The sequence below is a fragment of the Harpia harpyja genome, chromosome 11 (assembly GCF_026419915.1).
Source record: "Harpia harpyja isolate bHarHar1 chromosome 11, bHarHar1 primary haplotype, whole genome shotgun sequence".
Taxonomy (NCBI): Eukaryota; Metazoa; Chordata; class Aves; order Accipitriformes; family Accipitridae; genus Harpia; species Harpia harpyja.
The window spans coordinates 3,719,505-3,928,581 of NC_068950.1; the positions used below are offsets into that span (position 1 = coordinate 3,719,505).

Genomic DNA, 209,077 nt, shown 5'->3' on the forward strand with positions numbered 1-209,077 from the left:
GTAATTCTGATTCAGCGCCTTATACTGTCCCCCCAGATTTGTCTGGCTCCGCTTTACATGGCAGCATGCTTCTTTCTCCACTTAAATCTGTAATTTCCCTCATCTTTTTTTTTTTTTTTCCCCCAGTTTGGAGGTCTCTTGATCTGCATTACAATGTTGCCTTGAGGGTGGGATTCTACAAGTCATCTGAAATCAAAGATTTTACTCAAATCTTGTGTCCATTATGAGCACTGTAAAATTTTTTCCTTTTTCTCTGGGAGCATGGTTTTATCACTTTCTATAGCAAATACCAGTAATAACCAGCTTGTTTTTCATCACCTAATCTTCTACTAAGCATATTTCATGCCCCAATTTAGGGATTTGATTAATTTTGACATTAATTAATTAGCAGACCTTGATAGAAAATCGATGGTGTGACCCTCAGTGTTGTCCATTTTGCTGTACTTGCTTTTACCCAGAGGCAAAATTCTCATTTGAATCTTTTCTGTTTAGCAGCTGCATTCTTGGAGACCTTGACTTGCAGCAGAGTTTCAGGTGGCATCTCTGTGTACTTGTGTTGGTTTCAGACGCTGCCTGTTTCTGATGATGAATGATGGTCTCTTTTGAGTCTGTGGTTAATGTCAAGACTATGCTGGTGCTTAGAAGCAAGGTGAATGCACGTGCACCGGAATACAGTCTTGAGAGAGGGGACAGAGAGCCAGATCTCTCCATCTGGTCTTTCAGAGACCAGCAAATCTCTGTCAACAGCCCATCTTGTGGTACTGGGATGGTACTGGAGCGGCATGTCCCAGCACAGTCTGTTAGGCCAGCAAGCTGCACAGATGTGCGTGGGTCAGGCACAGCTTCAACCTGCTCCGCTGAACTGCCCTAACCATGTACTGCCTTTTCAGCTCTTAGGTCAGCATCTGGCTTCAGATTCAGGTCCCCTTTTGCTTAACTGGAAGGTCCTCCTGGCCTGTTTGCTCTTGGTCCATGCTCACCCACTCTTTTGGTCCTTCTCTTTCTCTTTCTCTTTCTCTTTCTCCTCTTTCTCTTTCTCTCTTCCCTTCCTCTTCCCTTCCCTCTTCCTCTCAGGCATTCCTAAGAATGGAGTTTGGCTCCGGGGTGCACAGGTACTCTATAGGCAGGACAGCGTGGCCTCTGTCCCACCCATTGAACACCGAACTCCACTATGTCACTTCCCTAGAAAGGGAGAGCTGTTCTCTGCACCGTGGAAATTCTAAGTAGGGTCAGAAAATTGGCATTTTCCGGCAGGTCCTGGGCAGAAGTTAGACGCTACATGGCTTTAACCGTGTGAAACACTGTGGGTCTGATGGGGAATGCCAGAACTGGGGATGGAAGGTCTGCAAGGGGATGCTGTGGGACCCACGGGGACACCAAGGGGCAAGGGACTGGATTGCTGTCCTTGCAGGTGCAGGCTGGGTTCAGTCCACGGTGGGGGAGCATGGTCCCGGGTACCCTATATCCCTGTTCTATACATCAGTGCATCACATACGACATCTGCTTAAGGAAGAGGTGTTTGACTTCCTACTCACACCCTCCTGAAGGCAAACCAGGGGCTTATGGAGGGGGGAGAGGGTCATACTCCAGAAACATGGCAGAAAACTGGGCAAGGAGGGAGCAGAAACAGGGATGAGGGAACTTTCTGGAGCCTGGGAAGCTTGCGTGGAGGCGGCAGCAGGCCAGGCCAACGCGGGGAGGTAGCAGGCTGGGTAGGCAGAGATTTTTTTCTGTGTTCGGTTTGTCTTTCACAATATTATAAATTCAGGTCCTGTCTGGACCCGGAGACTGTCTGGAGGCCAGAGGGCACTGCGGCTGCCAGCAGACGTGAGGGGAAGGAGGGGCAAGATGGATCCTCCATGGCGAGCCAGGAGCAGAGGAGGGCTCTGGCAGGGCAGACGAAACCCAACCTGGTGCCCTACTACGTGCTCACCCTTAACGCAAGAAGGGGCTGCCTTGGGAGGGCAAAATCCCCGGGGAAGGGGGTTGGTAGTGAGGGATATATGGGGCAACCGGAGGGCTCGAGGCTGCGCAGAGAAATGTTGGCCATGCCAGTCTTGGAGCGTCTTGTGTATGTTGGGGGGAGCGGAGAAGCAGGAGGACCCCTGGTCTTTCTGCAGACCACGTCTCTCCTGGGTCTGCTGCTGCCAGTCCCCAGCTGAAGTCTGCCCAGCTCAGGCCATCTTGGCGGGAACTGTCTGCCTCACTAATTTAATGAGCCCCTAGCTTAATGCATGGCAAATCCTGACATAAATAAAATAAAACATGTCAAAGTGGAACTTCTTTCCAATTACAATTCATTAGCGAGCTCTGAGCCGCGGGCCTGACCACAATCAATACTTTCAGTTGGGGAAAAAGCAATTCGTATCCCTCCCCGGGGACCTCAGGAGGAGGCAGGTCTACCCCACACAGGCACGGTCGGAGCAGGGCCTGCCTCCACAGTGGGGTCCCGCGTGGGTCCCGTCTGGCTTTGGACCCCTGTGAGGGGTGCAGGGACAAGGACACGGTCCTCCTTCCCTCACCTCACCCCTCCACAGTGCAGGAACCGCTGCTGGGGTCTTGGTGTGACCTGGGTTGGCTGTAGAAGACATGAGCTTCTGGCAGCTTAATGGGGACCTGCCTGGGCTCCCCACGTACCCTCTTTTTGTAGGACCTGTTATACGACTGAGGAGCTGGTGTCAAGCACTGCCCACCCAGAAGTCTGTCATCCCCTGTCCACTGCCTTCCTGGAGAGCTCTCGGAAGGCTTTTGGCCATTCTCCATCACCATGGCCACTGGGTGAGGAGGACCCAGTGGCCTGAACTTTTCTGAGTGGGGCCATTGTGTGCCGTGGCTGTGACGTGGACCTCTCTGCTACCTGGGTTCTTTGGAGGCTTTGGAGATCAGAGATGGGGCCAGAGGGCCCAACGCTGCTCTGGCCAGGAGCTACTTTTTGCCAACAAGTGGGGAAGTGTCTCCTTCTTGGAAAGCTCCAGTCTGTGGAGCACAGCGTGCCAAGGTGGGCTTGCGGACGTGTAATTGCTGCCTGTGCGTCGGCGAGCACTGTCCCTGCAGACCAAGAGCCATTGCAGCCTGTGGTGGCCTGGCTGCCCTCGGGCTGTGCTGGATCCAACCGAGGGCATCGTGCCAGTGTCCTGGCTGTCCCCTGGGATTCACTGGCTGGGGAGCTGGGGTGTTCCTTGTCTGCTCCTGTCTGTCCTGCCTACAGACTCTACAAACGCTCCCGTTAAATTCAGGGACAAAGTCCTTGGGAAATGGTGGTATCTCCCGCTAAAGAGGTCTTCAGGTCTGGATTAGATGGCTTTTGGCAACAGACGTCTTGGTCAGTCACGAGATAAGTAGGTACCTGGCCCACAGACTAGGTGACCTGCTTGTCCCTTCTGGCATCAAGCACCATTGCGCCGTCAAGGCGTAGGGGTGGTTCTGAGAGCCTGAGGGCAAACGGGATAGGTTGTCATCTCAGACCTTCCCAGGTCTGTTATCTCCAGGATCTTAGGGCTTTGCCCCGCTGATCCTGTTGTGTTTGAGTTGAGACAGTCTAGTTGCAGACCAAACACTTCTCATTGAAGATTTTGTTCAGCCTTTTCCAAGTTTTATGCTTGATTTTGATGAAATATGATGATCGGGATAGCTCTTGGACAGTCCCCAGTGACTCCCTCGGTGCACTTTGGTCCTCTGTTCCTCCACCAAATGGCATACATTAGGGATGCAGCCCGTGCTGTCAGATGAAATTGTCCTCCCTGGGCTTTCTGGCACAGGGTTGTTTCTTTCCAGCATACAAAATGTCCACTGCCAAATTACAGCTACAAGGAAAGTGCTGTGCCAAGACCAATGCATCAACCTTGTTTAAGAACAGTTCATTAGGGGTGGAAGTTTTTTTTGAATGAGGTGTATTTCATCTCAGGAACGTACCTGCCTGGCCCAAGTACAGGTCCATGGAACAGAGGTGTTCTGTGCTGTCTCTCAAGATGCTCATCTCATCTGCCAAAGCCTCTGAGATGGGTTCATTTTTGCGTTGAATGACTCCAGAATGATTCTTCTCCTTTATTAGATCAGCCCAAAGTGCTGCAAGTTCTCCCTGGGTGCTACTGAAAAGAACAGCAAATGGTAGGTTTAGCCAAGCTTGTTGGAGGGATGAGTTACCGAGAAATGTGTGGATTCTTCTGACTGTGATTATACCCCCACATTTAAAAAAAAACAACAAAAAAACAACTTCTTTAAGGCAAATGCTTTAAAAACACCTTCCCCCTGCCAGAAAGCATGGAGAGGAAATACCACTTTGAAAGGTTCTTTCTGAAATGAAGCATTAGCGCGGGGGGAACAACTTGAGGTGGGACAGTGTCTCATTTACACGTGGCTGAGCTCCGTGAGTGCAGGGAGACGGTTCCCAGTGCATGAGGGGGTTCTGAAGGCGCACGTGTTAAACGTGCAGGCTTTTAAATTGCGGAGTCACCGCTGTGACTCCTGCATGGCATCAGCAGAGAGCCGGTAGCACAACCGAGACATGGAACATCATTAAAAAAATAGCCACACTCCAATTGTCAGCTCTGAATTATGATCTGGGCAGCAGCTGCAGATGCCATCAGCAATTTACTTTCCAGAGGGAAAGTGCTCAGCGCTTCCAAACATCACATCCACGTTAAAGTGTCTAGAGGCAGATGCCCAAAATCAAAAGCATCCTGACACAGCATGCCTAATCTGAAGCAGGTTAGAGCATGTGCTGAACATGCCGCAGCCCATATCTGTCAGCAACGAGACACAAAAAGCTTGCAGACACCTTTGGGAAAACTCTCAAGGATGTCCCGGGAGCAGAGAGGAGGGCTGGAAGAGGTTTGGAAATCCCGTGGGGAGGCAGGATCCAGCACATCTGCATTACGCCTTAAAAGCCATCAGGCTTTCATGTGATTTTTGTAGTGCTGGTTTTCAAAACAACTCTTAATAGAGAAATGACTATGGATTAATAGACGAATACACTAGTTTTATTTTGTCCTTGATCTAAATCTTGGATTTCCCTGGTAGGCTTTCAACTGAGGTGTTTTTTAAAGCCGCTTTCATTCATTTTCACTCTGCTGCTGCAATACTACTAATTGGTAACTGGAACTATTTGGTGGGATTTACATATATTTTGAAAGAGAAAAAGAATAACATCCAAAAATATCACAATTTTTAAAACGCAAATGCAGCAGAAACTTAATGAAACCATTTTCTTAAAATACACTGAAAATATCCTATGATTTCGAAAGAATCCTTTCTCCCAGAAATGTTTGCTTTTGGAAAGGATGCGATGCTAGATTCAAACATCCTGACAAGCTCTAATTGTAGCAAGGTCTGTAACTACGCAATAACTGCCCAGGCAGGAGCAGCTCTTCAGCACACGCTTAAATTTCCCCGGGAACACGTGCCAAGCGTTTGCGGCAGCGGGTGGTACTCGTATTTCCCTGCCAGGCCCACCTCACTCTCTGTGTGTAGGATGGTTTCTTCTCCAAATGGCTGGCATTTGTTTTTATCCCCATCGGTTGCTGTGTGGGTCTGCACCGAGCATCCAAACTGTGCCCTGACGGAGGATGAGCTCCTGCAGTCTCTATTGACACCATCACGTCTGATTTCCCCGGTAACGTCTTACATCCTCTGACACAATCTCCTGTAACCATAGATACACATAAGCGGTGCACAGCAACACTTTTCCACGTCTTTTTTTTTTTTTTTTCCCCTCTTCGATGCTGTCAGCCTCCTCGGGTATGCGATGACTCGGGCTGTTCCCAGAGCAAGGGCTGAAAATTTTAAGCAAATACAAATGGTGATTTTTTTCTATGCAATGGGGGGGAGCACCCTTTTAAAGCGTATCTTTGCTCTGAGCATCCCACTGCCTGCAAAGCAAAGGTCTCTGTCTCACCCATGGGCACCTCTTCCCGTTTAATGAGAAGCCCATAATGAACTTCTGACCCAGGCTTTGCTTTGACGCATGCAGCCCAGCAGCTTCTCTCCGGGGAAGCCGGTCCTGACAGCCTCAGGGCAGGATGAAAGAGAAGATGGGGTAATATGTGTGGTGGGAGCTTTGCCGTGCTGCACGTGGGGTTTTAGGAGCTGCAGGCAGCTGTCTTCTGTGATTTGAAGGGAAAAATATCACCAGCGTGTCCCAAAGGTTGTGCCAGCAAGAACCTCCCCTCAGCTCTGCACCTGGTCAGTCCCCTAAGAGCTTTGGGGGTTTTTCCAAAAGACAGGGCTCTTCACGATTCTTCCAGTGTTGGGGACAGAGGTTAAGGCTCCCCAGATCCCAGCAGGAATGGTTTCTCTTGGATATATCATGCGCCAAATTATGCTCGCTGGGTAAAACCAGCAGGGACCCGCAGGAGGTGTGAATTTTGTAGCAGCTGTGACTCATCCTGGCCCTTGGCAAGTGGAACGGGGACTGATCTCAAATGGCTCCAGAGCTTGTAGGGAGCAGATGCCAGCCCTCGAGGACACCCGGGAGAGGAGCCACACGGCTCTGGCAGGGTCCTGCCTTTGCTGTTTGCCAGTTATGTCTCATCCCTGCACCTTCTCCTGAAGGTTGTGCAGCCCCTGCAATGCCTGGGAGATGCAAGAGGAACCGGAGGAGGGGAGCGATTTGGTCTGATTTGGTCTGAACACATGAGGGTCACTCCTGCCTGTGACTTCAGTGCCAGCCCCAGCCCCAGGCTGGCGTGGTAACTCCTTTGCAGCGTCGCAGGATTTTATCCTCCGCGGCACAGATGCAACCGTGTTGCTCTGAGATCACCTATTTTCAAAGCAGACCCTGGGACCGCATCGACGTCCTCTGCACCCGGGCAGGGAAGGCGAGGAGCTGGTGCTTTTGCCGGTTCTCAAAGCCACGGGAATGGGAGGGAAGAAGACGTGGCCCGTGCGTCCTCCCAAAACCAAGCGTGCCCGCTCTGTTGAGTGCCCAGAGCATCCCTCGGGGAGTGCCCAGGACCCATCCTGGGGAAGGGACCGACTCCGGGGAGCTGTGATGCATCTGGCAGTGTAAGCCCACACCTCCCTGGGAACTGCCGCTTTACGGAGGGCAAGCAGAGAGAAAGTGGCTCCTCTGTGACAGTCCCCTGCCAGTGCGGTTGTGGCTTCATCCAGGCGCTGCTCTGGGAGGGTTTCAAACCCCTTTCCATCCCAATTCATCTATGGTTCCCCTGAGCTGGGTTGGCCAGACTAGGGGTGACACCCCACAGGTCCAGCACGCAGCGAGTGCTTAATCTGCGCTGCAGGAGCAAAAAGCTTAGAGAAAAAGGACTTTGCAGGAAGGCGTCTGTGCTAACATCAGAAGCGTCACAAAAAGCACTGCACAGGCTATTGCAGTGACCTTCCCTGGGCACACCTCAGGCTCTCAGCACCCAATGCCACAGGGATAACCCTCTGTGGTCCCCAGAGCCAGCATCCCTCCGGGAAAGGAGCCGGTGGGAGGGAGCAGCGTCCACTGCTGTCAGTGGCGAGTCCAGCACTGCTGAGAGCGCTTGGCCGGGTGCTATGTCTGGGGGTCCCACTATGGGGAACATTAGAAGAAACTTGAGAGTGTGTGTGTGGCGGGGGGACAGGCCCACAAACACGGACTGAGCATCAGCAGAAGCTGTGCTAACCCCATCCTGCCCACCAGCAGTAGCCACAGCTTTGAATGCCCCTCTAATACATTTTTTGCTCTGTATATCTGTTCTGTACCATTGCAGAGGAGAAAAGCCCAAAAGTGACACGTTCCGGCCTGAGAAGATGCTGGGACAGAAGACAGGAGTGTGCACAGGAGGCTCGAGAGCTCAAAGCCTCTTTAGGCTGAAACAGAGAAAAGGGGAACATGGTCACCCTCTCTGTCCTCTGCTCCTGGGCTCGCGTGGGAAGCCAGCTCTGGTGCATTGCTCAGGAGAGCAGGAGGGATGGATCCAGCCAGGGGATGGCTGTGGTGCAGTAGCAGCAACTGTGCTTGGCTGCAGGGATGGTCTGAGGGTGTGCTGGTAGCACTTAGCTAGAGAGGACCGGCAGCTCTATCACCGCTCTCCTGTCCCTGCTGTCACCCTGTGCTGGCCCCGCAAGTCCCCTGGAGATGCCCCAGCAGGACAGGGGAGCTCTGCTAATCTTTGACAGCAAAGCATGCTCCCAGCTGCGAGCTGGTGCTAGGCACAAGCAGCAGCAATGCTGTAACTCCCATGCTGGCATTTGACAGGGAATCTTATCCTGACCGAAAAATCCTGTGGGGCCTTAGCCTGGATCCCTCCTGCCTGTCCTAGTAAGTGGTTTACTTCAAGGCTGTGTCCCCTTCCCCAGCATCCCCTTGGCTGTGCCTCCTCCCTTGCCACTCTGCTGCCCAGAAGTGCCACCCACACCCTCCTGCTCTGACCTCTGGCAGCAACATCACCCCCTTTGGTCCCACAAATACTGGGGTACGCCCGGGACGCTCCTCTGTGGCTCCCATGCACCATCCACCTTGCACAGCCACCCCTCCTCATGGCACCCTGCACGTCCCCCAGTGCCACCATCCTCTCCACAGCACCACTCCTTGTGCTCCCCCCCGCACCACTGAAATTCCCCTGCATCCTCCAAGCAGCATCCCCCCCAGCACTGCTCCCTGCTCCACACCCCCCTTGTCCCCACAGCAAGCCCTCAAGTCACCACACTGCCCTGCACCCCTCCTCCTGCGCATCCCCACAGCGCTGCATCCCTGGCACCCCCAAGGCCATGCCTGCCCCCTGCATCCCCACGGACACTCCTCATGGCACTGCCACCCCCCCCGGCCATCCCCCAAAGCACTGCATGTCCCTGCAGCCACCTTACCCCCCGCCACATTTCCACAGCAGCCCCATGGCTCTACTCTGCTGTTTCCCCCCTCTGCCCTGTGCATCCCCAAGGTCCTGCTATAGTACCACACCCACTGCAGCCCCCTGCCACCCTGCATCCCCCCAGCCCCCTGTAGCATCACATTCCCCTGCATCACACCCCCCCCCCCCCCAAATAATAGCACATCCCCTTGCATTCCCCACACCCACTTCTTGCCCAGGGTACCACATACCCCTGCATGTCCCACACCCCCTGCAACCCCCATTGCACCTCATCCCCCTGCATGTCTACACCCCCCCCCCACCCCCTTCACCCCCAGGGTACCACATCCCGCTGCATCCCCCCACACCCCCTCCCTCCATCCCCAGGGTACCAGATCCCCCTGAATCCCCCCACATCCCCAGGGTACCACATCCCCCTGCATCCCCCCACACCCCCTCCATCCCCAGGGTACCACATCCCCCCCACACCCCCTCCATCCCCAGGGTACCAGATTCCCTTGCATCCCCCTCCATCCCCAGGGTACCACATCCCCCTGCATCCCCCCCACACCCCCTCCCTCCATCCCCAGGGTACCACATCCCCCCGCATCCCCGGGGTACCACATCCCCCTGCATCCCCCCCCCGGCACTACATCCTCCACACCTTCCCGCATCCCCACGTTATCCCCCCCCCCCCCCTCCCCTGCATCCCCACGCTCCCACCTCCCCCGCATCCCCGCACGGCCCCCACACCCTCCTGCCTCTTCACAGCCGCTGCATCCCCCCCCCACTCCCGCATCCCTCCCTCTCCCGCATCCACACTCCGCCCCCCCCCTTCCCCAATCCCGGGCCCCACCCCGGCCCCCCCCTCCCTCTCTCCCTCCCTCCCCCCCCCCTTCCGCAGCCCAATCAGGGCGGGTTGGACGAATTCAAACCCCGGCCCCGCAAGCACCGGCGGTGGCTTCGCTCCGTTCCTTCGGCCGGGAACGGGGACAGGAACGGGGCTGATCCGGTCCGGATGGGCTCGGGGAGCTGCGGGGCGGGTGTCGGCCCCCGCCTGCTGCAGGTGAGCCGGGGAAAGGAGGGGGGGGGGATACCGGAGAAGAAAAAGATTGCGGGGGGGGGGCTCCTGGGAAAGTTTGATCGCGGTTTTCACCGGGGCGGCGGCTGAGCGGAGCCCCCGGGGCTGCACCGGGCACCGCCCGGCAGCGGCTCCGCAGGGGCGGTGGATGGGGGGGGAGAAAGAAAAGGGGGGGGAGAGCTGCTCCCAGTGCTGGTTGCCCCCCCACCCCGGCCCCGCTCCGGTGTGGGGGCACCCTGTGGAGAAGTGGGGGGGGGGGGGGGGGCTGGAAGGTGGGGTGTCCCTAGGGTGGATGTGGTCCTGGGAGTCTGTGGCAGCCTGGGGGGGGAAGGAAGGGGGGATTTTGGCAGGAATATTGCTGCTAGATGAGAAAATCGGGATGGGCGTTCTGGGGAGGAAGAAGTGGAAAACAGGGAATTTCTGCAGCTGCTGCAAAACTGCTGATTTTAGAGTTCTTGTAGCAGGAAAGCGATGGGGCGTCTGCGAAAGACCCCTTGGGCTGAAGGGTCTTGGAGGATGCCCACCCCCCGGGTCTGGAGAACCCGTGTGGATCTGAGAAACTTTTGAATTAAATTGAGCTGATTTCTCCCTTCTGGAGCTGCGGGTCTGTGCGGAAGGAGGGGAGAATTGCACAGAGCCTTGGGACAAAAGAACAAGCCCCAGAGCCAAAGCAGCCCCACGGAAGAGCTGGTGTAATTTAAATCTCAGCCCCCTTGGGAAGAGTTGGAGCTGTGGGAACTCCCCATGCCATGCCGGGAGTGTCGGTGAGCCTTGCCCGTGGCAGAGGGAATTCAGCTCTCCCGAGCCCTGGGAAGACTGGGCTTGCTGGAGACAGTTTTTGGTGCAGAGCCTCACGTTAAACATGAGGATAAAAGCTGTTAGCAGCGGCAGGTGTGGATTTGACAATGGTTAAGGGGCTCCCCAGCACTTGATTCCCATCCTCACCTTCCTGCCGTTCCCAGAGATGTTCTGCTTTCTCTCAGCTATTATTATTTGCCATAAATCAGCCCCAAAGCAGAGGAGGTAAAATCCTTAGGCTGGCAGGGCAGACCTGTTTGCAGTACGTGGGGAAGCATGACTCCGGTCCTCTCTACTTGACCGGTCTCCCTCTGTGCACACTGCAAGTGCCTCGTCACCCCAAGCTCAGGCTGCGATGCTGTAACAAGGCACTCGAGGCCTCCGATCCCTTTGCCCAGTTCAGTATGTGTCAGCTTGGAGCACAGATCTTGAGCTGAACAGAACCACTGCACCCAGTGGGAACTTGTTGTCCCAGTAACGCCCAGTTTGGGGCTAGGCGGGCAAGGCCCCTGCAAGATTTAAAAAAAAAAAAACCAACAAAAATCAATCTGGTGGTGTTTCTCGCTGTTAATATCATTAAGAGTGCGCCGGTCCTTGGGTTTGCAGCTGGGAGGTGGCAGAGTTGCAAACATCCTCCGGTTTTGCTCTGTGGCTGGTTCTGGTGGTACCTTGGTGGGGCTGGTGGTGGGACGGGAGGTGGGGAAGGTTGTGCTGGCAGGTCGACTGGGTGGAAGCAGGTTCTGTCTTCTTGCACCTCTGGTCTTGCCTTTAGCAGCACAAGCCCTAGCCTGTTCCTTGCAGCCAGTAAATGTGCAAATCTTTGGGTGAGGCTATGCTCTTCCCTGAGCTCCAAGGGAATCCCTGGGGAGCTTCTGTGGGACATGTGCTCGGGACTGCTCCCCACGGTCCCGCTTCCAGGAGGGGAAGGGAGAGACCTGGTGTCACCTCTGCAAGCTGTAAGCACATTGCATGGGTAAAATGCTCAACCTGCAGGTCCCCCGGGAAAGGATTTGGCACTGCTCTGGGGATGCACAACCATGCTGTCTGCCTGCCAGCCTGCTCCCCAGGCTGGGAGAGACCGGCTGCTCTCATCAACGTGCCATTCACCTGTTGCAGGTGGCACTGGCTGGGCAACGTAGGCGAGTCCCGCTGCCTTCCTCGCTGTGCTTCTGCCAGAGAAATCTGCTCATTTTTCCCTAGCAGTTGGCCGGCTCTGCTGCACTGTCTGCAGCGCTGCTGGGGCAGCCTTCCCAGTCCTCAGTGGGGATGAAGTGGGCTGCACACTGGTGACCAGCGCTTCCTCGGTGAGGACAGGGCTGGAGCAACGGCAGGCCGTGGGCGGATGCCGGAAAGCCGGAGGGTTATAGCAGCAGACCTGTTTTATCGGCTCTGTGGTTTCTTTATGGAAGCTGACATGGGTGACAGAAGCGGGTGGCATCCTCTGGCTCATGGCTCTGAACTATCTCGTATTGCCAACTGTCAGTAAATCCTGAGCCGATGTGTTTTCTGAACAGCTGCTCCTGGGAAGAAAACACTGTTGGGCTGTCAGGTGCCTGGGAGCTGCTCTGATTTTACTGCAAATATCCTCTACAAAGTAAAATTGATGGATCTGAATCTAATATTCTGAAGGGGAACTTAATGGCCATTAGGCTGTTTCTTTCCAGCTTTGAGTGCAGAGCTGTGCCATTTAACTAAAGGATTAAAGGCATAAAGATAAATGAAGAGGGCTGCCAGATGGGTGGAGGGTGGCAGGGGGCTGGCTGCTCCGGGGCACGGGGCCAGGAGATGGAACGCAAGGACCTAGAGCAGAGTCAGGGGAGGCTGCTGCGAGGTCTGTGGCAGGAGCACTAGTGTAAGGAGGAGCTGCTACCTGCCAGGGCAGAGCTGCGGTGACCCGAAGAATGATCTGTAATGTGGGTCTGAAGTGGCCAAGCCTCCAGGAATCAGCATCCCTGAAGTCCCCGGTCCTGGCTCTGCTCTCAGCAGTGTTCTGCTTGTGGCTCTCAAGCCTGTGGATCCTTTTGGGGACAGGAGTCAGTCCCAGACCTGCTGCCCAGCATTGCCCTGAGGTCCTTTTGATTGCACTGTTGAGACAAGCAGACCAACTCCTTGGGCAGGACTCGGACTCTGCATGTGCCAGGAAAGCCAGCATAAACTCTCTGTCCTGTGCTGTGGCTCCTGAAGCTGCTGTATGGTCTTCTTCCCTGCTTAGCCGATTGCCATTTCACTGCCTTTGAAGTAGAAAGCTTAGCCCAGCTTCAGGCATGTCTTTTGCCTACTCCAATCTGTCCCTGCTTGTTGACATCAGGCCAGTTCTTGTTCGTGCTTCGCCAACTAGAACCGTTGTCCCTATGAGTGTAATCAGGGCTCTCGCCTCCCCTTCTCTTGACAGCATCCTGCGGTCAGGAGCAGACTAGCTCCATCTTCCTCCCCTACCCCTGCGGGCATGCTTTTTCCCCTGCGGATCACTGGCAGCCCTTCCCTGCGCATCTCTGGGCTGCCGACCCTGCTGCAGCAAGTGTCCTGCCGGCAGGGCTGCGGAGCTGAGCTTGCAACAATTTCTCTTCTATTTTATCAGGAGGGGGCAGTGGCCATTCCCGCTGCAGCCTTTGCCACCCAGCGTGGTGCTCGCAGCATCCCTACGGTCGAGAGTGTAATTGTCTGAGTTTGAAGCTGGTGGGGAACCTTTGGTGGTCCTTGGCTGCCTGCTGCTGAGAGCTCAGGTTAGGCAAGAGCAATCCCAACCCAAAATCCCTTTGTGGGCCAGGGGCCAGTCTTGATGGGAGGGCATTTTCCCAGTGTTTCTGGTTGGGCAGTTCAGAGATTTGTGCTAGGTCGTAGAAGTGCTGCAGGGTCTTGTTGGAGACCTGGACGTGGGGGACTCGCAGCCTGTACTGATGTCACGCTTGACTAGTGTGACGGAACCTGCCCACTCACACTCCAGCCATGTGTGATGCCGGCTCCCAGTTATACCTTTGATAATGCTAGTGATGGATTTGCCTTCCCCAAGGTCTGTCTAGAAAACTGCTGGGCACACCTTGGGCATCCCGAGTGGGGAACTTGTCAGACCGTTCTGCACCTGCCCTCCAGCATAGGTTGAAGGTTTCTGTTGTGCGGGGAGGCAGGGTGCTGCTGTGAAGCTGGGACAGAGCTGAGGTGTAGACCTGGAGCCCGGGAAGCTGCCAGGATCCAGCAATACAGATGTAGCCATGGATATTAACGGCCTCTCAAGCCCTTATTTGCCCTTCTCTTCCTATCCTGGCAGGGGTTAGTGCCTACTGGGTCTCTACATGCCAAACACCAAGGCAGAACCTAGTCTGGGGAGGATTTTTGTGCTCTAAAACACTGTATTTGGAAGCACACTTAGCTGCTGCTTGAATTACCCAGTTAATGTAAATGTTTAAGAGCAGAAGGAGTTTGAGCAGACACTGTTGTGCTCACAAGAGAGTGATCACTTGAGTCTATGGAAAGGAACAAACAACTCCTGAGAGCTCCAAAATAGGCAGGACATGATTTACTGACCTTCTCTTCCAGCCTTGTTTGGGCTCCGTTAGCACTAAATGCCTCTGAACGGTGTTAGCAGGCTGTAGAGCAAAAGCAAGCTCTGTTCTCCTCCCACATTCTCGGAGTGTCACAACTCCCATGCATAACATCTGGGAGAAAGGAGGTGCTTTGGGCATGGGATGCTGTTGGTCTGGCAGTGTGCTAGCTCTGTCGTTGATCTGTTTGTCCGGTCTTGCTTTCCAACAGAAGGTGCAATGAGTTTGAAGGTGCAGCTTCACCTGCTTTTCTACACCTCTGGGTGGGATCTGAGGGTAAAGTGCGTCTGGTCTGGGTCTTCAGAGCTGGGGGTCAGAGGACTCTCCTTCGCCTTTGGGTATGATGGGCTTTTTGAGGAACTTGGCCATGTCCAGACCTGCAGGAACACTCCTGTCCCTTGCTGTAGGGGCTCTGAACGTGCAAGGTGACAAGGCAATGTGTATGCTTGACACAGCTCTGGACGTGGTGCCATCAGGATGCTGACCTTGTTCTGGGAGTCCCTTCAGCCCCACTTCTGCCCAGAAGTGCAGGGAGCCATGGGGCAGCGCTGCTCACAGCTGCTGCCGTCCAAGGCTATTGGGAAGGAATTCCATGATGGTCATCTTCAGAGTCCTCTTAACAAATGCCACGGGCTGGAGCAGCCTGCCTGATGCCCAGGCTTGTGCTGTGGTGCTGCAGTGGGGACAGGCACAGGGGTATCAAGGACACTTTGAAACAGAAGGTGGTAAAGTGCTGGTGGGGCCCCAGATTTGGGGCAGCACATGCTCTCCTGCCCTTCTCTGAAGCAGTGTGGCCTTTGAAAGCAAGGAGCTGGGGATGCTCAGCCCCACTCCTGAACAGGGCCATGGATACCACACTGGCAGGACCCCCATAATTTTGGCTCCACAGTGTCCAGGAGGTGAAGTGAGGTCCAGGTCTCGACTTGCCCCTCTTCTGCCTGCTCAGCCCCATCTGCTGACGGTGCCGTCCCAAAGCATCACTGGTCAGTTGGCACTGGGGCACTGGTTGAGGGGTACAGGGATGATGCTGGCCATGGGAATGTATTCCTAGCAGTTGTTTCTCTCCACAGCACAGATCAGGGTTGGAGCTGTGGCTTGATGGCTTTGGAGGAACAGGGCAGCAGCGTGGGACCAGAAGTCCGTGGTGGTGGGAGTCTGTCCTGCCTGCAGGACAGTGGGAGGTGTTGCCCACACGCTCACAGGGGCTGGCGTCCGCCACGCGTGTCTGCACGCCTCAGTGCCGATTTTGCAAGGGAGAAGGGTGTGAGCAACAGGACCTGGATCTCCCCATCTGGCCTCCAGTATGGAGATGCTGGAGATGCCAGCACTCCTGTCGTGCTCATCCTGGGAGTGGGCTGTGCTGATCTCATCTTCAGGCTCTTCAGTGAGATTCTGGAGCAGCCTCCAGACAGAGCGCTGCTTGGGGAAGAACAAGCTGGTTTTAGGCTAGAGTGTGGAGTTCCCAGGAGGGATTACAGGGTATGGTGGCTGGTGGCCAGCAGCCCCTTCCAGGGCCAAATTCTGAACTCCTGACCTGGAGAGTGGCTCGCTCTGGGATAGGGCTAGATCACTGGGATAGTGTTACCACAGCACCTGCATCTCACCATGCGCCTTGTCTCCGTGGGCATTTCATGTGTCTTGGCTGACACATGGCAGCAGTAGCCCTTGGCCAGCTGGACCAGGTACCCCAGATATGGGCTTGTGAGCTGTGCCCACCTCCTGGGGAATGGACAAGCTCTGCCAGCATCACATGGATGTCAACCACTCCCTGTCATGAAGTGCTTTATAATGTCTGGCTCCACACAGCTGGAGCCCTTTTCCTGGAGGAGCTCTTTCTCCTGTTTTGTGGGGAATGAGCTAAGACAGCGGGAATTCGGACACGAGGACAGTCAGAGCTGTCACCCCTGGGCTGCCCATGCCAGATTGTGGTGCCTTCTTAACTGTGATGTTAGGAACTCTGCCTGGGGACACTGGCGGCCAGTTTTGTGGTCGGGGGGACAGCCACCTGCACCCCTGGGACATATGGGGTCAGGCTCTGTGTGTGGCTGTCTCTGAGGAAGGGCAAGGTAAATAACAGGCAGAGAAGCTCTCCTCATCTACCTCCATCGGGTTGGCCGTAGCACTCTGCAAGCGCAGCCCGTGCTTTGAGCGAGACAGGATCCTGTCCCCCCAGGGGCATCTGCAGGTTGCCTTTCTCCAGCACCGATGGTTGAAGTTGGCACCAGCTCTGAGCAGTGCCAGGACCTGCTGTGGCCCATGCTGAATCTCTGTCTGGGAAGGGTGCTGTCAGGCCTGATCCTGAGAGTGCGTGAGTTGGTAGAGCTCCACTGGCTTCAGGGGAGCTGGGTGGATTGATGGAGGAAAGATGCTCCTGACGGCTGGATCTGCTGGGATGGGCAGAGAGACCCCCCGCATGGGATGAGAGAGGGTGCGGGTACTGAGAGAGATGGGGGTTAAAATATAGCCAGTGCCAGGGATCAAACGTCATGAGTTCAGGTCCCAAAATCCTGGGATGGCCTTAAAAAATCCTTTTGCCTACAGAAGCAATCCAAGAGGGTTTACTGCCTGAGGCTTCTGGGATCGTGCTTTTCTCACCCAGCTGTGAAACACTCCCTTTTGTAATGATAGCTGATATTCTTAGTACCAGGAGCCAGGATGGATACTAAAGCATCAGCTCTATAGTCCTGGGAGCTGTCAGAAGCAGCAGGCTGACTGCTGTGTGTGGCAGATGCATGGGTAAGGCAGCCCTCTCCTCCCACTTTACAATCCTGCAATTACCGTGAAGGGATGAATGTTGCCTCAGCTTCTCCTTGCAGTTGCTCTGGTTTCTTGTGCTGCTGGAGTTGAGGGGGATCCGAGTGACTTCTTGTACCTCTGAGAGCAAAGGTTCTCTTACATCCTCTGCAACATCTACTGAAGGTTCACCTGCATCCTATGCTTCATATAGGATCTTCCCAGACTAGTCTGGGCTCAGCAGCGGGCTCGGAGCTCCCTGTGGGAGCTGCTCCACTGCACAGCATGGGGAGGCATCCCTTGGCATGACTTTGCATGGCCAGGCTCTCCTCCAGGCAACTACTTTTTGCTGTGCTGAGCCTTTTCATGTCCCACGAGGAACCATATTTCCTCCCCAGGTGTGTCCTTTCTCTTCAGCAGATGTTGCTGCTTCCCTGGGAAGGCAGGAGGGATGGGGGTGGGTGCAGGGAGTGAAGCCACAGAAGTGAACATATCTCTCAGGGGATCCATGAAGACACAGGGCTTAATGCTGTAACAGATCTTGAGCAGCCTTATTTCCCTCTTCTGTAGGTCCTGTGGGACCTGCTTGCTTGATTTTTCTTTTTTTTTTTCCTCCCAAGATCTGCAGTGATGGCAGCTTTGGTTTGTTAACTCAGACTAAGTGCCTCTATTTCACCTCCAAGCTTCTGGGTCCCCTGCAAACAGCAGTTACCTCACAGGCTGTTTCTCCAAGAAAGGAGATTGGAGATGTTTCTCCCCACAAGTTATATCACTCACAGTCCTCATCTCCGTGCTGACTGCCTCCAAAACAAGCATCGTCCCTGTTCACGTGTCACGGGGGTGTGTGGCTGGACAATGCTGCTTCTTGCGGCAATGACCGCTTGTGCCCATCATGCGGTCCTCCTACCCCAGCAGCAACAGCAAACCAGACCTGCCACTGCAGCCTGCACAATCATCTGGCAAGGTGGCTCTGAAAGCATCTCTAAGTGCCGATGCTCCGAGCATATAAATTCTTCAATGCATTAAATAAAATAAAGAAATAAATCCAAGGGGATAATAAACCAGAAAGTGATAGGCCAAGAACAGCAACAATAAATGGATAAACACTCAGCCTTCGGGGAGAAGCAGAGCCATTCATTACTCTTCAGCGCACATCTGAGCAGAGGCACGCCGGGTGCATGGGCAGATACACTTACCCATAAAGATGTACGTATGTATTTGTGGCAGTGCGTATCTGTGTGGTCGCACGCTGCCTCTGCAGCGTGTGCGGAGGTGGCTTTGCCATCCCTCGTTGTTGTCCAAATTTTCACTGTGGCACTGAGCTCCTGGGTGACCCAGCTCAGGGGGATGCGGGATGAAGGCTCTGCATGTGGGGAGTGAGGTCTTGGTGTGGTGCCAGCTCTGGCAACGCTCATGGAGTTAAGGTGGAAAATCACTGTGAAGCCCACAGTGCTCTGCCTCGGAGGAGAGATTTTACCCGTCTTGCTGTATCTCTCCCTTTCTAGCAGCCTGGTTTGTACCTCGCAACTCTGGTTCACGTTCATGCTCCTGCCTGCGTATGCCACGGGGTGGACACAGAACGACCCTTGCTGCTGCAAACCCGCGATCTCAGCATTGCTTGGGGCTGTGAGTGCCCAGCAGCACCCTGTTTCTAGCCCCTGCCAACAGGAATGGTCTCAGACAGCTCTGCCCATGGAGCTGGTGGGCACCTGGGAGGGATGGAGAGCTTGCATGGGTCAGCCAGGGCCAAAGGCTGCAGGTTCTCGGTGTTTTCTACCAAGCGTGGAGGTGACAGAGTTGTTGGCACAGTTGCTTGAGGTACCAGGAGATGTCCTCGCTGATGCTTGGGTAAGGGGGGGCCACGGACCCATCTCCCACCTCCTGGCAGGGACTGTAGGAAGATACTGAGGCAAGATGTAAGGGCACAAGCTTCAGGCTGGGGTAAACCTGCCAGCAAGTTGTTCTGGATCTTGCAGGATTGCAGGTTCTTAAGGCCAGATGGGGCTGCCCCAAAGAGCCATTTTCTTTTGCTGTGGTACATTGGTTTTTATTATTTGTGTTGCCGTGGCGTTTAGAGGCTTAGCTGCAGCACAGGGTCCTGCTGGAGAAAGCGTAGGATGCAGGCACAGAGGAGGGAGTCCACCCTGGAGAGCTGGTCACCTAGAAGCACGGGGAGACCTACAGGCCACCATGGCAGGAGTGCAGAGACCAAGTGACAGGAAAACCATCACCTGCAGCCCCCACCAGCCCCAGCACTCAGCCTCCTCTCTGCCCTGTCCTCATCACCTTGTTCGTTTGTCCTGGCCTCTTCCCACCACACCACCATCTCTCCTGGCGTTAGGTCGCACCTTCTGCATTCGTCGCCTCTACCTTTGCTCCTGCTGCTTGCGTGTAACCAGCTCCAGCTCTGCTTGCCCCAGAGACCTCCTGGGGCTCGGCCGGTCTGCTTCCACCCCTTCTCAATGCTTGGGGCTCCTCCACAGAGCCCAGTCCCTAAGCGTGGCGGGCAGCTGGACCTGGGGGCCAGCCCCATAGAGCTGCATTGCGTGGGAAATGCTCCTCAGCTTGGGAGATACCAGTTAATGCAGAGATGAGTTCGCAGGACCCTTTGTTGGCGCAGATGGTCTGCATTGCAGATTTGGGAGTTTGTCTTTAATTGTATCAGGCATGTGTGCTAACGAAGGGATTAAGGCCTGGAAGGGTGAGCAATGCAGGCCAACTTTTCCTTGCCTGTTTCAAGGTCTTGCGTTTTATAATATTCTCCATCTCTCCTCTCCTTTCCCTCCCTCGTTCCTCTTGTCCTCTGCCTGGAGCAGCCTCCTGGTTTCCCCCGCACTGCAATCCAGTGATGCCGATCCACATGCTGGATATGCCCCGCTTGCCCCACACCTCCTTCCCTGCCAGCTGGCCAAGCCTTGCCCATTGACAGAGGACCACGGGGACACTTGGCATGAATCTGGGCACTGTGTCACTGAGGTGACAGGGGAGAAGCAGGGTACCACCTTGCTGTGGCTGTACAGTGGGTCAGAGCAAGGATGATCCACATATAGACAAATATCAGTTAGAGGAATAATGTGTCCAAAAGGGTAAAGCAGGGAGGATGGAGGCTGCTTGGGTCATCCTGCGTTATCTCCCTTGCTTCTAACCTGACTGTATTGAAAGCCATGCCCCGTGGCTCCTGCCATTTGCTGTGTGAGCCAGACCTTGTTGTTGTGGAAGAGGTAAGGACTCTCTTGTAGGGCAGCACTGAAGGAAGGGAGATGTCTGGACATAATAAGGTTCACAGCCAAATGCAATATAATGCTCATTGATCCCTGCTGTAGAGTGCAGAGCAGGGTCACCACATCACTGCCCACCTCTGGTTCTGCAGCCTGGTAAAGATTAACTTGGAGCAGTGACTGAGCTTCGGTTGGGAGTCACATTCCCATCTGTCCTGGGACTGCTCTGAAAGAATGTGGTGCAATATTTAACTCCTGCTTGGGTAGACCCAAATCTCTTTGTATGCTTCTAACTTTGGCCAGCGATAAGATAGGTGTTCCCTTCTCCCTTGTTTCTCCGTGGTGTATTGGCAGCTTGGAGCACTTCTCCAGCAAAGATCAGGGTGTACTCCAGGACTGGACACGTTCCTGGGAGGGAGAGAAGCGGTCAGTGATGCTCTGTCTCCTGTAGGGAGCAAGGGCTGCTGCGAAGGAGGCTCTCTGACAGCCTGCTATCTGCTGCAGAGAGCCATGGAGCAGGGAGCTGTGCTCATTGCCCAGCCACAAGATCTTCTTCATTCCAGGTCAGGAGCATATGGGATGCAACCAAGACTTGGGGGAACTGTCAGCTCTTCCAGTAAACCCACTAGCGAGGTGGATGGTGACTGAGAGCTGCTGCCGCGGGTACAGTTACACCAGCAGACCTATCTTTGCTTGATGGGGTCGGTGTAAATGATGGTGGCGACTCAGGAGCTGGGGGGGGACGGACAGGTGGATCAGTAACACTCCCTGGGCGAGCAGAGCTCAGCTGTTCACAAGGGAGAGAACCTCATCCCCATCAGCCAAGGGAACACTTGTCCTTCCCTGGAGGTGCCAGAGTTTGGGGTACAGACCGTGAGTCTCTGGGTTGTGATTCTCTTTTCCAGTAAGAGCAGTCTCGCCAGAGGACTCGGATCAGCCACCCTTCCTGGTGTGCCCACATGCTTCCAGGAATGAGCGTGAGGATGCATTTCTCAGCTCGTACATGGCGGGGAAGCAAATCAAGAAGCGATGACAAGCGCTTGGCATTGAGATGGCACAAAGTGTCCTGGCACAAGGGGCCTCGTGCAATTAGCAAGGGGAGTACAGGCAGGACCAGCACTGCCCTGTGGGCTTAGATATCTGGCACTGTGCCGGAGCCTAGCTCAGCAGCAACCGAACTAGCTGTGGCCCAAAGCAGGCGGGTGGATGGGACACAGGTCTCTGCTGAGGATGGCCCTTCTTCAGCAGGGCTGATCTTTGTAGCTGCAGACAGGCAGTCCTGTCTCTCCTGTCTGTCCCTGCCTGTTGTTCCTGCTCTGCACACACAGAATAAGGCTGGCACAGTGGATGTGGGAAGGGAGAAGCGTTTCAGCGGTGGGCTGAAAGGATTTGGGGTCTCTGTTGCCTGAGGCTCAAGTTTTGGGGATGCTCCTTCCCTCCCACCGCACCTCGTGCCCTGCTTCCCAGGCTCAGAGATACAGGTTTGACCCTTCAGGAACATGGGACTGATCCTGAATTTCCCCTCCTCAGTGGGAAACGGCAGCAGTCACGGGACTCAGAATAAAAAGCAGCACGACCTGCAGCAAAGCTCTCCGACAGTGAAGGTTGAACTTTGGGAAAGGGCTCCAGGTGGTGAGTCCCACATGGAAGGAAACATCAGACAGGAGCTAAGTGTCTTTGGCTGCTCTGCGACACGTGTTAGCTCCCGGGCAGGGCGCCCGATGCGATTCGGGTGAGCCTGGGCTCCTGATGTGGACAGCCTGTATCTGTGGGGGTCTGGTAGGCAGCCTGACATGGGGGGTCCCTGACGTGTGACCCAGGTGAGAGAGGGCTTCAGCGATCCCTGTGCTAAGCTTGCAGGGGTAACATTGCTGCTCTGGTCCCCCAAGCCAGTGTCCCCAGCCCTGAGAGAAGGGCAGTGTAGTCTTGTTTCCCCCTGATTTTACATGCTGAAGTCCAGAGCTGCAGAGTCCAGCTGTGAGAGCAGCAGTGGGATGCAGAACTGTTGTCTGTGGCAGCTGGGTGAGATATTCCCCGTGTCAATACTTCTGGGTATCGACCTGGGGAAGGGCTGGGTCCTTTCTGAAACCCTGGGTTTTGCAGTGAAGACCCTGCTTGGCTGAGCTCTCTTATCATTACTGACCTTGAGGGAGGCAGGAGGGCTCTGGCTGGGGTAATGCCGGTTCTGTGAGCGGTGGGCTCAGGAATTGTGCAGGATCTTGTGCACCAACCAACAAGTACCTGCAGATTAAAATGTCTTGACAGTGCTCCTACCAGGTCTAGGGCAGGGGGAAGTGACTCAGTTGTAAGGCTGCCTTTGGCAATAGTAACAGGACAGCTGAATCTGTAGGAGCTAGCAAACTCTTCCCAGTCTGAAGGTGATCTTTTGGTGCCTCTAGAAGATCCCCAGGGTTCATTAGCACCAAAATATCTGCCAACAGCAGATGAATATAGCAGGCAGCATCAAACATCAGGGCTATCTTTTGTACTGCTGAGTAAGTTCCCAGTAGGGATTGGAAAGCCTTGCCCTGTGCTGGGTGGATAGCTGAGCTGGCTCTAACCAGGGGTTTACAAAAGCAAGGTCCTGGGCCTCCACGAGCACTAAAAATCCATCAGCTGAGGCAGGAGGGTTTAGCCTGCCTGTCCTGTTTGTGTCACTCATGCCACCATTCCAGCACAGATGCATCCTTGGCCATGGTGTCATACACCGGAGAAGTCATGGGCAGCTTTGGCTACGGCCTGGGGTAAGGAGATGATGATGGGTCAGAGGGATCTGCTTGAGCCCTTGCTGTGATCCAGGGCAGTGCTGTGTCTGTAGCGGGTTCACGGCTGCCCTAGTTCCGTACATCATCCGTACAGCTGGTTTCTCATGTTATTTATCAGCTGTGTCCACCCCCCAGCACATCCTTGGAGCAGGCTCTGGATCTGGTTAGGCTCAAGAGGCTCAACAACCTCAGGGCAGCCACCTTGATCCACACAGTAGCTCCCAGTTCCTTTGCCTGCATGGCTAGTTTGCTGCTTGTTGAAATATAGGTTGGGCTACGGGAGTGCTTCACATGCTGGGAACTGTGGCAGATGCTGGGAAAGGTGGCAGAAGTGAGATTTGATTAGCACCTTCCCTAAGGGAAGCAGAAATGGGATACCCTGGCTTCCTGCAGCTCTGTGTCTCTCGCTGCTGATGGTAGATAACATTACTTTGAGTTAGTAGCAATCTGCTCCAGTCACAAGAACAGCATCGATTTACACGAGCTGGAGACCTGGCCCTGAAATCGATCTGCATTTTTATCAGCTCATCTCAGCTGACTGGAGATGTTTTGACGCTGTGGAGGAGGAGCTCTCTTCTGGGATTGCTGTTGTTGGTTGCCTCAGCTCCTCAGGTCTTCTGCTTGGCCCCGCAATGTCATCCACCTGCCTGCAAAAATCTGGAGGGATGTTCTCCAAGTTAAAACCCTCCCAGGGCACTGCAGTTTGGCTGGGCAGCCCCCACACCCAGCCTTGCAGGCTATTAACAGTTGTGGTGCTTTGTGGAAGAGGTAGACCAATTCCAGCAAGGTTTTGCCTTTGCTTTTCTCCCTCCTTCTCCTGCTTCTGTTTGCCTCTGAACTGTATGGGTGGAGGGGATAAATTCCAGAGCATTCAACTGTCAAAGGCAGGGTGTTTCCTCTTTTTTTCCTGTGAAGCTTCTTAATCAGAGCAATTAGCCCATGTTGGCGTTTGAAAACTTCATTCTCCCTTTGGATTTATTATTGTATGGGGACGCTGGGTTGGAAAGCACTTGTCAGTGCCGTGGCAGAAGAAACTCTTAATATAATGTTTTATCAATTTACCTCTTTGCAGGGCTCTGGCTATGCAGTTTGTCTGCTGTGCCCCCTCCAGACCCGCTCTTTCCTGGCTGCTCTTTTCTTCTCTCCTCACTACCTTCTGAGTTTGGCAGGAGCCACTTGGAACTGAGTTGAAGCCATTACTGTCCCTGTTGGAATAGATGGGATAGTCCTCTCCAGTGGAGAAGGCTGAACAGGTCTGTGAGCCAGCAGCAGGGCTGGACTTCTCCTTTGGAGAGCAGGAGCTTTGTGAATTTAATAGCAGGAGTCCTGGGTTCAACCCTTGGTTGAACCCTTTCCAGTTTGATGGGACACAGTGCCCATACGTGGTTTCACGAGTGTTCCCCTCTGTTCAGCCGTTGCCTGCTTTTACCTCCTGGCTATGCCCTTTCTAACACAGCCCAGGATCCAGGATCTGGATACAGGAGCTGAATTACGGATGAGTTCCCCAGCACTGCTGTGGCAAGCTCCCCAGGTTGGGTTATTCTTGGCCATCTGAAGATGTCAGCAGCGTAAGGTGGGCTGCAGCCATGGATGTCCTGAGCTGTGGATGTTCACCTAATGTAATGGTGGGCTGACCTAAGCCCAGTGTGGGCAGGATGGTAAATTGGGTACGTGCCATTCTGGTGTCTGCTCTTTAGTTGTCAGGAGCCCCAGGAGATGTTTCAGATACTGTGTAGATGCCAGTGGTCGCCAGACCGTGGCTTGGGTGGATGACATGGACTTCTCAGCTATGACACGGTGGAGCTGAGGCGCTGTGGTCCTTAACACAAGGACAGATGTTGAACAGCCCTCACCAGGGCATGTTCCTTTCTCCTCCTGGTGCCAGCTCACAGCAAGTGGGCAGCAACCCTGGGCTAGGATCTTGGCCTGGCTTCTGGAGACTTGGCCTTAGACCCAGAACTGCCTCGTGCAGGCTCTGTGGAGCTGTGGGTGTTATAACAAAAAGCAGAGTAAGGTGGGACAGCAGAGTTAGGAGACAGAGTGGTCTGGGAGACGAGGTCTGAGGAAAGCCAGTCGCAGGACAGAAGAGATTTTGCTTAGTGGATTGAGGACAAAGAAAGGGTCTGCCCACCATCTTCAATGGGCAGGGGTATAACTGGCAATGGCAGGCAAAGGCTGGTGCTGGTAGAAGATCAAGCGTCACAACCTTGCTATGAACACCTTCTAGCTGGAAACCAGCCCATCCAAACAGCAGGTTTTGGAACAGTCTCGGTGAACAGAGGCTGAGCTGGGTTTGACAAAGGATGATCCATTTCTGGAACCTTCGATCGCACCAGGCCAAACTGGCTGGCTCCTGGGTCCCTTCCAGTCCCAGGTTCCTTGTCGCTGAGCAAAGGAGTTACAAAAACTCCCCAGGAGCTTGCTCTGTCACAGCCCTTGTTTTTGCTGTTACCTCAGGCTGAGCTAAGGGACAAGAAGGCACAGTCCTTGCTAGGAAAAGCATCCTGTGCAATTCCTCCTTGTTCCTTCTCCTGCCAGCAGACGGGAAGCCCAGAGCAGCAAAAGGGGATGGTTTCATGTGCTGCCATTGCTGGAATGGATAAACAGAGCAGCTTTGGGTAAAGCTTGAGCTATCTTGCCAAAACGGCGTGAATTATTCAAGTCCTCAAGGAGATGTTTGCTGATTTGGAAACACGTGCTGGTGCACTCTGCTGAGGGGTACTACCTGAGGGGGACAATGCATTAATTTAAGCCTGTGTCTGTTAATGTTATCTATTTTCCTCTGAAACTGGAGCTGCGGTCGAACACACTGCCCAGCAAGCGCTGGGGTTTGGTGGTGATGCTACTATCTGAGCAGGAGGCTTGTCAAGAAATGATCCAATTTCAGCCCAAAAGCAGACACTGCCGTGCTCCAGCTCTTCCCCTCTGACGGACCTCAGCAGGAATTGTCTGTCCTGCACAGTGCGGTGCCATCCAGCCCTGTCTGGCTGCATCCCAGGCAAAGCAAAGTCAGCCATCCTTCCACCAAGCAGGCTCAGTGCTGTTTGGGATGGGATGCTCCTCTTGCAATTGTTATCTTCTTCTTGGGTTGTCCCACATTCCACCAGACCTGAGAAATATGCTCCGCACCTAATCTGGGGAGCCATGGAGAAGGGTGGAAGCGGGAAGCCTTGGCAGAGTTTTTCCTGGGTGGCCTGGTTCCCTGCCTGAGATGCATCCCTCTGCCATCTTTCTGCAGAGCCCTGGGTGTTCCCAACGTTGCTCCCACCCTGCCAGAGAAAACAGCAGGACTCGAGAGAGTTAAGAAGGACCAGGAGGGCTGACAGAACAAGCTGAATTTGATTAGCAAAGAAAGGGAGTGAACTCTTCCCAACACATAAAGCTGTTATAAAGTGATCAATTGTTCTTTGTGTCTGCTGGGACAAGATGAGAAGCGATCAGTTTAATTTGGAGCTAATGAGATTTAGGTTAGATATGAGTGAGATGCAGATTGGCAAGGAGGAAGTTCTGGGAGAATCCCCTTCAGCTGCATTTTAACAAAGCAAGTGACTGTTCTGAGCATCCCTGGACTTATTTCAGTGCTGGGGGCAGGTGGGTTTTGGAGATCCTTATGCTTTTATGAGTCCAAGATGTTCCTTGTTTAAAACCTTCCTGAACATAGCTCTAGGGTAGCTTGTTGTGATTTTGTTGATGCCAGCTGCACACACGGTACTGTGCAGACCCACAGGGATGGCAAGGGAGCTGGGCAGGCTGGGGTGGGCAATCCAGCTCTTCCATGTTTAGAGCCAGCCTGGATTGTTCTTCTGGGGAATTCAGCTCCATCATCCACAGAAATACCCAGGCACCGCTATGCATGCTGTTGCACATGGATGGTGGCAGGCAGGATAGCAACCCAGACAAAGAAATAATTTAAAATCACTTAATTGCAGCAATGGATTTCTCTGGAGTAGCGTATTTGCCCACTTGCTAAATAATTCATAGGAGAGCCTGGTAATTAAATGCTAAAGACCTGATTTGCTTAGCATTGTTTGTACTTATATTACTATTTAAATGCAAGAAATTAGCAAGTCATTTAATTGCTAATGAAAAATAATAGTTACTTACCATCTTATAAGAATTAGTCAGCATTTCTGTGTATTGTTTGCACAGAGCATAAACACTCATACTCTTTTTTAAGGCAGTTATCTTGTAAACTTACCCCTGTGTTTGTGCTGATGGAAGGCATGTACCCCATCTTCTCTTAATGGCTATTAAAAACACGAGGAAAAATGCAAATTAAAAAAAACTAAGCAGCACAGGCTGCCTGTGGAGAATGCCTGGCTTTGTTCCCCATCTTCCTCTTTCATTGCCCTGCAGAAAGTCCCCTGGACACCAGCCCCTGCTGCACCGCTGCTTACAAGCTCTCTCGCTGCATATGGCCTTGAGTGGTGTGTAACGCACAGCACTGGGATGAAGGTCCTGGAGACAGAGCAGTCCCGAGCATCCAAGAAGTTGTCTTCAAGTTGGGAGTGACAAATAGGCTAAAAAAAGCATTTTCTAATCCCTGAGCTTGTTGGGAAAGGCCCTAGAGGAGGCAATGCTAGGATGCTCTATATTGTGCAGAGGCGTTAAGAGGGTGAGTTAGATGTAAGACCCAGGGACTGGAGGGCCGTGTCTTATGGAAGACTCTCAGAAAGGAAAAAAACCCCAGGGGTGCTGGATCAGATGAGGGATTTGGGTGCAGATCAGTGGTGCATTGGTCTGGGCTGTCCAAGGAGTAAAAGTCTGTGTAGGCATACTGGAGCGTGCGTGTACTCGTCGGGGCTGTGTGGGAAGGAGAGGATGTATGTGTATGTATGTGGAGGTGGGGTATGTACTGCATGCATATGGAGGCTGTGTGTACGTGTGGTGTATGCAGCGAGCGCTGGGAGTGTGTGTGTGTGTGTATCGGGGGGTGTTTGGAGCATGCAGGTGCTCTTGGGGGTGGATTTGGGTGTTTGGATAAGGGACTGTGTCTGTATTTGTATACGATCCCCAAGAAATAATGACTGGTTCTCAGCTCTTCTGAAGGGAACTTGAGGGATGTGCTAAGGTCTTGCTCCAATGAACTCATCATTAAATATTTGTAATGAGTCACACGCTCCCAATCACGAATGCTTACTCAATGTCAGTTCATTACCCAGCTTCTTCAAATGATTAACTCATAGCTTTCGATACTGGGAGGGGGACAGGCCATATTCACAAGGGTCCCTGCAAAGTGAAGTCTCTGCATCCCTTTTCTGAGTCTTCCACGCACATATGTGCAGACACGGTTGGTACGGGTGGCCTCTGCTACCTTTGAGAAAAAAGGCAAAGTTCATCCCTTCCTAACCTGGGGTGCTGTATGGCTGACCCACTCAAGGGTGCCTACCTACAGGGCATCTTCCCCACATTTGGTGGACCCAATCCTGACCTAGAGTGGCTTCTCCAGGACACGGTGAATTAGTGGTAGTGCTGGAAGAGGCCTTGCATTTCCTTAGACCCCTATGGGTGAAACTTTCCTGGCAATATTTTCATCAGCATCCTGATGTTTTGGTCAATGTTTTCCATGGGGAAATGTTAAATTGGAGAAAAAATGCTGTTTTCTTTTCTGAACAAAAACATTCCGTTTCAAATGTTAATGAAGGTGACAGGGATCTGCTTTATACAACATTTTATTACAATGTTTAGTGCTGAAGTGGGGACCAGTTTTGTTCCTGTTAACAATGGGAATGTTTCATTCTGGGAATCTCCATGTGGAAATGTTTATGTCAGGCTGATTCCACCGGGGTCTCTGAGGACATCAGCTCTGTCCCCAGATGTACTCTTGTCCTGTCCTTACACCTCCTCCCAGATTCAGAGTTGCCTACAGCAGAGAATATGGGTATCTGTAGCCCAAAGAGGGGCCTGGAAGAGGCTCTGAGCTGGCCAGGGCTCCAGTTTACTGAAGGAATCAAATAATCGCTAATAATAGTCCGCCAGTTTCTGTTAGACTGGGTCATTTCCTTCTATTAAGTGATAATCAGAAATTTGAGATGATGCCTGTCTTTTAACTGCTGTGTGCAAGCAACTTTTCTGAAAGCCAGTTTGCTTTCCACCCTCTTGGACTCTGACCGGCAAAGAAGCGACTGGGACTTCTGGAAGGGGCAGGAGAATCGGCCCCGACCACAGCGAGGTGTGCTGCTGGGTGTTGTCCCAGGGCAGTGGCATTTCTGGAGGCTTTAACTGGTTGTCCGAGTTCTTGGAAATTAGTCCTTTAGCTCTGGCACCCTCTGCCCTTTCTGCTCCCTCATTTCACTCGCCAGTGGAGCTCTTCTTCTCACCTGTGTTTTGGTTGATGGGTTCAGCTGACATCTCCCCTACATCATACAGCGGTTGGCCTTCATCTCCTCAAGGGCATACAGCTGACTCCTGGCCAACGTGTCCACCAGGACCTCCAAGTCCTCTGCTGCAGATCTGCTTCCCGGCCGTTCGGTCCTGGTGTACAGCGTTATTCTGGCTCGGTGGCAGGACTTCGTGTCTGCTGAGGTTTCTGTTGGTTCTTTCCTCTAGCTTTCTGAGGTTTTCAGATTACATCCGCACCAGTATTGCCCTGTGAAAAACATCACTTGTAATCAACTGCCTGTTCCACTTAAATAATTGACCTTTAAGTCCGACAGTCCATGTAATTTTTCACCCGCACCGCCGTCCACTATTCAGCCCACATCTCCTCAGTTTGTTTTCCAGGATGCAATGGGAGACTGCCAAAGATGAACCCTTCCTCTCTGCATTTTAGCTAAACGTGAGATTTAGCCCAGTCGCTGATGGTATCGTACCACAGGTATCCCCTGTGCTATTGCCTGGCTGCCATAAGAACCAGTATCAGATGCAGGGAGGGTTAGGCTTTTTCACAGCTGGATCAGCTGAAGGACTTCAGAGACAGCCCTGAACATGAGCTGACTGAAAAGAGAACTGATGGACTTCAGGGGGCTGGGTTGATGCTCTTCTGGAAGGATACCAAAAGTAGAAGATGGGTGATTACTCGGGGCTGGACACTTGTGCAATGTATTGATACAGGCTGAGAAATAGGTCTGCGAGGTAACGACCACGGGTGGACCGGCAACAAAGACTCAGCTGGGGTCTGCAAAGCTGCTTCTCCTTGGTGATCAATGGCCTGGAAGAAAACCAAAATGTGATCTCTGAAAAAATATCTGGTGGATGTAAAGACTGGGGGAGCTGTATATATGTGATTAAGATGGCAGTTCAGTGATATAGAGAGTTGGATCGCTCATTCGGCAGGTGCACCCAGCCAACAGTATGTGTTTTGTTAAAAATGAAAGAGGTTTGGGGAAGCAGGGTGAATACTGAATGGGATCTGGACTTCCAGCGTGTGGCCGTGACTAACACTCAAATGAGATCCTTGGCTGGAGAATTGCAGTCTTGAGCAATAGTCAGGCTATGACTTTACTGCCATTAGTCACTGGGACCGATCAGCAGGATGTTAATAAATTGGAGAAAAGTCAGTGAAGAAACTAACTGGTGAGTGAAGATGGGAAACAGAGGCTTTAGAGTGAAAGCTTGGGTTGTCAGAGGTGTCCTAGTCACGGGGTACTAAAGCTTGGCTGGAGAACCACCTTGTTCTACCCAGCAAAGGTGTACCTAAGCCCAGTGGCTGAAAGATGAAGCTAAACAAGCTCTGGCTAAGTACAGCTGCAGGTTTCAAGGATATTATTCCGTTACCAACAGCACAGGCAGTTTTCAAAGAATGAAGAAATTCTTAAATATCTGCTACAAAGAGGAGTTACCTCAGGGCAGGTTAAGCACTTCAGCTTCATGACATTCACTTGGAAATAAGCATACAAGGAAAACAATCTATTGAGTGCTTATTTGTGGTCTATTTAAGGTTTGTTTCATATTTCTAGCTGGATTCTGACAGCTGGTGCTGGTTTAAAAAAAAAAAAACAAAATCTAACCCGAAAACAACTTCCTGTGACACCAGAGACCTGGCACAAGACTTCTGGCATCCCAAGAGGTATGAGGAAATGGTGAGGACTGGCAAGTACTTCTTGCCTGAAGGACCTGAAAATTGGGAACCAGCATGGGTGTGATTCTGGGCTTTTGGAGAGCCCTGGCTTTGCATTTGCTTCCTCTTTCAGTGGGTTTACCTTTTCCCTTGCCAAGCTCAGCCATGGGCTGAGCAGACACTAGTTCTGCTCCTGCCGTTGGATCTACTCATCCCCTGAGCTCTCTGGATCTGGTTCCACCTCCCCCTTGTCCTCCCCTGCTCCGAGAGGGACACCTGCAGACACATTTTTATTGGCGTTGTGGGGGAGCGAATCTCCTCGTATTGCCTGGATCGTGCGTCCCTCTTGCTCTTATGTCCAAGGTGCTCCCTTGAGACGGAGCCATCTCTCCCTCTCCTCCTAAAAGCTGTCACTGCTGTAGCGTGCTTGGGGTGACAGCATGAAAGACTGACTCCTGCACTGGAAAGCTGTGCTTTGGGGCTGGCGGGGAAGACCTGAGATGGGCATCCCTCTAGAGAGCTCCTGGGAGCTCAAGAAGTGGATTTCGGCTCTCCTTGTGCCAAGCCTGGGTCCTGAGGAGAGGACACTGCATCAGTTCCTCACCTGCAGTGTAGTGGCAGAGACCTTCCCTGCCAGCACACTCATTAGGGTGTTTTAATTATTGAGACACTCATTCTAATTGTGTCCCCTGGTTCCTGTTCTGCTGAGATTACATCTGCTTCTCATTTTCTGCACGCTGGCTCTCCTCCAAGCCACTCTGCTGCGCATATGGAGCGTGCACAAGGGAAACTCGCCCAATAGACCAGGGAGTGGGATGCTCATTGCCCTCCTCCACCTGCTGCTAACCACCCGGGGAGGAGAGCTGGAAACACCAGGGAGGACCCCGCTGCAGCCCTGGGCATGGCTTGGTGACAACTCTTGTGTCCCTGTGATGGCCTTGCCGACCAACCTCATGCTTGTGCTGCAAGTACATCCAGTAGAACCTAGTAGAGACGCAGCCGTCCTTGAATGCAATGCTGCTGTGGTACTAGGAGACCCTCAGGAGAGGTGCAGCTTCTTCTGGACAAGGAGATTTTGCAGGTGCTTTGTATAACCAGCCCTAGAACAAGACTAGGGTGGTTTCTTTTCCTCTGTGACCATCTACATTTTCACTTCCACTGCTACAGTATTGTCAGATAAATGGTCAGCATCTGGTTTATGCTCCTGAGTGCCTTAGTTGTGCTGAAAAGGGTTTGGTGTGCAGACTGCTCTCAGACATTGAAGGCGGATAATGGGGAAACAGCTCAATGTAGGAACATCCAAACCTGCTGTCTGCTATGGGTGCTTTAGATGGGTCTATTGGATTGATTCAGGGTCTTTTGGGTAACAGCTGTCATCTGCATCTCTGAGGCATTTGAGGCCTTGGGAGGTACCTAGAGAGACCCAGCAGTGTCCAGACAAGCAGCTGTAGGTAACCACCACTGCCGCACCAGAAAATCTTTTCTGGTGAGCAAATCAGGGTTCCTGTGCGCAGGTCAGGATGTCCTCAGGATGAAGAGGAGTGCTGCCTGATTCCAGCTGAAATATTTCCCTGCTGGCCTGGGATGGTGTGCTTGAGCTACTCTTGGCCTTTCTATTTAACAGCACTTCACCCTCTCTGCTCCTTATTCTCTAGTGGGTTTTTTTAGACAGCAGTCATTACCTCACTGCTGTGTTTTCACTAGGCTGAGCTCTTCTGGTCTCCTATCGTAGAACTTCACATCCCATCGATGACCTGCACAGCTTTTCCTGCCTCCACCCTGTTTGAGACCATGTTTTGGACCTGCGCACACTCTTCTAGATGAGGACTCGTACAGCCTTAACCGTATTGCTTATCTCATTATCCTGGTCCTTCAGACCCCCACTTCTTTATGTCTTAGGCTCCCTGATGACCCTATGATCTTTCCAGTGATGTCCAAGTCTTCCACGATCTCAGTGATGCCTCTCAAACTGCCATCTTCCTTTTTTTTTCCAGCACATTTCTTACTTGGTTGTGTCTGGCCAATAACAGAACTTAAATGCAGCCACTCTTCAGGAATGGGCTGTGAGGAACTCCATTAGAAACATCTCTGCACGCTCCCTTTTCAGCAACCCCCCTCACATCTTCCTCTCTGGCTGACAGCTCATCCTATTTTGTTCACCATCACCCCAGTCTGACTACAGATTTCTCACCATGCCAAGCGCTTTGCTGAAATCCTGGTAGATGACATTAATTGGAATTTCTTTCTATAAACAGTGATCTTATTGAAAATAACTGTCAGCTTGCCTGGCATGGGCATACTCTTAGTGCTGCAGCATTTTCTCTTATTTCACATGTATGTCTCTGTTTTGTTCCCAGCTTACTTTAGAAACCTTGAGTGCCATTGTAGCTGGACTCTATGGAGTCTGTAGTTGCTTGTGTATCTATTGTTCATTCTCCAGTCCAGGAACTGTATTTCCTGTTCTCCAGAAAGAGAAGGAGAGTAATCAATAGCCTGTAATCACATATCCTGGCTCAACATAGTCATTAGCAATCCCAACTAAAGGCTCCTGACTCTAAGCACTAGTTTTCCAAGGGAGACACGGCATAGATTATCTAGTCCTGCTGATTAAAATGTGTTAGATCTCAGACTGATGCTCAGCTTAACCAAGCTGTTCCCACTGGCCTAATGCCTGTCTCTCTTTCTGAATTGGCATCCTTTTTCTGTCCCCCTGGCTGCAGCTCAGCTTCGCAGAGCAGTTAAGGTGAATGCACGAGCCCTTCGCTCTGAAACCCAGCAAAGCCAGGACATCTGTGCCTGCCGTGACCCAGCTGGTCCACCTGCCAGTAAGGTTTGCCTCTCCGGTGATTTCTAGGTAATCTGAACCAAAATAAGACACCAGCTTCACTTCCTTTTGTTGAACAGCTTTTCTCTGAAGTCCAAACTCTGCTGTGTTTCTGGGAAAAGGAACCATAGCCCACAGAGCCATAGCTCTCTGTGGTTCCTGGAGTCCACAGGACATCATAAGCAGATGTTGGGTGGGTGTGTTGGAGCCTGAGTTTTGCCACGGGTGATCCAGAGGAACCCCACAGGAGCGGAACCGTCACTGTTGGGAGAACTGAGTAATGCTGGGGAATACTGGGGCTGTTTCTTAGCTCCTTGAGCATGTTGCTCTATAGATCAAAGCCCTTTTGCGCGATGATACTTTGATAGACACATTCTGCTGGCACCAGCCCTCACTGTAATGATGTCTGCACCTCTGGGAGGTGCAGGCAGGTGCACTCCCTCCAGTATCTTTATATTAGGCACCCTCCTGCTCCTGGAATAGATTCCCAGACAAAACTGGGTTATGATGCAATTAAGACTGAGAATATGAATCAGTGATTTAAGGGGGAAAAAAAAAAAAATCTAGTGAGGGAGGTGGCAGCAATCCCACGCCGAGCTCTGCTCACTGTTAAGGCAGAGTAAACTGTATAGAGACAGTGGTTAGATCTGAGCACCTTAACTCTGCCCGGGAGCTGTGCCAGGCTATAGCCAGGCAATGAAGACCACCGGGCTATAGCGGCATGATGAGAAAAGCCATGCCATAACCTTGCGGTTAATGTCAATGCAGTTAAGGTACATTGCGGGTACCATGGCAACCGGCACTGGCCACGGGCTTGCTCTCAGAGTCGGGATGCTGTGGGAGCCAGCAGGCTTAGAGGTAGATGAGCTGGGAGAGTAATTGCACTGGTGAAGTGTCAGGAGGGTGCAACACGCACCGTGCGTGGATTGATCCCTGCCAGAGGTGGTTTTGTCTCCCCACTGCTGTGGCTGCGCATCTCATTCAGGCATGGCTGTTAAGTGTTTGAGGATAAATAGTTCAGAGCAGTGGACTGGATAAGCCCTAAATTGATAAATAAGATGATGGAAGACATGAGGCAGCATGGGCAGGTCAGAGACCAAGAGCAAGTGGCTTGTAGCATGGAGAATGCCCACATGCTCCCCACTGGCAATAGACCGGCAATTTCCCCCATGACATTAGGAGAGGTCATGAGGTCTTCAGGGTGATGGAAGTGTCTCTTCTGTGCCTGAAGGAAGATGCTGAGGTCTCTGGTTGTACCAGGATACAGACAGAAGAAGACAGAGGAGCACAACTGCCAAAGCCAAGCAATTAGCATCAAGAGCTTGCAGTGCTTACACTCTTCCAGATTGCCAGCGTATCCCCGAGGAGCCAGCTTGGCAGTCAGAGTCCCTATCTACAGAAGCAGTGACTGTGCATCTTGGTTTCACCACCGAGTTTAATGAGGCTGAGTGCATCCATCCAGCGCTGGAGGTCCCCTTGCCTGGGGCTGGGTGACCCCTTGCTCGCCCTTGGTCCTAGACTTCTTGTTCCCAGTAAGGGCACAGCAAACAAAAACTTAGTTAGCATCTGCAAAGGTTGTTCCTTCTCCTGGGGAATTTGCTAATGAGATGGTGAAGGGCTGTTGCTTTTCAGAGCAGATGTTCACTGGGAGCTTTATTCAGCCAAGGAATTGCTGAAGTTGTTTTACATAGCCCTGCTTAGGGACATGGAGGTTAAAGGCAGGAAGGTTCCCGTAAGCAGTTTACCCACTGTCCTCAGCCAACACAGGGTGGAAGTTAGCTGGTTTTGTAAAAAAAAATGGTTGAAGACCTGTTCCTTGTAATTTATGGGGTGTTTCCATGCTTATTCGTGGGTCTTTGCTGGAGATGACACCAGCTCCAACTCTGGGCTGAACAATTCCCCAGGTTCTCATCCCTGCTCCTCTGGGTTCAGTGGAGATGGATGCTGGAGCTGGCAGTTTTGGTGAGATGTTGCCACAGTTTGTGGCACAAAGCCTAGTTAGAAGCACAAGCTTCCTCACCATGGGCCTCAGAGGTGCTGCTGTGAAGGAAAGATTCGTTAAATTGTGCATGGGCAGGTGTCTTGCAAAAGCTGGCAAACTATCTTGAAGGGTTGGAGATGGCTGTTGTCCAATGCGCCAGCAGTTCAGTTCAATGAAGTCTTGGAGAGTTGTTGCCCTGGCCTTGGAGCTGGGATTGCAAGTCAGAGAGTTGAGGAGAGTGAAATACATTTATGTAGTCTTGGATGAAAGACCCCTGGGGAGCTCTGTAGCTGCATTATCTTGATGCGGTCAAAGCTGTAGGCATGAAGAACATAAGTGATGTGCAAGACGCGGATAACGTTTGCTTATTCCCAGCTTGAAGTTACACTGAGCTGGTTTTTTTTCTGTCTAAGCCCTTCCATCTGCCCTTTCCTCCTTTCATTCCCCAATAACAGACTCTAGAGGCATCTCAGTTCCTTCACGTCAGAGCCAGAATCTGAATTAATAATGTGCTAAGAAAATAAAGATAGTTCAACAGACTTTAAATCAAGGAGAACAGCATGTTAAAGAGTTTGAACAAATCACATTACTTTGTGTGCAGTTTTAAGGCTGGCAGAAATAAATCTCCCAGCAATTTATTGATGGTGACAAATTCTTTCAGAAAGAGCCTGCTCAGGGAATGCTTCTCTTTATCACTAGACTCTCTGCGTGAATTATCTAGGACCAGATTAATGTGTCCCAGTGAAGGCGTCAACACAATTTGTGTCCCAGAGCCTTCGTGTCACCTGGGCTGACACATCATTTGAATATATCTGTTGAAAACCATGTTGCTTTTCGGATGCTTCTCCCTTGTGTGGGCCTGGGTTTGGCGGAACCATTTCCAGAGCTGGGCAGATGGGTCTCCCCAACTGGAGGAGGAAGGGTCAAGGCCACAGCCTGTCTTAGCCTCGACAAGAAATCTACTTGTGTAGACCCGTGGCAAGAAAAGAGCAACCAGAAAGCTGCAGGGTTTATGGCTCAGCTGCTGCCAACGCACGTCTGACAGAGCCAGTCACCAGGCTGTCCTCATGCGGCTGGTGGGACCAAGTGCCTGGACCCTGGTGGATGTTGCTGTGCCCATGTCCTCCAGTGCTCTTTGTCCCTCTGCACAGCCAAGACTCAAGGAAGGACTGAAGGGCAGGAGACACCCATGTCATACTCCAATGAGCCGCTGGGCACGGGGCTGGCCTATTGGAAAACCACTCTAGCTCAACTAGAAAATGGCTGGTTTCAGTTGAAAGCTGTAGGAATTTGTTTCGGAGGTTGATTGTCTGCAGCCGTGGGCGCATTCTCCCTGTGTTGGTCTTGCTTCAGCTCCTAGTTCCCCCTGTTCGTGGGCTGTCTGAAGAGATCTCGAGAGTCTTCTCTCTGGGACTCAACCTCTGGATTTCTTTCTTACGTTTGTCTGTGTTGCCTGGCCCCTGGAAACTGTTGCTCGAGGACCTCCTTCCCCTTCTCAGCCTCCTCTGGACTCTTTCCAGCTTCTCAGCTTCTATCCAGTGCTCACATCCCAGCCCAAGACAGACTCCCAAGCAGGGACTCTTGCCCATCCCATGAGGCCACCCCGGCACCTCTGGGAGGAGCGCAGGGAGATGTGGGGACAGTTTGGGACAGCTCTCTGTGCTGCTCTAACTGGTGCTGAGCATTTGATCCCCTGGCTGAGCAGAAACGGGGAGGTAAATCCCATCTGCCTGAATGAGTTGGGCTGCAAGGCATGAACTGTTCTGCAGCTTGAAGATGCTTGTTCAGTGCGGTGGTGGAGAGCACGTATGCATCCATGGTTGTGACAACGAGGGACAGGGAGACCCCAGGGGTGCCCAGGCTCCTGCATGTCTGGACTGCAGACCTGCAGCGAGCTGAGGGACCCCAGCAGAGACCTCTGGGGAGCAAAATTCCGTCTTCATTTGCTTCAGAGCCTGGCCACAGGGGTCACAAGCTGGGCACTGTGTGCCTGCCCAGATACCGCTATTTACTCAGCAGCTACACTCCAGCTTAACGGGGAGGAAAGAAGAGAAGTTAATTTATTACTGCAAATGACTTTGAAGTAATTAATTGATCTTGTCAAAGGCAAGGGATAATTCCACGGCTGTATAATCCCAGCAGAAAGATACTTCTTGTCCCCTGACAAGGCAGCTTTGATAGAGCTATTTCACTAACACATGCTGAAGTCAGGAAGGGGACATTTTATTTAATGATTCACACTAATTAGAGTGAAGCAGGCGTGCTCCCTCTCTGCCCCACGGCACAGCAGTAGCCGGGTGTTTCACGTCAGCCCTGTCGTGCCAGCCCCATTCCCTGTCCTGCCTGCGGGCACACGGAGGGTCTCAGCTTGTGCCACACGGGCAGGAGAAGTCCCTGGTGACCAGCAGGTCTGGGCATCTGCGTATGGACCTGGTTGGGACAAAACGGAGCTGGAAATGAGAAGGTTCCTGGCTATCCGATGATGGGAAGGAGACTGAAAGCAACGTCCCACCTCAGGAGGAGCAGAGCTGCTATTTCAAGGACTTTAGCAGATGCATTGTGCGATGTGGCGCATGCAACAGGGCTCTTGCGGCTCTGTCTTCCTCAGCAGTTATGTTCCCTAGATTTGGGGTAAGAAGACCAGGTCTTCCATCATTTTCCTGTCTCTTGTAGAGCCAGGGTTGCCTAGTGGCTTCTGTTGTAAAATCATATATTGATTGCTTGTTGCTGTGCTCAGCTCTACCTGTTTACAAGACCTTGCTGTGGATCTACCACAGGGTACATTTTTTTTTCGGAAGGAAAATTTTGGCTTCAATGAAATCGGCGGAAACTTATGTTTCCTTCTCGTTGCAACTAAAACCTCTGTCTTTTAGAATAGAACCCGAAACAAAACATAGTCATGATTACCTCTTCATTGGCTCATGTTTGTCCATGGGAAGAAAATGTCAGTTCATACACCTGGCAAGATGAGACTTAAACCAGCAACAAATTCCTCCAAACCCCCTGTCTGTCCTCACCCTCTGGCCTGGGAGGGTGATTCTTCAGCAGTCCTGGAGCTCGAGTCCCCCATAGCAATTGCAAAGGGGTTTCATAGCCTTGTAGTCCAAACAAGGTTGGATGGAGCATGAAAAACAGCAGGGCCAAACACCGAAAAAGGAAAATAAGCAGAGACGTTGAACAGCTGCCCAGGCATAGGAAGAAATAGTGAGTGATTTTTGTTATTAATTGCTGTATCATAATGCTGTTACAGAAGGGGACCTAATTAAAGTGGCTGAGACAACCTTCTGTCTGGCAAATCCTGGCTTTCAAGTGGCTTGACCTTGCAACATCAATAACATTCCTTAGCTGTGGATTCAGGGGACTTGATCCAGCAGCTGCCAATCACCTGGCCAACCCCTTGGCATTGCTGCTCGGTGAGGAGAACAGAGTCACTTCGGGACACATTCTGGGGGTGCAGGAAGAGCTTCTTTGGCTTTCGTTATGCTGAGTCCAAGGGATCTTTTTCCCAAAGGAGGGTCTGCTTCAAAAGACAGCAAACATTTGCTTGAAGCAAATTTTGGAGCTGGTGACAGCTCCAAATTTGCATCCCAGCCTTGGGTCAGCCTCATGAGCCTTTGTGTTCTTTCTCTTGGTTACTGGCAGCGGAGCAGTTTAACTTCGAGAGAAATAGGTGGACCAAGCTGGACAGACTTAGATGATCAAGTAGGAGATCTCGATAGTCCGTCATCAACAGTCTGCTGACCAACGCCAGCCATCAAAGCCACAGCAACTGGTGACACATCCATCTTGGATTTTCTTAAGACTATGACTCTTAGGCAGAAGTTGTGACAGCAGCAGCCTCTGGGAGCAAAGAGGAATGACCTTTGAGATGCTCCTGTCTTACCTGATGCAAACAGACAGGGAAGGTGCAGGCTTGGGGCCCGGGGCAGCTATCTCTGCGTTGCACTGCACTTGCCTGTTCACCCTCCAAGATGTCGATGCCTAGGAACCGTATCCCCGTGCCCTTTCCCTGGCTAGACTTGGTCCTCTCCAGGGCTGACGGTGACTATGGCAGTCCTTGGCTGCAGAGGACTCAGAGATGACACTGTCATGAACTCTACAGATGCTGGAGGATCTGAAGGACCATGGTTCCTTTCCATGACGGTTAAGGGAAGCTCTTGGTACCTGCTGGGGCCAGGAGGCTGTGGAGGAAGAGGTCACAACATTCGCAGGTATCAAAGAACAGGTCAACTATAAAGCATCATTCATGTTATCCATAATAGCTTTGCAAAGCTTGGCTCACAGGAAAGAGTGATGAGGTGCAATTCCCTGCTTGATCAGCTGCTGTTACGGAGGAGTCAGCTGCTCCCAAGTGCTCTGGATGAGCCCAGCAAAGGACACTCTCTCCCCTCATTGTCACCCAAGCATGTTGAGAAATGTCCTCAGCCCTCGGAAGGAAGGTTCAGGTCAGCACTCAGGACTTTCCAGGAAAGGGGATGGGAGCGTGCCGCTAGCCCTGCCAATCTCAGGGGATTAAGAAAAGGAGTTGGTACATCTGACCTGGCTCCATCCTCACTGCCTCGCTCCTTGGCAGTCTGCAGCAGCCCAGCACATTGCCTTCAGACCAGGGAGAGGCGAGAAGTTTTCCTGAGTTGTCCAGCCCTTCTGAAGCAGCAGCAGCACTTGCTGCAATCTAGTCTCACAATAAGTCAGAAGATATTTTTTCATTAATTGCCATTGGCAGTTAAATTAAAATCTTTAATCCGTGAAACCTGCATGAATAAAGAATGGTTTTCACTGAGCCATGGGCAACTATTTTTGCCTCGAACTGAAGCATCCAAGTGTGCGCTTGCAGTCACTGTCCTCAAAGACACAAACAGTCATTCCATGCCACAGGGTTTTACCCAGTGCAACCACTGCAGTATTTTACAATATTACTTTGTCAGCACTAAAAAAAAGTGCTTAGATCCCTTTCTGAGATTTATTGCGTTTCATAGGTGAATAGATTTTTGATTAGAGAAACACTGTTTTTTTCTTTCAAAAGTGCTTGGCCGAGTGGTGAGATAATGCAAAGGCTGACCCTCATTTAATTATCAAGTCCTTTAAGTCCAGGAAGAACAAACTCGTTTGCTGTCTCCACAGTGCAATTAGTTTAGCATAAGCTAAAGCCTGGACCACCCCTCCTGGTGGCTTTGCTGGGGCAGTGACTGTGCAGGCTGCGGTGCAGTATTAAATCCATGCTCTGAAGTGCAGTCAGGATCGATATTTCTGAATGCCAGAGTCCTCCATGTGCCTCAGGGAACTTGTGTCCTGAGTTTCCCTGAGGCTCATCCGGCTTTTTTTATTGTAAGAGGCAAAATCTTCAGCAGAAGGACATCCTCCAGCTCTGAAACCCCTCCAAGAAGTGAGGGCAGAGTAAGAAGCTCCCCACATAGAGATTCCCCCAGGCATGTATTTTTTTAAGAGAGACTTAAGGGGGGGGGCTGGCAGAATTTCAAGACAAAAGCATTAGAACAGTTGGAGTTAGGCTTCCAGTGTAGACACAGCTCCTCTTTGTCTGCTCATGGACAGAGGAAGAGGGTACAGTGCTGGGAAGGGAGAGGATCCGTGCAGGAGAGCAAATAAAACTAGGGGAAAAGAGGAGTCTGTGCTCTCAAAGCCTGGGATATGTCCTCGTGTGTGCAGGCTGGTCGGGTGCGTGGGCTCAGCCGTGCTGGGGGCTGCGGGAGACGTGCAGATAGTGTGCAGGGACTGCCCAGGGGAAGCTCTGCATCGCTCAGAGCTTGATGGGCCACGGTCCACGCGTGGACTCTGAATGCTCCGGTGTTGCTCTTCTCTTTGTGGGGCTTTTTCCACCGCCTCTGGCACCAGGCGGAGGAGCACCCAGGCAGCAGTTCCCAGGCTGACGTTTTTCTTAGGCTAGGTGTAGACACGGTGGCATTGCCCACTCTTGGTTTCCCAGGCTCTAACATTTGGTTGCAGCAATACAGCCCTTTCTGGTGCGCAGGGGAGAGCACACGCTGCGTCGGCTCTCAGCTGCAGTTCACAATGCAGTGTTCCTATCGCACTGGTTCCACACCCTGGTTAAGATGTTTCATTATTTTGTTTCATTATTTTTTTAATGATAAGTTTTTAAAAATGTTTCCCACCTCTCTGGAGTATAGGTGGCCAGCTCAAGCAGCGATACAACTGAAATCTTTACCTCCATGCACTCAGCTTACACATATACCCATCCAACTGCCTGCAAGTGTCCTGGGAGACATAGGACAGACGTCCTGCATATGCTACAGGTCTTGCTCTGTGTCCTGTAGGGCTGGTGTCCTGTGTATACTGGACCTGGGATCCTGTGTACACTATGGCTTGACTATAAAGGAATGCATGGGTGACTTGCCCAGTATCGTTGGTCTTGGGGTATCCGCACATGTAATCAGTAAAGCCATTTTGTGCCTATCCTGCTGCCTGTTCCTTGAAGGGGAGAGATCTGCTCTCCCCACACAGACCCCGGAGCTGGGGGGTCCCCACACAAGGTCTATTGCCTCGGTCTGATGGGCTCTTTGCCTGCAGTGCTGGAAACTTCTGGGCCAGAGGAGACCTGCTTGGTCTCTGCAAGATGCCACCAGGAAGAACAGTAGAAGTTGCTGCCACTGTTGCAGCAAGGAGTGACCCCCATGCCTGGTGTGGTTTTGTGCTCGTCTGGCAAGACTCCAGAGCAAGCCAGGTTGTAATAGTGAGGGTCTTCGCTGCACCCAGGCTCTGCTGCTGCTCACAGATACTCTATTCCCCGGGCTTTTGGGAAGGTGTGGGCTGGGACTGCTGCAAACCTGCATGCTCGGCACTATTCCTGCTCCTCTTGGCTCTTGCTCGTTGCGAAGAGACCAGTCAGTCAGTGTCACAGATGCAGCCTGCTCTGCTGGAGACAATCCCAGCAAGGGAAATCCTGTCCTACCCATAACATGCCTGGGCTCATGGAGAGCCCTCAGCTGAAGTAATTGTGTTTGCACAAACAACCCTCATCAGTTTAAAGGAGATGAAATCAGCAGGAGCTCATTGAGATGCAGCCACAGTCTCCACCACGGAGCAGAGCTGCTGTCACAGTCTGACACAGGAGCTGCAGGACAGAGGATGCCCTGGGGCATGGGGTGGTCCTTTCTGGGCTGGTGCAGGGTGCTGGCTGCCACCTGGGTCTCCACAGCACCTCTGTGCCTTGCACCCAGCTAGCTTCTGGGAGAGGGGAAAGGCTGGGAGAGGTGATGAGGACCCCTCTCCACCGATCGGGCTTAGAAACTGTTAGCAAAAGCCGGAGCAGACTTCTGCACAGCAAGGATGCAAACTGCCAGGGCATCTGCAGAGGGGTTGGTTTGCGCTCCCTTGTCTTCACAGCCCAACAGCCTGGGGCAAAGGGTGACCGGGAAAGACGCAGTCACTTGGAGAGGGATGTGGCCACGGGGAAGCCCCCAGAAATTTGGGTCTGAAAAGCAAGCAACAGCTGGAAACGATGAAAACTTGTGCCATCGTCTCAGGGACCAGCTGCTATCGTGAGTTTGGACACTGTGCTGGTGTGTGACCAGCTCAGAGGTCTCATCCTAGCTGGGAGCTGTGATGTTCAGGACGTGGCAAGGTTACTTTGCTAATCACGTTGCGTGAGACACGTGAAAATCATGGCTGTGGGGCCAAAGGGAGGGTTAGATGGGGCTTGACTGGGCTGGACTAGACTGTATTGAGCTAGACTGGGCTGGAATGCAGTGGGCTAGACTGGGCTGAGTTGGGGTGGACTGTGTGGAGGATGCTCTGCCAGTGGGTTCCCATTAGCAGGGGGGCTCCGAGGATCCTCGACACGAGCAGGTCCTGTGGCTTGCAGGGGACACAGCTCCACAAACAGTGCAACCGCAGAGCACAAAAGGTTCCCATGACTCTTCCATGAGTGGGTGTGAAGGCAGCCTTTAGGAACTGTTCATTCACACACTCCCAGTCCTGCCAGAGGACAGATGACTAGCAAAGCAATATTAATTTTGCAGGGAGGCCACTAATGTGGCCTGTCTCCCCTTTGCCCCAGGCGGTGAGCATTCCCTGCACTGATTAAGTGTGAGAACGCTCTCTGTAGGCACCTTTCAGCAAAACCATTTCAATTAGCAGCTAAGACGGATAGTGCAGGAAATTGGGTGGTTATTTCCAGATATTTACAATGAATCACCTCATTGTAGGAAGGGGGCATGCTGCACTGTGCTGAAGAGGCTGGGGATCACAATTATGCTCCTCTGGTACCATTACACATAGAGGAGTTTTTGCTTTTATGGTTTGGTGATTAATTTTTGCATGATGAATTTTTGCACCGGGGAAATTGCTGAAATTGTAAGGAGGAAGAAACATGGGGAGGGATTGCATCAGCTCCCAGCAGCTACATGTAACCTTGGCATCTAATCCACATTTCTAGGTGCCTCCAACAGCCAGTTGGAGTCTTTTCTGTCCCCTCCTGATCACCTGGATGAGGAGGGATGGGTCTATTTTTCTCCAGAGCAGGTAGCAGTGGGTGTCCCCCTGATTTCCCTCGCAAGAAGTCTCTTCCTACCACTACCTGCCTCGATCCCCTTGGGGGTCCTGTACACCAGGACCCGAAAGCTTCTTTTTCGTTGGGATTTGCATGTGCAATGATCTACTGCTCAGCAGGTGCCATGAGCAGGTCCACACTGTGGATAGACAGGGGTCTTGGATGTCTTGGAGGGGCAGTGATGCAGGCACGTTGCCCTGGGGATTACAGGGGCTTTTTTGGGGGGGGAACACAGGGATCCAGGAAGGCAGGCTCAGCCCCCAGCCCCGCGCTCTCCCACGGTCTCGCTTTCCCAGGCAGGCAGCTCACGAAACTTCTCTCATCTCCAATTGCTGTGCTCCACCTTTTATTATAATTGATTCTGCATCGCCATAGGAACCCGCTCCAGCGTGAGTGAGGAGCAGCTGCCTTCCCTGTGCGCTCTCCAGGAGAGAGGCGGCTGCTTCTTCCCTCGAGATGGCAAGTGATGGAGCCGGGCGTCCATGCCAGCCAGGTACCGTCCGTGCCCCATCCCCTCTTGAGTGCTCATGCTATGGGGAGCAGAGCTGGGGAGGGTCGTTCCCTCTGCGCTTGGCTGCCAGGGACCAGCCCACCCCTCACGGTGGTGGGCTCAGGAGATGGGGCTGACTCTGTTTGTCTGGTGCTGGGGTCCAGTATATCTTCTGATGGCGGTTGTCAAGGCTGGATGGAGAGGGCAGGAGGCTGGGCTTTGGGGTGGGATGCGTGGGAGCAACCTTTCCTGGGGGTTTATCTTCTTCCCTGGTGGCTTGGTTTGGCAGCGGTGGGATTTCCGTGGGTGCTGGGATGACCACAGAGAGGAGGCATGTGAAGGGGGTGCTGCTGAGCCCTGCATTTGGGTGGGCTTCCCGTGTCCCCCCCAGGGCGACCAGGGATCACAGAGCCTGGGATGTGGGGGCAAGCACCTCTGCTTAGCTGGGGCTGGGCTAAACCTCCCCCCTTGGCTGAAGGGTTGCCCCTTTCACTTGCAAAAAAAGTGGCTGGGACATCCCTCACACTCAGTGTCTCACGCTCCTGGCCTGGCCTGATCTGCTCGGTTCTCCCCTCCGTGTCCATGGTCTGCTCATTTTCCCCTAACTGCTGGCCATGGCTGCAATCCTGCCCAGCAGAGCTGCCGTGCTGGGAGAGCCCCTCCACGGTGGTGGCATGGGTTTGGAAAAGCGGTGATGGAGAAGGTGGACTTCTCATAGCTGTGGGCTGGTTTAGCAGAAGACTGGCCAAGCTCATACATCAGGGTTTGGGGTACAGACGTGCTGGGCTGGAGTCCCAGCTTGTCCTGCCATTCCTTGTGGTGGAAGGTGCTTGAAGAGAGATGCTGCGAGCAGGCTTTAGAGCGGGAGGGGACATCTCTCTACATCAGACCAACTGGGGGATCATGCTGAGACTTGGGATCTTCCTTGGGCATGGGTCATGGCAGCCGGTCCAGACCCATGGCAGGATGTCTCCTGGGTCCCATACGTCCTTGTCCATCCACACGCTGAGCCCTCACCGGGCCGGGTGATGGAGAAGGGCTGAGAGGGTTCATGAAGGAGACCCCAAGACCCTGCTGTAGGTCACGAGCATTAACAGACAGGGTGCCCAGACGTGGGCTGTGGTACCGTGGTAGAGACTGGCACTGCCTGTCCCTGGGCAGCTGCCTGGTGTTTGCCTGGACGGCCAGGGTGAGATGCACCCCAAAGGTGGTTCAGACACAGCCAGGCTGAAGGCAGAGGGGGGGGTCTCAGCACCCCTCCTGGGGCACAGAATTGTCTGTACAACGTATGCACCCACCTCGGCGGGGACAGGAGGGTCTCTCCCTGCCAGGGACGTTCAGTGGAGGGTGCTGGGGTTAAGGCTCGGGTGCGTCCCTGGCAGCAATAAGAGGGAAGGTGGGAAGGCGAGGTTGCACACACTGCTCTCCCAGCAGACTGGATTCTTGAACTGAGAGACAACTTTTTTCCTGCTGGGCCTGGCTGTCTGCTGAGGAAGAATGGAGGAGATGGCCCCTTCGTGAGCCCTGCACCAGCAGTTGGTGGCAAAGACAGGAGCAGGTTTCCGGGGACAAAGCAGCAATTTGGCTTTGGGATGCATAGGAAGGGAAGACAGAAATCCATCTGGATAGTGCCAGCCCTGTTTGCTCAGAGGTCCAGGGCGCATCCCATAAAGCGGCTGGAGAACACGGCCCTGTGTTCTCAGCATCTGCCAGCTGGGAGGTTCACAACGTGCGTTAATACGGTGCAGAAATACCTCTGAGGACACAGTGCAGCTCTTCGCTCCGGGGGCCTGCATCCCGTTGGAAGTTCAGCTTCCCCTGGCAGAGCCTCTGGTTGTGCTTACGCTGGCAACCATGCAGTAACCCAGTGGGATTCATTTCTTTGACCCAGCAGCAACATTTACTTAAAAAGGCAATGTAAACCCTGCAAAGAATTCAGCTGCTTCATGAGCTCCGTGTAACGGTGCCAAGCACAAGGGTGCACTTCGCAGAAAGGCGTCCAGCTGCCTCCATCCTAGCAGGGGCGAGCCTCGGACAGACGGACCCTTTGCTTTGGCGGCACAGAATTGGAACGACGACGGAGGGAGGACCACAGCCCTGCTGCACTTGCAAGTAAAGCCTTTTCCCATCTCTAAGGAGCTTAGGTCCTAGAAATCCTCCTGCTCAGGCAGAAACTTGTTTGCTTGCAATCCTCACGAGGGCGTTTGCTTTCATATCTCTCCGGTGATCGCATTTGCTGTCTGGTTGCAACAGGCGGTTGTGCACCCTGTGCAGCGACGCAATGAATATTAGCCAAGGGGAGCACACGGAGCCGGCTCCCGTGAGACCCCGGGCTCCCACGGAGCAGCAGATGAGCTCTCAGCCCTTTGCCGGAGCTCTATATTAGTGTTTATGCTACACTACTCCCCTGCCCTGCTCATTTTGGCCACAAAACCATCTTTGTTAGACATTCCCAGGACCCTGAATGCATCTGTCTTTTGAATTTTTCTCCTAGATGTCTCAGATTTGTATGGGGAGCAACAGTAGGGTTGTGCTTTTCAAAGCAGGGTTATTTTAGCACTGTCCTAATGAATTTGCTCCAGTTCTTATTCTGTGTGCAGTCATTTTATTCTGGTCTCTAAGAAAGCTTCTTTTGAATTTAAGCATTTTAGCCCCTCCTAGCCCTCCTCCATCAAAACTAGCTCCATTTTCTCCTTTTAAGACATCAGTGTCATTTCTCATTGTTATATAATTGTAAATGTCTATTTTTGGTTATAAAAGTACTAAGTTAGGTATATTTAAAAGTGTGTAAACTGACTAATTCCCTAGTTGTTGGACTGCATCCACGACACCATGCAATTAAATCCCCCTCCACTGTGGCTCATGTCACCTTCCAGTTTCATTCTTTGAGCAGATCAAGCCTTTCTGGTGCAATTCGGCTTTATTGTGCAAATCATGTTGATCTTTTTTAATTTCTGCTGATAAAATGCACACCTTTCAGTGCCAGGTGTTGCAAAGCTGACTTTTAACCTCCCAGCACCCTGAGACAAATTTACCCATGCCTTGCGAAGCTGCCTTACCACTTGGACCCCAGATCAGAGCTGGGTTCCCCGCTCACCGTCCCCTGCGCACCAGCTGCACAGCGCATGGACTGTGCGCTAACGCAGAGCAAAGCACGGCTTTGCCAAGGCTACCGGCTTTATCTTTTATTTGATCGTGGGAGTAAACTGCTTGAAGGAGGAACAGATTTTTTTGAGCAAGGTTACTCCACTGTAAATTGGACGTAAGCAATACCCAAAATGTTAGTATCCAGAAATTGCTTTCCAGCTGGCACAGAAGACTTTCTCAGTTGCTTTCTCTAACTAGGCTCTGATTCTGCTTTGGACACTTCTTAGAATCATAGAATTGTTTGGGTTGGAGGGGAACTTTCAAGGTCACCTAGTCCAACCCCCTGCCATGAGCAGGGACACCTTCAACTAGAGCAGGTTGCTCAGAGCCCCGTCCAACCTGACCTTGAATGTTTCCAGGGATGGGGCATCGACCACCTCTCTCTGGGCAACCTGTGCCCATGTTTCTCCACCCTCATCGTAAAAAATTTCTTCCTTGCATCTAGTCTGAATCTCCCCTCTTTTAGTTTAAAGCCATTACCCCATCTCCATCTTTCTTAAAAGCCTCCTCTAAATATTGCAAGTCTCCCCGCAGCCTTCTCTTCTCCAGGCTCTTGTGCTTTCCCATCCACGACCTATCTCTAGGTCTTGACTCCTGGTCAAAATCCTGCAAGGACTTAAAGGGTGGAATAAGCTGGCGCTAGCAGGAGTGTCTGGGTGTAGTCCAGAGAGCAGGCTGAGTCATGCCAGTGCTGTGCAGCCCCATCCCTGCTGAGAGCCCATAACCTCCCTTCCCTGCCCACTCAGATTCTCGGTTTGGAGGTGTCTGCAGTGGGAAGGGTGAGCCCTCCATACCAGATGGCATCCTGCATCGGTAAACACTGCTCCATACTTCTTTTTAAATAAATATCTCATTAGATATTTGCCATTCCCAAATTAACATTTAATTTGTGTTTCATACCCAGAAAAATCTCACCACAGCGTTGCTGAATTGTTGACAGTGATCCTCTTCCTTTGTGAGTTCTGTCCCTATTAAGCAATTTCCTTGCTCATGTATTCTTTTTAGTTACTAAGGGAACATGAATCTTAATAAAATTCAATCAAATGTTCCTTAAATAACAGCTGCCTTCGTTTAACTGTCTTATCAGCATTTTTTTTGCTCTGCTCAAAATTCCTGGGAAATTAAGATCTGATTCTTCACACAATAATGAAAAAGCAACACATCCCAAATGTGAGGGAAATCCTTTATCCTGAATACTATAGGATATAATACTAGGGATACTATTTAGCAGAAGAATCTTGTATTTTTCCTGACTGTGCCTGTTCCTCCCTGCACTTTTGATGTAAGTCTGTTGGGCACCTCCAGATGATACACTGTTTGTGCTTGGGTCCCTTATATTGCAGCAGGGCCTTTCCTGAGCATCTCTGGCACCGAGAATCATGAAGAGGGATTTTTTTCTTAACCCAGATGTGTCTGTGGGAAGCACGAATCTCCCCTGAGCACAGAGATGTTTAGCGGAGAGGCAGCGGTGCTCCAGCAATGCCATGCTTTCAAAGCCCAGGGGCTTCCTGAGGGTTCCCAGGGCACTAGGAGCTCTGCAAGGAGATGGAGACTACAGAGAGCTGTGCCTGTTCCCAAAGACCTCCGTGGAGCGGAGCAGGATGCTCTGTCCCATCAATGCTCCTCCATGGATGGGTATTCCTCCCCTAGATCGGGCACATGAAGCCATCACCTGCTGGCTGGGGACAGGAGATCCAAGTGCTCCCTGCCTAGGTGGAAGCTTCTCCAGCTCAGTTCCCTCATCCCCATCCTCCTGCCCTCCTGATGCAGTACCTGTGCCGTGGGAACCTTATTTGACTTATCCCTGCATACCCTGCTCCCCGTGCTCGGTTGGGGTTATATGGGAGGGGAGGGATAAACCCCAGCATGATGGAAGCTTGACAGTCTGAGGGGCTTCTGGATGGAGTCACACTAGGGGTGGCCAACTTAACGTGCCGTGGGATTTAGGTACAGTTCCCCTTTGGGGAAATGCTCTGGGTACTTCCCTGCAATAGGGTACCTATGACAAACCAGGACAAAGTCCCCTGCTCAGCCCCAAAGGACACCTGGAGCCCCAGCAAGTAATTAATTGGGAAGCTGGTGGTAGTGGAAGTGTCACGACAGCTGGTTTGGGGTGGTCAGTGTTTGGGGGTTCAGAGATACCCTGGCCAAATATTGATGCAGGGATGCCAGCTCAGGGCTTGCCACCCCGATGGACAGGGGTTTTATGGTGGTGCTTTTCCCCACGGACAGCAGGGCTGGGTTTCCCAGTGCTGTACAGACACCTATCAAGAACACCCTATGTCTGGTCTAGACACGAGAGATGTGTCTGGGAAGGGAGAGTACCAAATAACCAAGGCGAAAAACCAGAGAGCAGCTGTGCTCACCTTGTTGCTGCTCTTGCCCTTTATTTTGCTGCTGTTACATGTGATTGTTTTTAAAGCTTGCAAGCACTGTTTCTCATGGTGTTCCAGGAACTACAGATAAAGGAAAGCGAGCAGGTCCTCAGCGTGAGACCCATGCTGAACCTGCTCTGGTCTGTATCTGGGTGCCTTGGCCTTGGGGCTGGGCTCTGCCTTTTACTTTCCCGCTGATATTGCTCCCAGACAGTATTGCTGCCTGGGAGAGGGCAGGGGGATGCTTTGGCTGTTTCCTGATATCTCCCAGTGGGGCTTTTTTTTTTTTGCTGGAGTCTCCACAACACTGAGAGCGCTCAGGCTCCAGGATGCTGCAAGGGGAGGTTGGTGTGGATGTTGCCCTGGGTAAACTCCGTTCCGAGCTGGTCTGACAAGAGACTGAGAACCTCAGAGGTGCCTTGTGGTGTTTTGCTATGACCCCCTAGTGACTGTGGTTCTTTTAACCTCTTTTGCTGTCTTTGTCCTTCTGCTTTGCATCCCTAGCCCAAGCAAGCTGGACCCTGGAGATCTTTCCTCAGTGACGTGGCTGTTTGGACACAGCCTTCTCCTCCTTCTGCTGCAATAGCAATGCTAGTGTCCCCATGCAGCTGCAGTGAGGTAGGTGCGCTCCTCCTCCATTGGGACTCAGCTCCTTCTAGACCTGGTGCAAAACCAAAGGCAGTCCTTGTGCCAAGGGAAATACGGCGGCTGGACACGTGTCCCTCAGTAGAAGGGGGCAAACTCTAAGCTCGTGTCCATCTTGGGAGAACTTCAGGACCACACTAGAAAAAGCCCTGAGCAGCCCACTCTGGCTCCACAGCTGAGGTCCTTTTCAGTGTGAATTCTCCTATGATTCAGGGCACCTGGTCCAAAAGGGTCCTGCAGCACTAGCCTTGGCAGGTGGGCACCCTCTCCAGCGGATTGCTGGGGATTTATGACCGGAGAGGCAAGCTCTGCACTGGTGCTCTGGGCTGCCCACCCACCCCGTGCCTTTGTGCCCCTCGCAAGTGGCTTCTTGAGCTTACTAGAAAACCAGGGGTCCGCTTGCGAGCTTCCCTGCCCCTGGTTATTTAGTAGAGTTGGTGTAGCCTGTGGCCCATTCCTCCTCCCTCACCATCTCTGCTTTCCCCTCCAGGAGCTCTTGGCTTGGGCAGGAGCGAATCCCGAGCTCGGCGTAGCATCGCCGGTGGCTATGGAGTAACCTGTGCTCCGGGTGCGTTGGCACAGCGGGAGGCTGAAGCTGGCTGCCCGGGCACCGGGGCAGCCGAACGCGCCCTGCCCACACGCTCCTTGCCTCTACCATGAATGATGCATCGACGATGGATTATGAACTGCTCTCCCCCTCCTTGGTCGAGCACCCAGCCGGCGCTGCGGGTATGGATGCCGAGCAGAAAACCGTCTTTGCCTTTGTCATCTTCCTCCTGGTCTTCTTGGTGATGCTGATGGTGCGCTGCTTTCGCATCCTGCTGGACCCCTACAGCCGCATGCCCGCCTCCTCCTGGACTGACCACAAGGAGGGGTTGGAGAGGGGCCAGTTTGACTACGCCTTGGTGTAGAGGGCAGGGATGGGGCGAGCCTGGGTGCTCTGTGTGCCTCCCACCCCAGCTGGCCCCGGCCCCGGCCCCCCCTTCCTCTGTGGTGTTGCCCTGGGCCAGCAGGGATGCTCTGGGCAGGGAGGTGAGGTCGAGCTCTTGTCCGGGGTGGGTTTTCTAGGGGTTTCTCTCTTTTCTAAGCACTTTTCAGTTCTCTTCGCAGTCTGCGGGACTCTTGGAGAGATGTGTTGGAGGGGTGATACGACTCCGCGGGGTCCCTGCTGCCCACCGTGCCCCCGGGCAGCGTCGCGTGCTGCAGTGAGGGGCAGGAGGCGATGGGGCAGGGCACGGCGGGACCTGCCCTCGGCCACGGCCCACGGGGCTCCTGGTCTGGGTGGCTCTGCCTGGTGCCAGGCCAGAGCTTTGACCCCCACCTCCTCCTGCCCCCCACGTCGCCTTCGTCCGTGTCCTCCGGGGAGTGCTGACCGTGGTCCAGTGCGTGTGTGTGTGCGTGTCCCTTGTAGCTGAGCTGTGTCTGTCAGGGGGTTTATAGGCACCAGACCCAAGTGCTGGCTTTGTTCCTCTCTGTGTGGCAGCCCCAAGTGCCCCCCCCCACAAGTGAGGGGGAGATGGAGACCCCCCACCCCCCCCCGCCATGCGCAGCCCCCTTTTGGCATCCAGCCCTGCAGCCTGCTCTTCGCTTTACATCGTAGTGACCTGTCCCTGCCCAACTGGTGAAAATGGTCTGAGCGAGGTGCAACCACGCAGCTACCCGCAGACCTGCCTGGGTGGCCCTGCTGGGATCCCAGGAGGGATCGAAGGTCCCACACGACATTTGGGAGCTGCTCCTCAGTCAGCCCAAGCCTGGCAGCCTCCCACCGGTATCCCATTCTGGCCAGTCCCTGCTCCAGCAGGATCTGGGTGGCCTCCCCATGTCCAGGGGGTCGCGGGGGGTGGCCGGCCCTTCCCTGGCCACCCTGCATCTGGGTATCAGAGGGGCTGTATAAGTAGTCGAGGGGAAAACAAGGCTGTCCTTCTGCCCCTCTGTGGGAACCATGCCTGTTGAGTAGGGGTGCTGCAGCTAGCCACGGGGCTAGCAAAAGCCATGGTGGGTCATGGCTGCAGGCCACTAAGAAGCTTTGTTCTAAGGGATTTGAGCCCATGGGGGAGAACCTCTTCCCCCACCATGGAAATAAAGCTGCACTGTGCTAACCCCACACCGCTCTTCCTCTGCTCTTTGATGCGTCCCAGCAGGCACTGGGAGGAATACTGGCCGCTCCTCAAGCGGTGCTGGGCTGCCCCATCTCTCTCTGTCTGAGCCAAGACCCCACATCTCCCAGCACAAGCTGGAGCAGCTCCAGAGGCGATGGGTGCCAGGTGGGACAGGAGCATCCCCACCAGGCCATGGTGCTGTGGGTGCCCCGTACGCGGGCACGTGCTCTGTCAGGGTCATGCAGAAGGTGGTCTTTGGCCACAGCATGGCACCTGGGCCAGTGTTGCTGAGCAGGGACAGTCACAGCCTGGCCACGTCTGCTGCAGGACCTGAGGGCTGTGCCTGGCTGTGTCTTCTACATCAGTCCGGGTCTGCATGAGGAGTGCAGGCACAGCAGGCTGGTAGGTTGTGCTGCATCCAGAGGGACCTTCTGAATGTGCGGGTGCAGATCACCCCCGGAGAGTCCCCGGGGTCCCATGGGCACTGACGTGGAGGAAGGTGCAAGGAGTCACTGCTGGGTGCTGCAGAGAAGTGACTGGTGGGATGTGGGTACCCAGACCCAGCGCACCCTGCTTCTGCATCTCCTCTGGCACCACTCTCCCCCGCTGTCAGACCCAAATCTTAACACCACTCACCTATTGCGAAGCCCAGGAATCTGTTTGAGGGACAGTTTCCCGATTCCTCAATGGGAACATGTTTTCCTTTGCCCAGGTTTCATGGCGTGATTGTCTCCCCCCACCCAGGGGTGCCCCTGCTCTCCCACCACCCAGCAAGGTGGTGGGCTCCCTCCCGGTCGCAGGGATGCTGCGGCCCTGCCTGCCCTCTTGTGGCATATGGCTCTGCCTCTGGAATGGGAGGCCAAGAAGAATTTGCTAAGAATGAGAATGTCAGCCTGGAACTAGGGTTTGAGCTGAACTCAACCAGCTGGACCCTGACTTCTGGATGCATGGCATGATCTCTGGCCAAGCGCGTGTATCATCGCACACCCTGCACATAACATTCACTGCACATTCTAGACAAGCCCTGCATTGCATGACCTCTGCTCGGCACAACCACCGCTCGGCAAAACCACCGGCAAGCAGCAAGAGTGGTGCTGCTCCTCAAAGGGGGATGAGCCAGGAGCAAAGGATGACCACAGCACCAGGCAGGGTGAGCAGGGCAGGATCGGTGATAGCAGTCGGTTTGCTTCTGCTCTCCTGCATCCCCTGTCTCCTCTTTGCCAGCCCTTCTCGTGCCCCCTCATCCCTGTCCTGGCCCCTGTAACCTCTCGTCAGCCCAGCAGCAATGTTGGGGTGCAGACACCCCTCTGCCAGGCTCAGTGATCTGGTGGCCAGGCTCAGACCTCTGGCATCACTCTCCTTCCACTCCCCTTGCTGGGAGAGAGCAAGGGCTCAGGAGAGACTTTGCTGATGCGTCCGTCCCTCCTCCCTCATCTGCCTTCTGCTCTGAGGCTTTGCGAAGGACCTCAAAGTCCCCACGGGTGCTGAGACATGCAGGGGTGGGAGAGCTGGATGAGGCCGTAAGAGCGAAACTGTGTCCCTGAGGAGTACAGAGAAGAAACCAGCCTGGGCTCCCTCCGTGTTGGAGCTAGGATGGGTCCTGCCACGTTCCCAGGCTGCCTCTGACGCGGCATCCCCGCCACCCCTCAACTCTGGCAGATGGGCACGGTGCTGCCGCTGCTGCGCCTAGACGAGGAGGAAGACACGGAACCACTTAACCCAAAATAATTTTTATTGTTGCTGTTGCTTCTGATACAAAAAGGAATTCCACAAAGAGCCACCTCTCTGTGCGGGACAAGGGGGCACAGGTTTTGGGTTTCAACGCTTCCCAAAAAAACAACCAGCAAGAAATGTCAATACAAAAAAAAAAAAAAAACAAAACACCGCACCAGAGAGGAATGAAGGAAACCTTGAGCTTTTTCATTTGAGACTTTTGGCTCAACACACGCACACAAACCCATGTCTGCTAATTTATTATTATTAATAGTTTTTTTTTTTTTTAAAAAAAAGCACCTGTTGGAAAAACAAAACAAAACAAAACAAAATAATAAAAAAAACCCCAAACATCAGGCCACCCATCCTGTCACAAGCTCTGGGACTCTTGCAAAATCCAGAGTCTGGAGCTGCATTATGCAAAAGAGTTTTCAAGTTTGACATTAGCCCAAATACAGTATACATACACTTCCCCCACCCCATGCGGTGGCAGCGTACCAGGAAAAAAACAACCCCCCTCCCCAAGTACCAAAAAAAAAAAGCTACAGGAATATGCACTCCTCACAACAACGAGCAATCATAACTTTGGTGGTTATACATAAATATGAAAGGGTGGATGGATACAGTGCACTAACGCTGACGATTCAATACCAGCACCAGCTTCTGAAAGCACCTTAGATTTGTTGATAAGGTAGTCTTGTGTGTCACCAGAGTGAATTAGCACCTTTTTTTTCCCGTGATGATGCACAGGGTTGATGCAGAACTGAAAACAGATTCATGCAAAACTAGGAAATGGCATTGCAGAGACCAGCTGTGTGAAGAACACTCTTGAGGGAGGAAGAAAAGCCCACATGGACAGAACGGTCTGGGCAGGCTACTTGAGGCAGCAGGGAGACCTCAGTTCACTTAATTAATATTTTCCAGACTCTTTTTAGTGCATTTCGTTCGTCTGCATTAACCAGAGACTGTCCATCTCGGTTGTCACCTTGGCCTGACCAAGATGTATGCGACAACCAGAGGGGAGTGACTTGCAGCCCCCGTTTTCAGAAGTGCTCCTGACTGGGGGGGATCTGCCCATAAGCCCCAGAGTCACACAGATGGGGTGGCTCGGAGTCACGGACTGTTTGCGAAATGAAGCTCTGGCTGTCCCTGCCTCTTTCCTCCTGCCAGGCTGCACAGACACCCCCCCACACCCCAATCCCCATCTTGCTCCCGCTGCTGGGAAACTTTTCACAGGATTTTCAAACGCTCACATTGGTGGGGGCCAGGAAATCTGCCCCTGCAGCATGCCACATACGTCCTGCCAAGCCCTCCATCCCCTCTGGCATGGGGAGCATCCAGATGCTCTTTACCAGACTCGTGACATTTTTCCTGCCAGTTTAGTTTGTCCAACCACATTCAACAATGCAATTATTTGCCTTTCCCCGGAGCTCCTCCTCATTTATAGAAGGACACCTTATCCCCTGGACTTGCTGGAGCTCTGGAAAAGCCCTTCCAGCTCCAATCTTTGGAAGGCATGCACGTGTTCAGCATACCGCAGTGTGAAAACCCTAGGTTCCCTACAGGAGCCCGTGGTCCTGTGGTCTGGCTGCTTCGTGATGTGAGGTTAGCAACCCGAACTGCCCCTTCACTCAGAGGTGACCTTTTCTGTTTGACAGAGGAGCCCAAAAGGACCAGAGGACATGGAGAGGACAGAGAAAGACAGAGCACAGCCAGTGTAGGTATGGGATGGTTTCTGCAGCACCATCATGACAATGCAGAAGCAAAGGAGGAACGAGAGCTGTTGGGAAATGCACTAATACCACACCGTGCCATAGCTCCTTCCAAAGCTGCCCCCAGCCCCCCCCAACATTTCCTGGGCTGTGGGGTGGTCTATGGCCTGTGACCATGAAGGACAGGCAGCTTCCCCATGGCACTGCCCTTGCCAGCTCGGACTAACAGTATCTTGGTTAAAGGAGACAGGCAAGAGCTGAGCAGAGGGAGGGAGTCCCTGCTAACAAGGTTTGAAGCTTTGACAAAGCTTTCATGAGCTCTTTTGCGGTGTGGCTTGGTTTTGACTCAAGCACCCCATGAAGCGGAGTATCCCTGCATGGCCAAGGTGAGTGCTGAGCCCAGAGGGACATTTCCCATCAGTCGTACAGTGCAGTGGGGGAGGTGGTGGCAGGGGGTGCAGCGAGAGAGGAGGCAGTTGTTTCCAGGTGTGGATGGCAAGGCTAAGGACTGTACTGTCGGTTGGGTGGGTGGATCTCATGGATGTTAGTAGAGCTGGAGCTGGAGCTTCATCCTCAGTGCTTGGCCCAGCTCCCCTGCTAAGTAGTTGAGGTGGTTCTTGGCCTCTAGTTTCTGCAGTTCCCTCTTGCGGTACAGGGGCACGCTCACGATTTCCAGCAGGTAGGTGCCAGGCACTATTTTCTTGCGGCCGAGGTGCAGGTAGCTGAGCCCCTCTTTTTGGTGGATGCGGAAGTAGCCATCCTCATTCCCGTGGGAGATTAGGTACCGCACACGGTTCTCCAGGGGCTCCACAGCTGGCAGGAGCTCCAGGATGTGCTCCTTGTGAGCCAGGTCAGAGAGGTTCAGCATCATGGACAGAGGAGCATCCACATCCATGCTGGCCAAGTTCACAGTGTGATCCTTCAAAAGGAACCAGGCATGTTACTTACAGATACCAAGAAAAGCTCATGGCCGGGTGAAGGAGGACTTGATTTAGAGGGCTTCTGCCCCATGGGCCACCCCAAAGCAGCTCTGAGAAGTGGCTACGACTTCTATGGTCCTTGCTTTCCTTCAAGTGTTTCTTGGTACCCTGTTTGTGTCGCTGAGACTGAACCAGCCAGTACACAGCCCTCATCTTCAGGGGAAGAACCAACAACTTCAGAGGCATTTTCCTCCCAAGGCTTGAAGGGCCCATAATGACCTCCCAGTCCAATCTGTCCTGCCCAGACCTGTGAATTTCTTGGGGGAGCCTTGGACAGAGGCCAGAACTTCCCTCAAGGAATAACCTGTATTTATAGTGATAGGTCCAGTCTGGAGTCAGACAGTAAGTGCTGAGAGTCCGCTATGGCCCTATGGGAACTGCTCCCCCATCAGCTCCCCATGTGTGCGTTATTTCTTGGTTGCACGTATCTCCAGACATCTGTGGCCAAACCACACAAGTGTGTGTCACTTAAGATTGTCCTGACCTCCTCTAAAGTATTGTGAAAGACCTTCCATTTCTGCAGGACTTCTGGACTCGGCAGCATCCACAAACACCCAAACACCCAGCATGGGCAGGTACAGAGTGAGCTCTATCTCTGTCTGGACTGAGGCAACCCCACAGGAATGGGCACACTGCATGTGATCCACTCCAGGCAGCTATCCCCCAAGTGACCCAGCTCTTGCCTTGCTCTACCCCATCCAGGATGCCATGAATTTCTTACCTGGTGCTTCTCAGTGCCATTGACGCTGCGTCGCTGCCGACCCCTCTTGGGGTAGCCATTTATCTTGCACTCATAGCAGGTTTCAGGGGAGAGCAGGTTGTCTTCATCCTCTTCTTGGGGGGCAGGAAGGTAGGAACCCTTCCCAAAACCCAAGCCAGAAATACAGTGTCTGGTAGCAGAAGAGCAGAGAGACCCATCTCAGATTCATGCTTCAAGAAGGACATCTTACCATTGCCCTCACGGGTTCTCCATGTGGCACCCAGAAACACATGGAGGATCACGCCTGGGTATAGGACATGGCTTGTACACAAGACATGCCTGAGAGAGATCAGGCCACATCTTGTTCAGATGTGGCCAGTAGGTTTAATCTGTCTGCATCCTGCACTAGATGGATCTGCAGAGCATCTGCTACAGTGCTAGCAGCTGCACTAATGATTGGATTAGTGAAATGGAAGAGGAGATGCACATTAGTATGAGGATCTTGTGATGGGGGAGGAACAGTCTGGCATGGAGAAGTTGAGGACTCATGTGGGAATGGGACCTTGCTAGCCTCTGGAGCTCCTTCAAATTGTACTGGTGGCAGAGAGCAGAAGTGTGGTGATGGAGCGTGTCTGGGGCACCACGCACTTGGCAGCCTGCAATATCCCCCAGGAACGTACAGGTGCCTGTGGGGACTACCTGCTGGCTGCTCTCTTACCCTTGTCCTGCTCGGAAGTAGCCTCCAGGACAGCCGCAGAGATAGCCTCCATCTGTGTTGGAGCACCCGTAACTGCAGGGGCTGCCGCCTGCTGAGCATTCATCCACATCCTGGCACCCACCAAAGGCTTGGTCAAAATCGAAGCCAGATGGACAGACGCACTTGAAACTTCCCAGAGTGTTGTAGCAGGAGGCAGAGCCGCAGGCAGTGGGGCTGGAGCACTCATTTTCATCTGCGCCCAAAGACAGCAGAACTAGTCAGAAACTTAGTGGAAGGGAGCTCCTGTGCTGCTGGTGCTCCCCACTCCACATGGCCAAGGAAATCTGCCCATGGCCATTGCTGAGCTGGCAGCAGGCTCCCTTCTGGCTGCCTGTGAGACCTCATCCCATGCAGGTTCCTGAAGGACTGCCTTGATTTTTTTATCCTCCTGCAATGCAGGGAGCTGCTGGCGTCAGGAGCACTGGGAGCTCATCAGTCTGCAGAGGAGCTTCCTGACATTCCCTGTTGCAGAGAGAACCTGGGGCAGTGCAGGGCAGGGCAGGGGCACCCTCTCTGGGCACAGGCATGGTCTGTCTCTGGGACAGAGCGGGAAGATCAGTGCTGGGTTAGCAGAGATGAACCCAGAATCCAGTGTCAGAGATGGCCGGGGGTGGCTGGAGAGGGTCTTGGGGCTTAGTTGCCCTCTATCCCCCATCCCACAGCTACAGCATGCAAAAGCCCCCATCCCACACTCACCCACACACTGATTCCACTGGTAGTGCTGCACGTAGCCCTGCGGACAGCCACAGCGGTAGCCTCCGAGCACGTTCTGGCAGCCGTGCTGGCACCGATGGTTTCCATCACACTCGTCCACATCTGCAGCAATGTAACACAGATGGTGGTGAGACAACTTCTCCCTGTCTTGTGGGCAGCACTGGGTGCACGGGGACCACAGCAGCCAGCATCCTTGAGGGATCCCTGTGGGTGGGCAGGTCTTCTGCCTAATTATTTCTCTGCAGCTTGGAATTGAATAACACCCTCAGCCCCAAGACCCACAGACAACCCCATGCAGCCCCTGCTTGGATGTTTTTTGATTTAAGGTCTGGCCTGGACCATTACCAGATCTGCTCTGCTTCAGGCTGCCTGGGCTGAATATAGGCTTTTCTTTAGCATAGCACATGGTGGGTTTTGGCCGGCATGAGATCTCCCCTGATGAGATACAGGACCATTCCTTTCCCAGCCTTGGCTACTATAGTTGCAGCACTGAGACCTTCATCTACTTGTCCAAGAGCCAGTGTTTCTCCAGGCAGGTCAGGCACTGACCTCTCCTTTGCACCAGGGCTTCCCGTGTGGGCTCCTGGTGCCCCACAATAAGGAGTAGTCCCTTGGCTGGACTGAGCTGCTTTAGAGATTGTGAGTGAACTAGGAACTCTTCCACATGGAAGATGTGTCTGTCAAAGCCCCAGAGACACGGACCCACCTTCGCAGTTGACACCAGAGCTGTCCAGGGAGAATCCTTTCTGGCACTCGCAGTTGTAGCTGCCTGGCGTGTTCAGACACTGTCCTTTGGCTCCACACAGAGAGGGCTGAGCTGTGCACTCATTATTGTCTGCAAAACACCGGTGGCTGCTTGTAAGTCTCTCCCCAGTGATGTGGCTGTGTGCAGCTTTGCAGACAGCTACCTTGCATCGTGGAGCTTAGCCCAGTCTGAGTAGCAGACAAGTCAGATGCACAACCCCAGGCCGACTGGAGAGGTGCAGTGCTCTAGAGCCAGAGCTGGGGGGCTGGAAAGACTCTTCTGGGCTTAAAGCTAACCCACGGGGACCGTGCTGGTGCTATATAGCAGAGCAGCGAATGCCTCTACTCACCGATGCAGGACGAGTGGTGCTGAGTGAAGCCTGGGGGGCATTTGCAGTTGAATCCTCCAATAATGTTCACACAGAGGAACTGGCAGTTGTGCTGCTTGGTGGAACATTCATCCAAGTCTAAAGCAACAAGCACAAGAACGTGTTTCTCAATTTATCTTACTGAGATATCTTATCTTTGTGGTCTGATTCTGTGGCACCTGCACGTACATGGTGATACACAGTGGTGCTGGGTAGACCAGGACCTGCCATGGACCAGCCTCAGGAAAAACACACACACAATTCTTACATGAGAATAACAAGTCCAGGGAGCCTCTCCCCACCTCAGCTGCTGATCACATACAGACACATTTGGAAGATGCAGAGATTTTTCTCTGCCTCTCTTGTAATCCACAGATCCCAGACTCACCCAGATTCTTAGGCCACCCTCTTTGCAGCCTGATACATCAGTACTGTGAGAGGTGGGCAAAGCCCCAGCCTGGCAGCCGCCAGCACCAGGAGGAGCCCTGACAGTGACTCTGACACACGTAGCCCACTTGTTGGAGACATGCAGGTTCACGGCCCCTGGAGCTCAGCACAGCTTGGGATATGCTGTGTGGTCCGTAGCAAAGGGCAAGGAGTATTATTTTTTCTGATGAGACAGGTCTAGACTGTCTGTGGAAGGATGGCACCCTAATGCATCAGTCCACGACGGTCCAGCATGGCACCTTTTTCCATGTCTAGCCTTGTCCTGTGGCTGAAGAGAAGGACCTGACTGTTCTGTCACATGTTAATCAGCTTTTGCCATCCCCCCATGCTGCCAGAGATGAGGCAGGGTCTCTGCTGCCTTCTCCTGGGTGAATACCTTTGCAGATCTTCCCATCTTCTTGCAGAATGTACCCTCGGGGGCAGGAGCACTGGTAGCTGCCTTCTGTGTTCTTGCAGATGAAGTTACATGGCTTAGGGGACTGGTTACACTCATCCAAATCTACACTCGAGAGACAAGACACATCAGCATTCACAGGTTGTGCTGCTGGACTGGGTCCCCCCCACCCCTTGGACCACTCAGTCTACCAAAGGGCTCCTGAATACAAGGTGAGCCCATGTAACTAAGTGGTCAGATGGCCCTATGGATCCTGGCACTCCCTGCCCCAGATAAATGCATCTCGTCCACTCTCCAGGAAACAGGTGAGCAGAGACAAGGGCTTTGAAGGAACACCTCAATTTGAGCCAGCACCACAAATCCAGGAGATCTCCTGCAGGAAAAGAGCTGAAACACCTCCCTGCTCACACATGGGATATTGTGTGACCTGGTGGATCTGAGTGACATCTTTCCTAGCCCCTTCCTAGCTGAAGAGACGGGTAGATGGTCCTCCTGAGTACCGGGAACATCAGGGATGGGGCCAGCCCTGTACTTCTGGAGCTTTGTCACCTCTGCCCAGCAGGCAGTAACAGCCATGGCTCTGACAAAGCCCATAACTGTGAGCCAGGCTGGAGGGGACAAAGCTGGAGAAAGGGCAAGGATGTTTAGAGAGGAATCCTGTCCTGGTGCTCAAAGTCATATCTGCTCTACTCCTAGGCACAGAGCTTGGTTTCTGGGAGCCAAGTCCTCTTTTCCGCTCTGTGTCTAGGACACAGCTGCTGGCGTGGTCCTGGACACCATCTCAGTACTGGAAGCATGGCACATTCTCAACTCCTTCAGTACTTCCCCAGATGCCTGCAGCTGTGATTCCAGGGGTGCCTTTTATGTCAACATCTGGATCCCAACGTGGCACTCACGCTGGCTAGAACCAGCTGCCCTGCCAGTGAAAGGTTTGGCTGCTCACAGACTTTCATCTCTGGACCACATTCCCTGCCAGTCCCTGTGACTCCTGGGGTCAGAGGGAGAAGACAAAGAGCCTCAGTTTTAAGGAGTTAAACAACATGGAGTGACAAGTTTGAGGTATAGAGGACCGTGCAATAGGGCAAAGTGTCCAGAGCCCTGCTATGGATATGCAGGACAGTACGGGCAGAGGTGAGGTCACGTCCCAGCTGGGTGTTACAGGACCCTCTCTTTGCATGCTGAAAAGTAGGGGTGGAAGTCTGCCAAGGCCAAGGGCTGTCCAGACACGAGATTCCTTCTCCCGACTCACCCACACAGGCTGTGCCTGTGATATCCGCGGTGTAGCCCAGCCTGCAGTGGCAGCGGAAGGAGCCGATGCTGTTGATGCACTGTCCATTCTTGCAGAGGTTGGGCAGTACCTTGCACTCGTCGATGTCTGCCGGAGGGAGGGAAGGACCTGTTAGTGCCAATACTGCCTCTGTCCCCATGCTCCTGTGCCAGAGACTACATTCAGGGAGTTGTAAGATAGTGTCACAGAGGTTTCTTGTCTGCTCCAGGCACTGTGTAGGTCTGTCCCAGCCAGTTCCCGGTAGAATTCTGCCTGTATCCACACCTTGGCTTTCTCCCCTCTGCATCGAAGGTGATTCAGGCCCCAACTCACCTCTCCCATCAGTGGAGTACCCTGGCCCATGAGGACACATTTTCTTGTACTGGGCGGTTCCAGGAAGGGGGCAGAGTTCACACTGGGGACCCCAGCTGCGCCCACTGTTGCAGCAGCATTCAGATTTGGTGACCAAGTTGCGGTTGGTGGAGGACATCTGGCACATGGTTTGCAGTACTTCAGTGAAGCAGAATCCTTGGCGGGTGTCTGGACAGAGAGAGTGGGGATAGAAGGTCAGGAACTGAGACAGTGTCAACACCAGGGATAACTGAGCAGCCTGTCCAGCCTGTACTAGTTCCAGCATGGAGGGTAGTGTGGTTTGGATAATGCTAAAGGTAAAGGTGATGCCCCAAAAACCTTTCCCCTCAGAAACCCCGAAACACCTGAAAAGCATCATCTGCTACTAAAGAGATGCTGCTCAAGACCCACCAGGACTTGGTAATTACCAATACACTCTGTGCCAGAGGGACTGACTTCAAAACCTTCATTGCAGTCACAGCGGTAACTTCCCACCGTGTTGATACAGCGGCCGTTGGGGCAGATTCCAGGCTTGGTGCGACACTCATTCTCATCTAGGAAGGAAGGAAGCAACCACAAAGAGCTGTTGTGAGGCATAGGACAAATTTCAGCTTTCCATGAGTCTCCGTGCTACCACTCAGTTTGAAACGCCCTCACATAGTCCTTGAGGACCACTTCCACATCCTTAGGCAGCTGAGAAACACATCCACCTGCCCTGGACCTCTCCCAAAGCAGGGTGGCTGAGTACCCGGCTTCCCTGGTTTGCACATTCTCCACCTGCAAATGGCCAAGCTGCTGGGCTAGGAGCGGAGCTGGGCTTGTTCTGCATTCCTGCTGTGCCTAATACTGTGCAGGTCTGGGCTGTCCGGTGCTGGCCCTTCCAAAAGCAGCTCAGTGCAAAGAAGCTTAACACAGACATGAAAAGACTCAACAGAAAGGACACATGGCATAATGTGTGTCATCCTGTGCTGGAACTGTGTAGACCTATGGGTCCAGACATGAACAGAGGTTTTGTGTGTGTAGGCATCTAGTAGGATATACGGGAAGTTCTGACACATGGGAAACCCTGGGGAGGGGCTGTTTGGCAGAAGGACACAAAATAAAGCTACATGGGCAATGCCTAGAAGAGGATGGTCTCCAGCCCGACTGCGAATCCCTCCCAGCCTGGTCCTTGGTACCTGTGCAGCCCTCTCCATCGGGCCTGCGTTGCATTCCTGGTGGACAGATGCACATGAAGGTGCCAATGAGATTCTTGCACAGCATCCCTCGAGACTCGCAGTCGTGCAGTCCCTCTGCACACTCATCCAGATCTGCAACCGAGAACCTCATGAGACCATGTTCAACTTGCCAGCTCTGCAGCACTGTGTGGGCAACTAGGAACTGAGTGCTCACATCTGCACTGCTCCACAAATCCCTACTGCCTTGGTCCAGGCTGGCTGGCACACAGCATGAACACCAAGGTAGGTAAGAGTGAGTACAAGCTCAGAGATGCCAGCTCAGAAGTCCTGCCTTCTCTCTGTACAGCACCAGAGACCGGTTAAGTGCAGGGGGCTGGGGAGAGCGTGGGAGCCCCCCTGATGCGTGCAGAAGGGAATTTTACCTCTGCACATTCTTCTGTCTTCTCGGAGGGCGTATCCAGATGGGCAGGTGCACTCGTAGGAGCCAAAGGTGTTGATGCAGCGGAAGGCACAGAGCAGGGGATTCAGTGCACATTCATTGATATCTGGGAGGCAGGAGAGAGGATAGAGCTCGACTGTGTGCTCTCAGCAGAGTCAGCTGGGCAGTAATGGTGGTGGACCTCCCCAGGACAGACTCCCCTCCTCCCCGTGCATTCATCTCATGAGAACTTTGTTCCACCAAGGCTTCCTGTCATGGTCTTCAGTTGCAGAGGGACAGACACCTGGTATCTCAGCAGCTTTGATGGGGACAGGGTCCTGGCTCCTTGGTGAGGCAGCTCCTGCATTTAGGCAGGTCTCCAGACCTCCTCCTGGGCTCCAGCCTCAGAGGAAGCCAAAAGGGACCAGCGCTGATGTACACACTCGTGTGGAGATGAGCCCCAGCCAGCTTTTCTACACTGTTCCTTGGAGGCTGACCTGACTGCTGCTCACCCAGGCAGTGACCCAGTGGGGTCACACACACGGCCCAGTATGCAATAGGGGTGCAGGGATTGCCTCACAACAGCATTACCTTCGCATGTCATCATGGGACCTGGCTCAAAACCCTCATCACAGGCGCACTCGAAGCCTCCCACCACGTTGGTGCAGGTGCCGTTCCCACAAGGGTTGCCAATGGAGCACTCATCGGTATCTGGAGGAAGCCAGGACCACATTAGGTGGATGAGTTAAGTAGAAAAATGCAGGCTGGTCTCTTCTTGCAGCCAGATCATTCAAACAAGTCCAGCAAAGCCAGGAGCCAGGGGCAAAAAAAGTACACACACACGCACACACACGCATGCACATGCTCGTGACCTCTGATCTAAGGAGGATAAAAGCAAGAGGTGCTCCCCATGCAGACCCTTACCCACGCAGTTGACTCCTGTGTAGTCCAGGTTGTACCCGAAGGGGCACTCGCAGCGGAAGGACCCATCAGTATTAATGCAGGCCCCATTTATGCAGACACCCAGGTTCTCTGAGCATTCATTAACATCTAGAAGGGAAACCAAGACAATGAAACCTCACGTGTGCATGCAGCCAGAAACATATCCCTGTCCTCTCAGGACTGACCCTGCAATCTCAGATACTCCCTCTCCAGAGCTGGGAGCTGAACCTTTGGTGAACAGTCAGAAACGATGAGCTTGGGAGGGCACCCAGTCCTATGTCCCTCCCCTCCTGCCACTGGGATTCAACCCTACTCTCCAGATAGCCTAAGTTTGGTTGCTTCTAGGCAACCTTCCCACAAAACAAATTTCTTCTCATCCCTAGAACAGACCTTACCTTCTCGGGTGTCACCTGGGCCTGGGATGGCTCCATGGCCATATGGACACAGCTCCTGGAAGGCAACTGGAAGAAAGCAGAAAAGTGAGATATGCTTACAAGTGCTTTTACTCACAGAAGCTGAAATGTGCTTTAGAGGCTTCTAGAGCAGGACTGAGAGCTTGACAGCTCACTGCCCATGGGAGACCACAAAACCCCAGCTGGCTGGAAAACACCTGCGCTTGCCTTGGATCTGGAGGCACTGAGATGCTTTTGCCTTATCTAAAACCCTGCAGAGAACTGAGAGCAGATCCAAAGCAGAAATAAGCCTGACTGTGGTTGCTGGAGACCCTGGGAATACTGCAGTCCAGTAAGAGCTACTAGGTTTCAAAGCAGTAATCTCCAGATGGAGGAGCCCACTTTGCTGGATGGCTTACATTGCTGGTTGTCTTGCCTGACCTGCACACCTTCCCCACACTCTGCGCGTGTTGGAGACACACGCAGCCATCTCTCCCATGGAGGTAGGTCCCAGCACACCTACCGTTTCCTTCCTGCGGGCACAGCTCACAGGGGTCTCCCCAGCCTTCTCCTGGCATCTTGCTGCAGCAACACCGAGCCTTGGTTGTGTTGAAGGCCTTGGGGACGGAGCACTTTCCGTTGTCAAAGCGAGTGAAGCAGAAACTCTGGCGAGTGTCTGTAGGAGGATGGGGAAACGCACAGGTCATTGCAGACATCCAGGATGGTTATGCTCCCCTCCCCATCATGATGAGCTGCACTCACCAAAGCACCGTCGGCCATTATCAGACAGCACAAAGCCTGGAGGGCAGACACACTGGAAGCTGCCAGGGGTATTGGTGCATGTCCCAAAGAGGCAGATGTTGGGCTCCTCTTCACACTCGTTGATATCTGGGAGCACCAGGGACGTATTACTTACAGAGCAGCCACAGGTTGCTCCTTTCCTTATTGCATTAAAACCACCTGAAGCTGTGATGTCAGGGGAGCTCTGATGCCTGCAGGACATCACCCCAGCCCTAACCCTTAACCGACCCTCAGGGCAAATGGGACAATGAAGAGGCCAGGGCACAGCAAAACCACCGAGCCTCCTCCGTCATGGGAGCAGGCCTTGCCTTGCTCTGTGTCCAATTGCTTTCAAGAAGATATTTGGGGATGGTCATGCATGCCCCAGCCCACTCAGGAAGAATATGGTTGTTCTGGGAATAGTCCAAGATGTCCACATGCTGTGCTGGAAATGGTGGAGGCAGAGAGGCAACATTACCGATGCAGTTGTCGTTCTGCACCTCATACCCAGGGGGGCAGATACAGCGGAAGGAGCCCTCCAGGTTCTGGCAGGTGCCTGGGGAGCAGGTCCCAGGCAGGCTCACACACTCGTTGATGTCTGCAGAAGAGGGGAAATAACCAGCGATAGTGTCTGTGCTCAGCTCAGAGGACTTGGGTGCAGGGTACCTTACTGCACCCAGGCCCTACCTGCAGCTGCACCCTGCTTTGCCCAAAAGATGCAAGGGAAGCAGAGAAGACATTTTCCAGAATGCTCTACCTTGTGCACCCTGGGAACATGGACTCAGCCCTGCAGGACGTGGTGCTGCAGGAGGCAGAGTGGTAGACACAAGTCACCAGAGTACGACGTGCCTGCCTGCCTGCCCCCAGAGTCCCCGCCTGCAGGATAGTTGCCAAGGCATCCCCGATACAACTCTGCATGCTGTAGGGGCATGGACAGGACAACATTTCTCCTCGCTGCCTGCGGGTCTCAGCACATGGAAAGGGACTGGCTTGACTGTTCCCTGCATTGCTGGAAGGGAGATGCAGGCATAGTGCGGCCCAGTCCAGCTCTCCATGGGCAGTCAAATGACCAGGCTTTGGCTCCAGAGGACTTGGGGCCTTGTGAGCAGTTCTGGAGAGTCCACTGCTCCGTTGCCTCTGATGGGACCAGCTTGGGGACAACATCTCATAGCACTGCACAGCGCCAGCCACACCAACACACAGCTCAACCCACTGAGAAGGGCCAGCCTCCTGCCCTGACACTCACCTACGCAGTTCTTCCCATCAGGGGTCCGGTCATACCCCTCTTGGCACAGGCACTGGAAGGAACCGATGCTGTTGATGCACTGGCCGTTTCGACACACCTGCCCCACCAGGGATGAACACTCATCAATGTCTGTGGGAGGGAAATGATAAGCACAACGGGAAGAGATATGCACAGCATGTGAGTGTCAGTGTGCCACCTTAGCCAGCCCTACACCTCCGACACATACAACTACGCCTACAGCCACTGCCAGGTGACACCCAGAGGTCACTTCTACAGCCACTGCCAGGTGACACCCAGAGCTGGCCCCCTGTGTGCCACTGTGTGACACCCCATGCCCTACAGCCATTGCCACGTTGATCTTGATCAATAATCCATGCGGTCAGGGTTTCATGCAACTCACCCATGCAGTCGTTATTGTGTGTTAGCTCAAAGCCAGGGAAGCAGAGGCAGTTGTAGGAGCCAACTGTGTTCTTGCAGGTCCCGTTTCCACAGGGCTGTCGGTCACACTCATCAATGTCTGCAGAGAGAAGGTCACAGCTGATTCAGGGGCTGAGTGAGCTAAAAGCCACTGTCTTGGGTGTGCAGACAGGGTCCAGGCAGCTGCACAACACCCCTGTAGTTTGCAGGGGCAGCCTGGGATCGAAAGGACACAGTGGCCCTTGGCTGTCCTTGGCACCACCCAGCGGGTGCTGGAGAGAGCTCACGTCCATCCTGATCCATGATTCACATGGCAGGGCTGTGGCAGTCACACTGACCCATGCACATGGTCTGCTCCCCCGTGGCCTTGAAGCCGTTGTGGCAGATGCAGACGTAGCTGCCCTCGGTGTCAACGCAGTCCCCGTGGCTGCAGACGTTGGGGATCTCCTGGCATTCGTTGCGACCTAAAACAAAGCAAAGTGGGCACTAGTGAGCGGAAGGGATGGACCAAACGGGAAGAGCCAAGGCACTGGCCTTCTGCAGACCCCTGCCTGCTGGTGGGAAGCTGTGTCTGTGAGCAGCAGCACAGCAGGACGGGGTCTTGGTTTTCTGAGAGGTGGCTTCACAGAGAACAAGATTTATGCACTGTGACCTCTAAAAAAAATAAATTTAATTGGAGAAAATGGCCTGACTAAAGCTGTACTTCACAGTGACCTTCTCTCATCCCTCAGGAGCCCAGAATCCCTGGGAATTGTTCCCAAAGTACAGTTATGCCATATTCACAGCACAGCCAGGTCAGAGTCCCCAGGCTTGACAAAAAAAACAGGAACCCATGCACGGGACTGGCATGTCCTTCATCCTGTTCTTCCTCGGGTCCACACATGGTGGTCTGCAAAACCATCTGAAGAGCCTAGGCAGGGGTGTCAGCGCCTCGCACACGTGTCTCTGGAATAGGTAGCAAAGAGCTCCCATCTTACCCACGCAGGCTCCGCTAGGCGACAGCTTGTATCCAGTTGAGCATTCGCACCTGTAACTGCCCGGGATGTTGATGCAGTCAGCGTTGCGCTGGCAGAGGTTCTCCCCACTGCTGCACTCATCGATGTCTGTGGAAGGAGAGCAGTGCAAAGCTGGACTGTGCAGAGTGCCAGGCACTCACCAGGCACCATCATCCTGGTAGGGCTGGAGCAGCTGAGTGGAGTCAACTGAATTTTAACCCTTGGTTTGCTCCAATCAGGGTCAATTTTCAACCTTTTTCTATTGCTTTGCAATAAAATAATGGGAATTTTAGTTACAACTCAAAACTTTGAAACACTCACATTTGCAAACTTTTTCTAAAAAAACCCCCAAAAACAGAGGAAGGAAAAACCAGACAGGAACATGAATGGAAATCAGCAATTTTTGTCCAAGCATTGATGCGAAAAAAGAAGAAGATATCAAGAAGGCTGAGAACATGTACTCTCTGTCCATGTCTGCTGACAGCCCTCCCCCTGGTGCCCCATGAGGTGGGGAGATGCTAGTGCCATGCCGAGAACACCCACCCTCCTGGGCACCCTTGGCAGCGTTACCCCGGCTGCCCCGTTACCTTCGCAGATGAGCAGGATGTTGTTGTAGCTGAATCCAATGGGACACTCGCACCTGAAGCTGCCGATTTGGTTGATGCAGACACCGTTCGTGCAGATAGCAGGGATCTCACTGCACTCATCAATATCTGCACACAGACAACGTCTCTCAGCATCCCAGGAAGGCAGCAGGGAGGAAAGCATCCCCCATAGCTGGGAGACTGCTGCCTTTGTTCATTCTAAAAAGAAGACTAGCAGGAAAGGGCCACCAGACAAACAGTGGAGCAACTTTTGGAGGATTGATACTGCATCTTGCAGATCATGCCAGGCTAGGGCCGCTCTGCAGAGGTCTGGGTACACAGCAGTCACACAAGATTCCGAGTTGTAGGAACCACGGGATTGCTGGCAGAACCTGCACAGCACATGCTGGGAGGGATCCTACCCAGGACATCCACTTTGTTTTCTCTGAGTGTGTCTCTGCAGTAACATGGACACTTGCTCAGGCTCTGGGACCAGGCTGCAAATGGGAAGTCCAGGGGGTCACTGAAATACTGAGAGGGCTCCAGGGTCCCTGACTCTGTCGCGGGGCCCAGCACAATCTACCACCAGCCCTGCCAGCCCTGCAGCCTTGCACTGATACACTCTTGCACTTTCTTCCTGTGGGCAGAAGATGAATTCACCTCCTTCTTCTTCAGTCCTCTGGCTGGCACTGCCAAGGCCAGGTGAAGCAATGATTAACTAATCTGTTTGTCTCACAAACTACGAGCGAGTCCACCTTTCAAGACTGGAAAACATCTGTAGAGGGCCCACAAATCGTAGGACTTTCAACAGTAGCTCTGGCTTTCCATCTACCAAAGCACAAACCTGAAACCTTGGCTCTCAGCGGTGCCCTGCTGCTGTAGGGCCGGTGCTGCCCGCAGTGTGAGCACCAGGGCTATCACAGGTCTGGATCTACCGAGCCACTGGCCACTGTCTGTGGTCACTGGCCACCTGTCTCTCCAGCTGGGACAGAAACCAAGGCACAATTGCGAATGTGGGGGGGTCCGAGCAGCCCAGCCACTCAGGAGATAAGCTTGAAGGCTTGGCCAGCTGCTTGCAGCCATATCTGCCCACGTCTTTTCCTTGTCTCTCCTCTGCTCAGGGCTTAATTTACTAAGGGAGGGGAAGGGAACAAGCTCACAAGCACCGTATGGCGAAAGCAGAGGGGCAGAGAGCAGACCTGACTCTGCAGGGCACGGGGGCTCTACTCACCGATCGGCTTTCCTGTGTGGATGTCGATGATAAATCCGGGGGCCTGGTTCCCACACAGGATCTGGTACTCAGCTGGAAGAGGAGCACCGAGGTCATGGCCATGCCCGGCGGGCAGAGTGGGGTGCAGCCAGGGACGAGAGGGATAAGGACCAACTACAGCTGGAGTGAGCAGAGAGGGGGTCTGGCAGGAGGGGATCTGCACACTGCTTGGCCGGGAGTTGCAGGGCCCGGCACATGGGGAACCCCAAGAACAGGTATGGCACCGGGCAAAGGGCTTACACGTGCATACACACCACATAAAAGGCATGCACACACATGGCATCCGTGTGCCTCGCATGCAGGTACAGACTCACTCCTCCACGCAGTGCACGGCCAGCACTCCCCTCTGCAACGCTGTCACCCACGCCTAGCCTGCCCATGCAGCCCACACATCATCTCTCCGCAGATACTGTCGCAGTCCCCTGTGTCCTTCTAGTGCAATGCATGTCCCCGCAGCGCTGACCCACAGGCGCTGCCTGCCAGACATGATGCTCTCCCTTCTCCCCCTCTATTTTGTTAGTGTTTGTGCCTCAAAGTGCATGGGATTGCCAGAAAAGTGAGGGGGCATCCACAGTATCAAGATGCTCTTCCAGAAAGGTTGACTTACGGCTGGCTGGTGTGGGGCAGGGCTCGCATGGCTTGTTCCAGGCCTTGCCAATGTTGTAGGAGCAGCAGCACATCTTCTTGGTCATGTTGAAGGACAGCTCGTTCTCACACGTGTCGTTGTAGTTGCGATAGCACACGCTCTTCCTCATGTCTGCAAAGGCAGCCCAGACAGCGTCTTGTGCCAGCGCCAGGAATGGATGTTGCCAGCCCCAGGGCACTCATTGCTGGGGATATGCCACCCTGTCCTGTCCTGGTGCTCAGGGACTGCAGGTGACACACAGGGGAGCCCAGCAAAGCAGCTGCAGTGATGCGCTGAAGCCCTGCTCCAGTGAGAGCATTGGGTCCTGCCCCATAGCAGGCAGTGGCAATGCTCTGCTGGGTCTCTCGCTGCCCGATGCCAGCCACTCTCCCTGTAACTGCTGGCAGGGTGAGCGTCAGCCCCTCTGGCACAGGCAACATGCGCGGCATAGGGGCAGGGATGCGGTGAGGCACTGGTGAACTCAGGCATCCTGAGTCCCAGCCCCCTGCTCTCAGCATTTCTGCTCCATCCGCTCAACCACGTTGCCCACCCCGTGCTGCTCACAGCACAAGCCGGGGGTCACGCACAGGCAGGGCACTGCCAGACCCCTTCCCGCAGATTCGGACCATGGCATACCCATGCAGTTGTTTCCTCCATTGACTTGCATGTATTCAGGGGGGCACACGCAGGTGTAGTTGCCGAGGGTGTTGTAGCAGGTCCCAGGGCCACAGATCCCAATGTGAGCAGAGCACTCATCAATATCTGCCGAATAAAGGAGATTGGAGGTCAAAGCACTGGGCACAGGTAGAGAAGGGCCTGACATGGGGTTGAGGGTAGGCTTGGCACAAGGTATGGATGGGCCTCACACAGGGACCAGGCTGGCCTGGCACTGGGAAAGGGGACAGGGTTTGTGATGAGGATGGGAAGTCTGGAAGAAAAAGTGGAAGGGATGCTGCCAACCACTCCTAGGGCAGCCCAGATACACGCATAACTCTGTTGCACACACATGCACACATGCATGCACACACGGTGCGCCATACACGCCAGGCACACAGACAAGCACAGGCACCACGGCGCAGCTACCTTCACAGATGCGTGTGTCCTCATTGAGGTAGTAGCCAAGGGGGCACTCACACTGGAAGCTGCCAAAAGTGTTCACGCAGTTGCCGCCCTGGCAGAGGCCTGGCAGCTCCTGGCACTCGTCGATATCTGAGGAGGGAGAGCAGCCGGGAGGTGTTCGCTGCCTGCCAGCCCAGCCCAGGCAGTGCCTTCACCCCAGGATCCCTGGCAGGTTCATCCCACCACCTCCAGCCCAAGCGGCTCGGCCGGGTGGCCGGAGCACATCCGAGGAGAGCACACGCTTGCTGTTTATCATTCGGTGGTCAGGGGCTCGGTGGGCACCCAGCCAGCCCAGTGCCACGGCTGGACTCCCCCAGCACCCAAGCCCCTGGTGAGAGGGCATGGGGTCGGGCCGGCTTACCTTCCAAGATGACAGTGATGGGGTTGGGCCGGAAACCTTCTCCTCCAGGGCACAAGGTCTTGTACTCAGCTGCGGAAAAAGTCAGTCAGGGGGATCCTGAGCTGAGCGGGCTCCCATGAAACAGGAGGGGTAGGGAGAACCAGGAGAAACCCAGGAGAAATAGGCCATGAGGATGGTGACAGTGGTCCAGATGGAACAGCCTGACTCCCATCGCATGCCGAGCCAACTTAGCCACGCTGTCTCTGCCTGCTCACCCTTGAATGGGGTTATTCCACATCTACTGCCCTCCCCCAGCCCACTGGACTAGGAATGAAGGATCCCAATCTGGATCACCCAGGCACAACCAGCCTGGTCTCACCCACCCCACTTCACCTGTCCCCTGCTCTGGTCCACCTGCCTAGCCCTGCACTGACACAACAGGGTTGCTTTCTTCTCCCTCAGCTTCCCTTGCTCCATCGTGATGATAGCATATCCTGGAGCCAGCGCCCAGCCTGAGTTGAGAAGCCATAGGGAAGCAGCCTCTTTTCTTTGCTCTGCTCTGTGCTGCCCATCTGGCCCACGCCCAAGTTCACCCCAGACATTTTCCCAACTCACTCGTGTTGGCTGGAGGACAAAGCTCGCAGGGGTTGCCCCATGCACGACCCAGCGAGCAGCAGCAGGATGCCCGAGTGACCCCAACTCCAATTTCTGCGCTGCAGGAGATCCCCCCATCTCCTCGATCCTGAGTGTCCAGGAAGCAGTTCCCAACACGGGTATCTGTACAAAGACAGCAGTGGGTGAGCAAAGCCTCTCCAGTAAAGACTTGTGTGGACAGGAGGAATAGCACTATTGCCTCAAGAAGCAGGGAGGGGGTAAGGCCCCAGTCCTGTCCCAGATGTCCACACTGTCAGCTACCTGTATTGTAGTGAAGCACATCCAGACTGTCCTTGCAGCTCATGACTTTGGGAACCCTTCAAGAATAAAGTGTGCCCAGCTTGTCTGGTAAAAGCCACACTGTATCATACAGAGGTCATAGCATGGTGGCCTGTCTTCAGTATGGCTAGGGAGCATGACCCAAATAATGCTACCAGTAACCCAGGGCCTTTCAAGAAACAAACACTTAAGAATAGCTCCAGAGCTGCCCAGGAATAACATTGCTTCAAGCAGGAGAGCACCCACACTGGTGACATGAGGTGGGCCAGGCTTAACAGGAGGTAGGTATTCTTCTGCTGCTGCAGGGTTAAGCCCATCATGGATAGCCAGGTATTTAGCAGGGCAGATAGTGGACAGCCACTCCAGTCTCTGGTAGTGGCCAGTTCCAGCTATGTGGGACCAACAAGAAGGACCACCAAGGTCTTGGATGGAAGGTGTGCTCTCCACCCAGGTCCCCACTCACCCACACAGCCCACACCAGTGGGGTTCAGCTCGAAGTCCTGTGGACAGTTGCACAGGTAGCTGCCAGGGGTGTTGACGCACAGGCCGTTGATACAGTTCACAGGGTCTGCACATTCATTGATGTCTGAAAGGATGGAAAGATGAACACTGAAAAAAAAAAGATGAAGACTGCCACAGAAACCACAGCCCCAGCCCTAAGCTCTGTACTGTGTGTTCAGGGTGTATCCCCACGACCATGGTGTTTCTAAGGCTTTTCATGTGGTGGCAGGCAAAGCCCTTCTAGAAACAGACCTTGCCTTGTCCTACCTCACACCACTCTGCCCAGAGTCAGAAGAAAGGAGCAGAGCCACACTGAGCTTTCCCTCCTATTCACTGAAGGCCCACTTTCCAGCAGCATCGAGGCCTTGCCGAGAGCAAAGACACATCACCACATCACCCAGGGACACTTAATTGGCTTTAGGCTGCTAGTGCCACTCCCTGTCATGGTTGGGGCAAGCACCCACCAGCAGATCACAGAGCAGTGATCCTCATCCAACAGCCATGTGAAAGTCCTTATACCTGTGCAGTTGCCTCCACTCCTGTCCAGTTCATAGCCATCATCACAGGCGCAGCGGAACATCCCGGGCAGGTTCTGGCAGGTCCCAAAGACACAGATATTCTGGAAGGTGCATTCATCAATGTCTGCAAAACAAGGAGAGCTGGGTACTGAGGATCTGGTAGAGTGAGGGCCAGGACAGGCCTCTCCTGCTCCCATCTCAAAGCAGAGCTACAGCCCAGCTGTGGGTAACACATCTCAGGATGGTTCTATTGCCAGGGGATACCATCTCCTAGGTGAGCAGGACCAGGCATTCTCTGTGTATGCCCTCTCCCCTCATCCCTGTTTTGCTGATTGTCCACATCTAGCATGGATCCTTGGCTTAGCCCAGCCTCTCTGCAGGCTGGGGGCCAACTCCTGTAAGTGGAAGAGCTGGCACCTCAGGAACCTTGCACCACTCCCTGATGGTGGGTCTTGCTTAGTGATGGCTCAGGTGGTGACAAGTGCAGTGGAGAGACCAAGGCCAGAAAGGACATGGACACTGGATCTCCTGGAGCAGCAGTCAAAACTCTGGGCACTTACCCTGGCAGGCCTTGCTGTCCTCTGTGGGATTGAAGCCCATCTCGCACTCACAGCGGTAACCCCCAGGTGCGTTGAGACACTGTCCGTTCTCACACAGGTTCACATTGTCCGCACACTCGTCCACATCTAGAGAGAGTCAAGCATGAGACTGACACGGTGTCCACCCGAAGATGGAAGCTTCCCTCAGCTTGCCCAGAAAATTCCCACAAGCTTGTTCCCACCCTTCTGCTGGGAGGCTGCTAGGAGGGGGCTGCAATACTTCTTATTGCCTTGAGCCTCCCCAAACACCTGCTGAGAAGAAGGTGGATCTCTGCTGAAGGTATCTGAGCAGGCTGTGGTGCAGGGCAGGCTGCAGTGGCTTTTGGGGGACATCTGGTTTGGGGAACTCTAGACACAGGCAGCCAGGTCCTGAGCCAGGCTGGTGGTTAAGAGGGGGTGACTCCATGTCCCAGCAGGATGCCCAAGCCACGTTCCTGCTGCCAATTGAGTCTACGGGCCTCACCTGAGCAGGAGAAGCCATCCCCGTTGAAGCCTTCTCGGCAGGCGCATCGGTAGGAGCCTGGTGTGTTGACGCAGTTGGCATTCAGGTTGCACTTGTGCTCTTCGGTTGCACACTCATCCAGATCTGGGCAGGGAGAACACCCTTGTCACTGTTTTGCCTCTGGCCTTTCCTCTAAGCCTGGGCAGCTAGCGTAGGGCCCGGGGGGTGCGCAAATGGCCCAGGAGACTGCAGCCTCCAGGCACTTGGAGCACTCATGAGGCTCCAACACATCTCTCTGAGCCTCTATGGCCATGAGAGACTCCCCTGGCAGTGCTGACACAGACAATATGGCAGCGAGACACTTTCACACACACATACCCACATTCCCGGTACCTCCCCAGTTCAGACACACGTATCCACACACATATCCTTACATCCCTCCATACACACCACACACAGGCCAGTAAGTCCCTGCATGCATAGACACACACCATACACACGCCAACACATCCCTACACGTCTCCCACACCCGTGTATCCCTGCATACATACCACACCGTGCCCCAACATATCGCCACGCAGCCACATTGCCAATCTATGACATTCATCCACACTCATCTCAATACCGTGTCCACACACTCCACATCCCACAAATACATGCCCTTGCTCCCACATTCATGGCTTCACAGACACGGTTCCAGGGCCTGACAGTGCAACACCCGTACGCCCACACCTAGAGTCGCCCTCTGTCACACACCCACATCTCTCCACACTTCCATAAATGCTCATGCAGGGCTCCTGGGGCTCAAGAGCATTTTAAGTGCAGGTGTCAGCTCACCCCAGCCTTCACAGGTGCCCACAGAACACCTAGACACATGAACACCCTCTCCTGGGATGAGAACTCACCATTGCACTTCAGCCCGTCTCCAAGCCAGCCTGTGCGACACTTGCATTTGAAGCTCCCAGGCACGTTGATGCAGGAGGCGTGCATGTCGCAGTTGTGAGCCCCGATCTCACATTCGTCAATGTCTGCAGGAAGGAAGGACATCAGAGCTGACACAGCTCAGCTCTCCCAGGAGAGGAGGGGGCAGCCGGGTACAATCCTGCTAACGAGTCTGGACTGGCTCCTGGGAGTCTGGACCCCAGGGGATGGGAACAAGGTGCTTTGGGGAACAGGCTGCCTGGAGTTGTACCCTTGAGCTGAAGAGCTGATCTGTGCTCACCCCTGGAAGAGGCAGGAAGGGCAGACCCCTGGCTTGGCTATAAACTAGGAAAGTGTCAATTCCTGCCTGCAGCCTGCCTTCGTGGCAATCTCTGCCTGCCCAGGAGGGGCTCTCAGCTCACAGCCACATCCCTAGGTGTCCACAGCATCCCCCAGTACAGGGATGGTGTTCTCTCCATGGCAGCTGCAGGAGGTGTTTGTGAGGGCTCCCACCAGCACCCCTAGCTCCGGGTCTGGTGAGTCCCCACCTGTGCAGCCTGTGGTTCCCTTCTTGACAAAGTAGCCCAGCTGGCAGTGACAGATGAAGGAGCCCTTCGTGTTTTCACACTCGCCGTGCAGGCAGATATTAGGGTTGAGATCACATTCATTCACATCTGCAGGAGAAAAAGGACTTGCTTGAACACCACAAGAACCATGACACGACTCTGAGGCAACCCTCTGTATCCCTTCCTCCGTCCAACAGCAGCCTTGCGATGCAGTGCTGGCACGTGCCCAGGGCACAGCCGTGTCCTCACCAATACAGGTCTTCATGTCCAGGGATGCCATGAAGCCATCGAAGCAGAGGCAGCGGTACTCGCCCGGGATGTTAGTACACTGCCCACCATCACAGATGTCTGGATTATCCTCACATTCATCAATATCTACAGAGAGGAGACCATTGCCAAAGTAAAGACGTTAGAGCCAGTGAAAAGATATTGTGGGAGCAAGAAAGGGCAAGAGGGAGTCACAGGAGGGGCTTTGCTCCAAATCATGTAGTTACAGGACCCTGGGGCCTGTAATGAGGGGCTGGACATTGCAGTGCAAAGCAAAAACATCCGTCCAGGGAAATAATCTCTCTGGAAGTTACTTAAAAATGAGACCCCCTCACCCTGAAGCCAACACTATGGCTGACTGGCAATGGATGCAGAAGTCCCTGGGGCTGCACCTACGAGAGCCAAGCTGACTGCTCACCTGCACATGATCTCTTGTCTGGCATCAATGCGTAGCCTTCGCTGCAGCTGCATTCATAGCTGCCCTCCGAGTTGGAGCAGTGTGTGTCACAGCCGCCGTTGGTTATGGTGCACTCGTCAATGTCTGGAGGAGAAGAGAAAGGTCAGGCAGCTGCTTGGGTCAAGGGCTGGGATACGTGCCTTGCAGCATTGCCAGTACAGTGCCAGTACACAGAGACAGGGTGGGAGGGGTGCTGAAGAGGAAGCAAAGCTCGCCCAGGTAGAAGAAAACACCTCTTGCCTTCTCTGCCAACCACTTGCAGCTCACAGTAGTTTCACAGCTGATGACAGCCCCTTACCAGTAGTGCCAACCTGGCTGTAGCTCAACCAGGAGGTTCCCCCCTTGCCTTACCCACAGACACCGCACTGAGCATTATAAGAGGTGTGAGGCCAGGAGGGTTCTGGATGTGTACTGGGGTCTTGGCATGGCTATTTGGCAAAGGGGAGCACTCACCGACACAGCCCTGCCTGTCCAGTGTGGCCTGGAAGCCCGAATCACAGGCGCACTGATAGGTACCAATGACGTTGATGCAGCGTCCGTTGCGACACAGGTTGTCACTAAGGGAGCATTCGTTGATATCTGCAGTGGGAAGAACAGTTTGAGCAGCCAGCTGTGTTGACACCTCGTTGTGCATCATTTGGTATGCATTCCTGGGTACCCCCACCTACTGCCGTCTCCCAATTGAATTTGTCATTGCCCCATTGGTCAGTCCTCAGTGAACAGCAGGTAGACAACAGACATCATAAATGAGATGAAACCCTGGGTGTGACCTCAGTCCTTCCTGGATGAGTGTGTTCTACCCACACATGGGATTGGAAGGAGAGATTCATGTGCCCAGCATGAGATCCAAGTCTCCCTGTATCATTACCCTTGAGCAGACTCTGGTCATAACATAGCTTTCCATCATCTCACCTATGCAAGTGTTCCCTTCAGAAGTCAGCTCATGTCCAGGTGGGCAGATGCATTCAAAGCTGCCATCTGTGTTCATGCAGATCCCACCTCGGCAGAGCAGTGGGTCCCGCTCACACTCATTGATATCTGCAGAGAATGACATGAAATGCGGTGGATTGTCCCCTTTGGTTGGGTTTTCCAGACAACGGGGATAATGGGGTGGTGCTGGTGCCATGCACCACAGTCCCATCACCAGGATATATCCCAAAACAGAGGACTTCACAAAATTGACAGGGCAGCAAATCCAGGGCTTGGGTGAGTCCAGTGGACTTACGGTTGAAGTACGCATTTTGGGAAATCGCAACTCTTGCCTTGAGCTCAGTAGAACGTAAAGTGTAACATCAGGAGGAAAGAAGTGATTAGCTTTGTGCAGATTAGCCAGCAAGGTCTAGAAGGATAGTTCCTAGCTCGCACCCCACCCATCTTAGTACATTTTCACAAGTCCCATCAGCAGAGGGAGAGCTCCTCGGAAGATGTGTAGTTTGATAGAAGACTAACAGACAGGCTTTCTTGGTAACAACCTTCAGAGTAGTTACAGTATCACACACAGGGCTAGGAAACAGTCTGTACATTTCTGAAAAAAATCACATATAGACAAAGGGATTGAATTTACTAGGAACTGGAGAAATTCCTGAAATAGATTAAACTGGTGTGAGAGAGGTGTGATCCAGCCAAAGATGAAACCAGGCTGCTGGCATTAAAAATGGAAAAAAAAAAAAAAAAAAAAAAGTGATAGAAAAGTTTATAAATTCCAGACTAAAAAACCCAAACAAGAAAAACTACAGGAATGGTGTACTGGTGATGGTTGGAAACAAAAACCAACAGAAGGAGGAGATGAAGCACGGCAAGCATCAAAACTGGGAAGCCTTGTTATCGTTTCATTATCCATGGCCCCTGGAGAAAGCTCTTTGTGATCTACTCTGATATTGTACAGGTAACAGTCTTTGTAATACTTGTGGTGTTTCACAGTGCAAGTTAGGCTCTTTGGAAGGGCAAGTGCTGGTTGAATCTGATCCTCTAACTTTGGAAACAGGAGTCTGAGAATGAGGTTCTCTATTTTGGTCCCAGAATAGATTCAAAAGATTTTGCATTCTTGCATGCCCCTACAATTGACTCAAGATGTCCTGCACTGACAGCAAGAGAGCAAAAAAAGGAAAGCCTGCCTGGAACTGCTCAGAGGATTCATGTGTCCACAGTTGTACTCTGAGAAATGTGCATTCAGAATACAAAGCCATTGGGTGTAACATAAATGAACTAAGGGAGCTAAAAAATGCCCCCAAGAACCCCTTAGTGACAGCAGACAAAGGGAGTGATATCAGATATCTTTAAAGAACCCATTTCTTCTCATATGTTTCTTTTACTGATCCCAACCTTGTAATTAAGAATGGAATCTTTCACCTTACTTGAGTAAAACACTCTGATGAGATTTTCAGCTTATCTACAGCTAAAGTGGCCTGGAATACATCTGACAATGGGGTGACGGGCCCCTATCAAACAGTCCTACAGGACCCATGCCTTTGGTTCTCCATGGTGGGAGACTGTTCCTAATGAATTGCAGGATGCAGGTTCAGTGCTGATGTTGTCTACTGCCAGGGGCTGGAAAGAATTCCTCCCTCATGAGGCTGAAGCCAAGTTCTTTTGCCAAACACAGATGGGAAGAAGTTAATCCTTGACCACGGGAAATGCCGTAGTGTCACAACACACTTTGGGGTGAAATGACTCAATCCCCTGTCACCTAGAAAAAAGGATAAGGTGGAATTGTGCAGATAATAGCATAAAAAAAAAAAAAGAACAATGAAACACAACATTCTTATATAAAGATAGCAGAAATCTCATTATTGCAAGAAGTCAGCAGGCCATCAGTGGGGACTGTGACGTTCTCGGTATCTCAGAAATGGAGGAGGAGAAGGAGGAAGGTGATCAGTGTGAGCTGTGGTAACTCATGCTACAAATTGTATGGAAAAGACAGAAAACCATTCCAGTGGCAGGGCGGTGATATATTTTAAAGAATCCAGAGAATCAAATATGAAAAATAAATAAATGGTATTGAATCATACCACAGATTGAAGTGGTTTGAAAGTCCAAGCCAAAGCAGAAAGAGCAGAATATTACGGCTAGGTCAGTCAGACAAGTTAGTCTGGCTAGACAGATGAGAAGAAGAACATGGTATGCCAGGAATTAGAGGACAGCAACAGTCTGGCTGAGTTGTTGGAGACGAACTGAGGTACTGAGGTCATTGATGGGATTTTTTAAGCTACAAACAAGAATTATTAAATTGAAAACAGATGAGAATCTGACAGAATAAAAACAAGCATTGGCCAGATGGGAGGAGCTGTAAAGAATTATCTGAGGATAAAGGACGATTAAATGGGCAGGTGAAAGGGAGCCCTTAACAATTATAACTGGAAATAGGGTGGGGTAGAAGAATGTCGATGGTCTACCAGACCTTCTCATGAAGGACTTGGTCTGTGCAAATGTTTGGGGAACTGGACAGGGGCCTGATTAATGGTTGAGGCTGGTATGAAATTGTTGCAGATCCCAAGGAAAGGTGCAGAAACAGCAACAGTTGATTAGGTGTCACATAAAAGTGAGACCAAGTTGAGAGTCATTTTAGAAAAGATTCAGTGGAAAGAAGCCCCCCCCAGATTGGATAAATCAGCAAGATTCAGAGCTAGAAGAGACACAAGCTATCAAATGGTGAACCTCTTGCTGAGCAAGGTATATCTCCGTGTTCTCATGCCAGCGGAGGCATTTGATTTAATGGCACATGGCTGTAGGATGTGCAATGACAGCAGGAGGCCAAGCAGTGCTATAAAGACCAAAGCTTAATATGTCTCCTAATATAGGAGTGGAAATAATAGGTCTACTAATCTCAGCAGTGGTCTAATGATGATATAACTGACAGCTACTTGCAAGGAACATATATTACCTAGAAAAGGGACCAAGCTACATGTAATTGGATTAAAATGACTGATGTGGAATGTGAGACATCAGTTAGGGCAGGTAGATGAGCCAAGGAAAGAAGATAACAGTGGTGGCATGGATAGGGTACCACACAAAAAGATCTGCAAGTTGAGAAACATTCTGCAATGGTGTTTGAAAATACATGGTTTAATGTAAGGGTTGAACATATGCTATTAATAATGTCTGGAGATGGGTGTACATTTAGAGTGTGGATATGTAAATAATCAGTGGCAGAATAAATAATAGATGGGTAAGACAAGGCTGAAAGAAGTAGGAGATCAGACGTCACACAAAGGAAACAGCCAAGTGTGTATGAGAATTGGAGCTCACAGCCATCGAGTTCAAGCTGCCGGCCTGGCAGAGCTCCACTGTGTACTAGCCAATCCCCAGTATAAAGGTTGCCGTCTCCCTATATAGCAGGAATGAAAACACCAGTCATGGATCCTGTCCCAGCTCCGTGGCAATGCCAGGCTCAAGCTCCAGCTGCTGGTGGCTGAAACAAGAGGAAAGGTTAGTGGCCAAGGTTTGGTGCAAGAGAAAGTCGAATTGAAGGAAGAGTACAAAATGAAGGAGAATGAACATTGTACAAGTACACGAACGAGTACAAGATGAAAAAGGAAATACGAGGCTTTAGCCTTATGTAAAAAAGGAAGGCAATATTGCACTGCGATTGCAGGAAAATGTCCTTTGGGTATAGCAAGCAGGAAAGGGATGGGAAAGAACTTGAGAAAAGCTGGTCGGTGGCCCCATGGGCTCCCAGCGTGGGCTGCCCTGTGGGCTCCCACAGCTGAGGTAACCGTGACCAGGAGGTGGCAGGGCAGGACCAACGATGGTCCTGCCATCCTTCCATAGCAGGAAGAGCCCAGGATGCTCACCTGGGTCTGGCACTATACCCAGAGTCCTCCCTGATGCTGGCCTGGGCTGCCAGTCTCCTTCCTCAGCTCATGGGACACCACCAGCCTAGGTGCTGGCCTCTGGTCCAGGAGGTCCTCAGAAATAGAGGTCTCTGAGGGAAGGCTCCCGCTTTTGGCCCCAAGTCTGGCAACATTTTGACAGTCTGTCCTTGCTCTGCATGGTGCAGAGCCCTGGGGCGCTGCTAGCAGAGACAGCATGGGGCCTGTCACCGAGGGACTATTGGCCCACGTAAGGCACAAGATCCACGCAGGAGGCAGAGGCTACAGCTCTGTCTCTTTGCCCTCCTTCTCTGGAGGGGTCTGGGGCTCAAGCCAAGCCTTGCTGGGGACATGGCCCCTCCCTTTATGTCCTCCAGCTTAGAGAGCCTGTGCTGTGTCTCATGAACCCCTTGACTTCACTTTGCACATGCTTTGCTGTCCTCCCAGGGTTACATCTATGGCGCTCAGCTACACGCACAGCATTCCTCTCTCTACACATGCTGCCCTTCAGCCCAGTTCTGCCTTTGCAATCAAAGCAAGGCAGAAGACTCACTACCCTGGGGAGAGCAGAGGCTGCCAGGGCTCTCTGCAGCACAGGGACTCCCACAATTCCCCAGAGGGCAATGAAGAGATTTCGCTTGACACCAGGGAGCAGAGAGCCGGACAGCCAGACGCACAGAGAGCAGCTTGGCACAAAGCCCTCTGTCAGATCTGGCACCAGCTACTTTCTTTCCTGTCGCCAAAGAGTTAGGGTGCTGCCCTGCCCCAGAGACAAGTCCTTACCCATGCAGTTCTTCATCATCATGAAGCCACTCTCGTAGCCTTCGAAGCACTCACACTCGAAGCTGCCCGGCGTGTTGACACAGGTGCCATGGCCACACAGGTCTGGTGAGATGCGGCACTCATCGATGTCTGTGGGGATGAAGACCAGCTAGTGGAGGCAGGACAGACTACAAGCACCACTACAGCTGGCACTGGGCTGCCTGTACTGCACATCAAATTCAATGAACAAGGACTGGCAAGTCTGACCCAGCAGACCAAGGAACTCCTTTTCCTGAAGGGAGAGACAGCAGTTAAGCTTTCTCTCTGGTGCAGGACTGATCCTTCGTCCCACGAGCAGGAGGAGCCGCCTTCTGCTCACGGTCCTGCCCTTGGCTTCTCAGCATGTCCCCAAGATAACTGCCATGACTCCTCTGGGTACCACCATCATGCTAAACACCCCACAAAGCAGGCAAGGCAGCAAGATGGGCAAGAGAGATCTGGAGGGGGGGGCTACTCTTCCCTTACCTGTGCAGTTCCTTTCCTCAGCATCCAAAGCAAAGCCATTGCCACAGAGACACCTGAAACTGCCAATGGTGTTTCGGCAGGTCCCATGAGTGCAGAGGCCAGAGAAGACCTTACATTCATTTACATCTGTGGGTGAAGGCAGAACAGCAGTGTTTCAGGGAGGGGATGTCTGCAATGAACCTGGGGTCCCAGGGCAGGCAGCACGTTCCTTGGGCTGCAGCTGAGATGGGCTGAGCACAGCCCACGATCAGCAGCTCCCCTCTTTCTTCTCACCTTTGTAGAAGGGCCTTCCTGAAAGCACATCTCCTCGGTTGGCAAAGCCAGGTCCCCTCGGGCAGATGGCCTTGTACTCGCTGGAGCCGATCTTGGGACATTCTTCACAATCGATGCCCCAGGCTGAGCCCACAGAACAGCAGCACATGTCGATCCGGTACTTGCCCGGCAGAGGCTCCGTGCACTCATCTTCATCCCACTTCATGTAGCACTGTTCCACACGCACGTCTGGTGAGAGAACAGAGCTGAGCCCTTGTCTTCAGCACCTAACCTCTGGTAAAACCAGAGATATCATTTTCTGTGACATAGTTATCAAGATTCCTGGAACAACTTTGGCTGAGGCATCCTCCAAACAATGCCCAGGTATGGGCCATTTGGATGAGGTCACTTTGTTTGGGATGCTACGAGAGATGTAATAGTACGGACATGGCCAGCCTGTGACTGTTGGCAACAGGGCCAGAGAATGGACCTTCCGTGGTGTAGTTAGTAGTGCAGATGGCCCTATGATGGGCACAGGTTTGTCACTGTGTGCCCAGAAAGCAGCCAGGAGTTGTTTTAGGACTGCTGGGCTGTGTCATTAACCAGTTAGGTTATCTATTTGGCTACCCCTGAAGTTCACCCCAGGAGAATGATTGCATTACTGGCGGGACCTGGGGACATGAAGTTATGGCAGCCTTGCCTTGGTTAGGCTGATGGGTTTGGCAGCCCTTATGAGGTACGACGTGCCATCACTCAATTCCCAAGACTGCTGCATGTAGGGTAGGGGGTGGTGGGACCTCTGTAGAGGGGGCTGAACAGAAGCCAGGATCTGGATGAGATGAGGTGTCCTTACCCACACATGTCCTAGCAGTGCCATCAAGGGTCAGTCCTTCTGGACACTCGCATCGGAAGGAGCCAGCCGTGTTCACACAGCGTCCATTTGGGCAGACGCCAGGGAAGACCTCGCACTCGTTCACATCTGTTGGCACAAAAGCAAGACGGGCATGAGAGTGGCACGTGGCCAAGCCCAGTATGGCCTTGAGGAGCTCCTGGAGGAGGCGGAAGGAGCCCAGAGCTGCCCGCCAGACTAAAACTGGCAACCTGTCACAATGAAAACCACATGCTCCACGCACAGCCACAGCCATGCCCAGACACTTTTGCAAGGAGGCTGCATTACGAAGCCTTGTCAGAGACAGACAGGGTGGTCCTGTTGCACACATCCATAGTTGGCACAGCACTGACAGAGCGGCACCAGGACTCACAAACACGAGTACTGCTGATGGAGCAGCTAAACCTGAAAACCCATTTCCAGGCACATGAATGACAAGAAAATCATCAGCAGTAGTCAGCGTGGATTGACCAAGGGGAAGTCATGATTGATGAGCTTGATAAAATTCTGTGATGAAATGACTGGCCTGGTAGGCGAGGGAAGAGTGGTGGATATTGTCTACTTAGCTTTCAGTAAGGCCTTTGGCACTGTCTCCCATAAGATCCTCACAGACAAGCTGTTGATGTACACGCTGGTTGAGCAGACAATGGGTAGATTGAAAATTGGCTAAATGGCTGGGCCCAGAGAGTGGTGTTCAGTGGCACAAAGTCTAGTTGGAGGCCAGCAACTAGCAGCATACCCCAGGGGTCAATATTGTGTGTGATCCTGTTTAACATCTTCATTAGTTATCTGGATGATGGGGTAAAGCGTATCCTCAGCAAATTTGCTGATGATACAAAACTGGGAGGAGTGGCTGATACACCAGAAGGTCATGCTGCCATCCAGAGAGACCTTAGTAGGCTGGAGAAATGGGCTGCCAGGAACATCACGCAGTTCAACAAGGAGAAGTGTAAGGTCCTGCACCTGGGGAGGATCAATCCCATGCATCACTATATGCTGGAGGTCACACAGCTGGAAAGCAGCTTGGCAGAAAAGGACCTGGGGGTCCTGGTAAACACCAAGTTGAACATGAGGGCAGCAATGTGCCCCTGCTGCAAAGAAGGCTAATGGTATCCTGGGCTGCATTAGGAGTGTGTGAGAGACTGAAAGAGTTAATGTCTCAAACATTGTGGTGGGGCAAGTTCTGCTTAACTACGAACTGTGCATAACAAGGAAACCTGCCTAGAAAGGAACCCCAGGTGAAAAGAAGCTGATCAGCACCCGTCAGTAACAGGACCCAGGACCGGAGGGTGTGCTGGAGGGTGCACAGCTCCCTGTTCTGATGTGCTGTTCTGATATGCTGAGCAGGACAGGTCACCATGCATGGCCAAAGATCACGTCTGCAGGGAAGGGGAAGTCACTCCCCAAATGACGCCCAAGCCCAAAGGCTCACAAACTGATCAGGACACCTAAGTAGCCTAATGAGTTCGAATGCCTGCCCAAAGGAGGGGTAAAGATGATAAAAGGACACAAACTGAAGCCCCATGTGCGCAAGCCCACTGGAACTGGATCCCTCAGCTGACTGGACCAATGCTGGACCCAGGACCGGTGAAATCTTTCTCTCTTCCTTTTTCTCTCTCTGTCTTGTTCTCTCTTTCCTTTTCCTTATCCATAATCCCTACACCTCATCCCTTTAAGACATAAAACCATTGACCAAGTCTGGGACTAGGAGTGGATCCAGCTGCCCCTGGGATCCTCTCTGAGAAGGAGTCTAGAAAGCAAGGGGGTCTGCTCTGAACCTCGTGACTCAACGGGAGGGATCTCCTTCTTCCCTGAATTGATGTATATGGTTACCACGGGTTACACAGTTTACGGAGGTAGTCTCATGCCAATTCCTGTTGTGAGAAACCCCGCCATCTACTGTTATGCCTCCCAAGTTCTGTTTGCTTCTGTCATGAATAAAATGTTTAACTGATCATTTGGTGTTGTTTCACCTTAATTTAGCCCGAGGGAATTTCAAATTCAACACGACTCCCTGATCTGTCCAGCCCAGGTCGTGACAGAGTGTTGCCAGCAGGTTGAGGGAGGTGATCCTTCCCCTCTACTCAGCACTGATGAGGCCACAACTGGAGTACTGTGTCTAGTTCTGGGGTCCTCAGTACAAGAGACAGATGGACATACTGGAGAGAGTCCAACAAAGGGCCAGAAAGTGTAGATCCCCCACCAGAATCAAAGATGCAGGGTAGCAACAAATAAACAATGACCATGTTCCCAATAAAAAAAGCCTTCTGTGCTCTGCAGTACTTTACCTTCACACGTGACCCCCTTCATCCTAGCATATCCCCGGGGACAGGCAGTATCTGCAAGAAAACAGAGGAACGTCAGCAAAGAAATGGGCTGCCTCCTGCCTTCCTGATCTCTGTGCCAAGCAGAGCCTTACCGATCTCACAGCGCTCGCAGGGGCTGCCCCACGCTGCTCCCAGCGTAGCACAGCACTCCGATTTCAGCGTGGCCCCGTTGATGTTCACCTCGCAACGCCCATCCTGGATGTTCAGCCAGCATGTCCCTTTCATGCTGTCTGTAGGGGCAAAAACAAGGTGTGAGTGAAGAGCTGCATCTTCATGGAGGTTCTCAGCTTCATGGAAGCCAGACTGCCACGAGAAGCAGCTAGGAGAAATATCCCTGAGCTGCAGTATGACTATTGCTCTCTGGCATCACTTTATCTTTTAGGCTGTGGGGCCAAGCACTTTGCAACACGGACACAAACTGTGCTGGTGCCCAGAGCCCTGTCTCACAGCTGTGCTGTGGAGCAGTATTTCTGTGCTCTGATACAACTGCTATCGTGTCGTTCTGTGTCCTGCCCTTTTCCTACTCCAAGCCTGCTCCTCTTCTGGGTAGAAATAGTCCTTTCTCTCCAGCTGCCCCTGTGAAGCCTTGCAAGGCCCTGACTATCTAGGAGTGGGAAGTGGGTACCTTCTCATCGTCTTGATGAGAAGGGATCTACTTCATCTTGATGTGCCTTAATGTCAGCACGCTACAAACCCATCTGGTGAGTGAGAACCCACCATCCTGATGCCCTGCAGGATCCCCTGGGACCCCGTGTCTGTGCTTTGTATTGCTGCAGCACAGTTGGGGATTTCTGTGTCTGACACACTGCTCAGAGCGCTGCCTGAGGTTGCAGCTTTTCAGGCTCCCTGGATGCATGAGAAAGATGTTAATTGTTACCAACAACCAAGGAAACACTAGGTGAGAGAGGGAGGCCTCAAAGGATCCCCATCCCTAAGGCAGGAGCATGGGACTTGCGTCGGATGAACAACAAGGGGTGATGATGGGCACTGCTGATATCAGAGCTGCCTGTAGAAGGCCACATCCTTACCCACGCAGATGGTGCCACTGGGGTCCAGCTTGCTGCCAGGGGAGCACTCGCAAGCAAAGGAGCCAGCATTGTTCCTGCAGACACCGTTCACACAAGGGTTAGAGGTGCACTCATTGATGTCTGTGGGAAGAAAGGGACTGTCATTGTAGTGAGTGCCGTGGGACCCAGTTTTCTGGGCCAGAGACTGGGGGAGATGAGAAGCAAAGAACGTGAAGAAAGCAGTTTTTCAACTGTTCAGAGGATCACCAGTCCAGAGCATAGGAGTCCTGCATGTACAACTCAAGTATGCACCATCTCAAGGGGGATGGGCACTGACAGCAGACACCGTGAAATTAGTGAGCTTCTTCAGGATTGAGGGAATGGATGGATTGAGGGTGGTTGGTGCAACTACTGGGGAATGATGGACTCAGTCACTCAGGGCTGCTCCTGGCTAAGATGGGAGCAGCCACAGTGCTGAATATGGCCTTCGTGTACCTGTCTGAACCAGATGTGAGGCTACGCAGCATTTGCCATTTTTCACCTTCTTTACAGAAAATCACTTTTTTTCTCTAAATAGACATTTATGTGCAAAGTGCCAGTTCTCAAATGTTTGAGGACTTTGTGGTCAGGAAACAATTTCCCCCACTCCAAACTGTAAGCTTTCAATCAAACCCCCCAAACTTGCAATTTTGGTCAGGTTTTAGCTAAAATTTTGGGGCCCTAGAGGAAATCGTTCTGGTTTTCAGCCACTGAAAAGCCCAGATGTTCTGGGTTTGGATGTCCACCGTTTTGAATGAAGTGTGAAATTTCTTCCTAGGAAAAAAAACCAAACCCACAAACCCAAAGCCTGGACCTGCTCCAGTTCAAACCACTGCGGTCAAAAGGGAACCAAAGACACATTAGACCTTGAGCTCGCTTTCAGGCAGGACCTCAGGCCATAGCTCTTTGCATCTTATGAAGATGCTCTCCATTGCCTTCAGAGTCACCTTACCTTCACAGGTATCTGTCTCTGTCCTGAAGACAAAGCCCTTAGGGCACGTGCAGGTGTAGCTGCCGGGTGTGTTGCGGCACAGTCCGTTGTCACACAGCAAACGATTGACAGTGCATTCATCAACGTCTGTGGGCAGAGAGATGGGGTTTCTGAGCTACGGCACCAGCATCCACTCTTCTACTCTGCCAGCTCTACAGAGCTCTGGCAGCCTGAGAGGCACAGAAATGCAGTACCGACCTCAAAGCAATACAATGTGGAAAGTATGTTAAATCATGTATGCGTAGTTTCTCGCATAGCACCTTGTGCTCTTCCATGTGGACAAGGCAGCCCTGAATGGGGACAGTGCTCGAGGGCATCAGCTGCTGTATCACCTCAGGCTCCTGTGCAGCTGGAGATCTGCATCTGGCTCCCAGTCTCATACGCTGAGTGCATGCCAGCCTCTCCCCACCAGTCCTGAGCTCGTGGTTCCCTATGCCACACTGACTCTGGGCTGCCCTGAACTCACCCACACAGTTCTTGCCCGTGGGATCTGACTCGTAGCCCAGGTTGCAGATACAGCGGTAGCTCCCACGCAGGTTCTCGCACATGCCGTTGGGGCAGATGTCGGGGTTGAGGGCACATTCATTGATGTCTGCACAAAGAAGTCAAATTAGATGGACCGCGGCAAATGCAAATACAGAAAACTCCCACCCCCTAATTCTTTATTGTTTCTTGGTGTCAACAGCCAGCTGGGGCATGCCTCTGCAGAAATCCCTCCTTCCTGTCCTACCTACCCTCCTGGTTTGACCTAGTAGGTCCTGGGGAGCCTTGTTCCTCTCCTTCTGGTGCTGTGGAGCTGGGCATCTTTGTCCTGGGGATACACAGCTGATCTAGCATAGGGTTCTGAGCTCAGGAAGAGAGAACTGGATAAGGGGTTGAGATAAGCCCAGAGCTGGTTCCATATCAAGGGCTCTCAGGTCCTTCTGTTACATTCTTGAGTCTCCTTACAGTATCTCTATCCCAGGTACTCAGGTCAGACCATTTAATTATCCCTCCTATTGGAAAAGGTGGGAGGAAGAAGCTGTTTATAAGGTGGTGTGAGCAGAATGCGGGGGCCAACTGGGGTAAGGGAAGAGCATGATGCACAACCTGCCTGCGCATACACAGCCCTACCACAGGTGACCATTGCTGGGGGCAGAACAGGGCAAGGAGTACTCAGACATATTGGAGAGCACGCTGTGGGCAGCTGGGCTGGCAGAGGGTCATGTCCATAGCTAGGTGGTCACAGGAAAGCGCTTCCGACGGCAAACAGTCTGTATCTCCTAGCCCAGCCACAGTCCCCAAGCTGGGAGCTTGACCACACAGCTGCCAGGCTAGAAGAAGTCCTGATCGGGCCAAAGTAAATTTCCTTTCCCTATTTCTGACATAAAGAACTCTCTGAAAGCAGGTTGGGCAGCCTGGAAAGAGAGAAGTGAGAACCTGTGGCCTCTGCCTGGTTCCTGGCCCTGGAGAATGTGTGGTGGTGGTGGGGCAGGGACAGAGAGGAGTGTTATGTTTGGGTGAGGGCAGGGCCTGGGACAGGGGCCAAATTCTGCAGGATGTCAAAACCTCGGCTTCAAAGACTTGCAGAGTGCCTTGGACAAATCTGCCCCAAACTGAGAGATTTTTGGACAGTTCTGCAGCAAGGTGTGGTGGGTTCCACAGCCTCTTCTTGCACATAGTGCTTGGGCTCAGGTCTGCAGAACGTCTGGCAGGGAGAGCTGTGGGCATCTCTGTCATCACCCACCTCCTGCCTCCCTCCCCTGTCAACAGCACCAAGTGCCCTGTGCATGCGGAGAGTAACCCAGAAGGGTGGCAGCCAGGTGGGCAGCATCTCTTCCTCTGCATCAGCATCATCTCACTGCCTTTTTGGAGTAAACCTCTGGTGCCCAGGCAAAGAGATTTTACCCTGGCAAGAACCAGCCTCCCCACAGAACAGGGCAGGTTCGTGTTCGTACAGCAGTGTCCTCGCGGTGCCATAGTGCCAGATGGCAAGCAGCCCAGGCCAGGGCTTCCCAGACACTGCTGGTCTTTGTCTCCCCATGCAGTTGGAGTTCAGTTACATCCCCAGGGAAACGCAACCCTGGAGAGCGCTGAGTGCACGTAGTCTTGGCTGCGGGCAGTGATGGGCTGACCAGAGCATGTCTGACGTTAGCTTCTTGCTAGAAAGCATCTTATCGTTAGCCTGAGACTGACTTCGGCCAAGACACGGTGCCCTGGAAGGAAGCCCAAGAAGCCACCAGGGTTTTGCCTCTGGCTCATTCCCATTTGGAAAGTTTTGAAAGGCCGTAGCTATCTGGCTGCTTTGTGCTCTTCCTGCTGATCCAAGCACTGCCCAGGGCTGGCAGCGCAGCCGCCTGCCTGACCTCTTGCACAGCTGTCTAATTCAAAGCAGCCCCTTGGCAACACATCCCAACACGCGCTTATCACCTCCCTCTCCCTGGGAGACTGCGAACCCTCTTCTCCCGCGACCAAGGGAGCTGGAGGGCAGAGGAGGGAAACAAGCAAGAGGATGCAATTGGTCACGCTCTTCATTCCCATCAAAGCAGGGAGTAAAGCCAAACTCTGTGTGTGCATCCCCAGAAATGCAGTTCCCACAGGGTGCCAGGAATCAACCACTTGATTCAATACACAGTCCTCAGGGATGCTTGCTCAACGTTAACTCGTGGTGCCTTAGGGAGGAGAAAAGACACACAGCATCCCTCTCCCCCTGTGCCCAAGCTCACATCCCACCCACAGACACTCACTAACACTAACACTAAGAGGTAGGTTCTTGCATGCACTTACACCCACCCAGGCTCTGCAAGCTATCCTGCGCTTACTCACAAACAGCTCTCACGTACGCAGGCGTAACGTGCTAACTCTCCAGCACACCCTCCGCAGTGCCAAGTCTCTCATGGCATACGCTCCCACAGTCACACAGATGCATGCACACTCCACTAAAAGCAGCTGAAAGCAAGCTGAGAGTGACATTAGATGTGCCTGTCTAGAATCTGGTACATGGGATGCACATACCTCTGCCATCAGCTGTTATTCCAATGCCGCTGCTGCAGAGTGCCTGGAATTCAGCTGTGTAGAAAGCACAACAGAGCCATTAGCTTTTCTAGACAGTTCACGCATCACAGTGACATTAACTCTGGGTAGCGTTGGATTCATTGTTTGTTTGTTAAAGTGTCAGCTGTGGGCTTCCAAGCAGTGTCTGTTTATACTTAGGGAATGTGTATTTTAGAGCTGATACTTGCAGTTAGTAGTCCAACACTGTGAGAATCCCTGCAACGAGATCAGCATCAGATTTGTGGATCTGACCTAAATTTGTTGACTGCATGGCATCCCTTTCCCACTGCCTATGTCTTTCCCATGTCACTGCCAAGCTGCTAGGCCATCTCAGGGACCTGTCAACCTGTCAGGGACCCAGAATGTCTCCGAGCACCTTCCTGGCTTTTTGCAAACTCAGATGGAAGAGGAGCTCACCAGAGTTTTTGGCCGGACAGGGTTGGCAGGGCTCTCCGAAGCCATGGTCTGGGTTAGCACAGCAGCACTCAGACTTGGTGACTGCTCCCGGAAAGGGACGAGCACACGTGCCCTTTTTAATGCCTCCGTAACAGGTGCTGCGCATGTGGGTGTCCACGCAGACTCGTCCATCCACCCCGATAGCCAGGCCCCCGAGGCACTCGCAGCGGAAGGAGCCCTCTGTGTTAATGCACCAGCCATTCATACAGATTCCTGGCGTCTCGCACTCGTCGATGTCTGAAAGAGGAAGCACAAACTGGTTGTTACCTACCCACAGGCAGCAGGACACACAGACAGGGCTTTTGGACTATTTTGCAGGGAGACTTGGAGACTAAGAGGGAGCCAGAGGTGCAGTTTAGAGCATCATGTCCCCTGCATGCTCTGCTGGTTGTCCCTAATGGTTCAAGGGAAGGAACAGGGATCTGGGCTTCTTCAGTCTCCTGAGACCCAGCCCCTTCTCAGAATAGCAGGGTCTGGTCTCTGCTCTGTTAATGGGGCAGTGACCCACAGAATTCACCCCATGTCACAGCAGCATATCGAAGAAATGCTATGTTCTCCTCATCCTCCTTTCTCCACTCTGCCTTCACATCCTAACCTTCCTGGCTTTGGGAGGTGGCACACAAACCATAATGGAATGTGCTGTAGAGGCTGGGAAAGCTGTGGAGATGACTGCTGCCAGCTCACATTGGCCATACAGAGCTTCACAGCCCTGCTTAACCTCCTTCAGAAAGATGATTTAAGCTCCAATTTGTGCTGAAGTAGTGGAGATGCAAGAACATTTTCCCTTGTGCTCATTCTGTTGTGAGGGGGTAATTTCTGGTGGCAGAGCAGGAGATGCCTGGCAACAGGCTTGGTTTTTCTCAGGTTCCCTTGGCCTCAGACACATCGCAAGTCCCCAGGAATGTGGATGGCTGGCTGGGAAGAGGGCAGAGACCAAGCTTGGGGACCTACGCACCGACACAGTACCGCCCATTGGGAGCCAGCACAAAACCGGGCTTGCAGATACATTTGAAGCTGCCGTCCTCATTGATACACATCCCGTTGAGACACATGTTGGTCGTGGCACATTCATCATGATCTGGGGAGGACAAACAGAAAACATGAGCTGAGCCTGAGAGCTGCAGCAAGACTCTCCTGTGCTCAAAAACTCTCTGTCCCCCATCTCATGGTCAAATTGCTTCTTATGGCAGTGGGTGCTAATCCTCAAGGCAGAGTTCCCACTGCTTCTCCTGGTGACAGCTGTCCTGCTGCGTCCCTGCCGCTCTCGGTACCCTGCTCAGCCGGTGCAGCTCGCAGCAGGACTCAGACACCGGCTGCTGGAAAATGTCCTGCTTCCAGACCCAGCCCTGCTCATGCTCCTGGACCGTAAAACCTACAGGAGCACTCCAGGAGCACTAGCACCCTTATAAAAACATCTTCCTACTTCAGTCCTCTCATTTTAAGATGCACTCTGCCCTAGAGATGAAGGGACTACAGCACAGATTAAAGTAACCACCGATCCCCAGGGAGGACATAGTCTCAGCTCAGTCCCAACCTCCCCAAGGCACATCAGTAAATAGCTTACCAACACAGTTCTTGCCATCAGGGGTGATTTCAAAGCCAGCATTGCAGATACACTGGAAGCTGCCATCAGTGTTAACACAGCGGCCGTTCCTACACATCACTCCATTCATGATGCACTCATCAATATCTGGCAGAGAAATAAACATAAGAAAGTAGCAGCAGGTGGAGTGAGAATCAGTTCCAGCTTAATATGCTCCATGAGAAAACCGGGTAAGTGCTCTCAGACACTCAGAGGGTGCCCTGCTCCAGGATTACACTCTTCCCTTCTGGATGAGCTACAGGAGATGGAAAAGATGTGAAAAAAGCTTTCTGCATGCTCTGGAAGCAGCACAACATTTGTGAGGTTAGAGCTCTAGGATCTCAAACCATCCATGATGTCTTTGTCAACCTTCTGCCCCAAGGCCCCCTTTGCAACTCAAATTATCAAAGAAAGGAAGACGACTGTCTCAGGTAGGGCGTTGTTACTGACCCTCTGTCAAGAGCTGGGGAAGACAGGATGAGCTACTTTATGAGCAAATTACTGAAAACCGATAGTCTGGCCCCAGCAGCAATGGATGATCCAGACCCTTTGTAGACTTCTCCTAATGTGGAGAAGTTAGCTTGAAAGGACCCTGGCAGAAAAGGGTCTGAATCACAGATGAAATGGGGTGGCCCTGCACAGAAGGAAACCTTTGGGGCTGTATCAGCAGAAGAGCTGTGTGTAACCCACATGGGACCTCTTCTTGTCCTGACAGCCAGAGAGGTCACAGCCGAAGAATGACATCCAATTTTGGCACCACACATTAGAAAAGATAAGGACAAAATGGAGGAAGTTGAGAAGATAAAAACAAGGACAATGAGAAGCTTAGAAACATTACCAATGAGAGGAGATTGAGAGACTTGCATTTGTTTAGTCTAGAAGGGAGATGACAGGGAGGTTACAAGTTGCAGTTCCCCAACATGTAAAAAATGTTGTAAAGGAGACAGTGATGAATTTTCATGGCCAGAAAGAGAACCACAAGAAGAATTCAGCTTAAAAGATTAGTTTGGAAATTAGGAAAGCCTTTCACATTGTTAGGCAATTGGGGGGGTCCTTTGGAAACCCCCAATCAGAAACCACTTGACAGAAAAATAAAAAAATCAAAGGTCAGGCACTGACAGGGAAATCTGCCTTTGTTTCTTGTTCACACGGGACATTACCTTCCCACTATTCTTTTTTTAGCACTCCCTCATCTAGAGCACCATCTTGCTGCAAGACACTGACAGAGCAACTTTGCTAGAAATCGCAATCCCTACATTGATACAAACATTCCTCAAAAATCCTATCTTTTGTCAAAACAAAATGTTGTCAGCTTTAAATAGAGTTCTGCTCTTGAAAAGGACTCTGTAAGTTCCTTGATTGCCTCTAGTCAATTTTAAGATAGATAACGGTAGAGGAAACTTCTAGACAGATTTCAGGACACTGCTGGCAGCTCAACTAAGTTGTTCTGAAATCCTATCACACACCTGGTTGGGAGGTTTTTTGGTGTTGGGGACTCCTCGCTCTGTTTCCCCTTTACAACCATTTTCCTTTGGTACCTATATCTCTGATAACCCTGCTGACACTCTTGCAGCACTCTCCAAAAGGAGAGACAGAAAATACTTACCGATGCAAGCCTGCTTTGTGGGGGTGCTCTGGAAGCCCTCGTGGCACTTGCAGTGGTAGGAGCCAGGTGTGTTCACGCAGTCTCCATGCACACAGGGGCTGCTGGAGCACTCATCCACATCTGCAAGAAGAAAAGCCTAAACCCGTAAGTCACCACTATACACAGCAAGCTACCAGCACAGGTTACAAAGGCCTCCTGTGAGCTGCTGAGCCCGTCCTTTCAACTCCAGTGCTCAGCATCCTGACGGCACGGCCAGCAAGGTCCCTCTGGATGGCATCTCTTCCCTCAGGTGAATCAATTGCACCACTCAGCTTGGTGTCATTTGCAAACTTGCTGAGTGGACTCAATCCCACTATCTATGTCATTGATGAAGATATTAAATAGTATGGGTCCCAGTATGGACCCTTGAGGGACACCACTCATTACTGTTTTCCACTTGGACATTGAGCCATTAACTGTAACTCTGGACTCCGTCCTCCAGCCAATTCATTATCCATCCAACAGTCCATCTGCTGAACCCATATCACTCCAATTTAGAGGTAAGAATGTTGGGGAGAACTATATCAAAGGCCTTATAGAAGTCCACGTAGATGACATCTGTAGCTCTCCTCTTTTTCACTGATGCAGTCACTCTATCATCAAAGGCCACTAGATTAGTCAGGCACAATTTGCCCCTGGTGAAGCCAGGTTGGCTGTCTCTAATCACCTCCATCTTCCATGAGTTTCAACATATCTTCCCTTCTGAACTGTTTATAGCCATCAATTCCAGTGCTCCGGTCGCATGATTAGTCCCACTGCATTTCAGCTTAGCTTTCTAGCTGCACAGTGGCTTCCAACTCCTTCTGTTTCTTATCCATGCTGCATGCATTGGTATAGAGGCACTTCAGCTGGGCTATCAACCCTCTCAGCTTTTTAGAGGAACACACCCTTATTCCTTTCAGGCATTTCACAGGTGTTTCCCTGTTGGTTCCTAATACATCAGCATCCCCTGGCTCTTTGTTGCTCAAAATTCCATCCCCTTCTAAATCTAGTCTAAAGCTCTCCTTGTAAGTCTGGCCACCTTTTTAGCAAAGACCTTCTTGTTCCACTTGATCAGGTGAACCCCATCAGCTCCCAACAGACCTGGCTTCTCAAAGGTAGATCCATGATCACAGAAGCCAAAACCTTGAGTATAGCACCAGGCATGCAGCCAGGCATTCACCTGTTCAATTCCTCTCCTCTTTCCTGAACCTCTTCCTCTGACTTGGAGGATAGAGAGGAACACCACCTGTGCTCCAGATTCTTTCAACATTGCTTTCAGTGACATATAGTCTCTTTTGGTTGTTCTAAGTTGCCTTGTTGCAGTATCACTAGGCCCTACATGAAATAGTAGGAGTGGATGATAATCTGGAGGGTTCACCAGTTGCAGCAGCCTCTCAGTGATGTTGCAAATGTGAGCTCCTGGCAGGCAGCAAACTTCTCCAGAGAAATTGGGGGGATGGCAATTGGGTGCTTCAGTACCTCTCAGTAAGGAATCTCCAATTACTAATACTTCATGGGCTTTTCTGGTGGCACTGGTCCTAATGCATGTGGGGGGCTGGATCAAGGTTGCATGGTTGGCTTTTCCTGGATCTTGTCCGTTACTCGTGTGCTTTTTGTTCTCCAGACCTAGAGCGTCATATCTCTTCCATAGGGGCACTTCAGAGGAAGGTTCTTCCTTCTGCCCTCAGCAGAGATAAGGGTCCAGTCTCCTTCATCTTCTGAGTTATTTGTGTCGGTCAGCTCAAGGCTGAATTCAGGCTTACCTCCCCCTTGCACAGCCTTGAGGTAGGGCTGTCACTCAGCCTGGGACAGCACACAGTACCACATATCTATCTCTTACTTACATTGCCAAATACCATGCTGCCTGTTGAGCTCCTCTTGTAACACAGCTACTTGTTTGAAGAGTTCCTCTAGCTGGGCATACTCACATAGCTGGGCTATGACATTCACCACTGCCTTCAGGTGCTAGGGGGACTTCCAGGTGCTGGATCTCCATACAGCCTAAGGTCTGGACGGTTATTTCAGCCCTTGGGAGGTCTGCTTGGGTGGAGATGTCAGCATAGGAAGGCTGTTCTTTGCAGATGTGGTGGGTGGACACCATTTCCTTTCAGCAGGACAGTCTCCTTATAGTTCTCAGAAAAAATAGCCCACTTACTTACTTATAAAATGGTAATTCTTCTGAAAGATGCCATCCTTCTAGTTCTAATTCCTTGGAGACCTCAAGCTTCTGAGTAGGCTTGCACAGCTACCAGCTAGCTGGGGTGACCATTGGGGCTGCAGCCTAAGCCTGTGGCGTAAGCAGAGCAGGCAGCAGCCCAATAACTGGCGGAGCACGCTGCCCTTCCTGCTGCTCCCTGATTACTGGTGCCCCCCAAGGGCTGGTTATATTATGGGGCTTCCCATGGTGTGAACTGGCCACCGGGACCATCGGCACCAGCCCGGTGCTGGGAGTCTGTCCAAGCAGTGACAAGCAGCTAAGCCAATGGCAATGTTGTGGCTAGCAGAGGAGAGCTGTCACCCTGGGTGTTCTTTGCGGGGCAGACATACCCTTTCTGTCATGCTGCTTCATTACCTGACATGAGCCCTCTATCTCCAGCCTCTTGTGGGGAGCTCTGAGTGGGATGGGGGCTGTTGGGGGGGCAGCTCCAGGGGCTGTTAGGAGCAGGCATGGGGCATGGTTGGAGCTGATCTGTGTGCGTGTCAGGCAGAGCCTACTCACCAATGCACTCTCCGCGCACATCCTGCTTGTACCCCATGTTGCACTCGCAGCGGTAGCTGGATGGGGTGGGGATGCAGCGTCCATTCAGGCAGAGGTTAGTGAAATGCTTGCAGATATCAATGGTCTGATTCAAAGTGGCGGTTCCTGGAAAGCACAGAGACAGCATCAGGTAGAGGATTACAGCTCCCTTGATTGTTCCCAGGAAGCAGGGTCAGTAAGTCCAAACACCATGACAGATCAGCGATGCTCCTCAGCCCTGAACAACCATGGGGCTGTGGACACAAACTCAGTTGCCTCAGAAATCTCTGCGGGGTGCTGCAGTATGTGGCATGCCCCTACCCCACTGACACGCACAAGATGGCACAGCCCCTCAGAAGCAAGCTGGGAATCAATATTTATTGACATCCAGTGCATTTTCACAGGCTTCAGCCCTTAGCAAGGAGCTATACAGGGATGCACATGAAGGGGTGTCCAAGGTGGTGAAAAAAACAGTTTTGTTTTGGGGAGGCAGAGTGTGAGGCGGTGACGTGAAAGCTTCATTCCTATTTGGTAATTAGAAAGATATTCTGTGCCGGGGCCAGCCTCAGCTCCCTTGCTCTGCCAGCAGATGCTGTTTGATCTGCTTCTGGGCTCAGCATCTTGCACAGCATTAGTGTCACATCCCATCACTCCCCCCACATCAAAATAAACCTTGTAGCTGGCTAAGAGCATGGGCGCTTTGCTCATGTGTGCATGGCTCAAAGAAGCGGGCCGGCACGCAGGCAGACACGCTGCCTGTGTTCTGAGACAGGCAGCCAAATTGGGTCAGCACAGTAAGAAAGTAATTTTAATTACCAATGCTTGAACTTCCTGGGCCCATTCCAGGCAGACCTGGGATCCCGCCTTGTCCATTTGCCCCATTTGGTCCGATGCCTCCAGGCCCGTTGAGTCCCGGCCCAACACCATTGGGCCCAAATCCAGGAATTCCTGGAAAGCTCCCAGGGAACCCTGGCACGACTGGGAGTCCTTCGATGCAAAGCCTGCGGTACTCATCTGAAACAAAACAGCTGCCTTAGTGCTTTTCCAAGAGTGCCTGAATCCCCCTCCTGCCTCTGCCGGAGCGCAGAGAACAGAGGGATGGAGACGGACCGGCAGGGAGCAAAGAGAGTGGGTGCTGATGGGAACAGGGCAGATGGGTGAGGAGGGCTTTAACACCCTTCACTCTGGAGCAGATGATGAGACACAGCTTGCCGGGGTGTTTGGCAACGGCTTCTCAGGGTGCGTGGGACAGCTGGCACCGTGGGCTCCCTTCATGCAGGAAAGGACAGGACACAGGACGGTGCCAGACACTGTGAAGCTCTGCCCTGCTCAGAGCTGGTGATGAAAGAAGAGCGGCAGAGAGATTTATCTACAGTGCTGTGCCTCCTCAAGGCCTCCTGCTGCCTGGGCTCACCCTCATTTGGCTCCAAGGATCAATTATGGTGGAAGCCAAAGAGAGATGAAGGGGTAGGAGGAAAGGGATAAATTCTTGCTTTGGCTGAACTCATGTGGCTCAACTTCAGATGAGACCCAGGCAGGAGAGCCAGCATCCCCATGTGACCTTTCTCTGGGTTTTACGTTGATGATTCTCCACGTCAAGCCTGGGGTACCACTAGGGCCATCAGAGCCACGAGTTGGCCAAGCAGCAGGTGGAGGTCCTTTGGGTTGCACTTACCAGACCCCCGGACAGGGCACATCTCTGGAGTCTGACCAATGGCCCAGCAACGCCCTGAGTCACAGCAGCACTGCATCTTGGTGTACTGGCCAGGAAGGTCCCCGGCACAGCGACCCCCGATCAAAGCAGAGAAACACGTCCCAATCCGCTGGTCTGCAGAGAGGGAGAGGAGAAGGAGACACATTCACAGCATTTCATCACCATATTCTTGGTCAGGTCCATTCCAAATAGCATCTCTTCTGGCCGTCCAATGTCCCAATATGACCTGCTGTTCTGCCTCATCCTCCCAGATCATGAGGTTCTCCAGCACCTCCATCGGGAGCACATCAAGGCTGTAGGGCCAGGCCTCATTCCCCAGTATCAGATCTCACATTCCCATTTAGGCTCCTAAATACTATAAGGAGCCTGACCAAGAGCCAGAAACAGGCAGTAGGTGGGCAATCCCTCCCCATTGGATTCTCCATTGGGAGCTGCCTGCCTTGCCCTGCAGGAAGGACAAGCTGACTCAGCAGATTCTGGCTGAACTCACAGAACAGAAAACAGATGCGGTCCCCCACCTCATCCCGTGCTTCCTCACCTGCCCAAAGAAATGGGATTATTTACAGGTGTCTCCCTCCTCTCACCAGAGTTTCTGCACTAATGAGAGATGTCAGGGATGGGTTCCCCCACTGACCCAACATACCAGCTGGGAGAGGTCCCACTACTGGACAGCCTGACTCATCCCCTCAGTGGGGACAGGTAAACCATTCCGGACTAAATACATTATTCAACAAAATTGCATCCTGGGGCTGAGATGTCCATTCTTCAGGTTCCTCCTCTGATGTTAGTGTCTGTCTTCCTTATTTATATTACATTTGTGACCAAGGCTGGGCAATCAGTGCCAATATAACAGTACAACAGGCCCTGAACTTGGTGATGTGGAGGGCAGTGTCTTCTCCTCTCTTGGGCTGTTGGACCCAGCACGATCTATTTTCCTCTGACTTCTGCCACTAAAAACACTTCCCTGTGACAAAAACAATCCAGCGCTGCCTGCTACTATTTTGAGGGTTCCCAGACAGTGAGTGGGCATTCCTCAGCCATTCCTGCTCTAGGCTGAAGCCTTGGCTGCAACAGTCCTTTCCCTTGTTCTCACTTGTTGCAGGACAGAGCTGGCAGACCAAGGTGGTCAGCCATCTCCTACACCACTTTGCTCAGACTGGGGATTCAGGTGCAACCCTTCCAGCGTTAGTCAGTGATCCCCGATGCTGTGCTAAGCAAGGACCTTGCCACAGCCACCGGTGTCCAACGTGGTCCTGCACATCCCGGGCCTGGCAAGGACCTGCCCCTCCTTCCCAGAACTGATTTAATGGCAAATGTCCCACGTTCCAGGCTTCCCATGAGGAAGCATTCCCTGCCAGGTCCCAGCGGTCCCAGCACCTCTCGCTAAACAAATGGAGGTGTTCTCAATTCCACATCCCTCCAGCCTGATCACTCCCATTCCCAGTGGATGCCTGTTTCAGGTCATGGGTTAGTTCTCACAGCCTGGATTGAGCTGGGAGGAGAAAGAGCCCTGGATGGTGGTCAAAGTCCGCGAGCCTGGCCAAAGCCACAGACACCGAGCCTGGCACCGGTGTTTGGTGTGTGTGGCTTCTGGACAAGGCCCAGGAGACTGAGGGTCTTTCACATGTCTAGCAGGCTCCGTCTGGCACCAAGTCCTGTAGGAAAACCTGGAATCTTCCACTCGTTCATCTCCCGTCCTTGTTTCTCAAGTAAATTAATGAGGGGGAAAGTCTAGTCTGATTTGTCATCTGTGCCTCTAGACTGACATTAGCCAGCAGGCTGACACTTCCCTGAAATATAATTGAAATTAATTGCATGGAGCTGTTTGATCTGTGGGCTGTGGTTACATTTCTTCTCTAATCACAGCTCAGTGACTTGCGGAGGATAGTGACCCCATTTAAAGCCAGGGTGACTAAACCAGCAGGTCTTTTCTCAGATACATCCTTTCCACCATTCTGCAGCACTGAGTTCAGCATGAACTATTCCCTTTTAGGAAACTTTATCCACCAAAGAGACTTGCAGAAAGACAGACAGACTAGGAGAAGGGAAACTTGAGTGAGGGGATTGAATGCAACACTGGATTAGGTCCTAATCCTAATGAAGGGAAGTACAAGCCACATGGGTGTTTGGGTCATCCCAAACCCTTGACCTCTGGCAAGTGGCAAAAGTGCAAGAGTAGTGCCCACGGCTTTGCGGGTTTCAGCAGATGCCGGAGTGTAGAAGAGGGCTGTGTTTCCACAGCGTGTCGTGTAGCCCCCTCTTATTCCAGAAGGAAGCTGCTCTCTGAACAAGCCAGGGCAGGATATTGGGGCCATTTGGAAAAGCTGCACCTCAAACCCTTGATGGGAGTTTAGAGAAGTGAGGACTTAGGGCTGAGCTTAAATGAACTTCTAGATCTGAGGGTGGTAGTTTGGAATAAACCCTTTGGGCATTAGAGAGGAGAGATCCCACCCGGCTCCTGTTCTTCTGTGGGATGCTTCCTGTCCCAAAAGCTATGATACACGGTGACAGCCAGCCAGTTAATGGGCAAGGAGTGATTTGGGGAACACAGTCTCCTTCCCCACAGACAGACATGTGCTGACAAGTTTGACAAGGCAGGGAGGTCACAGCAGTTTGTGTAACGGGGGGAATGGTCCAGCTCTTATTCATCTGGACAAATGTTTATTAAATTCAGCTGTCTTTGCTGCAGTTTATAATAATCTCTCTCAGAAATGAAGGTCAGAACTAATTGAAAACTCATCTGGAGCTGCCTTGGGCAGAGAGAGGGGTGGATGGAAAGAACAGTGGGTCCCTGCAGTCCCTCTGTGACCTCCTGCAGGACCACCCACATGCTGGAGGTACGAGCATAAAGCCGTCGTGGTTTTGTTCTGCCTTCCTCTGCAGCTGTTAAGGGAACAGGTTTGCACAATAACCTCAGTAAATCAGATAATGCTGCAGGCGAGAAAGGAGGTAGAATTCCACATGAGATTAGACGGTGCACAGAGGTGGGGGATAGAGCCACAGGTCTGTCAGAGGTCTCTGACTCAGAGATGCTGTGGATGCTTTACAAGGTCCAGCCAGGAGCGGTAGAGCAGGAGATGGAGTTTGGCCTGCTTATCATAATGAGATAGGAGCAACTCCAAGCTGGACCTTTCTGCTGGGGTCTGGCAGAGTCTGCACCCGTCCGGCTGGGCCATGATGCCCTGGTGTGTGTGTCCTGATGCCCAGGAGAAGCCCACAGCAGGAGCTGCACCCTCTGAGTGACTATCCAGCACGGCTAATCTCTATCTTCCCTTTCAGTGTGGACATCCTCTTTGTGGTCTGCGCAAGGTGTCTAAGATGTGTCGTGCACCTGCAAGGGATTTTGCAGTTTTCATCCTCATGAAAACCTGGTTTGTTTCTTTGGTGGTGGGGTAGGGGCAGGGAGACATGGAGGAATAGAAAGTACTGGTACTGTTTCCCAGGAGAGAACTGCAAAGGGCGGGTATTTATCTCATTGTCGTGTACAGAAACTGAGAAGCTCAAGTGACCAAACCCAAACAAACTAGTGGTTGCAAAAGGCAGTTGGCTCTGACTACAAAGAACCTGAGGGCTATTAGCTCAGAAGGGAGCCGCAACACAGCAGCATATAGCCAAAGGTCTCCCACCCAAGATGTCCAACGGTGCTTGGTTTGCAAGGAAAAAGGGTGCAAAAAGGAGCCTCATACTGTGGTGAGAACAGTCAGTCTGGAGCGATGATGCCATCATATGTTCTCTGTTTCTGGAAAACTGACCAATTTCATTCTTGTCCGGGTAAGATTAGATGGTGGTGTCTGTCTCAGTGAAGAATCATGCCAGAACGAAGGCACAAAGCATCCCTTTGTGCACAGCTCCCACCAAACTGCAATACCCATGGCACACCTTGGCCACCAATGCTTCTGCTGCCTCACCGCAGGAGGGCTGCAGTGCAAACGGGGAAGCTCTGGGTGTTATTGCAGGACAGCTTCTTTGCTGGCAAGTGCCATAATAAATTCACTACCTCCCTGGCTGTTTGGTCTTTTCCAAATTCGCATCCCAGTTCAACGGTTACAAGGTCGAGGTATAAATGCATCCCTGAAATGATTTGATAAAAAATTATTCTCTCTAGGGGGAAATGCTTTACAAATGTGGGCTGAATGATCCAGTTTGCAGTTGAGGTTCCTGCACAGGTTTACACTATGGAGCCTTTCTACACCCTCTGGTCCCTGCAGATGTCCAGGCAGACCCCTGCTTGGCAGCATCACCAGCTCCCTTGATGCCTTGGACCTGTTGGGAGACTCTGCTCAGGAACACTCCCGAGCTCCTTATCAATCTGGTTTGAGCCTGTGACCCTCACACCACTTCCCTTTTGTCACTTCTTGCCCTCATAAATATCTCCTCATGTTTCCTCTGTCCTCTTGCTCTTTCCTTTCCTGGATAATGACCAAAGTGGGCAAAAAGGGTTCTCCAGGCAGGTGAAGTCTTCAGTAACACCCTCACAACCTTCTCTGAGCCTAGGACTTTGCAACGATAAGCAAGATCTGGCCCTACCCAGAACTTTAGGCAGTAAATCTGCTGATGCTGCCCAAGAAGAGATAAGACCCAAATCTCTCAGAGCTTTGCTGCACTATCAGGGAAAAAGAGCAAAGAAAGCAATGTGCAGGAGTGCTGACTTGCAACGAACAAAGGAACACCATGTACATGTCTGGAAATGCATCTGAAAGGCCATTTTTCTCATTTGAAAATTATTCTTTTAAGCCGTTCTTGAAAAGCAACCCATTGTACTGCAAAGAAAAAAAACCCTCACAGTCTGCTGGAGCAGATCCTTCTGCTGCCTGCAAAACACTGAGCCTGTCTTTTACAAGCATAAATGAATGAAACTGTTATGAACATGTGTGGAACTGGATTCTTTGTGTCAAGCACAGGTGGTTGAATCATTCAATAAATGTTCATTTCAAACTATGACGGACTTTCTCCAGCTATGCTGCTGTTTGCATTTTACTGAGGAAGGCAGTGAAAGCAGCTAATGAGATTTGGGATCAACTCAAGCTCAGTGTCTTGCTGTTTCAGCTGCAAAAACTACAGGAGATTATTCAAATGCAATAAAAAGGTGTTTACTTTACCAAAAAAGGAGGGGAAAGGGATGGGAATATATCAAGGCTGCCACCATAAAGTCACCACATAGCCAGTGCTGGTGCCCCATGATATATGAGACACTGCGGTCACTTCCAGTCTAAACATCTGAGAGGTGGCAGTGTGACAATCTCTTCTGCTCTCTCCTGATGCTGTTCATGCTTTAAGGGTGGCCACTTTATTTATTAATTTTCAATTTTACAAACTATTTATTTGATTTATTTCATAGGACGTAAATTGTGAGCTTAAACTACCATAAACTCTCAAAATGAGCACTAAAACCCCCTCAAAGGATAGAAGCAGGGTTTGCAAAATATGGATCCCAGGGCAACAACACCCCAATAGTAACTGTGCATTTTGCCAGAAAAAATATTGTCTGTCCCAAAATGTGACAGCACACTAGCAGCATATATTAGCTCAGGGAAATGGCTAGAGCATGATGTATTGAGTTCAGATGCAGTCATAGTCCACTGCAGCTAACTAAGCTTTGGACTATTTTTAAATTTGAGCTTTCTAATTTTATTTAGTTTTCATTTCTTGAAGCACTCGGTTTCAAGTAAAGTGGGGAAATGTCCGTATGACTCATCCGACAGCCGTCACACCCCTCCAGGCTTATGGCAGGGTCTGGGAAACAGGGAGGAAAAGAATTTCATTCTCATTAAAATCTATCAGATTCCCAAACAAGGTAACCGGTACATTATGCTTTACAACGTTTTTCTTTCCGGAACTAGAACATGATTAATTTTCACTCCAGGTTCTGTGGATATAAAAGAATTTGGAAATTATTTTTTTCTGTATTAATTTCCAGGACTCTCAACAGAAAGCTGTACCTGACATTTTCCATTGCACTAACAATGATCTTTGCCTTTTCTGTAACAGTTCCTCTTTACAAATCCTTGCATCCTTGCCTTTCTAAGGCGAATGAACTTTCTGAATAGTGAGACAAACCCTGGGATTCATTTTGACTAAAGTGCGTGCCCCTGCTGAGAGCAAGTAAACAGAGAGCTGATCTATTTATCATAGAAACTGTCGTCTGTTACAAAGAGAAATGGACCATCAAAAATTTACAAGGCTTGGAAAGGAATTTTGATCTGTTAAACATGCAAGATTCACTCCAGGCTCTGTAGTCTGGAGGCAGGACAGCTCGTCAGTCTGGAGAAAGCTTGCCTGGACTCACGCCAGCTCTGGGAAGCTTTGAAATACAGACACTTTGTGCCAAACTGAGACAGGGTGAACAGGTACGTCAGAGCCCGTGGAGCGGCACACACCGGCCCCACCAAGCCCTTGGTGCAGTCTGCAGGATGGGGATGGCACCACTGTGATTTCTGTACGACCCTGGGAGTCATTCTGTTGCCAGAAATTGGATACTGTGGGAGGAAGGTGGGCTATAAGGTAATGCGCAAGAGCTTACACGGCAGACTTGTAAACCTGCAGGTTCAGCATGGGTGCAGGAATAGGTGTCTGCAGTGCCCTGTGCTGCGCTTGGGAAGCCCCTCTTTCTCTCCACTGGGTACAGAAGGGATCCAGACAACCAGCTCAGTGCAAAGCGACTCACTCCCAAAAGGTTGAGTTCAGTGAGATGAAGCCAACTGAGTCCACAGCCCTGCTGATTACTAGCTTGGGGCACTAGGGATTTATGAGCCATTACCTGTGGTCTAAGCACGAAGCAGGAGGAAACGATAAAAGTCACCGATTATTTGCATTGGTTATGCAAACACTTGGAGTAAACCTTTCCCCCCTTCACCTCTGCAAAGCAAGCAGATGAATATGCAGTTGTGGGATGTTCCCCAACACTGCTCCACGAAGGTTTGCAAGCCTTCCCTTGGACTTCCACACTCCGCAACCACACACTGTGCCTGCAGTTCAGTTGTAGAGGGAGTACTCGTGTCTCTCCCTGGCTGACATCTGCTGCGGGAGAAAAGGGCTAGTGCCTGGGATTCTCCTGCTAGCTGGTACAGTTCTGTGAGTAGGAGCACAAGAATCCTTCCTCAAACAGACCACTATCTCAGCCAGACACCTTCCACCCCAGTCTTCCTCCTAGTGTCCTCAGCAACCCCTTGTCAAACACTTCAAGCACTGAGGCACCAGCAGTCCAAGTTACGGAGATGGAGAAAGCCCTGGTCTGCAACAGCATCAAAACCTGTGACCAGGACGGACCATGTCAGCCATGGCACATGCAAGGACAGCACATGGAAAAGAGCACTTTCCAGCTATTGCAGGAACAATGTACCCTTTGATTTGCAAATCTGGTGAACACCAGATAGTGATTTGCAAATCACCAGGTCTGGATTTCAGATTGTGATCTCTCCCTGTATCTGTGGTCCTGAGATCTATTTAGCATCTTACCAATGCAGCGTGATCCATCGGGGCTGGTCATGAAACCACGCGGACATGTGCACACGTAGCTGCCTGCTGTGTTGGTGCACTCGCCGCCATCGCACACGCCAGAGATCGCGCCACACTCATCCACATCTAGAAAAGAACAAACCAACAATGATTATGTTTCCCTGCAAACCATCTCCTTTCCTATCTGCAGTGTGGATCCAGGAGCAGAGCTGGGATCACAGAAGACAGTAGCTGGTGTTACGGGTTGTCATGGGATGCCTGAGACCATAAGTGGCCCCCTAGCAGTGGATCAGTATGGAAAATGAGAATTCCCCAGAGGGTGATACAGAGGGCTTCATGGAGTCCTCTGCTTATCTCTACTGACAGTGTAGGTCTTTGGGTAGGCTGATCTAAAATGTTGAGCTCCCTGGAGTACAAAGAAAGCTTCAGGACAGAAACGTATCTGTGCAGGTACATGACTGGCTGGACAGCAGGTCCCTCCATGTGACTTGGAGTCCTCTGAAAGCAGAGATGCAACACCAGAGACAACATCATGTTTTTGAAAAGCACTGGGCTCATGCATTATTCATCAAACTTCTCCATACAGGAAGGATGTGGTTCAATTTTAAGCACATTCAGGCATCCAAATCCAGGTGAAAAGGCCTCTGTACTATCAGTTAGGCAAGGGAGGCCAGGGCATATCACTCTATGGGTTCAGCTCCTCAATCAGCAGTCCTATTTTAGTGTGAACTGATTTGCGTAACAATGCCATGAGCATGCCATAGTTTGAACTATTTATCTTGTCACAGGGAAGATTAGCAAGATAGAGATATACACTGAGTCCTTGGAGAGATCACACCTAATTATCCATGGCAATCAAAGAAACACTATCCACGTTAGCAAGCCCTGCCACACTGCTTCTGCAGCAGCCTGCTTCTCCAGCCTCCCACTGCCATGTGTGTGAAAACATAACATATCAGTGAGGGGCATCTCTCTGGATTTAAGAGCGTGGAAAATAAGGACATTGCAACAAGATTTTGTCAAGGCACAACAGCTGGACTCAGACATCAGAAGGATCAGGCAGCCCCGTGCCCAGACATATGGTAATAATTGCAGAAAGGTTATAAAAGTACCACAATTCAGAGACAATCACCCCAATTGCAGCTTCTGCCATCTGAACTTACGATGTGCTCTACAAGCATCTGTCTAGTGTGGAGATATGGCAGACTCCCACCACAGGCTGAACATGGAAACTAGCCCCATTGCCAAGGTCCTGGATGCCTAGGTCTGGATCCTGAAACAGAGCATCTATATTTGAAATCTTGCTCAGAGTTAGATTTTAATCCACGCTGGAAGAACTGGCTTGGAAAGATGAGACACTATAGGGTTTGCTTGAGAACTGTAGAGTTCTCCAAACTTTTCAGGCCATTTATATTACAACCTTGAGAAAATTCTTGAGTGGAAAATTCAACAAGTACCTATACAGATGATACAGAGACAGCCAGCCTATAACCTCTGTATGCAGCTATCACTTGGGACTTGAAACTTGAAAAATCAAAGGGAACAGAGTGGCAAATCGGCTATTTTGAAAAGGGCAATCTGTTTTTAACAAATTTTGACCAAAATGTCAATATAATTAAATGTACAGGGCCCAGCCACACTTGTGGGGCACTTGGCTCTAAGGACTTCTCCGGGAGCAGGGTTGTAGATTTTTTTCTATTGCCAACTGAAATCTGTTTCAGAAGCTGAGACGGAATTAGATCCAACCTCTAATTAATCCACCCAAAGAAGCTGGTTGGTGGTCATGGTCCAGGTGGTGGTAAAAGACAGAAGGAATATTTGCTCGATAGTTTTTACGGTGGCAAAAAAAAATGTGTCTTGGCAATTGGCAAAATAAATCATTTCTGCTAAGCAACTTTATTTATTGTATTTTAAATCTATCGTGCTGTTGTGAATGGATAAGGGGATTTTTATACGCAATTCAGATGCTGCCTGGGGCTGGCAGGAAAGTAATGAAAAGGAACTGGTCAAAGTCTGCTCCTTCAAGGGGATTTTTCTGATGTGAACAGCATAACAGCCTTGCACAGCCTGATGGCATTTGCATGTGTGGAGGTTAGAGTTGCTGCAGGGCAAAGACTAATCTGCCAGAAAAAAAGCAGAACAGCAAAGACCTCTCATTTAGGAGTGGAGATGGAGGATGTCTTTGGAAGAGCTCATCTAGCAGACTTCAGTGATGAAGGCAGCATACAGACATGGGAAAGAGTTACCTGAACCCACCCGTCTGAGCAAGGGAGGGACCAGAAGAAGTCTGTGCCGGGAGCCAGAAGGCCTGGCTGTGATGATGGATATGAGCCACAGTGACAGATCTGAGAAATGGGCAAGAAATTTCTGTAAGAAATGGGTGGGGGCTACCCTGAGGGGTGGTGAGCTGTGTCCTGTCCAGTGTGAAACTGAGAAAAAATTTGAGTTAGGAAGGAAATGTCTGACTGCAATCTCACAGTGCCATGCAGTGGCTAGCGATGCTAGTGCAGCCCTGAAGATGTATGGGAGAAACACCGAGCAGAAGCAGGTAGGTGATGTTACCTCTTAACTAGGATCATTCCTGGATGCCACAGCTCTGTGTGGTGTCAGTTCTTGCAAGAGGGTGTTAACAAAATGGAGGGGTTCAGAGTCTAGGGGGACAACTCAAGGCCTGGAAAAAACTGCCTGTTGTTAAGGGACTAGGCAGGACTCAATTACATTTATCCAAGAAACTGTGAGGATGTGATGGGATCATAGAAAAGAGACACAAAGATAATGTTGAGAATACAGTGCTCTGCAGTCTCAAAAAGAAAAGATGAAAACTGAAGCTGAGACATTATAAATTCAGGCTGGAATGAAGCGGACAGATTTATACCAACGGTAAAGAATCTTTGGTCTACCTACCCAGGGACAGGGCTAGTTCTCCAAGGCTTGGGATGGATTCAACTCACTTAACAATGTCTGCAAAAGGATTCCCTAGCATAGGCACAAATCCAAGGGAGGGCAAGGGGGGGTGAAATCTGGCTGCACATAAGTGACTCTCAAGGACTAAGCATTGTCCTCGATCCTCCAGAAACATCCTTATAAACTCTACCCTTCTCTCTAAAGTTAGAGAGGATGCCAGAATCCTTCCGCCATCATGTCCCAGGCACTGTGACCCCACTACACCAGCCTTTGGCTGCAGGGTGGGACAGCCATGGACATCTGATGAGGACAGTTAATTCGCATCACCCCAAAGCCCCCGCCTTGCTCTGCAGGAAAAGAGGTATGAGAGGGTCTACACTGTTAGACGTCTAGAGGAAAAGATGGCAGAAATGATCCGGACAGTGGTGCATGTTGAGTTGTGGTCAGATGTGTTAGATGGTTACAGAGCATGCATCTCCATCAGAGTTTTTTCTAGATGCCATTTACACTCAGCAGAAAGAGATAATTTCATCCAGGCAGTAATTCATCACATCTGAATGGAAACATCTAAACAGAGCAGAAGAGTTGTGCCCTAACGGTGATGATTTTTCCCTGCAAAGTGAGACATAGTAAAATTCATTCCACTGAGCTCAGCAATAGACGCTGACAACGTATGTGTTCAAGTAAGATGAGCTGAGCTGCTTTTTGAAGTGAGGCATATGGTGTGGACAGAGACCCCCCATGGGTGCTTCATGTGGTCAAAGCAATAATCTTCAACCTCTCCTCCTTACTCACACAACCTGTTACAAACACAATTATCTTCTGTTTTACTTTGGCTGCAACTCTGAGTCCTGAGGAGTCAAGTGAAACCTCGATTTCAACATGCACAAAATTAAGCCCAAGTGCATAGGGCATACACTCATATATCAAGAGGGGAAGATGCCTTCCTGTTTGGCTTCTTAGGAACTCAAAATTATGCTTTCGGCTAGCCAAAGATTTCAGCCGCCTTTTGCAAGCAGCAGAGATATTGCCTCTGTCTTTGCAGTGCTCCTTTAGCTCTTTGATGCTCAGAGCCCCTCCAACAGACAGACATGACTTGAAACCTCGAAAGGCAGCAATGCAAATCTACAGAAAACACTTCCCCCACCTGGGCCCCTGCAGCGAAAGAGATTTTATCACTACAGCCTGCCCTGTCATTTAATTACAGGCCTGTGTTTGGTTACAATTTGCAGAGCACTGGAAGGGAAAGAGCTTTATGAAGCAAAAGCTTGTTGTACTATTAGAAATAACAGCTTAAAACTTCGGCATAGCTCTCCTGAAGTTTGTTGGATCAGAGATCTGGAGGCCAGCTGACAGGCAGGCATCATATTAGATCAATACTTATGACACAGCGTCAGTCACCCAAGAAAAAGTGTACGTTCGTGGGGGCAGCAACTGCATTCCATTCTCAAGGAAAAACAGAGTTAATTCAAAAGGTTAAATCAAACTGCAACATTTGTTTCCCCTTGAAAATCCTAGCTCAGATGAGAGCAGTAGTAGCAACCCAAGAAGCAGAAATAAAGCCAGAGTTTCTGAAGACTACTCGCACATCCTGTACTTTGAGAAACTGAGCTCTGGGCTTTGTTGTTTCAGTTCTTCCCCACCACATTTGCCGTCTTCATTTGCTCTTTGTAAAGTGTCTCATAGTTTTGATTCATTCAGAGCTGAAGTCCATGGAGAGCTTGACACAGTGGGATGGATATGTACACCTCTCATTAACACCCAGCTGCCAGCTCTGGGTAGGGAATTCTTCCAACTCCAACCTGGCTACTTCACGAGTTTTCCAAATCTCTGTTAAAAATTAAAGCAATATTCTGTGTACTCTGCTCTTCAGACAATGGCAGAATTCAATGCAAACGTTGATTTTGGATCTGGTCTCCAACTCGCTGGGTTGGAGTTGGCCTGATCATTAAGGCTGAAAATGCTGGAAGCCAAAGGCTACAGAGCTTCAGAAAGAGAGTTGCAGTCTGCAAAGCCCATCCAACACGGGTGCCCACAGACATGTTGAAACCCCAACCTTTCCATCTGCTAAAAAAACAGGACTTGATGGAGAAAACATCTCTGTGTCACGTAGCAGAGGTCATGCCTCATCAGCCCTCTCTCGTGCAGCTCACGGGACTCTCAGACCTTCCCTTCCAGAAAGCACAAAGAAACCACAGAGGAGAGTAATGGAACCCTCCAAACCACACCAAATCCATGGAAATGAGCTTTTAATGGATCCAAACAATGAGCTCTTCTGTGGACATTTTGTAAGAAAATTGAAAACACGCTAATAAAATGGCTATCATGTTCCATTCGTGAGGAGAGTGGGCCAGCCTACCCGCTCTGCTCATGGAAAACACAGGAAAGCTCCCTCCAATTCAGAAACATGAATGAGATTCAACAGAGTAAAAAAATAGAGCCTTGTCTTCATTAGAAAATTTGGAGTTTTGTGTAGTGGTGACAAAAGGCTAGCCCGGAGGGACATAAGTAGCATCTAACATGTCACCCTACAAATGTTAAATAGAAAGGGGCAAGTGAAAAGACGTGAGATTTGTAATTAAAGGACTTGTTCTCCCTTGGCAGAATCCATCTCCTGGAGATGCCGAAGACGGTCAAAAAGGATCTACCCCGGATGGATTTGAACAGAGCTTGTTGCACAAAGCATGCAGTGTCTTTCACTGCCTTGCCTGGTGTTTCTCCATGTACTTTTTTGTATCTTGTATGTTATCATCCTGGAACAATTATGGATGCGAGACATTTATTCCTTTTGGGGCATTGGAAAGCATCCTGGGTGAGGTACTGGCATTACATAGTTCACTGATAACAGAGCTGGCTTAGCATTTTGTTATGCAGTAGAGGAAGGGCTATTAAGAAAAGAAGTTAAATTATTGGCAGAGAACCACTAAAGTTATGGAAGGAAAAGCTTTACTCAGTCAGTGATTCCACCCTTAAGAACATGCCGTGGAATTGTTCCCTTAAGTGTAATTTTTATGGTGGCTTCCAGGATAATTTAAAAACGTCACTCTGGGTAACCACCCCCCCACTTCCCTATGATTTATTGATAAAGATTTTTTGTATCAGGAGGATGTGTCTGATTTCAGCTTTGATGTTTCCTTTATTTTGCACCATTAGTGCCAGGAGTGCTTTCTTGCATCCTCCTCAACAATTCTTTTCTTCCAGCAGCGGTAAGAAGTCAGGTGGATAGAAGCATGCCCTTCTCTCAGTGCTCACACACTTCTCATTCCCCTGCAAACCTCAACAGATCCTGCTCTTTTCCAGTTTCCCCATAAGGCAGGCATAGCGTCTGTCAATTTAGCCCTGAGCTGGCAACATCTGTCCTCCTTGCTCATCTTTTCATACCAACACAATATAAACACAATCCTTTGGCACTTGCAAAGCTGGCCTTGTCTCTAGTGCTGGTTAAGAGAACAGCCTTCCCCTTCCCCACCCTCGATCCAGCCCCCCCCCGGGCTGTGTCTCACAGACTGCTTACATCTTTCAGAAAGTGAGCAGGCAACTCTCTGTGCCAGAAATTTCTCATTATATGTTGCACAGGCACAAGCTCAGGAACTCTTGATCCCTCGAGCTCCCTCAGAATACAATGAACAAAGGCATAAAATAAGCCACTATTTGAAAGTGTCACATTCATTAGAGATGAGCTGCAGAAATAACTCTGGAACTGAGCAACCCTGAACTTGGAGGATATTTAGGTTCAAATCCAAACTTGACGTTGTATGCATGTTTTCACATTTTGCAGATAGAAAAAGGACATCATTTTCCTTCTGGGGTTGACCAAAATTCATCCGGCGTTTCCAGCTGCAGCCCCCTCACATGCTTGGGAGATCAGGGCCTGAGCTGGCCTCCGTTATCAGCATAGAAGATCTTGCATAAGAAAAGCATCTTTATTCTTCAGGGATTCAGGGGCTGAAAATAGAGCCTTAATTCCAGGTGCCATTTGTGTTAAGAGATAAGTATCACTATGGGAAACAAAAAACATTATCTCTGCTCCTGCCTATTCCCACCAATAAAGACCAAAGAAGATTAGTGGTACATGCTGCTGCGTTAATGAGGGAGACATCATTAATCAGCAGACACAGTGACACGGGCTCTGACCTTTGGCTCAAACGCAATCCCATCTGCTGACTTCACTCCCCAGGAGGAATCTTCTAAGCAGAAAATACAAGCTCTTGGGAACTAGGGGAGAATTTAACATAGACATTTAATCTAGCTTTAATATTTCCTGGATGCTAGTCTTGGATAAGGAATCTGAAAACAAGAGGAAACCATCTCCTCTTCCTAAAGCAAGATGGTCTCAGTGCAAGCTGAGAGATCACTCCTTTCACCAGCTATAAAGTTAGCACAAATGGACTCAACAATGGAACTCCTGCAGCTTTGAGATTTTAGGCTTGGAGCACACCTGGATAAAGAAAATATCCTCTTATGCTTGTGGTCGTTATTTTGATTAAAACCCTTGGCTCAGTGAGAGGTTACTTGGACTGATACAGCCACTTTGGCAGTACAGACCCTTTCAGCAAATCAGGAATTCAGTGCTCTATCAGCTGTACCAAACTGTTCCCTCCTGACATACCAAAGCATGCAGCAAACTCCAAGTCAGGGTCCAGATCTTCCTATATTTATAAAGTGTTAGCATCAGATGAACCCCTTACAAGATGCTAGCTTTCTATTCCCCTATTCACATAGTTTTGGGGACTCACACGGGGTACATGCCCTAGAGGGGAGCAGTGATAACCCAGACAAAGGTATCCTCTTCACCTTCTGACTGCCTGGTGGGGACATGCTGGTGATTCATGTCTGGGAAACAAGCCCTCGAAAACAATCTCAACCCTATCAGTTTAGAGCATGCCTCATGTTTATGTCATTCTCACAGAAGGACCCCTAGGTCAGTAAATCATACCAAAGGAAAGCATCCTCTTTTGGTGGTTTCCTCAGCCATTGAGGTAAGATAAGTGATGGAACAGACACTGTAGATGCTGGAGATGTCTCTTTTTATGGCCATCTAGGAAGGAGAGTGAAAGGAAGCTGTTTATGGCCACATCATGCTGCTTTTGCAGGCGTTCTGGGAAGTGGGGACCCACACAGAGGCCCCTCGCATCTGGATGACAGATTCAGACAATGGATTGTTTTTAATCTTGGTATATAGGAGATTCCAGCTAAACTGATTTCATATGTGCTTTGTCTGGTCCCCAGCCAGCATGGGTGAGGCAGACCAAGGCAAGAACAATCTTCTGCATCCTGAGGTTGGGCCCATGGTTCTAGTGCAGTCCAGCCTTTGCCCATTGGCCTGCCAAATTGCACGGGACATCACTGGATTTGGGGAACTGGTTCTTCACCCGAGATGCAGGTAAAAGGGCTGGTTTGGATTCTACCGGTTCCAAGTCCTTGGATGCTAGAGCACTGCAAGAAACCCCTCTGTTAAAATTTTAGAAAGTCTCATGGCATCCTGCCAAGGAAGATCCACAGACACAGATGTCTTCTCAACATAAAAGAACGTCCTTCCCCCACTGAAGGATTAACCTCTGTAGCTTGTGTCTCACTTTGGAAAAGTTTTTCTGAAGGGCTGAACCCAGGTCATGCAGCATGCACTGACACAGAGACTACTAGAATTATCCTAGCAAGGAAAATGTCTGGATTGCAGGAAGGTGGGGGTATGGGAACAGTCACCTGGAAGCTCCTTTGTGATGCTCCTTTCCCTGAGAACTGACCATTGGGAGAAACCCCGTGGGACAAAGAATGCTGTCAAACCCACAGTGCCATGGAGGTGCTTTAATGCTTATATGGTGACTGCTTAAGTTACCATGCTTATATGGTGGCTGCTGCAAGTGCTCTCTCTGTGTGATAGTTAGCTGCCTACAGTTCTACCACTGCAAATAACTTTGCCACCTGGAAACAAATTTGAGGTTAAACATCTGGATTCTAGTACATTCATCAGCCCTTGTCTTGGTTACAGCAGAGCCTTGGACAGGAATGGGAAGTGGAGTTCCTGAAGCCCAGCTCCCAACTCCACTTGGGAAGCCGAGTTCCTGAAGGCCAGCTAGGTGTGACGCAGTCACACCAGCACAACAAACACGTTTCAACCCTAAAGTGGCAAACACAGGCCAGCGGGGTTTCATTAGGGTATGTGGGAAAGAGCTTTTACAACCAAGGCAGGAAAAGTTTAAAGCTGTTTTGCTTTTCATTTGCCAGATGTTTGGAAAATACAACAAATGCTTATTCCCCTACTTCTGAGAGGTGCAGCCTGCCTGGCAAGGTATGCGTCTGACCCACGAGAACTGCTGCAAAATGCTTGGGGAGAGCGTGTCCTTCCTACAGAGGTCTGCACGCCTCTCAGAGACATGCCGAGCAGTGATAAAGGAGATGCTGAGACTGGACCTTAAGGAACTGGAGCCAGACTCAAAACAGCATGAAGAGTGCTCAGACTGGTGGCACTGTGAATGTTTAACATACTGACTGCACCTCATCCTGTCTGCGCTCCACACTTCACTACAGAAGTGTGCGCCTTACGGCATGGACCAAGACATTGCCTTGCACTGTCTAGGCGAGTCCTGAATTTCACAAAGTAACACAGTGGACCAACTTATCCCGAGTCCAAGAGCAAAGAGCAGTTCCAAGGGCTTCCAGAAGCAGGCAGAGCTCTGCCTTAACTACCACAACTGGTCTTAACATTGTTAAATTTTCACAGCCCAAATGAAACTAGTTCTCTGGTCTGAGGATGAGGTATTTGGCCATTTCTAAGCAACTCCGCTAACCATGTGGCAAGTATTTGCCTTGAAAATGGCAGAGCTCTCTGCACCATCTTACCAGACCCTGCTGAGCTGTTGAGACTGATCCTTTCTGTTTCCTGGAGCCCTGTCTCCAGACATGGAGGTCTGACTGCTGACACTGCAGATCAGCTTGCCTACATGTTCAGAGCAGAGTTGCACCTGCACATCTGGGCAAAGCATCTGGGTCCTCCACTGAAGTGTTTTTAGAAGGTAATTAATACTTAAACTCCTCCAAATTCTGTGCTGAAGAACAGGCAAAGAGTAGTTTCTGCAAAGTTCCCTTCCATCAGGTTGGGAACTTCTCCAGAGAGTTTGAAAGTTGACTGCAATCCCCAGGCTGCCCACAGCGCCAGGCTAAGGCTGACGCTGTGACGAGGCAGACTGCATTCCCCACTGCTTGCCTTCAAGCTACAGGAGCTCCATAGCTACTGCTAAAGCAGGAAAGTTTTAGAGCATCCCTAACTATAAGCACAAACCATGCCTCTGAAGCACTGTATCATTTCCAGGAGGGATGCTGAGGCTGAAAAGGTCACTCCCATTTACAGCTCAGTTGAATATGAGCAAGGTGCATCCTACGAAGTAACCAGAAAGACAGGAAAACCAGGCACAGCAGGCAGGCTGCCTGCAGACAACCCTGCACCGGCAGGGAGGTATGCTTCCCCTCTGGGTCTGGGACAGCGTCAGGCCACTGGCTCAAAGGAGGGATGCTCATAAGCATGCTGCTGACTGGCATTTCATGTCTCTAATACCGAATTTTCGTTTGTGTGTGCTTTGTAGTCAAGGACAAGGTTCAGGTTCTGGCCAACATGTCAGTTTGGAAAAATATCACCAAGTCAGTGAAGCAACACTGCATTTACTTGCTCTATACCCTCATCTCGTGGAATCAGACCTTCTGCAGTACTCCGAGAGCTATGATGTTACTTCTGGTTGTCTTATTCCATCACCATCTCAGCTAGTCAGACTCCACCCTCTTTGCCTTCCTTCCAGTTACTTTAGTGAACTAGAGGCAAGAAGTTGCAAGCTGCAAAAATATAAATATCAAGTGGATATAGGGAAAATATTCATCACCACGACAGTGGTGCAACCCTGGGACAAGAGCCCCAAAACAAAAGGCTTTGAGTTTTCAAAACTTGATCAGACTAAGCAACCTGATATAGCTTTGAAGCCAGTCCTGATCTAAGCAGGTATCTAAAGCCCTCCAGAGGTCTCTTCTCTTCAATGAGTCTGTGTTGCCATTAAAATATCTTTCAGAAAACACCTGCACAAACCCCCCACCTCTTTCTAGTTTAAGAGAAGATCAGAAGATCAGGCAAGCTCTATTCCTCATTTCTTTGCCTCAGGCTCTGGGAAGCAGATAAAGAGCTCAGAAAATTCATTTTGCAGTACATTTTCTAACATGCCTTGATGCTTGCAGTACTCCCTCCTGTTTGGGAGCTAGGATCAAGGCTGACATGGGAGCTCTTTCACATCTCTGTTTTGACAGCCTTGGAGATGCCCTGTGAGCAGAGAGATTCTCAAGTTTTTAAATGCCCTTGTGCTCTCAGAGTGTTATCTGGGAACCCAGTGCTGAGCAGTTTGGTGAAGCCGTGCAGAAGTCTGCAATCTTACCTTCACATCTGTGGCTGGTCTCACTCTGCTTGTGTCCTGCAGGGCATTTGCACTCATAAGAACCCACAGTGTTGATGCAGTTACCACCTTGACAGAGGCCAGGAATGGCTTGACATTCATCCACATCTACAGGAAGAAGAGCAAAGATGTTAGAAAATGCAGCCATTGCAACAGATGAATGTTCAATCCTAGCATGGAGGGAGTGCTATGAGAAAGAAGAAGCTTCGCTCCAAGTAGGTGGATTTACATTTCATAATGCAATTACCCATCAGATTACATTAGAGATAAGGTGAAGGACAGAAAAGGGACATAAAGGTATTGCTGGCTTATCTACACAAGCAAGAGGGAGACAAAAGTATAGTAATATTTTCCAAAGCAAACATCAACGTGTCTACGCCCTAGTGGTTTGTTCCAGGCTGGTAGCTGAGTTGGGGAGGAGAATTGGTTTGGCGGGACATCCTCCTCCAGCTTTCAGAGAGCAACACCTACTGCAGGGCAGAGAGGGGAACCTATGGACTGTAAGGTTTTGCTCTTCAGCCCTGTCCCAGGAAGGCTTATCCTGCAGCCATGGTCTTCTCATTGATGAGGCGACACTGTGCTTTCCAAAGCACCTCAGGAAGGCCTCAGTGCTTGCTGCTAGAACCAGCATGCTCATGTGCTGCAGATATTATTTATACTCTAGTTCTGCTTGCAGTAACAGTGAGTGACAAATCTATTAAATAGGCCAAGCTCTCCTGAAGAGATGAGGGCCATAAAACACAGATTACAACAGACAGCAAGAGAGTTCTCCTCTTCAGTCTTCCCAATTTTATCCTACAGACACTGGCCAATGTGGGACTTGGACTGCAATTTTGGCTTTTGATCATGGCAGGTAAAGGCTGAAATCAGTTGCAGATGCAGAAAGGAATTCATGCAACTCTAAACGGAGACTCCTGCAACCCACCATTACGGAGGTGCAATGGCAGCTCCAGAAAGGCTGCCAATGGGACCTGCTGATGGGAGCTCAGTGGACCATTCTGCTATTTTTGCCTGGGTGTCCTAGACATTGAATGCAACCTCTAAGCATGTGATTTATGTATACTGTAATTGCCTGTGTGATCTTGAAGGAGTCATGGCTTTTGTTTTGAACCAATAATACAATTTACAGACCACTAGCCACCTGATAGAAGTGTTGATCACATTCCAGTGCTGGGACAGAAGCTCCAACAACAACAGCAGCACCACAGAATGAGGCTATATGGAAGGCTGTAACTTAGTTTTAAACCTGGTGACACGCAAGCCTGATTCACTACATCTTGTGGGATGGAGGAAGTCACCTGAGAACCACAGCATGGCCAGAATCTTTAACTGAGCTGAGAGGATCTTAGATGATCCCATGGGAGAGCCAAGGTCCGTGGTGATGCTCTGGGATATACAATGGTGGATTTAGCAAAGTTTACACAGAGAACTTTCTCTGTATTGGGGCTCCTGACAGGTATTCATCACTCACCCTTTCAGTGCACATCAGGACGGTTAAGGGAACATCCTTTAGATGTTCATGGCATTTACCTTGACAGGCTCCAGTGCGAATGTTGGGAATGAAACCTCGGCGGCAGGGGTGAGGCTGGGCAGGGCACATCTCGCATGGGTGACCCCAGGCCCGTCCAATGGTGGCACAACACATGGTCTTGGTGCAGACGATCCCACTGAGTTGGCCCTGGCACATCTGGTTATTTACTTGGCTAAAGCAGGGACCAGTACGATAGTCTGAGGGAGAAAATAACATCCACAGGTTAGATCAAGACACAAACACAAGGTTTTGTGTCTAATACACAGAGTGCCTATTCCCTTTCCTTTCATTCAGGTGCAAAGTCAACAAGTTCTGGAAAAAAAAAAAATCCGCAATCATGAAAAGAACAAAAATTTAAGACCTAGCTGGAGACCAGTACTGGCGGTTGATCTTTCTGCTGTACATTTCATGCCATCATCTAGAGATTCTCCAAGCCAGCTCTTCCTGGTGTCCCTCAGACTCATCCCATGAACTACGCTTATTCTACACTTTGAGTCACTCCCTTTAAGTACTGGCCCTAGAATGAACTCAAAATATGAAGTCAGGCAAAGAGGCAATTTCAGGGCTGCAAGTTCACCTGTTCTGTGGAACTGCTGGGGTCAGCAAAGCAATCAAACTTCATTTTAGTTAGGGGCAAAGATACACATGGAGATGATGTGGTACAAGCATCTTTCCTGGACAGCCTTAGGGCCTGACAGTCCATATAATGCAAAAATAGAGGATGATGGAGATGTTTTGTTGTCAAATCACTTCTACTTGGCTTGCAGAGTAAGAGTCCTAAATCTCACCCACAAAACATTCTGGGATAGAATTCCCAAACCTTTTCCCATGATGTCTACTGTAAAGCCCACAAAGGGACTTCTTTACTCTCTGACAATCTCTGTAAAGGCAACCTCCTGCAGTAATACATGTCATTATGATTAATTTCTTTGGTTTAACTCTTAAAGGTCCCCTGGCAATTTTAACTAGATCTTTAAAACCCAGACGCTGCAGAAACAATTAGCCTGTTTCCCATTCCCAACAGGGACCCTCCTATCCCTTAAAACCAAAAAGATTTTGAAGGGCTTGCACTAAGGAATCTGGTTTTGCCACTGTCTGGGCTCTCATGACCCTTGATTAGGGATATTAGCACAGCAGGAATTCATCAGGAAACAAAATTCTTAAACAAGAGGTTTTTTCCTTCTACTGGGAATAGATGACTACATGCAAGTGTTTGATCTGTGGCTGGAAAAAGGACCTTTAACCATGTTATTCTCAGACCAGAAAATTCCACATTAACTGTCTAAGAAAGTTAGGTGTTGGTCAAATAGCTGTTATTTCAGATAGCCTGGCTGAGATTTGCAAAGTTGCTTAGGGAATTTTGATGTTGGAGCGCCCAGTAATTAGTAATTGACTGTGAACCCAAATCCCTGCATCAGTACCCAGATTAGCTCACAGCTGTCTTTGCAGTGAAACATTTGGATTTGACATGCAAAGCAACAAAAAACTTGTGTGGAGGGTGGTTATACCTAAATCACAAGCCATGGGCAGCACTGGCACCCACATCTGAAGATTAATAATTCTGTTTCCAGAAATGTCTTAGTATAATGTAGACACTCAACAAAGCAAAGCTCCATTTCTTGGCCTGCAAGTTCTCAGATATAAGTCTTTCCACACACGATCTTTGCAATCAGCTCCCTTCTATTTAAATCCTGACACACATGTGCAAAGAATAAAAAACAAGGAAAACCATTAAATAGATGGTTTGAGACAGAAAGCTTTCTCCCATAGGGTATGTTTGCATGGCAGCCACATTGGCAGAACCTACATTTGCATGAAACCATGACAGAGTGCCTTTATCCTGGGCTGTAAAAGATCATCTGGAAATGCTGGCAATTACTGCAGGCTTTAGACTGCCAGTGCCTGTGCTGATGTGCCTTCCTCAGCCCTGGGGCTTGTGCCGAGTAAAAACTGTGTGAGGTTCATCTGTGTTATTATTGTCCCACCTGGCATCAGGGTAAGCATAAGCTACATGGAAACCACACAGGAAATCCTCCTCCATCTCTGGGAAAGAATCAATTAGCACAATAATTACTTATTTCCAGCTTAATGCTCCCTCTGATTTATATTTCTTGAGCAGTTGGGAGCACAGTCATACTTAAAAACTAATGCTGAAAAGAGTGTCAAAACAAGTTTGGTCTGTGGTTGTCACTGAGATGTAAACAGCAAGAAGGATTTGAGGGGGAAAAAAAAAGGCAATGATTTGGAAGTTACATTGGTATAAAGGTGACGTGATCTCATAAAAATGCCTTTGTTTGGAAATCTGCACAGAAATATGTACTACATTTGCAATGGTGAGTTACCAAATAATCATCTTTTTTTGACCCAAATTTTAACAAGATACCAAAGCACATGGTCCTCATTAATGTCTCCTGCCATGCCAAGTTTAACGCGTTAGTTTGTTCTACTTTATTCCTAGAAAAGAAATCAACAAAATTTGAGTTGTTTTCTCACCCGCTGTCTTTTTTAGTAAAACTGCAAGGCTTTTGCTCAAATTTTCAACCTTGAGGAACAGACCAAGGAGAGCTCTTTATAACCACACTAGTGAACAATTTAAATCTTCTCAACAATCGTACCCAAAGAACTATGAAAGAAATTGCTTTGTGATCTTATTTCAATAGAGTGATCAACTCAGTAACAACAAAAAAGCTGACAGACTGTACTAAAGTATTAGGAGAAGAATAAAGAACAAAAGAGAGAGCATCATCACTAAACTCACAGTTTGTTTCCATCCTGAGGGCTGCTTGCAGTCCTAGCCCCCAACTCAGAAAGCAGCTAGCAGAATTGGGAAAGGATCAGAAAAGGACAACAAGGATGATCAAAGGTGTGGAAGGGCTTATGTACGAGGAACAGCTGCACTGGTTAGCAGTTCTCAGTCTGAAAAAGAAACACCTGGAGGAAGACCTGATAGCAGGGTACAAAATCATGAGTGGCCTGAGGAGGAACAGGCTACTCACTTGCAGAGTCAGCATGCATTACTGCAGATAAGAAGCAATGCTGATTCAAAATAAATTGAGAAAAGTGGTTCTTCAGGCAACATATAAGTTAAGGGGAATTCTAACAGAGGATGTTGTGAATTGTCAAAGATTGTGAGCTACAGGTGCCTGGTCCCCAGGAAATTCTTACAGAGGAGGATCATACAGGATTGCCCTGTTCCTACCCTGTTCCCCAGACATTAGCTTATGGGCACTGCCAGAGCTTTGAGGCACAAAGTCATCTCAGGCAGGGGCCCTGAATCCACCCTCTTACCACTCCGTAAGCCATCCGGGCAGTTAAATTTTAGAGTTGTTTTGGGTTCAACATTGTGCCGCAGCATCATTGCAGCTGGAGCCTCTGTGTTAGATAACTACAGTTAGGTGGGCTGCAGCTGTGGCTGAATGTGGCAGTGCCTATGTGCGTACAGTGAAATATCATACATTTTATGAGCTATTCTGAAACCTTGTTAACCCTAGGACAATGCAGAAACACCTAATAAAGAGGGCTTGCTTTCCCCCTTTCCTAGTCAGAAGGAGCATGGAGAAGAACATGTGGCTGATGTCATTGTGGTTGTACCTACAAAGGGCTCTGGTTGACTTAGGAGGTCAAATCACATAAATGTATAACCCAAAAGCTGAGGCATGGCAGCACTGTACAGAGAGAAAAGGGGTAAACTTGCACCTCCCACATTATCCTGCTGAGGCATGGCTGGATGCAACGCAGCAAGAAATCTTTGAGATTGATAATGAAAGTATGATTGTAAGGAGAACACCCCCTTTTAAACAAATAATTGACAAAAATAGATTTTCATATGTAGATTACTTCTTCAGAGGGAATGAAGCCAAGGAAATTGCAGTCTGGAGTCCAGAAAGCCTGGCTGCATTCCAGCTCCCATCTGTTGCTAATTTTAATGGTCAAATTATTAAATTTTTAATGAGGCACCAATCAAATTTTATTAAGGAAATATGTGCACTCAGGAGATGTCTAAAGCCCTTTTACAGTCTATGTATGGGATCCTATCTTCCAGGAACCCTGTTGCAGGTAGTTGTCCTTCAGAAGTTTGGTCTCTGCTGGTACATTCCTTGGAAAAACAGAGACGAGGTGGCTTCCTTGCTGAAAGCTGAGATTTCTTCCTGTTCCCTCTTTCAAGCTTACTCAGCCTTACAGTAACAGTGTCCAGTGGTAGGATATGGATGAGTTCCACCTTTCCATCTGCAGGTAAAGTTCTCATTAAAGAGATTGCAAGAAATACTGGATCAGGCTTTATTTTGGGAATCAGCCAGAATCTTTTCACCTCTACAGAACAGACTTTTAACACAGCAGGGCCATGCATATCTGGGCCTTTACCAGTCATTTGTAGCTGCAAAAAACAACATGCCCGCTCACTGCCTGACTTAAGCTCTCCAAATACAGTTTTGCAAACAGTAAACACACAGCATAGGACAGACATCAGCTTCTTGCCCAGCATCTGTCATCAGCCTCATCCATGCACTGATCTCATTTTTCTTTCTTGTCCTATTAATTTCAAAGTAGACCGTGCTCAGCATGGTCTGAGATTCAGTCTGTAGATTTCTTATCACCGTAGAGTTAGATTAGGTTACTATTCATGCCTACTTGTCTTGAGCAGCCAGCAAGGAAAGAGAGCGCTCAAATTGCAAAAGGCACCATGGAATCAGAGTTGAAGCGTCAACGTGTTTGCATTAACCACAAGAAATCTGACTCTTTGCTATGCTCTTTGTTTTCAAACCCTCGCCTCCCCCCACGTATGGCTTTGAAGCACCACCTAGCCTGAACTGGGGACTTTTGCAGATGCTGCAGAGCCATGTTGGGGCTACAGTGAGTCTTATCTACTCAATCCTGCAGCCAACACAGGCCCCAGATGTGCTCAGAAGAGGAAGCGTAGCAGGAATAGACCTCATTCCCAGTTTCCATGTTTGGCTGGTTGTCATGGATATCGTTAGGAACCCCTATAGCTAATGAATGGCCGTTCCTGACAATTCCAAGCCGCAAACCCTTGGGGAGTTAATGGGTGGGATCCATGCCATTACACATGCTCTTACACTGAGCCACGCTATTCCACTTGCAAGCAGCTTCCTGAAAATATCCCTGTAGACATTTTTAACTTTCCTAATTAGTGTGTCTAGGATGTAAGTGGAGGAACGCTTCACGGTTGCTGTGGACATCTGCCTTCACCCACGTGCTGCATGGAGTCCTGCTGGAAGGGGTGGGACATTAAAGCACAGTAAATGGCTTCAAGTACTTCTGGTTCAGCCAAGCCAGCACACAAAACCTCGTAGTTTCTCTGTTTCCAGCACTTGGGGTGCTGCGCTGACCAGGGACGCTGACCAGGCTTTGCCTACCCTACTTAACCCAAGTTCACCTTGCCAGAACCTGCCTCACCTCCTACAAGAGGTAATAAAAAATGATGCACTACTCTTTGCCAGCCATGGCTATAATTTATGCCAGAAATGCAGCTTGGACTCATTAAAAAAGAATAATCCGTTTCAGACTATTTAAAATTACCACTCTGAGGCTATCAAACATTTATGTACAACAGTTGGAAGGCACCTTCTCTATTGCTCAGTTTCCCCAGTGCTAAATGAAAACAATGGAAATCTTTTGTAGGGAATGTTTCCCTGGGCTATACAGCATAACTCAATGCCATTATTTTCATGGAAATGTTAATTTCAGCAACTCAGACTGATTTCTTTGAAGGAGATCTCAAACTGAACACTTCCATAAACAAGGGCATTTTTCAAATGTTTTGTAACAACACCTGAATTGAAACAGTATCTGAACCTGAAATATTTACAACTTCATTTCATATCCAATTTAAATTACTGCTTTGCTGTAGGGGGAAAACAAAAGGCATTTAAAATTAACATTTTACTCTCTTTTAACTGGCTGTTACTGTACCTTGGGGAAAATTGGTAGGTTTTGACAAAGAACTTTTGAAGAGAAGCATTTTGTTTGAAAATTTTCACAAGAAAAAGGATAGCTTCCTCCACTTCTATAACATCCATCTACCCAGCAGGGTATCACCAAGTAAATTAATGCTTGCAGTGGGAATCCAGATCCCTGGGTGAAGATGCAAAAGCAGGAACAATTGCACTACTTTCCTTGCTATTTAAAACACAATCCTAGAAAGACGAATATGCCTGACCCCAGCCGTGTAAGCAGAACTGCAGAGTCCAGGCTAAAAGGAAGGTGAAGGGACTGAAGAGCTCTCCGCCGCACTCTCACCCCGTCTTTCAGCCTGCCATTTCTCTGGCACCATTTGGCTGGAATCCCCTTGTGAGACAGACCATGGGCTGGGTGAATTCCTTCTTTACAAAATAAATAAAGAGAGCAGCAAGGAAGAAGAGATTTTTCTTTGCTAAAAATCAAATTCCTTCTCATAATAAACAATGCTTTCGCTGAAGGCTTTTTCTTAAAACAGTAAGGAGAAACGTGGCCTGTAAGTAATCCCCAGAGAGCTACAGACCTCGCTGGGATGAGGTCACTACAACACATGCCCCAGGCTTTGGCACGCTTCCACGTTGCTTTCTAAAAGCTCCAGCAACTGAGTACAGGAGAGCAAGGAGAGTGGATATCAAGCCCAATATCCATTTTTCTATTTTGAGTGAATGATTTCCATCAGCAGGAGGCTTGGTCCCCCAGGCCACGGGAGCACAGCTTTGCAATTCTTTCTGTCTGTAACCTTCTGGGCTTTGGAGCTCTGGGAGTGAGCGAGAGCCAATGCAACCAAGGCGAGGCACTAATCTGGCAGATGCCTCTGCAAATTCTACCCAAAAAGACTCCCACACAGACTCTGGCTGCTTGTGATGGGGGTGTTCCCCAGAGACCCCACGGAGAAGACTGGCTGTGCCCTCTGGGACCTGCCGGGAGAGCTGATAACTTACAAATTAAACGCTCAATGGGGCAGTTCATGCCCTGCTTATAGAGAGACCATGAACATATGGGAAAGTACACAGGGGAACAGCATCCAAAAGCCACCAGCCAGACAACCAACCGAAAGGAGCCAAGCAAAAATCCTGCGATTATTTCTGTTGCACTAAACGTGAATGCAGAGATTTTACAACACTGATCGTAGGTCTCGGCACACAGCGCAACTCTAAATATCTGCTAAGCCTCTCAGGCTGTGTCGATACGTGACAGCTTTGGTGGGAGGGGGGATGGTGGATGCAGGGAGAACAGCATGAGGGTCTCCGTAAAGGGCTCCTTTCTCATGGAATACTTTCTCCACCTAGTCATTTCCTTACCTCATACAAACACAGCCACATTCCTGATGTTTAACTGTTTGGACTTTTGCAGAAAAGAAAAAGCTGGCTGGGGCAGTTTATAAGGCCAGACATTCCAAGTGCTGAAAAAACATATTCAAAGGAAATAGTAAAGGGAGAACTTTTTTAAGTTTTCCTGTCCTATTTTTACAGTTTCCTGTCAAAGTCTTAGCCTGATGAAACCTGAGATAGAGCTCCATGCACAACCCTCCTCCAAGGGCTCTCCACTACAGCAGCATCTGAGGCACAAAGCGCACACATGGTAACACGGGGCCAGTGGTTCCAGCAGTTGTAGAAATGTCTGGGAGGGTTTGAGCAGGGGCCTGGCACTGCCATGCCGTGTCCTCCGTCCTGGAAGAGACCACGGGGTCAGAATGCTGTGGGCTGTTGAATACCTGTCTGGTCAGTTTGTCCAGAGATGGAGGTGCAGGAATGGAGGTGCTGGGGGTGGCATGGGGTGTGGTAGCTCCAGACTCTTCCCCACACACACACCTGCCCCGGGGGGAAGACTTGCACCTCTCAGACTCCTTTGGCAGAGATCATGGCTATGGCCAGGCTCCCGCATATCGGGGGAAAGAGTATATGGAGATGGTGGCTGGGCTGGGCTGAGCTGTGACTGAATTTGGGGGGGATTCCTCCTGAACAGCTGAGTGTGTGTTCCTGATAGGACTGAGCAAGGAAGGAGAAATTTGTGTCTGCCAAGCGGGAAGCATTTTTGGGCAGAGAGATTGTGGACTTTGCCTACCTTCCTTTTGGGACGATGAGCTGGGAAGAAGTAACGGCAAGGACACTACTGAGCAAGGACTTCCAAACAATGTGGTTAGTTTTACAGGTCTTGCCTGATCGTATTAATGTTACTGTGCATGGGCTGCAGTCATCTTCATCTGTCTGTTGCTGCATTCAGCAAAGGTTTTGTATTTCAAAAGTGGCAATGCAATGCTTGTGTGAGGCAGAGCAAGGTGTTCTTTGGAAGAGGCTTATCCACAGCTAAAGCATCTTGAAATAGAAGGAAGAAGTCTCAGAAATGACCAAGTAGACACAAACAGCATGTTATTAGATTTTTCTCAGACTGTATTAATGGAAGAGGAAATATTGCGCTCTCCTTAGCATCTTCTTATCCCAGTACACTTTAGCAGGCTTTGTCTTTGTCTTCAGTGGGAAGATTTCCAAGTCCCTGCCACAAATGGGGCATGTATGTGGACCCTGCTTGTCCGGAGAGGCCTGGAGCTGCTGTGCCACCATGACCCGAATGCCCATTCGCCGAACTGCCCAAGGGCCTTTGAGTAGATGTGGACCAAGCAATGCCTCTCCTGCCAGTCTGCGTTCCTCCTCGTCATCTTCATGGGCTTGCAGAGAACGGCGGGTTGATGCACAGCCTTGGGTTGATATCAGTGCACAGGAACTGCAGCTGTTCATGCATCTACCTCCAAACGTGCTCCACTGAGCCTGTGACTGTGATGTGATGTTCTATTGCACTCCTCACAGTCAGCTAGCAGAGGGCTGCTTACAGCCCTTGCCGAGAGAGTCTCCAGATTTGGGTGAAGTGTGAAAACAGGCATTTATCTTCATGCCACTTTTCTCCCACGAGGATCAGCAGGTTCAATAACATCAGACTACTCTTGCTCATGGACACCCCTCCCCACAGTGAGAAGGAGAGAAAGCCACATGTCACTGCATCCAAGAGCGATGAAGGGTCAGAAGATAAGACAGCCACCTTCCTGCCCAACCCAGAGCAGGGAATGAGGTGCCAGCTGCAGAGACAAGAAGGTCCCAACCCATGATGGGTCCTCCTCGGCTCACTCAGCTACAGCTGACTCAAACGCTCCTGTGTTTCTTAGTGGCAACACAAATGGCTTGCCTTTGGACAAGGTTGACTCATGCATCTCTTTGCAAAGACCCTCAAACTTGTACATTTGCCAAATTTTACCTATTCAGGCTGAAATAGGTTTGTACCCAGGATAGGCAGTTTTGGAAAATTCCAGTCAAAACATTCCTGTCAGATTTAAAGATAAATCTTGGGAATGCTATTTCCATGCAAGTCTCTGAAGGAAATTAATTCTGATTCCAGAGGCTGGTTCCCATTTTGCTCAGGGAACGGGCCTCTGAGCTACATGCTGAACACCAAGCAGCAAACAAAGGTATTAAGTAGCTGTACTTTGGGAGTGCTGCCCACTCTCTGGCAGGGGAAAAGTAGTATATGATTGTCTCATTAAGGATTGTACCATAAAGCCCATGGGCATGCAGGAAAATTATATGTGCAGGATGCGTCTACATCCCACCAATATTCCCAGCAGACTATGACTGGCTTTCTGCAGAGATCAGAGGGAAATGTGGTTTCACAGAACTATAATTATTTTATGAAGTAAACCTGTCTGCAGGAGGAAAATGGCAACCTACAACTGAGTACAGAGTTGCATTCCACTCATGGTGAAGTTTCTGCCAGACCTTTCTGCATAAAGGCAGGCAAGTTATAGCAGTAGATGTCAGAGCTCTTTGGACTGCAGTTGATTATCAAAATGCTTTTTCTACCACAATGTAGAGAAATGGGAGCTTATGCCTCACCTTTGGAGGCAGGCTGAGGAGAAGGAACTCCATCACACATCTCAGCTACAAGTTCTGCTTTATGTCTTAACATCTGGATTAGCAGAGCACTAGGAAAAATCAGCTGAACCCCTGGTTTCTAATGAGGATGAGAAATCTCTTTGTAAACACAGTCTTTTATTAAAAAGCTCATCTGGGGGAAAAAAATCTTAACCGCTGCCAATAGCATTCCTCCATAAGATTTTTGGTTGAAGTAATTTCAAGCTTAATCCAGAATTGATAGGAAGAAGGGCTTGCCGAGTGTTCGGCAAACTCATGTCTCAGCTGCATACTATACTTGCACCACCCAGACGGCTTTGAGTGGGCATGGCAGAAAGGAGCCACCATAGCCAGTGCTTTCCCTTGCCTTTTTCCTACCCCAGAAAACTGAAACCCAAGAAATGAAGGAGAGTTCATGACACCCTGGCACAGCCTTGCAGCTCAGGGGAGGCATGTGGAGGCCCAGGCAAAGCAAATTTCAGTTTGGTCTCAGGAGCCACATCCCAGTCCACGTTTCTGGGATTTCTCCATTCCTCTGGGATTGTTGCTGTGTGTCACTCTTCGTTCAGAAAAGCAGATGGACTGGGGCTCAGCTTTACAATGTGCATGGACCTCAGGCACAGCCAGAGGTTGTATGGAGGAGATATTTTTGCCAAGCTGACATTTATCCCCAAAACAAAAATTCTACTGGGCAGCTCAAATTAATGAATTTGACGTACCTTAATCTGAAATGCAAAGGCTGAGATTAAAGACCTTTCCAAGTTATCTCAGATATCATTGAATTTCCATGAACTATTTGTGGTCCCTTTCTTGCTAGCATGTTGTATGTTCTTGCGTGCCTTGGCTCTGGGGGAGTTTCCAGCTAAAGGTATGAAATACGTACATCCCTACGGATTACTTCACTAGGAGCGGCATTTCGGAAGTTCAGGACTGTGACCTGAGTTAGGCAGGAGTGAGCAAAGGGACCACGTTACTGTTGGCTGCTTCCTGCTATGGCTTTTACATGCACGCATGGGGATCAGACACATCCTGTGTGGCTGCTTCGTTTCTCCTAAACCTCCAAATTAGACTGAAAAATTGGGGAAAAAAAATCATTATGAAGAGGAAACAGAAAAGCTGAGACAAAGCCACTCTTAATAACTCTTCTCAGAAGGGGGTTGGAGAGGCCTTACAAGCAAGAATAATGGGGTATTCTGCAATATTCCCACCATCTGGAAATCTGAGTGGATTAAAGTGCCATTTATACTGAGACATTCACTAGCATCCATCTGTATGTTACAAGATGGTGTTTTGGATCATGTATTCTGTTTATATATGGCATGGGGTGTCTGTCACTAGAAGAGCTACGGCTGGAGGGAATGCTAGAGATCATTTTGAATTTCTCTTTCCCTTAGACAAGACTGACTACCAGAGTTAGACCTAACCAATATTTGTATAACCTGCTCTTAAACACCTACAGATATAAAAATCCACAGCCTCCTTACGCAATTCTTCTAGTGCTTAAATATTTCAGGACAATGGATAAGTGGCAGTTAGACTGATAGAAATCAAATGAAATTAGGAGGATGAGAGCAACTGCTGTCCTATACAGTAAGGATCTTTAAGAAATTGATAAAGCATATAAAAATATGCTAATCCCGGGACTTGCATTAGTCTGACTCACTGTTAATGGACATTTCTTCCAGGACTGGAATTGTATGAGTTATAAGGAACCCTGGGTTCACAAGGCCACCCTCCAGAAAAAAAAGACATCAAAATCCTTTTGAAACTTTGGTGAATCTACAGACACAGACATGTTATGGAGACTCAGAAATCTTCCCTGAGTGCACATCAAAGGAGATCCTCATGTTACATACATGCTAAAATATAAAAAGCTGTATCTTGATATAAGCAGAATAATGGAGATGCAGGAAGAAAACAGATGAAAATTAGCAACAGATTTAAAGTAAAATGTATTGAGTAGCGGTTTAGATGCTATCTGTCCTTTTTCCCATGTACTATGTCTTGTTTATGCCTGGGACCCAATTTTGCCCACTCTGGTAATATCCCAAGTGCTTTTGGAGAAGCACTGGACATGCAGAACATGATCTGCTCTTCACTGACTGCTGCTGTGGCTTCATCTGGAGACCTGCTGCAAAGAGACCAACCAAGGCTCTACCATGGGATGGGATCAAGGTCCACACACAGGCTCTCAGTCTTCCTCTTTTAGAGGACGGTTGTAGACGGTTTAACCCGTCTACACATGGCAGTTTTTGAAAGCTTGTGTCCTCCTCACTCAATGGTTGACAGTCCTCGAGGTATTTGGAAAGAAATAGGAGAAATGAGAATCTCTTGAAAACGGCTGTGAATTGTTGAAAGACATGGATTCTGTTGGTGAGAAGCTGCTGTTTGGGAGCATTTTCACTTCAATCCAACCCAGTCCTGGTTATGGTTTTGGAAAGAGAACAGTCCTGCAGTGAGGACTATGGAAGAACAGGAGATACACACTGCCTCTTCCTTGGATGTTGCATATCTAGGACCTGCTGTGGCTCTAACCTTGCTTTTGTTCACATGTTTGAAACACTGCATTCAGTGATAGGGCTTTGTTTTCTTGCACTGGCTAAGGAAGAGCCAGAACTCAGACACTGGATGCCAGTTTTAAGTTTGCTATTATCTTTACATGGACACAATCCTTTCCAAGACTCTTCATGGGATATGGGACTTGGGAGGAACTATGCAAGGCTTCAGGACCACAGCTGGCTTTCAGCTCAGCCCAGAAGTGTTTGCACTGAAGAACACCACCCCACAAGTTTGTTGGTTAAACTTTTGGAAATCTTGCACCATTAAGAGGAAAGGACATGCAGACATAGCAAGGGCCTTCTGAACCAGACAAACCATAGGAGCCACAGTCTCCACAAAGATCGAGAATGTTACTCTAAAAATCTTTTTTTTCCAAAGTAAATGAAGACTTTCTTTCACAAGAGGTACCAGCTGGCATCCACAGTGAAGACTTGAGCATTTGGATGGAAAAAAAAACAAATTAAACCTCATCCTTGGAATCAGGAGGAGCTTCCACACCTTCACCTGAGTCAAATGTTGTCACTTTTTACAACAAATTTTTTCCTACTTGAAGGAGGGTGAAATCAGAGACATGACATCAAAATGTTTCATTTTTCTGTAAAACTATTAAAAAAAAATTGGTTTCTCTCCCCACAGATTCATTTTTTCTGTACTGCAGCTTTTCCTCTGACACTGATGTAATGTGAGTTCAGGTTACCAAAGGCTGCTGGGATTACAGAATATATTCAGTAGTTCTTCATCCCTGAAGATGTCAAGTAGAGAGAGGAAATGATGCTAAGATTCTTTGAGTACCTAGCTATTAAGGTATTTACCTCTGAAGTGGAGTATTTCCTGAATGAAGTGTGAAGGTAGCTAGATTGCTTCCATTACAAAGCAGCCTCTTACTGGAGCCCTGAGCTGTTGAACATGCAGCTTGTTGAGTGTACAGCAGCAGAAGCTGTTGCTTAGCATTCAGGAATTTAGTTTATTATAGTTTAAAAGTAAAATTATCTCTTTTTATGGTTATAGCAAAATAAAGTCAAATTAAAACCCTAAATAAATCTGTAATCGGATAGATTTGTGCGGTTTGAATGCCTTCTTTTCATCAACACAGATGGGCACATTTTTCACTGCTTGCCAGTCTAAACTGATACCCCAAAGCCTGTAGGAAAGCACACCTCCAGAGAGCAAAGGAACAGCTAATGGCCACACTACAAACAACAGCAATTGTACAAAGCTAACGAGCCTTTCTGAGAATCCCGACTCCTCAGCACAGATATTAGCTGGCCTAATGCAGGTCTGTGTTCTTTGAAACAAGTTAGTATCTTTGCGTGGTATTATCTTCTGTACATATAACAATCAGATTGTGGCAACCATGCTGTGCCTTGCAGCAGAGAGAAGCCTACAGACAACTATCTTTACACTGTTCAGGCATTTACAGATTTTAAATCTGTTAAGAATGAATTGGTCTGAAGTCCCAACGGCAAGCAAGCTAGCGCATGACAACCAGAGACTCTTGCCTAAACCCTACCACATATGGATTAGCCACAACACGTCCTTAGAAAGCCCTTCTCTCTTGATCTGAAGACTCCAGAGATTGGATTCACCTGATTAAATGTAGAGACGTCCATAGTCCATATGTCTGTGGCAGAACTGATCACCCCTCTGTATACATTCATCCTAAAGGCAATGTCTGCATTTGGTCAGTGAATCCTGCCTCTCAGTGCTGTTATCAGCCCATCACCTATAAGGTTTCACGGCACGCTGTGCTCAGCTGGACACATCTATCCCACAGAGGTCTAAAGTGAGGTTTTGTAGTGCAGCAGGGGATCCAGCACATTCCTGTCGAAGACAACCAGCTGAAACGGACCTCCTTGTTAAAAACATGATCTGTTTTTTCCAATTTGAACTTGTTTTCCTTCAGCTTTCAGTCCCTTTGCCTTGCTTCAGCAGAATGACCGGGGGCAGCCCCTGCTTTCACGGGTTGTCACATTCTACAAGAAAGACTTTTCTGCTAAGGGACATCCCACCCCTCTGTGATACTGTCAACTAGCCACTTCTGCCAGCGTGTGCACTGCTGAAGAGGGTACAGCCCTCAGGATGTAAAGTGTGTTTGACCAAAGACTCTTCCTGAAGTAATGGCACCATTTTATCCAGGTCTTCTTGGTAAGAATTGTTCATGAGGAAGACTGGCATTTCGGCTTGAACAAACCACTTAGAGATTTGTCCTGGCTGAAGGAAATCCCTTTGTACTCTTGGTTATGCCTGTGCTGAGCTCAAGAGGCTTCTCCTACAGAGCTCTTTGGTAGAGAACCAGATGAGTGACAGAGGAGCAGACAGATGAGGTCCCCAAATATAATAGCAAGTTGCAAAGCCAAAGAGTCATCAGTTCAGGGCCATCTGTGTGTGAGGTATCGTCTGGCCTGTTTCTGCTACACTTGAAACGTGGATACTGGTGAATTTTGATACAGAAGGGCTCTTTAAAAACCACATTTCCTGGCATTTATATCAAGCTGAAAATATTCAGTGTCCTTTCTTAGGCTGAGGTAACATCTCCGCCTGTAAAAGCACATCATCAAATATCCAGTGCATTCATGCTGGCTGGAGGCAAACCAGCTCTTGGTCCAGAAGCCAGCCAGCCACAGCAATATGAGCTGGAGCGAGCCCATCCTTCCTACCAGACTGGTCTCTTAACACAACTTTTCAGTCTGAGGCATCTTATGGTTTATTTAACACTGTGGCTCTAGCCTTGAGGTGACTTATTTGGGAACATCATCAGGAGCAAATACACAGTTGACTGTATCTCAACACACAGTCCTGCCTCAATCGTGCTCTTACGGCTGCTAGCAGTTGATTTACCAGCCCTCCTGCAACCCTTTGGTGACTCCTCACAGTTCTTGTGCTGCAGCAAAATGTCTACTATTTTACAGAGAAATGTAACAGGGTGATGTAATGAGCTGCCCAAACAAGCACAAGCAGTGGGCCAGACTCAGGATGGAGCAGCAGAGCTCATACTGCTTTGTCCTATGCTCAGAACATAAAATCTCCACAATACCCAGCTATGATTCAAACCAACTGCCCCATTTCAGTAATGGGGCTGGGAGAGGTGGAGAGATGTGTCCTACAACACGTCCTCTCTTCTGCCAGCTGAGTGTGGTCTGATCTGCCAGCCCAGATGGTTTCTATCAGTAGACATCTCACAGCACAGAGCGAAATGACTGTACGTATCACATTATCTCTGCTTTCTTTCCTGAAAGGCAGTGAAAGCCAGCTTAAACTACCTGTCATTTTCTTCGTGCTCTGTAGCCAGGACAGTCTCTCATTTTGTGGTCTGGAAGCAGCAGACACAAGGATGCTAGAGTGCAAGAGTGCATTTTTATTGCCTAGTGCCAGCGTGCTGCTTTTAGTAGTTAGCAATGGTTCCCCCATGAGAAACACCACAGTAGCTACTCTGTGTCGGAAGGAGGAAGGTGAATGATGTCTTGCTAGACAGTAACTGGCATTAATGGAAGCTCTCTGCCCACAGAGATGCAGGCAGGAATCCAAGGAATTTCCAGAGTACTCAACCACCTACCCAGCCGTGCTATGAGAGCATCACCATGGAGCCTTGGGCTGAAAGCTGTACTTCCTACATATGAAGCCAGTGGGTTTCAGGCTCTGCTTTGAATTAATCTTTCTTCAGAAAAATCTTTAGGAACCAGACTCAGAGATAAATGGAGAGCTATAGGTGATCCATGTTGCTTCCAAGCCTGCTACTTGAGTCTCCTGTTGCCGGAGACTCCCAAGGATGCTTGTAAACATCTCAAATACTATGGCTGCTTTAAATGGAGAAACTGAACAGGAATTCAACAGTGGTCATGTCTCCAATAAGTCTGGTGCTTCGGGACTTCATGTTAACAGGCCTAGTGATGGAGCAGGAATTAATTTTCTCCTTGGAAGGGTTAAGTTCTTTGCTGTCACGCTAATTATTCTGGTAGGTCAGTCACAACCACCTCACCTGGCTGCAAACTCACAGACTGCCCAGCCAGGAGCCTCTTTGAAAAGTGTAACTTTTAACATCTCTTAGCAAAGCAAGCGCTCTGTTTGTCTTGGCAGGGAAGACCTGTGTATACACAGCTGGAGAGCTTGTTTTGTCTCTTAGTACAAGTCTGGACTAAACCAAATCTCTAAAGGCTTTGTAAAAATGCTCTCTTTATTTAAAGAATTTTATACATTACAAGATGTCTCCAAAGTCTGCCCCTGCTCAGACCCCTTCTTTTCCTGCCTCTTCCACTCTCTCTCCTACCCCCGCCACTACCACACACACAAGAGTCAGGACAGTTGGATTTTTCAGTCCCTCCTGGCATTGCTGTATCCAGAAGTTTCTTTAAGAAATTTCTAGCTTTCTTTTCAAACAAGGCCAATGTCCATATCAATTTATGAATCTCAATACTTCAGATCCCCATGAGCTAGAAAAAAAGTAAGCAGCTCTACAGACACAGTTCTGGGGCTTGGGTTTAGGGTTTTAGGGGAAGGAATCTTGCAAGGTAGAGCCTTCAAAAGAGAAAGGCTGTTATCATAATTCCTGTCCATAACTACAGCAATCCACATCTGCATGTACGCGTGTGTGTGTGTGTTAGAAAAAGGCAGGGAGAGGGCTTAAAGAATATATAAAGGCAGTGCTTGACCGATACCTGTGTTTGCAGTAGAGTACAAAGAAGGAGACTGGAACAATGAAAGGTTACTTCAATAAATGTGTGTGGAGGCTCTTAAAAAGCTTTCCCTTCTCTGCATCCAATAAATGTGAGGCTCAAACCACAGCAGAGGCCTTTTATGGGGCACCTGCACCATTAGGTTCAGTAGATACTTTTGCAACCAGGGAACATTGCACAACTATGTTGAGTTCTGCGTATTTCTGCTGGCCACTGTTCAAGCTGGGCTGGCTGATGCCTGGGCTACCGGAAACCAACTGTTATTCCTATCTCACCCTCTAAATCACGTTGCCAAGAATCCCCAACTTGGAAAAAAACATTAAAGGCAAGAACAGTCCAATCCTTGGACATGGAGTTAAACAGAATTAGCCCAATCTCGAGAAAGCGAGAGGCTAGAAAAGCAGAATATTTCCAGGGTGCTTTGATCTTAATCCTGGGAGTTTGCACGTTGGCTTCATGTTTCAGTTTCATTTCTGCTCTGTGTCACTCTGACCTTGCCAAAAATCATATCAGAGCAGTGTCGTGAGATGTCCATTTAAGCCAACAGGAAAGGGAGAAATTTCATATCTCAGCCAAAACCTCAGTCATACCCACACTGCCCAAATGTAAACCTGATCTAGCCACTCAGCACATGCTGGCTGGATGAAATACAGCAAAGCCACATGTCACTAAGAGCCATATGCTTAGCTGGTGAAAACTGTGGTTCTTACTGGAGCTGTTTCGATTCATACTGGATGAGCAGCTGGCATCGAACTGCATGAGGTTTACAATAAACCAGAGTTGGCTTATGCTTCCCTTTGAAACATTTTTACTACAATAAGGTACTTTCATGGAAAACCTTAAGTTCTGGTCATAATTTTCAAGGTTTTTCATGTAATTATAGTACTAATCAGTGAAAATAATTTTGCAAAGGTCGGAATGTTGACTTTTGGGGTTTCAGGTCCATGTTCATTTGAAAATTATCAGCTATTAGCATTGGTGACATCATTAGTTTTAATTTTTCATGGTACGTGGTATTAACCTCCTTCACCCAAAAGTAACTGTCTCCTGAAGCACACAGGACAGGTCAAATTCAGGCAATAAACTGAGTTGCTGCAGGAATTTGATTCTATATAGTGAGAGAGGCAGGAGGCTGCAGAAATGGTCTTACTGATGGGAGACGTGAGTGCTCGCCTGGTGAACTGCCATCTACCCATGTCTGATGGAGTTCCTGTGCGAGCTGGCCAAGTCCTTAAACCAGCATTTTGCATGTGGTCCCTAACTGCGTGTGGTCCCTAACTCCTTAGACATCATTCCTCTGCAAGAGCTGCAGTGAGTCGTACTTGCAGTGCTGAGCAGGAACAGTGAACACTGAGAGTCATAGAATCATAGGATCATTTAGGTTGGAAAAGACCCTTAAGATCATGGAGTCCTGCAAGTCCAGCTCAGGGTAACTCAAGATGGGCACCAAAATTAGCTGGCTGTATTGGGTCTGACTGGGATGGAGTTGACTTTCCTCATTGTGGTGCAGTGTTTTGCTTTTGTAGCTAAAACAGTGTGGATAACACCCGAGTGTTTCAGCTGTTGCTGAACAGTGCTTGCACAATGTCAAGGCTTCTTTCCAGCCCCAGTCTAGTAGTCTGGGGCTGGGCAAGAGGCTGGGAGGGGACACAGCTAGGACAAGTGACCAGAACTGACCAAAGGGATATTCCACACCATATGACATCATGCTCAGCAATAAAACCTCAGGGAAAGAAGGAGGAAGGGGGGGCATATAAGATGGTTACAGTGTTAGTCTTCCCAAGACACCGTTACAGGTGCTGAGGTCCTGTTTCCCAGGAATTGGCTGGATGTCTGCCCACTGGTGGGAAGTAGTGAATCAATTCCTTATTTTGTTTTGCTACCACACACAGCTTTTGCTCTCCTTATTAACCTGACATCATCTCCAGCCATGAGTCTTTCTGACTTCCTTCTGTCTTCTACCCATCCCAAGGGAGAGGGGAGTGAGAGAGATGTAGGATGGGTGTTTGGCTGCCGGCTGGGGTCAACCCATCACATGTTTGAAAGTTTTGGCTTACGTTTCTTTTCCCTTCTCTCTTAGTGTTTAGGAAGGGACTGATGGTGTCACCTTCCCTTCATGAGGATGCTGTGGTAAGGGGATTCCTGGCATTTCTAAGCCACTCCCAGGTTAGCAAGACAAGAAACAGGGAAATGCGCAAGAGAAAAATACCCATTTTGTACTCAGCAAGGAGTTTTACTGATGTTTAACAAACAGCTACAAGGGGCCACATGTGGAGAGGAGGATCCAGAGACACTGAGCAGCCGTGCAGTCAGTAGGCACTTTGCATCCTGCACATGTAATAACCAGGGATCTCAGGAAGTGTTTTGGGTATGAGGTTGTCATTACAGGCTGTATCATCAGGCAGAGGAATTGAGCAGAAATTCACATAAAATTGTGAATCCTTAATACACGTGCTTAAATATACAACTCCTGATCCTATGCTCTGTCAGTGACAATATCATGAAAATGTGTTCCTTACCTCTCTCACACTGGGGACCAGTGAATCCATAGACACAAGCACAACGGTTTGGCCCAATGCATCGACCTCCATTCTGACAGCCATTTTCACAGACAGCTATTTTGAAATAGAAAGAGAAATCAGTGATTTCTGCTCTTAATGAAACCACAGTGTGAGGCGTGTGGTGCTGGCAGGACTTGGAATATCACCTACTTTGTGTTGTTCACCCGTCAGGAGTCTCCTCCATGCAGTGAACATACAGAGAAAAGTCTTAATATTTTTTCCTGGAAAATTACTTCTTGTTTATGAATGAACTCATTTATAAAAAGGCTATAAACTCTTATTTCACTTGAGAGGATTTCCTACACTCTGGAATCTCAGTTCATTCAGGTCAGCATAGGGTTTTAAATGTCAAGGTCAAGAGGAACTGATAAAAATGACAAACTGCATAAAGGCAAATGTTTAATGTATGACAACAGTGAAATGTGAGGAGAGGGGACTAGTCAGCCGTTTAAACCCACGTACCCAAAGCAAAGAAGAACCAGTCTGATCAGCACACAAGTATTCATTGACTTAAAATTAGACCTGCTACCCTTAGTTGAAAAACTGCAGTCAATAGTCTAGGACTGAAGTCAAAGGAGTAGGTTGCTGATTAGGTCCTGGGCTGAGACTAAGCTAATTGAACAGGATGTAGGAACATTTCTGCACATGACATGAGCAATTGCTGGTTGTGACAGATGCCATTGACCTACTAAAAAGATCTCAGTAGCTGTAAAGACTAATGAGATTGTTATGACTGTTATGACACTTCTTAAAGTTCCTATACGGAGCTTCACTCTCTGAGCTACTCAGTTGCCCAGCAACACCAGCGCATTGAAGATGAGAAGAATATAAACTCATGAAAGGTGAGGTCCACAGCAATCTTGTACAATACCTCAGCATGGCCCTCACTGGTCTAGTGCTAAGCTCTGAGCTGCAGAGAGGCCAGGTACTGCTGCATTTCACAGCCTTCAAAGGCTACACCCATCTTAGAGCCGAGGAAGCCGAAATCTGCTCTGCTGGGATGCTGCCAGTGGGACTCTCCATTGTTCCCCGCCCTGTCAGTGATGTCTTGCCAATATCTGAACCATTATGAAAACTCTACTGAGGATATTATAGGTGGAGCTGGTAGCAGCACATAATTAAGGTTGCCTAGCACGTTCCATTATAAGCCCCGGATTGCTGTTACTTATAATTTTCCCAAGCTTTAGCTATTCAGAATGAAATTTTCCATATGGTGTGTCTGCCTTTAGTTGAACTTTTTGGAAAGTTTCAGCAAATATGAATCAGTCATAGCTGAGGATAAGTTTAGGGGAAATATGGTGGTTTGCCCATCTTTAAAAAAATTCTCACAGACTTCACTGAAGACTTTAGTGAATCTCACATTGATACAGGGATTGGAAATTTGCCTGGGAAGTTCCATTTGATCAGAGATTCTTTTTAAAAACTGTTGCGCGTACTTGCTTACTAGACAATTCTTAAAGATGGCACCTAAGTTGTTTGGTTGTTAATTCTACAATGTGCATGAGCAATGATTTAAAATTGCCAAATATCTTTCATGGGAAACTAGGGGAAAAAACTGAATTTCTCCCTATGAAAGGTATAGGTGCTTTGGCAAAATAGAAAACCAAGTCATAAAATGTTGAAAAATTTCTTTCAATTACTATATTGACGTTTCCCTATAGAAAGTCAGTGCTGTCACATAAACAGAACTAAAAAGTGAACTCCCCCAAATGTAACAAGGCATACTTTATAATCAAAAAATGTTGGTTTGTTTGGGGTTTTTTGTTTTAATTCTTCTAATTGAAAGACTTCATCTGAGCTAAAATGAAGGTTTCCCACAAAAAGCCCATTCCCAGAGAATATGCTGTTTATCTAAAACTATTTGCAGAGAAATGATATCTAATATATGTATATATTTGCATATATATTTTTATATATATTTACAGTTAAATTATACCTAATATATCTAGATATAGATACATATCTATACCCCCTAAGGAGAGCAGGCTGAGATTCCAGTGGAGAGGAGAATACAGGGATGACATCAAAGAGTACATCAGTGTGTGCAAGGTGACCTCTCTAGTCACGAGGCTGCATGAATCTAGCCTTGCCCTTCAGCTCACCGTGTATACAGCAGGTGTTGCCAGTACTTACGCTGTCCACAGTATGTTCCAGTATAGCCTTTCTGGCAGAGGCAGGACTCCTCATTGCAGCTCCCACCATTCATGCATCTCACATTGCAGGTTTGGACTGTGGAGAAGAGCAGGGAAATATTACACGATGATGCAACAAATTGTCTGTGACAGGAGGTGAACACCTCACATGTAATGGATGTTCAAAACTTTCTTGTCTCAATGCAGAATCTAAGGGTGATGTTAGGTGTCCAGTTCCTTCAAGTTAAATGGAGAGACTGCTGACTTCCCATGGTAGGATATGAGCCCATGGTGTGGTTAAAGGCTTGCACTTTTACTGACGTATAATTACCCCAGAGTTGCTTACAAAAGTAAATACCGCAGTCTGTTCTTTACTCCCTAGACGTAAGACTTTTTATTGTTCCTGTACCTGGTAGTATTGAACTGTTCAGATAGGGGAAAGCCATGAACACGATGGGCAGTATGAAACTAGGAGCAATTTAGGGGATGTAATTCTTCAAGTCCATCTCATACAAGGCAAGGTATCACTGTTGTCTTATGGCAAACAGTTTTTAGAGTAATATAAATAGGCCTTATTCCACAGAAATCAAGGACACTCATCATTTTACTTCATTAAGGAATCTACCCCAATTAAACATCTGCAGCTTTGTCCTTTCTACAGGACGTCCTGCCATAGCTCATGTGACTGTGAGTAAGGGCATATTTCCTGATATCTCCCTTTCTTTGATAACTGTCATTCTAAACAATTCTTTCTTTTAGGATACTACACTTTTCAAATATTTTCATACCCTTTTTAGTATACTTTTAGATTGCTGCTCCATTTTCAAAACACGCTTTTCACATTCTGGGCTGTCTAATCTTTAAAATGCCTTCATATTAAAAGACCTATGAGATGTTTGGGGGGATAGAATTTCTTTGGCAGGGGAAAATCATCAACTTCTAAGATATTTCTCTTCCTTTTACAATTACTGTGTGGCCTTATTGGTGAGATTCATTTAATACAAGAGGTTTTTTTAAGAAATCTGAAAAGAAAAGCACGTATCATCTATTCTTTCTATGTTAGAGTTCAGCTTTCACACCAGATTATGACACACTGAATGTGACTAATACACTGTGGGAAAACAATAGCAATAAATAAGAGTCGGGAAGTTTTATACTGATGTAGACACAAAGCCAGTATTGGCTTTAACTGTTTCATCACTACTCAATGTTTAAGGAATGTGGTATTTAAGTAGAAGAGCCCAAAAGGGGAGGTTTACTGCTAAACACTGAGTTACAAATAAAGGTCAAACAGCTTTCATTCTTTACTGAAACGCCTGGAACAATGCATTCTTCCTTTGTAAGATGTGACAACTCAAATTGCAAGTGCCTGAGGTTATAGCAAGTTATGTGAAAACTGTTTTTCAGCATGTACACCACAGTTCTTGTCTGCCAGGGATAGGAGGGGCCGTGACTTGGCAGCTTGAAGAAGGTGGGGCTGGAGATTGCATATGTGAGTGGATGCTCAGCTGTGGCTTGTGTCTTCTCTGTGCATGCTACATCAGTTCCAAGAAGGGAAGAGATGGGGCCAGTGCAAGTAAAATGTCTGTCCAAAAGGTAGTAGGACTCAGAAGTGTCCAAGAGGGATAATTATATGGTTGACGCCTTGTTCAGAGGAAGCCTGAAAGGAAGGAGGAGCAGAATGGGAAGTCTCAGAGCTTTGCATTCAAAATGCTCGGCACATGTGCTGTACATTTAATCCATGCATTGCTAGTGTGGTTTGAATTAGTCATGATGTCTACTATTCTTCCTATTGCTCTATGGCCAGAGATCAGGCCAAATTTAGATGAAAGCTTAATCGTTAGAGAAACTAAGCTTGAGGCTTCAAAGCATTGCCCAGATTGTCAGACATGAGACCAGTCTCTCTGGGAAAAGGCACTGTTTCCAGCACATGCTCACCCTACACCCCTCACTACAATTAATCAGCCCTGGGAAAGCCATTACATACAGCAAATCTGGGAGGGCTGCCCAGAGACAGAGGTAGCTAGGAAGTGTCTGTCTGTCAGAGCTGTCCATCTGTCAGAGCTCTTCCCTACACAGCACCCTGAGCCTCACGTTCAATGCATTCAGCAAGTGGTAAGGTTTAGTGAAGCTGAGAAATTTGGGGAGTTCAGGGTGTGGACATAAGAAGAGCCATGATGCTCATCCAGAAACTTTCCAACTAACTGGCAAAGACTGTTCCTGGACCTGCACGGAGCAGGTCTCATTTCTTATTTCTGCCATGATCCCAAAAGCCCTGAAGTCCCATCACCATCTGACTTATCTCCAGGGCTGGCACTGGTAGAACCCCCTGCAGATTTGAAGTGGAGAAGAACATCTTTCAACCAAGAATTTAAAGGCCTGTTATGCTTTGTCAGGATTTTCCAGGGTAGCAGAGACCGAAGTTCTAGGAAAAAGAGAATGACAGCTCGCCCTAGTTAACTTTTCCCATGATTGGATTGGATTGGATTAGTTCTACAATTTATTTTAAAGGATCAGTGGCTGCAGCTGTTCTGCCAGCCATCAGTAGTGGAGTTTGCAGGCAGGTTTTCTGTCTGCTTACTGACTACTACTATCTAAACAGTCACTTGCAAATTACTCCTAAAATATCTTTACTCCCTGAAGTAGGAAACCAAGCTTTTTGTTATGACAGAGAGAGGCAGAGTGGCTTTTATTGCCTCTGGAATGCACAATTTGTCTTCTTTACCTCCCTGAAGCATTCATGATAAATGCAGATCCAAACATCCCCACAATGAATGCCAGATTTGATGAAGCCCCTGCAGAGGAACCTACCCCCCCCTCCCCCCGAGTGCATGCTGAAATCCACCCCAGGCTCAGGGGAATGCCAGGTCTGTGCCCAAACGTATATAGTGCTTACAGCATTCCTTGCATTCCTCCATGATTGCTAACATATGGACCCTCACTCCAGAAACTTTTGTGTTTCCAGCACCTTCCTCTCAGCAAAGCACAGGGAAGGTCTGCGGAGCAGCGCACGCATAGGCTCTGGTGCTGAGCGCTTGCAGGGCACATCTGCAGGGCTGTAGCACAACGTGGCACTTTGGAATCAGATTCTGGGAATTTCCTTCTTTGAGTCACACCCTGAATGTGGTTTTGAGGTTTGAGGGGGCTAGTTCTCTGGCCTTCAATCAGATGCCTGCGAGTCACTTTATTAACAATAGCTTGCCTACAGATGGGCAATAATGGAAAATAAATTTCTGAGTTGTCTCTAGCAATGGTCATCTGAGACCTTAAAAGACTCCATAAAATCCCATTAACTTCTGCATTTCACATAGGGCACTAGCAAAATCAGCCTTCTTAAAACAACACTGTGCCACAGCTCTGTTCCTTTGCTTGCAGGTTTGGAGTTTTTTCGCTGGTGTGTTTGAGTAGTGTCATCATGTATGGGTGGACTGCTTATACAGTCAGGTGCAAATGGTCACCCAGTATCATTTGGAGATCTAGAATGAAGGCCAATCCCCGTTCACACACTGCTACTGGCTTTAGAAAAAAGTGAAGCCCTTTCGGGCAGACCTGTTGGCTCGTGCGTAGCCTGCATTGACCCAGGTGGGTCTCTGTGCTGGCTTACAGGAGCGCGGGTGGAAGGGCTTGCTGGCCATCTCTATCTAGCTGCCCACCCCAGATCAGGCTGGCTATGACTTTGTCTTGCTAAGTCTTCAAACCCCCAAAGGAGAGCGATCCCCCACAGCTCTGGTTACCTGTCCCAGCACTGCACCACCCTCCAGTGTACGAAAGTTCTCGTCATGCCTCAAGATCCCAAGCTTGAACATCCCAAGTGGCAACTTGTGGCCATTGACCTCTGTTATATGACTATTGACTCACATCCAGCCTGGTGTCTACCATAACTCCCAGGTCCTTTCCAGCAATACAACCCAGTGGAAAAAAGGGTACAGAGGAGCAATAATTCCCTTCCAGAAAGTACGCAAGACCATCAGCTATCAGGATTGAGACTCAAGCAAAAGGAGCGTTTTCTGTGCAGAGCCATGTGCTGCAGGGTAACGCGGTGGTTGCAAGCAAGATCTGGTCTTGAATACGTCCTGCAGGGACTACCAGAGGGATATGGGAATTGCTTTCTGCATATGTGACTGTTACGCTGCTGAGTCCTCCATAGTTTGTTTTCAGAAACCTCAGCCACCTAGTCCTCTTCCCAGAGCTTTTCAGTTTTTTGTCCTGAAGGTCTGCGATGGGAGAATAAAGCAGAAAAAGTAGCAATGCAGTTTCTGCATTCCCAACTTTGCCAGTGTGCAACTTCATCATGTCACTGCAGTTTGCTAAAAATGCTGGGCAATGGTCCCTGACATCCAAATCACAGGCTAAGAAAAACTTACTAATTTTTCCATTGGAAAAAATATATTTATTTGGTTAACAAAAGCAGTGACAGATTTAATTCCACTTCAAAGAACAGCCAGGGGTCGATAGACTCTTTGGCAGCAGTGTTACTACTTGCTGCTGTGAGATATGATTTCTTGAGCTGCAACCTGTAGGATTTCTCATACCAAAGTAGCAGAAATTGGAAGCAGGTTGCCAGTTTTCTCCAGGTATCAGGGCAATGAGGACCATTAGTAAAAGAGCCACAAGAAATGAAAGATTTTGTGACTACTACCCAATTCAGATTAGAACCTGGCTGCCAAAACACAAAATATTTCAGAGATTTCCTTTCATTGTGACTGGGAAATTTTTAAGAGAGCACATAACTACTGCAGAGGGAGAAGAATCACCAGCAATGTTCTCTTACCTCCAGCTGAGCCACAGTTGGGAGAAAGTTGTCCATTGGAGCACGTACACATGTTCGGCCGTGAACAAAATCCATCACCACAAGAATTCCTGCAAATTGCTGGAGGAAGAATAGGACACAGTGATTAGCACAATGTGCTAGTCTGTGAACTTGCTCGCAGATGCACTTTTGGCTGCCAAAAGGGTGTGAAATCATCTCTTTTAAGAATAATAACCTGGGGACGAAGCTGGAGTAACACTTGAGGACTTCGGCATGGGCTGAGCAACAGTGGGAAGGACCCACTTGCTCACAGGGAGTTCCTGGAGACATCTTCCTTTTATCACAGACTGTGGCTGGTCCTGCTACCACATTGCTTTTTCAGCAGCAGAGGATGGGGAAGGCACATTTCACTATTGCCTGCTAAAAATGTTTCTCAGCAGAGACAAGTGACATTCACACTGAGCCAGGTTGTTCTTTTCCTTAAAATTTTTGTGTTTCCATGAAGCATTTTGCAGTCCACAGTCTGGCATTGAGGAAACTGGCTGTTACTGAGATGCATCTCCTGTTGAACGAGGGGCTGAGCCCAAGTCAGCCAGAGATGCATCAGCAGGATGCCTTCGTATCAATCCCCATCCTTTCTTGCCTGGGACCCCTGCTAATCTCTTCCCCTTCCTGTGCCATGGGAGCCAAGAGCATAGCTGGCAGTATTGTTCCACCTGTGTAAGCACAGATTTTATTAGAGCCCCATGAAAGTATCTCATCTCTGTGTGTTTTATAAATACAATTACAACACACAGTCCCCTGAGGACCTCCAGCCCAGATGGCATGTTTTACAGTTATGAGAAAAGTCAGCAGAGTTGTCTGAATGTCGCTAACCCTGCATGCCACTGAGCAGCTATTTGGCTGTGAGTTCCTTAACCCTTCGCTGCAGCCAGCATTAAACTCCAGCCTTGTATCCTTGGTGGGATACATCCAAGGGATCTGAGGAGGATTTTATGAGTTTGCCTGTCTCTTCTTGTGGGGAAAGGAGAGGGCGCAGAACTCCATGTCTTACCATCACCTGGGGCGAAGTTGGATGCATTTAACTCTTGAGACATCATGCCTCTTTTTTGCCCTTCTTTCTTGAGTGAGTAAAATGCCATACTCTGGGACTGGTTACTTATTGTGTGCAAGGACACATTAACTGGCCCCATCACTCATAAAACAACAGACAACATTTCCTTTGAGAGGAGAGTATTTGCAGCTCTGGGTTCAGTTTTGTACATTGGAGGTCCCAGACAGCTCTATATTAGGAAACAAAAGGTGTTTCTCTCCAAGATGACTGAGTTTTTGACTCTGAAGGTGCAATTACTTCTGAAATATATGACCTGTATTATGTGGGAGATCCCACTAGAGAAGCCTACTGTTTTCCTCAGCTTGAAACCTCCCACTGTCAATTACTTTTATGAAGTTTTGGAAAAGGGCATTCACATACAATTCCAAGTGTGCCCTAATGCAGAAAATTTATTCAGAAAGCTAAAATACTAGGAGATACAAGCATCCCATAGTGCTGTCTGCTATTCTGTATATCCAGGTTACGGTTAATATCTCCAGTGTATTTGCTGTGTTTCAGTCTGAAGCATGACTAAATGGAGTACAAATACCCCTACTGTCTCCAGTAAGAATCTCATTTATTTACTCCTAAGCTGACTTTCACTTCCCATGGGAGCATCCTCCAAAGGGCAGGCTCCTTCATCTCCCTATAGCTCATGCCTTTAATTGACAGAAATGCAAAACATCAGCCCCTTAATGGATTTTATAGGAGTGTATCAGCACTTAGGATTCCAATAATGCTCTACTCCAAATAGGAAAGCTACCTGCCAAAATAGAGGTGTGATTTATCTAAATCAGCATCCTGCTTTGGATGGCCACTCAAAGAACGATGCAAATTCCTGCTTGTAGACACCGTCTCATGACATCAAGTTTGCAACATCAGCATCTAGCTGTTGTTCTAGAAACTGACTGAATTATTTCACCTAATCAAGCAGCTCTAAAATAACTTTCTCAGGAGTCACCAATAGCTTTCCTTTGAGGCTAATCTTCTAAAGCAGGCACACAAACTGTCAAGCAACAAGGAACACAGTGGCAATTTGGCAGAAGATAAAAGGCCACGCACTAAATGGGACCAATTGCAACCACCCTGCTTTAATCAAGACTAGCAGAGATGAGAACTCCCAGCAATCGCTGCTCCTGTCCCAGTGGATTATGAAATGTTCTGTCATCTGCTGAAATGTGAGATATGCATTCCTTCCCACATGGCAGTTAGTTCCCTTGGTGCCCTTAACGGGAAAATGGATACTCACGGACAATGCACTGGTTCCCTCCGGGCAGCGTTTTCCAGCCGGGGCAGCAGTAGGAATGGAACCTCGAGCCACAGACGTTGGGTCTGAAAATTAAAAACAATTTTTTTCCTCTGTTTCTATGCAGTACCATTGGATAAATTCAGCATGTATCATCACTGCAGGAGAGCAGTTGAAGAGCTTCTTGTGTGACATTTCTCTGCCAAACTCCATTCCCTCACTGTGAGTTTGAACAAGCCATGTTTAATTCCCACCAAAAGGAGCCACCATATATTATTTTAATAACTGATTTCTGACCTCCCTGTGCAGAATGCTTTGGGGCTCTGATCTTACAGTGACCCTCTTAGGACTATATGGAGGAGTGAGGAACTGAGGCACAGCCAGAGCTACCCTGACACAAAGCCGTGGCATGGGACCATACCCACAAGGTTAAACACAGTCAGTTGGAGACCTGCATTTCCATATGGGATGAGAGAGACCTAGATACCAGACAACCCTAGAGACCACAAGCAAGTGAATATCTTGATAAGCTGCACAGGAGGAGGACATCTGTCTTTTGTGAACATAGCTTAGCAGTGCTGTTTATGCATAAGGTGGTCAAAGTCCTGCTCTTCCTTTCTGACTCTGCAATTAAACTCCTGCACACTCCAACTTGTCTATCAGACAGGCTGCCCATGGTTTTCTTTGTCTTCACTTTTTTGTTGGATGTCTTAATCAATGTCACATAGCAAAGATGGCAGGAAACCCAGCCCAAGCATATACCTCAGCATAGCATTTACACCATGTTGTGCCATGCTACACATCCATACATGAACTAACAGACTTCCCAAGAAAAAATCCCCAAAAGAAAACATGAAAACCACAAACCTAGGTAATGTTCATACTCTTGTGACATTGTCAAGTGTGGAGTCATGAGAACACAGCCCCTTGCAGAGGTGCTGGGGCTCTAACACAGGATCAGACAGATGGGGGAAGGCAGCAGAGAGGTAAGTGTAGGCAGAGAGTTTAGACCTACTCTGGACCCTGGCTAGCAACCCTCCAACCTCTTCTTGGAGATTTACTGAGGGGTCACATCTTTTAGAAATGCATGAGAATTTGAACTAAAATCACCAGTGAATGAGCATACACTTTGGAGGTTTTCTAGTGAGTAATAATCCCCACTGTTAAAACTCTAAGCTTAATTTTGGGGTCTGAATCTATCTAGCTTCACCTTTCAGCCATTAGATCTTGTTATATCTTTGCTTGCTGGATTGAAGAACCGTATGTTAACAAAGTCTCTTCACCCAGTAGACCTATGTAGGTTGTTACATCACCCTTTAATTTTCTCTTTGATAAGAGAAGGAAAATATCAGATTAGTTTGTCAGGATCTATTGTCCAAAATTTCCATATCCTCATTCTAATTTTTACTAATTAAGTTCTACATCAACCACTTCAGCAGATTGCCTGGGGCTGGTGATAGTAACTATCACCATCATTGCACAGACAGGATGGGATTATGTGAATGAATCAGATTTGGCAATTTTGTGCTATGCAGTTTGGGATGTTTCTGAAACACAGGAGGTTGCACCTGAGCATGAGGAAACACTTTTTCACTGTTTGGGTGACTGAGCATAGAACAGGTTGCCCAGAGAGGCTGTGGATTCTCCGTCCTTGGAGATATTCAAAAGCTGTTTGGACATGGTCCTGGACAACCGGCTCTAGGTGACCCTGCTTGAGCAGGGTGGTTGGACCAGATGACCTCCAGAGGTCTCTTCCAACCTCAACCATGCTGTGATTCTGTGATTCTGTGTTCACTGTAATTCATTTCATTGCGAAGTACACCTCCACAACTACCAGCATATCACAGCTACCTGCAGAAATAGCTCTGGCTAGATGGCGCATGGGAGCAAATTGATGGATTTGGCAGACTGAAGCAACAACAATATCCAATTTTTACAAACTCCAAAAGCATTGGTTGATTTGTTTGGGTTTTCTTTCAATTCTGAAAATGTGTCGATTTATCCCTGATCTTCAGCTAGATCAGCAAATTAATTTCATTTTCCAGGGAACAGTCTCTTTTTATTTCCCTGTTATTCTGCCACCAGCAAGAACCATGCATAATAAGGCAGGTACTGTCTCAGCTTCCCTTCATTCCTTTAAAACAGCACTCCAACCATTACCTGTGGCTGTGTCGAAACTGCTTTAACCATGAACGGTTCTACTTCCCTCCCATGTTGTGAAGTGCTTACTGCAGAACTTGTCTTGCTTGTCCTTCCTCAAATCCTGACGTCTCTGTTACAGTAGGTGTGCCATTAGTCTTTTTTCCTGAACTTGCCTTTGTTTCTGCCTGGAAATTTTGCCTGAGTGGTGGGGATTTGGGGAAGATTTTCTTCCTCTGGTTGCCATTCTCAAGTTCCTGCAGCGAGCCAGGAGTGGGAAGGCGGAGGGTGCTGGGATGGTTGTGCGCCCTGGGCACAACAGCCAATCTCAGCTGCACTCTGTAGTGCCCATCTACCAGATTCTAGTCTGGACTTTGGCAAGAACTTGTAGTGCTTTAGGGCAGCAGATTCCTTTTCTGGCTGGGAGAGGGTAGTGGATTCCAGACAACCCTGAATCAGTTACCCAGGCATACATGAGTCTTCCACCTTCAGCATGATTGCAGTAGATGCACAGGAGATACACAGAAGACACGCAGCAAAGATGAAGCATACATACAACATGTGTGCAGAAAACACACAGCAATCATAAAGCAGATATGCAGCAGATATACAGAGGATGCACAGCAGATGTAGCAGAAACACAGTGTACGTACAGCAGTCACACTGAAGATGTGCAGAGCACATCCAGCAAACACACAGCAGACACAAAACAGGGAGACAGCAGAAATGCAGCACATGTGCAGACATATACAGCAGATGTGCAGCAGACATGCAGCAGACATGCAGCAGATGTGCAGCAGATATGCTGCTGGTGTACCTTTCCAAAGTGGAAGAAGTAGAATGCTTTCCCATGGAAAAAGGAACTGGGCAGTGTTTGCATTAATGACAAAAACACTGAGCTGGACTGAGAGCAAACTCTGAGGAACCCTGTACTGAGCAATGATGTTCCCACATAAAAGCAATCCTAGTTTCTACTCTTCATGGTGACTAGAAGAGCCCTGAGCTGCACAGACCATGTTGAATGACTTTCTGTGCAATGAAGGGTGCTACTCTGCTTCCCAGTTCTAATTTTCCCAGATCTCACGATGACCTGTGTAGAAACTGTGGCAACTGTTTTTTCCATATGACCTGCTTTTGCCCAGTGCTATGTGGAGCCTCCTTCACCAGCCCTGCAAACATCGAATCAAGGGCTCTGCTAAAATAATTTGGTGCTATCGTTGGAGGTGGAGAGTAAATCTGTATTTTGATTTCAAAAGCGCCTGTATTTTCCAAAAGCCTGGGCATCTGTTGCTTCTCCTGGGCTTAGAAGTTAAAAGGAGACCTTGAATGCAGAGCTGATTTTGCTGATATGGATTAAGGTTCCCTGCAGATGGGGGAACATCTTGGGTTGCAGTTCCTGGTTGCATTAGGTTGGATAAAACACAAAGCTAGCTAGTACTGCCCCTGATATTCAAGTGTAAATCTCCAGTTAGAAGTAGACATATGTCTGTGGTTGGCATTAACTGGGAACATAAGTTCACTCTGAGCAGATGGAGGTCCTGTAAAGCCTAAGTTTCAGACCTCAGGTTCCCAGCATACAGGATGGATGGATGGATGGGTGGATGATCTTTTTTTGATATAGGGCTCTCCATGCAATGTGTAGGCAGCCCAGACAACTCAGAGCCAGGCACCAAATATTGCAGTTTAACTTCCACCTGAATCTGTTTGCTGGTCCCCTGTTTTCCATACGTCGATGTGAACAGCTATGCGAGGGAGGTAGCCATTAACCTTAGTACACTAATGATCTTCACACCCTGGCCTCAGGCTACTTCAAGCCTTGTTGAAGATTAAAGAATATTATATAGCCATTTAATCAGGGATTTTTTTGTCAAAGTCAGTGAAGGAAGAGGTATTTGGCATCAATCCCATAGACTAAGACAGAAGAAAGTGGAAGCTGAATGAAATTGATAATGAAGTATGTATTTTTAACTATGGTGGCATGTACCACTCCTTCTAAAAGACAGTCAGCCAAGGATTTCATCAAGCTCTGTGCAGGGATCCTGGGAGAGGTCCTGGGCACCCTGTTACACAGTAGGCTAAACTACCAGATCACAATTGTTCCTCCAAAACTGAACCTTTATAAGCATATGCTAAAAATTAGCAAAGTTTCAAAACAAAACATGGGCAGAATCCATTCTGAATGGGTTCAAATTAATGGTGTCACAGAAATGACCTAGAGGGAGAATGAAATTAGATTCCAAAGCAAGAACTCAATAAGGAGAATGCTGTTTTGTATGAGAAAACCAACATCTTCAGCAAAGTTGTGACAAAATTACTTTTTAAAATTAACAGCAGTTATCTCGATCCTGGGAAATACAAGCTGGAAACCCATGTTCTCATCAGCAAGAAGGTGTGGATGAAAGGCATGTCATTTAGTTGATAAACAGAAAACTGCAACCATAGTTTGTGGTGAAGAGCTCCTAAGAATGTGAAGGTCAAGGTTAGAGGGAAAATCATTTAAATTCAATCAACTTGCCTACAACATTCTGATTATTGCAGATAATCAAAATCCACAGATATTTCAGAACTATCAAGAAACCTCACAGCAATCAGTCCTAAATTAAAAATCAGGAGGGTTTTTTTAGCTCTACTCACTGTCAGCTTTGCCTCCTTGCTAGCCAGCAGTAGCAAGAGGGTCTTATCCAGACATGATGCAGTCCTGGTGAGACATAGTTACACTGCTGAGATGGTGCTTATGCCTGCGTGACTTTTCCTTTGGGTGTTAAAGCCATAAAGATAAGAGGTGACATGTTTGTGCCAGTCCTTTCTAGCAATGCTTTCTGGCAAATGACTGCACTGCTGGTCCACCCCCATGGTTTGCATGGCTGATGCAAAAATAGACCTGCCTATATGAGGCAGATCTTCCCTCATCACCTTCTGTGCAGCCTAGGAAAAGGCTGAAAGAGCTCAGCTGCTAAAGAGAACTATTTTCATTAAAATTAATATGGCCAAAAGAGTGATGCTAAGAAAAGGACCGAGGGAAAAGCAATGCTAGCTATAGTGTCTTCTTTGTCCACTTTAAATAAACAATAGGATTATAGAGATAAGCAGGGACAAAGTAAGCATGAATTTCAATTGATGGCACCAAATGCTGCCTGCTGGCAGTGACTCCATCTGAGAATTGGGAGATGCCAAGAAAAAACCACTGGAGCAGAGCAGAGCTGTGGCCATGTGATGTGAAAATGCATGACTGTTAGCAAGAGAAGCCTTTTTCCCAAATCCACAATGGAGTCGGAGGCATGAGCGAGGACTGGGAGACAGTCCATACCACAAGACTGCCCACAGGCTCAGGGTGCCAGCCCGCCTGTGGGGACAGAACGCAAGCGGCATCTGGCTGTTGCTGCAGCAGCCTGTTCCTGTTAGCAGCCTGGGAAATACAGCCTAGAGCACTGAATTGTTGCCTACTAGCTGAGCAAGCAGCCGAAAAAGACTCTGTCCTGCCAGTTATTGTCAGATGCCTAGTGTAACCGCAGCAGAATTGTACTCATTGTTAAAGGTAGGAGAGGGCAGACAGCACAGTGTCTGAAGTCCAGGCTGAGAACACTTTGCAGACTCAGATGCTAGCCAAAAACTAAGTCAAGTCACCCTGAGCTTCCTGCTCACCCACAGCTATGTCCTCAATACACGTGCATGCACACAGGTCTGTGTCCACTCCTTCAGCCATGGCAGAAGGAATACCCAGCTAGAATGAACTCTCCAAACCTTCTTCAGAAAGCTCTGCACAGTCACTAAAGGGCTGATTTGTGTAGTAACGGCAGTGTCTTGCAAGGAGCACTTCTCCTGCCATCCAGCAAGACCCACGGCTAATGAACCCTTGGCTACATGTAGCGTGTGCTTTCCAGACAGCAGGAACAGCAGCCCAGGATTTGTCTCCCCTGTCATGAGTAATCAGCGTACCTCAGTTGTCACTGGCCTTCAGAAGCAGTATTTCCATTCCTTAAATTAGAGGAAGACAGAAGTGAATGAAAATTGGTGGCTTGCCAGGGCTGGGGTAATTCTCAGAGCTGCTCTCATCTGCACAAGGATTGTTCCCCCGGCTGCTCACATGTTCTCCTTCTCACTGGCCTCATCCAGGGGGATTCAACATATTAATTCAGGAAGAATTCACTATAGTTCGTTACTTTGGGCCAATTTCCTGCTCTTTTCACCAAGTCCAGACCCTTGTCCAGTGACTGAGAGCCTAGAACTAGTCTGCTTTGGTGCATGCTCAGTGGTCCAGCAAACGCTTCTCCCAGCTCATTGTTTTCTTTGTGTCTGCCTGGAAAAGTTTGGACTGGGTATCTGCTGCCTGAGCATGGGGATCCTTTTCCTTATTTATCACAGTAATTTGTTATTTCCCTCCTTGATACAATCTAAAACTTCTTCCTGCTGGGTGAAAACAGGTCCTCAGTGCTGTGACTGTCTCCTGAGCACTACTTTTCAAGATATTCTCTTTTCAATGGGAAAAGGAGTCTGAGCTAAGAAGGTCTGGCTGCACTGAGCAATGGTTCTCTGGACCAGATTGAGTCTCTTGGTAAGGGCAGAGATGCCAACACTTTACATCTCTTGCAGGTTTTCTCTGCTATCTTGATGAGAACAAGTCAAGGTTGCTGAGTAGGTGCTCTCAGAAATTCATACTACTTTGTCTTTTTGTAAACTAAGACTTTGTTAATAAAAGTATGGCTTGCACTTTTACCAGGCCCCAGATGTAAGTCAGGCAAGTGACCAAGCACAAATTCCTTTTTCTCTAAGTGTTTCAAACAAAACACTCAGTAAAAACCACCCTCCTGCCCTGCCAAAGTACAACTGTGCAGGCTAAGTAGTAGGGCTGGAGCCCAGTGTTTTATGGAAGGGTGAGCGGCAACTTTCCCACCAGCACATGGGATCACCACCTCATTATTTCAGGATGAGAAGCACCACAGCTTAACTATCCAGCCACAAACCTAATCATCAAGAGATAAGAGACTTCATCTGTGGTACTGGTCCTCAAAATAGGTGGGTGAGATTCATCGTAGGAGAAATCCATAACAGCAGCAGACCACATCCTGGGCTACTGTAGAAGCAGCACGGCCAGCAGGTCCAGGGGAGCTATCTCCCCCTCTTCTGCTTGAGCACAATCTCCTAATTTTAGAAGTCCAATAAGCTTGCCCGATCTTCTCAATTTTTCTTCTGTTCTTCTTTCTTTCTATTCTTGGGATATCTCAAGAGACATGAAAATCTCTCTTCCCCTCTGCAAACACACCCAGTTTGGGGTGGGGTGCAGCTATTCTGACAACTTACATGGGAAGAATGGAAACCCCTTGGCATGCTTATAGTCACTACCTTCCCTGTCCCTTACTTTATTTTCAGGTTTTTTCTGTCTTCAAGTTTCAGCTTAGAAATATTTATGGGGAATCAAACCATCCAGCAACAGATTTGGTCAATTCTCAATGCACTTCTACTTGTTCAGCTTTAGGAATGGCCATCAGCCCAAACGCTGCTCTAGATTTCCCCAAGTCATTCAGAGTTACCCTTTGCTGTAAATTCAACAACTCAGTGAAAATATAGCTAATGCCAGGCTAGTGAGGACTTCTGATTTGATACTGCAAAAAGGAGGGTTGTCTGCTATCCACAGAAGAGCTATTTGGGGGAAGAGACATACAAGTTTCTTTTAGACTATTCGCCCCCCACCCACAGCCCTCCTTTCATCATGAAATTCATGCCTGTGCAAAGAGTCAAATAAAATGAATGTGTCTTATATGACTTAAGCACATGGCTATTCCAGGGACAATGATCCTACCTCTCCATCTGAGCTGGAAATTTTTCCTATAATTCAAGATTCTTTTTGGTTTTGATCTTAGCCTGATTCTTTGCTGGGCCCCAGGGATCATCTCTCACAATAACTGGGGAGCATCATTGCAGGCATCAGTCACCCTTGGCCTCAGTGGAGATCACCGGGGGGGCAATAATTACTGCCAAATGTGATAGTGGTTTTTGGTAATGCGTCTCCCCACCCAGAGGGATTTGGGATTGTGTCATGGCGTGAGAACAGATTTGAAACAATGCTGACTTTTGGATCCTTGGCCTAAAGGGGAGCATATTTGTGTCCTCCTCATTCTTGACTTACCAGATCCATCAAATGTACTGCAAGTATTTATTTCAGTGATATATCAGTTTTACGAGTCTAGGACTGTGCTATCTCTACGTTCACTGCTTACTTCCCCAGGCCTATATGTGTTCAAGCAACATATACAGTTTGATAAGTAACTTGCAAATGAGAAAGTAGAGCAATACCACTGCAGAAGCCAGCTGTTCCTATCCAGACAACCTCGTTTAATGTAAGGATATTGACTCGGTCCTGCAGAGGAGGTGCTTCATTCCTCCCACCTGAAACATCATCCTCTTATTCTGCAAAGCAGCCCAGCATCTGTTTAGCTTTTAGGAATGGGTTCAAGTCCCAGCAGTTTCAATTATTTTTGGTTCTAAGAATTTGGTTTTAAAGGTACAGAGTTGCTAACTTTCTCTTACCACCAGCGGAAGCCACACACCTTAAAACTGCTATTTTGCTGGGTAATATTGCAAGCGCAAAAGTATTCAGAATTCAGTACCTCCTGAAGTTGTTTGCTGAGCCGAGCTATGGATGGCTTTCCTAAGACGCGCGGCAATACCTGTAACACTCAACTCAAGTAATAAATCTGTAGTACAGAAACATTTTTCTCAGATCTCACCAAAGCCCCAGACTTACAGTGTCTCTCACATTCCTGCTGGAGACCCTTTACTTTCCCTGGCCCCAGGAGCATCCCTACCTCCATCCCCGGGGATAAAGGTGGTGTGAACCGGTACACAGCTCCCTCCTGAGCAAACCCAGGTAGCATTACTGAGCATCTCTCATTTCTGCTGCCCAGCAATGCTGACCTGATCTCTGCCTGAGCCCAGACTGAGTAGCTAGGACTCAGAAGACCTTGACATAAGATGCTCAAAGAAAGCTGAGCCTTTCAAGCACCTCAATTCAGCTGTTGATCCTCCACTGTGGCTCTCCTTAAGGCAACAGGGAGGTCTGGGAAGAGGTGGAAGAGTGCATCACTGACTGCTCCTCCTCCCAGAACTTAGGAGGAGCTCTAGACAAGAAAGATTGGTTTAAGTGAACAGAGACTGTATTTTCTTGGTTATTTCAGTTAACAGAAAGGAAGCCTTAATTTAAGCAGCTACTTTAATCTCTGTTTTTATGTTTTAGTTATTTTTTCCTGGAGAATGCATGATCTGAAACTAAAGATAGCCTTGACACCTAATTTAGCATTTTCTTTAATTAACCAGGAAAATGCATGATATCAAAATCTATGCCTTTTAACTGAGCAATTATGTAATTTCAAAGTTACTCAGGTGTTTACTGTTTTCATTTTTATATTATTAGAAAATGGGGAGAAATTAAATTATTTTTTCCAGATGGTTATTACATTTCTACTTCTAATACATATTAAATTCTCTTTGTATTGAAATTGAAACAGCATTAAATGGGCCTTTCTAGTGTTTGATGGTACGCCTCCTGTCTCTGAGCCCAGGGTTGAATTTCCTACCATAATTCAGAGCAGAGGGCAGCTTTGGGTGCCTTGGGGACAGGCCATGTCTGATATGTCTAATACAGAGATACAGGGATCTGTAATTTTTCAAGACTGCATCTCAGCCCCCTGTCCTTCTCCTGCTGAGATGCAGCTATCAGTAAGGACATCAGTAAGGTGATGGAGCAAGAGACTACAACGAAGGGAAGTCCCACCAGGGACCTCTGGATCCCCAGTACAAAACTGCAGCCCCAGCTCAAAATTCCTCCTTGCACTCAGGCAGGACCCCTTGCACATGTGGACTCCAGACACACATACATAAAGAGAAAGCCAAGCTGAGAAGGTTGCCTGGCTGCCACCAAGGTAACTAGATCACACCAAAATCAATCTCTACGCTTACAACAAAGTACTGCCCAAGTTTAGGAGACACGAGCCATGCAAAGCTGACTCCAGTGTAGACACCTGAATTTTAGCTGAAATTTATTGGGGGGGAGGGGGGGAAGAGATGGAAATAATTTTTAAAAGATGCATGATTATTATTCAGTTTCATAAAAGGAATGAAGCAAAATGCAAGGAAAGTCTTACAAAGACTGTATAGGTTTTGGATTCTATTTGCTTAGATTAGTGCCAAGTTCAAGCCCAATAATGCGTACAATTTTTTTTAGCAAAGGGGGTCTATAAAATCCTTTGTTATACACCTTTTCTTTGTCAATAATAGTATTTTTTCCCCTTTATTCAGATCTTCACACATTTTGTATGAGCGATGGTAGGGAAAATCTTCCTTTATTGGTGCACATATAAATTTAAATCCTATATATCAGCAAGGAACCCTAGAGAAGACTTTCCTTTGAAAAAGCCTAAAAATGCAACTGATTTCCAGGAACTGCTTAACACTTTCATTTGGAAAGCAGCATTACCAACTCTTCCATCTTTTTTTTCCCTTAAATTCTGAAATATATCAAGACTTCAAATACAGTTCTTAAAACTTCCAAACAAAACCCATATAACCTATTAACTTCTACGCCAGATAATCTTTTGCCATGCCAATACTCGCCTTCATGTTTCCTGCCAATAATGAGAGAAACCAGCCTAGGCCAGAAGTCCAAGATCAACCATTTCACAATATAAATCAAGACACAAGGAAAATTTAGGAACAAGACTCTTAAGTCAGAAGTTTCCAGCTGCTGCCTTAATTTTGTTCCTCCTGTTATTTGTAGTATTTCATCTCTGGCTTTATGAATAAATATCAAGGTTTATGTGTGGAGTATGTGGACCTGGAAACAGCCAAAATGTGCTCAAGAGATTGACTGGGTCACAGTGACAGAAGCTCCAGTTGCACCTTTACTGAAGTGATGTACACTCACTCTAAACTCATTTTTAGCAAGCCTTGGAGCATGGAGACACACATTCTGCCCAGGGCAGGAATGTGGTGGGGGAAGGCAAGAAAGATTTGCTACAGTTTGACCACAGTCTTCCCTGCCATGTTCTTCCTCACCATTTCTAAGTGAAGATGCCCCAAAGCTGCCTCCTTGCAGATGGAGAGTCCTCTGTGCATGCATGAACATGCATTTCACCATCTTGTAAGAAAACCAGTGTTTGGAGTGGAATGGAATAGAATAGAACAGAACATTTCAGTTGGAAGGGACCTACAAGTCCAACTACTAGTCCAACTGCAACGACGTGGGCAACCACAAGCAGCACAGTCCATTTTAGGCAACAATTTTTAGTAAGTACTCGAGTCCTGTTGTTACTCTTTGGCTACATGTGCTTGTAGTTTCAGTTGGTGTAGTTAGTGACATACCCCACAAATTTGCTTTTTTAAGTATTTAAATCACCATAGTTACCGGCTCTTTTTCACAAACAACCCACACAATCAGTACGAGAGAGTCTGGTTGCCTAAACTATAAGATCAAGTTAAGAAATGGAACATTTAACTTCCACCACCTCCTAGTAGCACCTTGGTTCTTGCTCTAAACAGGATTTCATTTTCAAGCAAGTTTTCTATCACTTCGAGGTCAAGAAATCAATTTTTTTATAAGGAATGAAAGCTGAACTTCTACATTTAAAGACCTTCACTCTGGGATGTTGAGGAAATCAATACCTCTCACTAGATTTACAGTAGCAGCAGAGATGGTAACACTGCAGAAAAGATTTGCTGACTCCCACTTGGGACTTATTCCTTTCAACGAAGTCAACTAAAACTTTATGCTTGAACTTGGCAGAGGCAGAATCAGGGACTGAATCATGAAACATCTGACAGTGCTGGTTGTGTTTTGGGCATCAGCTCTTTTTAAAGGCACATGTTTCCGATAAACCTAAAGCAAGAGTGAAGAAAATTACAATTGCTACTGGTGCAAAAAAAACCTTTTGTAATTCCTGTACTAAGATGCTTGTGGAACTGCAGTGTCAGGGATGGAGTCAGATTAAAACGCTGCTGGAAATCATCTGCTCTCTGTGCACATCTCACAGTAAACTGCAAAAGCGGTAAAGCTCATCTCTGCTATGGCAGATCTCCCCTTGACATTAAACATCATCCCAGTGTCAGCTCCAGTTTAACCTGGTGCCACGTGGCCCAGAATCACAGCCCGTGGCTTTCCCTCTCCACTGCATCCGAGCTGCCAAGCTTAGGGTGGTGGATGGAGAGTTCATCTACATCCCAGAAACTCCTCTTCCGCTGGTGTTTTGCAGTTACAATGTGCCTTTCCTCTCCATTCCCCAGTGTCAAGTTGGAAGATAAGAAGGTGTCAAAAATCTGTGGGAGAGCAGCTTGGAAACTCCACATATTCCCCATTCCCCACAATTAATTTAGACACCTCTCTGTCTTTTTGTATAAGTCAGAGCAATGGAAGAGGTATGACAAATGCCTCTCCAAACACCCTCTCTTCATCCATCTTCTCAATTGCAGTGGCCATTTCATAATTAATGGGCTTGACATAATTAGTTGTGTTTAAAGTCAAGCTATAGCTGAGCCTTTATTCTTACTTGAAAAAACAGGCAGCCATGAACTTACAGGAAATCATACTGCCAGCAAAGAGCTCAGCTGGCTGCAGACTAATCATCTTTTCTTTCCCCTTTGTTAAACACATTCTTGCTCTTGGAAACTGTTCAATAGTTCATTAAACTAATAATCCCATTCAAATCCTGCCTCATAAATGGATTTGTCAGTGCTGTTCCTTTCAGGAGACGGTCATTTTAAATTGTCTCTACTTTAATGAGTTTAAGGACAGATTAAATCATGGCTTTGGCTGTGATTTATTGCTCCACATTACTTTATTAATTGTTATTTGTAAAAGCATTGGTGAATAACAGGCTTGTTTATGTTGCGCTTATTTCATGCTTTGCATTTATTTCATACTTTTCCCTTTATTAAAGGAGAATGGGATGGAACCGGAGCTCCAAATACATACGTTTCCAGCAGAAACATATACAATCTTTCCTCCTGCATTGCTGAAGCCTCTTTTACCGACATCTACAACTGTCCTCGTGCACAGCCAGGTCACCAGACGTCAGCGAGGAGAGCTTGTGTTGCTCACGGAGTTACTAGAGAGCAGTTTCTCACTACGAGCTCTATGACATTAAACGATTCTGTGCATTTCTATTAGTACTAACCGACTAAGACTTCACACAAAGTAACTTGCCACCAAAAGCAAGCAGATATCCTCTGCTACTTGGGCTCACTCAAGACTTTCCTGGGAAACCCACGGAAAGTTATTTGTGCTATGTGTAGGAGTAGAAGATATTTAAGAGAAAATGAAGGAAGGAGCACCAAATATGTTTGGGTATTTGATTCTTCCAGAGTTGGTAAAAATTTCCCTATAAAGACATCTGGGTCACACTTCTCTGTGCAGTTCTGGTGTGATTCTATTTTCTTGTCCAAATTGTGATACAACACAATTCCACCCACCCAAGAGAAAAGGAGGCCCATACAAGAATAAATGGTAGAGCAAAAGCCAGATCTAGCTTGTCAAGATAGGCGACTGTCCTTTGAGTCCTCTAATGTATCTGTCTGTCATAATCCATTTTGGAAGCAAAACCACTTCTGCCATGGATGAAGTGATCTGTGAATGGCATGTTAGCATTGTAAAAGGCTTTGAGATCTGGCAGGATAGAAGGTCTCAAGCATAGTGTATGAAAGCAAAACACTTAAGTTGTGTTGGGAAAACAAATTATTTCAAGGAACAAATATGACAGGGCTACAGACAGTCCGGAAGCCCTGAGCAGAAGGTTTCCACGAAGGAGAAGAGGAAGCATAAGTTAGGACTCTGCACTGGTTCGTCGTTAGATCTAACCAGCAAATCCTCAAAAATCTGTTTGTCCGTTTCCTTCCATTCAGAACAGAGATACAAACTTCTGAACATTCACACAGAAACAAGAGTGTTCAGGATGGTGGCTGCGGGTGGTGGCCAGGGGCTCACCAGGCAAGCAGCCAGATCAGGCCCATGTAATGCAGCTAAGCTTTGCCTTATTTTAATTGCTGTTCTATTTAAATTCCTTTCACGCAAGCCTCAGAACCAAAGAAAGTCTCAGAACCGAAGCTATTTCTGATGAAAGTTGGATTGAAATTAGTCTCTCTCTCTGAGAAAGAAAGTTGTGGGTCTTTGAAAGCAAATGCCAAAGCAAATATTTGAAATGGTGTCATAAACTATTAAAATAGAGACCGCAGATAAACATGTTCAGGGGTTCAGATGTGTGTTTAGAGGTGTGGCATTATAGAATAGATGATTCCACAAATCCCAATAGTCAAGATAAGCCACTTGCACACCTACATTGTAAAATAGCACCACATCTAAGACGACAACCCTGCCTTCCTTTACATTTAAAGCTGCATCAAGAAAACTCACTGTTCATTCATTTCTTTTGCTACTGCAGTGCTAGTCTGTGAGTGAACCAACCCTTAAATTATGACTTATCTGATTTTCCCAAAGAAGTGTATCAAACTCACTTAAATTTCACAGCAGCAAAGAATCCTGATACCTTAAGGCAGCAAAACCCAGGTCAGGGAAGATGTTGATCCACAGCTGCAACTGTCCAGAATTGTTTCAAGCCAGAGCATAAGGACGAGGGACTAGTGCTGTTTGGGGAATCTACAGCAAAAATTACTGGGCCTGTGGCTCTGCAGGAGATGGCTTTCACTGGCTGCCAGACCCATCTACAGCATTGTAGCTGGTGACATCTGTAGCTGCTTTCTGAGCCCAGTAGAACATTATTTAAAACATCGCTCTTCAATAGATTTCTCATCTCAAGTGGTTTTCTCTGCTTGTAAAATAGAGATTTTAAAGAGAGAGATTGCTGAAGGGCTGGAAATCCTGAAGGAGAGATTTGGACACAAAACCTAGGAGACTGTCAGGGTCGCTTGACACAGAGCATGGGAAGTGCCTGGGGCAGAAGCTCCAGCCACTCGGAGTTTTACCAGCTTCCCCTGCACTGCCCACCATGATTCCCTCCCTTGAAACAAGACTGCTCTCCCAAGGGCCAAGAAACAATGATTCTTCAGTCATCTTAAATTATAGTCGCACAGACTTCCTTAAACAGACCTTGCACTTATCCCAGTGGGGTTTTTTCTTTTCCTACAGCAATTGCTTCAGAGGGCAGGAGGAAAGCAGAAGAGAAACTGAAGGAGGTAGCAGTGTGGTCCTGCTCTCTGCGGGGGACTGGGAGCCAGACACTTCAGGCCTGATTCTGATCATGTCTCGAACTTACTGTGTGGCCGCTAAGAACTTACACAACCGATAATTTGGTATTACTTTACTTAAATGTTGGTCCACGTCTGAGGCTTTAAAGTACAGAAGGGTTTTCAGAAGTAATTTCTAACTTGGGAGTCTGGGCTTCATTTTTAAAATGCACTTGGGATTTGGACCCTTCAGAATCACCAGAAGTCAAAAGGATTTAAGCTGTAAATCATTTTTGAAAACAGCATCTGGTCACCTAAATCACTGAGTGCCATAAGACCACTGGACACCAGTGACCTTCTTTCGGGTCCTGTGGGGAATGGAAGCATTCATCGATTCCTCGCTCTGCCCTTCCTTTCTCTTCACATGGCTGCGTGAGACAGCATTATCCACACACACATCAAGTCCTTCCAAACCTTTCCATCCCCATTATGAGCACAGTAATCAATCACATAGCCTTGGGCAGCCAGGCTGAACAAGAGTCTCTGGATCTGGTAGACTGTCATCCCATCCTTTTCAAGTAACGGCCTTCATCCCCATTAGGCATAAACATTTGGGATGTTTTATCTGAGGGATGTCGGACTCAAAGAGAGGAGCATGGCGAAAGTACTTATGGGTCATATTGGGGGAGACATAGGGTGTCCCTACCCTGCGAGTGAGCTAATGGCTGCTTTTGGTAGCTAGTTTTGAGAAGATCAAACCCCCAGGACAGTTGCTGTCCATCTTTTCCAAATCTGCCGTAGCAGGAGGGAGTGGCCATGCACATTTGAATTCCAAGAGCAGATGCCGCCAGCCCCACAGCCCTGCCCCTGGCAGCTCGACGGCCAGGCTCTGTGTTCCAGCTCCAGCCCAAACACGGCACATTTGACTGTCTGGGCTGAAAGCACGGCACTCCATCCCATTCAAGAAGCATTCCCCAGCAAGTGCCGGAGGACTCTGGCACAGCCCAGGCTTCGCGCGTGTATCACGTTCTGCTCTGATTCTGCCCACTGACACAGGAACACTTTCCAAGAACTACAGCCAGGCAGACTTAAAATAACCCAGAATCAATGCTGGGGCCAGGAACCATCTTGAGAGCATGCAAACACAGCTGAGCTCCAGCACAAGCTTCAGGATTTTCTAGCTGAGCCCTGTCTCCCTCCTCAGGTGGAAAACACTCATGGGTCCAGCTCTCACACTGATTTGTCTGTAGATGAGACCACAAGCCACAACTACGCTGCACAACAAATGACTTCGTGTGACACCTTCCCATTAGCAACAATCATCATGTAAAAGCAGCTATCAGAGGCAATAACCTCTCAATACAGCCCAGAGCATTGACTGGTAGTAGAGAGCCGAAGGCAACTCCAGGGTCAAAACCTGAGTTGACAGCATCCCCGCTAGGGACAGTGGAAAGCTCCAGCCACAGCCATCACTCCAGCTAAATGCGCAGCATCCCTCCCACAAACAGGCAGAGCGTGGATGGCTCTTCACAGTCATTGCAGGTGAGCCCTAAGGTGCTGTGATCCCCCGAACAAAGCAGCAGAGCTCAGTGCACAGCTCTCTGCTCGCACGGGAGCCTGCTTCACTGTCCTCTGTGGCATGAGTTTTCCTCCTACTGTAGGTCTGCAGAGCAGACTACTTCCTGAGCTCAAGGAAAGGAAATTCTGTAAGCATGTCTCTATGTGCTATGATAATAACCCAAGTTCTGCTTTGTAAAATAGAAAAGAACATTAAACGTACCCTCGTAAAGTGTCTTGGCCTCTTCTTCTCACTCTGTTTGCTGGCTGTCTTTCCTCGTAGCCTGCAAATCTGTCTGTCTGCAAGTCCCCTTCATATTGACCCTGGGCTTGTTCCACATACATAACTGCTGTACATCCCAGCATGAACCTGGCCAGCCATAATACCCCCATGATGGCACGGATTCCTTGATTCCCCCGGCTGCCCTGAAAGCTTCTTCCAGCTGGAGGCTCCCTGCTGCCTTGGTGGAGGATGGTTTTTGGCAGCAGCCCCTAAGTGCCAAGGTGCCGTCCTGCCGTTCCCTTTCTGGAAGCAAAAACAGAGGAAAGAGAAAGAAAGAGACACAAGTGTTCTTAAGGGCTTTCACATTTTTAAAACAGTTGATCATCTCAGGTGGCCCCTCCCCAGAGTTAATCCAGTGGAGTCATACAGTCACACCAAGTTTGGCTCCTTGTACACGCAGCCAACATGTTCACACTGTCATTCCCTACCACAGCATTGCCAAACCTTTCTTTCCCAAGAGCTGGAAACCAAGAGATCTCCAAGAGTCATGGTTCTGCCCTTGCATCTATTTTGCCCTCCTGATGGGGAAACAGAAAGTGACAAAAGCACACCCGTCCTGGGCCTGCCCATGATGATGGGTTATGATACTGACCTCGGCATAGTGCCTTGGTTCAGAGGAGCAACAGGAGATGCAGGGCTATGAAGCAAGAGGAGAACTTCAAGAAAGAGCAGATCCTATTTATGAACCATCTTCCCAGGTCCCACAGCTCTGGTTTTACTGCATTGTACTCCAGACAGGCCATAGCATGGAGATCAGTTGCTGGAAAACAACCTCCCAGATACCCGGTAATTCTAGCTGGATGAGGGGAGCAGTCTGTTGGCAAACCCATCAGAGGGACACGTACACCGGTGCTGAGGTAGGCAAAAGCGTCATCATGGGCTGGAGTGAGATGGAAGACTGTGAGCTGGGACTAGAGCATGAAGACATGGTGCATTAAGCTAAGCCTGGTTTCCATGGAGGGTGAAGGGAGAGAGGAGAAGGTGGAGGGCTGGGCATGCTGGAAGGATGTAGGAGAGCTCCTGAGCTGGGACAGGCAGCCGAGCATGAGAGGCCACGGGAGGAGGAGGATAGAGGGACCAAAGCCTCTGTGGAGGAGAGGAGTGGGCCGATGGAGGCAGCAAGGAGACCCCTCACACCTCTGGGTGTGGACACACCTTGGGGCGAGCGCAGCACGGCCAGCTCTCCAGGGCTGGGGCCGGCAACCGAGCCTACGAGGTGGCCAGAGCTGGGCAGGGACCAGATCCAGACTTTGGCCCTGAATCACACCAGGGCAGGTCCTCAGCCCCCAGAGACTTTCTGCCCTGAGCAAGCCCGTCCTGATGAACAAGGCCCCTTCCTGGGGAAAAAAAAAATAAAGGCATGAGCCCTGCTTCCCCCCCCGGGGGGTAGGTGACATGGCAGAGGGGTCCCGTGGGCAGGCCACGGGCCCTGCCGGGGGCCAGCGCGAGCAGAGCCGAGGGGCAGAGCCCAGAGGGGAGCGGGGGGTCAGCCCGCGCCACGGGGCGCTGAGGGGAGAAGGAGCCCACAGCGGACTCCGGAGCAGCTTTATTTCAGTCCTTCCAGCCGTCCTGGCTCCGAGAGGCTCTAGGCACTGAGGGGCGAAGGAAAACAGCCCCGAGCGAGCGGTACGGAGCCTGGCACAACACAGATCCCGGCGGGAGTCACGGTGGAATCCGGTGAGGGTCGCCTGTGAGGGGGCGGCCGGCCTCGGCCTCGGGGTGCTAATGTGGGGTGCCGGGAGCAGGCAGGGCTGTGAGGCCGGGCTCAGGGCGGGAGACCAGGGAGGCTATGGGAAAGCCTGAGGAAAAGGCTCTGTAAAATGGATCACGGAGGAATGTGCTCTGTAGACTCTTACTCCCTTCTCCTGCTCCCTCTTCTTCCTCCCCGCCCTCACCCCCAGCCTCATCGCACTCCCTCCCCTTCCCCAAATCTCCCAGCTCTGCCTGTGAAAATGGGGCTGGGGAACCCTTCCTTCCTCCTCCTCCTGGCCGGCGGAGGATCAGAAAGCATCTCTCACCTCAAGACCCCAAAAGTTTGTTCTTTCGGGGAGGAATCCTCACAGGTCTCCCCTCTCCACCCCAGAGTGGAAATAATCTGCTGCTTCTGCGAGAGGCACGGGCTCCGAGTCCGACTCCTGCGGGGAGGGACAGGGCCCCCGAGCCTCCCCTAACTGTCCCCCTTGCTTTCCCACAGCAGCACTTTCCCGTTCCAGCCCAGCCCCAAAGCAGGCAAAAAAAAAAAAAAAAAAAAAAAATCAGCCCAGACAAGACAGAAAATGTGTCTAAAAAAAAAAAAATTTTTAAAAAATAAAAAATTAAAAAAACCCTTCACTGCTCCCAGTGTCCCAGCTGGGAATCTCTCAGCTCTGGAGGGCATGCATTTTTCAGGCTCTAATATTTCAAATGCAGTGAATGAGAAAGACAGAGTGGGAAGGAAAAAGGCAGGGCTGGGAGCAGAGGCAGAGACAAAGAAACTGCCCTTCCTGCGGCCGTAAGAGCTCTGCTACTTCGCTACACACGCCTGTCTGCTGAAGGCTGGGATATGATTATCTTCAGCGAGACAAAAGGGAGAGCGTTTCCTCTGCTCCCAGAGCTCCCGAGGTAGAGAACAGATGGAAAAAGAAGTCATAAAAAGCATGAAGTTTTGCACTTCAAGAGATTTCCAGCCTTTGTGCACAACTTTAAACTGAAGAAAGTCCAGATGCATCCATTTCCTCACGGAGAAATTAGAAGCATGACAAATGATCAATACACAGGCACATACCCTGAGAGCGTTCACACAAGTCTTACTAGGAGAGTATGGAAAAGTCATTTACACCATCAAAAGAGAGTTTTTTAAAAAAAAAAAAGGCTCAAAAATTATTTTCAGCTCTGAGAAATTCCGTCAAACACCACTTGTAAGAAATACACTGGCAAAGCAAAGAGAGAATCAATCACTAAGTCAGATTTTAAACTGATTTGCAAGTTTGGAGGGAATCAGGAAAGACGTTTCAAAACCATTCCTTTGAGTGTGCAAATTAAATCAATCAATAAAAAAAAATATGTGCAAAACACAGTAAAATACAATTAGGCAGACAAACATTTAGGCAGATAAAGAGAAAGAAATCAGCTCTTAGCTATGCAGCTCTGGATTTAGTCTGAAACTGTTTAAATACCTTTACGTCCTGGAACTGGTGATGTGCCCAGAGCTCCTTTGTTTAGTGGAGATCTGGGCAGAAAAGAAGGGAATAAAACCCTCACTCTTGAAGGAGAGAAGAAAAGGTACAGCCTCATCCAAATTGGACAGGGGGAGGGCCTTGTGGCGGAGAAAGGGGTGCAGGAGGAGTGGGAGTAGCGAGAGGACAACCCTACCGCATTCTTCAGCCAAAAGTTTTTAACTTCAAGGAGGGGCTGGGGGAGAGGTTGGGTTTAGCAAGAGACGTCTGAATGCAGACATGATTATCACCTAACCATTCCTTCTGAGCCGAGTGCTCTCGTTTGGTTCAGTTAATTAGGGAACGCTTTCAGTTCAGCTGGATGCAGTGACTGCTTGTCCCAAATTTAGGCTGGAGCTGCAGGAGGCAGGAGGGCATTAGTAACAGTGACTTCACATCAAAAGAATTGGTGAAAAATAATTCGGTTTCAATTTGGGACTTATTCTTAATTTCTTTTCTTGAAAAATGATGGTGTGTTAGCAGTAGGGAAAAAAAAAATTTCAGGTAAAAGGCACTTTTCTTGCTGATCGTTTTCCTGTACTTAATACAACTAACGTGACACAATTAAGGAAAGAGAGATGGCTTGAAGGATAGGTGACCCAGCCCAGGACCTTCATGCTCAAAAGTCACCTCGGCTCCAGAGGAGAAAATCTTTGAAGTTAAACAGCATTTTCTAAAATTGAATATATTAAAAAAAAAAAAAAAGTATGTTGTGATATTAAGTCTTTCTTCTAAGGAAGAACTATGTCTGAATGTCAGCTCTGAGTCTAATTCCACTCTTTTGCTCTGTGCAAAAAATCTTTCCTCTGCCTCTTGCTTTAGGAATGATTACTGATGGCTTTTCTTTAAATAATATATAATAAAACACACATGGCCCTCCTCCTGTCTGAGCTCCCTCTGCTGTGTGCCACTGCACACCCACGACTTTTCCAGGAGGTGGAAGTCCCCCAGCGTGGACGGACGGCATGCCAGAAGTCTCCCCGCAAAGCCCAAATCAAGCTGCTTTTCAGGTCAAAGAGGTTCAGAGAAGTTTCTGCACCAAACGGAACCCAAACGGCTGTGCACAACGCACCCGGTGAGGTGAACGCCTCCTTATTATTATCCCACCATCTGGCTTGGAGCTCGGTTGCCTCTTTACACCCAACAGATGAGGGTTCAAATGCAGCTATCGGATCAGTTCACAGAGGTGCAGAAATTCCAGGGCAAGCCCCAAGCTGACAGGGCGACTGTCATCTCTTCTCCTCCTGCCTCTCTTTGAAATGTCCTCCCTGCCTTCTTTGTTCTTTTCGCTCTTCCTAATCAACCCCCTACTAGCTTTATAGAAGTCAGAATGATGCTCAGCCTAATTAACAGCAAACTTGCTGAGACTAACAGGGAAAAGGCAGAGCTCGTTTTCACAGGCAGCCAATAATGGAGCATTGCAAGGAATGCAGCTCTGTCAACACATCTGCAGTGCTCTGTACAGCTCAACGAGATACAAAAACTATTTCCCGGGCCCAATCCTGTAAGACCTATTTCAATTGAAAATAAGTGTGCACTTTACCTGGTTGGGAATGGCAGCACTGGGATATCATACAGAGCAGAATAGCAATGAAAGCACAAGAAACTACATTTTCCTCCCTCTCAAGGGCACAGCAAGTTGGTGACAACTGTTGAGGCAAAAGATTCCCTTTCCAGTCTAGTCTAGTTTAATCCTTGCGGACTCCTACATTGTGATCATCACACTTTTTATGTGGGCACTGGATAGTTAAAGGTATTCTGGCACCTAAACATGCACACAGGGTCTTTGTTATATTTGCAGAAGCTCCCAAAAAAAAAAAAAAAAAAAAAAAAAAAAAAAAATCTATCTGCAACTTTTGATCACCAAGTATTTTAAAAAACAGACTTTCAAGTGTCCAGAGCAGGTGATATTACATAAATGGAGAATTTTTCTTGTTTCCTTTCCAGGTGCTAAATCAACCACAGATCTTTACTTTTGGAAAGCATTTGTAATGCCAGTTAGATTTTATTTGGGTCTACAGTCTAGGGAGTCTGGGCTAGTGAAGACTGTTCTTTGTGCTTAGAATAGATGCTATCCCGTGTCTCACCTCTGGCATCCTGCTCAATGCACTTCCTCTGTTAATTCACATGTAACTGATCTCGGAGAACACTTTTAATTAACATTTCCTGGGTACATTTGCTCTCCTCTCTCTGCAGCCTCTCTATGAGGGCTGCAGTGGGACACAGCCCTACAAATGACTAGCATGCAAGGGAAATATACTCTTTTTTTTTTTTTCCCCTGCATTCCACTTTGGAGGGTTAAGAAGCATTTTAATCCCTCCAACATACGCAAACCTCCGTGAACACGATGCTTTTAGCTCCCTCCCTGATTTTCTAGAGCAGGGCTTTTCAGCACAGCTGCATGTGATTAGGGCATAGCAAGCCCCAGGATTCAGGCATCCCAGCAAGATCTCCTTCAAAGTCTCCTTCAAGCCTCCAACCAGTTTTTTATTTCCCTGCCATCAAATGCTTGTTGCTGGCCACAGGGAGTTACAAACACTTGCATGCGTTTGTCTAGCTCCCCATCTGTTTTCCCCCTGGGTGGCTGGGTGTTTTGGCATTGCTTTTGTGCACAATAATATATTCATCCCAAACGTTCCTGGGTCTCCCTGGTCCCAGGTGGTATGGAGAAGGCAACCGAATAGCTCGAGTGTGTCACCTACCTCTGCTCTTTGCATCCAATAGAACTTCATTAACTTCACAGCAGACCTCATGCCGGGATGGGAGACGGAGTTGGAGGAAAGTCTTCTTTCTTTCAGGCAATACTGGGGTGCACATCAGCCCCCTGAGAAACAAGAAGTGGTGGAACAGTTGATGTTTCTCAGCTGGATTGTTTCATGGTCCACAAAACTCTGCAAAGGAAAAGCTCTGAAGTGTGAGGAGCCGTAGGATGGCTAAATACACTCCCAACCAGCCCACACAAAATTACCCTAAATAAAAAGCAGCTGCCCTTCTGCAGTTTTTAAGAGTCAAATGGAGAACCCCTGTTTGTAGGAATAAAGGCAGATAAGTATCAATCACATGACACATCTTTCTGGAGCAAAGTTAGCTATAGGACAGGAACAGTAACCACTATTTTAACTAAGGTTGCCAACTGACAAGCATAATTAAGTTACAGAAATTTTCTTAGCTTGGTCATTGTGGCTTCCAAATCGTACCCAAAGAAAACTATGAGGGCCCAAACTTTTTTAAAAGCACATGAACCCCTGTAAAATTAATATCATAGAAAAAAATCAGTTACCACCATCTCAAAATTAGCAAATATCTTTTCATGCCAACTGCACTGCATTTAAGAACCCTGCCTGTAAAACAGGATAATGCCTCGCCTTAGTTCACAGGGCTGTCATGAAGATAAACTACTTGTGAAGTGTTTCAGTTTTAATATGTGAAGCACAGTGGAAAAATGCTTGTAATTAATTATTATTATTAATTATGTGCTTAGAATAGAGCTGTACAAGTAATTGATTTTTTTGCTGCACTAGACATACTGAAAAATAAAGGAAGAGAAAGGAAAAGTCATTTAGGGATCATTTGATGAACATTTTAGCTTGACATGAACGTATAATTTGACTTTAAACAATGCATTTACTTTCGGTTTTGGAGGGGTTTTTAATTAATTTTAAATTATTATATTTATTCAAGCTCCTAAAATGTTCTTTTGAAAGGAAAAAGTACAGCATATAATTTTACGATAAGTGAAATGAAAGATTTGCAAATAATTAATTATCTGTCAAAACTATTTGACAAACTCAGTAGAGATTTACAAGCTTTTCATAATATTGGTCCAGGAATTTTTGCCATGTCTCTTGTGCACCTAGACTGAACTGTAGGCAATAAATAATGCATAGGACCGTCTGACAGAGTAGAGAAAAAGATCCCATCTCTTCATTGTGGTGAGCTCCAGGTATCACATGCACTGCATGTGACAATCCTATGGAAAAATAGCATGAGATCCTCATTAATTAATGTCATTATAATCATGAAAATGCACAGAGGAGGATGTTTAAAGTTACCTAGACAGTTGTTCCCTTCAACATTTTCTTTTTAATGCTTAACTGGGCTATCTCATGGCTCTTTCTCTGGGCAATACATGATATCAGGATCTTATGAGTATAAATATAATGAGACATGGGAATTTGGCGTAACTGATGTTACGTATTATCACACCTCTTTCCTACATTTCTGCATAAAAGTGTAGGAGATGATGTTTTCAGTTGTATCAGTGACTGTCAAAAACATATAACAAAGCTGAGTTAAAGTAGCTTTAACTTTTCCATTTCTGACTTCATTGAGTGCAATCTAAAAAATGCATTTGCTAAAATTGGTACGTGTTGCTTCTTGCAAGATGACACAATTGCTGTCAGGACAGCAACAGTTCTTAATCGTGATGTCATTTAAAAAAAAAAAAAAATCAAGATCAGGCTCTCATGTTCAGATTCTTGCTGAGAACTGAGGTCAGGGAATGTGGGATTTACGCCGCTGCTCCAAGCTCCGTGCAAGGCTGTGTCCTGGCAAGCCCACAGCTGCTCGCTCCAGCTTTGAAACAAAGAATTTAGAGATTTTATTTAAAGGGAATGGTGTATAATGGTCTGAAGATGATATGGCAAAGTGGACATGGCTGATAAACCTGCACTACCTGAGAGCTTTGTGGTCCCGGGGCATGGGATGCTGCCAGCGGGCAGAGCTGTGATCACTTGGACCAACTGCTCAGATGATGGTGATGGAGGAGGCCAGGAGAAGGATCCTAAGAAGCCAGAAAGGCCTGTGCAAGGGTGACTGTGAGGGAGCCAAAGATGCTCTGTCCTGGATGGAGCTGTGACCCCTGGACTCCTCCTGAAAGACAGCTGGATGTTCCTTGGGGCCAGAACAACCCACAGAGCATCCCTTCCTCCTGCAGCTGCTCCAGAGTATGTCCAGAGTCCTGTCCCTCTAAGAACAGGACTTATCCAAAGATAGGCCAGGCTTACATGAGTTGGGTGATGGAATGGGAAGAGACATCCCCTGAATCTACTGCACTGCAAGCTAACAGAGCTCCAGAGTTGTCTTCCAGGCTGGGTTTGCTGGCAGTACAAACCAGTAACCCTGCAATCCAGGCTCTGGCATGGCAGGAGCCGTGCAGCCATCCATGCAGGGACCCATGTCCAAATAAACCTGGCAAGGTAGCAGAATGTCTGATAGTCTGGGCAGATGGCCCATGGGCGGTCTGCAAGGCAGACACATGGCAAGGGACATGTGCTTTTCCTGTAGCAAAAGCCTTCTCAGCATACCCCAAGGGCATGAGTGCCACATAATCTTAGTATTACCTAGCCAATATGCTTTTGATGCTGTTTCTGGGTGTTGTACAATATAAGTGATTTTTGTGAGATCAAGACAGAGCCCAAGAGACAAGTTCCATCTTTCTTCAGGTCCACTGAGGGATAATCACAACTCTCTGTGATTCAGCTTCCGTGCCCACAGATGGGGGCATGATGCCGTCTTCCTTTGAAGAATGCTTCTGCAGTGAATAGGAGTCAAAAACAGATACAGGGAATTTCCAGAAATTTCTCATCAAATTTCATAACTTATTTAAGATCAAAAGTGGAAGCCAGCAGCACCACATGAAGCATTTAAAGACAGTCAGGAACAAATTCAGACGAAGGTTTCCTCAGGGAAATTGTTCTACAACATTAACTGTTTCACTTGCTTTCCAGTTTAGCATACAGTCTAGCATGATCAACAGGTTTTTAACATCAAACCAGACTATCATCTTATCTGACATTCTAAATAATGCAGCCTAGATCATTTTGCTGCCTCAACTTTTGCTGAGTCCAGTAATATTTGTTTGCCTAAAACATATAGTAAAAAAGGTCCGGTGTGGACATCAAGGCACTAGGATTCATGACATGAACTTTCTACTCACGCAGCCAGTGGAAGGGAATGGATGAGCCCAGGGAATAGGTGATTCCTGTCTAAGGTTTAAAACAGCTGGACAAGCTGTGCTGTGCACTACTTCCCCCAGTTAATGCCAGAGCAGCATAGCCTGTGAAGGGAAGGGTTAAATGATGTTCCAGTACCTTGCCTTTGTCCTGAAAATGTGACTCTGATCTCCACAGCAGAGAATCTACTACCACCCCCAGAAATTTTCTCCCTCATTAATCATTTCACCCTCTGATCTGGTGGACAATTAATAGGAGGCAGCCATCTGCTGAGGTCAGTGACAGCTGATGCCCCCAAAAGGTTGCAAATTAGCCCATCTACTGACGATGGGAAATAGCAGTGACTTTCACCTCCTAGAATACTGCATATATCCCCTCCTGCACATTGTCTAGACGCCCTTTAAAATTCACCAAACAAAACCCAAACCCAAAACCATCCCAAGGGATCACCCTATGGCTGATACTTAAAATAACCCAGGTGCATTGCACCCTGGCATTAAACAGCACCGTAAAGTCTCCAGATCCAACCATCACTGCCTGGAATGAGCCCTGGGGGACCTGCCCTCACAAAAGCAAGTTTGGGGGTTTTATTTCTGAAAAAAACTGCTCTTCAGTAAGATCTTCTCCAGGTAAGGTAAGATGGTCTATAACAGGCTTTATGGGAGGAGAGGAACCTCTTACTGCAAATGTCCTCACTGGGCACACTTTACCATTAATGACTGTAATTCTAGAAAGACAAAGTTTGCTTGGTGTGTTGCAAGGGAAGCCCCAGGCATGAGGACAGGCATTTGACTTCCAGCAAGGGACAGGCAGCAGAGGGACAGGGGAAGGGACTGGCAGCCACCTCCTGGTGCACTGAGCAACCCAGTCACTTGGGGCACTGGTGTGGGGGTGTTACTGCAGGTGCTGGTAGCAGTGGGAGAAGAGGGGAGAGGAGTCAAGGATAGGGCACCAGTGGGAGAGACACGGGACGGTAATTTGTTAACAACAGCTCACAGCCATCAGCCTTGCGGTTGCTCACAGTTCCCTGAGTGGGATGTGAAGAGTCCTGCTGCTGCTCGTGCAAAAAACAAGAGCATTGTAATAGTTAAAGCGGTCTTTTGTTTCATAGATTTCCAAAAGCAGAAAGGCCTGATAAAACCAGAGTTGCTGAAATGCCAAGCACAGAGCAGTGGATGGCACTTACTTTTTTTCTTTGCTCTTTGGATCACATTGTCCAGGTTTTAGGCTCATTCATGATGGACAGAGTAGATTGAGGTCAGGCAGAAAAGGGCAGCTGTCTTCTGGATATCCAGACCGGGAGCAATCCTCTGGTCTCTGCTTATGCTGTCAGTGCTCAGTTCCAAGCTGGCAGAGGACCCACCACTATTTTGGATAGCCCACAGGCACCAATGGAGCCTGGAGTGGCCTTGCCCTTGCAGTGGGGCTGGCCTCGCTCAGGTCCCGTTGGAGTCATTCCAGAGTGACGAGAGGAGTCCAAGCTTCCCTCAGCAACAGGACGGGATCCCACCTGGGGAGCGTGTGCTGGCTAGCAGGAGACAGCCCTGCGCTCCAGATCCCTGGGCAGACGATGCTTGCCAACTCCTTCCTTCCCAGGGCTTTCCTGGTTTGCTGCAGCAGGAGCCTGTGACACCTGGATGAACAGAGCCACCGGGCAGTGGCCATGCTGACACTACTGTCACACTGCTTTGCACAAGCCCAAGGAGTAGCATTACCTCTTTGGTGGGAATGAGGTTCTCATTTCCAGTCCACCTCTCCACCAGCGCCCTTGAATCAGCCTTTGGGGGCAGATGGAGGAAAGCTGGGTCCAGCTGGGCTGTGAGCCACTGCCCAAGCACCAGCAAGATGCATTCTTAGCTCTGTCCATCAGCTTTGCCTGAGTTCAGTGTGGACTACCTTGGATGAGAGCCAGTACCCATCCTGAGACTTCAGGTTTCAGTCAGGGGCGTTTAGACAGGACCGGGTCACATCCAGATCCTTACGGGTTTGCCACTGGAAGTCACGGGAAGCTCTGAGTTGACCTCAGGGATGGGGGGCAAGGGGCCAACCGACAAAGGCGATCAGATCCTCATTGTTTTCTGCCTTTCCCAGGGCTATTGAAATATTCCCTAATTTTGCACACACGTGTGAGGCATTATTACGTTCCTGTGGGAATTGGGATGTGTACTGAACCGGACAGACCCGTCTGCTTTGCTGGAGCCAACGGCAAGGATCAAACCCAAAGTACCCACTCATGATAAGCTGCTATCAGTGTCCTGCTCAAGCCAAGGCTCCCGTCTGTGTGTAAGATTTGCAGTCTTAGAGCTTGTGACCACAGTTGCAACATTCCTTTTGTTTTCTAGGAATTCGACTCCACCAAGGAGGGAAACCACAGGGAAATTGTTTCAGTGTGCGCTCTGGATTGGGAGAGAAGGGATGGGGCCGAGGCATGATGTATAACACACAACTCAACAGCCAAGATGTTTAAAAAAACACACTTTTATTTAAACCTAAGGAAAGTAACTTTTTTTCTCTTTAGCTTGGCAGGCAGCAGCAGCCGTGCTGAGCCCAGGCAAGTGTAGATCAAAGCCAGGCAAGTCTGCTGCGAAAAATCAAGCACTGGACATTTATTAAGATTTTATTCATAAAAAGCCATGCAGTGAGTGCAGTGGGATTTCACTGTGGAACTTTTGACATGGGAGCTGCCTTATTTAGAATGAAAATTGCCTCTTTCTCCTGCCAGGAGTAAGGCGATCTCTCCATTTCCTGTGAAATTCAAATCAGGGATACAAACACCTTTCTTGTTGCCCTCAGGTGGGCTGGAGTCTGCATCCAGCCCTTGCTCATAGGGGTGGGGAGTCTCACAGCCATGGAGTGGTCATCTCCAGGCAGATGTGAAGTCTCCCCACCACAGCTGCCTGCTCTAGCCCCAAAGAGGCCCATGTTATTCTCTTTTCCCTTGGTTGAATTCAAAGTCCCCCATTTTCAAACCTTTTTTTAAAATTTGTAGCTCTTTTCTCCCCTTTGTGCAATCTGTAGCACAGAAGTTTAACTTGGCAACGGTGCTGGAACAGATGGAGAACACTGGACCAACTCCCCAGATCCCAGGAACTTCTGCTCAATGCCGTATGCAGGATTTCCAGCCACTTACTGCTTGGATCTGCCAAGGCAAAGCCTAAAAACAATTTTCAGATAGAGAAGCTGGAATTTTCTTTAGGACATCAGCAATCCACAAGTCACCACATGAGCGTACTTCCCCAGTGGAAGGTCCAAAGTCTGCAAATTCCATGTGAACTAATTTCAAGTGAAAACAAGAGGATAATTTTAGGGAAAGCTGTCATATCCCTTCCTACGACTCACTTTGTAGAAGTATCGGTGTGGTGAAATCCACAGCTAGCTTATCTTGAAGACGAAGATCAGGCAGAGCTCTGCGCCTGCCTTTCAAGCACATCCACACACTTCTGAGCCCAGCCGTGAGCAAGGCACACATTGGAGTCATTCCTCAGGGGAGAGAACGTCCTTTTTTCTTTCAGTGCAAACAAATGAGTAAAAAACATGTTCATACTCATGAACATTGTGCACAATCCAAGCCCAGAGCAGTCAGTTGGCGCAAGGAGATAGAGAAAAGGAATGAACCCACAGGGACTGGAGAAGTTCAGGAGGGGAGCAGAGGGCAAGAGCTCCCTCTTTTCAGTTGTGATGTGGTTACTGGTCTTTTTACAACATGCAACAAAGGACAGATTAGTTAAAATTCCAATAATCACAACTTCATAAAGTTTACAAACTAATCTGAAATGGTGATGGGTAGAATTTTCCTGTGGTAAGCAAATTTTCTAGAAGAAATATTGTTTGAAGTTCTGGAATCATCTGCAAATTCTTTCAGTCAAAACAAAGAAGGACATACATTTTTTGGAAAGTAAGAACTTCAAGTTCTGATATTTCTTAGACTTTTTTTTTCCCCCAAAACAAAAATACACAGGGGACCAGATGGGATGCATCTGAAGGTGCTGATGGCGCTGGCCAAAGTCATTGTGAGGCTGCTCTCCATCATCTTTGAAAGACCAACCACATCCTGGGCTGTATCAGCAAGAGTGCAGCCAGCAGGTCATGGGCAGTGATTATTCCCCCTCTGTTCAGCACTTGTGAGACCACATCTGGACACTGTCTCCAGTTTCTGGCTCCCCAGTACAAGGAAGACACCGATGTACTGGAGTATGTCCAGCAGAGGCCACCGAGATGGTCAGGGGTTGGAGTACATGATGTATGAGGAGAGGCTGTAGAAAATTAGTTTGCTCAGTGAGAAGAAGAGAAGGCAAAGGGAGGAGGATCCTACCTAACAGGAGGGTACAGAGAAGACAGAGACAGGTTTTCTCAGAGGTGCACAATGAAAGGCCAAGATGCAACGGACACAAGTTGGAGCAAGGGAAATCCTACTTAGATATAAAACCTTTTTTGTATAAAGACTGGTCAAACACTGTGAATAGGCACAGAGGGATGATGGAATCTCCGTTCTTGGAGATAACTCCCACTTGACATGGACTGACAAGGTGCTCAGACTGGACTTGCTTTGGGCAGGTGGTTGACTAGACATCTCTGGAGGTCCCTTCCAACCTACACGAGCCTATGGTTTTAAGATTAAAATGGCAGCTCCATCTCAAGTTTTGCCTGTCTTGTTTAGGCTTGGTAAAATATAATGTGAAACCAAATGCATTATTTCATTTTAGGTCAAAGGGCAAATTTCAGGTTGACCTAAGGTAAAACTGAGGGTCAATAAAAAAGTAATCAAAAATGTATGCGCAGCAAATCAAAATGAATGCATTTGTTCTATTTTGCAGAACAACTCCCTGGTGTGAGTGGGCTCTGAAGTACTGAAGGGTCTGAAAGATCACCCAGCAAAACCTGGGTAAGACTGTGTGATGAAGAACTACATAATGGCCAAGAATGATATTCTAGTATTATTCATGAGGACATCTGGCACCTTCCCATAGCCCTCAGCTGAGAAGGGCTCAGTGATGAAGTAAAAATGAGAAAAGTAAGCAAAAATGTTGGAGAAAACCTTGTTTCTTGTGTGCAAGAGTCCTTGCTTTCAAAAGCAGATGAGCTGGTTTTATATCTCATTAATTCAAGCAGGAAGGTGAACATGGAAACATTATAGAAAAACAAGACATACCGGACCCTCCATGTGAAAAAGCTGCTGGGTTTTTAAGCAGGACAGGTAGCCTGGGAGACCAACTGGTGACCAAAGGCTGAAGAGCTGCTGGCTTTTGGGGGCAAAGATTAAATGAGAAGTCTTGATGGAGTTATGTGTCCTGTCAGGGTTCTTGGGGTCTGGATAAAACTGCTCTGTGAGCTGGGCCCGGGTCCAGTCCACCACTGTGTTATGGTGACCTGTGCTATAGAGTGGTGATGATTCTGACATCCCTGTCATGAACATCACCTGTGCTGGAGAGGCAGGATTTTAGATATTTCAGGACCTTTGCGGTATGGGGGAGTTCTCACCCGTCTGCAGTCCTGAAGGTACCTGCTGGAGGGTGGCTCATGGATATCTCGGTATTGAGCCAGAGTGGAGCAGAGATAACCACAGATTCAGGCAGTCTCCTGTGCACGTCCTGAGCCAGGTGCTCCTCTTCCCACCGACTTTCAAGGCACCATTGGTTTGTGTGACTAATGAGTGTTTTCCAAATGAGATGCCTCCTCACACATTGTCCAATCTCACTTCCAGAGTGAACTCACCTCCTCATGGATTGCAGAGAGGCAAATAACAAGCATCCCATTACGTAAAGGTGAAAGCAGCTGGGTTAATTAGCTATTTATTAGGAGAATAAAAGCTGTCCTGTGTATGGTTTGGTTTTTTTTTTCAGATGGAAAAGACCTGTGAGGTCATCTGTTGTGTTCTCTGCCAATGCATGATGTTATATTATATTTCATTTTCCTTCCTCAGTAGACAAAACAATTCAGGTTGGTTGAGACCATTGAGCTCTAGTTTAGCTCTTCAAAACCTCTCTATGTTTGGTACTGCACCGTTCAAACAAGTGATTCCTCTGGACTCCCAAAAGCAGGAGCAGAGTATGAACCATGCAATGTGAATGACGAACCATAAGGGATGTTCCCACTATCCCTCTTTGGACTGGCAATGGGTGTTTCAAACACAGACATTTTCAACCCATCTCAACCCAGTAAATTCTGGATACGTCACTGAAAAGAAGGTGTCCTAACACTCTGACCAAGCACTAGAGCTTTCAGCTGACTAGCAAGCCAAGGTCTGTAAAGGGCTTTAAAAACAAATATGAAGCACGGTATATTTATGTTTATTAATTTTTGCAGTTAGGCAGAACACTGTGTTAATGCAGCATTGTTCTTCCTTGAATAGATCCCACCCTGTAACACTGACTCTTTATTGGGACCTCTACTCACTATCAAGCAAAAGCAGGATGCTTTTAATAATTTTCTTTCACATGATGCCTTTTCGAACTCTGTACAAACTCTACTCAAAGTAGAGAGTTTTAAAGAAACCATTTTTGGAGCTCTATGTGTGCACAGGGATGAACACTAGATGAATCCTTCGGCACAGATGTGGATGTCCTGTGAAGGTTTTACACAGCGCTTCTTATATGTTAACACATGGAGGAGTCCCCCCATGTGCCTATGTTCTGTCTTGGCTTGTCTTCAGTTCTGCCCGGTTCCAACACAGAAGATGGGAAATCCTGTGTGTTTTCATTCAAGTCTTCCCATCTCTGAGCAAATTATTTATACCAGAGATTTCAGCTCCCTGACCATGGCAAGCTAAATAAAATCATGTTTGTAAACTTCTATTGCACATATGGCCACCAGGCTCCTACATACGACCAAAACTGTCAAAACATGTTAAGAGTCATTCTCCTGTACCCAACGAGCAGTCAGTTTTCAGCAGCATAAGTAATGTTGACCAATCATACTAAGAGTGGCCTAACCACGATCCAACTTGGCTATAAGCACCCACTTTTTTCCCAAGCACTTCCTTCTGCATCTCCTTCTGGTACCTAAAACTGAAGGCAATGATCTATGCTGTCAAATAACTGCAGTCTTCTGCTTCAGAGCTGGCTGTATTTCAAGGTCAGATTAAAGTATTTTTGCATACTGCATGGGGCAGTGGAAAGCACTGCAGACAAGCACTAAATATGTGAGCCTATTCTTTGAAAAAGCACAAGGAAAGACTCAACCTGAACTATCAAATAATTAGTTCGAAAACTTCATCTAACAATGTACAGACAGAATGGGATCATCTCTGGTTTTGCTAGGTGACCTTTTGTTTTCACCAGCTGAACTATCATAGCATCTCAGCAGCTTACAGCTACAGAATACAAGAGGCAGGCCCTTCCATAACCTTCCTGAATAATTAGCAAAACAAGAGACATCAAAGTGGAAGTATGGCTGGGTTACCCTCCACAGGTTTGATGCGAGCAGGTTTAAACATCTGGTGAGGAAATGTAGGAGAGCAGAAGGGCAGTGGCAGAGTTTTGCATGGCATTTCAGTGACTGAATTCAACTGCAGTGCATTTTACTTTCTGTGGAGAAGGATTAGTCCAGAATTTTCCATGTGAAATTTTTGTCAGTTATTTCTTGCAGCTAAAAACTGTACGTAAGTTCTCTGAGGCTATGTCCATATTATCAGCTAAATAAACTAGGCACTATCCTTTGGCCCCAAGGCTAAATGGTGTGGCACAGCTTGTGTCAAGTACTCTATTTCCAAAAATTGTGTGGCTACATCCAAAGGGCCTGTTGGAAAGGTTGCTGGACAAGTTAGCCCTGCTGAGAAACATGGTATGGTCATTCAGGTGGAGCCCTGCGCTGAAGTGCTTACTGGGCTTCTGATATCTAGCAGGGCCTGTAGTGGTTGGACAAGGAGTAATGGTTTTAAACTAAAAGAGGGGAGATTCAGACTAGATATAAGAAAGAAATATTTTACGATGAGGGTGGTGAAACACGGGCACAGATTGCCCAGAGAGAGGTGGTTGGTGCCCCATCCCTGGAAACATTTAAGGTCAGCTTGGACGGGGCTCTGAGCAACCTGCTCTAGTTAAAGGTGTCCCTGCTTATGGCAGGGGGGTTGGATTAAGTGAGCTTGAAATGTCCCTTCCCACCCAAACCATTCTGTGATTCTATGATACATCAGCCAGCTCGTTCATTGCCGACTGAGGCAGCATGCATCTCTTCATGCGGCTGCATTGCCCTGGATGGATACTCTTTAATTCTTCTCCAGTGACATGTCATCTGTAATACGGTGGTCGGTTTATTCTGTTCAAAGGAGGTCGACAGATTTTGATTTGTTTGCCTGTGCAGAATCAGTTCGTAAATGCAAACTTATCTCAGGTTTCGTACTGCCTGGGCATTCTTTTCTTCACTTCTTGTCCCAAGATTTGCCTCCACAGAAGGTGCTGCACAAAACTGCATCTGTATTGCGAACATTGCCAGACCACACAGGCAATATTGGAGCTGGAACAGTACAGCGTGTGCTGGAACAGTCTTACCATCACATAGCTGCAGTCCAGTGCCACAGACAACAAACCATCCCAAGCAACAAATTCAGCCCTGAATTCTCCCTGCAGTAAACTGCAATACTTGAAATGCTTGAGCAAAGCCCAATTCTGCCACCCACAAGTCATGTTAAAGCAAAAGAAGGGGAAAGCAGATCCATTCAAATGAGTATAACAGGGACTGTTCTCCTGCCTTGAAAACAACTATCACGTCACGGATCATGTCCAGATCCTTAAACTCTCTTCCTGCCCCCAGACAAGGCAGTGACATCTAAACTGGATCATGACCTCACTTATCCCCTGAACAGTGCATGGGAATTGGCTGCAAGAGTGTTCACTGACTTGCTCCACACCTGGGTACTAGCAGTTTATCAGCTTGGACTATCACAGACCAATAGCCAGCCCCATGCAAGGGTCTGCTTGGTTACTGGTCTAACCATGTCTAAGAAGAATCCAAAATCTTCAGGATACATTTGAAATGAATTACTGAAAAACACAGAAAGACCAAAAGTGATGAGAACAAATTTGTGTCCGCCAATCACCCCGTTACAATGGCCATTTACAAATGGCTAGCAGCACAAGGACGTGGGATTCCTGTCTCAAATCATGAGATCAGTGCAGCCTTCAGCATCCTCATAAGAAACACACAGAGCAGATGTCTTTGTGTCTTGGGCTGTCTGGCAGAAGATCATTCCGTGTCTCTTGGGAGCTGCATCATTATTTTGTCCTCTTGCAAATATTATTAATATTTCAAGGTCTGGGGAAATAGATTTTCCTTTTTATTCTTTTGGCTCATTAACAGACTCTGCTTGTCAGGGTCGTGTGCGAGTCACCATCACCCTCTGTTATGAGTTAGTCTATCAGCTGATGTCATTGTTTGGCCATAGTAACCTGAATGTCTTTAGTCCGTCGCCTGCAGGGTCTCTTTTCCAGTTCAGTGTAATGAGAGAATAAAGCAAGAGCCAGCAGCAAATCTGTTTCCTTTTAACATACATAGATTCAAGCTAATAGTTTAGCTCTTACTTCTTTGCCTTCCCTGGGAGGTGCAAAACACCCTCTTTCTTCTCAGCTCTCTCTGCCCGGTGCCAGCTGTGAACTAACAGTAGAAGCAAATTTTCCTCAGTGCCAACACCTACATGACTTATTCACTTGAAAAAGACAGTTCACGGCTGACGTCTGACATGGTGCAGGCGGTGGACGTTGGCCTCTGAGGGCTGGTGCAGCTGGTGGAGGGACCAGGAACTCTGCCAGGAAAGGTGCTGGTGTGCGCTGACACCACTCCCATGAGTCTTTATTTTTGGTACATGTTCAAGACCGAGACGGGGAATTAAAAGCCTGAAGGAACAGAATGACATTCAAATTTGACTTCTGAATAACACAGGCTTAACTGTATGGCCTGTGTTGCTCCCTATACTGTCTATAATAAAAATCTGTGGGAGTAGTTTAATGACAAGTTAAAGGCTAGTGGTTCAGCTAATATCAGTCAATAAGGCTGAAGCTTGCTGGACTAGTAAGGTTTCATAAACAAGTTTGATTAAAGGACAGTGTGGATGTAACAGGGAAGACGCTGCCAGAGCAGATACTGCACAAATGGCATTGGTAAGGTGTGTACTCAACAGGTTAAGAGTTGTTTAAGACAGTTATTGATATGGACCATGAGCACGCAATAGTATTTATGGCCCTGTGACCTTTCATGCTTTCATCAGAGGCGCAGAAATAAATGTAAAAATACTGCTAGAAACATTTGCAGACCCCAGATTGGACAAGTTTTCAACAAGGATAAGGACAGGGCCATCAAAGGGAGTGAGCTCAGCCACAGCGGCTGTAAAACAGAGCTACAAAACTGATCAAAGGCCTGAAGAAAGTCCCTGGCCACATGGCTGGCAAGGCTGATCTACTTGGTTTATCAAAACAAAAGGAAGTCTGAGGGATAAATTGGTTGCCATGCATGAATATCACCGCGGAAAGGGGAGAATATGGGATAGAAAAGAGTTCTTTACCATTGAGGAAAAAAACATAATCAGCTGGATGCCAAAGTCGGATGATTACAAATTAGAAATAAGGAAAGCATTTTTAATAGTAACAGTGATTTGCCATTGCAACAAGCTGCCGAGGAAGTCATGGATTCCCCAGTCCTTGATACCTCTGAGCAAGTCTGGATGTCTTGTAGGAGGAAATGCACTAGTCAAATTGAGTGAATAAGCTCAGTAAGTACCAGGATAAATGGGTGAAATTCAGTAATCTCTGATATATATGAAGTCACTCTAGATGAGCTAATGTCTCTTCTGGCCTCTGGCTCTGTGAAGCTGTATCACCATGCAAATATCATCACACCTGCTCACTATATGTGTGATGACTTCCCAGTCCTTCCCCACGTTGTTCATCCACATAAAAATAACAACTACGGCATTGACAATTTCAACTAAAAATATCTGAATACCCATTTCCCCTGGATTTCCTCCTCTGAACCTATTTCCCTGGGCATTCCTGTCCAAATCTGTACTCCAAACTTTCTCAGTATGTCTGTATTTTTAATAAAAGACTAAGACCAGACTCACCAAAGCTGCCGTTGTATCTACGATAGCACACCTTTGCTCTGTAAGTGTCCTGCAGCATGCAGCGGAGCCTATCAGTGCTCATGAGCATCCCTCTACAGTAGCACGGAGCAGGGAGCAGAACAGATTACCCAGCAAGTTACCCACAAACGCTCTTGGCCACATCTTGTGCTAATGCCCCAATGGCTTCAGACAGACTGAAGGCCACCAGAAATTCTTCTTTGCTTGTGCTACTGAAGAGTTTACAATGAGCTCCACTTTTTTTTCAAGGATCAGCCTCCTCATTTAAGAAACAGTATTCCATAGGTGTGCATTTCAGCACAGAGGTCTGAGATACTTTCAAAGCTGCCACTGACATGGTCCACCACACCTGGCCTCAACAAAAAGCTGAAGTCTGAACCTCCCTGATGCAGCTTTGAGCCATTCCCAGGCATCCTGTCCCTGGATCCCAGGGAGAAGAGCTCAGCAGCTCCCTCTCCACGTCCCCTCCTCAGGAAGCTGCAGAGAGAAACGAGGTCGCTCCTCAGCCTTCTTTTCTCCAAACGAGACCAACTCAGAGGGCTCAGCTGCTCCACAAAGGACATCCCTTCCAGTCCTGTCACCAGTTTTGTTGCCCTCCTCTGGACACCTAATGGGTGGTGGAGACCCCAGAGACCTGCTGACTCTCCTCTGGGTCCCAGAAGAAGGTGAGGGTGTTGTGCTTAAGCCACAAATATACATAGCCGGTGGCCCAAGCCATCTCCATGCCTCCCTGGATGAGCCCATACTGGACAGGATTGCTCCAGATTCACATGAGCCTTAGGGGACATCTCCAGGGAAGACTCTCAATCCAGAGCTTGAATCCACACTTTCTGCAATGAGCCAGAGGACAATTTTCTCCTCTTTCTTCACCCTGGAATCTTCTCTTCCCCCATTTCCTTTCAGTCTAGTCTCTTGTGTTTCCTTGGCTGTTTCGGCAGGGACACAAGCAAGGCCATTCTGCAGGAAGTTTGTGTCTTTCCTGCAGCTGCATATCACCCAGTGTGTGCAGGGTTTCCTGGTCCTACTCACTGGAGACATGAGTTCATTCAGGCTCCCTCCGGCTAATCGCTAACAGGCATGGAAAAAAACCCCTCACACACCAGAGGAGAACATAAACATCAATGTGATGTGCACAAGCTTATGAAGACAGGACTATGTGAAACACATGGTTCCATTTTAATAAATATTCTTACATTTGCAGTGCTTTTTTTTTTTTTTATGGCTTGTTACTTAGCTGTGAATAGCAGTGCTTGTTTTGTTGTTATTGTTGTGTTTTACGAGGACAATACTATGTCCATAGCTGCAGACATCAGATATTTTTGGTGGGGAAGATAAGCTTCCGGCAAGAGCGCTTGGCTCCTGCCCAGGTCTCTATTAACTCCTGCTGGGATTGCTCAGGGTCTGACAGCCGGGGATGGGCAACAATGGAATGGTCAAGAAGCCCCATATGCTCTGAAATATTTTATCTAATCTTCTTTCTTAAACAATTTCAGCCCCTACAGTTGGATTCTTCAAAGTCCTTCATGCTTTCGTTGTGCTCACAAGCAATTTTCTGACAGCCTTTGGTGTGCAGGGAAGAGGCTTATCTGCCCGGCTGAGACAAAGAAGGTGTGTAGCATAAAGGCCCATATAGCTCATAAATCTCTGTGAGCACCTGCCTCACTGAAATAGCATTTGATAAAATGCAAGGGTGGATGGGGGAAAGTAACAGGGAAAAAATGAACTTTTCTCCTTACGTATGTAACTTCATTAACAGGCTCTGTAGCTACAGGGATGAAGTTTGGAAGGGCAAGCTGACACAAGGCAGGACCAGATGCGTGGGCTGGACTCAATCTGCCTGAGCTTCAGCATGGGGGACTTGGTGTGTCTCCAGGTGTGAGAGTGGTTCTGCTTTTCTTGTCCAACACAGCACCCGGCACCTTCCTCCTCCTCGGGTGTCCCAGGGTGTATTGCAGGCATGGGCTAGGACCAGGTTCCTCTGAGTTGACTCCTGGATACCTGGAGACAGTGCTGGGAAAGGGAAGACGGCAGAAACATGGGCAGAGGCCAGTTCTGTGAGTGGGATGAGCAACGTGCCAGAGCCCCCAGCAAGGTGGCTACCCACAGTCCTGCTTGGCTTGTCCCAGTAAAACTTGTTCACGAGGCTCAGGATGATCGAGCCTCTTCTTCTCCAAAGAAGAGGAGACAGACCTTGTAGCTGCCTCTGTCAGGGAGCCCAGGCAGTCTATTTTCAGGTCATTTGCTTTTCAGGCTGTGAACTCTAGATGACATAAATGCATGGACTGGTTATTTGGGGGGGGAGGTAACTCAGCACGCTGAAGTTCAGGATGGCTATTTGGGTATAAAGCCATGGGACTGGCCTGTTCCTCCTCCTCCTCCCACATGTCTGGCCATTCTGTGGTTGCCAGTCTCCTCCATCAGAGCAGCGTTGTTTCCACTTCAAAAGGCCCACCAAATGCAATCCAGCCTGCATGTGCCCTGGTCTACAGCAGAGTGTAAACAGGCAGACCTCCTTCCAGGCAGGGCCAGGAGGCCAATTTGTGAAGACATCCCAGGGATAAAGAATCCTGCCCGAGGGCTAAAGCATCCATGGCTGGAGGGGTGGAACCCTAGAAAAGTCACGTTCTCTGAAATGCTGTATTAATTTTTGTTGCTTTTGACCCTGGGGCACAAAATATTGTCTTTCTGGGTTGAGATTAGACAAGAGTTTGCAGATAAAGACCAAAAGGACAAAGTGGTTATACTCAGTGGAGTAGGACCGTGGGACAGAGGGCCAGTAGCTTTACAAAGGTAAAAAGGCAATCAGACAGACACATCACCAGCACGGCAGAAGAGGGCATATGCAGGGTGCAGAGAGCCTCACATATGCCTGATTACAGATTCCTGAATATCCCTCCTTGCCATTTCTGATTTAGCAGCCAGCCTCCTACTGTGTGCCTGGGATTCCAGCTGCTTGGTGAAGTGAATGAGCATGGGCGTTCAACAGAAAGAAAGAAGGAAAATTCAAGCTAGATCTAATCCCACTGCTTCAGGACTGTCTGAATCAGCTCTGCCAGGGGCTTGTAGAGGATCACGGGTTACTTCTTCATAGTAAAGGCTGAATCCACGTTCAAACCATTTATTTATGTGCATATATTGCTTGGGGAAAGGAATCAAATGAGGCAAAAAGCAAATATAACAGCACAATTTTAATCTTTCCCAGTGGGTGGATGAAACCTGGACCAGCACAGAGAGAATATTCAGATGCCCAGAATATTCTTGGAGATTTCTGCACACTGCTATTCCGCTGCATGCATCTTCTGCAAGACCTTTCGCCCCCACCAGCCTCTTCTTCTGCTTCCTGTTTTATTCCTGTTACATTGTCTTGTTTGTAAGTAGGGAAATGAATCTGCTGTAATTGCTTATGTTTTCCCCATCACTAAAAAGAAGTGCCCTGGAACAAACCCCAAATGCTCAGCACTGATCGTATAGTGTGTCTGCCCAAGTAAAACGGGACAGAAATCCCTCAATAAACCCTCCTAAGGCTGTAGGAGCTAGAAAAGGACTCGGGTCCCATCCCAGCTCTGCTGACTCCTTCGGTATTTTACCGTGCTGCATCACATCCAGCACTCGCTACGCTGGGATATGCAACCCTCTCCTACTGTGCTCCTTTTACAACTGAGCCCCATGCTCTCCCCCTTCTCTCTTCCCTCCCATGTTGGACAGTACTATGTTTATTTTGGTATTAACTAGAAAAGCCTGTTTTCTGCCGGCTGCAGGGAAAGAGGTTTGATTGAATGAGAAGGAAGGAGATGAAGAGAGGAAAGCACACAGGTTAAATGGGGGGCAGTGGGTCTTCTAGCCCTAAACATCATCCGAACATCGTGGGCTGCTGTGCCACACTGGCATTCTGAGAGACCGCAGGCAATCTCAAGGGGAAATCAGGCGCTTCCAGCTTTCACCAAAATCAGTAGGATTCTGCCCACTTCCTAGAACATTCCTGGAACTGAGGATTGCAGAGGTGCAGTTCTCCAAAGCCGTCACGTTCCATGTGGAGAGCTGCCACGGCGTTGAGCTCAGGGCTGCGCTTCACTCGGAGCCCAGGACCGCTTCCAAGCTCTTGGCCACTTCCCCACTCCGCTCGTTTGGATCTGCCGGAGTTAGTCTAAGCACTTCTCCCTCAGTGCTAGGGAGAAAACACAGAAGTTCTGCTTTTTTTCCAACGGGCCACTGCAACATGGCAAACCAGCTTGCAAGCGATGCACAGCAAGTCCCTTCAGAGCCCAGGTAGAGAACAGCCTGTTGTGGCCCAAGGAGCAGCAGCCGCAGGTATTGCCACCTTGCAATTACACTACACAAACTCTGCCCTGGTGCACGCACACAATCGAGATGGCTGTTCCTGATCCATCTTGAATTCAATTTAAAATAACCCTGTCTTTAATAATTCAGACAAGGAGAGCACATCCTGTTGCATGTATTGGGAATTTGGGAAATATGACAAATATAAATCACAGCCTGACACATCAAGATGTGTTCTGCACTTCAGTTGCTCTATCAACATACTTGTAGATACTGCTGCAGTGGTAGAAAATGGGCAGATAAGAAATTCGTTCTGTGCCAGTTTGGGGTGCAGAAGGACTTGTTGCATCTATCCAAAGTGTTACAAGCTGGTGAAAAGGTATTGTAGGGTCGATCTCTCACTACCTTTGCCACTTCCACATCTCTTGTATTACTGCATCGGATTTCAGCTTCCACTGGAGCAGGCCCTGGCAGGCAGTTTACACTCAGCCACTGCACTGTCTCCTTTTCTTTCCTTAAGTCAGTTGATGGGAAATTTCCAGCATTAGCTCTAGGCACCTCTGCCAACCCTGCTTATAAAGCAACAAGAAGATTTACCAGCCAGTGATAACCACAGCCCTGGGCACGAGCAGAGCGTACTAGATAATCTGACAACTGTAGCTACCCTTAACAAAGAAAGGAGGCTTTAGAAGAATGTGAGGGAATAGGGGCCCATGAAAACCACCCTGGCAAAGCAGTTTAATTGCCTTCATTCACAGAGTAAAAGCTTAGAAGAGACAAAATGCACTGGGAGTCATATCTCTCCACTTTATTACAGTGTTTGATATGGTTCATAGCCTCGCAGAGAAACCAGAGAAATATCTAGCTACTGTAAGATGGATACCAAAGAAATTAAAAGAGTGAAAACAGAGCAATTGTGAATGGGTCAGTGTAATGCCAGGAGAGGGAGCTGGGACAATCACACTGCTGGAGGGATCAGAGGATCTCAAGAGTTTCAGGTTCACGTGCGATAGAGCAACCAAAATCCAGTTGGGTTTAGCAACTGGCTTGGAAATCTCCCAGGAATCTCTGGTTTCTGGCAAGTTGGAAATAAAACAAACCATTCTCATGGTATTTAGCCTCTGTGTTCAGACAAAACTAAGCAGCAAGGGAGCCTGAATTTGCTATTTGCATAGCGAGTGAGCAGAAGTTTTTCACAGCCCACGAACGCTGCATTTCTGGTCAAAGCTTATGCCAGCTTTTGGACTATTTATTCTGATGCAAATTATCTATTCCAGCTACTGTGCTGACAGACTCAGTTATTCCCTGGAAGGAAGGGCTGGAATCAAACTCAGGCTGACCCATGGAGGCAGTACTAAGAACACAAGAAAAACACAAAATCGCCACTGCATTCAGTACAGCTGAGGCATGCCAAAAAAATGGGCAAAGTTGGAGTCCAGGAAAACTGGGTAAGTCATGCCCACTGACCAGGAATATCCCTATGAAAATAAACCTGAAAGTAGCTACTAGCCATGTGGCCAGGACTGCCAGAAACCACCAATTGGCCACTACTGACAAAGTAGCTGTCAGATCTGGAAGAAGCGATAACATGAGCAACACATCTCTTCTGCCTGAAGTGTTGCCTTGCCTCCTCCTCAGTTCAAGGTCATCTTTTGATTGACTACTTACAGTGGTATTGGCTGGGATAAAGTTAATTTTCTTCATAGTAGCTCGTATGGTGGTGTTTTGGATTTGTGACTAAAACAGTGTTGATAACACACCGATGTTTTAATTATTGCTGAACACTGCTTACCCAGCATCAAGGATGGAATTTTTTTGCATGTGATAACCAGCCATCAGCACTGCTTGGTTCTTCACTTACCCTGGAACTGCTAAATCACCGAGTGTCCAGTTGCACTTCTAATCTCTTAACAGGACAAATTTTTAAAGTGGCATGATTTGGGGAATGGAGATAAGATCATCTCCGTAAGGCTGGATTTATCTTGTTTAATCTATGTGGCCTTTCTTCTAATATCACTGGTTCTGCTACCAACCAGCTCACAATGTAAAGTTAACAAGTGTTGGGTTTGCTCTCAAGCTGATGGTCCAAGCAGTTTCTGATGTTACATTTTTCTTATGAAAAGTCACTCTTCCAAACTTCTCCTGCCTGTGATCCATGCTGTGCACACCTGCATATCCCAAAGTTATACAAGCCATTGGAGTTAGTGCATATTTGCAAATGTTGCACTTTGTCTGGCACTGTGAGCCACAGCATGAGCCATCTGCTATTGACTTTGAGTCACTAATGGCTTTGGTGTCATACCCTACTATACTGGAGCTACCCATCACGTAAACCAGAGTGCTGCCCACCCTTCTGAACCCTTGATGTCCATTGGAGAGTTTCCTTTGCATCAATTCTAATGACTTTATTAAACATTCTCCAGCAGTCACTGTGTCTAAGGTTCAAGGCGCCGCTTAAATTTCCCACCATCGTCCTTCACAGTCCCTAGACTGCAGTTCTGGCAATGCTTCTATCCATTGCCTTTCTTGACCTAGACCACTGCTCTAAGTTGCTTCTAATTAAACAGAGTTGTGTTTAATTCAGCAATTGCTCAGCACCTGACAGGGCTGCTCCATTCAATATCTAGGCTCCAGCTCATCTTCATCATGTTACATGGGTCACTTCACCCCTTAACGACCTGTTTCCAGCTGGAGAGCACCCGCCCTCCTCAAAGGCCAGCTGCAGGGTGGGAGGCTGCAGGGTAACGTGTCCAGACAGTCCTACAAGATGAGGAAATGGTGCTCCCAAGAGGCTCGGATGAGACACACCTTCAGAAATATGTATGAGCAAGACTAAGGTCATGATATATTGTACACCTTAGCAAAAGGCTGATGAAGGAAATTCTTGGCTCACACTTAAGGCACTTTTTCCAAAGCGTTTGTCACTGGCACTCCCATCAACACATTTTCAGGGTGGAAAATCTGTCCAACATATAAAACAACGCTGCATCCCCTCTCTGTGTTTGTTGTTACGTTGTTCTGCTTTGGTCTGACCCTTAAATAATCTCCTCCAGTGAGAGAAGCTTTTATTCAGCTTCTCTTATACGTGGAGACCTCTATTCCAAGTGGAGTCCAGATCTTTCAGGCAGGAGAGCTCATATTGGACTAACTTGTTTGGAAAAAAAGTAAAAGCTATAACAGTCTTGGAAATTCTGAAATGCAATCACCACCCACACATATACACAGATGAACACACGCTCTGAACCTCCAATCTGCAGGAAAATAAAGAAATTTTGGAAATAGCACTGGCACTTCCCTTGGTGTCTTTAGTAAAAGCACAATTTTGTTTGAACTAGGTAAAAGAAAGAAGAAAAAAAAAGACATCTGAAAAACCAAGAGTTACAGGTACACAAAAATGACCACACTGAAATCCAAGATCCTGCTGCTGAAGGTGAACAGATGCTACAGAGAAAGTGCAATCAGAGGGATGAAATACCATGTCTGCTCAGTGCCTCACCCACTATAGCTCTAGAAAGAGTTAAATCCATTCATGGACTCTCTGAATCTGTAGGTTACGCTACTTCCTTACTAAAATGAGAAACAGCCTCATCTCATGCCCCAGTCATGTTTTCAGAGCAGTCACCTCTAAATTGACTAACAGATGCAATCAAAAACTGCTCAGAAATTATTTTCCAAAGCCTCGGCTAAGGGATGGTTACTAATGGCAAAAAGAAACTAAACAGAAATTCATTACTGGCACCACTCTAGATTCAGCCAGATCCTAGCTCACATACAGAAGGTTGCAGCAACTTGTAACCACAAAGAACAATCACATCTCCAAGACACTCTAAACTAAACAAATTTAATGATGCGTCCTGTATGTCCCCACTGCAAGAAGAACATCTGTTTCCTATGCAGCGGGGAGATATCCTACAATCTAATAGGTTTTGGAAGATTAGAAGGATAATAGAAGACATTTGCAATTTCTGAGTTTCCTAAAACTTTACATTTTAGTTTCAGGAAGACTGAAAGGAAGGGGTTGAATTTAAGTATGAATGTGTGCCGCATGCAATAAAATTGGGCTGAATAAAGATTACCAGGAATCATGGAAAAGCAGGAATAATTTACATATCCCTTATCAGTTGGAAAATACTGCATAATCTGGACCTTTCTGACACCATCATTAGCTTTGGTCCGAAGTTTCTGCACAAGGAGAGCTGAGCTCAAGTGTCACTCCATGTCTTGGAGACTCCATGTCTTCAAGAAACATAAAGTGAAGCACCAAAGCTTGGGAGACTTGCCACCAATCTGTGCAAGGTATCAGTCCATAACCACAACCTCCAGCAGGAAACATTCAGCCTAAATTGGAAGATGTCCTTGCCACATCCACTCCGCTCATTCCCTAGCTGACTCTTGAGCACCCACATCCCCACATCTCCTGTCCCTCCAGATGTGATCACAGAAATCAAATCTAAGAAATTATGGCCCCCTGAGAACTCTAGAAGGGGCTCCATGAGGAACAGCTCTCTCACTAACTACAAGGCAGGGAGTCCCCAGATCCCAGCCCAAATTGCAAGCTGGGGGAGGGCACAGCTCACTGGATCACTGGAAGCTAGAAACTTCCACAGACCTGCAGTGCTTGTGGACAGCCAAAACTTGGCTATGAGGGCAATCATTCCTGTTGCTTCTGACATGCTGAAGGATCAGAGCTCCTGTGTGCGGGGAGAGTCATACTGTGTGGTCTTACTGGGCTTCCAGCTCTCTCTGGAAGATGGGTGATGGTATGCAGAGAGAAGACCTTTACCTTCCTTAGGGGTCCTTGGACTCTGTGCGTTTCACGATGATCTTAAGGGTCTTTTCCAATCTCAATGATTCTATGATTCTCCTCATCTTAGAAGAGGAGAAAGAAGCTGGGAACGGAAAAGAGATCAATGAAGTGGCAAGCGGTGAAGAGAGAGAAGACCATGAACAGGAACATTAGAGGAGACAAAGCCCAGGTCTGAGGCCAGGCCACCCGTCTTTGGACCTGGCTGGACTGAGCTGACACACATAGCCACATTAGAGGAGCAAAGCCAGTCCTGCAGCCATGCCCCCCAAAAGTAAAGGAAGTCTGTCGGCTTGTTGGGCTCCCTTTTTCTGCCAGCGACCATGTGCAGCACACCCTGGTTTGAACAGCACGCAGAGATGAGTGGGGTCCTTGCCCTTTTCCGCGGCTTCCCAAGGGTCTCTTTGGCCTCTGAGCAATTGAAGCTGCCACTAGAGAAGGGTAAGTCCAGCTCAAAGTATGTCCAGATTGAAGCTGGGTGTTGTCAACTATTTCTCTGCTGAAACCCTTTCCAGAGACATCCGTGCAGGTGAAGTGGGTCCTGAAGAGCTGTTAGCTGTGCTTATTCTCTGGTGAAACATTCTGTGTTCCTCCCATCCATCTTCCCTATTTGTCTGCCTTTTAATAAGTAGATGAGCTAATTTCTGCACTAGAAGGAAAAGCCTGGGTGGAAACCTTGCGTCAGAGAGCGCTGAACAGAGCAGGAAGGGATGTGGCGTCATTCTTGCTGGTGCTGGACACCAGTCTGACTTCATGGAGCTGTCCATGTGTTGGAGAAGACGCTGGCTGTGCACTCTAATTCCTCTCTAAATATGAAAACCAGATTAAACAAGCTAAGTCTCATGGCATCCATAAACCTAATCTTGTGAGGGCTGCAGAGTTCTCCCAGTGCCCCAGACAAGGGGCTCCAGGTCTGATGAACCCAGTCTACTACCCAAAATGCACACCAGAATGAACTGAGTCCCAAGACATTCATCCCCCATCGAGGCTGGGGCAATGTCGCCTTACATTTCCATGTGCTGGGTTCAATTCCGAAAGGAAAGTATGCTACTAAAGCCACACAGCCCTTCTGCTCCTTTTGGGACTGAACCAAAAATGTACCTCCCCTCCCCCTGCATTTCCCCCCGACACACCTTTCCTTCCACTGGAACATAACCCCAAATAAGATGTTGGCCTGACATTAAAGTAAAATGTATAAATATTTTTAAAAAGAGAAGAATTCCTGCCTCTCTAACAGTTTGCTCCAACTAATAGGTTTCAGATGTCTCACATACTTCATTCATTCAGCCCCATTCAGTCTCCTAGGAGCCCCCGCTGTATTTATTAAACACAGCAATTGTGGAATGTTCAGCACTTACAGAATAAAACACACCGGTTTTTTTTCCAAAAAAGCGTAATTAGAAAGCTTTGTGAGTGACCTAAAACTGTCATTCTGGTTCCAATCCCAGTGCCCACTCCAGCATTCTGCAGCTGTCCCAAATGCTGTGCCACAGCTTAACCCTTTCTGGATTGTGCAAGCCCCCAAGAACACTTTTTTTTTTTTTATATCCTTAGCAGGATCGTTTTGCTGCCTTCCCAGAGCACCTCCTTTTCACTTTGTTATTATTAAGCATGTACTTTTGGACACTTGGCTCTCAAATACGTCTTGTATCTGCAGTCTCAGTAACTCTTCCCACTGCTAGATGTGAGAGTCAAGCCCTGAAATCCTGCAGGATGCCAGCGCTAATTTCAGCAGCAAAGAGCTGGAGAACACGAGATCTTTCCTAGAGGGATTCAAATGGAAGCAGACATAATAGAAGAGCCATTTTTCATTACAATGCTGGCAGTAAGAGCAGAGGAGGATGTCTGGGCTAGAAGAATTGTAGAGAGGCAATAGATGGAGTTTGTTCCAGCAAAAGTAACCTGCCAGCACTGGGTGACTGGTCAGAACGCTTTGCTGGAGTCTGGCATTGTCCCAGCCCTTCTTTGGGGAGAGACACATGAAAAGCAGATCCTAAAGGGTATATGAGGCCCTGAGTCTGGGCTGGGAAGATCTGGCGGGAGCCAGCAGCGGAGAAATGGCCTTTGCTTAAGGCCACATCCAGTTTGTGTGACCGATGCATTTCTGGCAGGGTCTTGAGTGCACCGATAGGACTTGATGGCCCCCAACCAGCCTCACCTGGGGCCCCTGGGCCAGGAGCTTCATTTCAGCTCTGTCCTGCCTGAGTTACATCCAAGGTGTGCCTGTCCCCAGCTCTGTCACCGGTGGTCTGGAATCTGACGACCATCTCCGTCTGGGCCCTGGTGGGTGCGGACCCTGCTCGGAGAGCTGCGTTCTCCTTCTCACCTGCCAGCTCTCTGTACCTTAGGGAGCAGCCAACCCTCCTCCGAGCAATCTGGGAGGTGCAGAGCAGGCAGCCTGAATGGGCACTGCAAGGCCATATATACAAAAGGATTTAGGAGAGCTGCGATCTCCCCAGTCTGCAAGTCGCTGTCTCTGAATGTCCTTGCAGAACTGCGGAAAGTGCCTCTTTGCTGTCCTTCTTTGTGTGACTGGAGGAGACTTCTTCATCCCCTCCACCTCCCCTCTTACGAGCTCCCATCACCACATACTGTGCCTCTGCTCTGGGCTTTTTCTTCTTGCAGTGGCAGGACTGCGGTAACAGCCAAGCCCTAAACAAACACATCATGGGAAGACTGACCTCTCCTCAAAGGTGTTATGATTCATTTTTCACCCTTTCTGGGCTGAAGAGCTCCACACCCATGCCCACATGGGAGACCCCCTAGTTCATGGGAACTGCACTGGTGTCACTGTTTCCACATTACTGCCCGCTTCAAAGCACCCAGAATAAGTCTTGTCCCAGACACGTTCCCAAGGGAGTCGTCAGTTTAGAGTCAGGATCCTTGATTATTAGTCCCACTGCAGGAGGTTATACAGGAATAGATGAATACTAGTGTGCTATAAAACGCACCAAATGTGCTGAGAGTCACTTCGGAGCAATATTAATGCTTCATTACAGCACTGTCTATGGCAAGTACCTCTGTCACAGCTCTCTACTTGGGTAGAAGGACAACTCCTTGCTCTGACCACTTCCAGGGGTTTCCCATCTTTGCTACACTTTTCACCATCTAATTGTACGGAAGGCAAAACACCGCTGGGAGCCCTGGTTCCTGGAGTATTGCAAATGCTCTGGCTTGCTCCCTGTCCATCTATTATGTTTTAGCATTGCCTGGTAGCATCATATCAGCAAACCCTTCATTTCCCCTCAGACAGTCTCCTTCACATCATCTTGGAGTGTTTCTTTTCCTAAATTTCACATAACTCTGAGTCAGGTCTCAGCTAGCCACCATGTGCAGTCAACATAAAGGAACTAGCAGTCCAGATTAATTCTCTGGTGGGTTCAGACCCTTCCAGAGGCACCCATTTCTACTTATACAGAGTGTCTATACACACCCAGGTGCCCAGCTAAGACTGGGATATCTCAGGTAGTGCCATGTATCCTGCTCTTCCCATCAGTATTCTTACCCCCATCAGATACTGTCTCCTTTCTTCAGGGCTTTGCCTATTTGCAAATAACTTCCACTCCGGTGGGAGTTACGGGGTAACCTGAGGCAACTTGGTGTAGCTTTATGTAAGTGTAGCCAATGTCACACGCTGACATTAAACTCAATTAGCTCATGCTCTGAAAGATGGAAGTAGTGCCACTGCTATCTCTAAGTGCCACAGAAACTAAGCCCTTGAAGAATAAGCTAGGGCTTAAAGAGGTTAAGAAAGCCAAAGAGTGCAACATCGCTCTGAGGTCCCTGAGTGACAAGGATAGAAACACGCAGCTTGTGACCTGTTGCATGTTGCAGGGAAGAAGCAGCAGGAGTCAGGGAGACATTCTTGGGCAAGAGAGATGGCCTGGGGATACACCAAGGCAGGATCATGGGGCTCAAAAGCATTTTCCTCTGGAGAGTGGATGAGGCAGGAGAGTAGAGGGTTGGCTCTTTGCAGCTCAAGCCAGAGCAGGGAAGATGTTGCAGACCGGCTCCTTTTTTAAAGTCAGCTCTCTGAGAACCCTCTTATTTCAGCAATCTCTCCTCCCATGCTGAGATAACAACTGTGTGCAGGGCAGAGGGTGGCATGGTTCATAACGCAGTTGGTTCACAGACAGGTGAGATGCACAGACAGAACTGGGAGTAGTTCCCAGCTTCCTGCAGTCTTGCATTTTTCCTTCCCGGCTGCCCCTCAGCTCTGCCTCCCTGCCACCAGGCCTTGGGAGTCCAGCCCCTTCCAACAAAATGGACTGGAAAATACCAAGTCTTTCAAGTCAAATGTTCCCACGTTCAGTTCACAGAACACGGTTCTCCAGAGATCTTCTGGGGTTTCCACTGAATTTGGGGCCTTCTTAGCTTCCCAGAAGTGCCCTTGGCAGACAGCTCCAAGGATCTCTTGCCACAGAGCACACAGGCATCTGTCAGAGCCACCAAGCCTGGCATGCCAAAAGTTTTAGGAAATCCCAAACTAGCTTAGGGATCTGAGAGTCTAGATACAAGGATCTGGAACAGGAACCCATGGAGCAACCCAAACTTTCAGCTCCCCATTTCAAAGTTGCTCCATCTCGAATTGTTCCCTGATACTTTAGTGTCAGTCATCTATGTGCTCATGGCATATTTACAGATTTTCTGGATAGATGCCCAGTCCATGAGCTTGAACTGATGCCCCAGTCTGAGCATCTGACCATGTATTGGAAAAACCCCTAAGGAAGATTCCTGTCCATTCCTGAAACTTGGTGCCTCTGGGACAAGAATGCTCCCCATCCCATTAGGGGTTTCCAGCCTGTTTTGTGAAGTTGGCTAAGCATCTGCTGGTGATTAAGGGTTTTGTCATTTGGAAAGAGCTGACAATTACCTCTAATTATTCAAACTAGGTCAGGTTCTTCAGCACAAGTTTATGTGGTGACTGTTTGCTGGAAATTAGGCTTTCAAACCCCAGTGGTCACTGGAGAGCAGAATTCACCTCTCCTCTCACATTCAGGAAAAAATTTCCTCCCGTAAATAACAGGTCTTGGTCTCACAGGACTTGACCTGTGTGTGTGTGCCTGACCTCCTGAGTTGAGTTACCAACCATGCTTTTGTAAAAACCCTTCAGGTGTTTTGGAGTTTACCTGTAGAATTACTGGTGAGAACAGATGACAGTCAGCGGGACCCAACAGATGAACAAAGAGCACGCCCTTCCTTGTCAATGGCTAAATACCTGGAGAGATGACGCATAGCCTGGGCAGTCAGGACAGGAGGTTTCTGCCCAATTTGCTGAATGACTGCATGTATTGGGTTTGGCTGGGATGGAGTTAACTTTCCCAATAGCAACCCTCATAGTGCTGCGCTTTGCATTTGGAGCTAGAAGGGTGCTGGTAACACACCGATGTTTTGGCTACTGCTAAGCAGTGCTCACAGCATCAAGGCTGACTTTCGAACCCCCCCTCAAGGGTCAGGAGGCTGAGGGTGGCAAGAGCTTGGGAGGGGACATGGCCAGGACAGCTGACCCCAACTGACCAAGGAGATATTCCATACCACATGATATCATGCTCAGCAATAAAAGCTAAGAGAAAGGAGGAGGAGGGGGCATTTATTATTAAGGTGTTTGTCTTCTGAAGCAACCGCTGCGCATACTGAGGCCCAAGTTTCCAGGCAGTGGCTGGACATCGCCTGCTGATGGGAAGTAGAGAATAGATTTTTTTTTTTTCCCTTGCTTCTGCGCACAGCCTTTGTTTTTCTTTATTAAACTGCCTTTATCTCAACCCACGAGTTTTTAATCTTATCTTCTTCCCTCTGTCCCGCTGAGGAGTGGAGTGATAAAGCAGCTTGGTTGGCACCTGGGGCCACCCAAATGTTAACCCATCACACTAGAGAAGCTGCAAACAGGTCAGTGTTCACCCTCTGAGTACGGGAAAATCCTGGAGAGAGTTTTTGCTGTACCCCTGCACTGGGCAGCCTTTGTTACACGGCGTTTATCTGCAAGGGAGTCCTGAGTGCCAGCATTTCAGACATCTGTAAGTCTCAGATGACCACAAATCCCTTCGGGGACGAGTGTGTGTGCCATGCAGGTGTGACTACGAAGGCTCTGCACTGGGTCAAGGACACGGACACTCCATTCTAAAGGCAAATCAGTTGATTGCACAAAAGAATGCTATCTGTGCAGTGCTCTCTGCATACGCACACGTTCACGTGAAATTCGGTACCCAGGGCCACAGAGGAAGAATCATCCATGAAACCAGCATTGTCTCCAAGGATAGCACCGAGTGGGGAAACCTCACAGTTGGGTATCGCTTATGTTTACCTGTGTGACTGGGTTACCTAGGCCTGGAAAGCCCAATGCTTTAAAAGATGTCTTTGACTCTCCAGGTAGGCCCACCAAAGGGCTCAGCACCACGCTGACTCTAAGGGATGCTGGCAGCCAAGAGAACTCCCTCTTGCAAGCCCACGCTCCTGACCTGTGTGCAGTGCGTGGAGGAGGTGATGCCTCAGCATCCCGCACAGGACGAGCAGCCACGGACACTGCCAGGAGGAAAAGGTAAGGAGCAGGGTATGTCCCAGCTCTGTACCTGCCACTGGCTGACCCTCAGGTGTTGGAATGAGCTGCGGTGTCATTGTCTGGGTCCCTTGGCATTATTGTATCTGGCAGTAGTGGCAGGTCCTGCAGTGCTAGTCCTACCTAGTCTCCTTCGGCTGCACTCTCCTGACTTGCTCCATGGACAGTATCTTCCTAGTATCAAGCACAAACCAGGGAACGCTTCCACCCTGCCTGTCCTCTCTGCTTCAGGCACCAGTCTCCCACTACCAATGTACAGAGCAGGACAGTAGCAGCTGCAGCCCATGCCTGTAGCAGTTTCTTCCTGAGCTGGTCCCACAGGCTGTTTTGATGCTGCAGGGTTTGCCTGGCAGGTTGTGCTTATGCTGACTGCTCAGCTGCCCCTTGCTTTTGAGGCAGCCTATATCGGAGGCATTCCTGCTGTGCTTGTTGAGTTACAAGAGAGGTGATGTCTTCAGAAGCTCTGTACACTGCCCTGGGAACTGCAGAACAGGTCTAGTTCTCCAGACAAGGGAGTGAAGAGAATTTCCAGGATGCTGCAGGAATTTCAAGGACGGTTTTCTCATCAAACTTTCCATGTCAACATTCCCAACTTGCTTGGAAATGTTCTTCGGAGCCTCAGGTGCATGGTGAGAGCGTGAAGACTGCAGTTTTAACCCCATGTGGGCAAAGGAAACCTCAGTCCTTTTTCTCAGGGATCTATTGTCCCAGACGGGCTCTAATTTCCCCCTGAGCTGGGAACTTCTCTTTATGTGAGCAGTGACCATTTAACAGTTCTATTCGCCAGCCCTACAGGGGCCTTGTCAAGCTGCGTGGCTGGCCCTCTTCTCCTGGGGAAAGAATTCCTGCACAGTAGGATGAGGGAATGGATGCTAGGGACAGCACAACAATGTCATGGGGGAAGGTTGTTCCTAGGTGTTCCCTCGAAAAGCTATGAGATTCTAGATGTTCCCAATGCTCATTCAGCGCTCAACATGCCTGAAAAGCCTCCTCAGGAACCTTCTGCACAGCAGGAAACACTGGAAGGTGGAGAAAGTTGAGAACCTGAAAGACCATTTGGGGCACTGCCTGTGCCAGGCTCTCTCCTCTTCACTCTGTCACTGATCAAGGAAAAGGACTGATAAAAAAGGTGCCAGTGCTGAATGCAAGGGAAACTAGTTGAGCCATTTCTAACTGTCCTAAGGGTGTAATGCTGATTACCCCGCTTGGCTGAAAAGCTTTTACTCCATCTTGCTTTCAGACATGAACAAAGTTCTTCCCAGAAAGGGTATGGCCATTAATTGATCACAGTGTAGTCTATGACTATTCCCTCCAAGAACTGTGGCAGCCCCAGGGAAGTATATAAGGGGTTCCTTATATACTTACCTCCCTCAAAAGTCAAGCCAGTGATGCCGTTGGGCACAACTGTAGGAACAGTCCCGCACAGGTATCTTATATCCACATCCCAGGCAATTTTTAGACAGGTTTTTGGCAGTGCTGTCTACAGAGAAGATTCCTTTGAAGACAGGAGCAAGTCACACAGACCCCAACAGGGAGCACAACCCCAGTTAATGAGATAGTTAAAATGGTACAAACACAACTGGAAAATATGCTGCACTGAAAGGCCAGTATATTCAAATTCCTTCTCCCTAATTACATGTGATTGCTTTTTGGCAAGCGCTCAACCTGCCAGAGCAGTGAGGTTTTACAAACATTCACATAGGCATTAGATCATTGTTTGAATGAGTTATTGGCAGCCCAAATCTGAAGTAAAAACATAGTTTAAAGAAGACCATATTGAACAGGGTGAAGCTGTCTGCTTTCATGTCTCCTGATTGTCTCTGGACACCCAAGATCCCCTCTAGCTTCATGTCACTCACATCACAACAGCATTCATGGGTAAGGATGTCATACTTTTGTGGTCTTCTGACACAGACTTGTCACTCGTGCAGACAACAGGCCATAGATGGATTCCTTTGCCTTATCTAGAGTGAAAATGGCAGGTTTGAAATTTATGTGGTGTTCAAGGAGGGTGCTGTGTGCACCCAATACTTGAGATGGCTCAGAGCACAAGCAGCTACAGACAGCGACTATAAGAGCACGCCGACATGCACCGGTGATCTTCACTGATCTGCCCGTACACACTTGCATTATACCAGTGGTATGACCATATTAACACTTAAGTCCTCTCCATATTACTAAATATAACACTGCACGTGTCCTCCAACATCACTCACCACTTTGAGCAGGAAGATGGTGCCTTATGCGAAATATCACTGAAAGTAAACGTCATTGTTGGGAAAACAGATTTCTCTCTGTCAGACCTTTCCACATCCAAACATTGCCACGCATTCAGAAAGAGGCCTTTCCCCTCTGTATTTTAATAGAGTCTTTTTGCTTTGCTCTAGTGAAATACATCCTTGCCTCTCCCGGAACAGTTTGACAACAAGGCACCAAAGTGTCTGAGCTCTGGAGCACTATGTCATCCTCTAGCAAAACCTTTGAGAAAAAGCAGGTGGCAACTCAGCCCCACGGCAAAGGACAAATGGGAACTAACGCAGAATCCACTAGTCCCTCAGGTCAGTACCAATGCCTTGAGAAAGCCACCTGAAGCAAGAGGATGGAGGACCCACAAAAGAAGGAGACTGCAGATCCAGTAGACTAGACTGAACAGGGTAAGCTGACATTGTACCAGAGCTGGCACCAGAAAAGCTTTGTAGCACAAGGCTTGTGCTCGAGCCTTTCTTTTTGCAATGACCAGTCTGTTCCACTACCAGTGCCTGCTGATGGCTGCTGCCATCAGGGAGTCCCTGTACTCAGGAAGAATTAATGCCTGTTGTAGAGCTGAGTCTCCACTCCACAATACTCAGGTGGTGCAGAGCTTGAGGACAGCCTCTGGCATCTTGGCTCGTGGCTAAAAATACGCCGAGCTCTGGCAGCCAACCAGCCTGGAGTACTGCATGGTGTGGCTTCCACCCCAGAGGCCCTTGCAGGACACCCTTGCCTTACGTGTGCTTCCTAAATTAGATCTCCGGAGACCGACACTGGCTTTTTAAGAGGGAGGTGAGCTTGTTAGTAACCAACGTTATCCATTAAATGGGAATCAGCAGCTTTTATTAGACTTCGAAGTGCTGTAAAAGGAAAAGAGGGAGGGTACAACATCATGAACCCACTCACCTCCCCAGTGGAGCCCCTTTGCCGGGCACAGAGGGGTTTTCAGTCAGGCATTCTTGCAGGTTACTGTAATTGTTAAGTTACCTAATGCTGCTAAGTTACAGCAAGCCCCAGACTAAACACAGGAGCCTTGTGAAGGTGCAAGAAGATAGAGACAAGGTTTGTAAAGGCCAGCTCCCCAGTGGGTCCCTTCTCCTGAGGCCAAAGAGAAAGAAAAACCCAAGCTGGAAAGGAGCTATCTGAGGACTGCCAAGCTCTCCACCCAGGAAAGTCAGGGTATGCAGGCTCCTTTCTTACCAAATCATAGTTTTAGTTACACACTCCCTGTCTGCCACCAGCTGGGTTGCTGGCCTACAAAAACCCAGCTAAATCACATCATGACATAGGAGCAAAAAAGCACATGCACTGCCACAGTGACCCTAGTGATTCCCTTCATGCAGGTCCCTTCCACAACATGCTGAGAGATAATCTATACCTGTTGGAAAAGGATCTCATGAAACTTTGGTCCACGGTTTCATTGACTAAAAGAGGGCTGGTCTTGTAGTTGCATATGTTCTCATGTTCCCAGAGAGCTACCACTCCAGCTGTGGAGATACAATAACCGAGCACACACCAACTGCCTCAGGTTGCTGCCTTGTATTCCAAAAACTCAGCTTCCATAAAGAAATTAATGAAGTGGTGTACTTTGGTTACAGAGAAAACTGCAGAAATAGAATCTGAATGTCAATGATGGAGAAACATCTGTGAAAGTGTTGAGACCTGCCAGGCAACAATAAAAAACTGCCCTGCCAAGGACATTTTTTAATCAGAATCCAAATGCAAAGTTTTCTTATTAAGAAGGTATGAAGAGAAAACAAACAAAAACTACACATGATGTTCAGATGACAGAAACCATCCTGTAAGAGCTCTCATGAATTTGCCATCACATTTTAGAAAGAATATGGAGTTTATGCTGTTTTAAAATGATTTTAGAAAGCAAACCTTGTGTTGCAAGCAATGGCTTTATTAAGATCTGAATCAACAAAAAGCTTAAAGATCTTTTTGAATATTAACTAGTTTCACTCCAGCATCCTGTGAGGTATTAGTTATTATCGTCATGCTAAAGATATGGAAATTTTGCAGCAAAGCTTATGTCCTTCCTAAGGTCATACTCTGATACAAGTGACAGAGCCAGGAAGAAAAGGATTAAGCAAATCTGCCTCCCTGAAATAAGTAAAATAAATAATTTTTTTTCTTGCTCAAACAGCAGAATCCACAAAATGCAAAGAAAATCAGGAGGTAGACTTTTGTCCCCATATGTATAATCAATTTTTGCCATTGCAAGACCTTGTAAACATGCATTCCTAACCTACACGTTACTGAGCCACTAGCTGCTCTAAATGGCACAGAATTCCCATCCCAGAGACCCGATTTCACTCCATACACCACAATATTAACTCAAAGGCTGTTTGCCGTATACAATTGCACCAGGAAAGCCCAGGTGTTCAGCCCAGCCAACTCGGAGTGTCTTGTAGGGTGCTTCGGATCACCAAATGGACACACAATGGCTGATTGTCAGCGTGAGGCCAAAGGGAGCTGACACTTTCCCAGAGAAAAATGCCTTTGCTGTGTGTTTGGAAGGTTACACAGCTGTAAGTCAGACACAGAAGGAGCTGAAACCCTGGAGGGATTATTGCCTCAAACACACATGTGCTATGGAAGGAAGCTCTCCTGTGGACTGACATGCCATTAACTCCTGCTGGTGGGAGCCCATTCCTATGGCTTCAACTCCTTTACAGCCTCAAACTGCTGGTTGCTTGTCCTGCAGATAACTCTTGTCTCATCTCTGACCTAGTGACTTGCCCTGGCTTGTATTTATTTTCTCCTTTTATAAGAAACAGGCTCTTCTCTGAACTCATTATTGGTGGGAATACTGGTGTGGTGCGAGGCTGAGACCCACGCTGTACAATATCAAATACTCGAGCGGGAGAACTGGGACTTTGTCCAACATCCCGTCTATCTTCCTGGGAAAAATCTCTGCTCTACACGCTCCCAATCGTGCCATCAGCTGGAGCAAGATGGAACTTCACTGCATGAGATGAACAAGCCCTTTTCCAAAACGCCCTTTAAGGACAGCAAGCACTGCCGGGGCCCAGGCAAAGCCCGCTGAAGGCTCTGGGGCTTTCTGGAGAGCAGAAGGACACTGCCCAGGCCCCTCCAAAGGCTGGTGAAGGTGCCAAGAAAATCTGGAGGGCAGCAGGGTCCTGGCAAAGGACTCGGAGAACTCTGGAGAGATGCACGGCTCCTTGCGGATCCTGGCAAAAGCTCTGGGGCTCTCTGGAAGGCAG

General features: G+C 48.9%; 2 protein-coding genes across 4 annotated transcripts; one reads left to right on the forward strand and one right to left on the reverse strand.

The window, feature by feature from the left end:
• The first annotated feature begins 9,678 nt into the window (after positions 1-9,678).
• Positions 9,679-52,997, forward strand: CTXN1 (cortexin 1). Of its 3 annotated transcripts, XM_052802302.1 has the most exons (4): positions 9,679-9,840; positions 44,612-44,729; positions 50,753-50,866; positions 51,384-52,997. In XM_052802302.1, the coding sequence occupies exon 4, from the start codon at positions 51,550-51,552 to the stop codon at positions 51,802-51,804; it is 255 nt and encodes an 84-aa protein (XP_052658262.1). In that variant the 5' UTR covers positions 9,679-9,840; positions 44,612-44,729; positions 50,753-50,866; positions 51,384-51,549; the 3' UTR covers positions 51,805-52,997. The 3 variants fall into 3 exon arrangements, with proteins under 3 accessions (XP_052658262.1, XP_052658261.1, XP_052658263.1); XM_052802301.1 differs by lacking the exon at positions 44,612-44,729; XM_052802303.1 differs by lacking the exons at positions 9,679-9,840; positions 44,612-44,729 and adding an exon at positions 46,435-46,838.
• Positions 52,998-54,687: 1,690 nt separating this feature from the next.
• On the reverse strand, positions 54,688-171,043 carry LOC128148297 (fibrillin-2-like). The gene is made up of 65 exons (XM_052801985.1): positions 170,902-171,043; positions 167,687-167,989; positions 150,607-150,689; positions 148,286-148,384; positions 143,516-143,611; positions 141,341-141,436; positions 121,717-121,914; positions 120,169-120,294; positions 108,854-108,979; positions 101,360-101,512; positions 100,501-100,698; positions 99,667-99,810; positions 96,927-97,046; positions 95,303-95,428; positions 94,694-94,816; positions 93,700-93,975; positions 93,244-93,297; positions 90,716-90,841; positions 90,211-90,336; positions 89,241-89,360; positions 88,305-88,442; positions 88,174-88,224; positions 85,850-85,975; positions 85,018-85,245; positions 84,745-84,870; positions 84,241-84,369; positions 79,562-79,687; positions 79,103-79,228; positions 78,611-78,733; positions 78,175-78,300; positions 77,908-78,033; positions 77,344-77,466; positions 76,460-76,582; positions 75,958-76,083; positions 75,399-75,521; positions 74,842-74,964; positions 74,061-74,222; positions 73,467-73,535; positions 73,070-73,195; positions 72,623-72,748; positions 71,969-72,118; positions 71,323-71,394; positions 70,095-70,220; positions 69,490-69,615; positions 68,851-68,976; positions 68,496-68,612; positions 68,096-68,224; positions 67,328-67,447; positions 66,832-66,957; positions 66,593-66,745; positions 66,073-66,138; positions 65,660-65,785; positions 65,327-65,446; positions 64,740-64,862; positions 64,318-64,449; positions 63,568-63,693; positions 63,122-63,328; positions 62,771-62,896; positions 61,504-61,626; positions 60,663-60,779; positions 60,275-60,403; positions 59,551-59,670; positions 58,816-59,047; positions 58,119-58,287; positions 54,688-57,336 (listed from the first exon to the last, which is right to left on the reverse strand). The coding sequence occupies exons 2-65, from the start codon at positions 167,854-167,856 to the stop codon at positions 56,962-56,964; spliced, it is 8,622 nt and encodes a 2,873-aa protein (XP_052657945.1). The 5' UTR covers positions 167,857-167,989; positions 170,902-171,043; the 3' UTR covers positions 54,688-56,961.
• Between the last annotated feature and the right edge of the window lie 38,034 nt (positions 171,044-209,077).

Coding starts and splice junctions, on each gene's coding strand:
- CTXN1 (XM_052802302.1), top strand. CDS start 51,550: ATGAATGATGCATCGACGATGGATTATGAACTGCTCTCCCCCTCCTTG.
- LOC128148297 (XM_052801985.1), bottom strand. CDS start 167,856: ATGGGGGTATTATGGCTGGCCAGGTTCATGCTGGGATGTACAGCAGTT. Junction 74,223..74,841: donor CACTGGTGTGGGCTGTGTGG/GTGAGTGGGGAC, acceptor GTCTTTGTACAG/ATACCCGTGTTGGGAACTGC. Junction 61,627..62,770: donor CACAGGCACAGCCTGTGTGG/GTGAGTCGGGAG, acceptor TCTCGAGTGTAG/ATTTGGATGAGTGTAACCAG.